Source organism: Amphiprion ocellaris, chromosome 5 (genome assembly GCF_022539595.1).
Source record: "Amphiprion ocellaris isolate individual 3 ecotype Okinawa chromosome 5, ASM2253959v1, whole genome shotgun sequence".
NCBI classification, from domain to species: Eukaryota; Metazoa; Chordata; class Actinopteri; family Pomacentridae; genus Amphiprion; species Amphiprion ocellaris.
In genome coordinates this window covers 4,532,831-4,776,623 of record NC_072770.1, presented here as the reverse complement: position 1 = coordinate 4,776,623, position 243,793 = coordinate 4,532,831, and the positions used below count along the sequence as shown (strand labels likewise).

The window sequence follows — 243,793 nt, the reverse complement described above, 5'->3', positions numbered from 1 at the left end:
ATGAAATGTAATTCTGGACATTAATATCTGATGTTGAAGGGGTTTTTATTTTCTCAAATGTAGTGATGGAAAACTGCTGACTGGATATCTCCAATACCAGATTGAATGAACAGTCATAATGTATTTCCAGTGGCAACTGCAAAGTGATCGCTTTCATAGGGATCCATTTACCATTGCTGTAATATGGGATTTTACCAACTGCCCATGTAAGGGTTCCTATGTCCTTCAAACTTTTATTACCAAACAAAAAGGGGTGTCACCTTTGAAATATTGGATAGAAGGAAGAAGTAGAAGCTGAGGGCTGATAGCTGAACATAGTCGACAAAGAACTGAAAGTAAGTACGAATTATTTTCTTAAGCGACAAATTTCCAGTGTTAGTAATTTTTACAGGATTCAAAGAGGAACGACCAAAAGAGGCAGCAATAATTTAAGCAACGTGTGACTGAGGATGGTTTTGACAAGTAGCACAAGTTTGGAAAGCTGCAGTATTATTTAAAAATGGCACAAGTGATTCAGCATCATTTGATGAAAGAGACCTATATTAGGGCTGATAAACAGTACAGAGTAGTTCTAGTAAATTCTTCAGCTCGAAATGTTCAACATATGATATTAGTCTACTTCAGAACAGATAGTGTTATAAGTGATTGGGTAGATTTACAAATCAATCAATTTCCCATACGTAATTTTTTAAAGATAAACAGTTCTTTGGTCTAGATAAGCATGAGGTTGGATTTATAGTTTGTGAAAGTCTTTGATTCTGCTGCTGCAGAAATGAACTTATCCTGCCAAAACAAAATAGGAAAATGACAAAAATACAACTAGATACTGTATTTTTATGATTTGCAGATGCAGTACTTTTCATGTGCTTGTAAAAAAAACACATCCATGGCTAGCTAACATAGAGAAAACAAGAGGAACAACCAAAATATAGTGTATACATAATGCCACAGGCAAAGGAGTGAAATATTTTTATGCTGTAGTACAAGAAGTGATGCAAAAAAGTCAGAAATGAGCCTTGATAATAAATCTAAATGAAGAGAAAAATCCAAACAGATCTGTTGAGATCATCTTTACCAATCATTAAAGATCCCAACAGTTTTCCACATTTCATAGAAGAATGTGAACTTCCCAACTGGCTTCCCAGGACCATGACTGAGCCCAGGATCAGTTTCCACCACAGAATGCCTGACGATCAAGGCCTTGATAAATATGTTTTATTGGGTTAGAAATGGACAGATATCCTTTTTCACATTTTTAAAATTTCCTCATATGGTACTTAACATTAAAAGCCCATGTAAAAACCCCAATCTTCATATATTGCCCATTTCGTTCTAATTAAAAGCTTTTCAGCTCTACAGATGTTAAAAGAAAAATTCAAGTAACAGAAAAAAATAAGAATATACATTTAATTAAAAATTAAATGTACTGTTTTCATGGTCACTGTCATGCACTGGTACTCGTCTTAAAGGTCACGAGGATGACAGTCAAACATCTTCAGTTTACTGTCTACAGCTCAGAGCTTGGCTAACGCAGTTCTGTATCTCATAACCACTTTTTCAAATCTAAGAATCATATGTACATTTTCACCTTTCAACACAAAGCAAATTCACTTTAGAGCATCAGATAAACAGTTTGAAGTTTATCTTCACTCTTTCGCTCATAGTTAACAGCTAAACCCTCACTGCGCAAAATATGATTTTTAACAGTCAGTGGCATAAAATAGATTTACAGATATGTGCATCGACTTAACAGTTTCATGCAATGACACTCTGCTCCTTTCTATGTTTGGATCCTGCGTAGTTAAATTTCTGGCACAGCCGGATGACTCCACAGGCAGTTGGGAAGAGTGAGCCACTCGGTGGGATTTCACATTCCCCATTTACTGTGTCCCAGCATGTCTCCAACTGTCTGCACGAGTCACGTAGGTGTCATGGCATCCCCACTTTGACAGGCTGATGTCATATGGTAACATCGATGATACATGAGGAGATGCTCCAAGGCAGGGTTTCTCAACCTTTTCTGGTCCATGACCCTGCTTTTAGGTGGCCCAGATTCTCCAGACCCCCGCAGTTACACATCGGTCAAGTTGAATCATGTGATATGGACTGTGCTCACTGACTATAAAGGGTCAGTCAAAATACATTAGATGAAAGTAAATGTATTAGAGCTGAATTAGTTAGACTAATCAATTATTTGATCAAGATAAAACGTATTAGTAAGTATTAATCATTCAAGTCTTTTTTGTAAAATTCATAAAATTCTCTGGTTCCAAGTTCTCAAGTATAGATACTTGCAACCTTTGTGAACTTTGATGCTATTTTCTAACATTTAGCAGTCCTAACGTTTAACTGATTGGTTAAATAATTTTTAACAGACAAATTAATATTAACCCTTTTAGCACTACAATACTCATTTCCTCATTTCCACTCATTTCCTCCCTCTCCCCACACGGCACTCAGTCATTACCGTAATGCATGTAATAGCACCAGAAAGCCCCGTTTCACAGCTTTCAGGGGCAGTTTGAATGATTAAAATTGCACGAAGTAGCGAGGAGTTACAGTAATTTGAAATACACATGCGCTGCAGTGTGACCGGTGATCCCTGTGGTTTTAAAAGGGTTAATCAATTATAGTAATATATTAAATGTAATTATATTTAAAATAAATAACATTTTTTGTGAAGCTGCCACATAAATTAGGTTTATAGTGATAGAAAGTTGTAATTATTCCATCAAGGAACGTGGTGGAGTTATGTGACCATCGGTGTCTGTTAGCAACATTACTAAAAAACGGACTCACGGATTTGGATGAAATTTTTAGGGAAGATCAGAAATGACACAAGGACCAAGTGATTAGATTTTGGCAGTGATGCAGCTTATAGTCTGAATCCATGGATTTGCTAAAGATTTCCATATCATTGCGAGAAAGTGGCACAGCGTCACTGTAACTATGACAACAAGTGAACACTACGTCAGCTGCCTGCTGACCATCACATGATTGCGATCCTACTACAAATCGACCGCTGCTTACTTATCCATTGGAAATGACACAAGGGACAACTGATTAAATTGTGTGTATGTGTTTCCAAGTCCCATCAATTCACACCTCCCACAACATATTTAGGTCATGCGATTCGGTGTCCATACATAACATGCACATGCATAACACATGCCTGTGCTCAGCGCAAGGCCATTGTGGTTGTGGATACATTAATGTTAAATGGCCACATTCTATGCTGCTGTGATTTCTGATCATCAGTAATGAATGAACAAATGCTGCAATTCTACAAAAAAAAAAACGCTGCATTTCTGACAATGCTATATGGAGGAATGAACAGCCTTGGCGGAGTACTGTGCTCTCTGAGTGCTTTCTAGTTTTAAGAGATTCTCATGAGAATTGAGCCACAGAATGAAATACAGTGCTACAATACATGTAGGGGCAAATACAGATTTCCATTTCCACTGTATTTGAATCAGCAATTGTTTTTTTAAATATTTATTTTATAAACCTCTAATATTTTACTCGAATGATATTTTGTTGTAGATGAGAAAGCTTAGGAAAACATTGAACTGCAAAAATGTCTTCCACAATTAAGCTAAGCATACACACACACACACACACACACACCTACACACACACACCCCACACACACACACACAAACACCCCCCCCACACACACACACACACACACACACGCACACACGCACACACACACCTACACACACACACCCCCCCCCACACACACACACACACACACACCCACACGCACACACGCACACAAAAGCTAAATGTATATATGTAAAATACATAAAGTCTGTATTTGACCATACAGGCCAACAAAATATCAGAAAGTTGTGTCTTTAAGAAAATGTTACTTTAAACTGATATTTTGATTTATTTTAGATTTTAGTTTCTGATTAAGTAAAAGCTGTAAAAACAGCTAATCTGGCAAACCTCAAATTGAAAACATCACTTGACTCTGTTGATAGTTTGGCTGGGCTAAATCAGTGTTAGCTTTTTTTTTTTTTTTTTTAAGAAAAAACTGTATATAATAGCTTTGCTCTGAACGGTGCTTAAATTTGTTCTGATTGTATTTCATTGATGCCATAAAAATGTCGCTACACAACTGTGACAAATATTCTTTATACTTCAGCCACCTTAACTCTGATAATCAACAAACGCTGCCATGAGTTCAACAGCAAACCAGAGCTCACAAGTCCCAGGTAAGATATGATTTTTGTGCATGCTTAGGATGTGAAAACTTGTTTATGTATCATCCTGCTGTACTATAAACTGCAAGTTAACCAAATAAACACCTGACATACACCTCACCAATCCAACTGTGTTCACGCAGGCATAGGCATTCCTTAATATAATATTAATACTAATTGACATTTTGCCCATCAATCATCACTCAGTAACACCTTTTGGTAATAAAAAAAGTGTTTTTATATATTTTTGCAAACATTTTCCAAAATATTCCGACCCATAATTCAATACTTTGTAGAAGCTCCTTTGACAGGCACTATCACTTAAAGTCTTCTTTAATAAGTCCCTACAGGTTTTACACATCTTGATTTTGGCAGTTTAACCCACTTTTAATGGCACATTCTATCAAGTTTGGTCAGATTGAATAGGAGGCGTTTCTGAACTGTCATCTTCAGGTTTTTCCACAGATGTTTTGTGAGGTTTCATTCCAAACTTTGGCTTGGCCTTTCAAGGACAGTCAAACACCTCACTGAGGCCACACCAGCATTGTTTTCAGTTTACTATCATGCTGTCAGTAAACTGACACCTCAGTCTGACATCACTATATTCTGGAGCAGGTTTTCTTTGTATCTGGCTGCATTCATTATCCCTTCAATTCTGACTAGTCTCCCTCACTTTGCCGCATGATGCTGCCCCCACCATGCATTACAACAGATATGGTAATAGCCAAACAGTGACTAGTGTCGCCTTTTGCCAGATCATGTTCTGAGGGTACTAGAGATGCAGACTGGCACATTGCAAGTGGGCTGTCTTGTGTTCCTTACTTCGAGACTGGCTTGTGTCCAGCTGATAAATCCCTGAATGATAAAGTGCTGCTGAGATGGTAGTCCTTTCTACAAGTTCTCCTGTCTCCGCAGAGGAAGTTCTGTGTTCCTGTTAACTTCTTGACCCCCTTCATGAACAAGGTCCCTTTTGCCAAATTACTCAGTTAAGTCACATGGCAAATTGTAATAATTCTTCCACTTCACAACTGCTGAAGCCACTGTGCTCCTGGGAACACTGCAAACTTTGAAAAAAAAAGGTACCGTTCAGTTTATCAGAGGAGTCTTCAGTTTCTTTTTGTCCTGAGATGTTGTGTGAAATGTGGGATCTCAGACTACATCCACAATAATATATTTTCATTTTGAAAATAGATTTTGACAAAAACTATCTCCAGATGAGCATTGAAGCACTGTTTTAACATAACTTCCTGTGAATACTAACATGCCTGAAAATGAATGCCACATGAACATTCATGTGCAACACCAAGCATGTGGGTGCTGGAGGAGGTTGGTTGCTTAATTGTAGATTAAACTATGGTGTAAAATAAGACCAGAGATTTCCGTAATTGCACAACAGCTGCTTGCACAGACAACAAAGTAAACAGCTCCTGTAATTCCTTATCTATCTTCAATTAACCAGTGGTAGTCAAAGCTAATGTCTTACATGATAGAATCATAACAAACCAGAGAACGACATGGACTGATAATTAGAACCCAATCAGAAGATGTCATTGTTTCCAGGAGTCTCTATTTTTAACCATCAAGACTTAAATGCAACCCCACATTTTTTAAAGTAAAGTATAATATATACACATTTTAATAGGCATTAACAGGTTTTTCCATTCATATCCACTGACAGGAAGTAGTAGTGATGGTGGGTTAGGGCATTTGCAAAAAAAAAAAAGAAGAAAAAAAACATTTAGAGATTTGAGTAAGGAAACATTTGAACTTCATTTGACATTTACAATCTTACCACTTTTGCACTTGAAATGGAAAGAAGTACTCCAAGGATATATATGAAGAACAAAAAGTGTATTATTTTATTTTCCACTTCTAAGAAACTCTACCCCAGAAAGCCATTCACACTCATTCCAGGGGCATAGGGGTGGCTCACGGTGGTTTATGACAAGGATATCTGCTTTATACAGCCAACAATTTTTTTTTGCTGAAAGTGTTCTCAAGTCTGCTGCTCCCCAAATCCAACAGTTCTTCCAGGAGCAATTGGTATGCAGAAGGAAACGACTGCCTGCTGTCCTACCAGGCTTGGATTATGTGTGAATCAATGCTTGAGGAAGAAGGTTACAAGAATTCTGCCTGCATTCAGATGACATAAGAGCGTAAACGAAACCTTGGAGAGATGACACATACAATTTGATGAATATTCAATACATGCCCTTAAACCAGAGTAAGGCTGCTGGGGGGAAAAAAGATGCAGAATGAGGAATCTAAAAGTAAATCACAGAGGACATAATACTGTAGCCCTTGACTTTACTGTATGTTTGTGTAAAGAAAGATCTGGTTTTCAAATAATTATAATGATTTCATGGTGCTCCAAAGAAAGAAACATGTTTTTTTTCCACCAAATATGTACTGGTGTTTATCTGTATTATTGTAACTCCTGCCTTCTTACATGCGTTTGAGTGTGATTTTGTGCAACTACACTAGAAAATGTTAGGGTAAAAGCAAGACATATTTCTATGGGCTACATCATATTGAGATGTGTTTTTCTAATATTTTGTCCAACCCATTTACTAACAGAATGGGAGAAGAAAAGGGGAACATTTTTAACTATATTGCAGAGTAACATATCACTGATTGCCATATCTCTGGAAAAAAAAAAAAAAACGCCATTAGAATTGTAGAGGACTGTAGCTAATAAAGTGGCCTAGACATATATTTCAAATTTCAAAATATGTGGTTACCCTGATTTAAACTGTCTGTTACTCAGAAACTATTTTAGAATCAGGAAATTGAATAAGATACCCACTACTACTCAAAAGTTGGGGTCGCTTAATATGGTAAATGGCTATTGTAGCTGGAAATTGCTGATTTTTGATGGAATATCTCCATAGGGGTACAGAGGAACATTTCCAGAAACCACCACTCTAATGGTGCATTGTGTTAGCTAATGGTGTTGAATGTCTAATTGATGATTTAAAAACTCTTGTGCAATTATGTTAACACATGACTAAAAGTATGTGTTTTCATGGAAAACATGAAATTGCTTGGGTGACCCCAAACTTTTGAATGGTAGCGTAGGTTTTCCATCCATGACTGGAATATAGTGCTCAGATTGTGAAACACATTTGATTTTGCACACAGTGGTATGATAATTGGTTGTTTGACCTGTCCAAATGAGGAAGTAAAGTCATACTAAATGCCTGAGCCCCAAGGTGACTGATGCAGCTCTAAGTCATTACGAGGTATGATGCTTGTACAGAGAAAGGGATAACAGATGGTGGCTTGCAGTTTGTGATTTCAATGTTTGAGCCATTCCACATTGAAATGTTAAAGGGGGAAAAAGGCACAAAAAATGTGTCACCCCTCTCTTTTATATCTCTATACCACTACAGTACAGACCTTAAAATGTCTCCAATGTCTCAGTTAAAAACTATGACCAACAGTTCTGATCATTTGGTTTAACTATAGCCTTCTACAAAAGTCTCATACAAGAAAACTCCTCCAAGACACGCTTTTCATCTTCATTTTTTTACAATAACGACTCTATGTTTTGCAATTTTATTAGGTCTTTACTCAATCTCACTTGGTAACTATCATTTAGAAAGGTTTATAATTACTTAAGTATTCATAAAAAGCAAAACCTGGCAATCTAAACAGTCTTTACAGAGAATTTACATTGCAATAAATGAATCACATCAATCACCATCAACTGATTTAGAGTGAAGAGACAAAAAGATAAAAATGGATGTATAATTTAATCCGATACAGCTCATTTAGTGTGGTTTATGAAACTGAAGGTCGTATCATGACAAAAAGAAAGGAAACAGTGACCTCTTGTGAAATTCTGGCAAGAAACTGCAACCAAAAGAAAAAGCACTGGTGAAGATGCCTGTAATCTCTGGTACCATGAAAGCGTATTATATGTATTTCACAAGTGTTAGAAAAAAAAGATGATATTGCTGTTTTAAAAATGGATAGAAAAATCAGAGGCTTAAATACTGATCAGCTTGTGGCTTGATCTACGCTGTACCTCAATTTTAAATGCTTTAACCTTTTTCAGTCCGATAATTTGGCTCAAGAATGTTGATGCAACACATGTGGACACATACCAAGCATGCAATATTTTCTTTCTGTTTCCCAGTTCTGTAACAACCTTGTGCACACTATAGAAAAACAAAACAAAACAAACAAAAACAGACAATATCTGGCAGGATGGATGTCAGAAAAAAATCGTTAAAAGTCAACACTGTAAAACCAGTGGCAATAATGGAAAATAATTATATTTTTAGCTGATTAAAATACACTGTGTAATTTGTCATACTTTGTAAAAGGGGGAATTACTATGTGTAAAAATACAGATTTTTGCTGTGGACATTGTGTACAATTTTGGCCTGTATTTTTCAGTCAAAATGTAAATTATTACATTTTTTGTGATTTTTACGAGATATTACCTGTAATTTACAATGCAGGTAAAATCTGGAAAGTAACAGTTCACTTTATGCTTTACTAATTAAAAAAATTATTTCAAAAAATTATAAATGTCTGTAAAATGACAATATTTTTTGCTGATTTAAATACAGTAAAAAATTTTGTCTTTTTATAGTGAAATGTTGTAAAAGATGAATGACCATTTGTAAAAATATTTCATTTTGGTGTGGACATTATTTACTTAAATTGTTATTCCGTCAAGGAGGCGGAGCCTTGGCAGAGTTATCGGCGTTGGTTTGTCTGTCTGTCTGTCTGTCTTCCTGTTACTAACATTACTCAAATACGAATTAAATATGGATCCGTTGAAAATGATACAAGGAACAATTGATTAAATTGTGGGGGTGTTTCTGAGTCCCATCAATTCCCGCCACCCACAACATATTTAGGTCTCGCAATTCGGTATCCGTACATAACGTACACATGCATAACACACATCTGTGCTCAGCACAACTTCATTTTGTTGTGGGTACATCTATATTAAATGGCCACATTCGATGGTGCTGTGATTTCTGCCAAAAAATTTTTTCAAGATTTCAGCCGTCGGAAATGATACGACTGAGCAGCCTTGGAGGAGGACTGCACTCTCGGAGTGCTTTTCTTGTTATTATCTGTAATTTAACAAAACATGAAAAAACTGCAAAATAACAGTCAACTGTTCAAGAAATTACATATAAAAACTGTTTTAAAACATTCATGTCTTACTGTTGAGCCATGCTACAGATCTGTTAAACACATTTTTTTTCTTTTTGTTCTGGTCTTCACAGTGGGCTTCAACAAGAGGTCCAGAGTCCCTGGCGTTACGATAACTCAGTTTGTTGACCCACTTCCTGCAGGAAAGTCAACACCTGATTTTGCCCGGAAAACGATGAATGTGACTGCTCAAGAGGGTAGAAAAACACAAGCACACACAGTAAAACTACATGACAGCAACAATATGAACCACTATAACTTACATTTGGTCATCTTTGTTTAAATTTTTCAGGTAAAAAGGCAGTTTTCAAAGCTATGGTGAGTGGAGAGCCAGCACCAACTGTGACCTGGGGGCGTAATAAAGGCGAAGTCGAAGACCCACAAATATACAAGATCAAATACGATGAAAGAGCTCGAGAGCACATTCTTGAGGTGAGACAAAAGTAGGCAAATAAATTGATCAAGGTGTACTTTTGTCATACAAATTTACAAAAACACAAAATATATTTAAGGGAACAAAACACATCACTTCAAGCATTAGAAAAATTCACAATGTATTTTCTCTGTTTTCTAAAATCTTATACGTCAACAATTGAAATTCATTCAAAAATTAACATTTGAAATCGTCTATGGTTCCTGTGCTAGCGTCTTTATGAAAAGTTGTTACACCACATGAGAAAGTTTTCAAAGACGCTTGAAATGGGTGAGTTTATGTTATTTCAGATAGCAGCGTTTCTCAACTGTCTCAGATTTTGTTCTGATTATTTGTTATTTTGTGAGGACACAGAATAGTTTCCAGCAGATCCAGTTGATTAAATGGATCCAGCAGACAGTTTTCAAAGCACTGACCCTTGACCATGAAGAAAAAGTGCAAAACTTTCAATCAAGTATTATGGCCCCAGAAAGTTCCTGTGAGAGCATATACACATGTGGACAAAATTGTTGGTACCTCGGTTAATGAAAGAAAAACCCACAATGGTCACAGAATAATTTGAATCTGACAAAAGTAATGATAAATAAAAATTCTATGAAAAGGATCCAGTGAAAATCAGACATTGCTTCTGAACCGTGGTTTAACAGAATTATTTTAAAAAATAAACTCATGAAACAGGCCTGGACAAAAATGATGGCACCCCTAGAAAAGACTGAAAATAATGTGACCATAGGGACATGTTCAATCAAGGTGTGTCCTCTAATTAGCATCACAGGTGTCTACAAACTTGTAATCAGTCAGTCAGCCTATTTATAGGGTTACAGTAGTCACTGTGCTGTTTGGTGACATGGTGTGTACCACACTAAACATGGACCAGAGGAAGCCAAGGAGAGAGTTGTCTCAGGAGATTAGAAAGAAAATTATAGACCAGCATGTTAAAGGTAAAGGCTATAAGACCATCTCCAAGCAGCTTGATGTTCCTGTGACTACAGTTGCACGTATTATTCAGAAATTTAAGATCCATGGGACTGTAGACAACCTCCCTGGATGTGGCCTCAGGAGGAAAATTGATGACAAATGGAAGAGACGGATAAAATGAATGGTAAGAAAAGATCCCAGAACAACCTCTAAAGACATTAAAGGTGAACTCCAAGGTCAAGGTACATCAGTGTCAGATCTCACCATCCGTCGTTGTTTGAACCAAAGTAGACTTCATGGGAGACGACCAAGGAGGACACCATTGTTGAAAACAAATCATAAAAAAGCCAGACTGGAATTTGCCAAACTGCATGTTGACAAGCCACAAAGCTTCTGGGAGAATGTTCTATGGACAGACGAGACAAAACTGGAACTTTTTGGCACATCAGCTCTATGTTCACAGACACAAAAATGAAGCATATCAAGAAAAGAACACTGTCCCTACTGTGAAACATGGAGGAGGTTCTGTTATGTTCTGGGGCTGCTTTGCTGCATCTGGTACAGGGTGTCTGGAATCTGTGCAGGTACAATGAAATCTCATGACTATCAAGGTATTCTAGAGAGAAATGTGCTGCCCAGTGTCAGAAAGCTTGGTCTCAGTCGCAGGTCATGGGTCTTGCAACAGGATAATGAGCCAAAACACACAGCTAAAAACATCCAAGAATGGCTAAGAGGAAAACATTGGACTATTCTGAAGTGGCCTCTATGAGCCCTGATCTAAATCCTATTGAACATCTGTGGAAGGAGCTGAAACATGGCGTCTGGAGAAGGAACCTTCAAACCTGAGACAACTGGAGCAGTCTGTTCATGAGGAGTGGACCAGAATACCTGCTGAGAGGTGCAGAAGTCTCACTGACAGTTACACAAATGGTTTGATTGCAGTGATTGCCTCAAAAGGTTGTGCAACAAAATATTAAGTTAAGGGTACCATCATTTTTGTCCAGGTCTGTTTCATGAGTTTATTTTTTAAAATAATTCTGTTAAACCACAGTTCAAAAGCAATGTCTGATTTTCATTGGTTAATTTTCATAGAATTTTTGTTTATTATTACTTTTGTCAGATTCAAATGATTTCTGTGACCATTGTGGGTTTTTCTTTCATTAACCGAGGGGTACCAACAATTTTGTCCACGTGTGTATATGGATGGATCCATATTTCCTACTAAAATACAGTCTTTGGTTGACATTTCACTAACTTTTGAGGCTCTAATATCGGTATAATTTGATGTTTGGCAAGTATGGCAAGACAAGGTTCTAGTCTTGAAATTTTTTTACTTAAAACCTGTTAAAAATGACAAATTATGTCCAAAATGAATTGAAATTTGTCCTAAATGACTTAAAGTGTCAAAAACTATTATACCGAATAACTATTTGCCTTTCAAAATGGAAGATGTGCAACATTATGCCCCCAGAACAATCCTCTAAGTGTATACATTAGATGTATCTATAATTCTACTAAAACTACAGTTTCTAGTCGACATTTGTCCAACTTTTGAGGCCTTTGGCATCAGTAGAATTTGCTTGTCATATCATTAAATAAAAGAAAATTATTGTAGATAAAAATCTGTAGATTCTGAGAAGGTCAGGGAGCACTGATTGATATTTTCATGACATGACCCTGGAGTTTGGGTAAAAAAGTTTGAATGATGAACTTGTGGAAATGGTGTTATTGTTGTGAAATGGACACAAAGTGTTTTGACACTGAACTCTTGAAATCATCCCTCATGGTATCAAAGTGTTCCTGTAAAATATCTTCATTCAAAAAAATTTGCTCTCAAAGTGTTTCACCAATAAATAAAGCTTGTTCTTCATGGAGACAGAATCTAATATTCAGTGCTATAAATGGAATCTGCATATCACAATATTTTTTTTTAACAGATACACAAAGTGAAACCCATCCATGCTGACACTTACAAGTGCTTTGTTACCAATGAGTACGGAAAGGCCGTCTCCACTGCCACTCTCACCGTTCTCACAGGTGAAATATATTATGAAAAGCATTAATGGTAATTTAATGAAATTAGACAATAATACACTGTTTGAACATTTATGATTTCATTTTAGCTGTTGTTTTTATACATTGTTCCAGGTGGCATGAAGAAGAACAACCATGCAGGTATGAAATATACTTTAGAAATATTAAGGAGCATACACTACCGTTCAAAAGTTTGGGGTCACCCAGACACTTTCATGTTTTCCATGAAAACTAACACTTTTATTCATGTGCTAACAGAACCACACAAGGGTTTTCTAATCATCAATTAGCCTTTCAACACCATTAGCTAACACAATGTAGCATTAGAACACAGGAGTGATGGTTGCTGGAAATGTTCCTCTGTACCCCTATGGAGATATTCCATTAAAAATCAGCTGTTTCCAGTTAGAACAGTCATTAATCACATTAACAATGTCTGATTCATTTAATGCTATCTTCATTGAAGAAAAACTGCTTTTCTCTCAAAAATATGGACAATTCTAAATGACCCCAAACTTTTGAATGGTAGTGTATATTTGCATTTGAGCTTTTTTCAGGATTTGTTTTTTGCTCTTTTTTGTTGGATCTCAGCAGCAGCAACAACAAAAATGTGTGTTGAACATAGTAAGACATTTACTCCAATAAAAACTTCTTCTGCAATTGCAACAGAAGACACATGATTTCAAAAGATCATTTTAAAAGCACAAGTCAGCTGAATTCAGTGTTTTTTGTAATGTATTTTTTAAAGATTTCCCCAGGGCCATACAAAGTCTAAAAAGTGATGATAGCAGAATTAGTCTTTTCCAATTTACATTTAATTTTCTCTCAGCAAACGGACAGGCGCAGGACTTCAGATCGATGCTTAAGAAAACGTAAGTTCAAGTCAAAGTTGTTTTTCAAATGTATATTGCTGTTGACACCAAAACAGACATTTACTCTGTTCTGCTTTTTCCAGAGTTGTCACCAGAAAAAAGCAACTCCCACCAAAGAAAGAAGGAGAAATTGATCCTAAACTCTGGGAACTGCTTCTCAGTGCACCAAAGAAAGACTATGAAAAAATCTGTTTGGACTTTGGTGTTACTGACTTTCGCTGGATGCTGAAGAGACTAAATCAGATGAAAAAGGAAAGGGAGGAAGAACAGGCAAAGGTACCGTCTGAAGATTGCAACAACTGCACATGAACTCAGTATTTTAAAGCTGAAAAATGTTGGTGAGGTTTTAAACGAGGATGAAAACTGACTTGCATTTTAAGCTGTAAGAACAGTAACATTTACTAAAAATGCTGTAAAGTTGGGAAAAAAGGTTAAGTTTGCTTCTTTTAAATGACTCCTTGTGTCCTTGTGCGTGAAGACTAGTTTTGCCTGTGGCTAAACAAGCCTAGTGCATGCTAACTAGTGGGCATGTAATGCTCAGCTCTGCTCAAGGCTGCATATGTTAAAACATGTCATGACTTCAGCAGTGAAGTCCACAGCAAAATCTGCAGTCTTTTTATTTTCTCATCTTTCCTTCTTAGGTTGTGGAGAATCTGGACAATGTGAAACAAATTGAAGTAAAACCAAATGGGAGAGCTGAATTTGGCTTCGACATGAAACTATTGGATCCTAACAGTGCCATTCACTTATATAAGGTGATCGAAATAGATTTCAAGAGCCAACAAATATTAAATGGATTAATCACTTTTTGAAAAGGAAATCAAATCTGATTATTTTGTCTTACAAGGATGGGACAATGGTCCCATATGGCTATGATGAAAATTCGAAACCCTGTCTGAAGAAAGAAGGGACAAAGTATGTTTTCACCATGAAAGACCTTCAACCAGAAGATGCGGGTTTTTACCAGGTTGATGTTGAGGACGCAAATGTTCTCACAACTGACTTTCAGGGTAAAGTATAACTACGTCATTTCTAATAAAACAGGATGACTGTATTAGAAGAATCGAAGCACATCCACTAAAGTCTGTCAGCTAATGTTCCTCTTTCCTCAGTCCCTAATGTGGAGTTCACAACCAAGATCAAGGATGTGAAGGCCGTTGAAAGTGAGGACGCCATCTTTGAGTGTGTCTTGTCAACGCCCCTCAACAGAATCACTTGGTCAAAAGGCAACTCATCACTTGAACATGGGGACAAATATGAGATCACCGTCTCAGAGGACAAACTAACTCACATGTTAAGAGTAAAAGATTGTGGAATGGATGATACGGGAGCATATTATGCCATTGCTGGTATTAATTCCAGTAGTGCCTCTCTCACAGTGGAAGGTGGGACATTTTTCTTTGTTTTCATACTTAAACACGCATTAATAAATGAAATATAAATCTATTCTTGACAGCATAATGTCTGGATGAGCACTCCTTGAATTTATTTTAAAAAATGTTTTGACGAATTCATTCCTTTCCTTCCTTTTCTGCGTGCAATTCAGCTGATCCAAATCGTCGTAAAGGCAAAACTGGTGACCAAGACGGTCTCTCTAAAGCAGCACTGCAAAAAGAGAAAGATGACTTGGATACTAAGGGAGATGGAAAAGATGGTTCTGGTGATGGAACTGATGGAGACAAGAGTGATGGAGATGGAAAGAATAAGAACCTCCTGGGAGATGGAGATGGAGATGGAAAGAAGAAGAAGCGATCACGAACTGGCCCTTTGGTTCCTGACACTGTCGTAGGTAAAACCACTTATTGCACTGTGTGAAAACTGAATAATGAGCAAAGAGATAACAGATTATTAAAATGACATTAATGTAATGTCCAGTGGCTCCTAAATTTGACTCTGCTTTTGCAAATATTACCAACTCAGCTGTCTGGGTCCACATTCATCACCAAGTGTGTCACAATTACTCCCTGTGCGCTCAGTGTGACTAGAATTAAGGCTGGGTCTGAACTAAAATTAAATATGTCAGAAAGCAACAGAAGGAATATTTCTCCACCAGAGAAGAAACTGCGCAAAGGAAAATGAAAAGGCACAGACTAAGATTTGTAAAATTCATTTCATCTCCAAGGTGTTTGGGGCTTATAATGGAAGACTTGACAGATTTTACTCTGATGCAGCATATTCAAATTGTGCAGTATGAATATTTTGCACATTCAAAAGCTCTGTGCAATATCATTGTTTCCTGCAAATACAAAAATCTGTGCAAAATCTGTATTTTTCTACTCATTGCATAACTGTGCAATATAGATAAAATCTGAGAAAAATCAACATTTCTTTTATCAGTATTATGTACTCAGGAAAGAATCAGTGCTGTGCCACTGATATGTACAATATTGGCATTTTTCATATCCAGAGGAATTATTCAGTGTAATACCTGAACATCCACACATGGAAGGATTCATACTTGTATGTATAAGTGCATATGTGTATCTATTTATTTTCTGCTGATGTTCCCTACACATTTGCACTATCCCTTTTGCTGCTGTAACATTGCAGATGTTCCCACTGTGGGATTAATAAAAGCTCATCTTATCTTATAATCTGTACATTATAAGCATACAATGTAAAGCCAAGTGTGGCTAATTTCAAAACTGGTTGTAAATCCACAGAGATGTGTCAGGATAAAAGGCTTAGTCATACAGCATGCTACATTTAAATTAGGGATTATAATACAAAAAAAAATCAAGATTTATTCATTTTTAGATTGTCAAATATTGCACAATAACCAGAACTTCCAACAGAAAATACTTCCCAGAAAAATGTTTATCGTTACACTGACAGCAGGAAAGGCAGCTCCATTTGTAGAAGGATTTACTAAAATGATAATCAGTGTAGAGTGCAGAAACCTTTTAAGTGACAGACAATAGCACAGTTGATGGTACTGGATGCATAGTCTGCAGTCCTGCAAACTGGTCACTAGAGGGCGACATACTGTAAGCAAGAAAGCTGGCAGTGACAAGGCCAGACATTTACATCCATAACTTGGAGTTACACGTCTCTGATCTGCAGCCGCTGGCTTCACCACTTGCTATCCTGCCATCCCCACCCTCTTCACCCACAGTCCCACCCAACCAGTTGAGACAGATGACCGCCTTCCCTCACCTGGTTTTGTCGGAGGTTTTTTACCCCCCCTCCCTATCCCAGGGTTTTATTTCGTTCCTTCCCACCGTCGCTCATAGAGAATCCAAGGGCAGCTTTAGATTATTGCATTTTCTGTTCTCTGTAATTCGTAAGGTCTGTACCTTACTATGCTAAGCGCTGTGAGATGACATGTTTTGAATTTGCACTATATAAATAAAATATATTTTAACATAATTACATCCGTAATTTGTTTAAAAACACACTCTTGTTTGCTTTCTGATTTTTCTCAAAGTTTGTTTGCTCGTAAATACAATAAAGCTGAAATCTGTTGTATTTTAAAAATTTGTCTAACATATTTTGGATAATGGACAAATGATTTAGATATTTTTTCCGTTTTCTCACGCAGATCGAGGTGTTCAGTTTGTCAGTGGGCTGTCAGATACCGCTGCTAATGTTGGAGAACGTGCAGAGTTGTCCTGTAAACTGAGCAGCGACACCTCAGAGGGACGCTGGTATAAGAACGGGAAGCTGGTAAGTCAATTATAGCAGGACAATGATGAAGTATAGAATTACTGCCACAGATCACTAAATAATGTATAGATTTTGGCCATTATGTTCTGAAATATGATATATTTCATACTTTAATTAATCAATAAATGGCAATTCAAATGCAAATATATAGATACAGTTAGGTCCATATATATTTGGACACCAATACAAGTTTTTTTTTTTTTTTTTTTTACCTGTTTAATGAAATATTCCAATTACAGTTATATAATGGACATGGACATAAAGTGCAGACTCTCAGCTTTCATTTGAGAGGAACCACATTCAAATTGGATGAAGGCTTTAGGAGTTTCAGCTTCTAAACATGTGCCACCCTAGTTTAAAAGGCACCAAAAGTAATTGGACAATTGACTCAAAGGCCATTTCATGGGCAGGTGTAGGCAATTCCTTTGTTATGTCAGTACCAATTAAACAAGTAAAAGGCCTGGAGTTGTTCTGAGGTGTGGTGCTTGTATTTGGAAGATTTTGCTGTGAAGACAACATGCAGTCAAAGGAGCTCTCCATGCAGATGAAACAAGCCATCCTTAAGCTGCAAAAACAGAAAAAAGTAATTGCTACAATATTAGGAGTGGCAAAATCTACAGTTTGGTACATCCTGAGAAAGAAAGAAAGCACTGGTGAACTCGGCAATGCAAAAAGACCTGGACGTCCATGCAAGACAACAGCAGTGGATGATCGCAGAATCATTTCCATGGTGAAGAGAAACCTCTTCACAACAGCCAACCAAGTTACAAACACTCTCCAGGAGGTAGGCATGTCATTGTCCAAGCCTACCATAAAGAGAAGACTGCATGAAAGTAAATACAGAGGGTTCACTGCATGGTGCAAGCCACTCAAAGGCGTCAAGAATAGAAAGGCTAGATTGGACTTGCTAAAAAACATCTAAAAAAAAAAAAAAAAAAAGCCATCACAGTTCTGGAAGAACATTCATTGGACAGATGAAACCAAGATCAACCTCTACCAGAATGATGGCAAGAAAAAAGTATGGAAAAGGCCTGGAACAGCTCATGATCCAAAGCATACCACAACATCTGTGAAACATGGCGGAGGCAGTGTGATGGCTCAGGCATGCATGGCTGCCAGTGGCACTGGGTCACTGGTGTTTATTGATGATGTGACACAGGACAGAACCAGCCAGATGAATTGTGAGGTGTTCAGAGACACACTGCTGGCTCAGATCCAGCCAAATGCAGCCAAACTGATTGGGCGGTGTTTCATAATAGAGATGGACAATGACAACCCAGGACTTTATTAAAGCAAAAAAGTGGAATATTCTTGAATGGCCAAGTCAGTCACCTGATCTCAACCCAATTGAGCATGCATTTCACCTGTTAAAGACTAAACTTAAGAAAAAAAGGCCCACAAACAAACAGCAACTGAAAACCGCTGTAGTAAAGGCCTGACAGAGCATTAAAAAGGAGGAAACCCAGCTTCTGGTGATGTCCATGAGTTCAGGACTTCAGGCAGTTATTGCCAGCAAAGAGTTTTCAACTGAGTATTAGAAATAAACATTTTATTTTCAGTTGTTTAATTTGTCCAATTACTTTTGAGCCCCTGAAATGAAGGGATTGTGTTTAAAAAATGCTTTAGTTCCTCACATTTTTATGCAATCTTTCTGTCCAACCCACTGAATTATAGCTGAAAGTTTGCACTTCAACCACATCTGAATTGTTTAATTTATAATTCATTGTAGTGCTGTACAGAAAATATTTATGGACTTAACTGTCCATATGTGTATGACTTAATAAAATGGATTCCTTTTAAATGATAAGCTAACGAATGGGGATGGAGTCACGATTATCAAAGATGGAGCCTGTCACAGACTGATAATCGACTGCTGCAATAAAGACGATGCTGCTGTATATCGCTTTGAAGCTGAAGGACGCAAATCAGAAGCAACACTAAATGTTGAAGGTGAGGATGAAATGAGTAACTTGGCAGAATTTATCAAATGATATAAACCAAGGTCTGAAAAGAGGTTTTTGACTTAAACATTTTATATTTTTTTTTAACCTCAGACCCACCACACATTGACCCTGATGCTTTGGGAAAATTCACAAAGCCAGTCATAATAAAGGCAGGTGAAAACGCTGAGTGGAAGCTGCCATTCTCAGGTGGGGCACCAATGACTATACAGTGGTACAAGGATGACGAAGAGCTGCAGCCTGGCCTCAATGTGAAGATCGACATATCGGATACCGAGAGCCAACTGCGCCTCATGAAGTGTCAAAGGAAAGATTGTGGAGAGGTCAAAATCAAAATAAAAAATGAATATGGTACAAGAGAGGCAATTTCCAAACTGATTGTACTGGGTGAGCGGACAATGACAGACTTCCAGTTTGCCACTTATAATAATATATTACATAATGTAGTGTGAGTAAGGAGATAAAATACTCTTTTCTAGACACAAGTTGATTTTCTTTTCATTTTGGCAACAGATAAGCCAACGCCCCCACAAGGCCCTGTGGACATTATGGAAAGTGCTGTAACATCTGTGGAGTTCAAGTGGAAACCGCCAAAAGACAGCGGTGGATGCCCAATCACAAACTATATTATAGAGCGCCAGCAAGTGGGGCGAAATAAATGGTCAAATCTCGGTGAGATCCCTGGCAGCAACCCAAGTTACAAAGATTCAGATGTGGACCCTGGAAGGAGATACTGCTACCGGATCAGAGCCAAGAATGCAGAAGGCATCAGTGATTACCTGCAGACTGAGGACATAGCAGCTGGTGTATTACGTAAGTCTTTAGTTGGAGCCTAATTTAGGTGAATTTGTAGCTTATACAAGCTGCTTCCTAATGAAAGTATTCAGCACAAGTTGAAAGAACCATATAAAGTGATGCAAGAAAATAAAGGATTCAGTTTCTTTGTATTTAGGTAATATTTCTGATTTCTACCTAACTATGGATACTTGCATATGGCCATTAAATAAAATGAGTATTATGTCAGTATTAGTCCAATGAAACAATTCATATGTTCTGCATGATTATTGATGTGCATAATGTTTTTAGTAATTCCAGTAAGAGTCCCTAAAAATCAAAAATTCAAAAATCTTCTAAATACTAACTTTATTATTTCTACTTGGTCTGGTGACCACCTTCTGCAAACAGTATCTAAGAAATAGGAATGGATTACTCACCATTTAGGTACAATATATTATGGACAAAAATGAGACATAACTAGGAAAAAAAATTCAAAGCAAATGAATGGAAAACATTTTTTTCCCCAGTAGAACATCCTTTATTTGCAAAACATTTTCTCATGTCTTGCCAGTTTTCAACCATCTAGCAAACTCTGTGTGACTAATGTTGTAGTGTACTGGAGTTCTGTTGCATGTTTCAGTTTTGGAGCTGGTTAAACTAACAACAAGAGTAACATGACACAACAACATGAACATTATTTCACTTTAAATGTTCTATTTCACATTTCCCTCCACAGGTTATCCTGGTGTACCGGCAGCACCCAAAGTGGTCAGCGCCTTTAAAGACTGTATCAATCTATCATGGTGTCCTCCATGTGACACTGGAGGAACCAAAATAGTGGGATACAATTTGGAAAAGAACAAGAAGGGCACTAATTACTGGAGCCTTATCAACCAAAATGGGCCAATTACAGGTATCCGAATTCCATAACCAGCTGCAAGAAAATGCTGCAGTTGATCACAGTGTCAAAATACACTGCCTGTCCAAAAAAAAAGTCGCTACTTGGATTTAACTAAGCAAATAAGTAAGAACCCTCGACTAGATAAATACTGCAGTGATGAATATGTTTCAGCAGGCAACAACTTGTTTAAACCTAGCTGATGCAGTAAGTAGCTTCTCATTTCTTAACCAACCATGTTGGAAGGCATATCTTGTGGACGTGGAAAGCACGTTAATCTGTTTCAGAAGGGTGAAATTATTGGCCTGGATCAAGCAAAGAAAACATCCAAGGAGATTGTTGAAACAATTCTTTGATGATTGTAAGAAATCAACAGTAGAACTCTCAGCTATGTTTAATAGTGAAAGTAAGAGCATTTCCACGCGCACAGTGTGAAGAGAACTCAAAGGATTGGGACTAAACAGTTGTAGCTCTAGAAAATCACTGATCAGTGGGGTTAATCAGAAAAAAGGCTTCAGTTTGATAGGTAGCATAAAGATTGGACTCTGGAGCACTGAAAGAAGGTCATGTGGTCTGATGAGTCCAGATTTAACCTGTTCCAAAGTGATGGTGGCATCACAGTAAGAAGAGAGGCAGATGAAGTGATGCACTCATCATGCCTAGTGTCTACAAGCCTGTGGGGGTTAGGGTTAAGATCTGGGGTTGGTCAGGTTCAGCAACGTTATGTTCCCAAAGAATGAGGTCAGCTGACTACCTGAAGATACTGAATGACCAGGTCTTTACATCAATGGAGTTTTTGTTCCCTGATGTTCATGGACATGTTCCAAGATGATGATGCCAGGATTCATGGGGCTCACATTGAGAATGAGTGGTTCAGGGAGCATGAGACGTCATTTTCACACATGGATTGACCTCCACAGAGTCCAGACCTCAGCCCCATTGAGAATCTTTGGGATGTGCTGGAGAAGACTTTGCACAGTTGTCCAACTCTCCCATCATCAATATAAGATCTTGGTAGAAAACTAATGCAATGCCCAAGAAATAAATGTTGTGACTTTGCAGAAGTTTCTCGAAACAATGACACGGCAAATGTGTGTCGTTCTCAGAGCTAAACACGGTCCAATGAAATGTTAGAGTGTGCGACTTGGTTTTTGGGATGGGCAATGTGTATGCCCCCTGTGCATCCTCTTACATCAGTGAAGATTTCTAATATTATAACTGCCACTTCCTTTACAGACACAAAGTATGCAGTGAAAGATGTCTTTGAAGGAGCAGCGTATGAATTCCGAGTGTCTGCTATTAACCTGTCTGGTACAGGAGATCCCAGTATTCCATGTGACACAGTTATTGCAAGAGATCCAATGAGTAAGACAAACATACAGACTTTCTACAGTTTTGCTCACTCACCCAAAATTATGCAAATCAGCCCTTAAAGTGAACATAATGCTGTCTGTTGCTTCATGTTTTATAAAAAGCAGCACTATCCAATTACTGTAATTTCAGAACCCCCAGGCAAAGTCATAGACTTGAAATTAACATCCTCCACTTACACCACATTTTCGCTGGCTTGGACTAAACCTAAGGAGGTGCAGGGGGTGGAGGATGAAGCCCAAGGCTACCATGTGGAGATCAGACCAATAGAGAGCCTTGAATGGACCCGCTGTAATGCCATCCCAATTACTATAACTTCCTACACTGTGCTTGGCTTGAAGGCCATGGCCTCATACTGGGTGAGAGTAATTGCCACCAATTACGGAGGTGATGGAGAACCTCAAGGCTTTGACAATTACATCATCGCCATGCCCCCTCCTGGTAGGAAATTTTCTTAATTAAAATTTAATGACATTGCATGAAAAGAGGTGAAAATGGGTCAAAATAATGGTTTACAAAGTTAGTTTAATTCCCTGCACTCAAGAAACACAACAAATATTCAGTTTCCATTCAACATACATCTCCATAGTGCACTCTTTTCCTCAAAACAGCTTTACAGTTTAGAGCTCTGCACCACATACAGCCTGCAAATCAGTTTTCCTTTAGTTTTTTTCTAGTGTTTGTGGCCTGCTCTACACTATTTGGTTTAATATCCATGGATATTTGAGTTACAGAGTGAAATTGTGACAAGACAAGGTGTTATTATAGCAAGACGTTTTATAAGCCAGAACAAAATACTAAAATTCAAATGCACAGTTTCACCAACCATAGCGATAAAAGGCATAGTACAACATCAGAATGCTGAAGCTGAGGAAGCAAGCTGCTTGTTTTTGTTCTTTTCCATGCACATCACTGATACGGGTTGTCTCTGTGGGCGGATTTGTTCTGAAACTGCTGGCTTTTGTTTATTTGGTCACGCCACCATATGGTTCACTGACTTCTTTGCAACACTGTGGGATTCAAGCAGGTTCCAGTCACAGACAGCAGAACAGAGCAATGTAATATGTGCCAGGCATGACAATTAACTATCTGTTAGAAGTCTGTTTTCACACGAGTAGTGAATGTCTTCATTCCAATCCTTTGTGCCAGTTTTACACAAAATAGGATCTCCTCATGAAACAGCAGAAAGTAAAGAAAAAAAAATATTTAAGAAGAATAAAAAACTAACAGTTTTCTGTGGGTTACTGCATCTAAGCTCATCAGGCATTGAGGCCTTCTGTTCAACCATCTCTTATTTGTTTGAAACTTTTTTTAATCAAGATATATCAAGTACTTTAAAAAATGAAAAATACTGCCCTATTTAAACAAAATATATATTCTTAGTTATATTTTGAGAACCATTTTGAAACTCAAGAACTCTTTTCTAGCTGGATCGCACTACTTACCAATACTTTTAGTCTGCCGAGGAACGCCGTGGCGTTATGTGACAATCGCCGTCTGTAAGTCTGTAATATTACTCAAAAACGGACTAACGGATTTGGATGAAATTTTCAGGGAAAGTCAGAAATGACACAAGAACCAAGTGACTAGATTTTGGCAGTGATGCAGCTTATAGTCTGGACCCATGGATCTGTTCAAGATTTCTGTATCATTGTGAGATAACGGCACGGCATCCCTGTAACTATGACAAGTGAACACTACAACAGCTGCCTGCTGATGATCACATGATTGCAATCCTACTACAAATCGACCGCCGTGGACTTATCGGGACATATCTGTGAGAAACGATACAAGGAACAATTCATTAAATAGTGAGGGTGTTTCCAAGTCCCATCAATTCTTCTACATTAGTTTGTTAATGTGTGATCCAAGATGGTACTGTTCATGCTGGAATCTTTTTTTTTTTCATATTTCATCTTACTTATAATCAGATATTATTTAATTATATACAATATTGCACATTCTAAATCAACAAGAGGATGAGAAATCAGTGAAAATTTCAAACTTTCTTCTCTTTAATCCATGCTGAGATACTGTCATTCAAACATAGCCTGAAATTTCAATGTGCAAAAAAATGCTGTAAGTCTACATGCAATTTAGAAGTAAAGAAATAAGAAATCTCCAAAAGTGTATGACATAGTAAGCTAAACTTTAATATCTTCTAAATATCTTTATAAATATTCATATTTTATGTTATAAATGTTCAGACAAATCAGACATGACTGAGCAGAAATTATTTCCAAAAAAAAACTGATGGTTTTAGATGAAATGACCTCTAAGCTCTATGAATATAAGAATCTAAACATTTCTATCTAAATCTTACCCTCACAGTAAAGCCAAAGTTTACAGACCACAAAATGAAGACCTTCGTGGTGGTGAAATCTGGAAACACTGTTCGTCTCAACATCAACTTCGAGGTATATTGTATTGTGTCCAAGCTTTTCCTCCTAAAGGCTTCAAGGGAGAATGCAATTCACTGTGCAAGCATTTAAACATTATCAGATTTGTATTATTATCTTATTTGATGTTTTCCTTGTTCTCTACAGGCCTCCCCACTGCCTGAGATTTCTTGGGTAAAGGATGGTATTCCTGTGCCCAAACATGTAACTATCACCAACCATGATAAAGGTTCTCAGCTGTTGATTCCCACATCGGAGCGGTCGGACTCTGGCATATACACCATCACTGTCAGGAACATGGTTGGTCAGGAAAGCTTCAGTATTGAAATCAGAGTTACAGGTGAATGTCTGAATTACTGAATCAAAGTGTAAAACTGTGAATTGCATATATTCTATAAAGAGTAACTGAGCTAGATACAGTTACATGGTAAGTATTGTTGTATAGTCAGAAATGTAATGTGATTTGTAACTTGATAGCATTCTTTCGTAGCATCTTAAATATGCATGCTTCAGCAAATATAGTAGGAATGGTTTTAGAAAAGGAACTATAACAAGTAATTTTTAGAACTAACCTTTGTTTAGCAGAGAAATTACGTATATGTAAACCTCATTGTCACACTCTTACAGTTATCCTATTCAAAACATATAAAGGTGTCAAACACAGTAACTAAGTAAAAAGAGGGTGTTGGATACAGACAGGTGAGGCAATACTGATACTGAGTGACCAAATAATCTCACTGTGTCTTTATAAGGTTTTTCTGAGCTTTCAACTATATCACACAGTCATTTATAGTGAATGTGAGTTAGTAGTCACATGACTGCAAATGATGCAAATGACCATGAGATGTGATAGAAAGCTCTGAAAAAACTATAGTGGACACAGAGGTTGGATTGCTTTGCTCAACATATTACAACCTGATAAAAAATAAATAAATAAATAAATCCACTACTGATGTGGTTACAGCTTACCTCTGTGTAAAACTATAACTTATGAAACCAAATATCCTATACTTTTAAATATACTCAGTACTTAAATGTTCCCTTCTTTTTGGCGATGCCTGTTATCCTTTTTTGGACCCAGCTGGACTCACTGCTGAAACTGTCACTGTACTGTTGTTACTGGGTTGACAATTATTACTGCCACGGAACACGGTAGAGTTATGTGACAATCGGCATTAGTTTGTCTGTCCGTCTCTCTGTCTGTTAGCGACATTATTCAAAAAGGTATTAATGGATTTGGATGAAATTTTCAGGGAAGGTCAGAAATGACACAGGGACCAAGTGATTAGACTCTGGCAGTGATGTGGCTTATAGTCTGGATCCACAGATGTGTTAAAGATTTCTGTATCATTGCAAGATAGCAACATGGCATCACTGTACCTATGACAACAAGTGAACACTACGTCAGTTGCCTGCGATTCAAGTACAAATCCAGTCCTGCAGACTTATTGGGACTTATCCATCAAAAATGATGCAAGGAACAATTGGTTAAATTGTATGTGTGTGTTTCCAAGTCCCATCAATTCCCACCACCCGCTACATATTTAGGTCACGCAATTCGGTATTCATACATGTACACATGCGTAACACATGCCCGTGCTCAGCGCAAGGTCATTTTGTTTGTGGGTACATTGATATTAAATGGCCACATTCTATGGTGCCGTGATTTCTGATCATCAATAACTAATAAACAAATGCTGCATTTCTACAAAAAACAATGCTGCATTTCTGACAATGCCATATGGGGAATGAACAGTCTTGGCGGAGCACTGCCCTCTCTGAGTGCTTTCTTAGTTGTAATAAAAGTTGTAGACAGCATTTTTTTTTGCATAGATGCAGTGGAGACAGACAGGAAAGGAGGAGAAGATTCCCACGGGCGGGAATTGAACCCAGGCCACTGCCTTGGGGACCAGCTCCTGTACATGGGTCACCCACTTAACCCATTGAGCTATCCGGGCACCCATAGACAGCGTTTTTAAAGCCAATTCTTTTGATGTTCAAATTATGAAGGTGTATTTCAGATTGAAAATCAGCAACGTAACCTTGCAATGTCAACAATCTGTAAATCTGCCCCTCTGGTTCTAGATGATCCGAGGCCTCCAGGCCCAGTGGAGCTGAATCAGAACATCCCAGGAACAGTGACTCTGTGCTGGGCTTCCTCTCCAGATGAGAAGAGGGATGACAGGCTGCACTACATGGTGTCAAAGCGAGACTCTTTCAAACGCACATGGAGGACAGTGGCAGACAACCTCTTTAACAATAAGTTCACTGTTGTCAACATCCTGCCGGGACGGGAGTATTACTTCAGGGTGTTTGCGAAAAATGACATGGGTCTGTCACCTCCTTCTGAGTCCCCTGTGTTTGGAACCAAAAAAGAAAAAGGTTTGTGGCAAGTTTAATCTTAACCACAATAAGAAACTCAGTTTTCACTTTACGGGCTACCAACGCTAACTCATGGTTGCTAAGATAAAACAGATGACTTCTGGTAAGTATTGGTTTGTTTACTAATGCGTATACAGTAGCCTAACAGAAAAACTGGTGTCAAAAAATCCAACACTTCTATATGGAGTTAATAGCAAAATTCTGAAAATCTAACGATACTTATTAGGGTCCAGGCACCGAATGGTGCAAAGACCCTACTGAAACCCCAGGGGTTTTTTCTTATTATACTTTTAAAAGTACTAAATGTACTAGAAAGTCTGTGTAAATTTGCACACACGTCAGGACCAGCGAAAAATTTGCTATTTTATGGGACTTGCACATATGTGTGCCAAAATGGCTCCATAGTGCCCCCTACAATATTGCAAAATTCGGTTGCTAACCCAAGGAGCAGGATGTTTCATCTACAGCTACAAAATTTTGTAGACATATGCAGGACGCACAAAAATGTAAATTACGGCCGTACTCTAAACCCAACAGGATGTGAATCATGAAAACTTTTTGAGATAAATTCTTCATCAGGGTAAGTCTGAGATACCCCATAATTGGCCAGTATATACTTCCTGATGAAAAGTTATCAAAATGTTCTTAAAAGTTGAAGGGCGTGGCCATAGCGGCCCCTAAAAATATTGATCTTGCTGTCTAACTCTCCTGTACATGCTCCAATCTTCCTGAAACTTTACATGGTTGATCAGAGACCTGCCCTGATGACATCCATTTGGTAATATTCATTCACAGTCATAGCGCCATCTTGTGGCATCAGGAAATAGCCATTTTTTACACTTTGATGTACTATTCTTAGCAAATTGATCATATTCACCTCAAATAAGGTGACATAAGCCTGAACACATTGATGATGATTCACAGAGAAAATGGTGACCTGTCATCAGAGGGCGTGTCTGTGGCGGCGTGGCGACGTTCGATGTTTCACCATGAAAATTGAACTATTTATATCTCAGCTGCACAACATCCAATCTGGCCCAAACTTAATATGATGGACAACATTCAGGGTCCGAACACATCCACACTCATTAGTGTAGAAATACTCACCGCGCCACCTACTGGCAAGAGGAAGTTATTGTCATTACACTTGCACGTACCATTGCCTGAAATTTTGTCATATAATTCTGCAAATTGGTCGGCTCAGTATTCACACCTTGATGATGTCACAGTGTGAAGATTTTGACTTTTAGTGAAATGCTGTTGCCTTGGCAACACATCTTTGCTGTGATAAACAAAGTAGTTTTTGACAGGTCAGGAATGCTCAAAAGGTAGTCAAAATTGCCACACATATCAGTACTGGCGAAAAATTTGATATTTTAGGGGAACTGCACGTGTGTAGCAAAATGGTTCAATAGCAACCCCTAGAAAACTTCAAACAGGAACTACAACCAGTATGTGTCACCTACAGTTATGAAATTCGGTACACATATGTAACTCGTCAAGATGCACAAAACTGTAACTGACACCCATGCCCAAATCCCAACAGGACGTTGGCCATTTTGAATTATTTGTCAAATTTTCAATGATTTTGGGTAATTTTTAACATTTTCAAAAGCTATAAACTCAAACAGGGTAAATGTAAGCGAGCTGAAATTTGGCCAGGATGTACACCAGGCATGTGTGATCAAAAATTATCAAAATGCTCTGCAAAAGTTTGACAGTGTGGAAATGGCAGCCGGCAGAATTTGGACGTTTCGCCATGAAACAGTAAATGCTGTGTAAATGGCCTGTACATGCTCCAAACTGACTCAGACTTTGCAAAAGTCATCACAGTCCCACCCTGATGACAGTCACGGGTCAGTATATAGTCAGAGTCAGAGCGCTACCTGATGGATGGACACGGAAGTGCCTGTACTGAAAAAACAGGTGAGAAATGGCAGCAAGAATCACATCAGAAACCCAAAAGAGTTACCAGATACAACTATGACCATCTACATTAAAGGATCAACTGGTAACTGCACAGAGGAATGTGGCAAGAACTATTAATAAGAACAAAGAATGAGACAGCTGGGATTAAATCTACAAAACAAGAAGGTCCACTGGTGGTCCATTCAGCATGGTGTGGACAAAGAAAGAAAAGACTGAACAGGAAATTAGTGTTCTACAGGTACAGGTTGTGGCTATAATGTTGACATTAGGATTGTAGGAGCTACAGAGAATCAGTTGATGTATAATACTGGCACTATCACACTAACAAAACCTAAACAGATCTGTAATATCTTTGAGCTATAACAGTAACAAACTAATAATTTCTTCACTTTAATAAAATAACAAAGAGTTGAAATTCTTATAGCAAATGTATAAACTACTGTTCAAAAGTTTGGGGTGACCCAGACAATTTAATGTTTTCCATGAAAATTCACACTTTTATTCATTTGCTAACATAATTGCACAAGGTTTTTCTAATCATCAATTAGTCTTTCAACGTGATTAGCTGACACAGTGTACAATCAGAACACAGGAGTGATGGTTGCTGGAAATGTTCCTCTGTACCCCTATGGAGATATTCCTTTAAAAATCAGCCATTTCCAGCTAGAACAGTTATTTACCACATTAACAATGTCTAGACTGTATTTCTGATTCATTTAATGTTATCTTTATTGAAAAAAAATACATATATTTTTCTTTCAAAAATAAGGACATTTCTATGAGACCGCAAACTTTAGAATGATACTGTGTACCATGGGAGAGATTCATTACCCTTATTTTGAAAGCCCAATGAAAGAAACACTTAACAAGTGGTTGCAATGAGTTACTGAAATTAGAAGTTAAACGTGTACAAAATGTTGTTTAATTTCTAATTAATTCAAACAGAAAAAAATAGCCAAAAAAATATAAATAATAAGTTTTTTTATTTTTATATATATATATATATATATATATATATATATATATATATATATATATATATAAATAAAATAAAATAAATACATATATTAAAAAAAATTAAAAATTAGAATTGAAAAAAATAAAACTGATGTATTTTTGCAACAGCGGGTCCTACAGGGTCAGAGAATATTGTCTTCCAAGGCCAAGGCCACTTAGTAAATAACTATCACATGTATGTAAACCACTAAATGTAATTCTTTATGTTTCAGGACAGTTTAAAGTAAACATGCCAGAGATGAAATCCTTGGACTTTGAGGCCCCTCCGTCCTTCATTGTTCCCCTGAAGAGGCGTACAGCTCCTCAGGGTTACGAGTGCTACATGAGCTGTGCAGTTCGAGGCAACCCAGCTCCACGGGTGACGTGGTACCGCAACAACATCAGCCTCAACACAAACACCAACTACCACATCACAAACGTATGTGGAGTGTGCTCCTTGCTCATACTAAGAGTTGGACCCAGAGACAACGGAGAGTACAAGGTTGTCATAGACAGTAAGCTGGGGACAGCAGAGTCATCGATGTCCCTGAATGTCAGAGGTAATAACAATTTTTAAGAATCAGATTGCATTTTTAGTGTGAAGTATGTATGAAACAACCTGAGACTGTGTTTCTTTACAGAGTGAAGAAGAGCTGAAGCTGCTGGACAGAAGCTGAACTGACCGGTGTCTAACTTTGTTTAACAAAATTTCGTGACAGCTTGTACCGATATAGATTTTTACTCTATTTCCTATTAAAGCGATGCACCAGTATTTACCCTTAGCCTAAAATCATGCTTTTAAGCACACAAGGCATTTACTATGATGCTTCCATCCACTGAAGATCTGTGCAACCATCATTGAAACTGGACAGCTACATTACAGGAAAGATTTGGTATTTTTAAATAGTAGTTATTGCACAAGTAGCTTTATATAGTGTTTTGGTTCGGGAAAGTTCCTGATAAGTGAAAAAAACACAACGCAAGAGAGATTTTGTGAATGCTTTGCTATCACACAAAGAGGGCGCTGTTACTGTTTGTGGCACTTTGCATTAAATTAATAAAAGACAGACTTTGGTGCTGTGGTTCTTGTCCTCTATGCTACACTGCAATAAGCTACAATCACAGGCAACATGAGAAAGATTTCTGCCAATTATTTCACAGATCTGACTACTGTCTCTGACACAGCAGGAAATATACAGCTGCTATGAAAAATGACGGAACAGCTCTCCCTTGAGGTGAATCTGCAGTTTGACACGAGTAGGTTTGTGATAATTACGTCAGTTCATGAGGGGTTTGATGTCAGAAGTAGCTCCAGAACTGCAGATGCAAATTAAGCAATACGTACTCTATCATTCAAAAGTTTGGGGTCACCCAGACAACTTCATGTTTTCCATGAAAACTCACACTTTTATTCATGTGTCAACATAATTGCACAAGGGTTTTCTAATCATCAATTATCCTTTCAACACCATGAGCTGACACAATGTAGCATTAGAACACAGGAGTGATGGTTGCTGGAAATGTTCCTCTGTACCTCTATGGAGATATTCCATTAAAAATCAGCTGTTTCCAGCTAAAATAGTCATTTACCACATTAACAATGTCTAGACTGTATTTTTGATTAATTTAATGTTATTTTCATTGAAAAAAACGACTTTTCTTTCAAGAATAAGGACATTTCTAAGTGATCCCAAACTTTTGAACAGTAGTGTATGACAGTAAATTAAGACTCTGAAGGTGTTTCACTGCCAAAATAAACAAACTGTGGCCTCTGGGACATTTGAATGCCATGTTTTCCATTTCCATTTTATGCACTAAGCAAGTAATCTATAAATCAGTTAATTGAGAACATAATCTGCACATTAATTAACAATGAAAGTTGCAGCCCTTGTGCAGATGTATAATGTAAATAGAAGCTTGCAAATGCAGTCCATTTCTGAATATGACCTTACAATAGTGCTTACAAAATACAGTAACTTGACCTCACCAGGAAGATCAACCTTAATATTTCGAACGGAGGCATTTTATATGTGATGAAGGTTTAATTTAAACATCTGAAAACCCCGCCACCACCATTACAGTTACATAACACCCTGTCCTGCCCCTCCCTCACCACCAGTTGCTTTGAATCTTACAGAGGTCCAATGAATGAGTAGATCAGAGGGTTTAGCAGAACAGACAACGTGATACCTTCTCAACCGCAGAGGAGAAGCTGCACTTTGCTGGCTCCGTTTCACAGAAGACAGCAGCTCTCAGACTCCGTCCATCTCTGCTGCCATGGCCAGACGCAAGCCCAGGAAAGCGCAGTCAGAAGACGCTCCCATCATGTTGGAGACACCACCAAAGATGTCGAAGAAAACCAACTCCTCTTCTCCTCCAGCTTTGCTGTTTATTACCCTCACGGTCGGGGCATGTATTATGGGCTGGTTCTACATGCAGCAGCAGCAGCACAGCATCGGCCAACTCTCCGAGTCTTTCACAACAATCAACAAGAGAATCACAAACTTCCAGCAGGTGATGGACGCAGAGGACGCACAGGTGAGTTGGGAAACACATTTTCTCTGCTGCATCTGTGCTCGACTGGTCACTTTCTACTGCAAAATACAATGTCTTGCTTAATTTTGGATTTACTGAGCAAACACAAATTATTTGAATGTGATTTTGGCGCGTTATGTATCGCTGCAACTTGTAGCAGAGAAGCTGCGTCAGGCTCACTAGGAAAAAGGTTACGCTGTGCAAGCCAGGCAAGTTGCCCTCATAAATAGAAGCATTACGTTTTTTAGTTTTTTTTCAGACAGGTGAGTTTTTATTCATAGTTATTCACAGATGCACGTGCTTCCTGATTTACCTTAATTAGTTAATTTGTAAAAGAATATGAGTGAAAAGCTGAGTGGGTGACTTTTACTTTGAAAATTTAAGATCGTATCATATCTTAAAACGGCCGACTTGACAGCAGTTGTAGCACCTGTTGGTATTTTTAGTGTCCCAAATGCCAGCAGCTTCCCTGTCACGTTTCAGTGCCATTCACATGAAAGGGTGATACGCTATTAATCATGGAAATCCCCTGATCCTCTCAACCCACAGCGTTTTTTGTTCATGTCACATTTTTAGTCACTGTGGGTTCATTTATAGTCCTGCACCCCTATGGAAACAGCAAGATTTTTTATAAAGTCGTTTGCTGAGTATATCAGAGTTGTAAAGTCATAAATCTCAATAAAAAGACTTTATTTAACTATTTATTTAATAAAAAAAATTCTAAAACTCTGGAATCAACATGCCCAAGTGCCCATCGGTGTTGCCAATTGTGGCTTTAAAAAAAAATAAATAAATAAATAAATAAATATATATATATATATATATATATATATATATATATATATATATATATATATATATATATATATATATATATTAGTAATAATAAAATTCTATAGATATTTTCCTATTTACATTTTCACACCCTCTATAAACAAGGCAATGGCAATTTTCACACTGCTTAAAGCATCAACACAACAAAGATATTTCACCATACTACATTTATTTTATCATTCTAATATTATTTAAGAATCTCTAGCGTGTTTCCATACTTGTCTCCTCTCTGCTCAGTGTAAACACAGCCGGCAGTTCAGCCGAAGAGTCACTGAATTTTTGTGACTGCTGGGTTGGACTGGCGAGTGTAAAAACTGTTCCTTACAGGATCTGATTTAGGCATACTGTTTATTTTTGAATAAGACATGTGGAATAAAGTCATTTTGATGAAATGTCACAATTTTAAATGTAGATTTGGGTAATTTTTCTGATGGACCCGCAATGCCACACACGACTTGTTAGTGAACAGTCAGAACACTGACGCTTGTTGTTGTATTTACACTTACTGACTATAGTAAAATGTATAATTTTGGCATTTAAAAAATAATGATAACATGTCTTTGAAACCTGCTGGTAGGTTGAGGTTCTGACTGTTAAATGCTCAAAAAATTGATATATTTCTGTCATGATACAGTGCCCTCCAAAAGTATGATAATTGTAGTGAATTGAGATGAATATCTCAAAAGAAAGAGAGATTGCTTCTGATTTGAATCCTCTATTCATACAGAAATAGTTCATAAATATATATTTTTTCTATAGGTTTTTAAAAGTTAGGTAAATATTTTAAAATGTGCTAACAATTCTAAGCAATTTCACTCAATCTTAACCTACTTTTGAAAAAATATTACCATTCAAAAGTTTGGTGTCATGAGAAATGTCCTTATTTTTGAAAGCAGTTTTTTTCAATGAAGATAACATTAAATGAATCAGAAATCTGGTCTAGACATTGTTAATGTGGTAAATGACTGTTTTAGCTCCAAACAGCTGATTTTTAATGGAATATATCCATAGGGATACAGAGGAACATTTCCAGCAACCATCACTCCTGTGTTCTAATGCTACATTGTGTTAGCTAATGGTGTTGAAAGGCTAATTGATGATTAGAAAACCTTTGTGCAGTTATGTTAGAACATGAATGAAAGTGGGAGTTTTCATGGAAAACATGAAATTGTCTAGATGACCCCAAACTTTTGAATGGTCATGTAAATAAACTTTGGATATTTCTATACAATATATATATATATATATATATATATAAAAATTTAGATGCTACTAGCACATAAATAGCATAGCTTAAAATCTGAAAACTGTTGTGCTTTGACCATCACATCAGCATTGGTTTGTCCATCTGTTTGTCTGTCTGTTTGTTTGTCTGTTCAGAAACAGAATAACGGATTTGGATGAAATTTTCAGGGAAGGTCAGAAATGACACAAGGACCAAGTGATAAGATTTTAGCAGTGATGCGGCTTACATTCTGGATCCACAGATTTGTAAAAGATTTCGGTATCATTGTGAAATAGCGGCACGACGTCACTGTACCTGTAACTACAAGTGAACACTACGACAGCTGCCTGCTGACGATCACATGATTGCGATCCTACTACAGGTCGACTGCTGCAGACCACGAATTGTTTAAAAATTTCATCCGTCGGAAATCATACAAAAACTGAGTACACTGAATACTGTGCTCTCTGGGTGCTTTTCTTGTTTTCCAATTGACAGTCTCCAATATAAATGGCATAAAAATCCCTATGACAATATGAGAGCTCAGTCTGGTTAAATGGATGAAAGTACAGGTTTCAGACATTTTACCTGAGTCCAATCACATGGTTTAATCCTCTCTCTTCCCTCTCCAGTCTGATCCAGGTCTGCTGGTGGAGGAGAGGATCTTTGCCCTGGAGGAGTCTCAGAAACAGGCCCAGGAGAAAGCTGAGGTCGCCCTGGCCACATCAGAGGAGCTGAGGAACTCTGACCTCCTCTCACAACTCTGGGCCCTCCACGCTGAGATGAACACCCTCTGGGATGAAATAAAGCAGGCTGCTTTGTCTGTCACAACCCTCCAGGGCATGTTCAAGAACCAGAGCGAGGGGTTCAAGGTCACGAAGGAGAGGGTCATGGCTGGTTTGAGTTTCAGCTCAGCGCTGACTGAAACTGTGGCCGGCCTGACCAGCACATGCTCAAGAGTTGCTGAGCAAGGCGCATTAGTGGAGGCTCTAAATGCACAGTTAGAAGGACAAGCCTCAGAGCTGAATGACCTGAGAGAGCTGCTGTACCTTCATAATGTTGCACTTCACACACACAACCAGGAGATAGCTGCAATAAAGTGAGCTCAGTTTGATTTCACAGACTCTATCTTATCTACATGTGGGCTTAGCAAACTTTCCAAAAAGGTTTTTCATTCCTGTCCTATGTGCTTTTCAGGGAACTTGTAAAGGCTAAGCAGGCCATGCGCGCCCAGGCATTGCAGGAGACACTCAGTTCAGTCCGGATGACTCTGGATGAGCAGTTTTTCACTTCACAGACCCTCCACAGCAGGATCATGACTCAGCTGCACACTTTCCACTCCCAGGTGTAACACTGCTGCACTTACTAAGATTGTTCTTTTAGAAAACCAGTTAGAGGTTTTGTATTTCAAGCTGCAACTACTAAATGTTTTAGTATACATAATGATTATCATATCTGTTTATCTCAGCTGGCAAACGGACCATCTAACCACAAATCAACCGAGGAAGGCCATCCAGTTGAGAAACTAGTCTCAAGCACAGCACAGGATGTAAGTGAGCTGCAGGAAAAGATGGAAGATGCTCAAGAAAAGGCTGAGGAGGAGGATGTCAATGATGGCACAGAGGAGCAAGCAGAGGAGGACATAATGCAGGAGGAACAGCTAACAGAAGAGAACATGGATAGGGATGTCACTGAAACACAAGAAGAAGATGAAAGTACATCAGAAGAGCAAGTAGAGGAGGAAATTATAGGACAGAGTGAAGAGCAGGAAGACGCTGACGAGACAGCAGAAGATGAGGCAGCAGAAGATGAGGCAGCAGAAGATGAGACAGAAGAAGATGAGACAACAGAAGATGAGGCAGCAGAAGATGAGACAGCAGAAGATGAGGCAGCAGAAGATGAGACAGCAGAAGATGAGACAGCAGAAGATGAGGCAGCAGAAGACGAGGCAGCAGAAGACGAGGCAGCAGAAGACGAGACAGCAGAAGACGAGACAGAAGAAGATGAGACAACAGAAGATGAGGCAGCAGAAGATGAGACAGCAGAAGATGAGACAGCAGAAGATGAGGCAGCAGAAGACGAGGCAGCAGAAGACGAGGCAGCAGAAGACGAGACAGCAGAAGACGAGACAGAAGAAGATGAGACAACAGAAGATGAGGCAGCAGAAGATGAGACAGCAGAAGATGAGACAGCAGAAAATGAGGCAGCAGAAGACGAGGCAGCAGAAGACGAGGCAGCAGAAGACGAGACAGCAGAAGACGAGACAGAAGAAGATGAGACAACAGAAGAGAACACAGCGGATCACATGTTGGAGGAGCCTTTAGAAGAAGACGCATCCAAGCATGAGGAAATCTTAGCTGAATTAAACCATGATGGCATCATGGACACACGCACGGAGGACGAGTAGTTGTGCATAACACTCCAGTACATGTAACTTTCATGCAAATCACTATTTCCAGTTAATGACATGACTGTGATTTTAAAGTCTTACATACATTAATGGGAACCATCTTCACATGTAGCTTCGGTACATGGCTGCAAAGGATTTAAAACATTTGTTTTATGGCACACTGGTGGAGTTATCTGCCATGCAGACTGTCAGCTGAGTTTTCTCTCCCACCAACCCCTCAGTTTGACACATATGTGAAATATTCAAATTATATAAATATAAGTACTGATTGCAAGGGTGAGGATTGCAACTGTTAATGCAAGTCATTAGAATTATGGGAACAATTTCAAGCATTAAACATCAACAAAGGGACCTGAAAATTAGAGCAACATGTTCCAGAAAGGAAAATGAAAGTAAGAAACTAAAATATTTCCAACAGTTGTTCAGATTCCACTGTTGAACTAGCTCATTACTTTTTAGATTGTGTACAAAATGGATTTTAATGGCTTTTAATTAATGAAACTGTTTATCTGTGATAAATTAACATTAGCAGAGTATGAAATTAAAAACAGCATGAATTGACAATTGTGTTTTTAAGAAGAAACAGAAGAAAAGCATGGCTCTACTTGTAATTTAACACAAGCACATGTGTGCTGCCTCACTGTAAAGTTATTTATGGTACAACTGTACATGCTGTACATGTGAGTACATATGATTCCATTGGTACATACAGTTCTCTTGTCATGAAGCTCTTTTGTGGAAAGTACTACTTTCTGCCAGCAGGTGGTGTCTGGATACTTCAATGAGGATGAAGAATCAACAAATGTGATCTAGGAACCGAAACCTTTATCTTTCATTCTACAAAGAGCATCTGTGGTGTCTTTTGTGATATTTATTACAATAGCAAAAAAGAAAACTCTTATTCTTTTTGTTGCAAACTACATTTAGCCTTACTCCTCAGCCTTCTAATATCATCAGACTTCTGTTAACCTTCTATGTCATCTTCTGGACTGAAGCTAATGGAAAAACAATAGCAAGCACATTTCCATTTATTTCACTGACAATTGGGCATTTTTTAAAATCTTATTTACATTTTTTGATGAGCTTGCAGCAGATACAGACTATAGGTTTGTTCTGACAACTAACTCTGACTCTGGAATTAATAAGAATATGAAGCAGAATATAGAATGAAGCCTCTGCTATACACTACCAGTCATAAGTTTGGACACACCTCAATGTTTTTTCTTTATTTTCATGATGACAGTATTTACATTGTAGATTCTCACTGAAGGCATCAGAACTATGAATGAACACATATGGAACTATGTCGTAAACAAAAAAGTGTGAAATAAGTCTAAACATGTTTTATATTTTACATTCTTCAAAATAGCCACCCTTTGATTACCGCTTTGCATACTCTTGGCATTCTCTCTATGAGCTTCATGAGGTAGAACCTGAAATGGTTTTCACTTCACAGCTGTGCCTTGTCAAGGTTCATTTGTGGAATTTCTTGCCTTCTTAATGGGGTTGGGACCATCAGTTGTGCAGAAATCAGGTTGGTACACAGTTGACAGTCCTATTTGACAACTGTTAGAATCCATAATATGGCAAGAACCAATCAGCTAAGTAAAAAGAAATGACAGTCCATCATTACTTTCAGGACTGAAGGTCAGTCAGTCCGGAAAATTGCAAAAACTTTGAATTTATCCCCAAGTGCAGTCGCAAAAACCATCAAACGCTACGATGAAACTGGCTCACATGAGGACTGTCCCAGGAAAGGAAGACCAAGAGTCTCCTCTGCTGCTGAGGATAAGTTCATCTGAGTCACTAGCCTCAGAAATGGCAAGTTAACAGCATCTCAGATTAGAGCCCAGATAAATGCCACACAGACACATCTCTACATCAACTGTTCAGAGGAGACTGAACCAATCAGGACTTGATGGTCAAATAGCTGCTAAGAAACCACGACTTCAGGACTATTTCAGGTTCTACCTCATGAAGCTCATCCAGAGAATGCCAAGAATGTGCAAAGCAGTAATCAAAGCAAAGGGTGACTATTTTGGAGAATCTAAAATACAAACATTTTTTGACTTATTTCACTTTGTTTTTTTTTTTTTTACTAAATATTTCTGTTTGTGTTCATTCATAGTTTTGATGCCTTCAGTGTGAATCTACAATGTAAATAGTCATGAAAATAAAGAAAAACTATCAAAGGAGAAGGTGCGTCCAAACTTTTGAGAGGTAGTGTATATCACCACCTGAGAACTCCACCACCTCCAGCATGCAGATTGTATTGGATGGCTTTTCATCCAAATATTTAGTAATAAACCTTTTCAGTATCAATGTATTTGCCGAGAAACAAATTTGTGACATTCCACAAGCACTTGCAGCATGAGCAAAGCAACAATAATGCTGCCCTTTCATTAGATTCCCTTTTTAGGTGAATAAATTGCAAGCAAATGACCTGTGTTAACATAATGAATACAGCAGTCATGGAACATACTCGGAAAGGTATGTAAGCTCACGTTAACTATCAACACATGCAGCCTCCAGCTTGATTAAATCCAAAACATCTAAAACACTTCCGAACCTGCATATAGTGTACTTACATATCTGACCAATTTCTTGTTTTTATAAGCTCTTATCTGCCTGAAACATAAACCTTTGAGTCCTTGGTCATGTGTTTTTGATTTTGTTTTGAGGGGTTTGACATTTTTCATAGTCTTAGTTCCCTTTTGTTAAAAATGTCTAAATTACATGGGGAAGAACACTTCCCGGTATTTAATAAGTGCATCTCCCTCTGCATTACATACAGTATCAGATTTTCCTTTTTTTATACAGAACTTACTTTAAAAGATACATTTTCATCTAAAACTCCCCTTAAGAGTGTTGGCAGAACTAATTATGCTTTATGTTTTCATTTTTGTGGAGTGATCTTAGGTCCCCTGAAAGTCCTCGTGAACAACACTGTGATCAGATCCTTGTGTCCACACTGCAGCCCGCCTACTCCCCAGTCCCACCACTTCCTCTTCAGCTCTCACACTTGGGCTGTTCTTTCACTCTGATCTGATATGCAATGTCTCACCATCACATCAAGATCACGCTGGCCTTGTTCACTTTAACTAAGGAAACAACCACATCTGAATTTAATCTCAGTGGATAATAAAAATACACCTCTGCCTCTCCCTTGCTGCTTTTTTTGTATTTTTTTGTTTATTTAAGGAGAACTTTTCTAACAAACTTTTAGAAAATATTTTGGACCTCAACACAGCTGCATGCGGTGACTCCAGCAGTTCAGAAGCGATGTCATCTCTACTGTCCCACAACAAAGATCAGCCACGGATCAGAAAGTCGCTTTCTGATTCTTGTCCAGCTTCATCTGCAGCCGCCACCAAGAGCCTGAGGGTAAAGCCTGATCTTTCATCTTCTCTGTGTCTGTCTAGTTAGAGGAAATGCCACAGCTGACATGATTCAAACACTAATTTTAGGGCAGACTCACAAAAGAAGTCTCAATAACAAATCACAGAGGAATTTCTGTGTGTAACATGTTTACATAATTCAACATGCCTTCAAATTTAGCCTACAGTCAATGAAATAGTATTCATAGCTGTTAATGACCTCTTCCTGCCTCATGTAAAATGAACTAAAGTCAGTTTCTTACACATTAAACAGATATATTGTTTTAATGCATGATACTATATCATGATTGTTGTATATGCCTTTGTGTGTTTGATATGTACTGCAACCAAGAAAAGGGTCAAATTTCTCAAAAGAAGATGAGTTAAATGACTACTAGTGTTTCTGTAATATGATACTGTTTTATGGAGTTATTTTGAGTACCTTAATTGACAATTAATCATATACAGATGGTGGTTTCCTGTGTTTCAGTGTATTATTCCTCAAATTATGAGCAATGAAAATGAGATGTTTTTTTTCTCCAAGTTACAAACATGATAATGGGTTGAAATATGAACAGTGACACACTGCAGCTCCAGTGTAGAATATATGATTTATATTTTAAACTATCTGCACATCTGTATAGATTAGGAAGTGTTTTTTCTGAGAGATTTCAAATGTGATAGTAATTTACATAAACCATAAAATCTAATTACATGTTGGCATGTGAGCAAACAGAAAAAAATTCGAAAATGAGTCCACGGAAAAGTTGTAATGAACAGTTAGCCTTATCTGTTTATGTAAACCAAGAATCAGCTTGGGAAAAATAGACGTAGTGAATCAGAAAAGTGTGAGAGAGAGAGAGAGAGAAAGCTGAGGGGCGAAAGACAGGATGTCAGGGAACAGAGAAAAAAGGGACAGATTGCTTAGAGGACTGGCTTGTGGGAACTCAGTATTTATGGATGTTTATCTCTCTGCTAGTCCTACGGGAAGCTCACATTTTCCACTTGGGAATAGCTGGTCAGCAGGCAAAAAGTTCCTCGTGGGATCTCAAGAGGCTGGACGGCAGCTTAGAGATGGAAACAGTCCTTCATGGGACACAGTCACACAAGCCTTTTCCATCAGCATCTGTTTATGTGTGACGTTGCTTAATCTAGAGCTTTTTCCAAGTCAGAGTACAGTATGTCATTAATTATCATTTACCAAGCATATCCAAGCATCCAGAGCGAGCCTTCAAAGAGATTAAAACAAAATCTGGGGAAGATCCGGAGGTCCTGTAAATGTCTAAATGGAGGCATATCACTGTGTTTACACATGGTGTCTGTAACTTTAAGGCCTGTCTCTTCTTTGCAGGATTCCACTTACCATCTATATTAATTTTGCTTGACATGCATTGTAGCTCTTTAAGAGCCTGTCACAAGTCTGCTTTTTTGCTTAAGTTTATATGTGGTCTCTGGTAAAATTGCCTAAAGGAATAAAGTACAGTGCAAATGGAAGTGTGTGGACTGTCTTAGAAGTTATATCAGCAAGAATAAGCAATCCAGTCCATTTATCTTTGTGGTATGTACACAGAAACACGTGCTATACAACTTAAAACATACTCATTGTTAGCACTGGTGACTGTGATAATATTGAAGGAGTGAGCCGTACTAGCTTGTCCTACCAATGCACGTATACAGAGAGGACACTAAGTGGCAACACTGTCATCTATGTCCGTAGTGTGTGCTATGTACTTGTTTAATGGCCTTTTAAACTCTCATGTAAAACTGATACTACTGCCTTGTTGAAAGGTGAAACAAAAACCAAACCAACAACACAGCTAGGCTTCAGCTCAGCAGTGATTTCTGCTAATGCTAATGTTATAATGCTAACAAACTGATGCTTGAGAGATAAATTCCATTTTCACCATTTCAGTGTAGCATGTAAGTGCTCGAACGTTTGCTAATTAAACACAGCTGAGACTGATGGAAATGTTTTTAGTTTTGCAGGTATTTGGTCATAATGGGCAAAATAAAATGTGGACCTGATCTGATGCCAGATGTTTAGCTGATGAAATCAAACAGTTTTTGATTTTTTTTTTTTTTTTTTTTTTTAATTGGATGAAAGATTTGGAGCAATTGCCTTTGCTGTTGGCATGGCTGAAAACATAAACACTTGTATTATAACTAATTAGATGTTTTCAGTATTGGCGACATCAGCCTCTTGTCGCTGTTGAGTTTGAATGCACATGTAGGTCAAGTCAATTATTATTGCAATTCAAGGTAAACCGAACAAAGCTGCCATAAATATACTCCTGTTCAAAAGTTTCGGGTAACCCAGGCAATTTCACGTTTTCTATGAAAACGTACACTTTTATTCATGTGCTAACAGAATTGCACAAGGGTTTTCTAATCATCACTTAACCTTTTCTTACAATTAACTAACACCATGTACCATTAGAACACAGGAGTGAAGGCTGCTGGAAATGAGCCTCTGTACCAGTGTTGCCAAATCTTGCAATGGAAAGAAGCAACCAGCTCTATGGAAACAAGCCCAAAAAAGCCCAACAGTTTTGCAGTAAATTGACAGTAAATGCAGTCAACATATAAACTTTGAAAAACTTACATTTTTAAACTCTGATTGAAATAAAATACATGTGCATTATGCATAAGAAACAGCAAACAAAAAACTACACTTAGAAAACAAGAGTAAAAACCCACAACCCATGACTGATGAGATTTGCAAGCAAGATAAACAAGCCCAAAGTTGCTTATAGTAAGCAGACTTGGCAACACTGTACCCCCATTTAGATATTCCATTAAAGATCAGCCGTTTCCAGCTAGAACAGTCATTGGCCACAGTAACAATGTCTACACTGCATTTCTGATTCATTTATGATCTTCACTGAAAAAAATGCTTTTCTTTCAAAAATAAGGACATTTTCCAAACTTTTGAACAGTAGTGCACATATGGAAAGAAAGGTTAAAGAAGAGATTTCAATAATTGAGTGGAAAAATGTTTTCCATGTATGAAAATCACGTGTTATGTCCTTCACAGTCACTGGTGTTGGGATTAACACTACAAAGTAACGCATTACTGCTCCTAAATTCACCAATAAATACACTTACTAGTCAGTTCCAGCTTTCATTTTAGGGCAGTGAACTCCACTGCCAGTGCCACTTTGATTCTCTTAAGCCGCTTTTAGACCTCCAATCCTTTATGTCAATGTAACGTTATCTGAACATGTCAGCCTCATGTCAGAATGTTAACTTTTCTATAAAAGTCCCAATGGCAGTCTTATTTGGTCAGATCTAGTAACATTTTCGTTTCACTTTCAACACGGCACAAGCTTAAACTGTATGTCATCTGATTATATTTATCCTAAGTCCCACAATCAGAGGTGGGTAGAGTATCCAAAAATTGTACTCAAGTAAGAGTAACGTTACTTCAAAATAATATCACTCATAGAAGTAAAAAGTAGTCATCCAAAAAATGACTCAAGGAAGAGTAAATAAGTATTTGGTGAAAAGACTACTCAAGTACTGAGTAACTGTTTGATTGTAATGTCCGATTTATTTTTTAGAAATGATGTGATCAGACAGACAAAAATGTAAAATAATGTGCAAATTCTGGTATTATCAAATAACAAAATTAAAAAAATAGCAAAAATAAATAACATCTTTACAAAATGGCAAGTTAAGGCACAATAAATACAAATTTCCAAATCTCAGTTTTTCACAACATAAAGCTTTTGAAACAAATACCTGTAGTAAGGTAACGTTTTTATGTTTGAACAGTGCAAACTGCTTCCAGTGACTAGATACACAGCATGCTCATAGACTGTATGTGCATGATGTAACCCCTCCTCCTCCCCCGCTGTATCACGTGGACCCACCAACCCTGACGTCACGCTTCACTTCGCCCGTGTTAGTAAAGAGAAGAACACACAAGACGGAGATATCCATGCTAATGCTATGCTAATGTTGTCGGACTCCGAAGCAAGATCAAATTTCTCAAAAATGCCCCCGTTTTTTTCATTCCATGTCTGCTACGTGTGTAGAGTTTGTGCTGCTATGCCGCTAATGTGGTAAATAAAAAAGTAACGAGTCCAGTGTAGCCCAGTGTAACGGAGTAAGAGTAACGTTTCTTCTTCACAAATTTACTCAAGTAAAAGTAAAAAGTATGGCAGAGTAAAACTACTCTCAGAAGTACATTTTTTTCCAAAGGTTACTCAAGTAAATGTAACGGAGTAAATGTAACTCGTTACTACCCAGCTCTGTCCACAATTAGTGATATGAAGATCATCTGAGTGCAGTAAATGTGTTTCAAATGATTGTAGTATAATGACACCAGCATCTGAAAAGTCCAGGCACTGCTGAATCAGCCCCCTTAGCTTTAGCTACACGTGGACAAAATTGTTGGTACCCCTCAGTTAATGAAAGAAAAACCCACAATGGTCACAGAAATAATTTGAATCTGACAAAAGTAATAATAAATAAAAATTCTATGAAAATTAACCAATGAAAATCAGACATTGCTTTTGAACCGTGGTTTAACAGAATTATTTTTAAAAAATAAACTCATGAAACAGGCCTGGACAAAAAGCCATTGGTTAATTTTCATAGAATTTTTATTTATTATTACTTTTGTCAGATTCAAATTATTTCTGTGACCATCGTGGGCTTTTCTTTCATTAACCGAGGGGTACCAACAATTTTATTCACGTGTGTAATTAATCACCTGAAACAAATACCCAAAGCGCCACAGAAATGGTTAAAAGACAACAAGATCAATATTCTGAAGTGGTCAAATAAGAGCCCAGACCTCAATCCGATTGAGAATCTGTGGCTGGACTTGAAAAGGACTGTTCACTTCAGATTCCTATGCAACCTGACAGAGCTTAATCAGTTCTGCAAAGAATGGGGTAAAATTGCAGTGTCTGCATGTGGAAGGCTAACTGATTAACTATCCATACAGGCTCAATGCTGCAACATTTTTGTGAACTTTGGGCTGGCCTTTTTGGTGTTGACGTAGTGGTAATATTTTATTAAAGAGCATCAAAGAAAGATGTTGTGTATGCCCCTCTCATTAGTAAATGGATTTGTGATGATATGTGATGTGTGTTAAATTTAATGTTCTGCTAATAACTGGAAATTACAGTACCGTTCAAAAGTGTGGGGCCACCCAAATAATTTCATGTTTCTACGAAAACTCACACTTTTATTCATGTGCCAACATAATTGCACAAGGGTTTTCTAATCATCAGTTAGCCTTTCAGCACCATTAGCTAACACAATGTAGCATTAGAACACAGGAGTGATGGTTGCTGGAAATGTTCCTCTGTACCCCTATGGAGATATTCCATTAAAAATCAGCTGTTTCCAGCTAGAATAGCCATTTATCACATTAACGATGTCTAGACTGGATTTCTGATTCATTTAATGTTATCTTCATTGAAAAAACCTGCTTTCAAAAATAAGGACATTTCTCATGACCCCAAACTTTTGAACGGTAGTGTATATACTGGCATTTGTCAATATATCTAAAGTGATGTTGTGGAGTAACACAAACGTAATGTGACACATTAGTTTTTTTTTACAAGGGCTAAGTAATTAAAGTAATGCATTCCCTATCAAGTTTTGTGGACTACATTAATTTTATTGAAATCACTGAACCTCAGCTTAGCTGTAAGCCTCTGGGAGACTATGTACTGGTGTGTTAGAAAATGTTCTACATCACTGTCATCAAGGAAAATAATTAGAGGATATCATTTGGAAAAATGGTATTCATTCTTCCAACACAGGTCCAAAGATGTTGACCTGTAGATGTGCTGAGCTGAACATCTTAGGGCACTTTCATTTAATTTGCCAACTGTGTTAATCTGTGATGTAATTTATTATCAGGATGTTCATATTACACTTACTGGTGATGTAAGCTTTTGTAAGCAAAATGTCCTCTTATTTTCAATGGTGTGTGACTTTTTTATTGCTAAGTTGTTACGTTTTGCTCTTCCACTTGAATATCTCTCAGCAACGAATCTAAATAAACCCTTCCAACATCCACAGGCAATAATGAACAAATTGTGAAGGTCACTGCCAGAGTTATTACCTTTTTTGGATGTGTTTAGTTATCTGTGCTTGAGAGTTTATTTAAGGGCTCATTTCCTCTCTCCTCCTTTGGCTGTGCTTGGTATTTCAGACTGCCATAAATGTTTTCGTGGAAAAATGAGAAATGTCTTTCATGAGGAATTCTTGGAAATGTCATTTGCAGAATTCCAGAGTTTTGATTGCATGTTAATAAAGTATGAGATGCTGATATTCTACATGTATTAAAACTGTTTAGTGGGCATTTGAACTGTGTCGAGAGCATTTTGCAGAGGAAAATATTCAGCATGGTGTAACTTCAGTTGTGGATGTGACATCACTTCCTGACAAAAAGCCTGTCAAACAAGGATGCATTCAAGCTGTGTGTTGTTGTCATTTGTACAGCTATTGAAATATAGTCATTATGAGGTTGAATGGCATGTTTATGCAATATATAGTTCGAGATGGGATTAAGTACAGCTGGAATCATGGTTTAGATCTTCAGGAATGTCCTTAAAAGCAAAATAGTTTTCACATTGCATTGTTTTTAAAGCTTTGATTAGATGGCACCCAATTCTAAAACATTTCTCTTCTTTTCCAGCATGAGAGACTCTCAAGGTAAGCTTGTTGTATTTTAATTTACATCTTCAGCATATTGGAAAGACATTCACTTTTTACCACAATGAGGGGGAAAAAAGGAATCTATCAATGTCTCAGTGATAGTAAACTCGGACAATGACTGTGCTAAACCTGAGTGGTTGGTTATTACCTTCTTTTGTCTTAAGATTGGGATCTTCTGGACCAACTGATGTCTTCAATGACACATCTACAAACCACGCTGAGTCATACTTTTTACGAAGGGAGAACAGGCTCTCTGCAAGGAAAAAGGCAGAAGAAGAGACAATGAACAATGACTATAAAAAGGCAGGTGATGCACTTTGAAATTTCATAGCTGCTGCTGATTTGTAGAATGGGTGTTCTGTTGCTACCTCACCAGAAAACTAGACATAAACTCTATACCTCATTTAACCAACAGTTCTCAACACTGGGCCTCCATCTGTGGATTTTAAAAAAGCAGGTAAAAGCACGGCTGATGTACACTGCCCGTCCATAAAAAAAAGTCACACACTAATATTTCATTGGACCGCCTTTAGCTCAGAGAACAACACACATTTGCTGTGGCATCATTTTGACAAGCTTCTGCAGTATCACAGCATTTATTTCTGTCCAGAGTGGCATTAATTTTCTACCAACATCTTATATTGATGATGGGAGCGTCAGACTGTTGCGCAAAGTCTTCTCCAGAACATCCCAAAGATTGTCAGCGGGGCTGAGGTCTGGACTCTGTGGTGTCCATGTGTGAAAATGATGTTTCATGCTCCCTGATCCACTCATTCTCAATGTGAGCTCCATGAATCCTGGCATCGTCATCTTGGAACATGCCCATACCATCAGGGAACAAAAACTGCATTGATGGAAAGACCTGGTCATTCAGTATATTCAGGTATCAGCTGACCTCATTCTTTGGGAACATAATGTTGCTGAACCTGACCAACCCCAGATCATAACCCTAAACCCCACAGGCTGGTAGACACTAGCCATGATGAGCGCATCACTTCATCTGCCTCTCTTCTTACTGTGATGCCCCCATCACTTTGGAACAGGTTAAATCTGGACTCATTAGACCACATGACCTTCTTTCATTGCTCCAGAGTTCAATCTTTATGCTGCTTAGCAAACTGAAGCCTTTTTTTCTGAGTAGCCTCACTGATCAGTGGTTTTCTGAGGGCTACACAGTTGTTTAGTCCCAATCCCTTGAGTTCCCTTCGCTTTGTGCATGTGGAAATGCTCTTACATTCACTGTTTAGCATAGCCGTGTGTTCTACTGTTGATTTCCTGCGATCATCTAAGAGTTTGTTCTGACCACATTTCTTCCTCGAAGATAATGGTTCAACAGTATCGTACCAGGTTATCATAATGTGTTGGACGGTTCTTAACCCAAGTTTTAGTAGTTTCAGAAATCTCCTTAGTCGTTTTCTTTGCTTGAGGCAGGCCAGTAATTTGACCCTTCTGAAACAGAGCAACATTGTTTCCATGACCACAAGATATGGTCATGGAAACAATGTTGTCATGTCATGGAAACAACATGGTTGTTTTAGAAATGAGAAGCTCCTCACTGCATCAGCTAGGGTTAAATAAGTTGCTGCCTGCCGAACATGTTCATTGCTGCAGTAATTATCCAATTGAAGGCTCTTACCTTTTTGCTTAGTTAAATCCAAGTGGTGAATTTTTTTTTGGACAGGCAGTGTATAAACCAAGGTGGCTTCTTTGTCAATTATTCAGCTACACATAAACATCATTCCTATTAAGGAATAATAGGTTACATTAATTAAAGAGCTGAAACTATTTGTTTGATTGACAGAAAATTCTTTGGTACAATTCAGTTTTCATTTTTGATAACCTGTAAAAGTCATTCATTTTTTTACAAATTGCCTCTGTTTTGTAGGTTTAATTCCTGTGGGTTTTCTGAGTGCTAATGTTTACTAATTAACACTGAACACAAGCAGGCTGATGACAATATCGATACATCTTGAAAGTCCTGGATTACAATACAGTCTGAGCTGATTTAAGTTTTGATGAAATGATGTTTTATGAAAAGTCAGACACTCATCAAAGGGGTCATTTATTTTTTAAGGAATAGTTAATGAGTAGATTGAACTTCTGTAATTATTACCCCAGATCATGACACAATAATTGAAATATGGTAAGATAATGGAATAGTATAGGATATGTAGTCATTTATGGTCAAGAACATGTTCTGCTTGGCTTAAAATTGAAATACTTCTTGAAAGTTTACTTTGTATATGCATCACAAATATATGAACCAGGCTGATTTGCAATGCACTGAACTACTGTTTAGATATTTCGAAGACTAAGAATAGTTCCTACTTGTGGCAAAAAATAAAAATATTCCTCAGTTACTTCCCCAATAAACAGTGAAAACTACCACTGAAAGCAGTCCTTTTCCCAGCTGATGTCCCTGTTAGTCAGTCTGTGTGATGTAAAAAATAATCCTTTGGAAATCCTAACAAATGCACATTTTTGTAGATGTATGAAAAGGCACTGGCCACCAATCAAAGGCTCAAGTCCCGTCTGGAAACAAGTAAACAGGAACTGACCATGATCCAAGAGCAGCTGCAGAGAGCACAGGTACTGCTGTCAGTGAGTAATGTGCAAATTTAGATTCATTAGAGAGAACAAAATGAAGGATGATTTGGGAGAAGCTGCAGCTGAAAATTGAATGAAAATTCAAGTGAAAATCTTATGCTGGAATACTGGATATTTTACACCGTTACTGTCACACTGGCTCAGTGGTATTGAAATGCAGTACACATAGTCATGCAGATTCAACCAAGTGTGCTGTGATCTTTTTCATGATTAGCTTTCATTACTGCAGAATGGAACATCAAGTGATTGTGCCTCCAACATGCTAGAAGCAGAAAAGAAGGTATGAACTCAGCTTCAAAAAAAGAAGTTTCTGTATTCTGAGATGCTTATCTTAATTATGTTTCTGAAACATTTCTAATAGGCGAGTTGGAGCCTCAAAAAGATGATATCAGATATGGAAGAACAATTGAAGGTAAGGTTTTATAAATTCCTTTCATTTTTTGCCCTAAATATTCTATTCCTTCCCTTTTTTTGATTTACATTAAGTCTCCTTTAAGAATTTTTAGGGTAAACAATATAAGAGAACTTCTTACACTGAAAAAAGAACAATCCAATCTGAACTATGTGGTCTTGGCTGTTCTGTCTACGGTCGTTGTAGCTGACATCATTTGTCACCATTATGCTCTGTTGGCTGTGGAATGTGTGAGCACTTTGACACTGGACTGGATGCACCATCAGTATTCCTCCAGCAGTTGTAACGCTCACAACCTCTGCTGTGTTATGCCCAAGAGAATATGAACAAACACCTCTTGTTATCTGTGAATGAGAGGTGTAAACACACACGAGATGCTGGCCTGTAAATAGGACACAACAGAGAAGCTCTGTTACATGTATTCAAGTCTGGTTCAATTGTGTCTGTGTTTCAGCAAATACAGGATCAGGAGTGTACAGGAGTGTGTGTGTACATTATTGTATTTGTTTTATTGTAAAAAAAAAATCTCAGATTTATCCAGATCAGATGCCTTTCTTGTGGGACCAGATTTCTTTCTGAAAGAATCAGCAGCAGAAACACAAGTCATGAGAGAACAAGGAGACACAATTACAATGAGACATTATGATATTGGTTGATTAAGGCTTTAAAATGCAATGTCAAATCAAAATGAATATTTTGATTAGATTTTTTGATTTTTGAAAATATGTTTTGAACATTTCAACAACAACTAAAAAGAAAACAACAACAAATGACAATGAATGATTTGCTCTAAAAGGAGTGGGAACCACTCAAAACTTATCTAATCCCACCCCTTCTCCTTACACAAATGACTGTAAATCTATTCCTTCTTCAAAATACTATCATTTACAAACAATAATATCAACTAGAAAAGCATTCAGAGGGCACAGTACTCCGCCAAGACTGCTCAGTCATTGTATCATCACTGACAGAGGAAATATCGTGGATCCAGATTATAATCCGCATCACTGCCAAAATCTAATTAACTGGTCCTTGTGTCATTTCTGACCTTCTCTGAAAATTTCATCCAAATCCATTTATCCATTTTTGAGTAATGTTGGAGACAGACAAACAAACAAAAGCTGATCGTCACATAACTACGCCAAGGCTCCGCCTCTTTGTCAGAACAACAGCATGAAAAGCACTCAGAGAGCACAGTACTCTGCCAAAGCTGTTCATTCCTTGTGTCATGCCCGAGGGATAAATCCCCATAAGTCTGCAGCGGTCGATTTGTTGTAGGATCACAATCATGTGATCGTCAGCAGGCAGCAGACGTAGTGTTTACTTGTAGATACAGTTACAGTGACACTGTACCACTGTCTTGCAGTGATACAGAAATCTTTAACAAATTCGTGGATCCACACTATAAGCTGCATCACTGCCAAATCTAATCACTTGGTCCTTGTGCCCTAACCCTCACAGGCTTGTAGGCACTAGATATGATGAGTTCATCACTTGATCCACCTCTCTTCTTACCCTGATGCTCCCTTCATTTTTGAACACGGCAAATCTGGACTCATCAGACCACATGACCTTCTTTCATTGCTCCAGAGTCCAAGCTTTATGCTTATGCCTCACTGATCATTAATTTTCTTACAGCTACACAGCTGTTTAGTCCCAATCCCTTGAGTTCCCTTCGCATTGTAAATGTGGAAATGCTCTTACTTTCACTATTGAACATAGCTCAGTGTTCTACTGTTAGTTTCCTACGATCATCTAAGAGTTTGTTCTGACCACATTTCTCCCTCGAAGATGATGGTTCACCACTATTCTTCTAGATTTTAATAATGTGTTGGATGGTTCTTAACCCGATTTTAGTAGTTTCAGGCATCTCCTTAGTTGTCTTCCTTGTTTGATGCAGACCAGTAATTGATCCTTCTGAAACAGATTAACATCCTTTTCACGACCACAGGACACAGTTGTTTAAGAAATGAGAAGCTCCTCACTGCATCAGCTAGGGTTTAATAAGTTGTTGCCTGCTGAAACATATTCATCACTGCAGTAATTATCCAATACAAGGCTCTTGCCTATTTGCTTAGTTAAATCCAAGTGGCATTTTTTTTTCTTTTTTGGACAGGCAGTGTAGCAAAAGCTAATAAATGACACACATACTATCTACATGTTTTAGTAAGATTTTATATTAACATAATGATTAGAAAGGTTCCAGATGGGACAATGAGCCTTTCAGATTATTTTAAACTCTTTTCTCATTCTCTCTCCTCAGGTTAAAGCAGAGTTGAAGACGGAAAACCAGAGACTGAAGGATGAAAATGGGGCTTTAATCCGTGTAATCACTAAACTCTCAAAGTGAGACAAGACAAACAAGTGGGAGTACACAAGAAGTGTAAGGGGGCGGTTGGTGGACACACAAGAGGCATATTTATATCAGCGTTCATTGTACATTCATCCTCTGAGAGAATATATGAACATAGCTCTCCAGAAAACTTGAGCCCATCCTAGTGATTGTAATTATTTACCTAGAGATGTCAAACTTCCTGCCTGTTGAGTGACATGAAGACACATTTTACAGGTGTAAAACTACAAATGTACTGTATCCACTGTAGTAGCACAATGCCAGGCTGAAAATACATTCAATAAAAGTTTATCTTATGCATTCACTAAATATTTCTATGTGAAGCCAAATTTCAGCTAATGTGTTTGTCTTCACTGTCTTTGCATGAAAAAAAACAAACTGTGCTACATTTCTAAAATTTCATAAATATAACTGGATTATCCCTGCATTGACATGGACAAAGTATTGCAGGTACCTTCACAGAGGTATTGCCATGGAAACTGCACTATTTGGTTGAATCCATATGCAGACCCTGAAAACCGGCTCTCAACTACCTGGCACAGCGGCTGACAGATGAGTCGCATTTCTCACAAACGTGGGAGCGTCACTGCTGATTTAGGAGCTTTACCTTGACGGATGATATCACAAATGACACGCTTTTCCTGTTCCGCGTGCAAATAGTGAAACAATCAAATGTATAAAACATAGTCAGAGAGTGAAAAGAAATACTCCGTCTTTTCCCACAAAACAGGCCAGACAACAAACCAGACTTGCATGCAAAATATGTCATCAGCTTATTCTCATTGGCTTTAGAGTTTGTCTCTTTTATTAAAAGTCATGTTAATAAGAAATGACGAAGCAATTTCAACTCAAGATCAATTAAATCACTTTTTTGATGCATCTGATCATATCATAGGATCACTAGATGGCGAGAGTGATGTTGTATATTAAGAGTCATTACATTAACTTCAGCTGAGTCTTTGCACTTTTTTTAAAGATAAATGTGAGATAAAGTGGCTTTTGTCCACGTAAAGTCAAGCGGGCACAAAATTCAGTGTAGTAGCTCATCGTGCTGCACATACACTACTGTTCAAATGTCCTTATTTTTGAAAGAAAAGCATTTTTTTCAATGAAGACAGCATTAAATGAAATACAGAAATACAGTCTACACATTGTTAATGTGGTAAATGACTATTCTAGCTGGAAACTAGCAACCATCACTCCTGTGTTCTAATGCTACATTGTGTTAGCTAATGGTGTTGAAAGGTTAATTGATGATTAGAAAACCCTTGTGCAGTTATGTTAGCACATGAATAAAAGTGTGAGTTTTCATGGAAAACATGAAATTGTCTGGGTGACCCTAAACTTTTGAACGGTAGTGTATATTAGATGATGGTTTGGTTTTTCAGACATATTTTGTTGTCACACTTTTATTGCATCAGAGTAGCTGGAATTTCTCTTATGTATATGATGCCTCCTGCTGACCAGAAGTGGAAAAGCATCCTCTGGATCCATTTACACACCACACAGGATAAGGCTATTTAAAATGCCTTTATTTCCTACGATTACATTTTGACAACACACATATGTCCTGCCACATCCCATATTTTGGTTCCCTTGGGTATTTTAGTTCTACATAGAGTGATGTATGACTACAAGTTGTTTGGTCTTTTTGTTTGCTTTTTTCTTTTTCTTTTGCTGGAAAACATGGATTCTGTACGGAAATAAATCATGCATTTCACAAAAAGGCACAACTATTGACACATCTCTACAACAACAAAAAAACAAGAGTCAAAAAACGACATTCAAGCATTTCCCTTGTCTGTGTTGTTGGTAAGTGAATACATGGCTGAGTAGGATGATAATCAGGTCTTTGGATGTTCTGTATTATGGCTATGTTCACATAAGAGGATGATGACTACAGAGGAACTAGTACTGAAGCAGCATGTTGGCAGTATTGCATTGAGAATGTGGATTTTGCACTGTTTGGGTCTGCTCTGTGCTCAAGACAGCTTGTGAGACCCAGGAAGACAGGGATTTTGTTGCCTGCATTGCAGAGAAGTGATATAATGCATCAACAGAACACCAATAAACAAAACGGGCTGTGCTGGTCCTACTGCAAATACACAAAATAGCAAATGGAGAATCTGATGCATGTGATAAATATCAGATGACCCCAGCAGAAAATGAATGGCACACATTATAGAAAACAATGTAATGAGGTGCCTCTGCACAAAAAAAAACATTTAAAATTGATAAATGAATCTTCTGTCTTCCTCTCAGTCTCTCGAACACAGACACAAAGCTACGTTATAATCAAGAAGATGGACAGTCATGAAGATGAGAACTGTTCATCTTCATGCACTGTATCTTGTAAATAAAGATTTATCAAAGAGTAAATGATAATGACTCAAAAAGCAGATGGGGAAAACAAATCCCCACATTAGAAATGTCCTTATAGACAGCATCAATATCTCAGAGCATGCACAAGTGACACAACACCAGCTCATCCCATTGCAATCCATTAGTTAAACTGTGTGTTCATTCAAAAAGTGAAGCTTGTAATGGAATCTTATTGCTTGCTTCATTATTGGAGGGGAGCTACTTGAGAGGAAAGCATCAATAATATCCTGTAATAATGTATCACATTAGTAATACAGGAAAGAAATAGAAAATGCTGTATTAGGAACTGAAAATAAAGCTAGGTTTATTTTCTATGCAAATATAAAGAGGGCAGGTTTGAATATCAATAAGATGAGGGGGTGCAGTTTAATGACATACTAAGTAAAAGGGGCTACAAGTCAATTAGGTTGTCTACTGTATCTACATTTGATTAACTAAGACTTGACACCCATCTGGCAGGAATAAATGAAGGAAACACTTACGGTACACTGAGATAGAAAATCAAGGAGCCAACAAATATTCTCCTGTTTTGAAATATATACAGTCTACTAGTTAGCAGCAAACACAACAATCAGAAAATAACAATAATGACATGATTTGCAACCCAAGAGTACTGTAACACTGGATTTAGCACAGAGAACAAATACAAACAGTGACAGGAAACCAGACAATCATGCAGCACTATGGAAACTAAGTGGATATTCTCGATACATAAAGCAACGCTGCTGTTAACCAAGACATTTAAGGAGCATGTGGAGCCCGGCGTGGATTATTCAGACGTACATTCAGTCCCATTCAACAAAAATACATACACTTTGCAGTCAGTGCATACTTTTTTTTTGTTGTTGTTGTACTCCATTTTATTATCAAAAGTGACACAGAACACAAACACACATACACAATATAATTATGGTTCCTCTTTAAAACATGCTACTATTTACATCATCTTGTAAATACATGCTGTAGCCTATTAACAGATCTGCGCGATGCATAATGTTAATAATAGAAAGAAGTAGTACTGTGGATGAGCCAATCCGTGTGCTGCTGTTCACCTCCCTATAGATACTTTTGCTAACAATATGGATGCAAAAACAGGGCATTGGCAACATTTATAAGACACTGAATAGCTTATTCTAATAGTTCAACCATTACTGAAAACTTGATATTGAAATTTGAAAAACACAGACTCTATAGAGCTGAATGATATTATCTGAAAATTATTTACTTGAAATTTAAGACGGGTATTCAAACCGCATGAACAATTTTTTTTATCAGTAATTTCACAAAATTTCAACATTAAGTATTCCTTATTCACTAAAATACACAGTCTGGTATTCAGTTTCTCATAATAATTCATTCTTTGTGCCCTTTTATTGCCTCAAGCCTCTACACATTAAACTAACACAATACATCTGTGATGACGTTGTATCACCACCATGTTGCAGCACTTTGGCTCCAGGTTTACAAAGCTTGTGTCTTGAGTGATTCAAACAACATGGAACACTGCGAGGCATGATACATGCTCGATTCTGCAGCTCTATTTGGTTCAAGCAAATGGCCCAGGATATGTGTATTATATCATACATTTAGTGCAGCAGTTGCCGTGTTTAGATTCTACAAACCTGCATGTTACTCTTTAATTCATAATCTTTTAAAAAATGAAGCTACATCTTCCAGTTCAAATTCGATTATCTATAAAAAAAAAAAAAAAAGAACATCTTGCTCTTGACAGGAATCTTCATGTTGTTTCACCAGAAACTATTGAAGTGTTGAAGTGAACTTCAGAACGATGAGTAAACTACATTAGCCAAAGACGTACAATCATTGTAATGGTTATCAAAATAAAATGAGACAGATGGCACTGTTTTTGGAAGCAACAGTAGAATTCAAATGAAGCATAGTCATACATGTTTTGAACATCATTGGTAATCCTTCCAGTTTCCTTACTTCTTCAATGATAAGTAAGGTTTTACATCCAAGTGGTCAACAGAGCTCAAACCAGATTTCAGATGGCACATTCACAGTGTCCCTGACAGCTTTTGGATAAAATTCAACCTCTCTTAAATAAACAATGAAACCTACCATATTTCTCAAGGTATCATATCAGGAAGGCACCCATGTTTTCCTTTCCTACATTTGATCTATCTGAAGACACAGAAATGTGTGTTGGACCTAAATGCATAGATGTGCCCTCATGTAAACACAAAACAAGAGATAAAAGTCAGACAACTGTATCATCCCTGCTAAACTGTAAACTGCGGCACTGTTTGTATCTTCTTCTCAAATGTGAGATGATAAAATGGAAGATAAATTTGTCTCAGAAACATATCATAACAGAGACCTCAATCTGATTCGTTCCTGAATTCCATGAAATCTTGTTGCATTATAAGACTTAAACCGACCCTATGCAGGAAATAACTCAAAACTACAGTACTTTCTATTTCATGTTATAGCACACTTATTAGCAAGATACAATACTGGGCGTGGAGCACATGGAGCAGTGGGGACGTAAGTAAAGCATGCTCTGTTAACTAAACTAAAGGTTTTTATCCAGCATTGTCTTCACCAAGACTTTCGTTCAGTGTCAGCACCCTAAGAATCAGTTTCTAAGTTTCTTCAAATGAAAGACCAAAAGTCAGTCATTCATGGACCAGTCATAACTCAACGGCACTCTTCTCAGCATACACTAAAATGTGAAATGTGATGCTTAAAAAGAGTTTCTTTTGACTTAACTATGAATGAGCAGATATTCTACGATGTCTCTTTTTTGCTGTGCAGGATTCATGACGAGTAGTCACGTGTTAAGTCGTGGGATTCATGCAAAGTAGAGATAGGGGTTGGATTTCTGAGTTAGTGCATTAGCTGGTTGGTGGAGCATGTTACTTCTTGGCATTTAAGGATGCCAGCTGACCATCAATATCCTCCTCTGGCTGCAAGGCATGCCACTGAGCAATGGGGCGGCGTGGATTAGCCAGCATGTCAGACCAGTGCTTCAGACCTAAGCCAGTAGCCTTGCTGCCCACAAAGATCTTCCCAATGGCGTCGTTCTTACCTATCTTGTCATAATCAAACACTGTGACAGCTACCAGGATTTTCTGAGGAGGGAAACAAGAGAAGTGTTGTGATTCCTCTGCTATTAGTTCCTCAGCATATGAGTGGGACATTGATTGAAAAGACATTTTAACATATTAATTAAGTCCAGAAGGTATGGTTTGACTTGTACTGTACCTGCATCTGTTCCAATGGTATTTCAAAGCTGAAGGATTCGTTGTAATATGGGTTCAAGGTGTTCTTCTTCACCGTAGTCTTCTTTTTCTTCAGACGCTTACCCCCTTGCAGCAGCTGGATCTTCACATAAGGATCTGGAATGGGCATCAATGTGATCAGCAAAAGAGACTTCCAAGGCCATAAATAACTGAATTCTTCATTGTTTTCTTTGTCAACTGATCCTATGTTTCCAGGATATGTTGTTTATATAGTTTTCTATGTATACAGACTAAGAAAATGTAATTGTAATCTGTCTTCATCATGTACACTGCTGTTCAAAAGTTTTGGGGTCACCCAGACAATCTCATGTTTTCCATGAAAACTCATACTTTTATTCATGTGCTAACAAAAATGCATAAAGGTTTTCTAATCATCAATGAGCCTTTCAACACCATTAGCTAACACAATGTAGCATTAGAACACAGGAGTGACAGTTGCTAGAAGTGTTCCTCTGTATCTCTATGTAGACATTCTATTAAAAATCAGCTGTTTCCAGCTAGAATAGTCATTTACCACATTAACAATGTGTAGACTCTATTTCTGACAAACTTAATGTTATCTTCATTGAAAAAAAAGGTTTTCTTTCAAAAATAAGAACATTTCTAAGTGACCCCAAACTTTTGAACGATAGTTTATATTTGGTTGACAGTAAATCCTCTATATGAAGTCAATATAAGTTCTGAGGTTAGTTTTGTCAAATGATAAATACAACAAGGTAAAAAGCTAAAATAAAACTAGATAAAACATTTAAATATTCAGTGCCTGAAATCTTGGCTTTACCATTTGATGTCATAGCACCATGTGTTTAGAATATTCCCGACCACTGTCATAAACAAAGCTGTAGTAATCAAGATCCTGTTTACACCTCTGTGACTTGGAGTTAATTAAGGCTTTTCTCTACCAGATAAGCCGCAGGCATCCATCTTCTTCAGGTTCTTTGCCTCCAGGATGCAGACGGTTAGTTTCCCAGCAGTGGGGACGTAACGTAGAGAGATGCAGATGTCTCCAAGTTTCTCAGGCTGAGCAGCCAGCACAGAGAGGAGAGACACAAAGGACAAGCATACACACTCATCACACAATTGCAAACTGCTTGTTTTATGACACGCTGATGCAAAATGTTCTCCTGTCACCTGCTCTGTATCTTGAATTATACTCTCATGGTGAAATTAAGTCCTGCTTGACCTTGTGGGAACATTGGCAACATATTTGCTTGGAATGCCACAGCTCTATCAGGACTTTTGAATGGCTCTGAGCCACAAAGTTTTCAGTGTCCTCAGATGTGATGGTGACATTTAGTTGAAAAACAAAATGATAAAAGACATAGATGCTTGCAAACAACGTAATCTGTTCATTGTAATAAGTAATTGTGCACAAAAACACTTCAACCAACCTCATACTTCACAGGGATGCAATGCCATCAAACACATTTCTGAATACTCAGTTCACTAGTGTAAGAAATTAATATATTGACTGAGATAAGTGTCTGATGATTTGTGCACTTACATAAATTAGCACCTTTTAGCAACTGCAAATTGAAGAATTACCCTTGAAGGTAAAGGCAGGCTTGTCAACAAATCCCATGAAAAGACTTCCAGATGTACTTTCTGACTTTCCTTAGCTGGGTGCCGTCAACAGCACCTAATATATCAGCTGGGCACAGCAGTTTTTAGCAAACATTATATAAATATCAGCAAAGAGTGCATGTGGGAACTATTATTTACTGCACACATTTGGTTCCTCAGTGAGTATTTAGGGGAGCAGCATGACATTTATCAGATACACAACAGTGGAGTGCTATTGAATAAGGATTTCCATGTGATTTGTTGACAAGAAAATATGTAATATCAGTGGGCTATTCTTCAGAAGCTTGACTTTACTCAAGTAAATCAATGTAATCAGCACCTCCTCTTGATCAGCACTCTCCAGATCCCGCCACTCCTCGATCGGCCGTCCAAGGTCGATAGTGTTCATGGGCAGCTTCACTTCTCCAATGACATCATGTTTGGAAAATCGGTCATAGTCATAAACAGACATACACAGGGTCTTGCCACCAAGCTCCTCGTAGGGCACCTGATAAACAGATACAGTGCTGCTTATAGTTAAATATCCAAATTTTATCCAATAGACAGTTGAAAAAAAATCTGTTAAAGAAAACTGACTGCAAGTAATCGATGTAATGTTCTCAAAATAATTGTTTTTAATATCATTAAGTATTCATATGAGGCTCCTCTGGCTCTAGTTTCTTGAAAGGGGCAACAACAAGCATCTCAGGCTGAGTGGAAAACCTCATTACTTTGACAGTACAAATACTTATGTATATTTCTGTCATTTACTGGACACTATGGGGGAAACTAGGGAGTAAAAGGGATAAATTGACAGCTAAAAATTGAAAATACCTTAAAGTGAAGTTAAAAAAAAAACTAATTATCTGAGAAGCAATATCCTGCATCTGACACAATGACAAATAATATGCCTTTTAAGAAGATACATTTAATGGCATTATGTTTTGCCTCTGTTTTGTAAATTTAATATCTGTGGGTTTGTGTTGACTGGACCAAACTATCTCTTTATTGAACATGATAATATTTACTAATTAATACTAAACGCAAGAAGGCTGATAATATCAATACACTTTAAAAGTACTGGATCACAATAAAGTACTGGGCTAATTACTCCACCAAGGAACGCTGCAGAGTTATGTGATGATCAGCGTCTGTCTGTCTGTCTGTCTGTCTGTCTGTCTGTCTGTCTGTCTGTCTGTCTGTCTGTCTGTCTGTCTGTCTGTCTGTCTGTCTGTCTGTCTGTCTGTCTGTCAGCAACATCACTCAAAAACACACTGATGTATTTCAATGAATTTTCAGAGAAGGTCAGAAATGACACAAGGACCAACTGATTAGATTTTGGCAGTGATGAGGCTTGTAGTCTGGATCCACGGATTTGTTAAAGATTTCTGTATCATTGCGAGATAGCAGCACAGCATCACTGTAACTATGACTACAAGTGAACACTATGTCAGCTGCCTGCTGACGATCACATGATTGTGATCCTACTACAGATCGACTGCTGTGGACCACGACATGAATTGTTTACAGATTTGATCTGTTGGAAATCATATGACTGAGCAACCTTGGTGGAGTACTGCGCTCTCTGAGTGCTTTTCTTGTTTCAAATGGGAACATCCTTCAAATATTCATTCATTCCAGATCACAGAAATGTTGTAAAACTGAAGATGAGAACTTATGTCTACACCATGCGTAGACTCATGTTCAGTTCTATTCTCTCATGTTCTTCCTGAACATTCTGGTTCACACCACGTCTCGCATCTGCTGACGGATTCATTTTCCAACAGCGATAGCCGAGTCCTGCAGCCACAGCAATGCAAACACCAGCAGAAACACTGACACCAACTATTCTCCATTTCTGGGTATTGCTTCCTGTCGAGTCGGTTGGTGTTTCAGTTGACTGAATCTGTAGTTTATTTGGACGTTCTGTGCTGTTTTCTTCATCTTCTTTCTTCACTATCCTGTCTATACATAAAATTATTAAAATGTTTTAAGTTCAAAAAGTAAGAAATAGCTCTAATAAATCTCCACAGGGAAATAATAAATGTGGTTCTGAATATTTCCATGGCTATGGCTGAGAGAAAACAGGCACAAGCGGTCTGAAAAATAAGATTGTTTCTTTCTTATTTTCTTTCTTTCATTCCTTTTTTTTCAGTTTTTTTTTCCCTTGGTCAGGTAAATTAGCAGAGCTGCACACGAGCAGAGCTTCCAGCTTGACCCAGAGCCACTTGTAAAGTCTCTGCAGGCCTTATTAGCCAGCACAGGAAAGTGTGTTCAGCACAGGCTAGTGGATACACACAGATCCAGACAACACACAGTCACTTCTATTACACTCCACACACTGTGAATTATTTGTGCATCTTATTTTGTATATAAATACACTAACTCACTCTTTATTATCCAAAAATGTTAAATCTGTCTGTATTATTTTGCTACTGCATGCATATGAGAGCAGGATTCACACATTCTTTGCTGTAACTGCAGATATTTTCTCACAGCACAGACAGGCAAGAGTTGTAAACTTACTTTGAAGACAAACGTCTCATTGAAGACGGGGTTCAGTGTCTTCTTGTGCACTTTGGTGTCAAACTTCTTCTTCTTATCAGGGAGAAGCAAGACTTTGACATAAGGATCTGATGTTCCACCTGAGTCCATGGACATGAGGTCTGCAGCTTGAAGGATGCCAATCGTGAGCTGTGTGCAGAGGATTGGGCAGAATGTAAGCATTGGGAGCAGCTAAGACAGAATTTATCCAAAAAAAAAGAATTCAACATTTAGGTCAGGGTCACTGCCTCAGACTGGTTATATAACTTTAACTGACAACTTAAGCCTCACAATCAATCGTCTTAGCTGATTGGAGACTGACTGAATGTCAGAAGGTTTTCTTCAATGCTACACAGTTGTCACAGTGTGGTAAACTCTAAAAGTATCTAATTTTGTTTATAAATCTTTATATAAAATGTATATTTGTATAGAAACATGTACAAGTACAACAGTTAATCGAGTCTCTGTTTCTGGGCTCAGTTGCTTAGTTTACTCAGTCTTTCTTTTAAAAAAAATGAAAAAAAAGATCATCCTCTTGCTTTTCTGAAGTTTTACAAAGAATCTGTCCAGAAAGATTTATAGATTAGGTTTCTAAGTCAACATTTTGAGGAAACATGCTGTCAGATAAGGAGATCAATACCACTTTAATGCCTGTTCAATGTAAGGCTGCAGCTAGCAGCTTGTTAGCTAAGCATAAAGACTGGAAACAACTAGACTGACTCTGTTAGCAAGTGTCACAGTCAGCCAAACAGCTATCTGACAGCTTAAATATTTACGTTTTGTATCATGTGTTTCTGAAGTTTTCAGTTTAACAAAGATTATGTGCCAGACTATTTCTTGGCTGGGCAAGAGGGCGTTGCCATGACAAGAAACAGTCCCACACAGAATGGGCAGGACAAAAATGCCATTTTTACACTTTAGATTAAACAAATCGTCCATCCATGAACTGTCTATACACCGCTTAATCCTTATTAGGGTCATGGGAGGGCTGGAATCTATCGAAGCTGACTTAGGACGAAGGCAGGGGACACCAGTCTATCACAGGATTACATGTACAGACAAACAATCACATTCACACCTACAGACCTACAGACAATTTAGAGTTACCAATTAACCTCTACCTGCTGGCACTTTAAATATCTCTTTAAATATTGGACATTGTCAGGAAGACTCAGAAGCCTATAACTGTCCCTTATGTTGACAGAACATTTGTTTTAGGGATGAAGAAAATACATAATGTAAGTACAAGTGACAAGCACAGACCTTTGTATTCTCAAAATCGTAATCTATAGAGTACTGCAGCTTCCCCAGTTTCTCTTGTTCTTTCTCTTCTTCCTCTTTCTCCTCCTCTGTTAGTCCAGTCTCTCCCTCATCATCATCGTCGTCCTGTTGTTTCTGTGGTGTAAAGTTAACAAAATAAAATGGTGTGTTAAAAGCTGGAGGATGAAGAATTTAGAACACAGGGCTCCCCATAACAGCCAGCATGCCACAGACACTGGAGCTCCAGGAGTTTATATGTGGGAGATACACGCATTGGTTACTGCTTACCTGTACAGCACCTGATGATAAAAACCAGCAATTTATCATTTAAAAGAGGAGAAGTCTCTGCTGGTATCAGATAAGTAGATAGCTCTACGTTTTGTTTTTGTTTTTGTTTTGTTGTTTCATTTTGTACACCACATTTCAGTGCTTTTTGATCAGTGGGCATTTCCTTTGACATGCTTGAGCAGTACAGTGACAGCCAGTGGAGGTTTTGCATGCTAGTTCCACTAAGAGGAGTAATTAAAGATACAACTTTCCAATGAGATCGGAAATAAGCGTAATTCTCTTGCTTTACGCTCTTAGACTTTACTAAATGAACAATAGGATGAATGCTTGAATAAAACCCCTAAGGAACTAGCTCACAACAGCAAATGCCAATGCATATTAAATGATAAAAGGCAAATAAGACAAAATATTCAGGGCAAGGAGATATATAGTTCACATAAAATAGCTACAACTTGTAGTTTTATTAAGCCCTATACCAAATAGAAGTAAGCTTCATAGCTTTCATATTTGAGGAAAAATTCCAAACTTTTCAACCCACATGCCTTTTTCTTTACCTTTAAATTGATGTGGCACAAAAATAACTCTTTTCAGCTCACCATTATTACAGTAAACGGTTCAGGATTAAAGGGCACAGCCAGCTATTTGAATAATGTAGAGTCTCTTTGCTGCAGTGTTATTTTTGTAAATGAATTACAGCCTCTTTGTCAAAGTGACCTTGACTTTGAAATGTTGTTAATTTCTTCTTTTCTTTGGGCCATCCAGTGTCTCCACATCCTATCTCCTCCTTGAGTATTACAACCAAAAAGAAGATATTTGCAAGTATTTGGCTCATCATGCAGTTTTATCATCACCATTTTCATGTCTCCCAAACAACCAACCATGCCCTTCATCACATGCACAGATTAATAGTGTTAACAGTGTCTTGCATATCATTTTTTTTTTTAATCCAATACTTTCCATATTGGTGTGAGTTACAGTTACATTGTCTCAGCAACAATGTGTTAGATGGTTAGACTGTCCTCTCTGGGGTTTATGGAGCACATCATAGCTTTCCATTGTTACATTCTCAAGCTATCAAAACAAAAATTAAAAAATGGGAGAGACTACAAATTAAAAAAAAAAGAAAAAAAGCAAAAGGAAGCTACGACTTTCATTCCATGAAACCCCCCTCCGCCATGGGGGGGCAGAGAACGTCAACGCGAACTATCCACCTACCGTAGAGCGGGAGTCCACCACAGTCAAGAAACACGAGGCACACACAAGACAGACACAAAGCGGAAAAAAGGAGGAGAGCAGAGAGAGGAAGAGATTCAACTCACAAGACACCAAACACACTACAAAAAAGAGAGGCAATCAACACCACCACCACCACCACCACCACAATTATGATGAGAAATGACACATTTGTTTTTAACAGAGGGCAATAAATTGACATTGTGAACACAAGCAATTCATTGTTTTAATTAACTGTCAGTCGAATGAGTGACAATCGAGGCTGATGTGAGCTGATTGGTTCTCAAATTAGTCATTTTTCAAACTGATTGTACTTTGCCTTCAAAATCTCTAAATATTTCTGCAGGATTTACATTTTTATCCCTTAACTTTGGTTATAAAACACAGCTTTTAGTACTTAGAACTTGACCATGAAATACCTTCACATCGCAGCGCTCATTATTCTCTGTCAGTTTGCAACAAAGTGTGTCATTTTTCACCACAGGCCACAATGGAATACGTCACACAGTTAAACAACCACAACCACAACATCAAGTAAATGGAGGGGAAGAGAGCTCTCCTTGTGTCCTCTACAGCCTGGGCTAAAAAAGCTGCTGGTAAAAGATCAAATTTAGTTAGCCACAGTCATATAATCAGAGAAATATTTGTTATAAATAATCAGAAAAATACAATATTAAATTGTTGTGGAAAAGAAGAAGCAAAATGTCACCCAAAACATCCTGTTAGCCTGACTTTTCAGCATGTAGGAAGCACGAGGCATCATACCTCGCCACCCTGCATGTTCTTCATGTTGAAGCCATCCTTGCCCTTCTTTCCTTTCTTGTTCTTCTTCTTCTTGCAGCAGCATTTTTTGATTATGCAGAAGCAGCAGGTGAGGATGAGCAATGCTGCCACCACAGCGATGGCAATCAAAGCCCACGGCGGCACTGTGAGTTACAAAACGACAGATGATAAATTGGGATTTACATGCAGCTTTGGTGTTACAACAAAACCTTAAACTTTGCATCAAAGAACATTTTGAATCTCACAAAGAATGTAGAATATATTGCAGCATTACTCACGTGGGATTTTATCAATTTCATTCAAGAATTTGCTCTTGATCTCCTCAAACATATCATTCTTGTTGATCTCTGTGTTGTTGGAGCCGGAGCTCTCCGGCGCAGAGGTGGACATGACTGCCGGTGTGGGGGCCATGGTCATGGTGGGGCCAGTGGTTGGCTCGGCCGCCGTCATGGCCTGCGGCTTTCTGAACAAGTTGAACTTCATTGTCAAAGACTAGATGCAGCGTCCCTGCCACACAAAGAGATCAGACACAAAGCAAGGATAAGCCACAATGCACCAGTTAAGTGTCATGACATTGATAAATGTTATAGATAGAATGGAATGGATGGATTTTTGTCGCTCGAATACTTAGAACAATATTGCATTGAAAACAATCATTGTCTCTTTGGGTTTTAGACAGATTAGTGGGATCAAAATTATTTATGAGAGAAATGTGAGGAAATGAGAACTAGTTCCAGCCCAAATTAAAAGCTTTAATGTCATTATACAGAAAATAAATCTTAAACTGCTCAGAAAAATGAAAATTCTGCTGATGACAATAATGTTATGGAATTCAAAGCACTAGAACACATGCTAAATAGACTTGGCTGTATGATGGAGTAAAAAAAATAATAATAATAAAGTTCAAAAATGTGAACTTTCCCAGCTTCATGAAGCAAATGTAATATGATGTAAAGTTTCTCTAGGTAAGTTATCTCAGCATTTCATGTTCATGCTTTGGATATCAATAGCAAGTAACTAATAAATATAGACACAAATCCCCAAGTGAGAAATCTAATACAGTGTAAAAGCCACAAAAGTTGAAACCAAAGTCATCCATTACGTTGATGATGTAAGAATTTCTGTGCTTGGAGACTGAGCTGGACCTGAAGTGATTATCCCTCCTCCTCTGAACGCAGTGATTTCCCACATCTTAATAGTTTTGTCTAAGAATTAAAGAAGTCTTCCTTGAAGAAAGCGAGAAGCCAGTTAGATCTGTACAGGTAAATGGTAACTTAAGTCTGATACCTTGACAGAATCATTTTTGCCTGTTAAATATGAAGATATAACCTGAAGATGGCTAGTTTTGCTCAGTGTAAACTTTGGAACTTAGGGAATGTGTGACTGGTTCCAGCTTAAAAAGTTCAGTTGCCTGTAAAAAAGTATCTTGCTGCTTTACCCTTTTGTTTTTCTCTGAATTACACAAATGAGATATAACATGTTAAATGCCAAGCTTTAGAGGTGCTTGGGATGGACATTGTTATGATTAGACAAAACCATTTTAGCTGTTACCAGTCCTTTATGGTACACAAAGAAAACTGTCACTGAGTTGTAGCTTCCTATTTACTATAAAGAGATAAGAGTGCTGGAAGTATTAATCTTGTCATCTAGCTTTAGACAAACAACAAATAACTTTCCCCATGTGACAAACTAATCATTTTACTTTTTACAGCATGAATTTTCTTGGCATCAACATGTATCTTGTTCCTGTATGCATATAAGAATGATTTATTATGAAGAGTATGTCTCTAATCAAAGACTAATAAACAAGTGTCTCCTCACAATGGTCCATCTTTAAACAGATGACTAAACCAATTTAACTCCCAGCCCCAAATGAACATTATATTATTTATTCTCTGCTTGCTCTTTGTATGACCATAAGTGACAGCAGCACACTATTAACATTTACTGCTGAGGTGTCCATGCTCTGGAATAATTGAGGGTTGCATTCTTGTAACAAAACAGAAAAAAACATGCTACACATAACTAAGTATTTTGACAATATCTGTCCACTTTTAATTAAATTAGAATCATCGACTCATACTCATACTGTGGTGTTGACAGAGGCAATTTTTCCTTCTTTTGGTGGTGATTTATCTGATCATTTAAAGCATATGGCAAGAGGCATACTGGGACTTTAAAGGTTTAAATACATATGATACATGTTTGGGAAATGTTAGTCTTCCCGGTGTTGTTGTCGGCACTGAACAGTGTGATTTGGATGCTGCATTTATGCTGTGGTGCTCCCCACCAGCTCAACATAGTGCTAAAGAATAATTGGCAACTTGACAGCCTTTTACTTGCTTTGCAGCTGTAATTTCTCAATGTTTTTTTGTTTTTGCTTCAGGGTGAAAATTCAAAAGAGAGAAGTGCTTTGACAAAAAATTCCAACTAATACTTTTTTTTTAAAGCAGCCAGAGACAATCTAACATGACTCACTCCTTTCTTTATTTCTCAGTACATCAGGCACAGTTTAATATTGTTGCTACTGCTGTAAAGTAATGTGGTGAGGTAGACATAATCTAATGAATCAAAATAATATGATTTTTTTTAAAACAAATTAATGTGAAATAAATGAACCAAACACTCAGAAATAAAAGACTAAACAAATTGTGTACATGAGTGCGTGAACGTGGGTGAGTACGTCATTACAGCTCTGAAATGTTCTGAACGATCAAATGGATTTTTTTTTATCTCTCTCTAAAAGCAGTGAAAAAGAAATGATCTGTCTCGCTTTTAAAGAAGATTTCTATCCAGTGTATGAACAAGCAAAGACAACAAGTGAGTGTGGAGTTTCACAGATTATAATACAAGAGTATGTGTGTCAAACTGGAGTGATATACAGCAGGTCTTTATCTGAAGATGTGACATGGTGCACAGTGCATGTGAGGATATCTGTATCACCAAACAAAAGCAAACCGTCAGCATATGACAAACACAATCATGATGTAACCTGATCTCCGTGGACTCACGGGCCACAGACTGATAAGTAGTGCATCTCAACATGTGGAGACTTAGCATAGACTTTCTTGGGTTGTAAGGTAGGATTTGTCATCCAATGCATGCTGTTCATATACTGTACAGTAGAGGCCTATGTGCTGTGGGCCAACAGATCATTGTTGCTAAGCAATCCTGATAGTCAGCTCTCCAGAATTTCTCAAAACCTGTCTATATCTGAAGTGACCAGCCAATCAAATAACCAGCTGGCTCAAGGCCATTGTCAAGTCACTGCCCAAGCGGAGAGAATGGGCATAATATGAATGCAGACTGCAATCACGGAGGTGTGATGTATGATGGTTAAGAATAAACTTTTAGTTACAGCATAGGTTCCTCCAAAAATACTGTAGAAACTGTATGTTTGTGCAGTTTCAAGAAATCATCACCTCTGACACGAACCATGTTAGTGGCTGTGGTGAAAAATTCAATGAATTCTGAACACTTATCCTGTGTGGAAATACCTCAGTAACTTTCATAACTTAACTAACCATATGTTTTTTGTTTGCATCCAGATCAGCAGTGATGACGAATGCAGCTGAATACAAATACACCAAAACATGTCCATGCCTTCTCCTCTTGTTTTAGTCTACCTTTTACCTCTGTGCCATTAGCACTCAGTCCTTATCTGCCTTTGATTTCTGCAGCTCATCACTGGCCAGCATCACCCAGGCATAAAAAAGGCTCTGACACATCCTCATTAACAATTATATGCAGGTACAGAAAATACAGTCACAGTGTGACCCTAGCTTGAAAATGCATAGAAGCTTCTGTAAGATAGCTATGATCTAGTTGTGCATTTTGATTACAGCCATGTCAAATAACTGCAATTTAATCTGCAAAAGATCTTCAAAACAAAACTCACCGGTCAGATGTGATATTCCCTCTCGTGAGGTGGCCCATCCAATATCAATAACTGTTTGGGCTACAGTTCCTTAGAGCTTTGGTAACATAGTCTGATCTCTCCCATAAGCAGAGACTGCAGTCTCCTCTCACTTCTCTCCACTGCAGCACTACACCCCTCCTCCTCCTCCTCCTTCTCCTCTTCCTCCCCCTCCTCTTTCCAATGCACACCATCTCCCCCATTTTCCACCCTCCCATCACACACCTCCCTACTCCCTCTCTATCTATTCCTCAATGTACTCATGCACGCAACCTCTTTACCTCTTTTCTCCATCTCCATCTCTCTCTCTCTCTCCCCCAACCTCATTTGTAATGCTGCTCACACAGCTGATTGCAGCATGCCACTCTGGTCTAGTATTGGAGGGCAGTTGTAAAAGATCAATATGCAGTCTGTGGGGTGAGGGGTATCTGAGTAAAGACACGGTTTGCACAGATCAGAGCTAGAGCGAACAAGCAAAGTATGCAGTAGAAGGCTGACAAACTCTTAAGGGTGCGCTGACGTTACCACATCAGCTGCACAAATGGCATTACACTGGGCTCATACAATTAATTGGATCCTAACAATTGATCTCAGATGCGTGATATAACCCTCTGGAGACGTCCCTCCTCGTTAAACCATTCAGAATCAACAGAACTGAGAAAGATCATGCCAACTTGTCTGCCTTTCACTGATCTCTCAGGGGACTGGTCTATGATAATTGGAAGTGAGCAGATTGTAAAGTATCTTCTCCAGCTACAATACAAATGAAATGCAGGCAACGGTGGTGCAGTAAAACCATTACATGTGATGTGTGACCAACAAATGCAGAACTGCATGTACAAGGCTCCATTATGAACATTTGGGGGACAACTGTAAATCCTAATAGCTTGGCCTTGTATGCATTTTGCATGATAAACTGGTTGCAAATGTCCAAGCTCCCTAATGCAGTTACTTTTGTACATATTGGAACCGTTTTCATTTCTAGCATTCAGTCTTTTCTCTGTGCTTTCTCCTAAAACCCTCTCTCCTTCTCTGCTCTCCTTGGGGAAATACCTTTCTATGTGCTCATGTTCAGCAAGCAGCTGTCAGACGCCTGTGTGAGGTAACTCCTCTCATGTGAGGTTACAGTGCAATTAGCTGCTTATGCCAGAGGAGGGCAGGAATCTCACACAAAACCGCTGCATCGCAGAGCATCCTCTCTCTCTTTTTCCATCAGTGCACTGCAAAGTTATGTTTTGAGACATTTGTCTCAATGGTTTCCCTCAGAATGTTTTTATCTGACAAATGCATTTAGCAACGGTCAACGTGACACAGACTACTCTTTCTAAATGTAAATATTAAGCTGCAACTTTATACAAAACTGTGCAAGATCATCAAGGTCTTATGCTTCAATAGGGTTGGATATTTTCACTTGCCTCTCATTAATTTTCTTGAAACAATAGAACAATTTTCTCTTTCAACAGACTTGCTTAACCTTTTCATTCTAGGGGGAATTGAGTGACTCCACAATCAAATTGAAAGTTAAAAACTTGAATAGAAGGTAAGTGAATCGGTTCTGAAGAATGAAATTATTTGGTATTGAAGAAGTGAAGCAGCAAGGTGAGGTTAGGTAGGTTATGTGACTGATTCAAGGTTTTATGAGTGAGCTAGTTTGAGGTTAAGGGTCTTGACAGATTGAGTCAAGCTTTTTACACTTGTAAATCTGAACTACAAGCTTCTTTAAATGTTAGGGGACTTTAAGCAAAAACAATGTTTTATAACATGTAAAGTAGTGAGCTTTAGAGTTAGAACAGCTGTGTCTTGATTTGATTTGATTTGGTGTTTGATTTATCTGCAACAGTTCTCAGATTCTTATTTTTACTGTACTTCTATTTGTTTCCTGGAGTAACAGGATGTGGTGACCCTGAGAGCTCAAGGCACTGCAGTTTAAGAAAATGCATAAAAACAGGCAAAGCATGAGTGAACTAAGAAAACACCTACACCAATCTGACAGCAGAAAGCTCAAGCAAATACTGAAATGCTCCAGGAAATAAAGAAATACTAAAACGTATTGCAGTGACTAAGAAAGCATTTTGTTTTGTTTTTCCCTTTTTAAATGTTATTTCTCTGTTTGCATGCACACAAATAGAAACTTAAATTTAGATTTGATTAAATTTATTCTTTTAAAAAAACAGCAGCTCTACCAGAGACATACACAAAATTTGTAACTTCAGAATAAAAGTCAGTAGCACCCTGACAGCATGTTTGTGGATGAGATTTTGTTTAAATAGATGGTACAGCTTTCTTTTTATATATTTCTCATTGCCCTGGACTTGGTCAGCTGACGTAACTACCTAATGCTCTCGATAAATCACCACTCTGCTCTTGAGTCAGCAGCTTTGGTCTCCAAAAGTGTATTGCAAGGTCACATTCCAGCTGCATTATTAAGCAAAGTGGTTACAGTACAGTACAACTGGTTCACTTGGATTCTCAGTGCATTGTGGGATGCTCCAGCTCGTCCCTGGCTCCTTCATTTTCTCATAAGCATGAGTGAATGAAGAAATGTTTCCCTCCCCCCTCTGTTAACCATCCTCACCACAGAGGATGAGTCAGGCCTGAGGACTGTGCTGCGTTGGGAGGTCGATAAGAGCAACACAACCACTATCAAAGCCCAAGATAATGAACATATGCAGAGAACAGCTGCTGCCAGTGTGTGCTCTGGTTGAGATGGCTTGTCTCCTCTGAGGCAGCAGAGGGGATGTGGAAAAGACTGCACCTCTCTCAGCTCCTGCAGGGAGTGCTGCAATGCAGGGGTGTAACAGAGAAACACGAAGCTTGAAGGCAGTTCGCCCAGCACTCAGCTACTCATACTCTGCCTCCATTTCCTGCCATGCCTTGTTTTACCTTTCCTTGCTGCTTTCATCTTTTACTTCTGTCACTGTAGACTTTTTCCTCTGAGCCATCTTTCTGAGTATCTCTCACACAAAAGCGCATCCTGTACACATTTGCACTCTCACACACACACACACACACACACACACACACACACACACACACACACACACACTTAAAGCACTGGCAATACTCTGGTCAGTCGTCACTGCAGCGTGGACACAGTAAACAGAAAGCACCATATGGTTGTGGTTGGCTCTGTACATCACTTGCAGTGTTTGGGTGTTTCAAAAGCAGCAGTTGGTCAGCAAGGTGACAGTGTGTGTGTCTCTTGTGCATGTGTGCCTGTAAACACTGGGGGCATTATTTTACAGAGCTCGGAGAGTGGGTGGAGGGTTGATGGAGAAGAACTTGTGTGCTCTGACAGCAGCTTTTCACTCTAACTGAATAACTGGCATGATGACACCACTGTGTCAATCTGCAAAGTGAAGGACAGGAGAGCAGGGACACCTCCATCAATGGCAACACAATCATGTGACATAAAACGACTCAAAACTGACAGAACTTCATGGCTTTGTTCCCAAAACAAAAGCAATTATCACAGCTTCTCTGGCAAAAACAAAAATAAAGCCATAAAGAAAGCTGGACCCAAACTGGGACTATTGTAGCTCATGTTAAGCTTATTTAATCCCTAAACCATCAGGACATCGGTTGAGTCTGTGTAGTTGTGTGGTCACCCTGAAATCTGAATGAAAGCTGCTAACATCAGATATTTTGACTTGTCATATAGCAGGAAAACAACATTAACATAATAGTTCAGGTACAACTGAGGATCTTATACACCCACACAGAGGTTGTAATTCACTCTAATTAAACCTATGCTTATGTTACAGTTGGCAGGTGCTATGCTGTGCTCATTTACCTCCATTTTCTCATAAGAATGATTAAGGTTGAATTGGACCCACATGTGCAGCAAACCAGACAGCAAAGGATGCACCACAGGGCTTCAAGCAAGGAAAAACCCTCTGCCTCAAATGTGTTTCAGGTTGAGAACAAAAACAGATGGTGGGATAAGACAGTGATTACCGGTTATTTGTTAGACACACCTACAAAGGTTTCATGAAATTTCTTTTAACCAATCACAATAATCTTGGGCAGAGCTGAACAAAGGATGCTGTGTCGTGTCTCTTCAAAATAGTGACTAGTGAATAGTTTAATTCTTTTTTTTGACCTTTTAGGCTTTAATATGTAGGACAGTGGAGTGAGATAGGGAAGTGGGGAGAAGAATGGTGGGAGGACCTGCAGCAAAGGGCCGTGGACAATCCATGACCACTGCACTGGAGCATATAGCCCCTATTTGTGGGTCACCAGCTCATCATGTTGCGCTACCAGACACCTGGCTGGTGGTGTTTATGTGGAACAAGCTCGGTCATTAAAATGGATAATCCACAAAAAGTAGCAGGTCTGTCGTACCACACTAATAAAATACTCAATCCAAATACTCAAAATTCAACTGAACAATTTCAGTGTGGTACATAACTGCCTTTTTCCCAGAGCTAAGTAGAGTTTGAAAACAGTAACACAGAGACAGAGGAAGGAGAAAGGAAAGTTGCCTGATATGAATGTCCAGTGGCAGGCTAAATAGACATCATTTTAGACAACTATTCAATCGAAACTTTTTATTCTATTAATTGCATCTGTGTTTCTCCTAGTATGATATGCCAAAATGTCTTCTGTACATGAAGATAACATTAAATGAATCAGAAATCCAGTCTAGACATTATTAATGTGGTAAATGACTATTCTAGCTGGAAATGGCTGATTTTTAATGGAATATCTCCATAGAGGTACAGAGGAACATTTCCAGCAACCATCACTCCTGTGTTCTAGTGCTACATTGTGTTAGCTAATGGTATTGAAAGGCTAATTGATGATTAGAAAACTCTTGTGCAGTTATGTTAACACATGAATAAAAGTATGAGTTTTCATGGAAAACATGAAATTGTCTCTAACTTTTGAATGGCAGTGTATATGTAAAGAGTTTGAACATTTCTGAGTTTCCTGCCACCAACTGATAGTATGAAAAAGACCATGTGACAGAGAAAGGCAGATCATTAAGTTTCTTGTAGATCCAGTTACACTGACAACAAAATGCTGAGAACAACACAAAGCGTGGCCCAATTTATGGGCCAATTCTTGAGCTATATCTTTAATTCATGAATACTGAGGGCATCAGAACAGGACGTAATCACATCAGACATTTTCAGATATCGTAGCACAGAACTAATAAGTTGAACAATGGCTCTGCTCTATTCAAGTATTCAGACAGTGTCACAACAGAGTCAACATGCACAATACCAAGCCACTAGAACAAATGGAGCTGAATTAAATTCGGTCATCATTCATTCATATTATTTACACCCATGCTTTCCTGCTGTGACAGTTAAAAATGTCTCTGGACACGTGATTCAGGTTTGAGTCCTCTATGATCTGCCAGTGAACAGCAACACACCTGTTGAAAATTACAGTCCTGTAATTTGTATTTCCTTTACTGAAAATACATTTTTAAAATGCATGGAACTAAACAGCAATTAGAACCATGTATGGCTATGTGGTATATGTAGTATGGAGATGCTGGATAGTGTGAAAATAAGAGCAGCAGGTGCAGATGAACCATAGGTTAAGACTGACCAGGTGGGATTAACCCTCCCAGATCCGTCATCTAAACTCAGCCAGGACTGTCTGCTCTAAGAAGGACTTTACTCTGAAATAATAACTGAAAAAACAACTTTTCAGACTATTTCTGTGAATAAAAATGTGACTTACATACCAATTTAGAAAAATGTACAGGTACTTTGTACATACCTGTAAGGAATCAGTAGTAAACACTTTTGCACCACAGTATATTACCACCTGCTTACATCATTATAGAAGTGAAAAACAATTCTAATCACAGGGCTAAAACTAACTTCAATAATTAAGTGCACAGCATCTTCCAACTAGATTTGCCCTGTGTTCCTCGATATACATTTGCCTAAAGGCAAACGACTGCAAGTATTATGCCCACAAACATTTCCCTACGGTGATGAGCAGTCACAAAGTATTTAAAAAACACAGAAAAAGTCACATCAAACCAAGAATTGGAAATCTTGACTTATGTAAGACAACATCACACAAAACTGTTTCCTAGAAATTACATTTATATTGTATTCATTTGGGTTTTTTTAACTGTTCATCTAATTGATGACAAGCTCAAGTTGTTTTTTTTTCATTTTTTGATGCTGAACAGGCTATACAAAGCACAAAACTTTGCCCTAAGACTCAGTCACAAGAAACAAACTTTGGTTAAGGTTAGTGAAAGATAATCATTATGTTGCCAAGGAACGTAGCAGAGCTATGTGACAATTGCTGTTGGTTTGTCTTTCTGTTCGCAAAAAAAAGCCAAAATCCTTAAACTAGAATCTGACACGCCAAATATTTACCTCGTGAGGTGTCAGAGATCACAAACTGAGCTAAAAAAAGTCAATATTTTATTAGGTGGCCAGAAATACTGCTGAAAATGAATGATAATGTTGCTTCGCAACTGCTGAATACGGAAATAAGCAACTCCTAAATGCTGAATTAAAAGGTGATGATTCTTCAGTGTTTACAACTTGTTTACAATTATCCTGCTGGTCCCAAATGCACCCAAAATAACATTTTTTGCAGATTAAACCAGGAAATGCCAGTAGCTAAGCGCAAACCCTAAAAACTAAAATAGTGCTGCTATGAAATCCAATATTTTGTCAGTGTGTGATTTAATGAAATATTTAGCACCTATTCCACAGCTTGCCAGAAATGTTAAATTACAAAGTTTCCTTATTATTTTAACGGAACACTTTACATGGATGGCATTCAGCTTCCTCTAAAATGTATTTGCTCTGGAGGATAAAGCTCATAATGTTGCAAAATGTTACACAAAATGGACCAAAGCACACAGGGTGCTTGGATTTCCTGATTTGAATGTTCGCCTATTGACCAGATAAGACTCACTTATTTGTCATTACAGAAATGGTTTTTCATTTATTTTGGTCATAGTGTGGGCCTATCTAAGAGGGGATCAGCATAACACAGGTCCTTTTCTGCCATCCCTTAAACTCCATAAACAAACATAAGGCAAACACAGATTAAGTCTGTACATCACAAGGTCTGAGACCATCTCCACAATTAACAAACACACAGATCTCCGTCCTCCTAGAGCTGAAAATAGCCTGACCGACAAGCACTAGATATTGGTGCATTTAGGGTGTGAGCAGAAGGAAGGGAGGAAGCGACATTTAGAGATAGAGAGGGTGGAAAAGAAGAGGAAGGGAACATCATACCCATAGTGAAGGATGGGTTGTCCAACTGCACAGATCTGAGGCAACATGACGAAGTAGTACTGAGTAAAGAGAAGCCAGAAGGGGCACTAATTCAGTAAGTAATTATCTGATCCTTCTGCACCGACTTCCTACATTTCCTTTAGCCTCCAAATCAGCTCTCTTCAAATTTCGCTGTAGACTCTTACTAATTAAAAAAGCAGTCATTTTTCTCCCACTTTCTGTGCTTCAATAAAATAATGGTACATTTGGAAGAAAGAGACTTTAAGGATATAATACTAAGGTAACTAGTCCAAAAGCCAGCAAAGAATTTAAGAGACAGATAAATCAGTCTATCCCCCATTTTCTGCTCCTGCAAATTTCCAGATTTGTCAAGGGCTTTTTGCTGGGAGGAGGGAAGACAAACAGGCATCATTAAGAAAGCCCTTCATCAGCAAATCCTCACAAACAGGTCTGTACTCTGCTTCAATACACTAAACAGCTGAAAGGTCCTCTGTGGTTTTTTTTGCGTTGTTGTAAGTGAACAAATACGTCATTTATAGTGACTGTAATTTACACCGGATCAATAGAAGTGATACTGCTGTAGTGTTGTTCTGAATTCTGTTGTTATTCAAGCCACTGCTTTCAGTCAGCTGACAGTGACTCAGAACGACCAGCAGGGAGCACTGTACCTGCACTCAGTATGTCATAGAAGTTAACACTGCTAGTTAGTTACAGTTTTTCTCAGTTGTTTTGGTACATTTCTCGAATCATCCTCGACATTTGCAAAACAGTAAGTGCATTTCTCAGAACAGTTCGTACAAATAGCAAAACACCATGGATTACCTGCAAAAGCCAGTCTCTTGCTCAAAATCCTTAGTTCATCTCTCAAAAGTAAATATCTGTGTCAATGATGATGTCAGTGTCATCAGAATGACCAGTCCTTGTGTCATTGTGTGGATCAGACAGATTGCTTAGTCGTGTTGTCATTATAACATTGTTCTCTGGAGGGATGTTCTGATGGAAACTGTGACTAAATTTTTGATGACAATTATTGTAAATTGCAAGCTACACTTTAGTGTATATGGGAGATTGATTGTAGGAGACTGGACAAGATTCACATTTACATTTTTACTGTTTGTGCTGTAATTTGTTGACAGACCACGTCATTGCGATCCAGAAGGGAAAACTGTACATGCAGTGCTGTAGGAATTACAGTGCAGTCTTCCTACACCTCCTGACGTTCCTGTCTGTTGGGCCACAAATTCTCATCTACATCATGAATATCTTCTCTTGCTTGTTTGAGCAATTTCAGAAAATCCTAATCCTTCACACATTTCCCTTTGTTTGAGAAAGTCAACGGATCAAAGCAATTTACCAGTTAAGGACAGATGTAGAAAAAAGTCTAATGGAAATGTATAGAAATATCCTTGACATATTATGACAACTTGTTCAACCTTTTTGCATGTAAACACTTATATGATGAACTAATGCCTAAATGTTGTGAAGGGTGAGACTATTCAACAGAGACCCATGATGATACATTTTGATCAACATGACAAAAGCAGTTGATAAAATGTAGGAAACAGCAGAGAATTGTACAGAATCATTTGCATGGATGAACCAAAGCATCTGCAACTTGTTCAAAGAAATGAGAAACTGCTTTTTTGATGTGTACAAGTGACACAATGATGTGAAGATTGAACAAGTAGTTTAGAGAATTTCAATTCTGATCTGAGAAATGTACCAAAGTGACTGAGAAAAACTGTAAGACAATTTTACCTACATCAAAAACTTCAGTTCCTACAATTTGAGTGTTGAAATTACAAAAAGAAAAACACTCAGAGAGCGCAGTACTCCGCCAAGGCTGTTCAGTCGCATCATTTCTGACGGATGGAATCTTGAAAAAGCCGTGGCTGAAATCACAGCACTATAGAATGTGGCCATTTAATATTGATGTACCCACAAACAAAATGACTTTGCACTGAGCACAGGTGTGTGTTCTGCATGTGTACGTTATGTATGGATCCTGAATCGCGTGACCTAAATATGTAGCTGAGCGAAGCGAATTGATGGGACTCAGAAACACGCTCACAATTTAATCAGTTGTTCCTTGTATCATTTCCAACGGGTAAGTCCTGATAAGCCCGCAGAGGTCAATTTGTAGCAGGATCACAATCGCGATTGTTGGCAGGCAGCTGATGTAGTGTTCACTTGTTGTCATAGTTACAGTCTCCTTTCCCAGAAAATTTCATCCAAGTCCGTTTGTCTGTTTTTGAGTAATGTTATTAACAGACAGACAAATCGTCACATAACTCCGCCGTTCCTTGGTGGAGTAATTATTTCAGTTAAATGTTAAGCCTACTGCTCTTAGGGTCAGAGTGACTAGACTACACCACCTTACTGTACATATGGTTGTTAAAACTAACTCCACCTCAAGAAAATTCAGCATTTGTGATGTGTCACTATTGCGATCATATCACTTGCATAAAATGTTCATTGCTTTTACTTTTGATATTTTGAAGTTAATTTTGTTAGTCTTACATTTTCAATTTTACTGTGAGGATGTTAAAGATCTTAATGCTTTGTACAAGGGGGGTCTCAAGGAACAAACCACACAAGCTGAGGTAACTGCTATGTATTGTGTTTGTACTTCTCTGAAAAGCTGAAATTCTTCCTTCACCTGTATACTCGAGGAGGTGGAGAGACACATTCAGTACACAAACTAACCAGTTGATTGTTGCAGTTAAACCTGTACTTAAACATTTTAATTTACCCCTGAAGCACTCAAAATTGATCAGCTTAATGCTAATGATCTTAATACATTTACAGTTATCATTTATCTACTGTGATATGAAGATCAAAAGTTAAGTGCTAATCAGCTAGTCACTAACTTTGTCATTGGTGAGGAGTAGGTAGGTTTATCCAACTTTTTTGCTGCCTGGAAATGACTCTGAAAGCGGTGAAACCAAAGCAGATACTGATATGCTCGCTGCGGGGATATAAGCAATGATTAGTTCCACTATTAATCAATCTGCAGATCATTTTCTAGATAAATCAACACTTTGGTCTATGAAACGTCAAAAAAACAGCTAAGGAAGCTCATTACAGTGACACTTCAAAATGTATTCTCCAACAAACCGCCAAAAACACAACAATACTGAATTTACAATGCAGAGATACAATTAGAGAAAGCAAAAAATCCTCAGCAAATCCTCAGGATATCTTTACATGAAAAATGACTGAATATGTTCATCAATTATCATCAAAATAGCTGATTAATTTTCTATATATCAACTAATTACTTATGTAATCTCTAGTTCAGTAAATCTGATACTAATACTTTCACTCAACTTAAATGACATCTAGCATTTCCTCATCTCCCTGTTGTTACTCCCACCTGTATTGCAGATGTTTGTAGATTTCCTCAGGGAGGGCCTCAGAAGATTTAGCACCTGTTTCAATCTCCTCACTGACCACAGAAAGCTCTGAACACTTGATGGCTTGTTGATTATGTTGCTACCAGACTGAGTGCAGTTCAGGCAAATGGGGCCAGAGATTCAATACCTGAGCTACAGAATGATAGACTTCTGATTATAGGCAAGCCATATGTAGAAAGCTATTCTACAGTATCCTCAGGACAGTAATGTGTTGTACTGATAGCATTCACACTGCAACACCAGCAAAGACGTCAGTTCACAGGGAAACCATCAAAGTCTGTGAAACATATCCCTTGACTTCACTGTGAGGAAAAGCTGTCGAAATGTATCTCAACACAAAAACTTCATCAAATGTCAGTCTGTGAACTCTGCTGTGCAAAGGCCAATGCATACTCTACACGTGTGAGAAATAAATGAAAAACATCATTTTAAGTGTGCATTGATGCACCCAACCTCCTGTGAGTTAGCATCTAGGATTATAGGCAGCAAGGAAAGCCTCCCATTTCATGAGCCATCAAGCAGCAAAAGTGCTCTGGGCATGAACACTTCTCCTGAGGAGGAGCTGTAATGTGGAAACCTCCAGACTAAAGAAACAACTGTCTCCTGCCAGCAATTAAGCATTAGGAATATTCTGATTTTGTCAATCAAGTTTACTCTTTCCAAGTCAATGAACAGGCCTTCTCATGACATGCAGTGAATTATATACTGACCAGTGAGAGAAAACAAAATGTTCTGGGAGGTTTGGGAGACTGTATAAGCATAAATACTGTATCATTGGTCTAATGTGGATGGAGACTTGTGCCTCATTGCTTTTGCTTTTGATATTTACAGGTTCGTGTCGTTTGTCATGCATGAGCAATTTTACCATGAGGATGTTTACTTACAATGGGGGACTTTCAAATGGTTAGACTGGCACTTTTACCAAAGTAAAGGATCTTAATGCGTCTTACAAAGGTGATCTCAAGGAATAGAGCACACAAAATGAGGTAACTACGATGTATTGCGTTTGTACTTCTCTTGAAATGGGAAACTCTTCCTTCACCTCTATCAGAGCAGGTGGAGAGACACACATTCAGTACACAAACCAATCAGCTGATTGTTGCAGCTAAATGTGGCACTTAAACATATTAATTTACCCTTAAAGCACTCAAAATTGATTAGCTTAAAAACATTGATCTCATTCACGGGACTGCAGAGGCAGATAATTTACAATCAAGTCTACTCTTTCCAAGCCAGTGAATAGGCCTTATCATGACATACAGTGAAATATATATACTGACCAAAGAGGGTTAACAAAATTTTCTGGGAGGTTGCAAAAGCATAAATACTATATCATTGGTCTAATGTGGATGGAGACCTGTGAGCTCATTTAACAACACAGTAAAACAAGAAAAGCGCTCAGAGACTGCAGTAGTCCGCCAAGGTTGCTCAGTCGTTGTATAATTTCCAACGGATAAAATTTTGTTTTTTTAAGTTATTTTTTTGGCCCTAGGTAAGTAAAGAGGCAGACAGGAAAGCGGAGAGCAGAATGGGGGGAGGACCTGCAGTAAAGGGCCGTGAGCTGGAATCAAAAACAGGCTACTGGGTTGGGGACTCCAGCTTCTGTCACCTGCTCAACTTGTTGAGCTATCTGGGCGTCCAACGGATAAAATGTTTAAACAATTCATGGGATCCCAATCATGTGATCGTCAGCAGGCAGCTGACATAGTGTTTAGTTGTAGTCATAGTTACAGTGACGCCGTGCTGCAATCTCGCAATGATATGAAAATCCTTAACAAAACCGTGGATCCAGACTATAAGCTGCATCACTGCCAAAATCTAATCACTTGGTCCTTGTGTCATTTCTGACCCTCCCTGAAAATTTAATCCAGATCCATTAATCTGTTTTTCAGTAATGTTGCAAACTGACAAACAGAAAGACAGACAAACCAACGCCAATCATCACGTAACTCCTTGGTGCAGAAATAACAAGACTGAGTCCACAGCCAGGCTACTAGGCCTGTGAAGCTGTAATTAGGCACAGTGGTGCATCAAACTAAATGCTAACATCAGCATACAAAGAAGTTGCCTATGACTGTCATGCATTGATTTGAACTACTGAAAAACCAATCAAGACGGTAGTTTATAGAAACAATGATTGGACTGTGACCATTTCATTTCGCTGGTTAGTCAGCCGGTAACTGTCAAAGCAAAGCAGAGACTGATGGGAATGTAAGCAGTGTTTTAGGGATTTGGTCATAAACTAAATTATAGGACAAGGTGAAACTTTGATGGTGCCAGCTGAAAAGCCAGGGAATCTGCAAGTTATTACCAGAGGAATGGGATGTCTGTACCAAATTTCATGGCAAGCTACTTAATAGTTGCTCAGACATTTAGCTTAAAACCACAAATGTGAATCTCATGTGGCACTAAAGGAAAAGTCAGAGCATTTTCAGTATTACTATGATAGTTTCAAAACAATGAATGTCTTGACCAAATTTTGAGCCAATTCATGTTTTAGATTTCTGAGATATTTTACAGGATGAGTGAAAACTTACACTTGTTGGTGCTGCAAAATCAGGAGATTTCATCACGAGCACACCATAAATGCTTTTAAAAATGTATTGGCAGTCCATTAAATATTAGTCGAGATTCTTCTGTTGGGACCAAAGTGGACTGACAGACGTACTGCCAGGCCCAAGTAGCTGCTACACCTGCAGTAAAGCTAAAAATGATGATGTTTTGTCAAGGAGCCAACATACGTCTCTTACAAAGAGACACCCAATAATATAATTGTATCCAAGAGATGCAATGCTGACTTCATCACAAGACAGCAAGCACAGGCTGCAAAAGTGTGTGACTAATCCTCTGGCAGTGTGCAGCCAAATGCAACTTCAGCAAGAAAAATCAACCTTATATGCCAGTTGATGTTTTTCTCTTTAGCTCAGGGGTGTCAAACATAAGGCCCACAGACCAAAACCGGCCCACTGGAGCATCCTATCTGACCCACAGGACGACTATGCAATGAATAAAATTGTAAATTAATAAATAATAAATAATTTCTAGATCTTGACAAGTTGTTTTGATCAGAAAGTAAACACTAGACTGTTCAGTTCCAGATGCATGTGACTAAATGTTGTTGTGCCTTTATAGAAACACTGTGATCTGTAAGTTGTAATGTGTAAATGATAAACTGAGGCAAAACTTATTTTCTTAAGAAATTTCAGATTGTTCATAATGTTTCGTGAAAAGATAGTTCCTTAAATGTGAACATTGTCAGAATGTACTTTCTTGCTATAAAACAAAAGGAAACATTTGGAGCTGTGGTTGTTTATAGGTTATTATGCTGTGATTTTACTGATGTGGCCCACATGAGATCAAATTGGGCTGAATGTAGCCCCTGAACTAAGATGAGTTTGACACCCCTGCTGTAGATTGTTAGAAAAATATTAATACAACTTTAATACAGCATTGCTTTTTAGGAAATATCTACTGTTATACAACTTTGTACTCTTACAATTGTTTTCTTGTTCTAGCTCACCCTTTTTTCAATTAGTCACACAAGCCACTTAATCATGACTATCCCAACAGTTAATTAACAAAAGTACAAAAGAGATGAAAGTATTGGCATTTTAGGTGCATTTTAGTAAATACTATGCCTAAACATGCTCTCTTATTGCATGATCAGGTGACACCTTCCATTTTCTCTCTGCCTCATGACGATATTACCTTGAACATCTAGTGCGCCTCAGTGCACCAGTGTGTCAGCAGGGCTAACTTTGTGTGCGTTCTGACAAATTGTAGCTACACACCCCATGGTTCACCTTTGCTGATGTCAAAAGGAAATCCTCCCTTGGCACGCACACTGAGGAGTGTCCCAGTCATGTACTCATAACACCCCTGGGGACTACAGAAACCACTGCATCACCTGATCTGTTCACAGCACTGCATCACAATCAGCCCAGGAACACACAGTACAAACAAAGATCCGACTCAGATCTGTGACTTAAAAGAAAATCTTTCTTAATTGATTAGAAAAACAGAGACACGTCCACAAGGAAGGTGTCTGTGAGGACAAATGAAGAGAATGTGCTGCCTACAGCGCAAGAAAATAAAACAAATTTCACACTGAAGAGTAATCACTGTCCATCAGAGGCTGTAATGCGCAAAAATGTAAAAGCATGTCAGTAAGATTTGCATCTTTCACCACCTTCTGCTGCAGTCAGCGAGGGAATAATTTACTAAAATGCATTTATAGAAAACGTTGCAATGGACTGGATAAATTTGCGGGCTTAACAGGACGATTCATTTGTGAGCTCTGCAGACTCTTATCTGGGCCTTTTACTCTTGCTGGCTCAGCAAATTTGACTTTGCATGCACTCCCTCCTTGTTTTTACTGTCTAACAGTGAGCCATTATCTTTCAGAAGACACGACAAACTAAAAAAATAATGAAGAATCATGGATGGAAACGAATGAAAATCAGTTAAATGCCAATTTAATACAATTTCATATGCATAAGGAAAATGTTTATTTCTGTGCATTAAAAAAAATGAAATATCTCTCACCTTCAATCAATGTCTATGTATCTACATTGAAATCATGCAGCGTGAAGTGTCTCTAAAGTACTGGAAATCTCCTTTTTAAGTTCTGCAATCACACATACATCCTTGTTTTTGTTATGTAACATTACACTGCAGCACTACACGAGGACTTACCGGCATGCTCTAAAAGTGCCACTCTGCCACATTCGCTATTACTGTAAGACTGTCTGCATTAAACTGAGAGGCCACTGGCAAAACACTGTCTGCTCTAATTACCCCTGAGCCATTTATTCTCTTTTTCTCTCTGCAGAGCTTTTTTCCACATTCAAGCAGGATGTGTGTAATGAGGTAGGTGCCTCTGTGACAAGCAGCCACTAAGCAAAGCCTCAGTAACAGATGTTGCTGTCTTGGACAGGAAGGAAGTAAAAAAGCAGCTTACCTTGAGGAGAGATGGTCTGCCTCCTAAACAAGAAGTGGAAGCAGAGAACAGGGTCAGATATGCTCTTGACAGGATGAAAAATGAAAAAAAAAATCTTAACAATCTGTTCTTTGGCTCATCCCACCCTCAAAAGACATTGCAAAAAACAAACAACAACAAAAAAAAAACTAGCAGGTCCCAGTATCGCCTAGGGATGTTATTTTCCAAGAAGACACTCACAAACAAGACTTTTCTTGGCTCAATATGCTGCTGAGACGTGCTCAGATCAGGCAGAGAGGAGAGGAATCACTCACACAGATTATCATTGTTCTAACACACTGAAATCAGCACAAGCATCAGAGCCGGTGCAGTTCCACTGCTGTATTTCCCGGCACGGTTCGCTCATTGGCTGAGTGGCCACTCAATAAAATCCCTCCCTGTCACCAACTGGGTAGGGAGGGGGTTAGATTTTCTTTGGTGCACTAACAACTGTGCTCCTCCTCTTTTCTTCCTTGCTCTATCATTTTTTCTCCCAGTATATCCAGCAGGGAGTGCTGAGCTATGAGAATTAGACGCAGGAGGAAAGGGAGGAAGAGAGAAAGAGAGGGAGGGAAAGGAGATGTAAAACGAAGGAGAAGGATGAGTGATGAAAAAAGAAGGAGAAGGATGAGTGATGAAAAAAGAAGGAGAAGGATGAGTGATGAAAAGAGGTAAAGATGGTAACCAGCAGTCTGCAGTGGCTCTGACAGAGCTGGATTTTAGGTCCTGTGCCTCCCTGCTGCAGAAACTCTGCAGGAACTGGAGTGCAGTGAGGTGTGAGGACCAGAGAGGATAGAAGAAGAGAGGGGAGGAGGTGAAGTGAAGAGGGGAGGATGGGTGAGGGGGTGTTACCCGTCTGCTTGGGCTGTTTTTGCTGCAGTATAGAGGCAGGCAGAACGCAGATGGGAAGTTGTGTTTTTTTTCTCCCTCTCTCTTCGCCAGCAGCAGTTTATGTGAAGCTCCAGCAGAAAAGGCAACTAGTTCCTCCCTTCCTTGTTCACAGGCATCTAATATGTATCTGGTGAATAATTTAAAAGAGCAGAAGGTGGGACAAGCAGCTGGGAGACAGAGATCTAAACAAAAAAGTGTAAAAGTCCAGCAGTCAAAAGCTGTATGTTACAGTGGGATTTATGTAGAGCATCTATGTAGCTGGATGCTCCCTGCAGATAAAACATCCAGTTTAACAACATGTTTGATTGCCATTTCTTTAAGAGTTGGTCATATCAGAGGAGATAGATGAGAAGAAAACGAGCTAATGAAAGAGTCTGACAGTTTGGGGTGGTTTCTGTTGTTACTTTTTTCCTTGCTTCTCACAAAACAATCTAGTGTCTCAGTTCTAAATTGAATTAAATCGACTTAATGAAGTCTCATTCTGCCATCTGCAATCAATAGAGAGCCTGACTTCCAACACTGGACAGCTGGAAAGAGCTGCATCACACACCAGGACAGGTTTCTCCAGAGAAATCCCTGCAATCTGTGGTTGGTTTGTGAGAATTACTATGTGAAGCATAAAATAAATAGTTTTTGGGGACAGCATTTGCCCCAAACAGCACTAAATGTTTTCATAAAAGAAGAAACGGCACAAAAAACAATCCCTTTGCCTGTACATAAAAGCATACCTCCTTAACTGGCAGAATCTTGGGCAAATGAAAAGTGTGCTTAAACAGTCAATCCAGCGGATTTAGCGGTGGAACATTTGTTAATGAAAAGCAACGACAGGACACTGGTGTGAGTGCCAGTTTCACCATTACACTTATTAAACCTTCTGGGAACATTGCCAGAAGTCTGCAGCACATGGGCAGCCAGGCTCCCTCCAAGAGGGTCACACCACTTCACTGCCTTTGGTGTTACCTTCACATAGCAGTGACCAGGCAGTGTTCAGAGCATTACCAACAATTAGAGCAGCAAACACCAGATGACTCAGAGATGCTGCATCGCTAAAGCATCCTGGACTTTTACATAACTTCACTCGAGGGTGAGAGTGATGGAGAGAAAACTTTTGACAGAATACAATGATTCATCCAGAGGATATTCTGTGATTGCCTCATACTGAACTTCCATCCATCCATTATCTATACACCGCTTATTCCTCACTAGGGTCGCGGGGGGGGGGGGGGGGGGTGCGGGGGGCTGGAGTCTATCCCAGCTGACTCGGGCGAAGGTAGGGGACACCCTGGAGAGGTCGCCAGTCTGTCGCAGGGCTACATATATAGACAAACAATCACTCTCACATTCACACCTACGGGCAATTTAGGATGATCAATTAACCTGAGCATATTTTTGGACTGTGGGAGGAAGCCGGAGTACCCGGAGAAAACCCACGCATACACAGGGAGAACATGCAAACTCCATGCAGAAAGATCCCGGGAAAGCCGGGACGCGAACCAGGGACCTTCTTGCTGCAAGGCGAAAGTGCTAACCACTACACCACTGTGCAGCCCTCATACTGAACTTTATAGCAATAAATTGTAATAGATGAAAGAGAGGCACAGATGTAATTCAGCGTGAAGATTAGAGGTGAAATATGTGCCTGAAACAGCTGTGTAGGTCTGGTTTCATAAAAGTGAAGCAGGGAATCTAATGAGTCTCATACACAAAATGACGTATGATGTAAAAGTAAAACCACAAGACAAACTACAAGAGCACAGCTGGATTAGAAAGTCTATGAAGCTGAATTTAGATACAGCAGTGTTTTGAGCTAAAAATTCTGAACAATAATATGCTTTCAAAGGCAATGTGAACATGATTATGTTTAGCTATGGACTGTATATAAAAGATGGACGTAGTCTCCTGCTCTGAACAGTGAATGCAAATATAAATCTCCTTTTTTGGTATTGTTGTTGTCATTGATGTCTCTTGTAATTGTGTGAACTTTTTTTTTAATCAACATAATATTTTAAATAATAATTAGTATGCATGGAACATGTGTCCCACAACAACCCTATTAGCATAACCTTTTTAGCTGGTAGAAGAAGAAGAAAACAATGAATCACATGATACACTGGATTTTTTTTAAATTTTTTTATTTTTATATATATATATATATATATATGTGTGTGTGTGTGTGTGTGTGTGTGTGTGTGTGTATGTGTTTCCAACAGAAGTTAGCTTGTTCACCACTAGCGTGTTGTTATTCATTTTTACCAGATCTTCACAAGTCCCAGGACTCCATTGTAGCCTAGCCTAACGTTAATTATTGATACCTTCTGCTAAGCACCTGTGCTACACTCTCCTCACCTTCATCAGTCTCTTCCTCACCATGTCCACCATCACGACTTCAGTGGCCCACGGAGACTTAACAGGGTCCTGCAGCTAAAATGTCAGGCATTTTTTCCACATTTTGTCTTTGCCCTTAGCTTTTTCACTTATACCGTTTGACATTAGGATTTGTTGTTTCCTGCAGACTGTCTGATTAATTAACTAACTGAACCCAAAGAGCCAAAGAGGGAGGGCTTTAAAGATGTGACTGGGACAACAAAATGTTACTTAATAAAAATGTGAGCTATTTACCTTGTGTGTGTGTGTGTTTTGTTTTTGTTAATTAAAATGAAATAAACAAACCAATGAAATAACAAAAAACACAGATGGGCATGTTTGTATCCAAAATATGTTAACAACAGATTACCATTTCACCCCACTGTTGTTGTACTTGAGGATATCTATGAATACATTTACATATTTATAAGCTATTTGCATATAAATACCGTTTTTAAAAAAAACCTAACGGCAGTTGATACTGTAGGCTCAGTGTTGTGTTCGAACTTTAGTTCAAAGGCATAAAGTAGGAAAAGTTTCAATCAGTTTCCCTCTACTGGTAATACAGTTCTGTTTAATATATGCACTTATATTATACACCAGTGATTTAATAATGGCATTTCTTAATTGGGGGTTTGAAACCTTTTCAGTGCAGGATCTAAATTAGACAGGAAGTCTCTTGCTCCATGACCCTATTGCAGCATGTCAGCATCCAGGGACCTACTAGAAGTAGGCCTGAGACCCATTATGGCTCATAGCCCACAGGTTAAAGCTGCACAAATTATGCAAGGAGCTCTAAATGGCAGACAAGCACAAGAGAATATCTGGGAGAAGGTATTTAAACTAAATCAGCAATTGACTGCATTGATGTCTTCTTTTCTGAAATGTGTGGTTTTTTTGGATTTTGTGGTAACATCTTATGAATGGACTTAACACGTGACGCGATCCTACCATTTTTAGAGTCTGCAGATGTAGTTGCTTTAGTTAAACACAAGAGGACGCCACATTCAAAGAGTCTACTTTTTGGTTATAATTGCTTTTCTTTCGCTCAAATTGCAGTGCTGGTTTATTCATTCTGCTTTAGATCCTTAGTATTTCTATACAGTAAGGATGTCCACTACTGAAAAACATAATGTCATCATTATCCTGATAATACAATCAAAGTATGAACATGTGAAGAAGCAAACACAGCTGTGTCTGATTCTTTTCAACTTATCTAATGATTTTATGACTTCTATTTGTATTTTTCAATTTTCATCTTCAATTTCAGTTTTCCTCTTTCAGTTTTGTAAGGCAACATAAAAGCGCATTTTGCCATTTGAAGCACTCGTCCCTAAAATAACCTGAGCAAGATGTCGTGCTGCAGCTAATTTTGTCAGCCTCTGTGTGAACTCATGTGTCTGTGTAACCTGGATATCTCTGGCAAGCTGCCCTGTATCACTATGCCAGTAACTCCAACACCGAATAGTTACAAGATCAGTATTAGACTGGTATTATTATTATGGAAGTCCTGGCATACTGGCATGTGCTCTTGGGTCTGTATAAGCAAATGAGTAGCACTCCTGTCTCTGGATTCTCGCTGGTCTTCTGCCAAAAAAAGCTTTAGAAGTTCAAGACCTGAACTGAACTGTAGTGGAAAGTGATTCAATCAATCTGCAGATACAGTAACTGTCTGCTTTCCAGCTCTGTGCAAAAACAGAGTTTCAAGTGTTTTTCACATTTTGCTTTTTAAAATTTCTTGCCAACCTTTGATTTCAAAAATATCTCTATAATGTGTTATTTTATTATAAGAGAAATGTAAATTTCTTTAATAAGTTTAAACACAAATTCAATCACTTATTGCTGAAACCTTCAGCTAGCCCTTACGTTGTTTAAATATATAAAATCAGTGTACCCAAAGCTATTAACCCTTTCAAACCTACCTCTGTGCAAGTCCACCAGGACATATTCTTATATTTCTACATATTCTAATTACATACTGTAACTGTAATGCAACTTTGTGGGAGTATTTTTATTTGCTTTACATTTCTTTACATCAATATAACCTTTATATCCTGAGTTTTAATAATATATATTAACTTATGTCTTAACTACTACAAAAAATTGCTTAAAAGTGCAAACGTTAAAAAAAGATGAAAATCATTTTTTTCACATATATTTCAAAATACAGAAGTTGCATAGCTGAATCCCTCAAATTTGCAAAAAAAAAAAAAAAAGTTGCACAACATTCCTTGGTCTTATTCATAAAGATTTTTGTTATGTGTGCCATATTATGTATTTTTACAAACCCACTACTGCAATGAAAAAGTGCTATGAGACATGGTGAATGTGTGAAACGTTAGTCAAAGTCGCCAGATTTTATCTGCAATCAGAATGGTCAATCTATCTTATCTGGTTTCAAATCTACCGCCAATCAAAAATGGATTTACAATCATAGCACTTGCTCTATGCTGGGCTCTATAGGGTTAAATACACAATCTGTATAAACTTCAGTGCACTTCATACATGGCTGTCCTCAGTTTATTTTATTTCGCAGTACAACTGTGCACAGACAAAACTAAGAAGCACAACATTATTTAATTCTGTACACAATCACATTCTCTACATTGCCTGGAGAGTGATTTAAATTTACAGAATGTACTGTAATGATAAAAACAAAACCAGAAATTAAAATGTTTATTGATATAAACACATAGATGTTACATGCAGTTCGCCAACGAGGAACTGTAAATTCATGCTGCAGAATTCTTGGTGGTAGTTAAACTGACAACTAGGGAGGTACAGTTTTTGATCATGTAATAATTCAGCTACCATAGACTGTATTGTTGGGAAAAAAGCTGATTGTGGACATGGATATGGACTTAATGATCTGTTTGTAGGCATAAAGCTATGACAGCAATTGCTCATCATAACATATGTGAACACTTGACAAGAGAGCACAGGCTACAACCCTTTGTTAGTCAAAAGCCTTATATACACCTTCTTCCAGGAATCCAGCACCTTCCTGCAGAGACAAAGAAATCATTTGAACTTTAAAAAGTTTTTTTCACCCTCATGGAGGACTGTTTTAGAAAGACTAAAACTGTTACGCACCTTATGCTGCAAAGGCTTCATTCCTTCTGCTCCTAATTTGGAATTCAAAGCAGATGAACAAATAACCACAAAAAGGTGTTAAGTGAGAAACAACAGCAATTTAGAAACACAGAAGAGAAACAATTTAAACTAAGCAGAGCAAAATGTTTTCGTGTTCATAAAATAACTGTTAAAAATGAGCTTTATCCAGACTTAAAAAGCACTTCAGTATTTTGGAAACCAGCTCTTTACACGAGTTAAAGCTTCAGAATGTCTACACTGTTATCCACAAATAAAATGCTTTACCCTGAAGAAAGATATTACTGCTGAGTCAAGGAAATGTGATTAAGTCTCCTCACCGAGTACATGAGGAGCCATTACAGGTTTAATTTATGGGTGCTACCTCTTGGACCCCTGTCAGTGGCAGAGGCCAAACTTTTCCAAGTTTAGTGCTCTCCATGTATGGAAAGTCAGTCAGAGAAGGAAGGTGTCCCCTCAAGACTCATATAGATCAACATATCTTATAGATCTAATTAATTTCACAAATATCAAGCTACAAGTGAACAACTAGTAAAAACTGCTTTATGAGGTTGATGAGGTTGATTCAGGGTAATGGTGTTCTAATTTACAATCACACACAACAAACACTGTTTTAATAATCATGTCTGACCTGTGAGAATGTTGACCTATTTCTTCTCTGCATCTGCAACTGCTGGCTCTGTTAAACATAAGACAGGTTATTCATTTCCAGAAACCTGAATACTGGCAAAGCAGATGTTGCAACCTAAATATAGGTTTTACATGCATAAACAGATGAAAAATGTTGATAGAGCTTCGAGATCTCAACTTACGTTTGACTTCCAGCTTGCAGCTGATAGTTACTTCTCCATGATCGTTCTTAGCTCTGCAGGAGTACACACCACCGTCAAAGTTACCAGGCTTTCGGATCTCCAGAGAGCAGATACCCTGGACGCAGATCTGCCTGTACTTGGGGTCATCTCCAATAATCATCTGATTCTTCATCCAAATGATCTTGGGCTGTGGAAGAACAGATTCATACAATATAACACTACTCATAAAAACAACAAGCAGCAGTGTTGTTTCTATTTATTTGTGGGTTTTTTTTGATGGAAGCAGACAAACAGCATGCACCTGGTTTGAGAGTTTTAGGAACATTGACATGGTGAGGACCTCCTGGGACCCCACAGAGAATGTCCCCACTTCCCCAATGACCTGTCATGGCCTCCTCTCCTCGTCCCAAGTTTCAAAAAAGCAGAATACCATTTCTAGCCTTCTTATCAAGACCATTAATGCCACTGTCATGGTGGCGTCCTGAAGGATTATGAGCCCAAAGAGGAGGTGACAGGCTCAGACAGAAGACTAACAAGGGCAGGCGAAGATCTTCCTCATCGCCAGCTCAAAGCACTGACAGCAGTGTATTTAGTGAGGGAGGGAAGGTGTTGTTGCTGACAAGTAGCCTAAGCAAAGGTCTGGCCAGCTGGCAACGCTGGTCTTACAGGCTAAACTCACACTGAATGTATGTTTATGTTTCAATATTTCATTTCATGTTTTAGCTATTATATTACAGCAAACCAAGCATTAATCCAATGTATTAAGTCTAAAATTGGGAAAACTCAGTCTTTGTGGTGGAAAATTTAAGATTCAGTCTATGAATTTATGAGCTATGGTGTCAGGAACTCAAATTTTGAAGAAAAGCTACAAGCAAGCACAGCTTTTAATGAAATAATGTCAATACTTTTTACTTTATGTGAAAGTACTTTTTTATGAAATAGCAGCAGATAGAAGCCTCGATTATATGTGATATCTGTACATAGTGATTGAGTCTTGTCTTTTTTTTCCTATTTTACATTTTATTTTATTCTAATTAAATGACAAATCAACTTAAACATTTTAAGTCGATTTTTAAAAACTAGTCAAAGACATGAGATGAAAATTAGCCTACTGTGTGAAGTCTGGTTTATTTAAAGTTTACTATTCTGATCAGTGATTACTGCATCTGTCAAATAAATGACACTAAATTAAGCAAAAACAATAAAAATATACTATCTTTGTCCTTCGTCCTCTTGTGTTTGAATATACACTACCATTTAAAAGCTTGGGGTCACTTGTGAGTTTTCATGGAAAACATGAAATTGACCCCAAACTTTTGAACGGTAGTGTACAAAGGCTAGTTGCTGGTGCCGTCTTGGAGGTGATGTCTTACTGAAGTTAGTTCTTTAGTGAAAATATGGTACAACATGGTACTGACTGAGCGTAAAGGAATGTTACTGTACTTTTGGGAATCCCCTGACGGAGCAGAGCAGCTTGGTGCTGTAGCCGACGGTGGTGGCTCTGTCGCTGAGATTTGTGGTGAACTTGGGCGCCTCGGAGAAGTCATGCTCCTGGTACTCAGGAGGCTTGTACTCAATACCTGGAGAACGTAGGAGAAACAGGCAAACTCAGTATGCACCTTAGCAGACAGCAGCTTGTTAGGTCAGTGACATTTTGGAACTCAGTGATTAGAGGGATTTTCTGAAAGGTCCCTGGCACAAACACAGTAACACTAACCATCTTTTTTTCAGTGATCAGTCTAGAGGTTGTTGGGTCCAGCCATTAAAACCTCAATTACAGCTCTGTCAAAAAAGTCACTTAATATAGGCCTGATGAGTGAGTAAAAAATTCTGTGACTTTTAGTCAGATTTCAACATTTCAAAGGTTCTCTTAGCGACTGTCAGAGCTATCGACCACATCTCATGGTCTTCTGGAAGTGGACCTCTGATTGCAGGTTATTTACTTATACACTACCGTTCAAAAGTTTTGGGTCACCCAGACAATTTCATGTTTTCTATAAAAACTCACACATTTATTCATGTGCTAACATAACTGCACAAGTGTTTTCTAGTCATCAATTAGCCTTTCAACACCATTAGCTAACACAATGTAGCATTAGAACACAGGAGTGATGGTTGCTGGAAATGTTCCTCTGTACCTCTATGGAGATATTCCATTAAAAATCTGCTGTTTCCAGCTACAATAGTCATTTACCACATTAACAATGTCTAGGCTGGATTTATCATTCGTTTAATGTTATCTTCATTGAAAGAAAGTGTTTTTCTTTCAAAAACTAAGGACATTTCTAAGAGACCCCAAACTTTTGAACAGTAGTGTATGCACAGCTGAATGTCCAATCTATCTGACTTAGAGAAAGCCTATGATGGCAGTACTTATACAGAGCTCAATAAGACAGTATGATTACGTACACTGTTACCTAATGAATAAATAACACAATGCTGATATCTTCCTCAATGTAGTTAACTGTAAAAGACACGAAGGTACCTGTCTTCAGGATCTTGGCCTCCTCCTTTGTAGCAGCAGCGCCCTCGCTGATTCCACACTTGTTCTCAGAAAACACTCTGAACTTGTAAGTGTTGCCCATAATAAGGTCAGAGATGGTGGCATTCAGTCTATGGTAATGCTCCAACACAGTGAACCAGTCCTGTGAACGCAACACATACACACACAGTGTAGACATGATGGATTAACTCAGAATGTATTAGGAGTCTGAATTTACAGTCTGTAATTTATTAGCGGGATCCTTCCATTAATAATCACTGTGTATTATTTATTATGCCCTGACAACCAGCTGCCCTTTGATATTGAGAACTTACTCCAGTTTTTTTGTCGGCCTTCTGGATTGTGTAACCCGTGATTTCTGTGTTTCCGTTGTCGGTTGGTGGAGTCCACTCCAGAGCAACGTTGAAGCCCCAGGTATCCACAATCTTTACACTGGCAGGAGGCCCTGGCAGCTCTGGGAAGGAACAGAGTATACTGACTATCAAAAGGTACAGACTTAAATGTCATCTCATAATATCAATAGTTTTCTCACCAACAATCTGAAGAGTGAGTGAAGCCTTGTCCTCAAAGTCCTCCACCTTCACACACATTTCGTACACTCCAGAGTCTTCCCTCTCAGCTGCACGGATGAAGAGGATGCTGTCTCTATCAGTGCTGCGGATGTTCACCCTCTTAGTGTCCAGGGCTGCACCATTCTTTGTCCAGGTGACCACAGGTTTGGGTTTGCCCTAAGAAATAACAAATCAGATGGTAAATTTCACTTGTTATTTATTATCCAGGTGGACCCACATGCAGAAAACTCCAGCTTACTGTGAAGGGGATGGTCAGGTTGATCTTGTCTCCAACGTGAGCGACGTATCTCTGCCTGAGGAAACGAGGCAAACGCACCTTGGGGCGGTCTAGAGGGGAAAGCAAAGGAAATAATCATAGATTATTGAGGATACTCAACATTTATACATTATTTATTATGCTATTCCTTCAGGTTCTCTTAAAAACTGGTTCCAGAGGTTGTAAATGAGAGACAGAAGCAGCCTTAGCAGGATTTAAGGGATCTATTCAAAGATGTTTGCAGTGGAAAAGCAGGGTTCAAGCTCCTTTTGTGACCACCCAATCTCAAAATTGATGAGCAGGCTGAATTAATCCAAGCCTGTCTTAGCAAATGAATTTTCACTGGTGTCACTGGAGTGTTTCTATACTTTAAGTGATTGTTAAGCTTGGTCTTTATCCCCTGTATGCCCTGTCAGTTCTGTAGTACAAAGCTTTCATTTCAATGTGTTTTTTTTTGTTTTTGTTTTTTTATCGGGGGGGGTGGTGGTGGTCACGATATGTTACAGTAGACAGGAAACAATGGACAGTAAGATGGTTAATATTTGTATGTACATGCACATAAGTCCATATGAGTGCCTACGTATGTATTTGTGTGTTCCCATATATGATATGACAATGCAGTTGCATATAGTTGATCAAATGCATTATATCAGGATAGAACTATTGAGATGTAGCATGTCATTTTTAAGAGGATCCCACAGTTGTTTGTATGTCTACATACGCTACCATTAAAAAATGTGGGGTCATCCAGACAATTTCATGTTTTCCATGAAAGCTCACACTTTTATCCATGTGCTAACATAACTGCACAAGGGTTTTCTAATCATCAATGATCCTTTCAACACCATTAGCTAACACAATGTAGCATTAGAACACAGGAGTGATGGTTGCTGGAAATGTTCCTCTGTACCCCTATGGAGATATTCCATTAAAAATCAGCTGTTTCCAGCTAGAATAGTCATTTACCACATTAACAATGTCTAAACTGTATTTCTGATTAATTTAATGTTATCTTCATTGAAAAAAGTGCTTTTCTTTCCAGAATAAGGACATTTATAAGTGACCCCAAACTTTTTAACGGTAGTGTATGTATTTAGGTGTTACTGTATATGGTATGACAATGCAGGTGTATATATTTTTATCAATGTATTATAGCAGGATAGACCTATTGAGACATAGCATTTAATTTTTAAGATCCCACAGTTGTTTCTATGTCTACATATATTTTTAATATGATTTTCTAATTGGAAATTTTTTGTATTTGTGTATATTACAAAATCAGTACAATATAAATCATAGTTATCAGAGCAGTGGTAATTGTTTTATACATTTTTGTATAAACCATTCATTAAAACTTTTTGGTTATATTTTGCTTCGCAGTTTACTATGCAAGTTCTGCAAAGCACATAGTCCTTACAGAGAAACAACACCATAAATTAGGAAATTTAGAAGTCAAAATGTGTAAATAGGCAATCAAAGCAAATATGAATATAAAGAAGTATTTCAATTTCTCAGGCATGTGGTGCCTAATTTAGAAATATGAGAACTCCTGATTCAGAAAACACCACAACAGATCCGTCATTTTCCTAAATGCTTCTCTAGACACTGAGTATTATCTCATAAACAGCCAGAAAAGAGCCCATAAACTGTCATAAAAACTAAATCATATGGATAGCTAGTCAGTGGAACTTTTAAAGTGATACTTAAGCCACAGTTAGTCCCTTGGAAGTATCTTGCTGAGGCTCATTTGTAAAAGTGATTTGGTGAGAGGCACCACCTGCTGAGTGGAGCACAGCAACATTTGTCAGGACTCTAAATAAAGCAGGCGGACTGCGGTATATCACCTCTCCTCATGACGCACAGTTTGGAGACTCAGTTACTCCCCATCACATCAGTATGTATTAAAATCATAGCTACATTAAGAAGGGCACAGAAACTATTAGATGGCTCCTAAAGGCAGCCCGTTTGTGAATGTAAAGTAAATTATTTTTAAAAGGCAAAGAGAAAACAAAGTCAGATGAGGTGAAGCGTGTCTGTATCAGAACAAACACACTGCTTGTTAAGTGTATTACCACTTTATACGAAGAGGATTAAAGTTAATGATCATTCTACCTGTGAAGTCTGTGGCATGTTTCAAATTAAGCAGAGAATTTCTGCGAGTGTCATGAGATTTGTCATCGGAGAAGTGGACTCCACACCCACCACCCTCGTCTGCTCAGTGGCAGGACACGCTGGAATTTACCAGCCACCCCCCGGCTCTCTGCAGCCCCCACCTGCTCACAGCCAGACCACTTGCCTCCATCGATCTTCCACAGAGGACTCTGACACTCGCCTCAGCATGAATCCTGGCAGGGATCTCAAAGCAATGCCAACCGTTCCACACAAAACTTTGTGTTAATAGCAGGGACATCCCAGCTATTTTCCAAAGTTTGTGGTTGTTTCGTCAGAAACCATTCATTAGTTATTTCTATATGTGGCCCACTTGCTATGGTGAACACGATGATGAACGTGGGCGCGAATACTGAAATACTGCCAGTCCAGCTGGGATCAAGTTGTCTCCCCTCCTCCCTGTCCAACTCTCCATTACGCATAGCTATGATTTGTGAGAGTTCCAAAGTAATGCAGCTCCTCCTTATAAAGCCTCAGGGTCTGATCATCATTTTACTGCAAATCGCTTTGGATATACTGTCCATGATTAACACTGTGAGGTGTACATCATCAGTAAAACCATGTACTTAACAACTGTGTAGTTATGACACCGTTGCCAGATGGATCAGTGTTTCAACTCATAGTGGAAACAAGCGAGAAGACCAGAGTTTTATACAGTTAACGCAGCAGGCATGTGCCTACAAGACATGGACAGCTGAGAAGAAAACATTGCTGAGCTGTTTCTGTTTGACTTCTGCACTTTACAACTCCCACACTGCCTCATGGTGAATGGCTCTGCAAAGTTTACGATGAACCTGTGTCAGACGATTGGTCCCATATTAGTTTTAACACATTTTAAAAATGGGCTAAGCTAATCATGTAGTACCTGAGAGAAAGTCTAAGTAGGTTTTTTTGTAGGTCATTTTGTTTTTTCTCTTCATTATTGGCTTTCTTTTTAACCTGCTCTTATGTAATAAACTCTTTAAACCATTAAGAGAGAAAATGGCCTAACTTTGACTTTTACAGGCCTATTTATAACATTTTTTGCCTCCGTGCATTTTGCTGTTTATATTTACATGTGTTTGATGTAGTATTTAGCGCATTTTTATTTTGTCTTATTTTCCAAGTAATAGATTGTACACTGACAAAGAAAAAATATTTTTCTGTCTCATATCACTGAGTACTTGCATGTCTGCACATATTTAACATATTCAATTGAAGCAAGTTTTTGTCTATTAACACTTACAATTGTTTCCTGTATGTGGTAAATGCTAAGTTTGATGTACAAAGTAAATGTGTCCTTGCCTTTGCTGTTGCTGTGACAATTTCCCTTCATGTGATCAAGAAAGTTTATCTGTTGACATTTTGGGTTTTTTTTTATGTATCAGTGCTATAAGTTACAATATGTTCCATGCTTAAATGGCTCTTGTTTGCGCTTTTTGCCAACACTTCTTACCAGCGACCTCCTTCACCAGTACGGGCTCGGCGAGGGCGACGGGGGGGCTGCGGCCTCCAGCGTTCACAGCCACCACACGGATCTTCAGACGGTCACCAGTGGTCTGGTTTTTGATGACATAACGGCAGGACTTCTGCAGGTCCTCATTGACCGCTTTCCAGTCCTCAGCTGGATGGGAAAAATACACACAACAACGAAAAAGTGTTAATTAAAGCGTGCAGAACATGCAAATTATATCCAGAGTGAGCAGAACAAATGTCATCGACGACGAGAGTAAACTGAGACACTAAGCACTGCTTTTTTGCAGCTTTGCACGAGCAGTAGAAATAATGTATTTGACATAAATATCTTGCATTGGGCATGAAATCGCTGTGTGTCCGTCTGCTAAATCAAGCCTGCACTGAACTGCTGCTGATATTAGCTTAGCACTGTAAGTCTAAAAGCAGGACCTCCAGCAAGCTCACAGCAGCTCCTGCAATGCCTCTTTCCTTGTAGGGAGAAGTTAGGTAGCTCATCATATAACTCTGCCACTGACACTTCGGGGACAGCTGCAACCGACACGGCTGACCCACATTAAAGCAGCAATTTAACATTTTTTCCAAGTACATTAAAATACTTATAAACATTGTGTACAACTAAAGATATCAGTATAGTTGCTTGTGTGCAGACCAAAAATCAGCTGATGAACAGTGTTGAAAAACCATTTAAAGGTCAGAGGACATTTTTGTCATGGTGTATTAATACCACTATCCGACCCCTTTCAAGCACATGCCAGCATGCAGGGCACCTGCTTCAAAGCATAGTAGGACTTACTTCCATCCTTGCAGATTTCAATGGTGTATCCATCCAGGCCTGAGGGCCCGATGTTCTCTGGCTGGCTCCAGATTATAGTAACTGAAGTGTCATTCTTGTCCTCAACAAACAGTTCCACAGGAGCACTTGTGGGCTCTGCAAATGATGAAAAACATACAATTATTCAATGGGCCTTTGCATGCTGCGTCAATGCACAAAAATCCACATTCACATGAGGTGAAGATGCAATTCCTGATTGTAGCACCGTAATAAAAAAAGAGGGCACGTGATGACTCATATCACTCTGAGATGGAGTTTTCTTTTGAAACAAAGGGTTACCTTTGGGTGGAGGTGGTGGAGGAGTAGGTGGTTTAGGTTCTTCTGGTGCAGGCGCCTCAGCAGCTTCAGCTGATGTTAAATAGGCATTTGCATCATTGTTAGCAGCATATAATGAGCAGAGCGACAGCATCAAATATAATCCAGTTATGTACCTCACCGCTCTCTGTCTCCCTTACTGGGAGGTCAAAGGATTTACCATAACATTACACTGCGGATTTTTATCCAATTAGTCTCAAATGACAAAGTCATCTCAGTTATTGAAGAGAGAGGAGTGAACAGGAACGTGTGCTATTTTTTGCTGGTTGGTTTACCATCAGCAGGAGCTTCGGAGTCAGCAGCCGGAGCAGCTTCGTCTGTGGCTGGAGAGGCAGCAGCTATTATTAAATGTTAGATATTAATAATTAGTGCATTAAGCAGATGGGACATGTTGCAACAGATGACAATGTATGTGCTGAGATTACAAACTGTAGACAGTGTTACAAAGAGGTCAGTCCGTGCTGTTGGCTTTACCGAAAAGAGGCTGAAAATAAAAAAATGTTGTCATATAAAATGAGTGTTGTGGCTCATTTTTTACCAGCAGCAGGGGCATCAGCTGCAGCTGGCAATTCCTCTGCGGCAGCAGCAGCAGCTTATATTAGAGGTTAGAAAATATTAGCAGATATTAGAGAGTAGATACGAGTATTAGATAGTAGTGTAGTTAGCTTTACTGTAGGTGGTTTGAGTCTGTTGATCTACTGATCATCAGCAGGGGCATCAGCAGGAGCAGCTGGTGATTCCTCAGCAGCAGGTGCAGCAGCTGATATTAGAGGTTACAGGTCATTAGCAGGTATTAGATATTTAAGAGCAGCTATAGATATTAGTACAGTTAGCTTAACCTTAGGAAGTCCGAGTTTTAACAATATAAGAAACAAGAGTCTGTTAATGCACTGATAGTCATTTTTACTATCAGCTGGGTCCTCAGCAGCAGCAGTTGGTGATTCTTCTGCAGCAGGTGCAGCAGCTGATATTAGAGGTTAGGAGATATGAGCATTAGGAATTAGTGAAGTCACCTGTGTCGATGGAGGGTTGAGTTTTAATAACATAAGGTCTCTGTTATTCCACTCATAGTCTTTTTTCTTAACCATCAGCTGGCAGCAGCAGTTGGTGGTTCTTCTGTAGCAGGCACAGCAGCTGACATTAAAGGTTAGGAGATATCAGGAGATAACGTTTTGAAAATGTTGTACGACATTTTCAAAATGTTATAGAAGGTGTTAAGTCTGCATATCAGAGAGTTTACATGTTAACATCACAGTGCGTGTAGCTTTTTTAAATGAGGCAGTCAGAAGGTAGAAGCAGGCAGTTGGAGCAGCTACCATGCACTTTCCGTGGGATTTCAGTGGCTACAACGTCGCACCTTTGCGCATAAGCGCCTGTGCGTAAAGTTACCGCGTGCTTACCATGAGCTGAACCAACAACTTGTGCTTAAATTAAAAAGGTTACAACAGCAAACCCAGTGTTTATCCACCGAGATATAAAAGGCAGGTGGACTGCACGCTGAATAATCAGGGGTATCTCATGGTTTGACGCGCCGCTGCGCACTGGCCATTACCATCTGCGGGTGGAGGGGTGGGGGCTTTGGGCTCCTCAGCTGGTGGGGCTGCCTCTCCCTCGGCGGCGGGGGCAGCTTCACCCTCAGCAGGGGCAGCTTCAGCCGGGGCGGCCTCGGCAGGAGCGGGCTCCGGGGCAGGTTCGGGAGCAGGCTCCGGAGCCTTCTCCTCCTTGGCTGGTTCTTTCTTCGCCGCCTTCTTGATTGGGGCAGGCTTGGACGGCATGTTGGCGGTTGCAGCTAATTCCCAACTGAGTTAAGTCCTTCAAACTGAATCCAGTGCCATCATTCCTCGGGGGGTGACGGCCTTAAATAGGCCTCTGCAGATTCAGGCGCCGCCCACTAATGAATTTCATGTAATAGATACTGAGCACTATGTATGTTTCAGACCACCATGTCTGTGTATTCTCACTCAGTGTACATCATTAACTGTTCCACTATATTTACTGTGGTCGATTTAAACAGAAACACATTTATTTATTTATTGGTGTTCCTGACCTGCTGACATTTTTGTTCCATTCTTGGCAAATACTTTTTTGTTTGAGGTACTTAAAAGTAAGTAAATAATCATCATATCATTAACTACACTACCAGTCAAAAGTTTGGACGCACCTTGTCATTTAATGTTTTTATTTTTTTCCCCACTATTTTCTACATTGTAGATACATACTGAAGACATCAAAACTATGAAGCAAGATATATGGAATTATGTAGCAAACATAAGGATAAGTTCATCTGAGTCACCAGCCTCAGAAATGGCAAGTTAACAGCAGCTCAGATTAGAGCCCAAATAAATGCCACACAGAGTTCTAGTAGCAGACACATCTCTACATCAACTGTTCAGAGGAGACTGAACCAATTAGGCCTTTATGGTCAAATAGCTGCTAAGAAACTGCTACTAAGGAAAAGAAACGAGCAGAAGAGATTTGTTTGGGCCAAGAAACACAAGGAATGAACATAAGATCAGTGGAAATCTGTGGTTTGGTCTGATGAGTCCAAATTTGAGATCTTTGGTTCCACCCACCGTGTCTTTGTGCGACACAGAAAAGGTGAATGGATGGTTTCTACATGCATGGTTATTACGGTGAAGCATGGAGGAGGAGGTGTGATGGTGTGGGGGTGCTTTGCTGGTGACACTGGTGGGGATTTTTTTCAAAATTCAAGGCACACTGAACCAGCATGTCTACCACAGCATCCTGCAGTAACATACCATCCCATCCAGTTTGAGTTTAGTTGGACCATCATTTATGTTTCAACAAGACAATGACCCCAAACACACCTCCAGACTCTGTAAAGGCTATTTGACCAAGAAGGAGAGTGATGGAGATGACCTGGCCTTCACAGTCACCTGACCTCCTTCAAGACTGTTGGAAAACCATTTCAGATGACTCCCTCATGAAGGTCATGGAGAGAATGCCAAGAGTCTGCAAAGCACTAACCAAAGCAAAGGGTGGCTATTTTGAAGAATCTAAAATATAAAACGTTCTGACTTATTTCACATTTTTTTGTTTACTACATAATTCCATGTGTTCATTCCTAGTTTTAATGCCTTCAGTGAGAATCTATAATGTAAAAACTCATGAAAATACAAAAAAACATTAAATGAGGTGTGTCCAAACTTTTGACTGCTAGTGTAATTCCTGTCATAACATTCCTTTCTAGTTTTAGTCATATGAGCTACTGCAACATTACTGCAGTCTCTATAAGCAGTTGTCAGGTTGGCACACAAGAAGCAACAGAATGAATATAACATGTATTTTATTAATTCCAACAAACAGTGATAGGTGGATGAAAGCCTTCAGAAGCATGCCTTATCCATGTATTGGACCCAACTCTGAAGAAATATACCTTTCTCTCAAGGATGCCCCCCCCCCAACCACACTTCAATGAGTGTTGCTGCACCCAGAATGCTGCCCTATTTACAGTCTTTACAATGATGTTCTGTACAAAATAGAGAAATTAAGTTTTACAAAGGATTCTTTAGAAAAAAAGAAATATCAAATATCTGATTATTAAAAAGGAAACCACTTTCTAGAATGATTTCCCTAAACAATACGTTAATGTTAACATTGTTTTTTCTCATCACACAGCAAGTTTACATGCATTTTCAACACTTAGAAACCCTTAACATTTGCACATCAGTGACATTAGATACAGCATAGCAATTTTTTTAAATTTTAGATAAGTCCACAAGCATTGCAAAAAATATGACTATTCAGCAACCTGTATTGGCCTACGATATCAGATTTATCTCTTTATCTGGCATAATTCTATTTAGAATCAACTACACAAACAGTGAAGTGCTGATTCTTGCCGACTACATCCAGCCCACGATTTGATTTTTAATCATTTTTTGTTGTAGTTTATTGTCATTTGACCATTTAAATATCCAGTTACATTACTTCTGGTGACATTCATAAGGACAAAATACATCAAACTGCTGAATTTCTTTAACTACGTTTATGAACCCTGTCTTCTTCGCCACATCAAACGAATCTCCCTCTCTTTAAGGCTCAGTATCACTGGCTGAAACAAGCTTCCGCTTTCTATCCTGTTGTGTAATTTGGTCCAAATTTAAGAACTCAAAGACAGACCAGATGAAAACACACTGCATTTGTTTGTGATGGTCAGACATTTGCTGATTGCCAATACCAGTAGAAGTTGCAACATAGTCTCGATACACTAGTAAGTGAACAAAAATCACAGCTACTACAGAGCAACAGGCACAACAGTCAGTGAAAGAGATGAGAAGCTGGAGGCTGATGGCTTTAGTTAACCTGCAGGAACAGATCAGAGTGGGGCCGGTAATACTGTCTAATGCCTGAAATATTTACAGTAATGGATGGATTTCTTGGCACAGTGAGAGTCACTAAGCCATATGCATCTTTTGGCTCTTGATGTCTTTAATTCACTTGTATTTTTTCTCAGTTTGCATGTGACCAGCTGCATATTAGATTGCAGATTTCTTATCAGCCTTATTCAAAAAAGTGCAATAGCAAAGCAATAAGCAGCTCAGACACAATTTAAAATGTGAAACTTTCTCATCAAGCTGTCATTAACGTGATCTGACATTCATTTACAGGATTTACTTTGTGTGAAGTTTAGTCTGAGCACTGCAACAATGACACAGTTTGGGATGATGAATTATTTCAACACCACTTGCACAACCATATATTTTATCTGTCATTTGCTCCATAATGGCTTCTTTACAAAAATCTACACAAAGTACCTTATAAAGTATTTAAATCTTCTGCTTTTTACTCTTCCATTAGAATATGAACCTGCTGTCATTTGTGTCTGTCGTGTACCCAAAATGTTCTCAGATATGAATACTATACGACATCAACATCAGTACACACTGTACAACGTCTTACAGGACTTCACTGTCTCTACATATATTTCTGCAATAACACCTACTACAAAATATCAGAAATGAACTTCCAAATCTATTTTAGGTTTCTTTAGTGTTTGACAGAAATGACACAAAACTCTTTGCTAACCTATCCAGAACGCCTATGCGATTATTTATTTGATGCTAAAACAGTGTGGGACATTTTAAAGAGCACCATGTACCTAAATGCTGTTAAGACGCATGATTGGTGAGAGATTATTAACGAGCATGAACTATAGCTAATGAAATGGGCATAGGTGGCTGTAAAGTCACTCTGCTCAGCCATTGTTTTGCAGTTGAACTTTGATAAGGCTTCCTTTAAAAAGCACCTACTACATGATTGACACTGTTATACGGTTGTTTTGTTTTCTATACATTCATAGTTAAACTTAAACCCCTAACGTGACAGTCAATATGCATGATTAAAGTACAGTATTTGGTTCAGTAGATATTTGCACCAACTGATAGAGATAAAATAACTGCAGTGTAGCCTGAACATCATATATACAATAACTATTCTGAATATTGGGGGAAAGATCTGAAACAAATGTGCTCTTTCCTGGATAAGCATTACGGAAAATCCATGAATCTGAATCTCACTTGGATTCAGATAGCTTTTGTTTTGTCTGTTCTCACAAGAGAGCATTTGTTATGTTCTATTATCCCTGTGTAATAAGTATCTAATACCTGATATATATGGCAACATTGGTGACACTGCTTGTTTCACATAGAGCAGCGAATAAAACAAAAGTAAGTGTTTGGAAAAAGTGGCCTGTACACCGACATAGTGACAAGCTCCCATCACTGATATATGCATTTTGTTTTATGCAAAAGAGTATGACAGCAAGTTTAATTTTTCAACTTATAAACCATGAAAATTATTTTTAAAAAGATGGAAAACTGTGAGAACATATGGCGAGTTTCTGAAAAATAACTGAAATAAATAATATATAGAGCTGAAGAACGAACTGATTTCTGACTGTTGTAGATAGTGATGAAAGCACCAGTAGATTCTGCTAAAGTTGAGGTGACACTGACGTCTTTGTTGTTAAGGCATATTACTTGTTTCACCTGCTTGGGTTGTAAAGTTCAGGATTGCATATGTATAAGATTTGGCCTTCAAAGACTTATACAGTAGATATGTACCGAAGAACTTTGCAATAAACAGTAGCATCTGTCATGCTGTCATACTCTTTTCCAAAATGAATCACCATTAATTGAGAATAGCTCCTTTTGACAAACACTCAATATCCCATGATGCACTGGAGCACAAAATTGGAATGAGTGTTGTCATAGAAGTCCCCTGAAAGTTGAAGTACTGAGAGAATGGATTTCAGTGGTCTGTTAGCACCGATCTAAGAGTACTGAGGGCCAGCGTGGTGATACAGGGATCTGAACTGCATGGAGTCAATGTTAAACATATCGGTAAGAAACGGATTGTTTCATTCAATACTTGTTAGCATTTTTTTTTAATACTGTGTGTGTTAAAATGGAAATCACAGGTCATACTTTCAAAGCCCTACTGCAGAAATGACAGTTTAAATTGCCCTACAACCATTTATGAAGGTCCATTTGTTCCTGAATGGGCTAGCATCAGTATAGCAAACAAAACAAAAAAAAAAAAAACTTAAGTGTAAGCTCTGTGTTTAAAGTTTAGGCAGACTAGGGTCTTCTTTGTCTGGGGATTCAATATAATTGGCAGCCTCTTGAAGTTTCAAAAGCATGGCCATCTACAACAAAGAAGACAGATTTGAGACGTCAAAACTTCTACAGAATCCACTTCAGTTTCACAGATGTTTCATAATTAGTTTTAGAGAAGAAAACATCATGACACAGTTTTTCTTACCAGAGGATCAGATTCCATGGAGCTGGGTGGAGTCTCCTTATGAGGCCTCTCCTCGCTGGGCTGACAGGGGCTGCTGGAGCTGCTGATGCTGGGAGGAGGTAGGTGGAACAGCTTTGCCTGGTCCTGCTGGGCAGACGGCCAAGGCAGGGTGCCCCTCACCCACTCCACTGGATCCTCCCATACTGCTTTCTGGCCATGTACCTGGAGAGTCGCAATGTACCTTCACTTAGAGGTAAACATTTCCCGTGAATCCCAAGTCACCAGCGCTTCCACAAACTGAACTGAAAAGTGAGCTTCAGAGGTTTTTAATTCAACCAGAGAGACCATTTCTTGGATTCAACCACTGATTTAAATCATCCGTTGAAGAGCTGACTTGCACTTTTATACGCTGAATCACTGCCTTTTTTTCTGTTGCAACTCTGTATGCAGAACCAGACTGCATAACAACATGGAAGGCTGTAAACTCAAAATAACCCAACTACTATACAAAATGGCTATGGAAACAGACAAAAACTAACAGAAAAGGAGGTCACAGCAACTGGTTTCAGTTTGCTGCTCTGACGCTCTAAGCTCTGGCTCAACTACTTCACCAGATGCTTGTACAACCTCCTCTACTGCTGTCCAACGTAACTGACTCTGACATTGCTGGCAGCAGAGGTGCTCCATGGAGTGCTAGAATTTTATAATGATTTATTACCATATGCACAGTTTTTATTATCCATATAGAAATCTGACGCTTGTATTACAGATGGTGGCAAAACACACAAACATGTGAGATTACTGTTGTGTAACAGGAAGGAAGGTGTGACTCAGTCTAAAGTGTTGAATATTGAATCTAAATATGGGTCATTCCAGAATTGGAGGACATTTTATGTCCCACCCATCAAATTTTAAATAATCCATGTTCAAAATACAAAAACATGCAGTGGTTGTATAAATTTACTTGCTTACTCTTGAGCCCAAATCTAAAAAAAAAAAAAAAAAAAAAAAAAAAACTACGAGAAAAGAACGTTTGAAAATATTTTTTAAAATACCAAATAATTCTGGAGTTCACCCTAAAATGACATTTTTCTCTTCTCTTACCCCCTTGATGACCAAGTTGAATCTCAAATAAAACTGTTAAAATGCAATTTAAACCTCCTTTTTCTTGGATTTTTTTTCATTAATGTCTCCTGTAATTGTAGGATTTTTTTTTAATCAACACAATATTTTAAATAAAAATGTAATATGCATGGAACGTGTGTCCCATAACAACCCTGTTAGCATAACCTTTTTAGCTGGGAGAGGAAGAAAACAGTGAGTCATATGATACGCTGGGATTAACCTCATCAAACAATTTGGCAAAATAATGGGTAGCAAAGCTATGTCCACTGTTCTATCTTCCATATTTTCTTAACTTTATCAGCCTTGATTGAATGTCTCACTTTACCTCATGCAACCCTGTTATGCATATTATCAGGATAAGACAAATTGTTTTTACTTTTTTCTTGACTTTTTTACATCAATAAGTTTGTCCTCTTGGTCAGCAGTAACAGCAGCTAAATATCTAGCTTCTACTGCTGAGAAAAAGATCACATTAGCATGGATTAGCAACCCTGTTACTGTGATTAGAGTAGAGTTAGTAAACAACAAATATACACAGAATAAAAATGCTATCATTGATGCGTAAGCTGAGCCAATCAAATCTTTGAGAGTTTATTTCCTATTTTTGATGAATATGTAGCAGAAAATTGCAAAAGAGAAGGCCTATTTTTCAACAATTTTGAAGCCCAAATGTCCTTGAATTCTGCAATGACCCGCATCCTGATTTGAACGAACTGTAGTTGGCTGTGGAAGCTCACTTTGATGCCATCCTTAGCTCCTTCTTGCAGATACGGAATAATAGAGTGATTCCAAAGATCAATAAACCAGGATCGAAACTCATCCACTGTGACTGGACAGGACAGGAAAAAGCAAGGGCCTGACGAGAAAACGTGAGCAGAAAGAATAATAGTGAGAACACACTTCAGTTACACAAAAACTTGTTTGTTTAGTGCCCAATCCCGATCTGCCCTGAGTGTTTCATACCAATGAGGAAGTCCGATGTGCTGTGCTTCTCCAGGAAGGTGTGCAAATGATACCACAGTTTGGGGACCCAGTCTAACACCTTGATGAGGTCCTCATTAGTCAAGTTGCTCTCATCTTCTGATTCCATCATTTTTCTGTGCAAATATCGCACCAGGAAGCCATTGGCCGGCTCCACATTGTTGGAGAAAGTCACCATCCTGAGATAACAAAAAGCAAAAATTCACCTTACAAGACAAACAAACAATTCTGCAAATCCCATTCACTAGTCTGTTACCAACATATTGGATTACTTATGCTATTATCCCTCGAATCTATATCATCGCTGGGTACTCGAGTTTACAGGTGATGTTGACTGACAGGGATGGACTGCTGGAAAATTGCTACTACTATGTGTTAACAGTAGAAATCCAATTACATCAGAAACATCAGAAATATTTTATTAAAAAGTTCTTATTTTGGTCTTATTACATTTCACATTGATTTTACTGTCCTCTTGCTTCAATTATGTAACTGTATTATTCAACCAAACATAAAAAGAAAGTCCTGCTGTTGCATCCTGTGTCACATAAGTGTCATAACAAAATCTTGCTAAATATTATTGCTGTGACAGTTTGACAGTGCTATCCTTTATTCTTATCCAACCTGAAGCTGAGGTGCAGACTGTTGTTTGCCGTCATCTTTACTGGTTGGTTGCTTGTTCCAATAATGTAGGGACTAAAAGCAGAAACATATTACACAGTTTAGGTTACATTTAACACTTGCATGAACATATTGCACCATCTGCATATGGTTAATTTACCATTTGTGATATTTGCAGGTCAGAGCACCATTGACAAGTTCACTGACGGAAGCCGGATCATGAACATCATCCAGAATCACGACCAGTGGTATTTCTGACGTACTGGTTTCCCGATCGATTTGATTGGCCAGATTAGAAAGATAAAGCTGCAGATCCTGAGGAAAAGGAGAAGGAGAGAGAGATCAACCTGCACTGAAAGGAAACTGACATCATGACAGACCAGACAAACTCAGTATTGTAGAGTTTGACCTGATCATGTTTGCAAATGAGAACTGGTTTTTAAACATTTTTGCCTGGTAAAATAAAGGTCAAATAAAAATAAATAAGTTGTATGGATTTTTATGGGACATCAGTTTCAGTTACCTTGCATGACTGGCGGTGCATGTTGAAAGTGACCACGATGCCATCTGTGACTTCGCGGGCACTGCGGTCCACTAGATACTCAGCCAGCCGGGAAGCCAGATAGGTTTTTCCCGTTCCGCTTGGCCCAGACAGGATGAGACGGCGATGTTTGAGTAGAAGACTAATGTAGTGCTGCATCATGGGTTTAAGAATGAGAGTTTCAAATACCAGGCTGTCCACACACTTCTCCTTCAAACCTAAGCATAGTGAGGAGAAATGGAGAAAGGTCTGCATGATGAACTGCTGTAATAAACAATGAAGTTGACGACTATCTGCTAATAACCCAGGATGTATCAAAACTGGTGATAAGGTGCTATCTGACAGCTGATAGCCAAAGCTTGGTAAGAATTGTGTTAATGTCTAAACCAGAGAGCAGGATCTATACCAAGAAGATCTTCAGTAAGATGTTGTGAAAACAGACTTATATCACCTCATATGTCCCTCATAAGCAACATCAAGCTCAAGCATTTCAATCTCAAAACAACTTTGCGTCAAGCACAGGAAGTCTGCGGACCCCCAACCCCCAGCCTGCAGAGCCTTAACATCTATGGGGCCTCTGTGTCTGAGGCAGTTGGACCAGCTGGGCCTGACTGCTCTGAGATCAGGTTACTCAGAGGCCTGTCTGGGCTGCCGCTGCTTTCCCAGCTCTCCCAGCACGTCACTCCTTACATTCCTGCATGCAAAAGGTGGAAACAGGTCGACTGCCAAACAGAACATCCACTCTCCTTGCTGATTACAGCTTTGGTTTAGAATCACAAATGAGCTCATCATTTGTGCTAATAACAAACCATAATAACAAAACACTTCTGCTAGTAAATATATTGCAAATAACTCACACAGATCTGCATTCCTAGTGACAGTAATATGCATGACACAGTCAATTAAACTTAAAAAAAAGAGGGTATTATTCTTAGAAAAACAAAACAAAACATTTTAGTATTGAGAAATTAACAAGTTTATCAGCTGCCATGGGGTCATTTAAGATGGAGTCACTTGGTTTACCAATGGGGTCTTGGTTATGATTAGAGGTCGACCGATATGGGATTTTCAAAGGCCGATGCCGATACCGATTTTTAAAAAAAAATTTCAGCCGATGGCCGATATCTAAAGCCGACTGTAGAAGCCAATTTTTAAGGCCGATATCCTTTTTTTTTTAAAGCACATCGAAAAGGCAATTTAAACACTAAAAGTATATACATGTATATATTACAAATTAAATACACTAGTAGAACTCTAACATTTATTGAACACAAAAAGTGAAAAAGTACAATAACATAAAAAAATACTTAAAGTTTACAAAAAATACAATTAAAAAGTAACCTGAAAGTGGTTAGGGTGAGGCTTGCTATTGCCTGGCTCACTCGCTCCGCTCATGCTCCGCTCTCTGAGTGCCGGGGGTCCTTCTAAGGGAAAAGCGGTCGCGGCAGCTGCCCGTACGGGTGCCTGATCACAAATCGGATTTTTATTTGTAAATATCGGCCGATGGCCGATATTGAAAAAAGTCCATATATCGGCCCAAAATATCGGCCGGCTGATATATCGGTCTACCTCTAGTTATGATGAGGACAGCTCTCAGCTTTTCTAGAGAGTAGATTTAAAAAAAAACAAAAAGCAACGCTGAAGTAAACATCAGTGCAGAGATAGAGGCCCAAATGTAGCTCTAGTAACCATCAGTATTACACAACATTCAAGTGTTTACATTTCTGGTGCAATAACTTTCACTGGGAACTTTTATTAGCCCAAATTTCAAGTGACTAAAATTAAAATGGATCTCTTTAGATTTGGCAAAATAATGTTAGACTGACACAATGCTTTTGATGCTGGCTTTTTTGTTTTTCTGTAAATAAATGATATACGGCGATGTTAAATTTAACTTGCCTTTAAAAATAGATCAAATTTAATCTCATGAAATCCTTCATGTCATTTGCGTGGAATGGATTTACTTCTACATCTGTGAATACCTCAAATCTTACCTCTAGAATAACTTCATAAATGATCATTTCTCAGTATACCTTTCAGAGCCACTGTAATGCTGCTGGGGCTTCGGGACATGCAGCGAGAGGGTTGTGTCTCAGGAGCCTCTCCTCCGAGGACTCTCCTAATGTGGCCCATACTGTAGCTGTAGATGGAGTCAGTAGACAGGCCCAGGCTGGAGGTGGGGTCCACTTTGGCAATGTACACCTGGAATGAAAAGGACAGAAATGCAGAGCTGAGGAAAACTGTCCAAACAGCATTTTGTGTGTGCAAAGAGAAGACAGTTTGCAAGGATGTAGAAAAGCTATGAGAAAAGCATGATAACAGCTTCTCCTCATGATGTTTCAGAGATAGCTTCCATTGCCACGAGTCCTGCTAAACACACATTTAGGTTTATTAGGCACCATAAATACTGCAAATAACTTCCCTACTAACAATACCTGGACAGCTGGAACATCCGAATCTGATTTACTATCTTCGTCTGTTATAATAAAACCAGAAGCCTTATGGGATCCTATAATTTCTGTGTCTTAGTTTTCAACACTGAGCAGTAGAACTCTTTGAAGGATTAACTTGCTAAATTTAATGTGGCAGCTGAATCACAAATGTGAGCAGGCTTCATGTAAACTGTACATTCAGTTCTCAAATGGGTCACATTGGAACAAGTTGTCAGAAGAGGCATCCCACCTTGAAAGCCTGGCTGACAGCTGAGTCCAACATGACCCAGTCCATCCTTCCATTCACTCTGACGGTGCCCACAAAGAAGTCCTGCTGTTTAACCTCCTGCTGATACAAAACGAAGTTAATAGGTGATCAGTAGGGGATACAGGTCATTTTGATAGCAGAAAGAAGTTTAGAAAAGAAAAAAAACATACATACATCTTTAAAGACGTGTAAATCTGCAACACAAACCACCACCCGAACACGATGATCATCTCTCTGTGAAGACAAACTGAGAGAATCTGCAGAGTGGATGTCTGCTGAGGAGTAAAACAAGGAACAGAAAAAGAAAAAAAGCTCATGTACCATGTGTGGCACAGTACAATAATATTTAACTTTTGAATGTTCATTATTTTTTACTATTTAATGTTAAACAGAGTGGTGATCATAGGACATTGTGGGAAATTAATACACAGATTCATTATGCACATTTGGCCTTCTAAATAAAAGCAAGGTTTCAAACATTGCGGTTTAAAGTAGAAGTGTGTCTTTGACTGTACATGCCCTACCTTCCATTTTTGGTGTTTCAATAATTACCTTAATATGTGCATTGATAATAAACTCATAATGAAGAAAAAGTCTTTCCTGAAAGGAACTCCAATGATTTCACTGATGCTGATTTGTTTTCCGAAGTTCAAGAACACACCAGATGGTGTTTGTAATTAATTAATTTTATTGTCCTGTGTTTGTAAATATTCCTACTTGTTTACCACAGTGTTCCAGTGTGACTCAACATTTTCCACATGTCAGTAGTGAACTTTACCTGAGCTGCCCTCACTCAGCCCTCTGCTGTAGCTTTTGGGCATGTGCACGGCTACTGACTGTCGGGGCGATGAGCTTCCCAGAGCAGTGAGACCAGAGGACTGGGAGACAGAGCTGGAGGGCCCGGGGGATGGACAAGGGGACAAACTGCCTGTCTTCAGCTGGTCATTCTCAGCCTTCAGATTCTCAACAGTTCTCTAGAAACAAAATCACAAACGTCAATGCACTGTTCTTATCAAAATGCCGTTTACAAAATACTCTTGGAATGGTAACATTTTTGTGGGTACATGCTAATTAGATTCCTAATACTGGAGTCAAAATTTGTTCGTTTTGTTTTAACTGTTTGGGCTGTTTGGGGTAGACAAATTTCTACATACTTTAGATGTGCAAACAGACAATATTTACATTAAAAGATGAAAATGCTAATATTTATGCACCGTCTTGAAGTCTGTTTCTTTTCACAAAAGTAACAAAAAGGAAGATATCCCATGTACCTGCATGTTGGTCATTGCGTCCTGCAGTTGCTCCAGCTGATGGGCGGAGCTTAGAGCCTCCAGACGGATGTCAGTCAGTTTACGCTCCTTCTCCCACAGTTCAGTACGTAGTTCTGTTACAACCTTATCATCCGGCACCTCTCCACCTTCACACAGTCTGGAGACATTCGGTTCACATAAGTAAAACAGTAAAAAAGTATAGCAAGGATCAGCTGACTGACCACTATGGACACAGATCATATTTTAAAAACAAGAAATGGGTAAAACAAGAAAAGCACTCAGAGAGTGCAGTACTCTGCCAAGGCTGCTCAGTCATTGTATGATTTCTGACACATGAAATCTGAAAAAATTTGTGGTCTGCAGCGGTCAGTTTGTTGTAGGATCACAATCATGTGATCGTCAGCAGGCAGCTGATCACTTGTTGTCATAGTTACAGTGACACCGTGCCGCTATCTTGCAACGATACATAAGTCTTTAACAAATCCGTGGATCCAGACTATAAACTGCATCACTTTCAAAATCTATTCAATTGGTCCTTTTGCCATTTCTGAGCTTCCCTGGAAATTTCATCAGAATCTGTTATTCTATTTTTGAGTAATGTTGCACACAGATGGAATAACAGACAGACAGACAGACAAATGTACACAGATGGTCACATAATGCATTCCTTGGTGGAGTAACTATGATTCTACTGTTTTCCTACTATGGTTCTCTTCTGTGAGGCAGTTTTGGCTTTTGCCTTCCTGTCGTATTTACTACAATAACATTTGGTTAGTTGGAAAAGCTTACTGAACTGTGACTTTGAAAAGAGTAACTCCATTTCTGAATAATGTTTTTGAACAGTCAAACAGACAGACAAAGCAACGTCGATTGTCACATAACTCCGCCGTGTTCCCTGGTGGAGTAATAATGTGCTTACAGACACCGTAGAATTCAGTAGTAAGCTATTTTCACATTTCTGCTTGATAATGACATTGGATTTATTCATGTTATAATGTAGTGAAATTACATTGGGGCTGCTCTGGGGTTCAGGCATATGGGTTCTGTAAAGCATCTTGAGACAATTTGACTGTAATTGGCACTATATAAATAAAATTGAATTGAATTGAACTGAAAATATTTGTTACTGTCAAAAAATAATTGTTTGTAGAGGTTTACCCAGCCGATGATGCAGACGCTGAGGATTCCATTGAAACTGGACGGTTATCTCCATCATGGTGGACTCTCGGGGAGGAAGGTGCCGAGGACTCTGGAGTGGCGATCTCTTCAATGTCAGCATATGGCCCAGGTGACTTGGAGCCTTTCTTGCTAAAGGCCTTGTTGAAAGAGCTGCGTAACTGTTGACAGAAGAAATGTAAAACCAGCTATTACAAAATTAAAATTCTTAAAAGTGATTGATTTTAGTGAGCTGTTTGTATTCAGTAAGTCATGTTTGCTACTGAAACCTGTCCAGGGTGTCCCCTGCCTTCACCCTAAGTCTGCTGGGATAGACTATAGCCCACTCATGTCCCTAATGAGGATTTAGTGGTGTATAGATAATGGATGGATGTTTTCTACTGAGTGTTCTCATCTCATTACTTTTTTGTTGTTTTTAGAAGATGAGACTGAATGAGGGGCGCTTGAACATAAAATGTTATGTGAGAAATTATGGTGCTGCATGTCAACCTACTTTACCAAAAAGAGCTTGTGCATTTTTGAGGAAACAGTGGGCAGATCAAAATGTCCAACCCATAACAAACTAGAAATAGTGTTGATTTAGAAGGGATACAATTTTAAAAAACTGATGAGGAAAAATGGAGCAAAAATAGTTTCTTTACAAAAGTAAACAGTAATACTTCAGGTGAAACAATCTGATGTCGATGGTGCCCCTGAACAGTTTAAGTACATGCAGATCTAACATTAAAATATGATCGAAACATTGCACACAGGGATTTGGTGAGTTTCAAAAAAACATCAATGACAGAAAGTTTCCAGACGTTTCACAAGTATGAGTCATAAAGTGCATGCAGAGTGTGGAGGGGGTTTTATTTACTGTAGCAACATCACTCACCTCAAAGACCTAAAATAAAAAGCAGGGCAGCATGAGAGAGAGACCACAGTCATTCTTAATAACAGATTTGGAACAAGATAGGAGGAGAATCACATATACAGACACACATGCAGGAGAATAAAGTAGGGCAACAACAGATTGATAAAATAAAACTGATGATAGCCCGCAACTGATGTGTACTGTGGGCCAATACACTGCTTTTACATACATGTACAATGCTACATTTTCACATTTTTGTTTTTGTAACTGTTGTTGTTTCCCTTTATTTTACACTGGTCTTGTTAGCACAGACAGCCCATACCACCCTGGATTTCACTGCACATATTGTCTGAGACATGAAAAAATACTGAGATGTGATGCTGTCGAGTTTATCAAGACAATCACTAAATCTGTTCAAATCTGACGAATCATAATTTCAGTTGAGCTGTATTACACAATTCCATACTAAAAAATGGCATTTCATTGTTTCCATCCATTTCTCTGATATTCTGAAGAAAATATCTTATTATCTAATTCATAAAGCACCACAAAATAATGATCAGAACATACTTGAATTCATCTGTTATCCCTAACATGTATTTGTTATTTCTAACAGGCTGTGCTGTGTGGTGACACATACACAGGACTCCTCATGTTGTAAACCTCTGACTTCTTGTGTACTAATTAACTCACTGGTGTGATCACTAGCTGTGTTGCCTCACCCAGCTCTTTTTTTTCTTCTTCTTGGCCTCCTGCTCCTTGAAACTGCCCATACTTGAGTGGCTTGTGGTGCTGGCAAGACTGGAGATGCTCTCTGAGGAGTTTTGGCGATTGATCAGCAGCTCTGAAGACCAGGAAGAGAAAGAAAAGGTAAACATTGACAGAGAATGTTGAGAGTCCTAATTATGGTTTACCTCACTGGCAAATTCTGACCTTTAGGCGTGATATCTGGATTACTGAGGGCCCCCTGAATGATTTCCTGGGCTTCTGTGTTTTTGCTCTGCAGAATCTCAATGGTCTCCTTCAGTTCAGTGAGCTCAGAGTCCTGAATAATGGAAATATCCATGTGTTCATGTTAGCTGGAAGGTTGGCAACTGAACCAAGATTCTTCTGAAGTGAGGACTGTGGAATGTCTATTAGCTTTCACAAAGGATGTTGGGCTCTGCTGACAGGCTGATGACAAGATGGAAATCCCCCTATGCAAACCATTGACCCACATCTTACATCCAGAAAAAAAGTATCTCACTTAGTAGTGTCTTTCATTGACAAATCTAATATACAACACCTTCATGAATACTTCATTATTGTCATCATCAAGTATGTAGAGAAAAAAAGATTTCTTTAGAGAAATGCTCAACCTTGACTTTCATTTCTTTATTTAGGGGCTTGTTTAAAGCTTGCTTATAAAGTGTTATGTATTTTTCTCATCACATTTTATTACACAAATGAATGGAAACTGCCACAGATTTCACAAAGTACAAAATTCATTAGCATCATGATACCCTCAAGATACCTTTTGCTCTGAGGACACCGACAGTGTCTGCAGGCGTGCTGTCATCAGCTGCAGACTCTGTTCAAATGCAGCTACCAGATTAGCCTGCAAGAGAAAGACACGGAGGTAAAAAGCCACAAAGAGACGGCATGTGATGGGGAGCGAATGGGCAGCAGACAGGGATGAGTCACCAGCTGAGTCACATCAGTCTGCAGCCTCACACACTCACAGCATGTCAAACAAATGGCTTTCTCCATCTGCTGGGAGAGGAGGGAGGGGACACTGAGGTGGACAGCTGTGGATGATGTCAGAGATGAAAGAGGACATTAGGGTAACGGTGGTGAGGGAAGCCAATGATGTGGCACTAGAGGACAAACCCTGTCAACTTCACGTAACATGTTTGAGCTTTAGGCTTTCACACTATTAATGCTGATGGTGGAATGCAAAGGAATGTTTGTGACAATTAAAAACTCTTCATACCCTCCCTTTAGAGAATATTATCTATACAATAAAACACCAACTATATAATTTTCATCAGATATGGGACCCCTTCATTTACTATGTTCCAAGAACAGATTTGTGTGTGACAGAAGAATCTGGGAATATGTAAACACTGGCACTCAGCAGTAGCCAATAGGGTAGAAATGTGCTTTTTTTCACTTTCACTGACAATAACTCACTAACTTAATCCCCAACCAAGAATTGGAATAATTTGGACGGTAGGGTTGACATGTTTGTTCAATACATGTAATTGTATATCTTTGCTATGTTGTCTTTGTTATGTTGTGAAAACAATACAAATAATGCTGGTTAAAAAAAAAAACAAACTCTTCAGACACCATGCTATTAGGTTTGTCAAGCAAGTAAGGCAGACCCTATATGATTTTATAGAGTTTACTTTATTTTAACAAAATCTTCTTAATGTAATTTTTTGTTAGGGTTAGTAGTTCCAACTATTGTGCTTTGTCCATCATTTTGCTTGCTATTCCATTTTCTTTTGTTTGTGTTGGCACTTTGCGCTATATACTTGAGGTCGTAGCTATCTAAAAATTAAGTAACAATAATTTACCTGACACTACTTGACTGTGCTTGAATTATGTTACTGATGCCCAAAGAACGCACATTTAGGGTCAATCACTTGGTTACAGTTCGTTCAGAAGTCAGCAGCAAGTACGTAGAAACACTCAACACAGGAAACACATAACTGGTCCTGGCTACATTACATAGGCTCCCCATTAATTTCAAAATACATTTCAAGATTCTGTTAGTTACTTTTAAATCATTACTTGGTCTCAGTCCACTCTATAGCTCTGAACTTTTACTACCGTACCCTGCACCTTGACTCCTGAGATCTTGAGTTAAAAGTCCTATAGTCCAGGCTTCAAACAAATGGGGTACTATGCTTTAACTGTTTTAGCCAAAAGGACTAGAACAACCTTGCCCTGACAGTCAGAACAAGTCAGTCATTTCCTTCATTCAAAACTCTTTTAAACCCCACCTGCACAGACATGAATTTGTAAAACATTCTGTTCCTTCTCTGATGCTGTTGCACTGTTTTTACAATTTTTTTTATCGTTTTCTTGTAATGTTTTATTGTTGTTGTCTAATGCTTGTATATTTGAATGTTTTGTAAAACACTTTATAATTTTATTTTTGAAAGGTACCATAGAAATAAAGTCTATTATTATTATCATTATTTAGAGTGTCATAACATCACAGTGTAGAAGCAGTCAGCTATTTACATTTGACCAAGAGAAGCAAACTTATGCTACAATGTGCTAGACTACCTAAACTCACAGTTTTTATACCTGCATTTCTCTGATGACTATGATTCTTATTCCACATTTTAGCATGCATGGTATTTTATTTGTCTCCAATCTAAGAAAACTATTAGGAACTCAGAGAAAATTAACAGGCAATTTCAATAAATGTTTAATTTCTGAGTAAATATGCCAAGAATTTGAGATTTTGCATAATTTCCACAATCCCCAATTCAATAAATTTCATTTGCATGAACATCAGATTAGCAGTGTTGCCAAATCATTATGGATGGTGTCATTAAACAAAGCATGAAGTGTTATAAAGAAGTTAAGTTTTTCATAGCAAATCCTAACATACCATCCCATATTCACAGAATAAAGAAAGAAATATGAGGAAGCCACTTGGGCCACTAGGAAAATCAACTGAGAGTTTTAACACATGAGAGACTAATCAATTAACTGGATAAACAATCAAGAGACTAATGCATGTGAAAATAATAACCCTATAATAATCCTATAATTTGTAGCTCCAGTCAACATGTTTTAAGCTGGAAAGTTTGACTATGCCACACCACAACACAAGCCCAACACAGGTGTCAGATGATCATCATTTAATATCCTCTAAGCGTTAGGAGGAAGTGACACAAGGAGCTCTGGAAGTTACGCTCTGACAAACCTGGCCTAGCTGCTACACCCAGCATCCAGAGGTGCGGGTCAATGGGAGACAGGCAGGGGGCAGCAGAGTCCAGCAGTCATTACAGCCAAGAGTGTAAAAGAGAGGGACAGTGGTGTTAGGAGTGGGTATAAAAATTTCTTATAAAAATATATCCAGAAACATACACACACACAGGCACATAGCATGATAAAAACACACAGGTTAGCTGATCGAAAAGCCAGTTAGTAGATGTGCAAAAGAAGACTAGTTGCCTGTCAGGATCTGTGGTTGCTTCAGCGGTGGTATAGTTTAAAATGATGTGTCATTAAACTGCCAGAATCAAGCATCAACAAGCTGCAGACACAACTAAAAGAAGCAGGGACGGGAAAGTCGTCAGGTAAAGCCAGTACAAACAAAGAGCTACAGGTGAGCAATCTGGTTCAAGGTCAAACAGGTGATCATCAAAATAAGAGGGCTTGAAGATTTTAACAAATGTGGATAAGAGTAAATTGCGGAGAGAGAATAGTGTTACTTTTAAACCGACACCTGAATAAAGAAAAGTATGGTCTTTTACCTTGCTGACATGTTTCGACTGCATCTGCAGTCTTTTTCAGAGCGTCATCTGACATGTGCTGACGTGTCCTTTTTTATCAGGTGGCTGATCTGATAGATGTGTCAGAATCTGTCAGATAGGCCACGCCCCCCGCTGTCAGGTGGATGGAATCCCAGGTATTAGAGGGTGTAGTCCCCCTCGTCCCGGTTCATGGAACTGCTCGCCCGCTTCCTGATCTCGATGGCCTCCTTAATCCCTCGTTTGTATTTGTTGGTCTCCGATGTTACAATCCTCCCCCTGTCCCAGTCCATGATGTGGTTATTTCTTTTACAGTGGTCCATGATGGCTGATTTTTTGTTTTCTTGATCGTTTTTTCATTTTGTGTTCTTGTGAGTTGCCCAATTGTTCTCTTTGCACATTCTGTCTGGTGTTCCTTTCTTCTTGTGTTGAATGATCTATCTGTTTCTCCAATGTATGTTTTCTCACATGATTTGCACAGAATTTCGTATATGATGTTGCATTTATTGTCCGGTTCTATTTTGTCTTTTGGATGGACTAATAGCTGCCGGAGTTTTGTACGTGGTTTTACTGCTGTGGTGATGTTGTGTTTTTTCATTATGCATTGTATGGGTTCTGTTATCCCTGAGATCTGACAGATTCTGACACATCTATCAGATCAGCCACGTGATAAAAAAGGACACGTCATCACATGTCGGATGACGCTCTGAAAAAGACTGCAGATGCAGTCGAATCATGTCAGCAAAGTAAAAGACCATACTTTCCTTATTCAGTTGTTGGTTTAAAAGTAATGCTATTCTATAATAAGAAACGACAAAATGAACACAATCCAATTATGCAGAGAGAGAACTGGAAATATGGCATGATATTAAATCTTAAATCAAATTTTGTGACTGGATTGTCTTTACTTGAGCAGAAGCCAGAGTCAGCAAGGATTATAGAGGGAAGAATCTTTTTTTCCCCAGTATATCACCCTTACAAAACTGTAGTGCAGATACTATACAAACCCATTGTTTTTATTTGGTTATGCGACAAGAGCTCAAGGACTTAGAGGAAGTTGAGGGAACATTTGCATTTTTCACACTGAAAAAATATCTGTCTTAAACAATTTAGCTTAGAAAAAGAGAACAAAATGGAATAAACAAATCATACATACATTAGCAGAAAGCTGCATGGTCAAGTTGGCAACTTTTTCCTGGGAAGATTCCAGCTCTCGTCTCAACTTGCGGATTTGCTTTGGAAAAAATGTAAATCAAATTTAAGAAGTACGGACATCGTATTATAGTATCTTCAACAAATGCCAGAAGTGTTGGAAATATCAATAGAGATTTTAATCATGACAATGCAATGATGGAATGTGATAAATGCCTAAAACATAACAAAAAGGTTGTTGCCTCTCAACAGAAACCAAAACATACTAAATACACTGCAAGCCAACAGAAATTAGATAAAAGTCACCATTTCTCTCATGCACTGAGAATTTTATGAGTTCTGACTCTCTTCATTAAATGTTAGAAGGTGGAGCTAAAAACCACGGAGTATTAGAGATAAAATAAAATGAACTGTGTTATGAGCTGCTGAGATAAAGATCCATGGTCACAGACTTCCTGTGGCACTGGTAACACCACGTGATGAATGGACCGGTTTCGATATGAAATGACTGACGGACGATGTAGAGGAAAAGCACACTGTGATTTAAAGACTGTGGCACGTTGGCCTTACCTCTCCTTGTATCCTCTCCTCATTCTTAAGAAGGCATGGTGAAAGCAAGATGACAAAGTGGAGGATTAAAGTGAAAATTTATAGAAAAAAATATTTAAACCTCTTTCAAGTCCTATAAAATAGAAACTTAAAAAAGGTACTAGACACCCACAGCAAGTAACATCAGGTTGAGAGGTTTTGCAGTCAAATGGGGAGAGGTTCAGTTCATCATGTCAAAAAACTCCATCAATCACTTTGATTACAGCTACTTGCCTGTTTTGGCAGTAATGTAGATATGCAACAATATTCTGTGCTGTAAAAGGTTTGTGTAAACTGCAGACACAAAGCAATAAACTCCACCAAAAGCAGCAGTATATATAATAAAGTTCTTAATCTACATAGAATGGCTTTATCTACTTACCGAGGAATAGTTGGATGAAGCATTGGATGCCAAAGAGAGCACAGAGCCATGCACTGAAACAAACACGGCAGAGATGCGATTTAATATGAAAGGCAATTTTAACATGTTAACAGGTTAAAAGGTACTTTCCAAGAAATGTTAATAATCAATAATTTATTGAAATGAAATTTCTGCCAACACCTGTCACTAATAAATGACTAAAGCATTTACAGATTATTTTCAACTACGAGAAACCTGTAAATAAACCTGCAACTTAGATCATTTAGATAATTTAGAGATGCATTAATGCTCACAGGCAGTCAAGTATTCTGTTTATACTGATGGAAACACTAAAATACATTTTAAAAAATTCAAGTTTGTGGGAGATTTTAAATTATCACTAGACAACTCCTGTTTTGTTTACACTGTGACTACATGTAGCACCTTCAAACAGTAACACAGCTCAGTATTAATCTAACATGGAGGCACCAAGACTCCTCTCCACTTTCCTTGCTTATGAAAACAAATGTCTTCCTGACATTTTGCTTTACAGATTGTGTGCAGTATGAACACACAATTTTGTTTCATTGGAAGCCATGTAGGGAGAGTCCCCAGAATGGAGCCAAGCCGGGCCATCTCACCATCATCCCCCGGTTCACGGAAAGAACCGGACCGCATCATGCTTTTTGGCCGGTCAGCCAGCGACATACTGCTGCCCAGGGGGGAGGATCCGTAGAGATCGCAGGCCGACTCACTGGGGGGGCCTATGCTGTTGGAGCGTGATATCCTCGGGGTGCCGCTGGAAATTGGGGCAACTATTACAAAAGAAAAAACAGATCAAACTGTAAGATTCAGTGCAATGGACATACACGTGCACATATGCAGAGTAAGCCTCCACCTTGGTGTAGCATCCTTATTCTGATGACTCAGTGGACAGTAACACTATGCTTCCACAACAGTGAAGAGATAAACACAGTGTGACTTGACCCTCTATTGCCTTCATCCACTGCACATTTCAGTCTTCAACTCACGCTGAAAGGTGTGTAAATGCAGGATTATGATATTCACCTGAAAAAGTATGATCATGTATTTTTTATTATATCTGGCCATCACTTCATCACTATATGACAGAATTTATAACAGATAACTTGCTGGACTTTCCTCTCAGTATAGACTCAATTTCCCTGTCCGCAACAACACTCAACGATAAGACGGATGGTTTATGAAAGAGCCTAAGACTTATTATTTTGGGAGAGTTTTTAGGACTTGGCAGCCAAACGGAATGAGCAGACTCACCCACGTTGGTGAGAGGAGTCTTGTTGGAGGAGGGGTGGAGGGGACGGGTTGGAGAAGGCAGCTGAGGGGGGCTATCGCTCTCTGTCATGCTGACTATGTTGTGGGAGTGGCGCCTTCCCGGTTTGCTTCCATCACTCTCGGACAGGCTTGAGCCATAGCGTCTGGAAAAAACCAGAGGTCATTTTAACTTCAAACAGTGTGAGATTTCAAATAGACTTTTGGAAAATAATAGTTTTTGACGCACTCTAAGCCTTTCTTCGGCAAAGTGTTCCGGTCTGTTTGCAGGCTGTAAAGAAGAGAGCGAAAACACAAATATTAGAGAATAAAATTACATTGTAAATAATTCCTAGAAACATAACGTTAAGCAGAGTCTTGCACAAACTCTGTTTTTCTTTGTGGGCTTATCTTACAATGCTTTTTGTACATCGAGTTCATATCATACACTGGCCACTATCGGACATGACATGTACATTCCTTTGGCAGGAAACAACACCATCTTTCCACCTTGACAATCAGAAATTTTACGATGGATTCGACCCTTCATCTTCAAAATGAGAGACTTTCAGTTTGAGGAAAAGACACACAAAATATGAGTGGATTGTATGTTGTCTGCCAAGAAACTTAGTGAAATGTTCACACTGAAACACTGATTCAAAGGGAGATTCTGTTTTACAACTTCTCTGCTGCTAGGGTAAATAAAGCTACTTCTACCAGTATTGGTTACTAAATTATATAGTATTCATTTCTTGCTTTGTTAACTGATTTGGTTGGTTTTCCAACAAATTAAGAACCACTAAATGGATGTCTGAATATTCGGATCTCAAAATAAATATTTGGATACCACCGCCACGACCGAATATTCGGATATTCGGGTCTAGCCCTAGTTGCTTTCACATGAGAGAATTTTTTGAATAGTAGAATAATGACCTGTTATTTCATGTCACTGTGCTTGTTTGTGACCTTATATGACAAGTTCACGATAAGACTACAAAAAATTGTCCATTCAGAATGATTCTTGACAATAACTCCCAAAACAACTACATACATCAATGACAAAGACATTGATGGACTCACATTTTGTCAAATCGTGCCACAGTGGACATTAGTTACTTGTAACACTTGCCTGTCGGTGAGGTTGAGGGACGTCCTGCTTCCAGCCCCCCAGGTTCCTGTTCCTCTTTCTCTTTCTTCCTTGTCATGCGTGTCTATTCTGACAAACCTTGCACTGGAGGGTACACTCATCTGGAGAGGCAGGGACTCCATACTGCGGTGCATGCCAGACAGTTTGGGGTAGAGCATCGGCGATCCACTCAAACTCAGGCTTTCGCTGGTATAGGAGCTGGGACAATCGATGTGGAGGACAGGCGCTGGGCTTGGGGTGAGGCGCATAGCTGTGTGAGACCCAGCCAAGTCTTGAAGTTTGGAGTAAGGGGGGACTTTGGGTGGAAGGTCCTGGATGGTCACACAGGAGTCAAGACTATTAGAATTGACCTTGTCCAGGTGAGCCAAGCTAGGGGGACGACCGAGAGACTTGGTGTTCAGCATCCTTGGAATCAGGCAGAAAAAACAAAATGTCAAAGAACAGAAACCAGTATGAGATCCTGAGTAATTTTTGTCATTTTTCTATCACCCAAATTGCAAAAAAACACATTTTACATATTATTTACTTCAGAACTATACAACCAGGGAGAAAATTCTGGATGTAAGGTGTTGAAAGGGCTGTATGAATGGCATTCAAAACTCTTCAATAGTGTCCCTATTATTAATCATTCTTACTGTTCTAGTAGAAAGTAGTTCCAGGAAAAACTGGTCACAGTGAGCTCTGTGGATTATTATTGAAGTAAATGGGACACTGTTTCTGGAAAGACATATTACTATTTTGTAATTTTTCAATTCTGTAGGCGCCACAACTGAAATTACATTAACTTTCACCATACCATGATGGTGTCATGCGTAGCAGCAAAATCACAATCAGATACAACCAAAGTTGTATTTATGGTTGGTATCACTGATGAAAAACTAATGGTTCTAGATACCACTGGAGGCCAGAGAGAGTTTTTGTTTGCATTTTTTGGAGGGGATGTGGGTCAGTAGCACTTTAGAGCACATTTAAATGAGAGACCTTGGTGTGGTGGGTGATGACAGTTCAGGGTATTTGCTGCTGCTGGTCCGTCTCAGGCCATGTAGCTTCACAACAGACTCTCCTGTGGACTCAGACTGGGTGTCCTCTCCTTTCAGAGAAGCACAATCCATGTCAGTACCCACAGCCTTGGCCTTGGCTCTTTCCTTTTCCTTCTCTCTGTCTGTCTGGTTCACTGGGCCTGAGCTTGTTCGATTAGTCATTTTACTGCTGCAGCTACTAGGATCTTTAACCCTGGGCCCTGTGGAGGCCATGGGTACAGGTTTCAAAGTCAACAGATTGGAATCAATAGTACCGCTGACGGGACGAGTTGCAGGGCGACCAATCACACTGAGTGTGCTTGATTTGGCTGGTCGAGGCAAGCTGCGGTACTGAATGCTGTTTCTGCTATTTGGCCCCAGGAAGCCCTGCTCGCTGCTGGCATCAAAACTGTTCTTTCTACCCGACGGTGTTCCTCCTCCCACTGGCTTCACAGGGATACCAGATGACTTGGGGGTTTTTCCCACCGTAGCAGAGCCGCTGGAGATGGTGGTGCCACCTGCTGTCAACACGGTTGCGGTACCAGTTGCTGTTGGTGGTTTCTTGTAGCCAAAGGAGGCTCCAGCAGTGGGTTTAACTAGACCTGACGGAGGCTTGCGGTGGTCTCCATGGTGATCCCTGCCAGCATCTGAACGAGACCGCTGCAGACCAGCAGTTTTAATGGAAATCTTGGATTTGTCAAGTGGCTTCTCACTTTTATGCGCTACATAAAGAAGAACAGAAAATAGGACAACATAATGAAAAAACTCACTATGTAGTCATTAATAATTTACATACCTTAAATACTACTAAATACTTATGTTTGGGCCCCTCCATTTGCTCTGTTTGTCTCTACCCACAGCAACCCTGACTTTTTATTAATACATCCATGGCCTGAAAAGAATAAACTACTCCAAAAGAAATGAAGGTTGATGAACATGTCTATGTGCCATACCCTGTAAATGTAGTTTTCCACTGAAAAATCTAAACCAGTGCAACCAGTGGACAGTGACACACAATTTCTCTTTGAACTAGACATCTTCACATTAAAGTAAAAATACATATCATTCCAGCCACTGCAGATGAGATGAAACTTAAGCACTGCACATCTGTATTTAATGAAAGGGCTTTTATGCAGCCTTGATGTCATGTGTGACTCACTGACAGGCCCTCCCTGAAAAGGGTCAAAATTAAACTTTTTAAGACACATCTGATTGATGTAATCAATCAGAATCTCATCTGTGGGAATAAACAAAACTAAGAACAGAGCTGGCAAATATGTCAGGGATATATTAAAAGATAAGGGTGAACCGCAAAAACTTTATTTTTTACTTGGGAATAAGGGTAAAGGCAAAGTTACTGTTACACTATAATAATAAAAGCACATACAACACATCTGACCTCTCAAGTCTTTTGTCAAATATAGTTCAAGCTTAGGAAAGCATTACCCAAAAGATTCTTTTTTTCTTACAAGTGCAGCCAAAACACATACAATTGGATATGACATTAATCACACATATTTAAAGCTGAGATTAAACTCAGGAAATTAAAAGGAAAGACCCTCAAATGTTGTTACTGGAACTCAAATTAAGCTATTATTTAATCATGGTGTGTTTTGTTGGGGATTAAAAGACGTTTAAATATATTTAGCTGCTGCAGATGGCAGACTCAGTGTCTCTGCAGACATTTACAGTAACAGGCTTTTCTTTGAGATAATAGAAGAAACATGGGTCTGGGCTTTAAGCTGGGAGGGTTTTTCAATGAACCAGATCTATTGTGCATTTTAAATTATACACTGTGCTATATACATTATAGCCTGACTTACACTACGGAGTACACCTCTGTTTATAGAACAGCCAAGGCAGATATCTGCTTGGTGTCAAGATGAATGCAGACTGTTTTATGTTTGGATTCAGAATACAGTGATTTCACAGAACAGCAATACACCAAATCCCTATAGGAGGTGAACAGCAGAGGTTTAGTAAGACGTATAGATGAAAAGTGACAATATGCCAGTAGGTCTCACCTGCGACTTTGAGCATGCTCTGGGAGGTATGGGTGATGGGGGAGGTCACACCCACAGGAGGATTTCTGCCCTTTTTAAGACTTCCTGGTTGACCCAGAGTTTGAGGTTTTTTCAGCTCCCCTTTAACCCCAAAATCTTCACTGAGGCTTGGAGGCTTCTTTCTCCACTTGCTCGGGGCCTCTGTTTTGAGACTGCCTGTGTCAAAGCTGCAGCTATCAGCCTTATGGCTGGCTTTGCCATCCTCGCTGTACCAAGAAAGTCCACTTTCCACCAGGGAGCGCTTCTCTGCGTCAGTGCGGAGCTGCAGACGGAGGAAAGGAAGAGGCACAGTGTGGGTAATCATCAGACATGGACTGTGTTATCTATGAAAGTGACTGTCCTCTGTAATCTTTGTTCCATCTGAGCTGCATTCCAGTGGGAAGTAGAGAGAAACAAACTGATATGCTTCGAGCGGATTAAAGGAAATCACAGAGGAAGACAAAGGGAGGAGAACAAAAACTTAAAATAAAAATGTTTATGGATTTAACACTTTGGGCAATAACTCAACACATTACATAACAATAAAGAAAATTCAGTAAAAGAGTTGAGGTTCAGCCTTTAATTCTGTAATGTATCACTGTGTCGTGGACAAAAATGACAGCTACACTATAATAGAAAAACTATCATGTGGTGCTTTGAGGAGGTAGTACTGAGGACAAAACTGGGCATGCTGCTACTTGGCACCATATTAATGTGATATAGAGCGACAGATGGCTCATTGAGTAGCACTAATGTCTACTTCTTCCAAGAGAGCACGCTGTAAGTATGCAAAGAGCACAAAAATGTTTACCTGTGGAAACGCTGGACACTACAACCATGTACAGAGAAAATGAAGAGCACTTTATCTCATTTAAAACTCTCCTACAGACATACAGCATTTTAAGACATTTGTAAGTGTTAATTTGTATCTCATATGCTTTATATCAGAAACATTCTTGCACCTAACATATTCTAAAACTGCATCTACTCCCTCATAATTACAGGACACCTCCTACTTCACTTAACAGTCCATTCTTTGTCTACACGCACTAAAAGTGTTAAGTTTACACTCCAACTTGTTTAAGCTGCATATCACCATGATTTATTTCCAATATAGTTAGTGTTACAATGTAATCTTATACACACACATCTTACACTGCCGTTTAAAGCTGCATCTAGTGTCAAACTGCACACACACAATTTTGCACAGTGAAGGCCAAACATCTATTTAACACAAAACAATGTAAATCACATGGTGGGGCTTTGGAGATGCTTCAAGCAGAAGGTCTAAGCTGCAATCTTTAGCACTGCTTCTCCAAACAAAACAAGTTAATGGGCAGAACATGCCACATGTTGTACTACAGATCGGTACAGTACGTCAGCTCACCATGGCAGAAGAGTTACGTCTTGATCCCAAGGGTGTGCTCGGGAGGGAGTTAAGAGAGGAGCTGGCGTTGAACTCCTCTGAACTGAAGTTCTCAGAGCCATCACCATCACCATCGCTGAGCCCGCTGCTGATGGAGCTGCTCTCATCCCACCTGAAACATAACAGCATGACCATTTAGCAAAAATTAAAGAGCAACTGTATGAGTTTACAGTAAGAAAAGCTGCAGCAGCACTCTGAGGGAAAATAGGCTCGCAGTGACATTGACAAATCCATCTGTCTGCAGTCAGCTGTCCATGGAGGTGGCCACATGGTCAAACAAGCAGGTAATTCCAACTTGGCTACAGCTGCTTTGATCCAAATACATCAGAGCTCAAGGCCACATGGTGAGCAAATCCTCAGGAGTGGTTCCAAATTTTTTTTCTTCATTTTATGCTGTTTGCAAACCAAACAGCTCAGATGTTATCCACCTAGAACAATAAGATTTACAGCTACAGCTACTTAAATTGGTGGTGAGACCCATTTGGAAATGTCTAAAACTTTCTTCACTCTATAAAACACACCATTCGCAAACTTTACAAACGTGAATAAACCTTTTAGCAAACCACTGCAACTTATGTGGGAAACTCCCGTCTTGCGGTCAGAATAAAATGGTCAGTCAGGACAGTTAATTTTAAGTTCTGAAAGTATCAGCTGTGCCTTGATTTATTAAATCACCATGACAGCAAAGCGGGACATTTTTAAACACACTGCAATCCTAAACTGCAACTTCAAGGGAAACTTCACAGGACATGCTGATAAATCATGCTAAATAAAAAGTATGTCGACTGACAGCTCAGGATTTAGAAGGAGGTCTGTTATGCTCTAAAGAAGCAGGATGAGGGAAATCAGAGTGACAAGATCCTAAACCTCCCGTGACCCTCCCCTTAATGAAGCTGCCCCAAAACAGATGCTGCCAGATTGGCCCCTCTAGTGGGGATGGCAGTGATGGGCAGCCTCAGCACAGCTCAGACAAACTGCTTACCGGGCATCACATCTCTGGGCACATGAATGTTCGAATACATTTAAAACTGAGTGGAGTTTAACAAGTGTGGCCTCTCAGTCAACCAAAACATCACAGGAGGATAAAACATTTCAGTTCCAGGGGGAGTTTCAAATTGAAGAGTGAAACATTTTTATGTGTTTCAGAAGACCAATAATGCCTTGTTGAATTTAAAAATGATACCTCCGGAGAGCTAAATACAAGTCCAGCTCAGATTTTGTATAATTATGTTCCCCATCATTACTACTGGCAACCACAAGTGGTAATCAAATTTGTGTTGGCGCACAAGAATGTGGCACAGTGGAAAAGGTAAATTAATATGACCCTTTAAAGCTGAGTCACTGCCTGAGCTCAGTCAGTTCATTTCCCTTTCTTTGGTTTCCCCTACTGAGCTGAAAATGCTCTTTGTGGGTCTGCAGTCTGCAATTAGCAGAGGCACGGAACATGGAACTGCACAGAAAAATACAGGGAAACAAAAATGGCCTCTGCACATTCAAAATTGGATTTAATCACATGGCTGGAGTTGAGTTGTAGTCGCAGTTGTAAAACACAGAAGATATTGGTCTTGAGCATTCTGAATCAGCATTTTAGCAAAGTGATTTTGCGGTTGCAGATACACAACCCCAGAGGCAAAGTTTGACAACAAGAGGGTGAACCCTTGGATAAATACTACACTGGAGAATATGAGAAAATGTTTCCCAACACCACCAACAGCAAGAATATTTTTAAGATTTACATTGAGAGCAGATGTTCGTGGTATGTTTGAACAATACCTCCTCTGTCAGGGGCAACAGAGGGGCCATGAATAACCCCACAGGGATGTCAGCCTAAGAAGAGGCAGGAGGGCCTGTGGGCTGTTGATATTACAAGCCAAGCTGTCTGCTCCGGGAGGTGAAACCCAGACAGGGAGAGGGTGGGAGTACACCAGACCGGCATGGTGCATACTTCATACATAGGGTGGCAATTAACTTTTTGTTTTCCATGGCATTGCTCCAACATCTTTCTGATTTGTGCATCAGTGAGTTGCATTGCTGTAAGAATGTTTTGATTTGAAAAGACTGAGGGGCGGTTGGTGCGATTCAGCTGGGTGTGGACATCACAATTGCTGTCCAGACTCGGAAGTGGATCTAGCAGCATCAGTGAAAAACATGTGCACAAGTTGTGGTTGCCACTATGGCAAGACTTGCAGAATTGAAAGGTGTAGAGAAGTCAGAGAGAACAAGAAAAGCAACCAGGAATTACATTTAGACGAGATTTTTACATTTCTCAGATGTGCTCCTTTGCAAAATATGTTAATCTACACTATAGTGCAGCTATAAAACCGCATTTAACAGCACATAGAAAGAAGAAGGTATCTTCTAGTTCAATTCTGACAATTTCTGCAGAAGGTACAGTTCAGATATGGCCCCTGGGAGTGCATGACTATGGCTGAATGAGTGGTTAAGACATCCCTCATTATACAGATAGCTGTGGTAGCAGCATAGCAGTGTCCTCCAAGAATAAAATGTGTGTCCACAGATGTTAAAATCTCCACTGCCAAATCAGTGTCAACGCATGAAGCTCTTGCTCTTTTCTTTGTGCCTGCATTCAACTTCATTGCACAATAATTCACGTGTGAAATGGGTCAAACGCAAAGTTTAAATGAATAAATGTCATTTTATTCCGGCAGACCTTCATTATTCAGATATAAATGCAGTCACAGCAGCCAAACTCATCCTCTACTGTTACAGTGTAGCAGAAAAATTTCCAAATCAGTGACGACATCCAGTCCCCATTAAGAGAAACAATCATTACATTAGGAGGCACATAAAGAAAGCCGTGTAGCATCGAAACAAACTTGTAAAATGAAGCTGACTAGTGTCTCAAAGGGTATACTGGGGTGAAATATCACAATTTAAAGTACCTTGATGTAAAAAGTAAAGTCCGTCCTGCTCCTGTCGCCGGCTGCAGCGGAGGCACTTTCCCGATCAAAAGTCGACCGCTCATTAGTGACTTTTTACGACTTCACAGTGAGCACAGCTTTTTTTTAATTATACCCGAGATTCAAATCCATGTCCTCCGCAAGCGAAGACCCCTGTCCTCCCATTCAGCGAGCGAAAAAAGAACCAGACTGCCTTTCAGCTCTCCGGCTACACCCCCTCCCAAAAAACAGGAGTAAAAAAAAAGAATGACGAGTCAGGAGAGAGACCCCGATATCCCTCCGAGCCCGGTGGTAACCATGGCAACCCCCATTACTCCGCTGGAGAGGTAACGCGTTACAGTACCTACCGCCGTAATCTGATGACTCAGGTTTATGTTTTTTTTCAGGAGACTTTGCGTTTTTAATGACTATAAAAACATATACACTACCGTTCAAAAGTTTGGGGTCACTTAGAAATGTCCTTATTTTTGAAAGAAAAACTTTTTTAATGAAAATAACTTGAAATTAATCAGAAATACAGTCTAGACATTGATAATATGGTAAATGACTATTCTAGCTGGAAACAGCTGATTTTTAATGGAATATCTCCATAGAGGTACAGAGGAACATTTCCAGCAACAATCACTCCTGTGTTCTAATGCTACATTGTGTTAGTTAATGGTGCTGAAAGCACAAATGGGGTATTTAAAAGAATCCAACAAAAATAAAGACAGGTTCTGTAGTGTTATTAAAACACTGAGGGAGTCCAACTGTGGCTTTTAACGTCACTTAACTGAACCATGTCAACCTCACTGCTAGTCTGTATCCTTCACGCCAATCACTCCTCAACATCGTCATCCTTATGCGACTTTGTAGTTCTTTTCGAAGTAGCTCAGTTACACCACAGGTTTAATTACTTCTATAGATTTTTTTTTTTTTAAATTAGACATCTCAGAAATCAGACCTGGGTTAGCATTAGCCAAAAATGTAAGCTAATAGGTGGTGTCCTAACTACTACTAATGAAAAGTTAAATTAAAAAGTCAAGCATGTCCAACCAAAACTGGGATGTCGGCATGCTTATAAGACAAGACAAGGTCAAACTTTTTTTATTGTTACAGTAGTTCACTATTTTTAAACATATTCTTTCTGGCACCCTTGCTACCAGATTTACAAAGATTTTTTGACTGTGACTATAACGACAAAAAAAAAAAAAAAAAAAAAGGCTGCTGTTGTACTCCAGTAATAATAGTTGATCTATTTATGTTTTTATCTTCAACAAACCCAATTTCCCATGAGCTCCAAACTTAGTTCAGGCAGGTCAGAGTTTTTGGACAGCAGCAGTCACAAGTAGGAAACTGAAGAATGGTTTCAGTCCCTTGTAGCAAATGGAAGGAAACCTCAAGAACATGCTTTATTCTTTTCAAAAAGCACTAGTAATACAAGTTGTGCATTAATGTAGTCTACAGACACTGGACACCACAGCAGAGCATAGACCAGGGCTACTCAACTTACCATTGCTCATGGGCCACATAGACAAAACATGTCTGTTAGCGTGGGCCGCAACCTAAAATTACTCATTTAATATGACTGAATTATGTAAAAGACATTTAAATAATCGAGGCAATATTCAATAACAAAATATTTTAAATACACTAAAATAAAAAGACAATTTTATTAGGCTTTTATAAAAGTAAAATAAGATTTTGTTGAAAATATATTATACTTGACCTTATAGCTCTATTTGTGGCTGTTTTCTGTATTTCCCTCATTGACAGTAAAAAGCAAAAGGCCAAATGTCATGAGATAAAAAAACATTGTCATAGATATCAAATTGCAAAATGGGGCTTTATTCACAAAATATGAACAAAATGACAGAATGGTAACTATACTTACTATGCATATTAGCACTTTTTTGTAACAAACAAAAGTAATGTTTCAAAGTTTTTAAAATATTTTTCAAGCAATACTTTTTTGAGAAATTAACTAAATTCAGTCAAAAAACTAAGCAGGCATTGTTTTTAAAATAGTATATAAATTAAGAGATTGCTTATAACTATGAATTGGCATACCACTCCAAAAAATAAAGTAAAAATTAAATCTTGCACATCACAAAAAAAGTTCATCTGTGGCCAAAAACCAACCATTGTAAAACATACAAACATAGCTTATTAGGTGACCTACTTTTTTGAGCCATGAGGTATAACCAAATGGAATTAAAAAACTCACAGGTGTGCATTATTCACAGAAATTGTGCATCAATAGGCAGCCCTGACAGAAGAGGTCAAAACAAAACAATTACACTCAGCTGAAATCATGACATTGTATCACATTTCTTGGCATGGGAAAGCAAAGTCAAATTCACATAGGATTTAAAATAAGTAAAAAAAAAAAAACTTTCTGAAGTGTCTGTCAGGGATAAATTATAAAAAATGGACATCCAGTTGCTTGACAGGCTGAATTTGATCCAGCACGTTTGAAAATACAGCAAAAAAGAATAATGAAAATCAAGTAACATTTATTCTTGTTTTCACAGTTACTGTGCTTAATCGTAAAAGACAAAAACAAATGAATCAGTTTCCGTTACCTAATGAGAGACTTGAGTCTGCATCTCTGCATCCACTAATGGCCTCAGGTCTGGCTGGTATGTAGATGTGTGCAGACAGTCAGAGGTGCTGGTCACTGAGAGAGTTGTGTTGCTTTGACTTGATTACTCCCATCGTTGAAAAACCACTTTCACACACATAAGTTGATCCAAAACAGGTCAAGATCTTCTTTGCACACAGGGTGATGGTGCTATAAGCAGTGGGTACGGATTGCATCCAGAAAGTGACCATGGATTCATCCAAATGCTTCTGCTTTAAAGCTTGATTGTTCCTTAATTCTATCAGCTCTTCCTCAAAATTTTCCTTTGAAACACCAAACCTCTCACAGTGCTGTGAAACATCCCTCACGTCAGAGTTGTATGGATTTTCCACCATTTTAATCATTGGCATGATCGCCCGTAGGTCATTAAAACGACTGGAAAATTCACTGGCAAGTTCACCCAAATGCTGAACACAGACAGCAGGTTCAAATGAGACGCTGTGCAACTGACTGACCTGTGAACGAAGGTTTGGGAAGTGTGTGAAGTCATTGTCACCAAGCTGGTCTTCATAAAGAGAGAGTTTCTCCATGAAAGCAGAAACACCATTCACCAAGGCAGGCAGCAATTTGGCGTTTCCCTGGAGTTTCAAATTTACGGAGTTCAGGTGTTTGGTTGTGTCAGATAGAAAAGATGCTTCCAGTGCAAACTTCTCTCTGGTCCCTGGAAAAAGTCAGTGAGTGGCAAACAAATGTCCTCTCCTCTTGTTTGACCAGTCAGTGGCAAAAGAGCAAGCATTTCCTCCATGAATGTGTCACCATTAAAAAACTGAGCCCATATTATAAGTTGCACCGTATCCCACACATCAGTGGACTCGTCTATGGCCAGGCTGAAGTGGTGCATTTTCTTAAGATCGTTGATCAATGTTATGAACAAATCATCCGAAATGTTTTCCACACGTCTACTGAGAGTTGAATCTGAAAGCTGCAGTTTGGATATCTGTCGGGTGATCTCAGCTTTGTTTTTAAACTTGGTAAAAAGGGACTCATTGCAGTCCAGAAAACACTTTTTATCAGCTCTCCCTCAGTGAAAGGCCGCAGACTCCTTGCTACATTCTACGCTACTTTGAATGATGCCTTTGTGATTCTGTCACTTTCTTTACAGCTGAGTCTGAAAACAGCTTGTTGACCACGAAGATTTCCAATGAGACTGCATATTCTGTCTTTTCTTATGTTACTGCCTGGTGGAAAGTCAACTTTGAAGTCTTTGTGACAGACAGCTGTCATGGTGGCGCTGGAGATTCGCTCATTTTGGAATGAACTGTTTCTGGCAAAGAAGACACACTGTTAGGCTTGTTATTTACCTCCACAAAAGCAAATTCTTCCTCCCATGACTGTTGAAATGTCCTGTGTTCATCACACAACTTGCGTTTAACTTTACCGGCGGCAGCCATGAACTCTACCTCGATTAGTCTTCTTTTATATGTTTTGGATTTTGTTTTGTTTTGTTTTTTTGGTGGTTAGCAAACAACCTATTGGTGCATTACTGCCACCAACTGGTACAGTCCCACAACTGCAACACTTACCTGCCTGTTGTCAGTAGGTCAAATATATTGCCCTCTGGTGTCAGCATATCAGACACTTTTTGTCCTCAAAAGTAGAAAAAAATATATTTATTGCTTACAGTAAGCCGTGGGCCGCATGCAACAGAGTGTGGGAGCTTGCTGGCCCACACAGCTTTGACCTCCTGGACTGGTTTACAGAGATGACATCTAGAGGCACTATTAAGTTATCCGTATCTGTTAACACCAGTAATCTAGCTCTACTTCCGGTTGTAGTCTTTCGGTTCAGTTTTGTAGTTCTTGTACTTATTTACCTTGTAAATGAAACTGTTTTTGCACTTGCTCGTCTCCATCTCTTTCCTGCGTCTGAGCCTCACAGAAACCGTAAAAACCTTACTATTTGTTTTGGAGTCTCTTTTCTCCCTAGCGCTAAAAAATTGCTGAATTGGTGCTTATTGTTTGCTAGAAACACTTGACTCATATCCACTGACTCCACTGTAAACAGGGTCTGGTCCATCTCAGATCTGAATTAATTACTGTGAGAAAAACCTGAGGGATTTACATTGTTCTTCATGATTTATTAAGCGCATCTTAGGAATAAGCAAGGTTTTAAATAGAATTTAAAGCCCATATAAATAGACCTTTCTGTGAGAATTTCTTTTACATCAAATGGAACACTACCATGATGAATTTCTCTTAAAAACAAGGGGTTCTATCTTCCTGCATTACTTTCTGGGGCCTAGCTGGAAAAACTGTCTAAGGTAAGGCCTGAATCACCACGAGTGCAACCACAAACCCACAGATGATATGAGGACCTCCAGTGAGGCATGAGTCGCCTTGGAAAGCCTATTCCCTCCTCTCATTAGGAGTGGAACAGTCTCACAGTGATGATCTCACCAGATCTCATCTCTGTAAACCAGTCCAGGAGGTCAAAGCTGTGTGGGCCAGCAAGGTCCCACACCCTGTCCACATCGCCAGTCAAAATTGCTTCAGCCTGTGTGTTGCTAAAATTATTTAGATTTAATATGTACCAACAAAGGGCTGAACATGACCAGACAACATGGGCCTGTGTTCATTTCATCGGAGGTCACTTTGAATGCAGAAGTAAACAAGGGCTCAGGAACTGCAGGAAATAAACAAATGCACTTTTAGATTTTCAGCAGTTTTTATATATATCAATAAAAAAAACCCTTATTGACCCTGATGATGTATCACAGTTTCAAGGCTTTCTGTTTATCCACATCAGGCCGCATTTTATAATATATAGTCAGTTAAAATGGAATTTTAGATGACTGTGGTTTAACTTTTTGTTAAAATTAAACAACTGTTTTGCTGCCAGTGTGTGCAGCAGACATACAGGCACTGCATGTCTGCTGCACACACTGGCAGCCCAGAACAGAATGAGATGCTTGTTTGATAAAAGCTTGTTGTGTCTGCCTCTATGTTCTCATATCTGCACCTTCATCATCTAAAAATGAGCTGCTCTTCTCTGCCTGTTGCTCTTCTTGTTTTGCTCACAAACCTCATGGACTATTCTGTGTAAACACCTGTTGGTTACTTCAAAAGTTTAGTGTCTAATACCAAAATATGGATGCTTATTCCTTTGCCTGGAATGGTGGGCGATCCAAATTGTTTACAGTACAGAAAAAGACTGTTTTTCTCACGTCTCCTGTTTATCTCAGCCAGGCCACAGTGCTACTAAACAAGCCGTCACAGAGCAAGCCTTGAAATCAGGTTTGTGCTGTATAGCAACAGCTGCTCTGACCTGATAACCAAATGGCTTGTGTCAGAAACATCCTCTGTATATTTGCTTAGATGGAAGGCTGTTGAGTAATGCTGCCACCTCGGGGTTAGGGGTATTTACAGACAGTTAAATTAGAGATCCAAACCATCTGTCAAAAGTCTCTGCACTTTGTTAATCCTGAAGAACGAAACAATTTTCATCTGACCTGTACTGTTGTGGTATTTGATCTGTGCCTATTGCTGTCTTTGTCTGGTGCAGTAAACTGTGCTGCATCATGAAACACTGAGAAGAAATTTAAACAATATTGAATGGAAATCTCACATTTTCTTTGTGCTTCTTTTCAACAGTTTGAAATAATCAGTGCAAATTTGCAGTCAATTTTGTGGTAAATTAAATCACAGCCGAACATCAATTGGATGTCACAGCAATTGTATTTTTCTACTCTGAGCAACTAAACAAGGATGATTTTCTATCTCTTTAGGGAGTCAGATAAAATAGCTTTAGTGAAGTCATATACTGATCCAAAGCTGGATAAGGATACAGCCAGAAATCTGTACATTTCAGTCAGGTTTTTGCAAAGTGTATAGGAGGTTCTTGTTATGCTGGAAAGCTGTTCCCACATTGCAGGAAAAATTTTAGTTAATGTATTCAATACTTTTTAATCAAAATTGTAGAACTTAAAATCTATTCAATTATATTATGTGTCACTTTGTTGCCATATTTTTTTTTAAGTAAGATAACATTAAATGAATCAGAAATACAGTCTAGACATTGTTAATGTGGTAAATGACTATTCTAGCTGGAAACAGCTGATTTTTAATGGAATATCTCCATAGAGGTACAGAGGAACATTTCCAGCAACCATCACTTCTGTGTTCTAATGCTACATTGTGTTAGCTAATGGTGTTGAAAGGCTAATTTATGATTAGAAAACCCTTGTGCAATTATGTTAACACATGGATAAAAGCATATATATAGCATGTATTCTGTACTCTGTCCAAATCCAAACAAACTTAATGGGAATAGTACAGGAAACTAATTGGATGGTCTCCTGTCATTTAACCTGTTTCCATGTGGTGCAATGATTTTGTGTATCCAGCAGGAGGCACAATGTTTTCAAGCTGCGCCTGCTGTAGCTACAGTCTAGTGTACATGTTCTCTAACTGTGAATTCAAATGAGGCACCACTTGACATTTAAAAAAAAAAACAGGCCTTGACTTTGGAATCCTTTGATGCAGAGGAAGAGCAGACATTCCTCTATTGTACTCATTAAGTTCAGAAGCACAATGTGACAAATAACTTCAGAAAGACAGCATCAGAACACAGCACTGTGTTCAGTGATGCGTCTGTTTAAATATCGTTCATTCGAAAGGACCACAGATGAAAAAGCCACACATCTCTCATCCTCACAGCGCCTAATTTTGATTTGTATTGAGCTTGACCATAGCTAGGCAAATGTGAGTGGGCAGCCCTCATCGCAGAGCTGTGGTATTTCAGGGAAGTAAATGGGTCTGAGATGCATCAGTGACTGTTGGAGACTGTAGTCGCCCCATCTCTTCAGAGCCTCTGAAAATGGACTCGTCGTCTGATTATTGAACTGGAAAATTAATGTACATTCTCTATCAACCTCAGATAGAAACTTCCTCTGCCTTGCCGCCAGATATGTAGCCCACATACAGCTAATGCACACTTCATCCTGAGACACAGTCTCACACGGTGCCACATTTACAGCCTGATAGTCTGGAAACATGTGATGTTCTGGCATTATGATGTTGTCTTCCAAGGTTGTCTTGCACTCTGTTTTTTATGTTCTGATTGATATGGCACTTAATATTGAAGCTGAACTTTTTGCTGTGTGAGTAATGCAGCGTCTGCATCAGCAGAATTGAACAAGAGTCAAATCTAACATAAGGCAATATATTTGGAGCTAAACTGATAGTAATGGCTGACAATAATATTCCTGTACCAACTCCAGTAAACATATAATGATAATGGGGAACGATGTATTAACAGGTACCATATGCTGCATGCTTTTAAACATAATATTATGAAAAACAGTAGATGTATCAAGTTTTCCACCTGGGGCTGAGTGGTTTACACTGTTGGAATCCAAATTGTGCACCCAGACAACCACACGCAGACATGATACGCACATGATTCATACTCCCTGGGGTGCTACTGCAATGATCCATTACACACATGGCTGAGGACGCTGGTGAAGGTGGAGGCCTGTTTGGTATTGGGGGAGTCTTTTCAAGTGAGTATTTTACTGACCCTTGCTGGAGAATGAGAGTTCCATATTGACCCCAGATGTGCACAAGCTGCTGACTGTGGGGCCCTGTGTGCTCTGTATATCTGCTAAACAGTAACACATAGCATAGTGTAATGCAGATTGTGTTTTCCATTATTGCTCCTCTGTTATCCATTTAGAAACAAAAGCACATTACAAATGACCTTGCTTTCAAAACATAGTGTGTGCAATTATGTGTTTAATTCAAAATCAAGAAAATAACACCCTTTTTTTTCCTAAGTTGTAGCCCTAAAGGACTGACCCCAAGCAATGGCCTCACTAAACTGTAACCCCAGCAGCGCCTGCAGAGAACCAGAACACTGAGGCCAAAGACCAATTCTTGTGCTGATGGGTCTAAGTGGGTCAGAAAATGTGTGAGGCTTCAATAGTCAGGGAAGCACAGTGACTAAAGTCCAGCTGAGGCAGGAAAGGGAAATTGAATGCAGACTGCCCAGGGCACAGATCCAGGATCAGATGACTGCAGAAAACCCTTTGTGCATTATAGAATGTGTTTGTCGATACACATAGTTTCCATGAGTGAGACTGCAAAGTATTCCAATATTTAGAAAGCTACTCTCACTTCCATAATGTACATGCCAAGCTCTATTACGGTTACCATGGAAATGACATTGCCAGAGGAGCAAACTGAGCCAAAGGCTTATCTACAATATAGAAAATTTAGGCAACCATAGCAATGACATGCATTCTGTGTGTGTTTGTGCATATGTGTGTGTGTGTGTGTGTGTGTGTTTGTGTGTGTGTGTGTGTGTGTGTGTGTGTGTGTGTGTGTGTGTGTGTGTGTGTGTGTGTGTGTGTGTGTGTGTGTGTGCGTATGTGGGTGTGTGTGTGTGTGTGTGTGTGTGTGTGTGTGTGTGTGCGTGCGTGTGTGCGTGCGTGCGTGTGTGTGTGTTAATTGGACATTCTCACTAATAAAATAATTAAATGTGCTTTTTATGGAATGTAACTGAGCAAAGAACGGCAAATTTCTGGAAAACAGCTTAAAGGATTTTTTCCACAGTCAGTACCACCACAAAATCCTCACAGTACCATAATGCAAATGGAAATATAAACAATAGCTTTAGAGGCCATCAAATGTCAAAAAAAGGTAATTAAATAACAATCTCATTTAGTGGTTATGTCATCTTCACACCCATTTTTCCCTTTGTTTTTCAATCTATCTATCTTGCTCTCCTTTATTTTCTCTGTGTGGTTCTTGCTTTCTGTCTCTCCATCTCACACAAACCAGCAGCAGACGCACACACAACCATCACACATATATCCGTTCAGCAGCTATCACACTAACACACGAGGCAACCCATCACTGGGTCAGTGGAAGACGGTTGCCATGGCAGCACATCCCGAGCCGTGTTGCCGCATGATCAGAGGTGTGATGCTGCTGAACCAGCCTCCTCTCCCTGCTCTGCATTGCTGTCTGCATGTTGCTGTACAGAAAGAGAAGCCGGTGCAGTGATGATCCCCACATGTCCAAATGCTTGCCCCAAAACCCTCTGAGTGCCATTTTGTCTTAATTCTTCTTATACAGCATTTATACGGACCAGCTTGCTGTGCCTTGTTGTGTGCAGCAATGTGAATAGCAAGTGGTGCTGTCATGAGATTTAATAAGGCCTATATCCTCTAATAAATCATCTTTTCTCATCTCATTTGTCTTTTGAAAACACCTTCTATATCATGCTAAATCCTATAACATAATCCTAAATTGTAATATCATGATTATCACGATTGAATTGAGGGACATTTTACGTCCCACCCATCAAATTTCAAATAATCCATGTACAAAATATGAAAACACGCCTTGTTGTGTAAATTTACTTGTTCTGAGACCAAATCTAAAAAAAAAAAAACTAGGAGAAAAGATTATTTGAAAAGATTTTTAAAAATACCAAATAAGTCTGGAGTCCCCCCTAAAATGCCATTTTTCTTTTGTCCCACCCTTCTGATGACCAAATTGAATTTCAAACAAAACAGTTAAAACAGCAAAAGCGGGGCGCAGGTCTGGTCTCCTGCTGAAGCTAAGGACCGATCCACACAAGCCACCTCTACCGAGCCTGTACCTCACCAATGCCAGATCCATCACACACAAAACGGACGACCTGGAATTACAACTTGTGCGTAATCTCTACTGTGTTCTCAGTATTATGGTGGCCTGGCTTCACCCGAAGATCCCCGATGCTAGTGTGCAGCTAGCTGGCCACTCTGCACCGCTCAGATCGGACCGAGGACTCCGGCAAAAGCAGAAGTGGGGGAATCTGTATCTATGTGCATGCTGATTGGTGCAACAACAGCGTGATTATGGAGAGACACTGCTCCCCTGACATTGACTACATGTCTGTTAGATGCCTGCCTTATTCTCTCCCGAGAGAGCTAACAGTAGTGATTGTCACTGCCGTGTAGTATCTGATGTGTTACTTATCATATGGAATCTGGGATGTATGGTCTATTACAATGGAATGCATTCTCCTTTTAGAAGGTACCCTTATTAGGGTACCTATGTCCAAGATGTTGAGTGATGGGGCTCTTGGGTCTAGGAGAAAGATTGACGGGGCCCTCTGTTTGCTATTTTGGTCTTTTAGCTGAAACTATTTGTTGTGACTGCATATTTGCCCTCCTTGTTTAGAGCATATAAAAGGGACCTCCAGTTGTGGTTCGGAGAGGTTCGTTTGGCTGAATTCTACAGTCTCTGTCTGACTGATGCTGTTCTTCCTTATAATAAATGTATTATTGAGTCAACGGACGTTTCTTCTTAACCTGCACATCACGAACATCAGAGAAACCACGACAGCTGTTTACATTCCACCTGAAGCTAAGGCTAGCACGGCGCTCTCTCTTCTGCTGAACGCCATAAATGAACAGCAGCGGGCCCACCCTGATGGTGTTCACATTATAGCTGGAGACTTTAATAAGGCCAATCTAAAGACTGTACTCCCGAAGTTCAATCAGCACGTCAAATGTCCAACCAGAGGGGAAAACACTCTCGATCATGTTTATTCTAACATCAAGCACGGCTACAGAACAACACTCCTTCCCCACCTCGGCCAGTCAGACCATCTCTCCCTGCTGCTCATCCCTGCATACACCCCACTGAGACGTAGATCCAGGCCCACCATAAAGACTGTCACAACTTGGCCTGAGAATGCACTCTTTGAATTACAGGACTGCCTCCAACACACAGACTGGGACCTTTTTGAACACCAGGACCTGGAAACATTCACAGGGACAGTACTGGACTATATTAAGTTCTGTATGGGAACTGTGTCTGTGGACAAAGTCATCCGGGTTTTTCCAAACCAGAAACCCTGGATGACCAGCCAGGTCCGCTCACTCCTCAAGGTCCACGATGCTGCTTTCAGGTCAGGTGACAGAGCTCTCTACAGTGCAGCTCGAGCTGACCTGAAAAAAGGAATCAAAGAAACCAAAGCAGACTATAAGCGAATAGAATCCCACCTCGCCAGCGACAGACCACGGGAGGTGTGGCAGGGTCTGCAGAGCATCATGAACTTCAGAGGCTGTGATGCAACAGTAGGAGACCTGAGCGAGTCGCTGTCAGAGGAGCTCAACTGCTTCTTTGCTCGCTTCGAATTATCGCAGCGACACTCATCTGCCCCAGTCCTCAGGAAGAACAACCTGGACAGGAAGCTGCTCCTGGACTTCTACAGCTCATCCATAGAGAGCCTGCTGACGTTCTGTGTTTCCACCTGGTACAGGAGCTGCACTGAGGCAGACAGAGCGAGGCTTCAGAGGATTGTTGGCTGTCCTCTCCCCTCCCTCATGGACATCTACTCCACCCAGTGCCTCAGCAGAGCTCAGAACATCATCAAGGACAGTTCACATCCAGGTTCTCAACTTTTGATATGTTGCCCTCTGGGAGGCATTACAGATGCATTAACGTGAGGACAAACAGACTAAAAACCAGCTTCTTTCCAAGAGCCATCACCACACTGAACTCTCACATGTAACAACCCAGCCAACAATATAATGTAAAATGTCACCACTGCTGCTGCTCTATACTACCTCAATATTCACTCTATGCTATTTATATTGTATATTTGTAAATAGAGACTGTTTGCACTACCTTTAAGATTTTTAAGACTTTTATCTTGCACCTTCTTGTTTGCAGTGAAAAGGAGAAGCTCTTCGATCTCGTTGTACACTGTGTAATGACAATAAAGCACATTCTATTCTATTCTTTTCTACACATAGAGCAGATATAAAACAGATATATAATAATAATAACAGATATATAATAATTAGGTCCCACTCTGACCAGTCCTACGAGAAACCAGTGCTTGCAAAAGGTTCTGAGATACGTATTGAATATGCACAAACCGACATTGGGGGAATGGATACGCTGTCTCGGCTGCAGTCTGAATGAAAGTGGTATGTTGGGAATTCGTGAAAATACGCGTCAAGGTTATTTCTGGAATGACCCGTATACATTGGTATGTAAAATTATAGTCATCTATTGGAAAGCACATTTTTGAGAGGGATGTCATGTATAATCACAATAGCTTGCAGTAGGAAAAGTAAATTAACTATAGCAATAATATTATACTGCATCTGCCATAATTGTGAAGCTACTCTAATCAATATTTTTGCATTAACCGTGGATCAAATGACTGTTTGTAATGTGTCATAGTGACATACTCGCAGGGAATTAGGTGGTATGTTCATTCAGCCAAAACCTTTGGTACAAAACTTCTAAATAATGGGCTCCAGCCATAACATTTGGCCAGTACTTAAATGACCCTTAATCAGCCGTAGAATGCAAGGTTAGTGCTGAAAGTTGACACAGTGCCAGTTTCATTTGGCATATATGACTCATTCAACTCACACAGCACATTTTAGTTTTTAATCAGCCTCCCTGTACAATCATGATCAGGATCTATAACATGATCTATGTTGTCACTGCTCAAACTGTGGGAGTCAATCGACCAGACACCACGTGAAGCTCACACTGAGCACAGATACCAAACCCTACGTCACTTTTGCCCATTGACAGTTCCAATAAAAATGTTTCATGCAAAATGGCTGAATGTGTCCTACATGTTGACTGATTAAGAGAGGAAATGTTTCTGTTTTAAGTGCTAGCTTTTGAAGGAGAAACTGTGCTGCTTGGTTTAATGTTCAGCACAAGTATGATATGCTGAACTTCTGTTAATGGAGAATTGAAAATAAACAGCTCTTTTTTTCATATTTTTTTTCTTTATTGGTAGAATCCAAGTGCTTTAATGATTACAGTAAGAACAAGAAAAGCACTCAGAGAGTGCAGTACTCCACGAAGGCTGCTCAGCCATTGTATGACGTTTTTTGACGGATAAGTCCTGATAAGTCCGCAGCTGTCAATTTGTAGTAGGGTTGCAATGATGTGATCATCAGCAGGCAGCTGACGTAGCGTTCACTTGTCATAGTTACAGTGACGCCGTGCCACTAGCTCACAATAATACAGAAGTCTTTAACAAATCCGTGGATCCAGACTATAAGCTGCATCACTGCCAAAATCTAATCAGTTGGTCCTTGTGTCATTTTTGACCTTCCCTGAAAATTTCATCCAAATCTGTTATTCCATTTTTGAGTAATGTTGCTAACAGAAAGATAGACAGACAGACAAACCAATGCCAATTGTCAAATAACTCCGTCGCGTTCCTTGGTGGAGTGATAACAATACCGCTTTGTTTCATCTGGATGGAAAAGTAAACAGTTGTTTTCCCCTAACTTAATGTGCTGCTGATATGACAGTGGATATGCTTGTCCCCCCTGCATTAATGGATTATTACTCTTCCATGTCTCCTGAGTATGCATAGGTAGATTAATGACAACCACTTTATAAGGCCACAACAAATGAATGTCAGACTATGTGTCTTTGAGCTTGCTCTGACTTCTAGTGCAGAAAAAAATTATTAGGAAGCATTAAATAAGGTTTTATTAACAGCAGATCTGGACTATGGGACACTATAATACTTGCAATGATAGGAACTGGAAACAGAAAAATGGCTCCTGTGTCTTAGCAACGGACCCTTTTGGACTGGTTCTGGACTGGTTTATATCATACCTCTCTGGAAGGACTGAGCATGTCGGTCTGGAAGGTGCTAGAGTCCCAGACACTTCCTGTCCTGCGGTGTCCCCCAAGGGTCCATCATCGGTCCGACCCTGTTAATTTTATATGTGCTGCTCCTCTTGTCATCAGCTGACATGGAATCTCTTTCCATTGCTATGCTGATGACACACAGCTTTACCTCAGGACTGTCCCAACCCCATCTGTTCCCCCACCATCTACATCATCATTGCCATCATCAGCTTCATCAGCACTGTCCACCTTGACCACCTGCTTTGTGGAGACAAAGGCCCGGATGAGTCAAAACTTTCTCCAATTAAATAGCTCCAACACTGAAGCCATTCTTGTCGGCACTCCACATCATGTCCAATCATCCTCCATAATTACCATCACCTTTTCTGCACAAGACGTTCCCCTCTCATCGACAGTTACGAGCCTCGGTGTGAGACTGGACCCTCACCTGACATTCAACAACCACATCAAACGTCTGTGCAAGTCTTTGTTTTTCCACCTCAAAAATATTGCCAAACTACATCCCACCCTCACCCTTTCTGACGTACAGAAACTTGTCCATGCTTTTGTCTCCTCCAGGCTGGACTACTGCAACGCACTTCTCATCAGGATCCCTAGCAAGAGCCACAAAAGCCCCGATATATTCAAAACAGAACTGTTAGGACCCTGATGAAAGTGCGGAAACAAGTCCACATCACACCCATCCTCTGTTCACTCCACTGGCTCCCCGTCTCCTTCAGAATTCAGTACAAAATCGCTCTCCTCACCCATCAGTGCATTCATGGCAATGCCCTGGACTATCTGAAAGAACTCCTCTGCCACCAATCATTTGCACAAGACCACCTCACCAATAATTGTGACCTCCTCCACCTGCACAGAACCAAGCTCTGGACCACGGGAGACAGAGCCTTCCATTCAGCCGCCCTTCGCATCTGCAACTCCCTGCCTGACCACCTCAGAGCTCCACAGGTAGTGAATGTTTTTCAAAAAGGCCTAAAGACCTTTCTTTTTAACAAAATTTTTAATTAAACGTGTCCCAGAAATTTTTATTTTTTAATTTTTATATTACCTGTTTTGTTTTTATCCTTTTATATCTTTAATGTAGCACTTTGAGATTTTGTTGAAATGAAAAGTGCATTACAAATAAAATGTACTATTATTATCTTTTTTACATGTTTTAGGAAGGATATATTCATGATTATTAAAAAAGGCATCCTAAATAATTTTTCATTTAACTCGGCCAAAGCAGATTAGCATTCTGCTCTGTGCTTCTGTGTAGAGGAGTGGCTGTTCCTCTCTGATGGAAAGATAGAGCCGATCAGGAGGCTGACATGTGTGTAGCAGACTATTGATGAGGAAGACACAGTAGCAGTGATTACAGTCACTGTGTACACATTTAGCCTTAGATAGCCAGTGCTGTCTGGTGTGGGTTAATCAATATTCATTACACACTGAGCAATGGGCTGCTCTTCTGCTTTATTTTCTCATATAGGGGTTGACCAACAACATGCTCCTTGGCTTCTGGATTGTTTGAAGCACTACACTGTGGTTATACATTATCCAAGCATATAGAATACTGCAACAGTGTTATTAATTTGCAGGAGCTATCGCTTGCCATTCGGGTGTTGGTAATTATGTGAGGCTGATTTCAGATGAAAGCAATGTGTGAAAAATGTAAAACTGGGGCTTTACAAAACGAGAATAGAAATTGCACCTCTCCTTACAGTCAATTTTCTGACGGTTTCCATGGTTACGCAGGAGGAGCCTGATCTATTTTCAAGAGCTGGTAGCTAATGGTTCTCAATGAGTCGAACTGTAAGCGTGTGACAGGTGCTTTAGCAGAAATGCAAATGTATGACAGATTTTGCAAGAGGATACTGTAAGAAGAAAATTAGAGCATGTGCTGTACGCTTGCTTCAAAAACCGGATCAGCTTGTTATCTACACCAAAGGTTGCTGGTATGTTTATGAGGCAGGATTTTTTCTTGACGTAGAGCACCAGCATCTCAGTATTCCTGCAGAGGAATCAAGGATACTTTTCACTAAACCAATGCAAACACAGAGCAGCAAAGCATACACATTAGAGGCGGTTAAAGACTGTTGTATCAACAAAGTATAGGGATGCAAAATAACCAAGGTCAGGGAGAAAATAGCACACAGTATTTCCTTATCTTGGTCTATTTGGCAGTTGCATTAACTTACTATTACTCTCATAACACCACATAGGAGTGGAGACTTTCCATTGCATGTATTCAAATGCACCCTAAACCCTCTTGGTGTAAATGGTAATAATTCTATGGAGACCAGCTGTTCCCATCAGGGAGTCTCAGTCACATTGAAAGCATATCTGGGGATGGTTGACCTTGTGGTAATAGAGCATGAGGCATTAATGAGGCATTCTTGCACTGCACATCTCTGCACTTTTAAACTTTATTTTTATTTTTATTTTTTTCTGTTAAAAATTTTTTTCACCCTTGTATATATTGTAAATAAAGCTGCTGTAACAATGTAAATTTCCCCTGGAGTGGGGAGAAATAAAGAACTTTATCTTATCTTATCTTATCTTATTTTTTGGAAAACAGTGACGTCAAAATGATTAGCATCTTTAGTGCTTGTGGTGTTAAAAAACCACAAGCACAAAAGTCCCCACACTCATCTCTCACAAAATTTCAAACACTACAGCTGAGCTGATGCAGCAAGGGGCAATGCAAAAATACAGGGCAGATTTGAATGGATTTTTAGTGCATGGACATTCCTGTGTGGGGCTGCACAGTGGTGTAGTGGTTAGCACTTTCGCCTTGCAGCAAGAAGATCCCTGGTTCGCGTCCCGGCTTTCCCGGGATCTTTCTGCATGGAGTTTGCATGTTCTCCCTGTGCATGCGTGGGTTTTCTCCGGGTACTCCGGCTTCCTCCCACAGTCCAAAAATATGCTGAGGTTAATTGATTATTCTAAATTGCCCGTAGGTGTGAATGTGTGAGTGATTGTTTGTCTCTGTATGTAGCCCTGCGACAGACTGGCGACCTGTCTAGGGTGTCCCCTGCCTTCACCTGAGTCAGCTGGGATAGACTCCAGCCCCCCCGCGACCCTAGTGAGGATTAAGCGGTGTATAGATAATGGATGGATGGATGGACATTCCTGTGAGGAATGGACCCATCCAACATAATCCCCATTTCATCCTAACCTTATCACGCTCCTGCTTTCTGATTTTTTTCACCTCACTCCTGTCCAAAAAGCTAAACCTTCAACTTGGAGCTAGTTGTCCATTTGAATCATTTTAGCTCCAACTTTGAATTTCACTTAAATTGGCCCAGTTTCAGTTTATGCTTTTTAAAAATTTTTTGCTCTAATTTCCACTCAGTTAAATTGTGTCTCATCTCTTTTCTTCTCCTTAATGCACACAGTAAAAACTTGACCTGGCATGCAGGGCCCAGCGAGGGACCCAGAGGTTGAGCTTAAATCCCGCTGCATGTGCAACAGCGATAAAGCTTCTGTGCCACACGAGAGAACTGTCCTCGATTCTTTCTCTCCCTCTCTGTGGCTCTATGTGTCAGCTGTCAACTTGTGAGAGAAAATTTGATAAAGACACACAAAGAATGTGAGAGGAAGGAAGCAATGATGACAGCAAAGAGTGAAAGGAAGATGGGCTGAGAAGAAAACTGAAGAGAAAATGATTAAGCATTTGAAACTATTCAGATTCACAGTGTTTGCACCAGTCAGAGGTGCAGGAGTTTGTGATGAGTGACTGAGAAAACACCTGATGACTTCTGCACAGTGAAAAACTAAGTGTGTTCACTCACAGTCAGCACAAAGAGTTTCAGACAATGTCACGGGCACTTTGAGAATCCTTAAAGAGCAATAAAAGAAAGGTCCATCTGCAGAGACTGCTGATGAAAGCTGTTTGATAGGCCTGTCAAGAAACATCAGATACCAGCACAAAACAGAAATTCATGATTTCGGCATGAAAAGTTTCCTTCATGAATGTTTTTTGCACAAGAGCTGAATGTGTAAGTGCACAGATTCTATTAATTATGGTTAAAAACTAAAAAGCAACCTGAAGCAATTACAGCAGGATGGCCATCAGCCTGTTTGTAACTGTGTTTGAAATGCAATTTGATCACAACTCCTCACTGACCTTTTCAAAGTCACGAGGTGGAGGCCTAAAGGACAAACCAGCGTGCAGCCACCTAAGTAACGGATTTTCTCATGTTGTCATGGTAACAAGAGTTTCAAACCCACTGCTTATCTTCAGACGCTCTTACCCATTAGCCAGGTTGTCGTCATCGTCATCCGGAAGGCTCTTTCCTAGAAGGTCGCTGTCACTCAGGTATCCAGATTTGAGGTCGGTGTCGTCGATGTCTAGACCCTCGATGAGCTCGATGCGAGACGTGCTGCTGAGGCGACTGGAGCAGCGAGCTGGCATCGTGTGGGCTGTGTACTGGGAACCGGTCTTACCCCCGTGATATCCTCCACCGGTGGACGATGGGGCCTCGCCAGCTTGAAGGCGGGGGCTAGACTGGCCGTGGCGCCATGAAAGAGGGGACGAGCGGTTGGACAGGCTGGATATGCTGCGAGCGTTGGTCTCATCACTGTCATAACCCACATTACTGCTGTCCAGACAGCTAGAGAGACACATGGAGCGGGAGGGTCAGTTTGTTTTACAAATATGTTGGAGGCAATAGGTTGACGGTCTTGTCCAGAGTGATATACATTTCATAGGGGTCGGGATGAGACCAGAGCACCCAGCAAAACATTTTACTTTCCCTGTCAGAAGTCCTTCAGAGTAAGTCACAGTGGCACTGAGTCGCTGTTGACCCAGATACAGCAGTTGTGTCGTATCGTCTTCAGGGACAAAGGCTAGAAGTGTTGCCTCTCAGAATCCAAAGACAAAGAGAAGGATGACCTTCTTCATGTTAGCATCGGATACAGTATTTCTTTGTGTCTCTGTCTGTCTGTCACTCCAAGGACTTTTCATGACCACACTTGAAAAATGCAGTTTCAAGCACCAGTACACCTCATGTTATTATTCTGTATACAGTGTTAAATATTTCCTGTTCTCTCCTGTAAGTAGGTCAGGGTTAGAAATGTCCACCAAAATGGCTGGAAGCGTCCTGTGTGTCTGCCGATTGCATAACTAGATGTACCGAGCCACCCAAATAAATATTGCAATGCCTCCAACCATGGGCGTATTTTTATCCGTTGTTCATGGATAATTCATCAGTATGGAGGCTCAGAATTTTTGATTTTGTCAATGACTGCTATACTGTGATACTAGACATCTGAATGTAATCAATATGTTATATCTTTCGAGAGCACTACTTTAATGATTATATGGCATCTCTGTGAGCACGTACTGACATGGTCTGGCAAAACAACAATCAGAAAATATCACACATTCTAAGATTATGAATGTAATCAGCTGAAGAATGGCATGAGCAGAGCACATGATGGCAGGTCAGCTATTCATTCAATAACTCATTCAGGCATTTTGAATGAAAATTCTTGAGAGCAGCCAAATAAATATTCATTCATCAGCAACAACTATCGTGCTTTATGAGGTTTGTGCCCAGCAATTACATTCAAATCAGTGATTTTAAAACAGCATTGCTCAATTTCTGGCAGAAAAACAAGCTCACAGATACACATCCACCGCTACATCAACAATTTATTAAGTATTGTGCCCAACATGTTTACAACAAACTGTCTAATTACACGTCAGAAAGACAGAGTAACATTATCACTTATTTGAAGTTTTGCATCCTGACACCAAACCAATTTAAAGGTCAAATTGAAATTTGAAACGACTAAATGTTTGTGCAACATTTTTCTTTGCCTGCTTGTCTGTAACTTTGTCTGTCAGCTATTTTATTTTTGGCAGATAGCTCATAATGAATTAAATCTGGACTTTTTCAGACAGCAGCTGCCTCGACACACTCACAAAACTGCACACTAGCAGAGACTGAAAAGCTTCAGACACCTTCAGATTTAGATAAAATTTTCCATAATATCAGCATTAGAAGTTGATTTCGGATTATACGTACATAATATTCTGCTGTAAATATAAAGATACTCAATAGTGAAAGTTTCAAGTATTTTAAGCAATACAAATCTTCTCATATTTAAAGTTTTGTTACACAGGTTATCACATCTGAATTTTAACATCCAAATAAAATAACGACCGCCTCTCCTGCAGTCTCTTGCTACATTGTGCTTGTCGAAACAAATTAATGTCGAGGCCTTTTGCTTGTGAGCCAAAAACAGATATTCCTAACATGAAGTCATGCCTATGAAACAGTGTTGGGCCATTTAAGAAGGATGGAAACCAGATGTGCACCAGGTGGCAACTCTCCAAGCGGCCACGGCACACCTGTTTACATATGAGTGTGTTGTGTATTGATCCAATAAGCTCTCAGCTGTTTGTTGTCTAAATGTGCATTTCTCTTCTCTTTAGATGTCATAAATGTTTTTCACCCATGATTCTATGAAAACAGGCATTATCTTAACCCATAGATGCATGAGTGATTAGACCCTATACTCTTGCATAAGCAGGTCAAAAATGACCCGTATAAGAATCATTGTGCTTTTCTGCCATTTTTGTAATTTTGACTAAGAATAATCATTTGTATTATTACTCCACCAGGGAATAAAGTGGAATTATGTGACAATCAGTGTACATACGTCCTTCTGCCTGTTAATCTATCTTTCCGTCTGTATGCAGCATTACTCAAAAACAGAATAACAGATTTTGATGAAATTTTAAGGGAAGGTCAGAAATGAATGAACACTACGTCAGCTGCCTGCTGACAGTCACATGATTGTGATCCTACTGCAGAGCCACCACTGTGGACTTATCGGGACTTATCCATTGGAAATCATACAACAGAGCAGCATTGGCAGAGTACTGCGCTCTCTGAGTGCTTTTCTTGTTTGTTTGTATTGTATTTTTGTCCACACAAGAATGATTTCATGTTTGAAATACGTTTATTTTCCATTCTATAATAGATTTTGAACATTTTGATAATTGAAAAAGAATATTACACAGAACAGCAATAGAGGAATGTCAACATGCATTTTGTAGACATTTTTCCACTCTTTTCCTCCTGCTGTTGCTGCTCTCCATCCCTCCAAGTTTGTGTACTGCATTACCTCTTGTATGACATTATCAGTGATAATGAGCTTGGGGTAGTAATACAAATATTACAGTTTCTTTAAAAATACAAAGGTAACTTAAATGTTTAAATGCAATGATGTTAAAAACATGTGTTTTGAGGAATAGCTTTTAAATGAAATGATAAATACTTTTCATGACAAAGATGTTGCAAGAAAACCACCTCACCAGGTCATTTTTGACCTGCATCTAAGGATTAAGTGATATTTGTCACTGGTGACACTATGATGAAACAATACAAAATGATGAAATGTAGAGGTGTTGTGTTTACCTATGGCTCAGCTGGGAGCCTCGCAGACTTGACATCGTATCTTCCAGATTCTGGCGGAGGTCAAGGACATTCTGCACAGTTCGTTTCCTCTGAGACTCAGGGTCTGTGGGTCAGTCATGCAGAACAAAAGGTTATGAAACATTTAGAGAGTGGAAATAAACCTCAGATACAAGGTGTTCTTTTATTGTGGTCCTGTTTTTGCTCTAAGACAATTCACGCATGCGTGCACACATTTGCTACCTCCATGCTTGTGTTTTCACTTGCATTATTTGTGTCTGGACTGATGTGACAGCTGCCTTCTGTGTAAGAACATATCCAATGTATGTTCACATCATTAGGCAAACAAAGTTCAATCCATGGGCTGCTTCACCATGACTACCTCCACCCTAAACCCCTCTGCTACATCCTTAAAAATTAAATACTGAAGGTCGTCTGTAGCTCCGATTGCCCACCAGGGGGAATCATGACACACTAGGATTTTTCTCAGATATTTTCTTCCTGGAGCTTTGGGTTTCTGATCTGCAGAGCATTATCTCAGAGTCATTCAGTTCAAGCCAAACAGCTAACAACAAGCTGAATACAGCCAGAAAAACTTCCCTGTAGGTCGGCTCATTTGGACCAAGCTGCAAACATTATAGAATGTACAGTCAGTGGGTCATGACAACTGACTCAATATTCCACCACAATTAGGATTATGTTGTGTTTGCTGTAACAAATCACAGAAACAAATGACAGAAACTTCCGTGTCTTATAAACACATGAAAGTGGGGATTTCCACTTTCGCACTGAAGCAAAAACCTCAGGAAGAAAATGAACATTCACTGCATTAACTGAAAAGGCTGTATGAGAGACGAGAATGTCAGGGGAACGCATGATTGAACTGCTGTTGAACTAATTCAGCAGGGTGTGAATTGTAGGCCCCAGTATAATAGAAAAACATTTACATACTATTTAAAACACATTTTTTAATGTCCTATTGCAGTGTAGATGTAGAAAACCCAAATCTGCAATGAATCTGAAGATTGGTTTAGTATAGAACTTTGGAGGAAATTAGCTGGGTTCAGTGAAAACCCAACAGACCTCTGGAAACGTGTGCACCTCTGTGTAATGCAAGATAGCTGTATTGTATGTGTGCAGTTTTGACAGGCACTGTAACTTATGACTGTGAGTGCTGGACAGAATGATATATTGACTTTAATATTATTCTAACACAAAACTGTGTGGGCTGTGGTATAATTAGCTTTTGGGGAGAGATTATAATGCAGCTTGATTGCTACAGTAGAAACCTGGAGGAAGGTTTGCGAAGAGCAACTGAAAAGCATCCAGATCATTCCCTTGTACAGTCATTCCTGATTCCTCATATGCAGCAGTTCATGCTACAGCCAGGAGTGACAATTATGAATCATCATTTTGCATGATGACTAACAAATATACGCTACTATTCAAAAGTTTGGGGTCACCCAGGCAATTTCATGTTTTCCATGAAAACTCACACTTTCATTCATAATAATTGCACAAGGTTTTCTAATCATCAATTATCCTTTCAACACCATTAGCTAACACAGTGTAGCACTAGAACACAGGAGTGATGGTTGCTGGAAATGTTCCTCTGTACCCCTATGGAGATATTCCATTAAAAATCAGCTGTTTCCAACTAGAATACTCATTTACCACATTAGCAATGTCTAGACTGTTTTTTTTATTCATTTAATGTTATCTTCATTGAAAAAAACTTTTCTTTCAAAAATAAGGACATTTCTAAGTGACCCCAAACTTTTGAACAGTAGTGTACTTTAACGATCTTGTTACATACTTGTTAATTACTGCATCTATAAAATGTGATAACTTTGCAGGGTTGCTGGCAAAAAAAAAACACCACGAGCTCAAATAAAATGGTCACAATAGTGGAATATACAGTAAACACAGTGATTTAAGACAAGGCCATTAAGAAATAGATTTTTCTACAAGGTTCCTGTTGTCAAATTAGTGCTCAATGTCACACTCAAAATAATAAAAACACTTCTTTTTCAAAGTGTCATTTGATCCAAAGAAAATATTATTTTAAAAATGTGATATGTACTATAAGAGATGTATAAAAAAATGTTGTCAGTGCTGCTAAATCTGGTTCTGTCATCAGATCATTGTCAATATCCTTCTTTTTCTTCAACTCCTGTCTACTGGCATGGCTCCATACTTCTTACCAAACATAAAGGCGCAAGCTTCATGTGGTTATCAAAAAGAAGACCAAGAATAACATCTCCAACTTTCAACACTGACAAAATTAGTCACGTCACATCCTCCACCCAAACCATGTGTCATCCCATTCAGATACCGTCATACTGCTTATTTTTTAATTTGTAATTAATTCTTGGAAATACCGTAAACCAGGAATGCTAGACACATAGCACACATGTGAATCCCATCTGTTTTGTGTATATCGTGTACTCAACATGCACTGTGTCCCTGTTTAGTTACTGACAGCCCTCTGGCACCCTGCATTGCAGTGATGCTTGGATAGCGAAGGAAAACTCAGACAGAATACTGAAGCAGACCTGAATCGGGAAAGTCCTATGAATGATGCTGCTGCATCAGGAAGTGCTCTACACCCCCATAGTGGAGGCACAGAATAAAGCCTGTCAATGTTAATTCTGAAGTAGACCATTGGCCTTCAGTAATTAACCCTACAAATAATGCTAAGTCCATAATAAATCTCTCGCATCTCTCGCATGTTGCATGAAGGCACTGAGAAATTTCCATAAGATGATCAGCGAGAGGACTGGCTGCCATAATTGGCCTCCACGTGCAATTTTTAAGCCTTTTTTGGGATAGATTTCACAAGAAAATCTGAGACACTTGAAATAGAAAGAGAAGCTGCTTTATTTTGACCCTAAACAAAAGGATCTCTTCAGAGATCCTTACAATGGCAGGCAATCCAGCAAGGAAATGTCGATTGGAAAATTACTTATCTCTTCAACAAAAAATACCCACAGCCTTGAAAATCATCCATCCGTCCACTATATATATATATATATATATATATATATATATATATATATACATATATATATATATATATATATATACACACATCTTAATCCTCATTTGGGTAGTAGGGTGGGTTCGAACAAAGTGAACTTAGTGCCAATGAGGAGAACCTCAGTTTTGTTACTGTTTAATTTAAGGAAGTTTAGGGTGAACCAGGCTTTTATTTCACCGATGCAATCAGTGAGGGAGAGTGGACGAGGGTTTACTGGTGAGGTAGAGCTGGATGTCATCCGCGTAGCAGTGGAAATGAATGTTAAATTTGCAAAAGATGTTGCCGAGGGGAAGGAGGTAAATGATGAAGAGGAGGGGCCCGAGAACAGAGCCCTGGGGTACACCTGTAGTGATGGAGGAAGGGATGGATTTAAAGGATTTGAACTGAATGAACTGAGTTTATATTCTTTATACCATTATCTATACTATATATATTTAATCCTCTGTAGGGTTCGGGGGCTGGAGTCTATCCCAGCTGACTTAGGGTGAAGGCAAAGGACACCCTGGTCAGGTCACCAGTCTAACACCTAACACAGGACTACATATACAGACAATCACACTCACATTCACACCTACGGACAGTTTAGAGTCACCAATTAACCTCAGCATGTTTTTGGACTGTGGGAGGAAGCTGGAGAACCTGGAGAAAACCCACACATGCACACGGAGAACATGCAAACTCCATGCAAAAAGATCCTGGGAAGGCTAGGGATCTTCTAGCTGCAAGGCGAATGTGCTAATCACCAAGCCACTGTGCAGCCCCCTTCAAAATCATCACTTTGGAAATATGTCATTGTGACCCTCAGGCCAGAGACCCATTGCTTTTGTGTTCGCCATGAGCTGACACATTCAATTAGGTTGAAATTTTGACTAATAGTTTTTCTAAAACTGGCATCTTCAAATAATTTTTGATCAGAAAACTGTTACCACCTAAAAGAGACTTGTTGACAAAGATACACAGCTTTTCCTTCCATTCCGCATCCATACACATCTAGAACACTGTGAAAGAAGAAACGGATTGAAACAAATTTTTGTTTACATGTTTGTTTATTATTCCAGATGTACTAAAAAACAGTGGAACAATTTTAAATTACATGGTATTGGTATACCACGATTAAATAAAGTTTAATATATTGCGATCCAAGAAATAAGAAAATTTACGCAAAAGTTTACATCTCTGGCCGTTACGTGATGGTTGTTTGAAATATGCCGACCATGAGCACTGCTTCTCCACATGTGCACTACCTTTTCCACTATAATAGCTGCAGGCCACTGATGCATTGACATGACAGATCTCATACAATTATGAAGAAATGAGGCTTGCTCACTCCCTCATTGTCTAGAAAAGAGCTTTTTTATGATCAGGAGTAGTCTGTCTGTATTACTCACATCTTCTGCTTTCTCTGAGGACATGATTCTAGTATTTTAATAATATTAAATCAGATTGTCAAAGTATATATTTTTTAAATGATTAGTCTTTTTCAATCGAATACACAGCAGCCTGTGTAAAGCCAGTTCTGTTGGAACAGGAGGGAGGTAAACAGAGGCTCACAAGATTTATCTGATATCCAGGCTCAAACAATCCACAAAATAAGCATGATAACTCTTTTAATCTGTTTCTGCAGGGAAAGCATTTATATTTCTTGTGTATACCAAGTCTTGTGATGATGGAGTGGTATGCAGTGCTCCACAAACTTACATGGATAATTTAATAAATGAGTCTATTAACCAAGTTGGTCATTCCTGATGTCATATTGGTAAACAAAGAGATCCTCTATGTTCAGAAATAAAAGCATCCTTTCAGGGAGCTCATAATGAGATATGCTGCTGATGCAGAATGCAGCATTGAGCATTAACCAAGCTTTGAATGTACTGCTGACTATAAATAAAGCTCAATTTACAGTAACAAGCATGCCCACTGTACATGTACAGTCAGGATCCAGAAAAACTTTCAGCCTGATATTCTGAGAAGAGTGTTCAGATACTGCTGTCCTGAACCTTAATAGTAATATTACTATAATTAAAACAGGGTTTTCTCCATCATTGGCTGACAAATGCCAGTCAGCAATTACTGTTGTAATTGGTAATTGTCTTTTCATCATAATGTTCTGTTTTAATTTGGGGGGGGAGGTTTTTCTTTAATGAACACAAAGCAATTGACTTGTGTCAAATGCCCACATGGGATGGACATCTTAAATGATTATAAATAGTTAATTGAGATGATAAACCCCCTTTTTAAAAAGTCATGACTTTCAATTGATTTTGAGATAATATGGAGGTTGAATGCAATACAAAATAATAAAAGAATGTATCAGCCCTGGGCGTTATGAAAAATTGTTATGCAGTTAGGTCAATAAAGCAGATATGGGTGTCATGCAGAGATGTACAGAGCTTTTTTGATTGTGGTTTTACACTCAATCACACAAAAGACATGCCATGTGCAGGTTGCTATTTGTTATATCATGTATCTACAGTTACACTCTAATCTGTAGTGTAAGTGTGACAAGTATGACTTATAAATGCCTATATAGACTGGTGAAGCGTGGATAATAGATTAAATCATCACATACGTGTTCATTAGGACGCTACAGAAACATGATTTCCTGATGATACTGAGTGGATGAAACATGGAATGCATGCCGGTATAAGATGGAATTTTAGGACAAAGAATAGAAACAAAGATGCTACTTTTCCACTTATTTAAATTTAGTACACCTTCTATCAGAATTTTGTAATTTTATGCATTAAAAACAATTTCTAAAAGACAATTTTCCTCGCCAACAAATACAAGGTCTGAAAAGGAAAATGGCTAAGATGAAAAATAACTTCTCTTGGAAAGAATGAAGGGGAAAACTTCATCTTAAGCTTAATGCATCTGACTTTTGGGTGAAACTAAAAGATCTCCAAAGACAAATCCTCATGGGACTACTGGTGATAATTAGATGCATACTACACATACAATTACACGCAAAGGGCATGCATATACAAAGAAAAAAATAAACAAAAAAGGAAGTCATCAGAATAACAATCACCATCATGTGATGATCATACAGCCATTATTCCTCAAGTTCTTCTATTACTAAACCTGACCTACATCTCCAGAGAGAAAGCCAAGCCATTTTCTTTGCCATTTACGCCTGACTAGTACACAGGGTGTAAACCATCTGTCAGCGCCCTGCAGATGAATGAAGCTGGGAGGAGGCTAAATATGTGTCTCGGTGCCTATAAGGAACCCAAAATGGCATGCTGTTACATCCATTTCTGTTTTTTGGAGGCATATGTGGAGCAATGGATGGAGTCTTGAGGGCATATGTTGCAGCAAATGAAAGCTTTAGATAGGAGATCAGTCTGCTGGTAAAAATCCACAACCCCCGAGACTTCATGCAATCATCCGGCAATGTTATGACAGCAAGCAAGCATGTTAAATATAATCAAAGCCATCAAGCCTCAGACACAGCATTCAGTAAAATAATAGTAGCAGCATGCTTTGCAGGCATGAGGATGCCTTCTTTTTTTATTCCCTCTCTCAGTTGGGGAGCTGCATAAAATCCATTCAAGGAAAATGTGGATCTGCACCAGCAAGCAGGTGCCATGTGGTGGCTGTATCAAAGGGGGCATGCTTGTATACTGCACAAACAAGGCTTTTGGTTTGTAGCACAAAACCCACAAATGCTGTCGGGACCCAGGGTGGTAGAGGCATCAAGACTGCTCTATTGTACTCACCTAACATCTGACTGAAGAGCAGCTGCTCCAGGTCGCCCAGCACTGTCACTACCAGCTCTGGGTCCACCTTCAGGAAGGGCTTGTCTCCCCCCTCCTCCCCCTGGCCTTTGGAACCGGACTCCCCTCCGGCTCCGGCTCCAGCTTTCTTCGCGTTGGCTTTCGCCTTGCTGGAAAGGATCTCGTCATCTGACTTTCCATCCTCAGGTGCCTTGCTCAAAGGCTTCACCTCAGCATAAGGACCACGAGGTATGCGGCTCTGCTTGCTCAGGGCTGATGGGGCAGCCAAAGGGCTGAAGGGCTTGGGTTTGCCCTGAAACAGTGAGTGTTCGGACTTAGAAAGGTTTCGAGAGAGGGGGGCACCTCCTCCGACAGTGCCACCACCCCCTGCTGTCTTTGGCTTGCCCATCTTGGCCTGCCCTGCTCCAGGCTTGGCCATGTCATCACACCACTTTGGCTCATAGAGGTGCAACTTCTTCTCAGCATCAGTGAGTACAGCCAGGTTTGTCATAGACCTCTGCTTGCGGAGATTGGAGGGCACTGGTAGCCTGCCCTCAGAACTACCTGCCCGGTAAACCTTTAGTTCACCTCGTTGTGAGCTCTGGGGCACTCCAGACTTGGCCCTCTTAGCTGCCATACCAACTCCTTTGCCATCTGCTTGGCCGTATGCCTTTGTGCTGTCCGTCCTGTCCATCTTCAAATATCCTTCTCTGCCTTTCACACTATTTCCAAGCATGCCTCCTGCATGAGACCATATCAAAAAACATCAGGAGGGAGAAAACAGGCTTCCTTACTTAAACCCTTCTCCTTGTGCAGAACCATACATTTTTTTAAAAAAAAGCTTCCTTTAAGGCAATCCTGCAGCTTCCTCTTTCTTGCCTCTCTTCCCTCCTGACAGGCTGCTGCAGCTGCAGCTGTTGCAGTGCTGCCCAGGCGCTCCCTTTCTCTCCTTCCCTTTCAGTCCTCTTTTCCTCTGTTTTTTCCAACACTCCTCCCTTCAGCACACCCTCCTGCTGCTGAACAGCGTAGCAGCAGAATGACAGCAGCAGCAACGCTCCCTCCTCCCCCCTGCTCTCTGCTGCCTCTCCCTCACTTCCGCCTTCCCTCCCATCCTCCCCTCCTCCTTGCCTCATTTTCCCTTCATTTAAAGATGCTTTACTATGTCTCAGCAGAATATGTGAAATGCAAGCGAGCGACAGGAATGGATCATCTGTGGCTTCTAAAACCAGTCACATTTCTCCTCTAATGCACCATGTTTTCCCACCATCCCCTCCGATTCCTTTGTTCTTCCCCTCCCCCTCCTGCACCTCCAGTGTTCACTGTTCAATATCCTTATCGTGATGTATGAGTTGTGTTTGTGGAAGAATTATTAATGTGTGAAGCGATACACGTTTAAATATATAATTACATACTGTAGTGTGCGTTACAATCACTGTCACAGAGCCACACAATGCAACAACTGGAGCATCCAGATTATCTCTTGATCCTGTCTGAGCTTCCTTATGATATCTATTCCAGATTTACAGCTGGATAAGTCATATGCCAGAAAATCAGAGTGTGTTGCACTGCTATAAATGGATAACTAGTTCATTCTAGTCAAACTATATAAATACTGACTTTAAAGATTTATGTACATAATGTATAAAAGTCAGCAAAAACAGATGAAATAATAAAAAATGATTGGGTCATTTTATCCACTTCTTGAGAAACAGAAGAAGAGAAAACGTGGCTTAAAAGCCAGCATATTGGCCAAATGAGTGACTTCACTTCTGCAGGCTGTATGAGCATCAATATGTGCCAGTGTAAGCAAGTAACACACCCAAAACCACACTTTGGAAGTATCCTCAAATCTCTGTAAGATGCATTTAAACACACACACACACACACACACACACACACACACACACACACACACACACACACACACACACACAAGGAGACACATATCACGGTGTTAAAATGAAAATCCAGTCACATTGTTTTGTGCAGGGTTTATTTGCTGGCATGAGTGTAATCATCTTTTTAAGATATTCCACACAGCTGTCTCTCAGGAGGATTCAGAAGTCTCTGCAGTGCTCACATGCAGGGCTGTACCATGGAAACAATCCTCTCTCATAGCCTGCATGTCATCTGCACCAGACCTCACTGCTCTGCACACTGCTGCCAAAGAAACAATTAAACTAAACTACTCAACAACTGTAATACAACCCCCATGTTATTATGTGAATGTCACATAGAAATTTTTAAAAAAGAGACTTTTATTGTCATTGTGCAGAAGTACAACGAAATTTGTCTGGAAAAACACAACAATTAGCAGCAGTGCAAATAAGAATAAAAATAGATAAAAATACTCTTAAAAAATAAAAAGAATCAAAGTACTATAAACAAAGTAAAGTGGTCTGTGTTGATAAAGTGGTCAAGTGTTGCAGGAATAAAGTAGAGTCCTTATTGCACAGATGAGCCGGGAGGGGGGAATGACTGGGTGGTGGGGCAATGGGTGGGGGATGTGATGGTGGGGCAATGGGTGGGGGGTGTGATGGCAGCCACAACTCTGGGGAAGAAGCTGTTCCGCAGTCTGCTGGTTTTTGTTTTTAATGTCCAGAATCTTTTCCCTGATGGAAGGGGGACAAACAGTCTGTGTCCAGGATGGGTGGGATCTCTGGCGATGCTGCTGGCCTTTTTCCTCAGCTGGCTAGCATAGACAGAGTCCAGGCTGGGAAGCTGTGCACCCACAATCCACTGTGCAGTTTTTACAACACGGGCCAAGTCCCTTCTGTTTCCAGCGGTGCAGCTGGAAAACCAGACTGTGCTGCAGCAGCACAGAATGTTCTCAATCGTACTCCTGTAGAAGTTCATGAGAAGCTGTGAGGGGAGCTTGGCCTTTCTCAGCCTCTGCAGAAAGAAAAGTCTCTGCTGAGCCTTCTTCACCAAGTGGGAGGTGTTGGAGGTCCATGTGAGATCACTGGTGATGTGGAGACCCAGGAACTTGATGTTGTTGACCCTCTCCACCTCCTCTCCATTTATGCAGAGAGGTGTGGAGGGGGAAGTCCACAATGATCTCTTTTGTTTTGATGGTATTCATCACCAGGTCACTTTCAGAGCACCAGCTGACCAGGTGCTGGACCTTCTCCCTGTAGTGGGTCTCGTTGTTGTCAGATATTAATCCCACTATGGTGGTGTCATCAGCAAACTTTACTATCATGTTGGAGGGGTGGATGGGAGTACAGTCATGTGTGAAAAGGGTGAAGAGGGCCGGGCTGAGGACGCAGCCCTGAGGTGCACCTGTACTCAGTGAGAGTGTGGATGATGTCACCTCTCCTACTCTGACACTCTGTGGTCTGCCGGTGAGAAAGCTGTGGATCCAGGAGCAGAGTGTGGTGTCTAGTCCCAGATGGCCAAGCTTGGTTATCAGTTTATGGGATAAGATTGTGTTGAATGCTGATGTAAAATTGACAAATAGCATTCTAATGTAGGTGTTGGGGCCCTCCAGGTGGGTCAGGGCCGTGTGCAGGCAGTTGAGATGGCATCTTCCGTTGATCTCTTTGCTCTATAAGCAAACTGGTGGATGTCCAGATGAGCAGGAATGATGTCCTTGATCTAATGCAGGACCAGCTTCTCAAAGCACTTCATTATTACTGGTGTCAAGGCAACTGGGCGGTAGTCTTTTCTTGGGCATGGGCACTATGGTTGTGGACTTAAGGCATGTGGGGACTACAGCCTGCTGTAAGGAGCAGTTGAAAATGTCCATAAACATGCCTGCTAGCTGGTCTACACATGACGTCAGGGCCCAACCCGGCACCCCGTCTGGTCCTGCTGCCTTGGTGATGTTGATTTTCTTCATCTTTGACCTAACCTGATGTTGTTGCAGGACTCGGGTGGGCATCTGGTTGGTTGGTTGGTGCTGTGGGCAAGGCTGGTACACTGGTGGAGGGGGTGTCAAAGCATGCAAAAAATGCATTCAGGGCATCTGGAAGCGTGGCGTCGCTGCTGGTCGGTGGTGCGCTGCCTTTGTAGTCAGTTATGGCCTTGATGCCTCTTCACATGCTGTGTGAGTCGTTGGCCTTAAAGTGGTCCTCAATGCGCTGCTGGTATTTGCGTTTGGCCTCGCTGATGCCCCTCTTCAGCTCTCTGCGGGAATGGCTGTAGGCCAACCTATCTCCTGACTTAAAGGCAGCGTCCCGTGCCCTGAGCAGACACCGCACATCACTGTCCAGCCATGGCTTCTGGTTGGGGAATACTCTGATGGTCTTGGTTGTTAACACATTTTCAGTGCAAAAGGTTATGTAGGCTAGAACAGAGGTGGTATATTCCTCCAAATCTGTGTCCTGAGTAAACAACTCCCAGTCTGTACTTTCAAAACAGTCCTGTAGCTTTGAAGTTGATTCATCATTCCAGACGAATTAATTTAAATGGACCAAATATAATGCTTTTAGACTGAGTTTTCCCATAAAGAGGCAACTGCTCTTTCCCCACAAACCAGTATGACTGAATAGAACCATGCTAGATGGAGCAAATCCACTGGATATGATTGACCTGTTAGCTACAATGTTCACAGAGAACTGCTTTAACTCTCACAATGGATCTGCAGCACACTCCACTGCTTTTTTTTATTTGGCTTTCAGGGGACCTGGGGTGGCTCACGGACCTGCAACGCTGTTTTATCTGGCAATTACTTTCTGAAAACAATGTCAAGTTTTGTTCCTTTTCATCACGAGGTCCAGCTCTGCCCCTGCTGACTACAGATCACTCAGTGACCTCACTCTCATGATGCAGTGAATAACTGATTTGCTTTGGGGTGTGGGAAGCTGTTCATGAATCATGGGATAACACATTCCTACAAACCAATGTATAAAGTTTCCATTTGACTGTGAGAAAATGAACAGCTATTATCAAGTGATGGTAAAAGCTGGTCAGTTGAGTGATCAATTGACAGCTTTGGTCCTGACTGAATATTTCAATAACTATTTAATGGCACTATAGAATTTCATAGTCTCCAGAGGATGAACCCTGCTGGCTTTGGTTATCTCTGTGACAAACATTAGAAATTTTGTCCCTTCAGGATGACGGTAAACTTTTGCAGCACCATCATCACGTCAACATTTTACTTTGTCCAATAATGTAGTTTAACACCAAGCTCCTGCACCTTATCAGTGTTAATGCATCTTTCTATGGAATTATACTTGTGCCACAATCCTGAGCGCGCAGGTTGAAATTTTGAGCACAGAAAAAAAGCATGAGCAAAGAAAAACTTAATCTGAGCAAACAAAAATCTATTCTGTGCTCAAAAAATCTACTTGTATGTTTGCAACTATCCACATACACGCACAATCATAGTGTTTTTCACTTGGTTTTGTCATTTGCTGTCCTGCAGATCTGCGCTCTATGTGCTCGCTACGTCTCTCTCGCTCAACATCTATACTCTGTATGCGCTCAGCTCTGCCTTCACGCTCGCTCAACTTGGCACAGCGTAACAAATGTGCCACAAAACCAGCCAATCACAGACTTCTATAGGGTCGTTCTGATTGGCTGATTTCATCCAATCAGGTCGCTATTTTGGCCGCTTCTCGGAAGCGCTGTTAAAAACGATACCTAAATCAACAGGAGTTTTGCTTTATACTGGATTAAAAGACATTTTCGGTGAGTATTTTTTTATTACTGAATGACATAAGATAAAGGACTATTTTGTTTAGTGTGTTAAAGTACGGGCTGCACAGTGGTGTAGTGGTTCGCACTTTCGCCTTGCAGCTAGAAGATCCCTGGTTCGCGTCCCGGCTTTCCTGGGATCTTTCTGCATGGAGTTTGCATGTTCTCCTTGTGCATGTGTGGGTTTTCTCCGGGTACTCCGGCTTCCTCCCACAGTCCAAAAATATGCTGAGGTTAACTGATCATTCTAAATTGCCCGTAGGTGTGAATGTGAGAGTGATTGTTTGTCTCTGTATGTGGCCCTGTGACAGACTGGTGACCTGTCTAGGGTGTCCCCTGCCTTCACCTGAGTCAGCTGGGATAGACTCCAGCCCCCCGTGCAAAAGCACTCACACAGGCAAAGCAAGGGCAGTGGATGACATGGGAAGGAGTGGAAAAGAGGAAGATCTCTTGGCAAGAGCTGTGGGATACTGAAAGAGGCATCATGTTGCTGAAATTGAACTTATTTTTCTTAAGAAATTTCAGGATGATCTTTATGCTTTGTAAAAACATAATTCATTAAATGTGATAATTTTCAGAATTGTGATTATTTATAGATTATCTGTCAGGCCTGCAGCAGCAGGCTCTGGATAGGGCTCCTCCTTCTCCCTATTTCTATTTCCTTTTTAGGTGTGCTTGGTATGGAGGCTGTGGTGGCAGGTGATTCAGATCCGCCATCAGTAATCAGCAGAAGCGCGAGTAGGTGGACCAAGCCAATCAGCATTCTTCTCCTCTGCAATATAACCAGACGCCTCTCACCACTCAATGCTGGATCATTGAATGAACCAGTCAATTGTTGACTCATTCTGTCCAGTCTTTGCAGCTTTCAGTATTTTAGTAACTCGTGTCTCTGTCTCTCCTAGTCTGGACTACCACCTGCTTGAGTACAATCCGTTCCTTGCCACTCGGACCTCACAGCCCATCCAGATCCGCCACTACAACTTCTGAACCCAGCTTACTTCCCCCGGACGATTACCTGGTTCATCCCCCTCTTTCCCTCACCACTCCTGACATCGCAGCCTCGTACCTTCAGCCACAAGCTGCAGCCTCCGTTGCTCGTTGTATACCCACCCGTTCATAGCACATATTCAGGTTAGTATTTTTGTTGTATTCTGGTTTTATTTGTGGTGAGTGTAGTCCCTCATTTGGTATTGCGTATCTCATGCTCAAATTTGTTAGTTCTAGCTCTTGGTACTTTGAATCTCTGTATTAGTTTTTGCATCCCTGCCCAGGTGTTACCTGTAGTGGGTTCGTTCCTTTCCTTTGCATTTATTCCTTATTTTAGTCCACCTGCCTCTGGAGGCAGTGTTAGAAGTAACCTATTAGTTAGTTTTGTTTTTTTTTTAAAAGTCTATCACTTCCGGTTGACATCCAAGTTCAGTTCCTGTACAACTAATCTCTGTAAATAAACCGTTTAAACTGTTTCTGTCTGTCTCATCTCTTTCCTGTGCTTGAGCCTTACAGAAATCGTAACATTATTATGCTGTGATTTTACTGGTGCAGTCCACTGGAGATCAAATTGGTGCTTTATGTAGGCCCTGGACTAAAATGAGTTTGACACCCCTGATCTTTTCTGTGAAAAACAAGAAAATGAATGGAATCAGATAAAATAACACAGCCCTGCATATTCACATTTTAATATAAAGTGTGTGTGTGTTTAAAAAAAAACAAAAAAAACATATTTATCTGAGAACCACCGGTTTAGAGCAAGCTTCACCATCAAAGCAGCCTATTATGTCCCATCACCACCTAAGGATCTCAACCAATGGTATGGTGAGGACCCCACTCTGCCCGACTCCAGCTACACCCAAACGCATCTTTGTGGGCTGCAAACCAGCCTCGCTCAAGGCCATTACATCTGGCGGCACAACCAGATGCTGAACTGTCTGGCTCTGGTGCTGAAAACTGCGCAATGCCCTTCCACCCACGTCGACCCAAAGGCAAGAAACAACATTTGTCTGGGAGGGTGAGGATCCTGTTGGGCGGGCCTCTCTTGGCTGCCCGGTTCCCGGGCAGTTGAGTGGGGCTTGCGATTAGAGGATGCTGGTAGACCTGAACCAAAAGCTCTGCTTCCAACCTGAGATTGCATCCTGCAACCAGACCTAGTGCTATGGTCAGCCTTGCTTAGGCAAGTCTACATCATCGAGCTCACAGTGGTCTGGGAGAACTCAGTAGAGGAGGCCTATGAGCGCAAGAAACTGAGGTATACGGAGCCTCCCACTGATGCAAAATAGCAAGGTGGGAAGGTGAGGGTCCGACCAGTCAAAGTAGGCTGGAGAGGGTTCGTAGCCACCTCAACATCCAGGCTTCTCCAGGAGATGGGAGTACACGGGAAGGCCCACCGGCAAGCAATCATGTACCTCTCCAGAGCTGCTGAAAATGGAAGTGAGTGGCTGTGGATGAAAAGAAAGGATTCCACCTGGGTCTTTAGGTGAGTAGATAGTATCTAGGGGGTGAACCTGGGATGCTGGGATTCACTGCTGAACTCTCTGGAGGTGTTGTGTGAAAACACAGATGAAGGAGGGTCCCTACTTGATAATCCAGAGGGTGTCCTCACTCCCTTGACCATCCCACAGAGTCTTCATGTATGCGAGAAGGAATATCAACATCTAGTTCTACACAACAGATCTAAAATATTATGTTGATTAAAAAATGATTGTGCAATTGCAAGAGACATCAATGAAAAAAGCAATACCAAAAAAAGGAGGTTTGGGTTTATTTTAACTGTTTTATTTGAGCTTCAATTAGGTCATCAGGGGGGTGGGACAAGAGAAAAATGGCATTTTAGGGGGAACTCCAGACTTATTTGGTATTTTAAAAAATATTTTCAAACATTCTTCTCTCCTAGGTTTTTAGATTTGGTCTCAGAACAAGTACATTTACACAACAACTGCATGTTTTAGTATTTTGTACAAGCAATATTTGAAATTTGATCGATGGGATGTAAAATGTCTTCCAATTCTGGAATGACTCAAATGCTAGCATACTCACACTTCTGGATAATGCACACAGTAAATCTGCAAAACATCAGCATAAGCCTTGATTCAGGTTAAGTTAACGTTAGCATTTAGCCCAGAACACCACTTTACCCAATTGGAGTCAAGCAGCCATACCTAGCTATGTCAGTAACTGTCAACATAATCACGCATGCGGCTATAATGTGTCTTCTCCTCACAGAATAGTCACATTGAATTGTTCTTGAATGTAGTTTTCATTCTGTTGATCTCGAAACTCTCAGTCGCCACCAGTTCTCAGGAGAAAGGAGGGTGGAGTTGAATCTTTCATTTGGTTTCTTTCATATCTGGATCGGATTCATATTCTCCAGCTGGCCATGTGAGGGGTTGTAGTTGTGTGCATATGAGTGTGTGTACACACATGGTAGGACAGTGACACAGCTGTCTGTTGTGCATTTTGCTGGTCAGCACTATGATGCAATGGGCTCAGGAATATTAGGAAGACCTCCACATGTGCTCCAAGGGGAAAACCACCGTGAAAACAGTGTAAATGTGTATATAGTCACATGGAAAATGCTGTGAAAAAGCTGTAGATTTTTATTCATTACATAATACCATCAGAGACTGATCCAAAATTAATTGTTCAAAAAAGCAAGCACACCAAACAGAGTCAGAAAGAACTATATTCAATGACTAGAAGAACAAGGAGTTTACCAACAGAGGGTAAAGCCTTGAGAGAACCCTGATCTGTATCATAGAGTCAGCGTGGGATTATGAAGAGGAAAAAAAGCACATGGGACAGCCTGCTTCTACAGAAGAGAAGTGTGACAAGTTCTCAAAGACGCTCAAAACAATCTACCTACTAAGTACCTTGACGAACAGTGTGCAAATATACCAAAGAGAACCAGTGCTGTCTTAATGGCAAAGTGGAGTCAGACAGAATATTGAGTTGATATAGTGTTTTTGTCTGTTTACTACACTTTGTGAGGAGTTAGTTACATAAAAACTACTTATTACATTATACTTCAATGCTTGCATGTGTTTAGCATCCATAACTTTTGCACACTACAGCATGTCGAAGCATAGTGTTATAAGCACGTGTAGAGAATGCATGGTGCTGAAGTCATGTGGTAATTAATGCGTCTAAAGAAAGATCTAATGATATCATTGTGCTGGCTGGAATGTGAGCAGCCTGAGGGATGAAGACTGCAGTTTTGAGGGGGGGGGTTTTTCCAAAAATTCCCCTCACATGCTGAGGAATAACTTATTCATGACAGACTCAAGCTACAAGAAATGGTAGCAAAGGTAACACCATCTTGATTAAGTTTAAGTCAGGCTGATTAATTTGTTCTCTTGGATTAATCCTAGAACACAGATTTTGAAACTTGAGTAATTTTAAGGTGTGATTTCTGAGCAGAGATCCTAACTAAGCTGTTGTTTCTGCAGAGGTTTCTGACGAATGGAATTATCATTAAACAGCCCAATATTTCATCATCCATCTAACTTGTAGTTGAAGCCAAACAACAGCTTACTCAGAGACATCTCTCTGCGCTACAGTCAAAAATGGAATTTAAGCGTCCCCGAGGTCCATCCGGTGGGGACGAGAGGAACTCCCAGACAAGAGGTGAAAGCTGATCCTCCCATCAAACCACTCAGACTCTCAATCCTGCATCTGTTCACCCTTAGCAGACGACCACTTCAGCTGCTGGTCTCGTCTCCCCCAGAGGAGGCTGGCTGGAGGCTCTCACCCCTCAAAGTCATTAAGATAATTAAGAAGCCACTTAGAGGGCTTTGTAACAGCCCAGCGCAATTTTGCGAGGTCGTGTTTTAAATTCAGTGTCGAATAATCAGCAATAACAAATACACCAGACATGTTAGTCGCAATAACTTCCACAGGTTTGTAATTTGGTCCCTGAACATAATATTCAGACAGTGCAGTTGTTTAAGTAGGTGTCACGAAGACAAATCAAACAACTAATCGAGTGTTTGATTATTTAATCATCTAAACTGACAGATGCTAATTGATAATAGTTAGCATCATTAGCCTTTTGGTGCTGCTAACAGATTTAGTGTAAAAATTGTCAAGAAATGAATGCAGTCACATCACTTATTTTTTTCTAGTCACATCACATTCTAATTTGCTTTTGATATACGCCTAAAATTTGGTCCATACATTCATATCACTCACAGTGTGTAACAATATTTGTGATCATTTTATTTTTCATGTAGCAACATTTTGAGTTATGAGTAAATTTCTGCAAAATTAACCAGAAAAGCACTCAGAGAGTGCAGTACTCCACCAAGCCTGTTCATTCCTCCATATGACATTGTCAGAAATGCAGCATATTTTTGTAGAAACGCAGCATTTCTGTATTAGTTATTGATGATTAGAAATCACGGCAACATAGAATGTGGCCATTTAATATAGATGTACCCACAAACAAGATGACCTTGCACAGAGCACAGGTGTGTTATGCATGTGTATGTTATGTACGGATACTGAATTGTATGACCTAAATATGTAACGGGCAACAGAAATAGATGGGACTCCGAAACACTCCCACAAATTAATCAATTGTTCCTTGTATAATTTCCAAATAAACAAATAAGTCCTAGTAAGTCTGCAGCGGTGGATTTGTAGTAGAATCACAGTCATGTGATTGTCAGCAGGCAGCTGACGTAGTGTTCACTTGTTGTCATAGTTACAGTGACGACGTGCTGTTAAGGAAATCCTTAACAAATTCGTGGATCCAGACTATAAACAGACGGACAGACAGACAGACAGACACCGATAGTCTAATAACTTCACCATGTTCCTTGGTGAAGTAATAATATTCTCACTTTCCAGGATTTTGTGTTTAGTGCTAATTACAAAATGCTGGCATTTAGCACGTATGATGTTTGCCATAGTAACCATCATAGCCGATATGTGTCAGCATGTTTGCATATTAATGTCAGAATTTAAGTCAAGTTATTAAATCCCACATATTTCCCAGTGTGTATATAGACTTTGTATTATTAATTTTAAATCTTTTGTTCTTTGAAAAGCTGAAGATTAGTGTTTAATGTAGTGATTTGGACTGAGGTGAGTTTTAATATTAACTGATGAAGCTTCTGACTAAATAGGTACCAGTCTCACAAATGACATATTTGTCTTTGGTTAGAGATGCTACCCTGGAGTCAGTGTCTGCCCACTTCCTCTGGTCAATATCACTCGTTACTTCGCCGAGGAACACGGTGGAGTTACATGTCGATCGATGTTGGTTTGTCTGTTAGCAACATTACTCAAAAACGGACCAACAGTTTTAGATGAAATTTTCAGGGATGGTCAGAAATGACACAATGACCAATTGATTAGATTTTGACAGTGATCCAGCTTATAGTCTTGATCCACGGATTTGTTAAAGATTTCTGTATCATAGCAAGATAGCAACACAGTGTCACCGTAAGTATGACAACAAATGAACGTTATATCAGCAGGCAGCTGAAGTAGCGTAGCAATCCCAATCATCACGTAATTGGAATCCTTCTATAAATTGATTGCTGCGAACTTATCGGGACTTATCCATCGGAAATGATACAAGGAACAATTGATTAAATTCTGGGGGTGTTTCCGAGTCCCATCAATTCCTGGCACCCACTACATATTTAGGTCACGTGATTTGGTACCCCCACATAACATACACATGCATGACGCATGTCTGTGCTCAATGCAAGGTCAGTTTGTCTGCGGATATATCTTTATTAAATGGCCACATTCTATGGTGTTGTGATTTCTGCCACTAATTTTTTGAAGATTTCGAAAATGACACAACAACTGAGCAGCCTTGGAGGAGTACTGCGGTCTCTGAGAGCTTTACTTGCTTACAATAAAGCCATAACTATGTATTTTCTCTTTAATTGTCCTGGTTGTGTCTGCTTATGATGAACTGCCTTCACTCAGCAAGGTAATTTCCTTAAAATGATCAAATATTGACCAAGCAAAACGCAGTGTGTTCATTGAACGTCACATTTGTATTTCAGTCTCTGAGCAACAAGATTGCATGAGGTACGGGGTTGTTACAGGCATCGGAACAAACACAACATTCAGTTTTTAATGTTTTACACAGCACCGACATAAATGAAGGCATTTGATGATAACAGCACATCAGAGACACAGAAAAACTTGTAGCAACAGCACTGCATTGACAGCGTTGTGTGATTTGAGAGAAGCGCTGGCTACCAAGAATCTGTTTTCCCACATGCACATAAAAAAATTAGTGAAGTACTTGAGGAAATCCTGATACACATGACAGGTGGCACAGACAGTATGAAGCTTTCATTGTGAGTTGGCAGCAGACTGTGAGAATAACTGCCACACTGAATAGAGTCTAGTGTCATAAGTTAGCCATATAAAAGCCTGGGTGTTACAGGATGCAGTATAATACAAATGGAAAAACAGTGTTTTTATAGCCGACTGGCCAACCTCTCTGAACTGTGTAAAAAAGTTTGTTTTCTCCAAGATTTAAGTAACTTCTTCTGTGATATTCACACCACAGAAGGAGGGGAAGAGCTTTTAAGGGACAGAGGTTTAATTCGATTGCAAGTCAAAGAGTGATTAAACTTTATGGACTGCCTGCCCTTTAACTTTAAGATCCCGGATGATAACCTTCAGATGCTGCCTTGTTTTATTAATGGGCATCACAGTCAGTCCTCATTTGTCCCAGTTTCTCTTTCTCATGATCCCTTAAAATGTTTGTGAGGTCCTTATCACAGGCTACACAGATCAGAGTTGTTTTTGTGTAATTGGCTGTTGTTCCTTTGGGTCTTTGTTGCCTTTATTGAATAGCCAACGGCAAAGAAATGACAGAATGACATAGGAGAGAGAGAAATGAGGAATCAGATGTAACTTAACTGTTTACAGTCTTCGCTTTAAACCTTATGCCACCAGGTCATAAGGGATTAAGGTCTAAGGGTAATTTCAAATTTTCCAGAGATCTGAGTAAGAATGCTTTGAAACACTACAGGCAGAGAGGCATGATGTCAAACAGAGGAATGACTGATTTATAGCATGGAGTGTGTCCAACGTTCCCAAAATAAAAAGGTCAGTGAAAAAAGATTCAAAAAGACTCACCTAGATCATCACAACAGACCTCCATGGAGTCAGAGGAGCAGTCACTAAGGTCATCCAGAGTGGCATCTATGTCCTCGTGAACCTGAAACCTACAGGAAAAGATGTAAATGTTTTACACTGAAAGAAAAAAAACAGGAAAATGCAGAAGGCTGCATCATATTCAACATGCCCTGAAAAATAGACAGGAGTCTCCAACTTATTTTTTCATCTTGAAAGGTGAAACACTGCCCTCACCTGAACCTGAAAGGAGCAACAGCAGCCATGCTGATTTTTCCTGGCTCGCTCCCTCTGCGTGGCATGTTGAATGCTTGATTAGAAGGCTTTAATTTGTTACTGAACACTTCTCCTTCAGAAGCTGCCAGGGCATGGTCTGAGAATCTCCTCATCTCTTTTGTGAAGTTTTCCACCCCAGCTGAAGACACCCCTGGGACGTCATTCCCATTTGCAGCTTTAGTATGAAGCAGACGTCCTCGTCCGTGGCCTGACTGAACATTAGCTGAGAGCCGGTGGATGGCTTCGCCTTCTTGTACGTTGTCCATGTTCCTCACACGATACTTCCCAAAGGTCCAGTTCTTGTTTGTGTTTCTCCTCAGCTGAAGGTCTCTCAAAGCCTTCTGGGTCAGCATGCTGTTGTTGAGGTCTAATGTGTCTTTGGAGCGTGGGACTTGCCGCTTTGGCACCTGAGGGCTGCTGTATGCGGAGCACGTTCCATCTGTTCTCTCTGTAACCGCTGGGCTCCTATGAGAAAACATGCTGGTCTTTTGCTGCAGCAGGTGGTTCTTGAAAGCTGTACCTCTCAGCAGCTCTGCAGGGCCTGAAGAAGCAGATGATGAAGAGTATGAAGGCCGTGGTTTGGCAGGGTGCTGATACTGCACTGTGGGATTGGGATGGGCGCTGTACTGCTGTTTGGGATCCATCTTGGAGAGAGGCATCATGCTTCTCGGCAAAGGCAGACTCGAGCTGACACCAGCGTCACTCTGGCTTTGAGATATGACTTTGATATTCGCTCCACCGCTCATGGTTGCTGACAGTCAGTGGACTGAGATCTGGAAAAGAAAGCAGGAATATCAAACATGGAGCAAGAGTTCATGATTCTACGACATTTCTTGGCTTTTAGTTATATAACTACACCAAACACTGACAGGGGTGGGTTATAAGCACTGTTTGCTTATAAACAGCAAACAGTGTTTGCTGTTTATAAAGTTTGAAAAGAAGAGGTGTTAACAAAAAACACGCATAAATTAAAAAAAAAAAACACTTGACATCTGAAATATGTTAGACTGAATGGATAACATTTCAACCCTCTCCAACATGAGAAATGGCAAGTCAGTACACAGAGCAGGCACAGATGTGATAACTAAATGCCAACGTCTTGATCAAACAAGTTTAGACAAGAAGTAAAATGTTGCCATGGAGACAGTGAGTTACACTGTGGGCTGCAACTTCTACTTTTTCTAGCCTCCATTTATTGATCTAGTTCAGATATATTGCTTACGTAATCATACTGAATGCACTGACAACGATCAGTAAATTATTTAAATACTAAAAAAAACCTTAGAAGCCTAATGATGGTCAGGAAAGTTCTGAAGCTTTGCTCCATTAGTTGATGACACATTATGCAGCTCAAGATCTCTCAGTTCAGCCCAGTTCAGCCAAAATGTCCCTGAATGTCTCTTACATGATAGTTGGTCTCAGGTAAATCTGTCTTGGCTTACAAACATTTCATTTTTGGCAAATTTTAAAATGAGACATGTAGAATAAAGACATTTTGATAAAGCGTCGCAATTCTAAGCTTAAATTTGGTTCATTTTCCCAACTGGACCAAAAGTCACACATGATTAGTTTATGGAACATCAGAATATTTGGCTGATATGAATGGCATTTTTCAGACAAAAGATAACATGTCATTCGAACCCACTGGTGGGTTTTGACATTCACAGGGTTACAGATGTGAGGTGCTCCTATAATGTATAGCAGAGCAGCCATTTGATTGGTTAGTAATGTGTTAACATAATTGTGTCGCAGACAATTCATTTGTAACCCAGATAAAGTGACACATGTACACTTTACATACACAGCTTTAAGCAAGTACAGTTTAATCAGTTGCTAGGGGCTTAATTTTAAGCATACAAACACGAGAGAGTGATATCAGTCTTCCTATTAACATTGAGAAATTGCACTGAAAAGATGTTCCTTCATCCTTGTCAGGAGTTACTCTTTAAATACAAGAAAAGCACTCAGAGAGAGCAGTACTCCGCCAAGGATGCTCAATCGTTGTGTGATTTCCAACAGATGAAATCTTTTTTTTTTTTTAAAAGTGTGGTCGGCAGCGATCCATTTGTAGTAGGAATTGCAATCATGTGATCGTCAGCAGGCAGGTGACTCCTTGGTGGAGTAATAAATGCACTTCTTTGTGTGAATTCTGAAAATCTATTTTAGCTTACTAGCATAAAACAGTCAGAGGTCAATAGAGGTTGTGAAACTTAGTGTGTGAGTCAAACAAAAACATGAGTGGTAGTCAAATACGGATTGCAGTATGAAGGTCTATAACACTAGCTATAGACATCCATTTCTGCTCTATGCTGCATGATGGATACAAGCTTTCAATAAGATTTATACAGTACCAAAGACTGTAAAGCAGCTGCAAATTCCAGGCATCTGCCTCACAGAAAGAAAGTTTTTCTAACCACATCACCTATTGGGTGAATGGAATCATGAACGAGTGGGAAAGAAGAAAGAGGAGAGATGCTTGAGGGCAAGGACCATTATACCATAATGTATCAATTACAACATCAAAGCAGACTGAAGGTCTGGAAAACCAGACTAGTCACAAGTTCAAATTCCTCCACCAAGAGAATTGCTGAGATAAGAAAAGTGAGTCTGATGGTGTGTATATGACCTAGAGTTGCACTTTTAAGTAAAGCAATGAAGCAGCTGACTTTAACTCTATACAAATAAGAAGAAGCATTTTTTTCAGGAACAATGAATTTAAATCATGTTGTATATTCAAAAATGTATCAGACAACCCAAAACAAAATCAATCAAAGCATCATGTGAATTAAAAAAGGTGCCATATGTTTCAACAGTTTTTCCTAATATATTCCTGGTCCTTTAGCCACAACCTCCAGTGTGAAACATGTTGTGAAAGCCAGTGGCAGTCTGACACCATTTGGCAAATGCTGCAGGAGAACGAGTCCTTTCAGACTGTGCCAACACCGGCTGGCCTCACCACGGCCTGCACATGGCACCTCTACTCCAAAGAGATGATGGTGAGCCTTCTGCAGTCCCACAACCCATCCCCTCCATCCCATCATCCTGCCATCTAATGCTGATGACCCACAAAAATTTTAAAAAAGAAACTCATGCTTACCGAAGTGCAATAGGGCAATGCTTTCAGACTGAGGTGACATAGTTCACCAGCAAATAAAACTACAATGGAGCAGGACACTGAGCCAGATGTCATACTTTTAACTTTTCTGAAAAAATTTACTTTTAAAATTCAGACTTTCTGCTTACATGTACAATCTACACAGTGTCTCAGTTTAGTATGATACTTCTGGTCATTTTAAGCTCTGCTACTTGCACAGATGACAAACAGTAAATCTACATAAGGGTCATTCCAGAATTGGAGGGCATTTGGGCTTCAAAATTTTTGAAAAATAAGCCTTCTCTTTTACAGTTGTGTGCAACATATTCATCAGTGATAGGTAATAAACTATCAAAGGCTTGATTGTCTCAGCTTCCACATCAATGGTACAATTTTTATTCCATGTTTTATTTGTTGTTTGCTAACCCTACTCTAATCACAGTAACAGGGTTGCTAATCCATGCTAATGTTAGCTTTTTCTCAGCAGTAGAAGCTAGATATTTAGCTAGCTGTTACTGCTGACCAAGAGGAAAAACTTACTGATGGAAAACAGTAAAGAAAAAAGCAAAAATAATTTGTCTTATCCTGAAAATATGCATAACAGGGTTGCATGAGGTAGAGTGAGACATTCAGTCAAGGTTGTCAATGTAATGAAAATATGAAAAATACAAGAGAGGACATAGCTTTGCTCTACCCATTCTTTTGGGAAAACTGTTTGATGATGTTAATTCCAGCATATCATGTGATTCATTGTTTCTTCTTCTTCTACCAGTTAAAAAGGTTATGCAACCAGGGTTGTTGTGGGACAGACGTTCCATGTATAATAAGTATTATGTTGATTTAAAAAAAATGTTCCCACAATTACTTGACATGAATGAAAAAAAGGAGATTTAAAATTCATTTTAACGGTTGTATTTGACATTTAATTTGGTCATCAGGGTGGTGGAACAAGACAAAAATGCCATTTTAGGGAGAACTCCAGACTTTTTTTAAAAAATATATTTTCAAACATTCTTTTCTCCTAGTTTTTTTTTAATTTTTTTTTTTTAAGCAAATTAACACAACAACTGCATGTTTTAGTATTTTGTACATGGATTATTTGAAATTTGATAGGTGGGACGTAAAATGCCCTCCACTCTGGTATGACCCATAAAGGTGATGGAAAACATCTGAATGAGTAGCTAAAACTGGATTAGCCCAGTCATGTACTTGTAGCACTTCCAACATAGCCCAAGTCTAGATGTAATGTCAGAATAGATTTAATAAGTGGAATAATTACTAGTCAGTCGACCAACAACAACAAGAAAGAAAGAAAGAAAGAAAGAAAGAAAATTAAATTAAATGGAACTTTGGGCTGACATTTCAAGGCATCACTTGAGGCACTGGAAAATAATAAATAGAGTAATTAGTTTAATAGTTTTCAGATATTTTGTAGACATAAGAAAATAACTGGCAGATTAATTCATAATACAAAAAAAATCACTGGTTGCATGCTCAGCATTAGATGGCTGTATAGGTTACAGTTGATTAGGATTCATTACAGAGAGAGACTGTCAGGGTTCTTGTTTGACGTTCTGGAGAATAATATGATAACCGTATCATTTAATTATGTCATGCTGCACAGCAGCTCGGTGGTTAGCACTTTCGCCTTGCAGCTAGAATATCCCAGGTTTGCGTCCCGGCCTGGAGAATCTGCATGGAGTTTGCATGTTCTCCCTGTGCATGTGTGTGTTTACTCCAGCTTCCTCCAACAATCCAAAAACATGCTGCGATTAATTGATAACTCTAAATTGTGAAAGTGAGTGTGATTGTTTGTCTCTATATGTAGCCCTGTGATAGACTGGTGACCTGTCCAGGTGTTTACTGACTGCCTTCACCCTAAGTCAGCTGGGATAGACTCCAGCCCCCTGTGACCCTACAGAGGATTAAGCGGTGGATAAATAATGGATGAATGGATTCACTTATGTCTGTATAAGTAATATAAACTCAGTTCATTCAGCTCAAATCCTTTAAATCCATCCCGTCCTCCGTCACTACAGGTGTGCCCCAGGGCTCTGCCTCGGGCCCCTCCTCCTCCCCAGGCTTGTCACTTCCTGTCTGGACTACTGTAACTCTCTCCTCTTTGGCTTCCCTCACAAATCCCTCCATGAACTTCAACTGTTCCACACTTCAGCTGCTCGTATCATCACTTGAACCGTCTCCATCCACAACATCACTCCTGTACTCCAACAGCTTCACTGGCTCCCGGTTCAGTTCTTACTCAAAAATTGGCAAAAGAAATTGGATGAAATTTTCAGAAAAGGCCAGAAATGACACAAGGACCAAATGATTAGATTTTGGCAGTGATGCAGCTTAAAGTCTGGATCCATGGATTTGTTAAAGATTTCTGTATCATTGCGAGATTGCAGCATGACGTCACTGTAACTATGACAACAAGTGAACACTACATCAGCTGTCTACTGATGATCACATGATTGTGATCCTACTACAAATTGACCACAAATTGTTTAAAGATTTAATCCGTCAGACATCATACAATATCAGAGCGGTCTTGGTGGAGTAGTGCTTTCTCTGAGTGCTATTCTTGTTTTTGTTCAGTTTTTGTCTTTTTTCTCCTTAAAATTGAAAATCTTAAGTGTCATGCACTTTAAAACCTTCTGGACCAAACTTGTGATTTTACTAAATTGATAACCCTGACTTTTTTACAAACACTTAAAAATAACCTCTCAACATACCTGAAATGTACAATAACTCTATTTTCTCCCTGTGTGACCCACAGTCTAAAAATATCTCTCCTCCAAATATCTTATTCATAAAGTGAAGTGAAGCCTTGCAAAAACCTGATGTGCATGAGAAGCACTGCTGCACACAAACACACATATTTGCAGCGGTATAGACACATACATGCAAGCACACACACCAAAAAAAACTTTTCATGTGTGATGTTTCTGAAATCTGTAGCAACATACATAAACACAATATCATAACTGTCTGCCAAGCCACATAAAAGGTTTTTTTTTGTTAATTTGAAGGGCAATTTTTATTTAAACATTATAAAATCAAGAAGATATTCTAATGAAATTTCGCCAAAAACATGATAACATTAAAATGATTGCCTCGCCTTTTTAACATTTGTTATAACCTCAAAGACAATGAAAACTGCCTTGTGTAAATCTACACTGACTGCACTGAATCACGCTTTTTCATCTTACCTTACTGCATGAATATCCAACATTTGTCAATGTTCCGCTCTGAGACAATAAAGAGACACTGTGTTGCGTTGCAGGCTAACTTACTCTCCGCAGAGACGAGCTACACTTAACAGTACGATGCAGCTTACAGTAATACAATTTAGACCCACGTGCTGCTTTAATGAGAGTGGAGCAAATCAGTGCTGGACATCAACAAGCCATTAAAGAACCTAGAAGGAAACTGCATGTCTCCTACGTCTCCACACTCTCCAGTTTTTCCTTTCTTCCCCAAGGTCACTGTCAGGCATACATTATATCTATTATGACCAGAGTTATTAGTGACTCATCTTTCTCTGGTGACATCATGCACTGTTTTCGCCCTGGGGCCCATGTTTCTGTCACAGTTTCAATGTAACTCTTAGCTCCTTTATAACATGCCAGTCTTTCAACATGCCATCATCAAAGCATCCAGTCAGCAGTACGAGAAGTTAAAACTGCCCCAGTCCTCCAAGCCTATAATTAAGCCTGAGGGCCAGACTAAAGATACTTGCACAGACCAGCATGGCGTCGGTGCAGGATCACTTTACTCTGGTGAAGTCTCCAAACTGCTCAGAAACCCTGTGCAGCTCTGCTAGACGGTGTAATAATGTACTCATAGGACGTCAGAGGAGTCAATGTCTTAAAAACTATAAATTCACTTTGGAAAATGTTTGAAATATAGCTAACCAAATCTGGAAATAGTCAACATTCAGTCTATGATTCAAGGGAATATTCCATCTGCAATTAATGTTTTGTTCTGGCTCCAATGTCATCTTGTGAAGTGTCAGCTTTTGTGAAATGGTGACTGTTACTTCACTTCCGAGGCTTAATTCGGGCTCTGAAGACACACAGATTCTCAGTCAATTGCCTCAAGTTTCTCTTCATTGTGGCCCAGTGCCAGTAGATAGTAGAGTTGAATGAGTGCATCATTACATTATCTGCATAATTTAATTTTCTCAAGACTGTCGTATTATCTAGTTTTACAAGAGGCCTGATCTAATTTTTAAATATAGCTCCAAGTCCCAGATTCCTGATTTTCACCATTTCCTCCCATGTCCCAGCTTTGTCAGGGAGAAACTCAGTTGGGAAAAACATGGACTGAGGTCAGCTCACAGTGATCGACGACACACACAAACCACACATTCAACTGCACAAACGAACACGCAATTAAAGCATGGCTCTGTCAACATTCTGCTGAAGGCACACCGTTACTGTTAGGTGACACCACTCCAGCTTATGACAGCTAAAAGGAACTGTTTAGTCTTCCATTTCTCCTTTTAATGCTACCATTTTCAGGTATTTGGGACACTTTGAAGGTAAAATAGTTGGAAACCCAGAATTACATATTCTTTGTTCTTTAATTAAGTTGCTTGAATCCAGGCGATTTGCTGTTTTTGTCTACCCGGTGAAATATGATAAAGATCATGACAAAGCTGCAAATTAACAAACTTAAACCAGAATAGCATTAGAATAGTCTTGTTATGCGTTTTCTCATTAAAGCATGAAAATAACAACCAGCATATGTGTATTTAGCCATGCTTGTCTTAGGCTGGTAATGTTAGTGGTTCAGCAGTTGGTCCACCACCATCATCTAGTCTGAAATATATTAGATATTATTGGACTTAATGCTATGAAACTGTACACACACATATTCATGTTCCCCAGAGTATGAATCCTATTGATCCTCTGATGTGGCATCATTAATATCTTAGTTCAAAGTACAACATCTCAACAACTGCTGGATGGACTGCATTTAATGTGATAAACACATTCATGTTTCCATCTGGATGAATTACAATAACCTTAATGAAAAAAGAGGTCTTACCATCATTGCCATTTGCAAAGATTAATTGATTAGTTATCAGCTATTAAAGGAATCACCAATTATTTTAAGTATTTTTTTTAAGAAAAAAATGTAAAATCCTCTACTTCCAGCTGTTAAAATGTGAATATTTTCTAATTTCTTTACTTCTCTATGACAGGATATTTTTTGGTTTGTGGACAAAACAAGACTGGACAAGACGAGAGAGAGCAAATAATCCATTCATTGAATAAATAACAGACACATAAATCATCAGTGAAAATGATCAGTAGTTGCAGCCCTAATCTAAGGACAGCTGTTATAAACTAGGCTATAAATGTTGCACTATGCGTTTGTGGTGTCACACAAGTAGAGCTGAATTCATGTGATGTCCCTTAATAAAAAACAATTAAAGCTGTAACTTCTAGAGTCATAATATGTTGTCAACATCTCATCCGATAAAGTTTGTGCAGCAGCATTTTTTAAGTGTGCCGCATTTTTAGCATTCCGAGTATTGAATAAATTTTTCCTAATCACATTGTCTCTCCAGCATCGATAATAGTCCAGTTCTCCCTCCTCAATCCATCACACAACCTAACAAAGTTAGAGCACTCAGCAGCAGCACTCATCTGCAGTGTGGCTCTGTTGACTGATGAAGGCATGTGCATTGTCTAAGAGAGCCACTTTTTCCTACCTCATCATCTACAGCAGGAGTGTCAAACTCATTTTATTTCAGGGCCCACAGTCAGCCAAAGTTGATCTCAAGTGGGCCAGACCAGTAAAACCAGAGCATAAAAACCTATAAATAACGACAACTCCAAATTTTTCATTTGTTTTAGTGCAAAAAAGTGCATTCTGAAAATGTTCACATTTAAGGAATTATCTATCTACAGAACATTATAAACAACCTCGAAATTTCTTTTAAAAAAATAAGTTCAATTCCATCATTATTACGCCTCAGTTTATCATTCACACATTACAACTTACAGATCACAGAATATTTACAAAAGGCACAAAGCACTTAGTCACAGGTATCTGGAACTGAATGATATAGTATTTTACTTTAAGATGAAAATAACAAAAGTCAGACAAAAAAAAGACAAAAAACCCAAAAAACTAAATATTCCAAAAATGAGACAAAATGACAAAAAATGAGACAAATGACATGAAACAAAACAAAAAAGAGTCAAGAAATTAGACAAAAAGTTACAAAGCAACAAAAAAATGGACAAACGCCAAAAACAAGACAACAAATTACACAAATGACACAAACAAGACCAATAATGACAAAAGTGAGAAACAAAACGACAAAAAGGAGACAAACAACCAGAGGTGGGTAGTAACGAGTTACATTTACTCCGTTACATTTACTTGAGTAACTTTTTGAAAAAAATTTACTTCTGAGAGTAGTTTTACTCTGCCATACTTTTTACTTTTACTTGAGTAGATCTGTGAAGAAGAAACGTTACTCTTACTCCATTACACTGGGCTACACTCAACTCGTTACTTTTTCATTTACCACATTAAATATGCTTTATTTTATCAGAGATTCCCCAGTGGATCTACCACATGACTGTGTTTCACCAATCAGACGAAGCAACAATAATCACGTGACTCCGTTTCACCAGACGTCGCCCTGCGGTCACATGACCACATCGGCATAGCCACAAACTACACACGTAGCAGACATGGAATGAAAAAAACGGGGGCATTTTCGAGAAATTTGATCTTGCTTCGGAGTCCGACAACATTAGCATAGCATTAGCATGGATATCTCCGTCTTGTGTGTTCTTCTCTTTACTAACACGGCAAAGTGAAGCGTGACGTCAGGGTTGGTAGGTCCACGTGATACAGCGGGGGAGGAGGAGGGGTTACATCATGCACATACAGTCTATGAGCATGCTGTGTATCTAGTCACTGGAAGTAGTTTGCACTGTTCAAGCATAAAAACGTTACCTTACTACAGGTATTTGTTTCAAAAGCTTTATGTTGTGAAAAACTGAGATTTGGAAATTTGTGTTTCGTGTTCCTTAACTTGTCATTTTGTAAAGATGTTATTTATTTTTGCTATTTTTTTTATTTTGTTATTTGGAAACACCAGAATTTGCACATTATTTTACATTTTTGTCCTTCTGATCACATCATTTCTAAAAAAATAAATCGGACATTACAATCAAACAGTTACTCAGTACTTGAGTAGTCTTTTCACCAAATATTTTTTTACTCTTACTTGAGTGATTTTTTGGATGACTACTTTTTACTTCTACTTGAGTGATATTATTTTGAAGTAACGCTACTCTTACTTGAGTACAATTTTTGGCTACTCTACCCACCTCTGAAAACAACACAAGCGAGACAAAAAAAAACACAAAACGACAAACGATACACAAAACAGCAAATTAAGCAAAACACAAAATTACAAAAAAAAAGACAAAAAACACAAGCGAAACAAAAAGGAAACAAAATGGCAAAAACGAGAAACAAACGACAAAAACATGAGATGAACGGCAAAAGTCAGACAGAAAAACAACCAAAACAAGACAAAATGCACAAAAATGAGACCCAAAATTACAAAAGAACAATAAGAAATATAATATTTCACTGTATGATCAAAACAACTTGTCATGGTCTAGAAATTATTCCAAATTCATAGTTTTACAAATTTACAATTTGCAGTGTCATGTCTTTTCTATAACTTTTACACTTTACAAAGCCGGCCACATTTTTGACACCCCTGATCTACAGATGTCACCTCATACAGTTTTCATGTGATTTTTAATGATTATCAATTAGTAGATTACCATAAAGCCATTAAATAGTGGCATATTGTCCTTTTCATGAATGTGGTTCCTGTGGCACGCGAGATTAGAGCGGCTATTTAGGTGAACAAGTTAATCTGTTGGCCCATGACAGGATTCATCCCTATCTCTATTTATCCCTTTAACCCTGCTATTATCCCTGGGGTCAATTTGACCCCATTCAATGTTTTTCATTCAAAAAATAATAGCTGACTTTTTTTGCTTCAGATTTCATGACTCTTCCTAATTAGATGGGGACAACTGATTAAGCATGAAATTATCATGATGATATGTTTTCAATGTGCTGAACATATATTGCACACATTGGTGTTCCTCTGGGGTCAATTTGACCCCAAGCTACTTCAGCTGTGTAAAACTTGTCTGTCTGTGTGGGGATGTGTTACAAACAAAAAATGAGGTGTTAAAAGAAACATTTTACCGGAAAAACAGACTTCTTAACAATCTAGTGTTAGGATTGATATAAAAAGTTTTTTTTCTTGAACAAAAAACATTTTTTGTTTTTTTATTCTTCATATTTAATGACTTTTGCTAATTTGACGGAGACAATTGATTAAGCATATGATGATGGTGATGACAATGAAGTGTCATAGAGGAGAATGTGTCTGAGACAGAGGATTGTGTTGAGGAGGACCTTGATTTTGAGGCATTCTCATCTGATGAGAATGAGTGTTGACTCTCCTGTTGTCTTTCAACCAGCAGACATGATCCTTTTCAAAAATGGAAAGATAAGATGGTTCCTTTCCCCACTTTAACAGCAGAGTAGACTTAATGCTACTAATGTTGTCAAAATGGTTCCAGGCCCCAACAGATACATAATCAGCCATGTTGAAGACATCAAGTCATTAGAGCTCTTGATTACACCATCAATTGAAAATATTGGACACTGGGATGACAAATTTAGAGGTTCCTCTCTTGTGTATGGGGAGAGCTGGAAAAACTTGGATGTAGTTGATTTGGAAGCCTACATTGGCTTGCTCATTTTGGCAGGAGTTTACAAATCAAAAGGTGAAGCAACAGCAAGTCTTTGGAACACTGAAACTAGAAGGGCAATATTTCCAGCCACCATGTCTCTGATGACATTCCAAGTTTGGTTCCGTGTCATTCAAGATACACTAACTCTAAAATTGAAAGTTTGACCTGATAGTGGCGCTACAGGAAAGGTCTTATCATCACCAAAACCAATAAAGTTCATACTCTTGTGGTCATTAATGTTGTCAGTAAATTTGAGAAGATTTGTATTAAAACTTTTAAAGATGCATTAATTCTACTTTAAAAGTTTGGCCTGAGGGGGCGCTAGAGGACAGCTCAACTCACTGATAGGTTTCGTGATCAAGGGGTTATTTATGTATTCAACAAATGAGCGAAGTATCTGACACAAAAACTTAGTCAACAGTTTTATGTGAGTCATTTTTGGAGGCAAATATCCCTGGGGCCAGATTGTGATAGTATTATTTGAGGATAATAGGGCGGTTAGTTGATTAACGCTGGTCAGTAAAGCTATGACATCAACACCATGAATAATGCTTCAGCTTCAGCCAGCTGTGGCCTGTTGTATATGGAGTCACAGGAGTGCCACAATAAAATATAAATAAAAAAATAAGGAAATAAATGTGGAAATATAAAGAGAAATAAATAAATAAATGTGGAAATATAAAGAGAAATAAATAAATAAATGTGGAAATATAAAGAGAAATAAATAAATAAATAGATGTGGAAATATAAAGAGAAATAAATAAATCTGTTAAAAAATAAGGAAATAAATGTAAATATAAATAGGAATAAATAAAAGAATAAGTAAATAAATAAGTAAAAAGGACAATTTTGTCTTTGCTTTTCCCTTTTCACTTTTTTCCCTTTTATTTTCCATTATTTATTTATTTTTCATTTTGTCACTCCTCAGTCCACCAAGTAAAAGCAATGACAAAAGCCTTTGCTTTTAATTGGTGGACTGAGCTGTCAATCAAATGGCTCTGGGCGGGGCTTTCTGTCCAGGGTGGGTAGTCGTACCTGATCACAGGATTCCTGCCTGACAGCAGCTACTAACACGGCTGAAGTCAAGTGATGTCACCGTGGCGCTTCAGCTGATTCTACCAGCAGACACTGAAAGGGCTCTGACAGTTCGTTAAGTTAATGTTTATTTTCTTATTGGTGCCAGTTTTAATGCACTTTATATACACCTGTAGTGTCAGATATAATGTGTTCCATACACTCCAGATGTTGATGGAGTTTATTTCTGTGTGTTGACCAGAGAAGAGAGTTAGCATCCAGTAAATATTAGCTTTAATGTGAATTAGTGATGCTAACCGAGCTAGCTGCTCAGTTGTAGCCTCACATGATTCACATGTTGTAGTACGTATTCCTGCAGTGTAGACTGGAAAAATAAACTCCCAGAATATGATCAAAGTAATGTGAATCAGTTCATGTTTTCCATGAAAACTCATTCATGTACTAACATAACTGCACAAGGTTTTCTAATCATCAATTAGCCTTTCAACACCATTAGCTAACATAATGTACCATTAGAACACAGGAGTGATGGTTGCTGGAAATGTTCCTCTGTACCTCTATGGAGATATTCCATTAAATATCAGCCGTTTCCAGCTGAAATAGTCATTTACCAAATTAACAATGTCTAGACTGTATTTCTGATTATTTTAATGTTATCTTCATTGAAAAAACTGCTTTTCTTTCAAAAATAAGGACATTTCGAAGTGACCCCAAACGTTTGAACGGTAGTGTATATCTGTTTTTTCTTATAAAAATATCTGTATCTATATGTATCTGTATGTTTTTTATCTGAAGATGCTTTAAATTACATCCCATTAAGACAGACTAAAAAAGATACAATCTCTGCAAAGCACCTTCAGTCTCATTTACCATTTTACACAAGAACAGCACAGTCAGTAAAAATAAATAAATAAATTATGTAGATTAACATCTCATGATTGAAGAACTGAGTTTACTGTATGAGAAACAACAAGATTGTTTTGGCTGATTTTATTGGTCTTACCCTGCATAATAATACTGGATTAGTTATAATGCATACAAACACAAGGCCCTAAAGTGTCAAGCTACATGCTATAAAAATCTGATTATATATAGAACAATACAACAGTAATTTTATCTTTCCAGTCGTGTGCATTTCTGACAGATAAGTCCGCAGCCGTGGATTTGTAGTAGGATCACAATCGTGATCATTAGCAGGCAGCTGGCATACTGTTCACTTGTTATCATAGTTACAGTGATGCTGTGCCGCTATCTAACAGTGATGCAGAAATCTTTAACAAATCCGTGGATCCAGACTATAAGCCGCATCACTGCCAAAATCTAATCACTTGGTCTTTGTGTCATTCCTGATGTTCCCTGAAAATGCCATTCAAATACATTAGTCTGTTTTTGAGTAATGTTGCTAACAGACAAACAGACAGACAAACCAACGCCGACCATCACATAAGTCCACCGTGTTCCTTGGTGGAGTAATTAACTAGCTGAGAGACCAGGTTTCACAGTCACTGCCACTATAAATGATTTGACACTCATACAAAAAGCTTTCTGTGTTTGTCTCTTCACCACATGTGTTTTTGATGCTGATATTAAACTTATAAAGAACTAAGTCACTATGCGAAGTCGTATGGTGTTGATGACTTCTGGCAGGTTGCTTTCAACTGATATAGTAACTGGATTGCTGTATAGCAACTGGATAGCTCAGTGACTAACACCCTTGACTTAGCACAGGAGATCAGTGGCTCAAATCCCGGTAAGGGTGCAGTTGTCCAGTGAGGACCCTTAGGCAAAGTCCTTAGTGCTACCTGCCTACCTACTTTGTGTTGCATCTAATCTCAGATGTAAGTTGCTTAACATAAAATTGCTACCAAAATAAATTGATATATTTTCAGTCATACAGTGCCCTGATTTTCTTTTGAAAGAAATAAGCCAAGAACAGCTAACTCTGGCGGTTGCTCAATTAAACTTGTGTCTACAGCCCAGTAGCTAAGCGGGGTCAATGAGGCTGTTCCACTTCGGCATCCCAGGTTACTTTGCTGCTCAAATATAAATTATTCCATTTAACCTGAAACAGAAGTAGGCGCAGTCTCTAAAGGATGAGGGAAAGATCAAGCTGTGCAGGATGCTGTATTGTAAAATCCCTTAAGCACACTGAAACAACCTGCCGCTGCAGTTATGCTGCCGTTATGTAACTGACACAGTTGCATAGTTCTCAGAGGTGAACTGAAGCTGGTGCAGAAAGAGGAAGGCGTTTGCACAGCATACTGCAGCTCTGTGATGACTCAAGGTGTGGGCAGTTTCCTGTGATGGATCATCAGTCTTGCGAACTGGGTTATTAGAACAGGTAGGAGAGGAAAAGCGCATCAGAAATAACTTTAATTATACCATCCAGAATACAGCAAACCCTAAAATAGTGCAAGTGATTCAGTTCATGCATAAGCAAATAAAATATGCTTTTACACTTTCATGCTGGAGGAGTACAAGCAAAGACTGCAGCAAGTGTAAAAAGTACAGCTCTCTGTTCTTTATCTGCATCCTACTGAAAACATGAATGGTGATCTATAGCGTGCACTGAAGTAAATCAGACACTGGAAATACTGGTTTGAAATCAAGTTACACAGATGTATTTTAGGCAAATGTCAGAGAGATAACTAAAAGGGTTTGTGCCCAGACTGCATGTGTATTTGCTTATTTAACTCTTTATTTTAATAACATGAATTTTTCCTTTTTAATGCATATATGCACCTGAACAAAATTCAAACAATAACACTTTAAGAGAAAGCTGTTGGCTGATGTTTTGTTAAAGATGAAAATGAATACACTGCTCTTATGTGAAAGACTTCATATCTCCAAAAAATGACATACACTACCAGTCAAAAGTTTGGACACACCTTCTGTTTTGTTTTTTTTGTATTTTCATGAATATTTACATTGTAGATTCTCACTGAAGGAATCAAAACTATGAATGAACACATAAGGAATTATGTAGTAAACAAAAAAAGTGTGAAATGAGTCAAAACATGTATTATATTTTAGATTCTTCAAAATAGCCACCTTTGCTTTGGTTACTGCTTTGCACACTCTTGGCATTCTCTCCATGACCTTCATGAGGGAGTCACCTGAAATAGTTTTCCAACAGTCTTGAAGGAGTTCCCAGAGATGCTGAGCACTTGTTGGTCCTTTGCCTTCACTCTGCAGTTCATCTCATCCCAAACCATCTGGATTAGGTTTGGGAATGAGGATTTTTAGGAAACTAAGGGTTGGTGTTACAAAACAGGTGTCTAAAAGGGCACCTTCCACATCCAACATGGATCTCAATGAGAAGTAAACAAGAGGATTTTTAAAAACTAAAGTAGCGAAATGCCACCGTGTGACATGAATCAACTTGTAGCAGCAGCAGTCGGTTTTATTGGTGCTCTTTGAGGAATTCCCTCATGTAGCCAGCCAGGTGACTGTGGAGGCCAGATCATCTGACGCAGCACTCCATCACTCTCCTTCTTGGTTAAATAGCCTTTACACAGTCTGGAGATGTGTTTGGGGTCATTGTCCTGTTGAAAAATAAATGACGGTCCAACTAAACGTAAACTGGATAGGATGGTATGTTACTGCAGGATGCTGTGGTAGCCATGCTGGTTCAGTGTGCCTTCAATTTTGAATAAATCCCCAACAGTATCACCAGCAAAGCACCCCCACACCATCACACCTCCTCCTCCATGGGAACCATGCATATAGAGACCATCCATTCACCTTTTCAGCGTCGCACAAAGACAAGATGGAACCAAAGATCTCAAATTTGGACTCATGAGACCAAAGCCCAGAGTTCCACTGGTCTAACATCCATTTCTTGCATTTCTTGGCCCAAATAAATCTCTTCTGCTTGTTGCTTTTCCTTAGTCATGGTTTTTTAGCAGCTATTTGACCATAAAGGTCTGATTATCGCAGTCTCATCTAAACAGTTGATGTAGAGATGGGTCTGCTACTAGAACTCTGTGTGGCATTTATCTGGGCTCTAATCTGCAGGCATGGCAATTTTCCGCCGTTCCGCGGAAATCTGCCGTTTTAATTTTCAAATTGATCATTTCTGTGAATCGTCCAAATCCGTTGAGAAAATTTTAGGGGGGGTGAGGTACGTTTTTGTTACTCTTGCTCCCGGTTTTTGAGAAGCGCTCGGCGTTTCTCCCGCAGCGTAACAGACAAACAGAACCAGTCTAGCTCCTGCTGCATTGTAAAAGGCCTTGCGATTGGTCGAAATTGGTTAGCTGCCAACGATTGGACCAATCAAATTGCTCGATGCATTCTTTCGTTACAATACATGGCGGCATGTTCGTGTTGGAATTTTGAGCTATTGGGATCGTTTTCGGTGGAATCATGAGGTTTTTATCGAAAGATCAAGAGTCATCGGTGCTAGAAATACATAAAAGTGTCAAAAACAAGTTCCGATGGAATTGGCTTGAGAGAAAAGTGACGGTAAAGGTGAAAAATGGTTCAAAGTATGACGAGGTGACAGAAACACTCGGACAATTTCTGAAGAAGCCAGACGTGGCCGGCAAAGCTTTTTGTGTATATTGCAAACACTTGATTAACTATGGAGTCAAATATTATCAGAGTGGATCAGTTTGCTTTAAAATAATCATTTTGATTTCTCAAGCCATGAGTCAGAAGTACTCACTATAAGTAAAATATTTGAGTCATTTAACAAAACATTGTGTATTTGACTCATGACTCAGGGCAAAATGAATCCCTGATAGTGTTTAAAGAGTGTTCTGGAAATGTAAAAAAAACTGACACAGCTGACTCCATAGAGGAAACTGTGACATTAGAAGTGACTGTGACCAGTGTAGAACTCCAGTGTAAATAGTGTTAAAAGACCTATAGAACTGTAAAAATTGTAGGACTAAATGCAGTGAGACAACATTGAAGAAAAAGTAAGTTAACTTTTCATTAAATTAACTTATTCATTACAATCTAGTCTTCTGTAATTCTATGCATGTTTTTCATTCTAAATCGCCTCTATTTTACTGAAAACCTCTCGGCTTCCCTCTGAAGATTGTATACCGAGCATTTTCAGCTGAAATCAAAATTTGCTGTTGCCATGCCTGAATCTGAGATGCTGTTAATTTAGGATTTGTGAGGCTGGTGACTCAGATGAACTTATCCTCAGCACTAGAGGTGACTCTTGATCTTCCTTTGCTGAGGCGGTCCTCATGTGAGCCAGTTTAATCGAAGCACTTGATAGTTTTTGCGACTGCACTTGGGGATACATTCCAAGTTTTTGCAATTTTCCGGACTGACTGACCTACAGTTCTTAAAGTAATGATGGACTGTCCGATTCCCTTTACTTAGCTGATTGGTTATTGCCATAATATGGATTCTAACAGATGTCAAATAGGGTTGTCAATTGTGTAGCAACCTGACTTTTGCACAATACAACTGAGGGTCCCAACCCCATTAAGAAGGCAAGAAATTCCACAAATGAACCTTGACAAGGCACACCTGTGATGTGAAAACCATTTCAGGTTCTACCTCATGAAGCTCAATGAGAGAAGGCCAAGGGTTTGTTAAGCTGTCATCAAAGCAAAGGGTGGCTCCTTTGAGGAATCTAAAATATCAAACATATTTAGAGTTATTTCAGAATTGTTTGCTGCAAAATTCCATATATCTTGCTTCATAGTTTTGATGTCTTCAGTATATATATCCAATGTAGAAAGAAGTAAAAATGAAAAAAAAAGACATTGAATGAGAAGGTGTGTCCAAACTTTTGACTGGTAGTGTGTTTTGTGGATGATAGTTATATTTAGCTCAAACGCCATGTTTTTGTGTTCACTCACTCTAAAAAGGCAGCATGAAAACGAGTTGATTCTTTCTGTAAGATATCTACTTTATAGCCCAAAAATAACACACGCAGTTTTATTTTCACATTGTCAAAAACAGAATCATTGAAGTCCCTCACTCAGTTGCTAAAGTCAAAGTCACCATTTATCTGACCGACTCAGCATCTGTTCGCCTCGTTCCTGAAAGCTGTCACCACTGTCAGCTTGTCAAGACCCAACAGTGTGGTCCCTCACAGAGTAAATCGTGGGTTCTTTAGTTCTGACACAAACCTGGAAAATACTATTGTATGCTAGGGTGCTGCAGTATTTATAGTGCTATAAACAGATATGTGTCCAAGTTACTAGTCATTCATTCATATCAAAACCTTCACAAGCTAATTTAACCATAACATGCCTTTTGCCAAAAGGGGAAGAACTAATTAGGGACAACAGCTTAAATGGTTGGAGTGAAAAACTGCCCACATATGGCTCTCAGTGATACTACTGAGCACCAAGGCTCAGTAAAATATTAACCCTCCCATCTGTCAGCATTATGCACCTCTGACCAGATTCAGTCAGAGCTGAGCTTTCCTTTTAGGAAGCAGATTTATCCTGGTTGAGTCAGGTTAAGGCAGCAAAGTGGAGTTTTTCACTGGCAGCTAAAGGTCTGACATGAAACAAAATGAAAAAATTCTGCTTTTATCACATAATTCAGAGTACTCACTGGTTTCCTGGAAACAGGTGATACTGTGATAAGGGGGAATCTGTATGATTGTGACGGGTCGGTTTTTATGAACAATTGCTGTTTTTTTTTTTTATATATATTCTGTTTGTTTTGATTTTAGTGAGTTTTACTGCATGGATTTTTACCTAACCGACTTTGAAGGCCTCACAGGCAGGCCGCAATTAACAGCATTAGTAGCAGCTGTGGAGACGGCACCTGACACCCTTTTTTAACAGCAGGGCAGCAGTACGGGATGAGAGCTGTGACGGGAAGAGAGCTGCGATGGGAAGAGGTCCGCGACGGGACGAGAGTGGCCAGAGAGGAGGGCCACGACGGGAAGAGGGCCATGACGGGAAGAGGGCCGCAAAGGGAAGAGGGCCGCAAAGGGAAGAGAGCGGCCAGAGAGGAGGGCCACGACGGGAAGAGGGCCACGACGGGAAGAGGGCCGCAAAGGGAAGAGGGCCGCAAAGGGAAGAGAGCGGCCAGAGAGGAGAGCTGCGACGGGAAGAGGGCCGCGATGATCAGATGTGGCGGGGACTGTTGCGAGGAAGAATGAGGGACGCCATGGAGCGGGGAGCCAACGAACTCTCAGGAGGAGAGGACCGCCACCGTAGCCGTAGCTGCATGAGACCTGAGGGAGATTGGCAGAATACTAGGACGCCAACTGGGCGACGGCACAGCGAGAAGTCACAGCATTATGGGCTGGAGGAGAGGGGAAGCTACGTGGGAAAGTAGAGGGCTGTGTTCGCGAGGCACCCCTCTTCCATGTAAGGACCCTCTCTATTCGTTTAACTACGTATTTTAGCAGTGGATTTTATTGTTCTATTTCTTTTAAGGGGTTTTTATTACTTATTCCCTCACTCATTGGGACACCTTTAGGTTAAGCGGCCCATTTAGCTGAAAGGGTGTCTCTGATGAGCCTCCTGTGAACAGTGGAGTGACTGTCTCCCTCTTATGAACCTTTTTTTAGAAAATCCCCGTCCATAGCCTTGGAGGCCACACCGAGGACGAGCCCAGACGGGACGAGGACCGAGCCACTGTGGAGGACTTGGGGCTGGGATTTTTAATTCTGTTTTATTAGAATAAGCCGGTACATTTTAAATGGAGTTTGTGGTTTTTAACCTGCTCACCCCTGATTCAAAGAACCTGGAACTTTTAATTGAGTCCTAGGCTCTTTTAATCCTAGGTGGTGTTGTCAGCTTTTTATATATTCTTCGCTTATTTTAAGTTGTATTTTAATTCTCCAAATCTCGACACGGCCAGCACACATTACATGATCACCAAAGAAACACCAAGAAAAATAAATGTATGTATGATTCATCTATCCATTATCTATACACCCCTTAATTCTCATTAGGGTTGTGGAGGGGCGGAGTCTATCCCAACTGACTTTGGACAAAGGTAGGGGACACCCTGGACACGTCACCAGTCCATCAAAGGACTACATATAAAAACACTCGCACTCACATTCACAGCTATAGACAATTTAGAATTGTCAATTAACTTCAGCATGTTTTTGGACTGTGGGAGGAAGTCGGAGTACCCGGAGAAAATCCATGCTTGCACAGGGAGAACATGCAAACTCCGTGCAGAAAGATCCCAAGAAGGCAGGGACATGAACCAGGGAACTTCTAGCTGCAAGGCAACAGTGTTAACGACCGAGCCACTGTGCAGCCCAGTAAATATGATTCATATTTTCTGAAATAATTCTACATGAGTCAGCCTCTCCTCGTTGGTCTATACAATGTTTTCACCAGCAGCCTCCTGGGTTCTTCCATCAACGTCTGGTTCTGCTCGGCTTCGGTTTCCTGGGGGCAAACTTCACTGAAATGTCAGTCCTCTGAGGAGGTGTGGCGGCTGCAGCATGTCACTCAGCAGCTGACAAAGTGTTCATTATGACTAATTGTGACCTGAAGACTAAAAACTGAGTAACAACCCTTCAGTGGGATGTCTGGGTACAAGTCAAATGATTTATATAACTTTTGATCCGAATATGCTTCAAACAAGAGCAGACATTAGTTGTTAAAAGAAGCTGCTGTCGCATGTTATTTTGATTTTACAAATCAAATGATACAATCAAATCCGGTATTTTTTCTTGTCAGCTGAAGCGAAATAGAAACTTTGCGTCTGACATTGTCACCTAGAGCTCCCACAGACTCTGCATGAAAACAAGATGAAGTCAAACCCTGCACACTATGTGAGGAGTCACCTTCACCCTCATGTCATATCACACTCTTAATCTTCAACAAAAATGTATCCAAAACATCCATCATTATATAACCGCTTTTTGTGGAATGTATAAAATATGCGTCAGGTTTTCCGAGGTCTGGTACACGTCATTTTGGGTTAGCCAAGGTGGAATATATCTGCCACTGTAGCGTGTCTGTGGACTAGACTTTCCAAACCAGACAAACCACATGCACACACACAAGCACGGACAGTTGGATTGAAGATGTACTGAGACGTGGCATTAAAAGGCAAAAAAAAAAAAAAAAAAAATCCCCCTTTAAAAAAATGATGGTCTCCAGTATCCGAAAACATCCCATCATAACATCACTGCACATGCCGGTGCTCTTATATTATGATTATCATAATTATTTTGATATGTGTAATTCAGCTCTGGATTTACTGTGCAGTAACTCAGTGCAACCGCAATTCCTACAGAGCTAGTTCTTTGACAGAATGACAAAAAGGAAGCTACAAAGAATCTGCAAATGCAGCAGGTCTGAAAGTGTCTTGGACATGATGTAGATTGCAGAGAAGAGACTAAATTATCCCCTTAGCGGCATTTTTTAACCACCATAATAGATGTTGTCTTACCACTGGACACTATTTCTGTGTTGTCACACTATAATCCAGGGTGACATTGAAATTAGTTCAGTTCAAAAGGGCAGAAAACTGCACACATGATAGATCTATTTTATTGGCCATGACATCACCCACCATTAGTGGTATTCCCAGGGCCATGCGTGGACTCCCAGTACAGAATTGAATTACTTTCTGGTCTGTATTGTGTGCATTAGTGCATACTTCAGTTGGGTATGGAACTCCACTGCTTGTTGATACAAACCAGAATGCATCTCTAGCGAAGCATTATGTATCAAACAATGTATCAAGAACTGGCAGTGAATGCTTTGACAGATTCCTGCCCTTCTTAACTCATTAACCAGCTATTAAAAGGCCCCATGGAGTTTCTCACCAAAGTAGAAAGGCTGGCACATGTTTAACACACCAATAGTGACTTTGGTGACCTTTGTTTGAGCATGTGATCATGTACCTGCAAAACTAATGATATTCTCTCCAGCCTTGGCTATTTTGTTTTGATTAGCAAAGATTAGAGCTCTAAAACATTTAACTAAAATGTTGTATGTGATAAACATTACAGTACCTGCTAAACCTCAGCATTTTAGCACTGCCAGTGTGCGCAGGTTAGCATGAAGATTATAACATGTTGCACAAACTATCACTGTGCTTAACTACAGTTGCACAGAGCTAAACAGTTTCTGACTGAAGTTATAGTTTTGCTGACTTTTGACTGCATTCCATTTTGAAAAACCAACATTAGAGAAGTTTGTTGTGCATTGTTCACAAAGCAAGCTGTGAATACACATTAACATTATATGAGTCGTGTTTCTGGCTATTATCTATAAACCGCTTAATCCTCATTAGGGTCATGGGGGGGGCTGGAGTCTATCCCTGCTGACTTAGGATGAAGGCAGTGGACACCCCAGACAGTCTATCACAAGGCTACATATACAGACAATCACACTTGCATTCACAGCTACAGACAATTTACTGTTACCAATTAACCTCAGCATATTTTTGGACTGTGGGAGGAAGCCGGAGTACCTGGAGAAAACCCACACATGCACAGAGAGAACATGTAAACTCCATGCAGAAAGATCCCAGGAAGGCTGGGTCACGAACCGAGGATCTTCTAGCTGCAAGGCGAAAGTACTAACCACCGAGCCACTGTGCAGCCCTAGCCACAATTCAATGAAATGCAATATTTTCATTCATTTTGGCATCTCCTAACTTTGTCTGTCTGCTGTTTGGTGCTGGGGAGTCTATAGTATTCTTTACTTTTAAGAGTTATTTCCATTAACAGTCATTTGCTGCAGCTGAAAATGGCACCATAGAGAGCTGTGGAAGTGAACCAATCAGTGAAGCTGTAGGCTGACAAACCAAAACAAAGAGCTGAAACATGCTAAAATGGTCTGTAAATATACTCTACAGTTCAAAACTTTGGGGTCACTTAGAAATGTCCTTATTTTTGAAAGACAGTTTTTTTTTCAATGAAGATAACATTAAATTGATCAGGAATTGTTACAGTGCAGGGAAAACACCATATGCCATTTGGGGCCGGTCTATATGGTGCGATGATTGGATGAGATGCAGCTGAGTTGGTCTGGCAGCTGCTCTGCATTCTGTCATCAGGGGACCGTGACAGAAATCCAGTCTAGACATAGTTACAGGTGGTAAATTGCTATTCTAGCTGGAAACGGTTGATTTTTAATGGAATATCTCCATAGGGGTACAGAGGAACATTTCCAGCAACCATCACTCCTGTGTCCTAATGCTACATTGTGTTAGCTAATGTTGTTGAAAGGCTCATTGATGATTAGAAAACCCTTGTGCAGTTATGTTAGCACATGGATAAAAGTGTGAGTTTTCATGGAAAACATGTGAGTGTATGAGTTTAATGGCAAACATGAAATTGTCTGAGTAACCCCAAACTTATGACCTGGAGTGTATCTGTAGTAAATGATGCAAGAAAATCATGTTAGTATCCCTGAAAGTATTTTTTTCAAAAACAGTAAAGTTTTGTCAGTTCCAAAATCGCATCAGCATTATATGTCTAAAAATTTACCCAGTGTACTGGTAATGCATGCGTGTTTATTTACCATTATATTTATACAAAGATTCTTTCTAAAACAAACATTTGAAAACAGAGATATCACTGAATCCTCATATTTCAAAGGAATCCATGGTTTCCAGAACTGAAAGAGAGCTCACTTTGGTTCAGCCTTTGATGAGGACATCAAATAGCAATGCATGAATAATCACAGTGTAGTGTATCTCAGTGTAAACTCAGTAGGTTGACAGTGAGAAGTATGAGCCTGATGCAGTGGTACCCTGTAGCACAAACAGTATGAGTCAGCAGTACATCCCAGACAATTACAGGGCACAGGACTCCCATCCCAGGCAGGACAATAAAAGTCCAGCATGGGACCACAGAGACTTTGCAAGAATTAATTCAGCAGTCCGACAATGTCCCATTTCCCTCAAGTCTCTTTTTCTTTGAGTCATACACATGATAGAAATCTCTTCACGGGTCAGTGTTGTTAAAGGACTGAGTCTGACAACTTCTAAGGCTCAACAAAAACAACAGTGACACAGTGATAATTGTAGAGTCATTAGCTGAACAAGATCACAGTGGAAAATGGGAAGTTGAGATCAATACTATCATTTACGCTTCTGGTTAATTAAAAAATAAATTTGCAGTTTGCATGCCTCTCACTAGTCTCAACTAAGTAGACATTTTTGCCTCTCAGTATTCAGTAACAAATTCAAACTTACCTAAAAGGAGGCTGACAAAACTTAGTGAGATGGAAAGAAGTGCAAAGGAAACTCAAAACACGTGGGATGCTGAGAGTGATGATCGTCAGGTGTCCGTCTGTTCATCCTTCCCGTGAGCTAACTGTGTAGAGAGGCTGCTGCGAGCTCTGTGCCAGTCTACCGTCCGATATGCAGATTCACAGATGGAACACCGAACAGCAGCTTCCAGCGCTGGAGCACCTCAGCCTGCGTCCGATGTCTGGATCAAAGTGGGACTGCTGCCTTCCTGCTTGCATAACAATACTCTAGACAGATCCTCTGCTGCAGTTGGTGCCTGTGGCTCAGACTACTTTGCCGGCAGGCGCTCCTCTCTGACTTGCAAATGGACCTGGCATCACTCCAGTTCAAGCATCTCCGAACAAAAGTTCTGAGCTAAAACTGGGACGTATACCTCGTGAAATACTCATAAAGCTTCATCACGCTCTGCACGTTCTTGTCTCTGGCTCTCTTTATCTGTCACAGCCTCGCTTGGCGGGTCGCGTATGCATCTTTTCCGCCTGGCGCTCAGTGTCCTGAGTCACAGCCAGAGCTAGTGAACTGGATTAATTTGAATTGTCACTGCATGTTTGTAGTTGGCTGCCTGCAGGGCACAGGCTCCCTCAGCACGACCCTCAGTGGGAATCTGGGCCAAAGGACTACGAGGTGTCACCTCAGGAAAGAGGAGTGACAGGAGCGATGATATGGTGACAGCATGCACTCACACACCTTTTCCTCATAATCTCTAAGTATTGATTACAATCCGTGACAGAGAGGACCCCCTTGTGTGTGGCGAGGCAGAAAATCACAAGATGACCCACGTGATCAACTTACAAGGTAGAATATGTGCAGGCAAGGACATGTGGTGGAACATCACCAAATTTAGAGTTGGCCGAGAGCAATGAAACAACACTGACACTGGTGTGAAAGCAAAGGCCAGTGGGTGGCATGACGGTGGGTGATGTTGTATATTTCTTACACATTACAGCAAATTCCTTCTCCTTGAAGTTAAATGACTCTGCAGGATGACTAAAGCTCATGAGGAGAGAATATAGCCTGAGGCAGTTCGGAAATTTGAGTCCTGCATCCTCTGTGTTGAGTCACAGATGGGAGATAAGTGAGGATTATTACAGTCAAAGATGTGGACTGGCTGGACACAGAAATAAAACTCAGAAATGTAATTTCTGTAATTAATCTGCACACATGGAGAAACTGGACACACTTCCTGTCTGCCCTTGAAAAACAGAAATTGCAGTCTCTATTATTAGATCCCTCGCACCGGTCTGAACATAGTTGCATCTTAATTAAATGTGCTAAGTTAAAGAATCAGTAGGTTCACACTCAGGTACAAACAGCTCAAGTGACCTGATTGCAAAGTCCTTCATCCTTTCCCCTTTCTCACAGCTTAATAATTGTGCACTCTACACTCTGATGCATGCATGCTCTGCTTCCGTTAATCCACCTTGTCATCTCTTATGCATCAGAGCAGCAGCACACTCCGAAAGACAGCAAGAGGGTAGAAATCAGGGTGTGTCTCAACATCTCTCAGACCTAATCTCTGCCCGTATGTGACCTCTACTGACTAATTTATGAAACTGCATCCTTCTCATTATAGCTACAGTGCGTGCAGCAGAGCAAGAATTAGCAGAGAGAAATTCAGTGAAACATCTAACTGCTGCTTCCTGAATTACAGAGGGAGGGTCATTCAGCACCGACAGCCTGCCAGAATCCCTCCAACCTAAACGGAATTATTTCATTGGCCCCCACCATCCTCTTGAAATGCATCTGATAATTTTCGCTGAATAAGAATGGAGGTTATATTTTTATAACCTAATCCTTCCTAATGGGTCATTCCAGAATTGGAGGACATTTCTGCTTCAAAATTTTTGAAAAATAAACATTCTCTTTTACAATTTTCTGTTACATATTCATCAATAATAGGTAATAAACTATCAATAGCCTGATTGGCTCAACTTACACATCAATGCTACAATTTTTATTCCATGTTTTATTTGTTGTTTGCTAACCCTACTCTAATCACAGTAACAGGGTTGCTAATCCATGCTAATGTTTGCTTTTTCTCAGGAGTAATATTTCGCTAGTGCTGATCAAGAAGACATACTTACTGATGGAAAAAAGTAAAGAAAAAGGTCAAAAGAATTTGCCTTCTCCTGATAATATGCATAATTGCATGAGGTGTAGTGAGGCATTCAATCCATGTTATGAAAATATGAAAAATACAAGAGAGGACATAGCTTTGCTCTACCTATTCTTTTGGAAAACTGTTTGATGATGTTAATTTCAGCGTATCGTGTGATTCACTGTTGTTTTTGTCTTCAACCAGCTAAAACGGTTATGTTAACAGGGTTGCATGCATGTTGTTAGACACAGATTCCATGCATGACAATTATTATTGAAAATGATAGATTAAAATTTTTTTCCACAATTACAAGAGACATCAATGAAAAAAATAATACTAAAAAATGAGATTTAAATTTGGCTGCACAGTGGTGTAGTGGTTAGCACTTTCGCCTTGCAGCTAGAAGATCCCTGGTTCACGTCCCGGCTTTCCCGGGATCTTTCTGCATGGAGTTTGCATGTTCTCCCTGTGCATGCGTGGGTTCTCTCCGGGTACTCCGGCTTCCTCCCACAGTCCAAAAATATGCTGAGGTTAATTGATCATTCTAAATTGCCCGTAGGTGTGAATGTGTGAGTGCTTGTTTGTCTCTGTATGTAGCCCTGTGACAGACTGGTGACCTGTCTAGGGTGTCCCCTGCCTTCACCTGAGTCAGCTGGGATAGACTCCAGCCCCCCCATGACCCTAGTGAGGATTAAGCAGTGTATAGATAATGGATGGATGGAGATTAAAATTTCATTTTAACGGTTTTATTTGAGATTGAATTTGGTCATCAGGGGGTGGGAGAAGAGAAAAATGGCATTTTATAGGGAACTCCAGACTTATTTGGTATTTTAAAAAATATTTTCAAACATTCTTCTCTCCTCGTTTTTTTTAGATTTGGTCTCAGGACAAGTTTTTGTTCGTTTTTCTTCGTTGTGCACAACAACTGCGTGCTTTACACATGTGGACAAAATTGTTGGTACCCCTCGGTGAATGAAAGAAAAACCCAAAATGGTAGCAGAAATAATTTGAATCTGACAAAAGTAATAATAAATAAAAATTCTATGAAAATTAACCAGTGAAAATCAGACATTGCTTTTGAACTGTGGTTCAACAGAATTATTTAAAAAATAAACTCATGAAACAGGCCTGGACAAAATGATGGTACCGTTAACTTAATATTTTGTTGCACAACCTTTTGAGGCAATCACTGCAATCAAACCATTTCTTGTAACTGTCAGTGAGACTTCTGCACCTCTCAGCAGGTATTCTGGTCCACTCCTCATGAACAGACTGCTCCAGTTGACTCAGGTTTGAAGGTTCCTTCTCCAGACGCCATGTTTCAGCTCCTTCCACAGATGTTCACTAGGATTTAGATCAGGGCTCATAGAGGCCACTTCAGAATAGTCCAATGTTTTCCTCTTAGCCATTCTTGGCTGTTTTTAGCTGTGTGTTTTGGCTCATTATCCTGTTGCAAGACCCATAACCTGCAACTGAGACCAAGCTTTCTGACACTGGGCAGCACATTTCTCTCTAGAATACCTTGATAGTCATGAGATTTCATTGTACCTGCACAGATTCCAGACACCCTGTACCAGATGCAGCAAAGCAGCCCCAGAACATAACAGAACCTCCTCCATGTTTCACAGTAGGGACAGTGTTCTTTTCTTCATATGCTTCATTTTTGCTTCTGTGAACATAGAACTGATGTGCCAAAAAGTTCCAGTTTTGTCTCGTCTGTCCATAGGACATTCTCCCAGAAGCTTTGTGGCTTGTCAACATGCAGTTTGGCAAATTCCAGTCTGGCTTTTTTATGATTTGTTTTCAACAATGGTGTCCTCCTTGGTCGTCTCCCATGAAGTCCACTTTGGTTCAAACAATGACGGATGGTGTGATCTGACACTGATGTACCTTGACCTTGGAGTTCACCTTTAATGTCTTTAGAGGTTGTTCTGGGATCTTTTCTTACCATTCCTATTATCCGTCTCTTCCATTTGTCATCAGTTTTCCTCCTGTGGCCACGTCCAGGGAGGTTGGCTACAGTCCCATGGATCTTAAATTTCTGAATAATATGTGCAACTGTAGTCACAGGAACATCAAGCTGCTTGGAGATGGTCTTATAGCCTTTACCTTTAACATGCTGGTCTATAATTTTCTTTCTAATCTCCTGAGACAACTCTCTCCTTGGCTTCCTCTGGTCCATGTTTAGTGTGGTACACACCATGTCACCAAACAGCACAGTGACTACTGTAACCCTATAAATAGGCCGACTGACTGATTCCAAGTTTGTAGACACCTGTGATGCTAATTAGAGGACACACCTTGATTGAACATGTCCCTATGGTCACATTATTTTCAGTCTTTTCTAGGGGTACCATCATTTTTGTCCAGGCCTGTTTCATGAGTTTATTTTTTTAAATAATTCTGTTAAACCACGGTTGAAAAGCAATGTCTGATTTTCATTGGTTAATTTTCATAGAATTTTTATTTATTATTACTTTTGTCAGATTCAAGTTATTTCTGTGACCATTGTGGGTTTTTCTTTCATTGACCGAGGGGTACCAGCAATTTTGTCCACGTGTGTAGTATTCTATACATGGATTATTTGAAATTTGAGGAGTGAGATGTAAAATGTCCCTTAATTCTGGAATGACCCATAACCTAATCCTTCCTAATGACATTACAGAAAATATTAAACAGTTTTGGCAACTTGTGTGTGAACAGCTTGCTTTTGTTTTCTCATACAAAAACAATGACACAGGCTTGGAATGGACGGAGAAGCTTTACTGCTGAAAAGCTGAATCTGCATGGATTTGTAACTAAACACTGTGTAGGCATTTAGTTTAATGAGTGGCATTTATGATCTATTATTTCAATAAATTTTCATTGTTGTGTTTTTTTTTTCAATTAATCAGTTGGTCCATAAAAAGCAGACCATCATAATTTCTAAAAGTCCAAGTTGCTATAACGTTTTTTTTATTTCAAGTCCAAAATCTAAAGATATGAAATATTCGTTCAGCTGGAACCTGTAAAGTTTGGGTATTTTTGCTTAAAAATACCTTACTAGATTATCAAAATAAGTGCTCATTCTTTTTCAACAATTGATCGATCATCAGTTTACAGTAAAATTAAAAACACAAACGAAAACATTTCAACCCTAAACTGGAAAATGGGATTCCATGAGATTAGTTTGGCAGAAGTAAGATTCAAGATGAACACCACATGAACATCAACACTGAACAGTGCAAACATAAAAATGCCAAAAACACTAACACAACACAAACATTCTCAGCGTGGTCAGCTCACCTCCTCCACTTCCTCCTCCTCACTTGATAACTTGGCAAACCTTCTGTGAAAACATTGACCATTAGCAGGGGAGGAATCCTGGCTTTAAGTCAGGTCAAATGTAAAAAAAAAAAAAAAAAAAAAAAAAAAGCAGCGCTGGATTCCTCCATGAGACTCCAATGAGAAAACATCACTCTTCCGCACACTGATGGATGGACCAGAGCCCAGCCCTTCCCTGCCTCTTACCTTGCTTTGCCTCTTAAGCTGTCCTCTTCGTCTGGATTAATCCACAGGGTCTCTGTCAAGTCACCCATCCCTCTCTTCCTCTCGTTTCCCTCCCTGTCATGAGCATGATCACATGTGCACACACACTCCACAACTAGCCAAGGCGGATGTCCACAGAGCAGAAACACAGGGCTAGTGTTGGCCAATCGCAGACTATAAATAGGCTTCTTGAGTTCACCATTGTCTCTTCCTATGATGGTGAAGAGGCTGGAGGGCTCAGAGAGAGGGAACGGCATCACTCTGCTGGCTTTTACTTCCCTCCTTGTATCGACTACTTTATCCCTATCAGTTTCACCTCTCCTGATCCTCCTCTTTTGTAGAAGACATCGAAACCATGCTGAAAGTGCCCGTATGCTTTTTTTTTTAACCTAATGGCACAGAAAAATAAGAAAAAAAGTGCTTCAAATGCAAAGAGATTGAGTCTCCGTGATTGTATTTGGTGGGTAATTCTGGCAGACCATGCATCAGTCTCCTACAGTCCAAATGTCACATGTGTGATGTTTGTTCCAAAGCCTGAAAGACAGTGAATGCCTGCCAACGCATTGTTAAATGTCAGAGTTCACAGGATCATCAGCAGAATGCCACCAGTTTCTGTATATTGTATCGGTTAGATACAAATGGCCAAAGGCTAACAGCACTATTAATACTTTTGCAAGATTTTAGCCAAAAAAAGAAGATAGTACTACTACTATTACTAGGACTGATTATAATAATACTTACAATAATAATAATGATGACCATAATAATAATTAGGAACCATAAATAGATCAGTTCTTCACAAAAACAAAGTTTAAATGATAAAAAAAATAAGCTAGAAAAAGAGCAAATAAAATACGTACACTTTTACACAACGTTTGGAATCACTTAGAAATGTCTTTATTTTTGAAAGAAAAGCATTTTTTTTCAATGAAGATAACATTAAATTAATTAGAACTACAGTCTTAAAATTGTCAATGTGGCAAATGACTATTCTAGCTCAAAACGGTTCATTTTTAATGGAATATCTACATTTCCAGCAACCATCACTCCTGTGTTCTAATGCTATATTGTGTTAGCTAATTGCACTGAAAGTCTAATTGATGAGAAAATCATTGTGCAATTATGTTAGCACATGAATAAAAGTGTGATTTTTCATGGAAAACATGAAGTTGTCTGGGTGACCCCAAATTTTGAACAGTAGTGTATATACATACGCTTATATACCATATGTATTAGTAGATGAACATGTTTTGGTACTCACAGGCACGCAACTTTGTTTCATCTCTTAAGCTTATATCATAAAAAGTCAAGTTTAATTTACATATAGAAAGAATCAGAGTGTCATATGTATTAATATTAAAAATTACACAAGTTAAATAAAATTTTAAATATTAACATTAATTCAAGATCAAGATGGCAGGGTGAACGGACGCAGTGGCTCGGCACGCTCCGTCTTTTTGGTTTTTTTTGTTTAGTTTGTGTGTTTTATGTGTCGTGATCGAGGCTCACATACAGTATGAGCGAGCTGAGATCCTAAGCCTGGGAAGACGGTATTGGCGACATAATTCTATCAAAACACCAGACTTTAATATCCTGCCAGAGATTCTGCGCTCCGCGGACGCCATTTGTATCTAGGGTTGCCACCCGTCCCTTAAAATACGGAATCGTCCTTTATTTGACAATTAACTGTTGCGTCCCGTATTGAATCAATACGGGACGCAAATTGTTCTGTATTTTCATAAATGTCCCATACACGTCTGTCACACACTCATCAAAACTGTATCATGAAGAAAATAAAACAGGAAATATTAAGGGCAGCAAATTTCATCTTTGTAGGACCTTTGTAGCAAGGACCCGATGTGAGGTCCAGCGGATAGACCTTCTCTGCATGTCCCATCCTATGGTCCTGTCTCTGGTTGCCTGGTTACAGACGCTGCTGCACCTGCGCGTTTAAAAATGTCTACACCTGAAACTCCCCCACGTCCAAAGAAGCAAAAACGTCTGCAAATGTACCGACATGAGTGGGAAGAGTGGAACCCCTGGCAATGGGTACAAGGCAAACGGTGTTTTTTGTTGCTCGTGGACAGGCTGAAGTAAGGCAGCATCAGGGTCCAACATGTAAGAAACATGAGAACAGAGAGAACCCAACCAGCAGGTCACAGTTTATCATCATCTAATCATCTCCTGAAGTCTATATAGTAAGAAACATCAGTGTCTGGTTGTGAATTTACCAGAGGATGCTTATAATCATGCTGATGTGGTCATAGACTCTATACTATTTTAGTGACTCAGTAAAGTTGTTTATTGTTATTTTTCATGCATTTTAGTTTTTAATAAACGTTTATTTAATAGTCTATGTCAGTGGTTCTTAACCTGGGTTCGATCGAACCCTAGGGGTTCGGTGAGTCAGTCTCGGGTTCGACGGAGGTCAAGAGACACACCCGACTCATATGATTCGTGATGACACGCCCTGCTTGGCCATCATTGGCTGCAGGTGATCACGCTACATTGCTTGGTCAATCTGTGCTGCAGGGAATTTGGTGCGTTCAGTAATCGACTTGTGACTGTCGTGATGGTACGTCGTGTGATTTCTTTCTTAATATTTTAATCCATACTAACTATGTTGACCAAAAAAAGAAAGTGGTCGGACGAATATGTACAACATGGATTCAAGTGTATAACGGAACGTGATGGGAGTCAGCGTCCTGTCTGCATGATTTGCAGTGCCAAGTTAAGCAGTTCTAGTCTAGCACCGGCAAAACTAAAGGAACACTTCCTTAAGCTGCATGGAGATGGGGAATACAAGAACACAAGGGATGTTAATGCACGGTTCATTTTGTGCACCAGTAAAACATATAACTATGTCTTGAATTTGAAAAAAATCATATTTTATTTTTCAATAAAGAAGGGTTCGGTGAATGCGCATGAAAGTGGTGGGGTTCAGTACCTCCAACAAGGTTAAGAACCACTGGTCTATATGTAATCAATAAATGGCCTTTCCCTATCTAAACAAAAACTCACTCAGAACTCTGATATGTTAACAGTACTAAATAAATCAATAAATACATGCATACAGGGTTAGGGTTAGGGTTAGGGTTAGTCATGTAGATATCATATAACTGGATGCAGTTCTAACAACAGTGGCATTGCACAAAAAAAGGCTCCTCCCACAAAATAGATTATCATCCCTCACCAGTGTCAGATACATCAGTTTCATTGGTCCTCAGGACTTTGTGAACTAACACACCAATGTATTTTTAACAGATGGAAATCTATACTACATCTGCCACAAGCAAACACCTGAGCCCATGAGGGTTAAAGTTGTCAATGGCCCGGGGGAGCCAGCAATATATTTGCTGACTTTCATGCAAGCATCACAGGGGCATATTGTGGCCAGTAGAAAACCAGGGATGCCATTTCCACAAGGTTCTACTGGCCAGGAATGACAAAGAACATCAATACATGGGTTAATATACTAAACATTTTCATCATTTCAAATATATCTGTCCATAACAGCATGCTTTTTCATGATATATCTTACTAATGGAATAATGAACTGTATTTCTCCAATCTGTGTAATATTATTTTTAATGATATGATGTACTCTTGTAATTTTTTTTTGTCTCCCTGAATGTTCTGATGCAACTAGGTGTCCCAGTGTGTTGCTTGCCAGGCTTGCCAAACAATTAAAAAGGAGGTGAAGTATACCCCAGTAGTGGTAAGTCAGATTTTTTTTCTCTCATTTCTACAAGCTTCATTGAAACAGGTGCCAGAGGTGATGCTGTCGCAGTGTTGAAGTAGAGGCTAGTCTCTTAAGGAAGCATGCAGGGATTCAGAATCATCCTACTTTCTGTTAGAATGAAGCCTGTATTTATGCTACTTTACTAAATGCTTGCTTAACCTTTTTGTCAGATGATAGCTGAGTAATATTTATTACTTTCTCAAGGTGTTAGCTAATAACCTGACACTTTTTGCATCTTTTCTTTAAGGTAACTCATCCATTTGAATTAGTTGGGATGGACCTGATCGGGAAGCTGGTTTTGACTGACAGGGGGGATCAGTATGTCTGTGTAATGATTGATTATTTCACCAAGTGGCCACAGACATATACCCTGATGTCAAATTCAGAAAAAGAAGTAACAGAGTGCATTTTGATGTTCTTTTAATGAACTGAAATCGAAAAACCGTGAGTTTAAGAAGATATGGCAGCCTTTCATTGATTATGTTAAGAACTCAAATTTAACACCTGAAGTAGAAGGTGAATGATGTGTGTGGACCATTCAGTTTCCATTCTTGTGATTTGCTTTTTTAAAAAAAGAAAATATTAAGATGTTTGTAATGTACTTCTTGCAACAGGTTACTTAGTCAAAGCAGAGAAGCACTGTTGTTGCTTTGATTTTGTCTGTGGTTGTTACGATTGTATGTATTTTTTGTTGTTATTGTTGTTTTGTTTTTGAAAAAAAAACATTCCAACAAAAAATATTGTGGGGAAAAAACAGCCTGAGATCAAACTGACCCCAGAGAACACTGATGCGCACAATATGTATACAGGACACTGAAAACATATCATGTTAATTTTATGATTACCCAGTTGTCCTCATCAGATAGGAAAAGTCATTAAATATTAAGAATTAATTGATGTCAATCATTTATTTAGAGAAGGTAAACATTGAATGGGGTCAAACTGACCCCATTCAATGTCAGTTTGAATGAGGTTAAATTGACCCCAAAGATAATAGGAGGGAGTTTCCAGGAAATTCAGTGAAATATCCTAGACTCAAAAACTCTGAATGCTATTAAACCCTGTCAAAGTTCATGCGGAAAACAAACAAAGGCTGCAGGAAGGACTGCACCTCCCCTCTGGGGAACTGATGTGTGACACCTACTCTCTTCCCCAGTGGGAGATTTCAAGCCAAACATCCATCAAACCACTGCTTAAGCCTGTGAGGAGGCTTAAGCTCAAAGCGGAGAAAGACTTGGTCTTCTTGTCCTTGTTGTACAGTTGTTACATAATCATTGTTTGACAAAATGGGGGTGTGAGTGAGCATTTCAGCTGGCAGGGCCAAATACCAAGGAGGTCATTTCTAAGTTTTAGCAGTATATGGTCAATGTGTTTGTATGTTTCAGTAATTTGCACTGTTAACTGTACAGCAGATTCTGTGATGTCAGGAAGGAATGATGAAACATCAAGGAATAAATATTTTTGATTTGTACTCGGGCTGCACAGTGGAGTAGTGGTTAGCACTTTCGCCTTGCAGCCAGAAGATCCCTGGTTCGCGTCCCGGCTTTCCCGGGATCTTTCTGCATGGAGTTTGCATGTTCTCCCTGTGCATGCGTGGGTTTTCTCCGGGTACTCCGGCTTCCTCCCACAGTCCAAAAATATGCTGAGGTTAATTGATCATTCTAAATTGCCTGTAGGTGTGAATGTGAGAGTGCTTGTTTGTCTCTGTATGTAGCCCTGTGACAGACTGGTGACCTGTCTAGGGTGTCCCCTGCCTTCACCTGAGTCAGCTGGGATAGACTCCAGCCCCCCCCATGACCCTAGTGAGGATTAAGCAGTGTATAGATAATGGATGGATGGATGATTTGTACTCCATAATGTCAGTGATGTCGCTTTCCTTTTTTGTTTTCGGTTTCCAAGCATTCTCTTCTCTCTCTCTGTTGTGTGCCAGTAACGGAGCTGGGAAATGGGCGGGCAGCTTCTTGGTCATGTTCACTTCAGTTCTGTTGTGCAGAACTAGAGGAGATGTCAGCTGGCCACTGTTTTATTTCTTTTGGAAAATACAGTTTGAATGACAAAGAGGTTCCAAAACAAGGGAAGACCTGAGAGATGTCTGGGAATATTACGCACGGTGCCTGCGGGAGCATCAATCAGAATTTTACGCACAACTTCTTGCCGGCCGTTTTTATCAGCGTGTTCGTCGTCGGGACGCTGTCCAACATCTGGGGGCTGAGGAGCGTGTACAGCAGCTGGAATAACATCGGAAACATTAACATCTTCATGCTGAATCTGGGGGTAGCGGACCTGCTCTACCTGTCCACACTGCCGTTCCTCGTTAACTATTACGCGCGCAACAGCGACTGGCAGTTCGGCCAGCCTTTCTGCAAGGTGACCCGCTTCTGCTTCAACCTCAATCTTTACGGCAGCATTGGCTTCCTCACCTGCATCAGCATTTACAGGTACCTGGGCATCGTGCACCCCATGAGAGTGATGGGGAAAATCAGCAGCCGTCGGTCTCTGGCCATCTGCGCTCTGGTTTGGACTTTGGTCATTATTCAGATTATCCCCGATATGTTATTTGAAAAGAATGATCAAAAATTACCAAATGCATGTTTCGACACCACCTCTAACAACCTGACCAGAGACTACCTTCCCTACAGCATTGGCTGGACCGTCACGGGATTCGCTTTACCTTTGGTTATCATTTTGGTCTGTTATGGACATATTGTTGTGGTTCTAGCCAAGAAAGCCAACGTCAACCCTCTGCTGAAGCGGCGTTGCTTGAAACTGGTTGTGTTTCTTGTGATACTGTTCTCTGTCTGTTTTATTCCTTACCACGTCTTTCGAAATGTTAACCTGAAAACCAGAATTTTGAAACAAGAGGGGATTTGTCATCACAGTTTTGATGACGTCTACATTGCGCACCAGGTTGGCAGATGCCTGGCATGTCTAAACAGCGCAATAAACCCACTGATTTATATCGTTGGAAATGACGATTTTATCACGAAGCTGCAGCACTTCAGTCAGAGCCTCCAACTGTCGCTGCCCGACCTCACAGGAGCAGTTATTTGCCGCAAACCGATGGAGGCAGACGCAGATTCGCCGGCGTCAGTTCCGATCAGATAAATTACAATCGGTTCACCGGAGGAGCGCTTCCGTGCATTGCAGCCCCTGAACAATCAGCCTCCACCAGAACTTCCACATTACCGGCCACAAAGTCCAGTAATGAGAGCTGACTGGCATTAATTAATTCTGTTTGCTGCCAGTCTCTTTGCTTCAGGTCACCTAGAGATCACATGTTCTGCTGCAAATTTTTATTCAGCTTGCTCATGGTGATTGCAAAAATCAGAGGTGGCTCCTGACACCTTAGTACTGTACCATACTGCTCTTTACATTCGTATTTTTGTGTTGTGTGCTTCAATGCGGGGAATGTCCTGTGTTTAAGCACTGGGACTTTTCATGATTTGTGATATATGGCACTGCCTTTGCACTATTGCTGCCGAGGCCTTTGTTATGCTCAGCATGCTGTGTACTTGGATGGTTTGTGTAAACTAAATGATGTAGAACAGAGCCACTGCTGCAGGTCCATGGCTTTTATTCTGACAGTTGTTGAGAAAAAACAGAGGTGTATTTAATGGGAGAAATTACTGCAGCCATGTAAAGGAGAGGGATGAACAGTCTGAAGAAGAGCAGAATAAACCTCCTTACAAGTACACATACCACTCTGCAAAACTCTTCATTACAAGTTAAAGTGTTTTAGATGTTTACTTGAATAAAAGCACAGAGGTAATATCATCAAATGGACTCAAGTGTCACACATTAAAGTGCGTTTCATTGCCTCCTGCTCATGATACATCAGTATGTATAGCTGGTGTAAGGTAGAACCAGTGGTGCTGCATTAAATCCCCATTTCTTGAATTTTTCTAATATTTGTTAGTGGTGAAACTAATTTTGAAATGTGCACATTCAGCTGAAGGATCATCTGAAGGATGCTGTGTTGTTGAACTGCGACATGTTATACAGAGCATGATGATTCCACTCTCTGTTTATTATTGAATTACTGAGTGGCAGAGACATACTGAACTGCATTGTTTTGAAAAGTGTTCCTGATATTTTGTCCAGCTCAAAGATTCAATATAATGTAGTAAAATCATCACGTTTCTGACAAAGTTGACAAAATGTTTTGTTTTTTAATGTGGAAGCTTTTTAACTGTGAACTTAATGGCAGAGCTGCTGGACTGACTGCATTTGATTACACAGTGTAATAAAGCACTCGGTGAGTGTATTATTGTACAGTGCTATGCAAAAGTTTTAGGTATTTTAAATGTTTCTATTTTTATCCAGAGTTATAAAGAAATCAGCCAACCAAGAGAGAGCCCTACTCTCAGCATCGTGGAGTCAGTCTAGACTACATGATGAGACAGAAGATCACTAAGACAGACTGAATCCACAGAAGAACCATAGCAGCTTCTCCAGGATGCTTCGGACAACCAATCAAGTGTATTAAATGCAGTGCCTTGAAAAAACGTGTGCTCAAAGGAAATGGAAGCGAAGATTCCATGCACTTCGAAGTTAATTCATTTATCCAAACGTTTTATGCTTCAAGCTGCTGTAGAGTACAAACAATAGTTTTTATTGTCAATTTCTTTACCGATTTATTTCCCAATAATTATTTAATCTGTACAACAGTTAAACATAATGAACATCACAATCTTTATAGCTCAAGTTAATGTCATTAAGCTAAGATGTAGCTTATTATAAAAAGCAACTAAATGTAGGGGAGTAAAAAGCTTAACATTTCCCTCTGAAATGTAGAACAGTATAATATAAAGTATCAAAATGAAAATCAAGTAAAAATACTTCATAATTGTAGCAAAGTACAGTACTGCAGTTTGTTTTGCAAATAAACACAGATGTTGCCAGCCATCAGGACATGTCAGAAGAACAGTCTGCAAACACTTAGTGAGCATTTAAAAACTCCCAATGTTTGTCAAATAATGTACAGGCTTCCCTCTGTAGTTTTAAAACAAAATGGTGAATTAAGACTGGCTTTTCTGATCATTCATTATAATGGTATCACACATACAGGAATGTTTAGATGGTGCAGCACAACGAGTTGACTGAAGAGATATGCAAACATCCAGAGACAAATATTGAATTCTGTAGTTACTCAGCTATGAAGGAGATCTTCATGTCCCACATGCTAACTTCATACTGCTGCAGAAAGCTGTCTGTGCCTGTCTTGAGCAACATTTAGGCTGCTCTGTAATGTTCTGGTTGTGATAAGTCAAAAAAAAAAGTGTGTTCCAAATCTTTTTTGCCCTTTTACACCTTGTTAACACATCTCAGTGCAATGCAAAGGGTAGTTCATCTGCTTCTATCAGATACTTGTAGTTTTCTATTTAAATGTACTTGTGTATTATTTGAAGATCTGGGTTCCTATACAGAATTGTGCGAGGTAACACAAGTGAAATTTAGGTAACTGTGACAACACTAGTGATGTTCCCATGAAGAAATTATGGGATATAACTGTGGCCAACTTTTGTTACGCAGAGGCTTAGATGCAGGAAAGGAGACTGCAGACAAATTAGTGAGTTTAAGATGCTTTTATTTACAGAACAGGAAAATGAACAAGGACTACAACTAATATCCAGAAGTCTAACACTAGACATGGAAGTGAAGATAATCCACCACAGGCTGAACAGAATCAGATACTCTCTAGCGGGCAGGCAGAGAAATTACAAGGATAAGAAAAACTCTGTTTTAGCAGACCCACGTATGGTAGCACCAAGGCAGGAATACAATTCAAACACAAATCTAGGAAACAGGGATATACCTTAAGAGGAACTTGACTATAAACAACCCATGAATGGTAGTACCAAGGCAGGAATACTATTCAAACATGAAGCTAGGAAACAGGTCAGTACAAATCGGAATTTACTTTAGTCTACGACAAGAAATTTCAAGAACAGGATTATACACTAATGAGAAAACCAATCGGAAAAGAACGGAACAATTTAGACTCTAACAGGTCTAGACTAGACTAGAGTCTGGTACTATGCAGGATCAGACTTAACTGACGGGTCCGACAGAGGTGAGTCCAGGAAAGGAGCCAGGTTCAGACTAGCTGAGGGAGGGATAGTTGCACCCGGGGGTGGCTGACTACCAGCAGTGGAGAGGCTGGTGAGAGGGTGGCATGTCAGGTGTCTGTGGTGGCATGGCTGGTGTCCATGATGGTGTGGCAGGAGTTCGTGGTGGCATGGCTGGTGTCCGTGATGGCGTGGCAGGAGTTCGTGGTGGCGTGGATGGCAGCAGGTGTGGCGGCTTTGGGGAAACGGTGAACTGAACCAGTGAGTGAATAAACCAAGGGGGGCCGAGGAAGTCCGGGCGGGCTAGGGTACTCAGAGGAGCAGTGACGGATGGAGCAGGGAATCCTAGGGGGTAGCAGGCAGGAGTCAGTTCTAGAAAAAGCAAAGAGAGGATTACTGAATGCACAAGACAACAGAGCTGGACAGAACAGTGGACAGCACTGACTGGAGAACGTTCATGGTCTAGCGACGAGTGGTGTCTGGTTATATAGAGGAGTAGGAGCGGTTGATTGGATTACTCCCACCTGCCCCTGCCCTGCTTCCATTGATGCTGATTGCCTACACCTGCTGCCAGGCCTCTGTGCACATGCACACCTAAGAGAGAGGGAAAAACAGGACCGGAGGAGGGAAGAGCACTGACACTAACTAGAGCCTCCGGCTGCGACAGTGTCACTTTTCCATGTGATTTACCACCACAACCTGCTTTGTGCTAATTTAGATAGATTTTTACTGGATGTTATTCAACACTACTGATTATATTAAAATGTTTTTTAAATTATTATTCAATTGATCTGCTTTGTTCATTTATTCATGTCTGTGATTTATGTTCATATATTTTTAGCTGCAAGGTAGCTTTACTTTTGCATAATTAATTCAACTGTTTCATCTTTTTAAAAAAAATATTTTAAAGATTTATGTACATAATTATCATTGACTTTGGGGTAGAAGTAGCCCTGGTTCAAAATGATTGATATAATTCACAGTTATGACATGTTACCAAAAATGTAAATGTACAGTAAACCAACAAAAATGGAATATATAGTGGGGTCCAAAGGTCTGAGAATGCATGAAAAATCTGACAAATTTCATGTACACCTTGAAATAATAAGAAGGTTTGAGGGTTTAGAATCATTTCCAAAATTACACTCAAAGTTCCAAGATGTAACACAAAGAAGACACATTCCACATTTTGCTCTATGAGAAGGTCACCAGTCAAAATGACGTTGCTTAGTGGCTGTGACCATGTTAACTGCTTTGTACAAAAGAATATCATTTCCTCGAGTTGTGTCCTTCCATTGAAGCAAAACATGATCAGTCACACCATCAGAAGATCATCAAGCTTTGTTCGGTGAGAGATAGAAAAGCTACTTGATCACAGATACAGAATTTGTGAAGCAAGGAACACCACAAGTCTTGGACTTTCTTTCGCAGTCACTTGACCTCAGCCTCACAGAACATTCATGGCGCACTAGAAGACTGAGCTAGACAAACACTCCGGACACGCTCCAGTGTTGCTGTCTTTAGAGCAAAAATGGAACAAAAAATACAGAGAAATTCTGAAACTCATGAACCAAGATTTACCTTTTCACTTGTTTTGCTGATATTGTCCTCTTTAATACAACATTTAATATTGAATTAAACTCTAATGCAGAGTTTAGAGACTTCCTCACATATAATCTCACACTTTAGACTTTTGGTTTATGTTACATGATCTTCAGTAAATGCCTACTTCTGAATCTGAGTACGTTCTCCTGATGCGTTTTTTCTCTCTCAGACACTCATGTCATACTACCTCATTTTCTCCCACAGTAGTACTGATATTGTCTACTGCTGGAAACCTGCCAGAGTTCTATCCCACTCATAGTGTGGTTGTTTCAGTACAGCTGAATGAAATGAGCCTGGAACATACTGAGGAGGTGAGAGAATGTGTGCTGGGTCGTCACATATTGATACCTGAATCATTCACCAACACTTGATTGATGTCAGGTGTTGTCAAGCCAGCAGCTCTATTATACATTTCTTTCAGCAGATTTGAAACTATTTTGCATTAATTCAGCTACATGTCAGGTCTTGTGCACATTTTCAGGAATGGATGGGTGGGCCACTACCATGCAAACACAGCTCAGGAGTTCAGTCACCAAATGTCACAGTAACTTTAGCACCTGTAGTTTAGTTTAACCAAACAGTAAGCTAGTCAGGAAAATATCTGTCACAGCAAAAAGCAGTATCTTAATGAGTGAAAGACCCAGTGAAATAAAAAGTAGAGTTCAGTTTTAACAGGCTGCCTACCGGGAACTACCTGATGTCATCAGTTAATGATTCTTTGGAACTACAGTATTAATGAAGTGAAGCATCCTGTCCTCAAACTTCTAATGAAACAGTACAATGAAGCAGGAAGTCCACGACAAGGCTAATGGAGCTGGTCGAACAGTCTGTCCTACATGACTTTCTAGAATGTTGCCCTGCACTGTCCTGCAGCTGATATATGAGGTCTAGGTTTGTTAGAATAACCACTGTAGCTCTGGCTTGAGTCTGACTCATTAATCAGACTAAGACTGTACTATAAACAGGAACATACAACACAATCAGGGCATATTTTCTCAGTCCAACATTTCTCAGGCCCATTGAAGTGCACACAAAAGCCAAAAGTGCTTTCTGATGTTAGACTGAAGACAGAACGAGAATATTTTTTGAAGCACTTCTTGATTCTGCACAGCTTCCTTTCCCACCAAACTGCTGTGTAGAATATGTAAATACCAGTCTGTAGTATGTCATATTATCATCTATGTTGTATGGCCAAAAATAGGAATGTATATAGGGATGTACGCACCATCTTAGCAATATGTAGCATCATTCTACCTTCATGTTTCTGAAATTCACTCTTCAGTCTCAGACCTACACACATGGACAAAATTGTTGGTACAACTCGGTTAATGAAAGAAAAACCCACAATGGTCACAGAAATCATTTGAATCTGACAAAAGTAATAATAAATAAAAATTCTATGAACATTACCCAATGAAAATCAGACATTGCTTTTGAACCGTGGTTTAACAGAATTATAAAAAAAAAAAATAAACTCATGAAACAGGCCTGGACAAAATGATGGTACCCTTAACTTAATATTTTGTTGCACAACCTTTTGAGGCAATCACTGCAATCAAACCATTTGTGTAACTGTCAGTGAGACTTCTGCACCTCTCAGCAGGTATTCTGGTCCACTCCTCATGAACAGACTGCTCCATTTGTCTCAGGTTTGAAGGGTTCCTTCTCCAGACGCCATGTTTCAGCTCCTTCCACAGATGTTCAATAGGATTTAGATCAGGGCTCATAGAGGCCACTTCAGAATAGTCCAATGTTTTCCTCTTAGCCATTCTTGGCTGTTTTTAGCTGTGTGTTTTGGCTCATTATCCTGTTGCAAGACCCATGACCTGTGACTGAGACCAAGCTTTCTGACACTGGGCAGCACATTTCTCTCTAGAATACCTTGATAGTCATGAGATTTCATTGTACCTGCACAGATTCCAGACACCCTGTACCAGATGCAGCAAAGCAGCCCCAGAACATAACAGAACCTCCTCCATGTTTCACAGTAGGGACAGTGTTCTTTTCTCCATATGCTTTATTTTTGCGTCTGTGAACATAGAACTGATGTGCCAAAAAGTTCCAGTTTTGTCTCGTCTGTCCATAGGACATTCTCCCAGAAGCTTTGTGGTTTGTCAACATGCAGTTTGGCAAATTCCAGTCTGGCTTTTTTATGATTTGTTTTCAACAATGGTGTCCTCCTTGGTCGTCTCCCATGAAGTCCACTTTGGTTCAAACAAAGACGGATGGTGAGATCTGACACTGATGTACCTTGACCTTGGAGTTCACCTTTAATGTCTTTAGAGGTTGTTCTGGGCTCTTTTGTTACCATTCCTATTATCCGTCTCTTCCATTTGTCATCAATTTTCCTCCTGCAGCCACGTCCAGGGAGGTTGACTACAGTCCCATGGATCTTAAATTTCTGAATAATATGTGCAACTGTAGTCACAGGAACATCAAGCTGCTTGGAGATGGTCTTATAGCCTTTACCTTTAACATGCTGGTCTATAATTTTCTTTCTAATCTCCTGAGACAACTCTCTCCTTGGCTTCCTCTGGTCCATGTTTAGTGTGGTACACACCATGTCACCAAACAGCACAGTGACTACTGTAACCCTATAAATAGGCCGACTGACTGATTACAAGTTTGTAGACACCTGTGATGCTAATTAGAGGACACACCTTGATTGAACATGTCCCTATGGTCACATTATTTTCAGTCTTTTCTAGGGGCACCATCATTTTTGTCCAGGCCTATTTCATGACTTTATTTTTTAAAATAATTCTGTTAAACCACGGCTGAAAAGCAATGTCTGATTTTCATTGGTTAATTTTCATAGAATTTTTATTTATTATTACTTTTGTCAGATTCAAATTATTTATGTGACCATTGTGGGTTTTTCTTTCATTAACCGGGGGGTACCAACAATTTGGTCCATGTGTGTAAACCTGAAGTGGTCTCACTCCCCCTTTTTGAATCAGAATCTCTCAGTGTTCAACATTCTAAGAGTCAAAGGCTGACACGAGAGAGCTCATTCCATCATTTTCTTTGTGTCTTTGTGGTGTCTGAGCAGGATCCCAACACAAATCTGTGTTACCACAAAAGATAAATATTATCATCAGGCAGCTTTTATCGCCCACACACTTTCTGATGCTGTAAACAATTTGTTAAGAAAAACAGAAAGCAGCTTGATGAATGTGTAAAGGGACTTTACTCATGCTGAGATCATGGCATTCTGGTAAAACATTTGAAACACTGCACTTGTTCTGATGCATCATATTTTCTGTGCTGTCCTTTACAATTCCAAAATCTCTGAGCTTCAGATTTCGTTCAGCCAGACAGTGTGTTGAGGTTAGTTAACACTTTCCTTATTTCCTCTATTTTAATGCAGTACATGTAGGCTTGTGTTGTCCTGCATCATCAAAACTCATGTAGAGGATACAAGTTCTGCTGTTTAGTAGAAAACATTTACTGTTGTGGTCTGCTACTATAACTTTTACCTGCCACAGAGGGTGTCAAACCCTCTGTTCCTTGACTCTCATTAAAACTGTTCAAACCACAACACACAGTTGGACAAACTGTTGCATTCATAATAGATCATTTAATTTGCACTGTTAACAAAATGCTGCAATTATTCCAGATTTTATCATAGCACAAATAAAAGTAAAATACTTCATGAGCATACACTGTATGTATATACACTACAGTTCAAAAGTTTGGGGTCACTTAGAAATGTCCTTGTTTGTCCATGTTTGAAAGAAAGACACTTTTTCCCAACCATAGACTGTTGGATCCCTGCTCATCTCCAAACTCACATCCCCACATGGACTCAGGTTTCCACTTGGATTTTCACCTGTCCCTGCTTTGTCTTCCGATCCTGTCATGAACTCAACCCTTTCCTCGTGTTTCCACCAGTTCCATCTATGTATCCAGCCTCCTGTTTTCTGTCTAGTTTCCCATCAGCTCCCAGATTCCCTGTGCCTGTCTGCCAGCCCCTTTAGTTAGTTCCTTGCTTTTTGTGAGTACCCTTTTATTTGTAACAATATATGTATTAGTCTTGTGCTCCCATTTAACTTGTTTTTCTACTGCATTTTTTTTTCTAATTAAACACACAATGCAAGTACATTTGATGGTTAAAAGCAGCTGCTAAAATAACAAAGAATTGGTTTAATAGTCCTACTTTGCCTGAAGTGTTTGGTTTAGTGATATTGCTGACAGTAAGGTGCCTCACATTGTGAGTTCTGCCACCCAGAACTCAGAACCCAGGACTCTGACATGATCAGACATGATGTCCTACATGTGACAATCCATGTTAAACCTGTACTCCAGACAGAGATGACAACACTGACAAATACACCGTCCAGGACTGAATTGACATGACTAAAACTCACCTCAGAAAACAAAACATCTGTGTGTGAACAAGCAGAAGAGATCATGAGACACTAAATGGGCAAGAACAGAAATGTTGTGAAGATTGCCCTGCGTAGTGATCCTACACGTGACGTTACAAAGAAACCTGAACTGATATGTGATGTTCTTCTCCACTACTTTAGTGAAGCTCCCTCATGTCTCCCTCTTGCCAACTTTTGCACTACTCTGCCCAAACTCTGCCCAGAGAAAACTCTGCTGACTACTGAATAGGACTGAATAAGGCAGCAGACCTAGCTCTTTAGGGCCTGCACAGACAAAGGAAACAGACAGCATGAATGATGAAGTGGCTGATGTTCATAAAATACTGCCCTGACCCAGAGTTATCCTGCACCTTAAAGTGCAAGCCAATTCATGAATGGACTTCAAGTGACTGATGATTATCACAGTGAATTGAGGGCAACTGACAGAACCACTGGTGCTCTGCAGCTGCAAAGCCAAATCACCACCATCACCTCTGAGAAGCCCAGCCCAGCGTCGTCCAGCCCAGCAGCACATGAGCAGTGTCACAGTCCATTACCCTCGCCCTCCTTTCTCCAAGCTCAGCATCATGTGCATCATCCACTATGCCCCTCTCCAGCATCTGCCTCATTTCAGGGTGGTCCCCAACATGCTCAAAGCTGAGCCTCTGTACCAGTTGTAGTATAAAATCTGCAACAGTCAGAGGAGAGACTTCTCCCTTGTATGGTCGACATGTTTCAGAAGATAATGGAGAAAATGCAGCAGCATGACGCTTCTCATCCAAGTCGGGGTGGGAGGTTCCAGCGTGCCCCTCATGTGCGACGTACTACAGAAGCAGGTTGTAAAGTCTGTAATGACTCAAGCCACATTACTACTTCACACTGCATGTCTGAGAGACTGTGTTTTACCTGCCTCACCCCAGGCCCATCAGACTGAACTTCCCTGCAAATAACTACTTCCGGCTCCATTCAGGGAGAAACAAGCCAACCTGTATTTGGAGGGAGGCAGTACAAGTCACACCACAAACTCCCAAACCGATGACATGTCAGATGCTGAGACTGTTTACACATCAGTGAAAGACTCATGCAATTACTCTGAAGTTGTTGTTTATCAGAATGTTCACAGAACTGGAAACAGTGACAGTTTCTTCTACACAACTGTGGACATGAGTGGGACAGTGAGAATGAGTAGAATGCTGGATAGTGATTCAATGGCCTGCAGCATCAGTGAGACAGCCAAATGAAGCTGAGAAAGGCTGGATTGATAACAGACCAAAAACTGATTGATGTAAATGTGATTCTTATTGGATGTGGCGGACTTTGTGTTAAGCCTAAGTGTGTTGACTGGATGGATGGATGGATGGATGGATGCTTTATTAATCATGTGGAGATGGAAGTGTTTGGCTGTAGAATATTAGTCCCCACTCTTGTTGTTCCAGGACAGTATGATAAGTTGATACTAGGAACCAACATCAAAAAATACCATCCTTCATCAGCCCAAGCTATGTGAGTCCTACTGGAAGACAGTATCCTGCCCCTGTCCATCTGTGGACCCAGAAATTGAACATTTCCTGCCCATACTGTCTGGTCTGAACCCCTGAAAAGGTGAAGATGTTCCCGACAAGGTCAGTACAGTAAGGTGTAACTCTGCTACCTACTTCAAGCCTGGTCGTGAATATCTCATGTGGGGTAAACTGCCCAAAAACACTACTGTTTCTCCAGGCAATACCGTCATCACAGAACCCACGTCAACCTGCTCAGCTCCAAGAGGTGTTCTGGTCACCAAGATTGACCACTGTCCTGTTGCCTTCACATGTCTTGCATGAATTGACAGGCAGATAAACTCCATCTCCAATCACTACACATGACAAAAGGCTCCAAGTTGAATTTGTTTAATGTAGCAACTGGCAGTAGGGTAAAACTCAAATACAAAAGCAGATAAGCATCATTATTATTTCTACAATATATACATATCATTTCAGCAGGCCAGAACATGTGACTAACATGAATTTACCATATATAAACAAACTGTGAAAGTATTTATCATTTACAAAAAATATACACATACAATAACAGTGATAATTTAAAAGGTTATTTTTTAACATACTGACGATGCTTTCAAAGACTTGAACGTAGGGCTGATGTCTGCTGAAAAAAGGCTGGTGCACTTCTTAAGAGATGCACATGGAGAACTGACCTGACACCTATGAATGATGTCATCAACGGACACTGATCCTCTAACCTACATGTTGCATACAACCAACAGCAGGGGGTGCTAAAACAACAAAATAAAATAACTGGCTGATAAGGCAGCACAACTACGTTGATTGACTACATTGTGGGACAGATGGGTCCCACTCAAACTCATCAAGACATTGCATAAGCCTGTATTATTGAGGCGCAATGCAAAACTGGCTGATGTCTACCCCATCGTAGGACTTGAAGACATGGATGGTGCAGAGCATTCAGAGGTTCACCTTGTGAACTGCATTCAATCAGCTGCGCCACCTGCAGCTGACTCCAGTTCGGCCAACGACAGGCTCAGGTCAGTTGGGCTATGTGGTGTTGATAATGAGTCTTGCAAAGTATCTGAAGACTGCAGGAGGAGAATGGCTAACCTTGTTTTGCAGTATGAGGATGTCTTTTCACGCCCCCATCTTTGCCACTGAGCTTTGTACACCACATGCACCTGTCAGACAACAGACCATTTAGGCTCCCATACAGGCGACTGCCCCCTAGCCAGCACCAGAAGCGATGAGTGAATATGCATTGCCTTTGGTGCTAGTGTGGAAAAACAATGGAGATCTCAGTATCTGTACAGACTTTCGCTGGTTGAACAAGAGAACCCTGAAGGTCACCCATGCACTTCCTCACCAGGCCGATTGTTTGACAGCACTGTGAGGGAACTCTCCATTTAGTATGATGGATCACTCTGATATGTGCTGTTTCAGTTTATTTACATTGGTAATAGAAATGTTTCCTTTTAAGTGACGATCTTAAGTGACACATTTAGTTAGCATTCATTTATTCACTTACAGTAATATGTGTTCAGTAGTCGACATACAATCGAGTTGGACTGTGGACATTAATAATAATAATAATAATGACAATAATAATAATAATAATAATAATAATAATAATAATAATAATAATAATAATACCTTTAATTTATAATGCACTTTACATATAAACATTGAATATACATACATGGTCTAATTACCTGAGTTGCATTTATGGCCTTGTGAAAGCCTGTGGGAAAGTGGACAGTTGACATGTAGCTCAGTTGAGTTCTGATAAGAGAACCTCTGGCTAACTTCTGCACTGTGCAATTACCATAGTTTCCTATGGCATATAAACACTGATCACCCATGTCAATAAAGTATGAGACTCTAAAAATACTCCCATCCTTCAAAAGTACAACAGAGTTGTTTCTTTGTTTTGTTTTGCTGTACTTATGGCCATGAACAACTTCTCCGTTTACACCAATTCTCCTGTAGTAACTCACCACAGAGTTTGTGGGAACATCTCTGTGTGTGGAGAGCAGCTTGGTCACCCAGAGCTATTAATCTTATGTTTGGTGGACCAAGGGCAGTCACCTCAGTAAACTGCTTAAACTTCCTGACATGCTGCTTCACGTTTCTCATTTCATTACAGAAATCTTTAACAACTGCAGGTACATTTGTTAGGAATTGCTTTGCTAAACGGGGAAAAGCACGGGATAACGCCACTCATTTGCATATCTGTTGTGGTACAGCTTGACTACTTTTTACTTGTTTCAGGAGATGCCCATTGAAATCTTCAAACATAAAGGCTGAGTGAGCCCACAATGGACCCCAGTGCACAACACTTCTGCTTAAATGCAGAAGTGAATGAACATTGAATGTCATGTGCTCTTTCCCATACAGTGACTGCACACCTCCAACAAAGTACACTAATGCCTCATGTGCATGACTTATCAGTTCAGCACTTAATTCAGACCCCAACAGGATGCTTATGCCTGCTATCAGTAATGCCCAGTGAGAATGATACTTCTGTGGAAGTATGCCTTTCAGAACTGGCAAGCTATAGTAAAAAAGCTGTTCTGTTAAAGATCTTGGAACTCGAGCAACTATACCTGGAGGTTTGATAGACAAGAGGCATCTGTCCATAATTGTTGTTTGTGCACCAATATAACATGGCTCAGAAATGCTCTTAGAATCCATCCATAAAGTTGCCATGTATCTGCACACACCAAGCAACACACAGTGCATATAGTCAGAGACCATTCCATTGATTACAGCAAACATTGGTAAATCTGCAAGAGCAGATGGGCCCTTTATGCCCAGTATAGTCTTCCCTTCTCTTTCAGCAATTTGTCCTATTTCTATTGTGGTTCTATGATTTCGGTCACTTGGCTTTTCATCTGCACATGTGTAAACCCTCGTGCTTCCTTGTCCTTTCCTGGTTTGCATTCCACGGTGAAGGCAGACTCCACAGCCATATTCACCATTAAACTGCTTAAAATTCTGTAGTAATGGCCTTGCTACTGCATCACATCCACAGCACGTGTGCACTTTGACATGTCTCAATGACTGATCACTCGGATGTTGTCACTCAAAACCAGCCTGAGAAAGACTGGCACACTCCTCAACAAATGGTTTGAAGAAGCAGGACATGTCTGGCTTTTAGGATCCAAACCATAAAGCACATAAAAGTATGTTTATCTCTAATCTCAGGTGGTATCTCATTAACACAACATAGTATTGGCCAAATACTAAATGTAGAGGATTGAAAGACTGGTACACCATCACAATTAAATATAAGGGACAGGAAATCCTCTTCACAGTTTGATTTTAAGGTCTGATATAAAGTGTCATCACATATGTCCTTTAGGACATGTCTATACTGTCATCAGCAGAAAAACAGAGATCATGCACACCCTGGTTCTCAAGAATATCTTTCAGCTGATCCTTTAATGGAGTAGTAATAAAGAAAAGTCCTTCCTGTAAACTGGCCTTTACTGTTGTGGATGAGGAACATGACAAACATTTAAGTGTTTCTTCTTGAGATTGTGAAGAACCAATGTAATTCATAGAAACTCTGCAGTAATGATGCCGTTCAAAATGATCTGCAATTCCAGCTAATGGTTTCTACAAAAAATACTTGCTCATTGGAACTGCAGTAGACTCAGCAGACTGTAACTGAAGCGGTTTCAGCAGGTCTTCAATCAACACTAGAGAGTAATATAAACCACCTTTCGTCAAATTTTGACAGGTCCCAATCAGCAGCTGCCACGTCACAACCGGAAGTCCCTCCCACCACGCCCCCAACGGTTGTTTTTTTTTTTTTTTTTTTTTTACCGGAAGTCCCACCTTCCCGTATCCTAATCTGCGTAGCAACCCAAAATCTGCGTAGCAACCCCTAACCCGAACCAACCGGAAGTCCCTCCCTCTTTAACCGACAGAAGCTTATCTCAACGGACCAGACGTGTCCCCCCACCCCTCCCTTTCGTCCTATGACAGAGCTTTTTAACGGTCTTTGAGACAAACCTGGGAAATTTGAACTAAAAAAGTTCTGTCTAGCATTATCTCCAGCTTTTTCTCTAGCTTTTCACCTCTCTCTCTCCATCCTGCATCCTCTGAACCAAAATGCTACTGTCCAGTATTTCTCCCCATTACCTCTCACTGGGACCAGAGGTGTCCATGTAAACACAAGAACCCTCTTCCTCTCTTCCTCTCCCTCCCACCGGAAGTCCCTCCTTAACTGACAGAATTTTATCTAAGCAGAACCAGACATGTCTCCCTCACTCTCCCCTCTCTGCATTCTTATAGACTCTTCTGTTTTCCATCCTCTGACAGAGTTTTGTAACAGTCTTTGAGAGACAAACCTGGGAAATTTGAACCAAAACTTCTGCATCAGTGTTTCTCCCCAACACCAGAACCAGAGGTGTCCATGTGAACAAAATGCTGCTGTCCAGCTTTCCTCCCCACCCTCCCCTCCCTGCATCCAAAGACAGAGGTTTATCAGTCTAGATGGGAGAGATGTCCGTCTGAACAAAAATGCTACTGTCTCAAAATGCTAGTGTGTCTCTCCACCCATCCCCACACCTCTCATCAGACCAGATGTGCACCCGGGAAATTTGAACAAAAGGTACATTGGACAGCTTTTCTGTTGAGGGGGTTGGTGAGGAGGATGATGACCAAACTCATGTTTTATTCCCTGACGTATGTCTCAGTAACGGAAAGAGACAATAATGTGATGTTTGGTCTCATTTGACAATTTTCATGAGGAAGATAAGAAGTATGCAAGAATCAGTGAAAATATCCAAGAATTAACTAATGACGAATCTGAGGACAGGACTCAAAATAAAACAAAGCAAAAATAAAAAAAAAATAAAACAAACAGCACCGATCTCTTGCTTTAGAATAGCAACAGTGACTTGAATGCCTCTTGACTCATTATTCTCTAAAACTGGTCACAAATGATTCAATATGCAAGGCTTGAGCTAAACAACACATTGGAGGAATGACAGAAAATACATGTAGCATCACGTCATTGCTAGAAACTGCTGCAGTGGTTTTATATTAGTACATGGCACTTGGCACTGCCACATATAGAGGGAAACAATGAAATGGGGATACTGACAGCAAAGTAGTTTTTTTACTATACACAACAAATATTAAAATAAAGAATGCATAAAAACTTTTTGAAAAATTCTGTAATAATTAAATGAAGAAGGAAAAGAAGGTTGTTGGATGGTACTGAATGATAAGAGTCTCCTCTTTGATGGCATAGAATGACATGAGCTTCCTCTTAGATAGCATGGAGTGATGTTCACACTCCTGCATGTAAGGACAGAAGAGAATATATGACTCATCAGTGATTCAACTAAAAAGATGTTTCACCATCATATTCAACGGAATAAGCCGGGACATTTTGAGATCCTAAGAGCGTTCGTGTTTTTTACCCTTTCTTTTAGTTTGAACTTTTTAATGAACTTGTAAATGCAAGTTGGCTGATCGACTTAAGTCTCAGGTGTTTTTTAAGGCAGATCAAAAATGTAAACTTCAACATAGTTTGAGATGAGATGGTATATTTGACGGGTTACTTATAGAATCAGTATCTTCTAACATAACTGGATTTAATGTTTTTGTACTTATATACTAAGGTTCAACTTCAGTGCATATTCCAACCATTTTCAAACTTTTATATCTGATTAAACGCTATTTAGGAGCAAATGGAATAAATATTTTTTAAGGAAAAATGCAATTAAAAAAGCAAAAAAAAAAACCATTACATTTTGCTAATATTTTGTATTCTACCCAACTCTGCTTATAATAGCAATAATTATCACATAACACCTGCCTAAAATCACAAATATAAAACAGTAAAAAACAAACAAACGCACAACTACAGGATGATCAGTAAACTCAAGTCAATGCTTATTTAAAGTGAAGCTGAGTCCACATACACTCCTAAACTGAAGGTTTGTCACTGCTTTTGCTTGAATTTTGTGCTGAGAGATTAGAGATTTTTTGGAAGTTTTTTTCCTTTTATTGATTCCAGTCCAGAGGCAACTTAAAAAGTAGAGAGAGATGAAATGCAAAGAGCTCTGGTTGGATTTGGACCAGCGATGTTGTGGTTTTCATCATAAAGGTACAAACCACAAAACATTTAGATTTTAAGGATTGACCTGTTCTTTTCTTGTTTTCCATGTTTTCTGAGTTTAGTGTGGGTTCATTGGGATGGGAACACTGCAGGTTCAGGGATTAGATCAATGTGTGTCATTTTAACCTTGAACCTTGAATACATCTCAGACTGCAGGTTTGATTTAACAGAGATTTTAGGCTTTTAAAAGAATTCCTTTAACAAATATTTACTTAATGGGAGATAATGTTGGTGCTCACATTGGAAATGCAGAGAAACAGATGAAAGTAATAAAGCAGCCGCTTCTTACTGGAAATGAACATCATATATTATATTGTTGTTGTTTTATTTTGCATATAATCTACACCGACTCTAAATGAATACATGTTTTTGATATGATGTCCAACACATTTAACCTTGAACCTTGAGTATAACTCATACTGCAGGTTTGATTTCATATAGATTGTAGGTTTTTAAAAGACAGACCTTGAATTACTACTTTTCTTTTACATTCAAGGACAAATATTTACTTTATGCAAGATAACAGTCTCATGATTTACTATATCATTGTGGTTTTATGTCTAATTTGTACTGATTCTAAATCCAAACATGTATTTGATTTGATCTGCTGTCTAATAAACCTGAGTAAAAGTGTACATGTAGTTTATTTCTTTTTTGCAGGGGTGTCAAACATACGGGATGCATTTGCTCTACATAATTCTAAGTTGGTTCTCAGTGAAAATATCCAAGAATTAACTAATGACGAATCTGAGGACAGGACTCAAAATAAAACAAAGCAAAAATTAAAAAAAATAAAACAAACAGCACCGATCTCTTGCTTTAGAATAGCAACAGTGACTTGAATGCCTCTTGACTCATTATTCTCTAAAACTGGTCACAAATGATTCAATATGCAAGGCTTGAGCTAAACAACACATTGGAGGAACGACAGAAAATACATGTAGCATCACATCATTGCTAGAAACTGCTGCAGTGGTTTTATATTAGCACATGGCACTTGGCACTGCCACGTATAGAGGGAAACAATGAAATGGGGATACTGACAGCAAAGTAGTTTTTTTACTATACACAACAAATATTAAAATAAAGAATGCATAAAAACTTTTTGAAAAATTCTGTAATAATTAAATGAAGAAGGAAAAGAATGTTGTTGGATGGTACTGAATGATAAGAGTCTCCTCTTTGATGGCATAGAATGACATGAGCTTCCTCTTAGATAGCATGGAGTGATGTTCACACTCCTGCATGTAAGGACAGAAGAGAATATACGACTGATCAGTGATTCAACTAAAAGATGTTTCACCATCATATTCAACGGAATAAGCCGGGACATTTTGAGATCCTAAGAGCGTTCGTGTTTTTTACCCTTTCTTTTAGTTTGAACTTTTTAATGAACTTGTAAATGCAAGTTGGCTGATCGACTTAAGTCTCAGGTGTTTTTTAAGGCAGATCAAAAATGTAAACTTCAACATAGTTTGAGATGAGATGGTATATTTGACGGGTTACTTATAGAATCAGTATCTTCTAACATAACTGGATTTAATGTTTTTGTACTTATATACTAAGGTTCAACTTCAGTGCATATTCCAACCATTTTCAAACTTTTATATCTGATTAAACGCTATTTAGGAGCAAATGGAATAAATATTTTTTAAGGAAAAATGCAATTAAAAAAGCAAAAAAAAAAAACATTACATTTTGCTAATATTTTGTATTCTACCCAACTCTGCTTATAATAGCAATAATTATCACATAACACCTGCCTAAAATCACAAATATAAAACAGTAAAAAACAAACAAACGCACAACTACAGGATGATCAGTAAACTCAAGTCAATGCTTATTTAAAGTGAAGCTGAGTCCACATACACTCCTAAACTGAAGGTTTGTCACTGCTTTTGCTTGAATTTTGTGCTGAGAGATTAGAGATTTTTTGGAAGTTTTTTTCCTTTTATTGATTCCAGTCCAGAGGCAACTTAAAAAGTAGAGAGAGATGAAATGCAAAGAGCTCTGGTTGGATTTGGACCAGCGATGTTGTGGTTTTCATCATAAAGGTACAAACCACAAAACATTTAGATTTTAAGGATTCACCTGTTCTTTTCTTGTTTTCCATGTTTTCTGAGTTTAGTGTGGGTTCATTGGGATGGGAACACTGCAGGTTCAGGGATTAGATCAATGTGTGTCATTTTAACCTTGAACCTTGAATACATCTCAGACTGCAGGTTTGATTTAACAGAGATTTTAGGCTTTTAAAAGAATTCCTTTAACAAATATTTACTTAATGGGAGATAATGTTGGTGCTCACATTGGAAATGCAGAGAAACAGATGAAAGTAATAAAGCAGCCGCTTCTTACTGGAAATGAACATCATATATTATATTGTTGTTGTTTTATTTTGCATATAATCTACACCGACTCTAAATGAATACATGTTTTTGATATGATGTCCAACACATTTAACCTTGAACCTTGAGTATAACTCATACTGCAGGTTTGATTTCATATAGATTGTAGGTTTTTAAAAGACAGACCTTGAATTACTACTTTTCTTTTACATTCAAGGACAAATATTTACTTTATGCAAGATAACAGTCTCATGATTTACTATATCATTGTGGTTTTATGTCTAATTTGTACTGATTCTAAATCCAAACATGTATTTGATTTGATCTGCTGTCTAATAAACCTGAGTAAAAGTGTACATGTAGTTTATTTCTTTTTTGCAGGGGTGTCAAACATACGGGATGACTTTGTAAAGTGTAAAAATTACAAAGAAAACTTTAACTGCACTTTGTAAATTTGTAAAACTGTAAGTTTAAAATAATTTCTAGACCATGACAAGTTGTTTTGATCATGAAGTAAAATACTAGATTGTTCAGTTCCACATAGCTGTGACTAAATATTTTGAGCCTTTGTAGACACTCTGTGATCTGGAAGTTGTAATGCAGATGTGTTAATGATAAACTGAGGCTTAATATTGTTGAAATTGAACTTTCAGCTTCGGATACTTTAATAAGATAGTTCATTAAATGTGAACATTTTCAGAATGTTCTTTTTTGCACTAAAACAAAGGGGGAAATGGAGTTGTGGTTATTTCTAGGTTATTAGGCTGTGATTTTTCACTTGAGATCTGGTTGGACTACATGTGGCCCCTGAACTAAAATGAATTTGACACCCAGGTCTGAAATGATAGAGACATCCACGCTGACTGAATATTTAAACCAGATTATACAGATGCCTCGGTACGTTCAGTCTAATTTACTGAAGCAGAATGTCAAAACTGTACCTTCAAATCTCTGCATCAACTTGCTGAGAAATATGACACTGAACATACAGTTACTCCTGGTAGAGTCTTAAATGAAGTCTAACTCCCACAGAGTTCACATCTGCTCAATGTTTAACACAGACCAAGTCCAACACTCTGGATCATGAAGTGGCTGCTGGACAGATTGGGTCCACTGGGGGGAAACTCATCATCTCCTGCTGAACAACACTGACTCCTGCTGGGTCCAGGATGTTCCAGCACCTTCCTCAAAGACACTGAGGACTAAACAGTGGTCAAAAATCCAGCTGATTCATATGTAGGGTGTTTTATACTGCAGCTTAGATAGTCCTGATCCTCAGTCATACATAAAGGGATGTTACCCTGGAACATGAAACTAGAGCTTTAACTGCATTTTCTTTTTGAAATTATACATTTTCCCTCAACATATTTCTTAATGTGAAAACGTAAAGACTGCAAAGTGCTCTGATAGTCAACTGGTCAGCAACATGTTTGGTTGAATAGGATTCAAATGAAAACACATTTCAGTTCACAACCCTGCAAATTGAGATCAAACCAGTTGAGCAGTTATTTATTTTAAAGGCCTCTACAAACTATAGAGAAAACATACAGAGGATGTTTTTATTTTCTCAAGCAAAAACGACCAAGATGATCCATCTGTCATCAAATAAAAGTAAAAAACAAATCAAGCTGGTCACCCAAGAGCACAGGTCTTCTTTTTATGTAGTTGTGTATGTGTGTATGTATTTATGTTTGTTTTTTATTGAAAGAGCACTCAATCAAATATATAATCTTTTATTTAAAAAAAGAAACATTTCTAATTTCACTTGAACCCCAACAATGGCAACAAAAGAGAACATTTTCAGTAGTTTGTAAGTGACATTTCTTTTTTTAAAAATGCTGTTGTTTTACAGACTTTATTAAATTACAGATGACAAGCAAAATCACAGAAAAAAATTAATTTACATGTTAATTGTAAACAAACAAAAAAAAGTTTAAAAAAATAAAATCTGTATTTTTGCAAATGGTCCTTTTTATTTTATTTTCCTACAAAACTACACATCATCTACTTTACTTAAATCAGAAAAAAAACGATATTTTGCAAATTCCTGAAATATATACATATATAATTTCATTTAAATACAGTATATTGAACCCTAGAAAAAGATAAACAAACCAATAAAGGTAATATTTATTTTTATTTATTTAATATATTTTGCCTTCAGAGAAAAACAGCTGAAGGAACAATACATTCAGACAAAACAGACAACATTTAATTCTTAACATAAGTGTAAATAAGCAGATAAAACAGAAAAACACAATAAAATAATGTACGTCAGAAGATCAGATTCACTTTCTTTGTCCTCGGTGAACAACAGCTCAGTTTATAGAGAAAGAGAGAGAGAGGGAACAAAAAATATCAGTTAGAAAGGCAGAAAAAACATCTTTAAATGACTGAATATATAATATGATGTGTAAATAAGTGTAGCACACAGTGTGAAGATAGTGGATGTAAAATTACATTTAAGGTATTCTTAATTTACTGTGAGCAGCAACAAATAAATAACCTTTAAATTGGCAAATATTATATTATTAGTATTATATGTTAAACCATGTATTGAAAATGATCAAATATAACATTAAAATAATATAATTTGTCAATAAGTGATATAATATAAAGTATATAAACAGGTGTGGTACAGCTAGTTTATACTAGAAAATGCTTTTACTGTCTTTATAATACATCTTAATTCTAAGTTGCTTTCTACACAAATACACTTGAATGATTGAATTAGGAATTATAAAGAAAATCTATTTTTTCACAAGTCAGCAGCTATTACACCATTTTGTCCTCAGTGAACAGCAGCAGCTCCTCAAGTGGTGGTGTAACATAATAAAAGACATATAATAGTTAGTAAAACAACATTTGAATCTTTAAATGGGAGTGAATCAGCAGGTAAAAGAGAAAAACATTTTTACAATAAAATGTACAAGCTCACACTTACTTTTTTCGTCCACCGGCCGCTGAACAGCAGCTCAGTCCAGAGAAGGAGACGGGGAGGGAAGCAGAAATATCAGTTAGCAAGACAGATAGATAATCTTTGAATTACTAAACAGGTAATATGGTGTGTCTTTGATTTTGATTATATTTCTTTTACTTCAGTTTGCTTTACTTTACTTTTCTGTGGGTTGCAAAAAGTGCATGAATATACAACAATTAGATACTGACTGATATAACCAGATATATGTAAGTATATTATGATAATATACAGTGTATGATCTGTAACAAGTTTAGAGGTTTTCTGAAGCTGTTTAGAAATGCTGTCTCTGCATCATCCTGCTGATACTGTCAGGCTGGCTGCTGCCAGGCCTAGGTAGTGATCTCCTCCTCCCTCTCATCTTCTTTCCTTTTAGGGCAGTCCAGCAGTAGAAGGAGCAACAGGTGTTCCCCATCTGCCACAATCAGTCAGCTCAGGAACAGGTGGAATGCAACCAATCATCAGGCTTCACCCATTCAGCAATATAACCAGACGCCACCCATCTTTCAGTGCCGGATTGTGACACAGCATGTGATGGTTCACAGCCTGATTTACCAGCCTTTCTGTTTGTTGCACTACAAACCTGTTAACCTCCGTTGTCCTCCTCTATTCCAGTTCCGGACCCACCTGCTCCTGCTTTATACCCGCCACTCTGCCGTCAACACCGGATCCTGGATTCGCTCCTGTGAAGGGGAAACACTCACTTGTGCCGACTCCCTCCTCCTGGCGTCCTTCCCTACTCACCTGTCGCTGCTTCACGCCATCCAGCATCAGGCCCAAAGCATGCTGCTCCAAACGTGGTCTGCCACCGCTGTGAACCAGTTCTGAGCATCTCTTGTAGTATTCGTGAGTTAGTAGTTCTGTCGTAGCAATAGCTCTCGTTAAGAGCACCATTATTAGAGAAAGCCTCATTCGTAGTTATTTTCCTTGAACCTCGTAGACGTTGTTTAGTGTCTAGTTTAGTACTTCAGAGATTGGTTTTCTTGCCTAGGTGTTACCTACCGCCAGTTAACAGAATTATTTAGAGTCTAGTTACTGCACCTCCTGGCCACTAGTAGCCGCAGTAGATTCAGAGCCTATTGCTCTCTATTTCCGTTTCCTGTTGTAGTCCTCGTTTTTGTTTGTAGTCCTAAAACCTTGTAAATAACAACTGTGTTGCATTCAAAGGCCGTCTGTTCATTTTCTGCACTTGAGCCACCTTGAACTTTGTAACAGATACAGTCAGATAATGTAGATCTGACACTGTGATTTGTGTGAAACCGACACTCAAAAATGGAAAGAAAAGACACAGACACAGGGTGAGCAGTTGTGATTGTTTGGGACAGCAAAACCCGGAGAGAGAAATCCACCAGTTTCTGGCAGAGAAACCATGGCCTCGGACTTGGAGGTGCTGACTCCATCCCAAGTCGCTTCGGACTCGGCTGACTGTCTGACTTTGTGCCGAGTATGTGAACGCAGCTCTTACTTTGGTTGTAAAGGGACCACATGGCTCACAACAACAAGCCTGCTTACCCCATACTCCCACAGTTCCCCCACAGAGCCCCTAGAGGGACACGATCGTAGACCTTTTCCAGGTCCAACTCCCATGAACCCCTCAGCAGCTCTGCAAGGGTACAGAGCTGGTCCACAGATCCACGACCAGGATGGAATCTGCATTGCTCCTCCTGGATCCAAGGTTGGACCAGCACCCTGGAGTAAGCTTTCCTGGGGAGGCTGAGAAGTGTGATACCTGGATAACTGGTCCACACCCACCGGTCTCCCTTTCTAAAAATGGGAACCACCACCTCAGTCTGCCACTCCACAGGCACTGTACCCGATGACCAACACTGAAGAAACATGTCGGTCAAGACAGTCCAACAATGTCCAGAACCTTAAGGATCTCAGGGTGAATCTCACCCACACCTGGTGCTTTGCCACCAAGGAAGTTCTTGACTACCTCGGCAACTTCTACCATGGATGTGGATGAAGATTCCCCCAAGTGTTCAGGCTCTGTGTCCTCAGCAGAGGAAGTGTTTATCGGGTTGAGGTGTTCCTCGAAGTGCTCTTTCCACCACTCGACAATGTCCCAGGTCCAGGTCAGCAGTTCTCTCCCTTGACTGTACACAGCCTGAGCAAAGCCCTGCCTCCCCTTCCTGAGGTGTCGAATGGTTTACCAGAACTTCCTCGAGGACAACCAAAAGTCCTCCACAGCCTCTACGACCTCCTCCCACACCTGAGTTTTAGCTTCCACAACTGCCGCAGCTGCAGCCCTTCTGGACGACCGGTACCTGCTGCTTCAGGAGACCGCCGTGGCCAGCTAGGCCCGAAAAGCCTCCTTCTCAAGCCTGATGGCTTCCTACACTGCTGGAGTCCACCAGCAGTTTTAAGGTCGAAGTCGGAACAAGCACCAGCAGCCTTCAGGCTGCAGCTCCTAACAGCTGCTTCTGCAATGGAGGCTTTGAACATGGTCCACTCAGATTCCATGTTCCAACCTCCCCCATGATGCAGGAGAAAGTCTTCCGGAGGTGGGAGTTGAAAACCCCCCGGACAGGGTCCTCCACCAGACGCTCCCAGCTCACCCTCACTACACGTTTGGGTTTACCAGGTCTGTCCAGCAGCCTTCCCCTCCATCAGATCCAACTCACCACCAGGTGGTGATCAGTTGACAGCTCTGCTCCTCTCTTCACCCGAGTGTCGGAGACAAACAGCCATAAGTCTGACGACACGACTACAAAGTCGATCATCCACCTTTGGCAGGAGGTGCTCTGGTACCAGGTACACTTAGGAGACACCTCATGCTCCAACATGGTGTTTGTTCTGGCCAATCCATGACGAGCACAGAAGTCCAACAACAAAACACCACTCAGGTTCAGATCAGGCAGAACGTTCCTCCCAATCACCTCCCTCCAGGTTACTCCATCTCCAGCTAAAACTCTACACTTTAAATGTGCAAAGGTTGCTGTATCTATATGTTGTTGGATTTAAGAGACGGTAGCTTTACTAATGGACGATCACACATTGAAAGAAATCACTGGAAAATGTCAAAATTTCTGCTGACAAGAAAAACACCACATATCACAACTAAATTACCCACATACTCTACAATAAATATTTATATTTGTGACCTTTTTAAGTAAGAAATAAATGTCTGATTTGGAAGTTTGTCTCTAACTGTTACCATATTATTGTATATTATAAAATATTTTGTGTGGACTTGAGATTTTAGTGAATTCTACTTTTATAATGTGAAACAGAAAAGAAATACACTTCTAGCTTTTACATTACTTAGAAAGCTGATTGTGTTCCTGTTGAGAAGTCATTCAAAATGTTTGTTCCAGGTCTCCAATATGTAATTTTTTAAATGCAAAATTTGACATTTTCATCATGAAGCAATGTTTACAGAGCAGTTTCTTTCAGATTAAATCATCTATGACCATGCAAGTTTGTTTTACAGCAGGGAGGAAATATTACTGTCATACCTTACTTACTTTTTGATCAATGCATGTTTAACATTTTGAAAAAGAAAATCATTTGCCACCTTTTACATTATGTTTTGCTTCACTGTTCTTGCATATATATATATAAAAAACATTTCACGTTCCCTATTTTGTTTCTGAAAACATAAGTTGTTTCTTGTCACCACAATAACATTTAGTCATGAGAACAGTCAACAATTCTGCCACACTGCATCATATTTCAGTTACATCTAAAATGCACCTCAGTTACTGTGCAAAGATGGAAACAGGTGGTTCAGGACAAAATCTTTTTTGTGTGGAAATATCTACATGCAAATTTTGTTTACATTTACTTTTAAAAGGTAATGAAGTTGTTTTTACAATCATTGCAACTACTGTTGTTAAGTGATTATTTAAAATGTTTGTACCATGTCTGTCAGTTTTGCTCTTTTTCTTTAAATCTTTGTTTTCTTTGAAAATATGCAACATTTTTATTGTGGATCCACCTTTACAGACCAGTTTCTGACAGATAGATTCTCTAACCTCATTTCTTCTTGCACTTTATGTCTCATTTTATCTCGTGTTTTAAGGACTATCAGAGACTTAACTTTTGATGCAAACACTGCAGAGGTCTGTTCAGAAACACTTCTTTGTTTTCACCTTGTTTCTTTTAACTGTTGTGTTACTTTTGTCTGCTGTTTTGTGTTATTTTATTGTGTTTTTATCCTCTGTAAAGTGACCTTGGGTGTTATGAAAGGCGCTGCCAAATAAAATGTATTATTATTATTATGACCTCAAACCTGATTCTAGAATCTTAACGAGAAAATATGGGTTTTAGCATTTTTCAAAAAACGGCCTGGTCGCCATCTTTTCTCACTAAATTTCGACCCCAAATGTGATAAAACTGATTAGATAAAAACTTTAAAGTATTTTCATATTACCACAGAGCTATGAACGCATCACGGGACATTAAAGACGCCGTCTGATAAATATTTTACACCAAGAAAACGTCCAGTTTCTCCCAAATCTACATTTTCCTGACATGTCAACTAAAATATTACGACTTCTGTCACTTCATATCGAACAAATGTGACTATTTTTGTTCTAATTTTGAACTGAAACACCCAGAAAGAGACTCAGACTGACCTGAAGGGCGGCCGAGGCGGAGGGAGGCCAGCAGGGGGCGTCCTGGAGCCATCAGGTCGGTGGTGCAGGAGGGTCTGGGAGCTGGATCCGAAGATCTCTGATCCAAAAGGTCGTTATCCAAAAGTTTAGCGTCACAGCTCATAAAGGTTTTGCAGTAAGTCAGCTGAAAGTCAAAGTGCAAATGAGCCGTTCTGAGGGCTGCAGCCGTTTTCTATCACCTGGACGTTCTGTTGCTATGACTTCAAAAGACGCACCTGCTGGCTTCCATCTGAACGCACACATCTGTTAGACCATACACCCCGTTTGATAAGATTTTTGCTTTTAGATGTTTTATTACATAAAGTGTATGAATCCCATGACCCAAATATTAGTATATTCTGTCAAGTAGTAATACTACTTTGCAGCTGCACTACCCATATTCATCGCAATTGTCTGAAATTGTAAGATGGCTTGGTCCTGCAAAAAGGGATCTGGAGTAATCAGCTGTTTGAGTACATGTTTGTTTGTCTTCTTCCTTTGTTGTTTAGCTACTCATTTTGAGACAATCCGTAAACTTAACTTACTACTGAAAGAAGATGAACCTGCAGCGCAGACCAAGAGGGTATTAGTCTACCCAAAAAAATATCAGGATGATTCAAATGACTCAACTGACACTGAGACTCAGATTCTGACTCAGTCATTGCAAATCAAGGTGACATCTATTTACTTTTGCCTATTTTGTGGTGACCATATTTCTCGGTGGTGTTGTGTAAGAAGTTGTTAGCACTACCATAGAATAGCCATTACTAGCTAGCTATTAAGAAAAAGATTCTTGATACTGAATGTGTTATCTGTACAGTTCAGCTGCTAAACTCTATCATCAACTGTGTCTTTGTTTTTATTTTCTGTCAATTATTCTGTTTCACACCCAGAAGCCAATGGACCTCACAATGAAAGACCCTGCAGAAGATTTTCTCAAGATGTATGGTTGTTCACAGCCTTCTTCAGATGATACAAGTCCAAGAAATACAGTGGTTGAATTAAAGCAGAAGATCAAAGACCTGAAAGAAGAGAATGCTAAACTGAAGGAGTTGGTTGTTCAAGGTTTTCCTTCATGTCTCTCATTAAGCCACCAGACCACTTTTTTCTAAATCACCTTAGGCTGTAGTTACTGTATTATAGGGTACTTTGTAGTCAAGAAGAACGATCTTAATGAATTTTTTGTTACTGTACTGTATATAGATGTGCAGGAGCTCCTAAGGACCATGAAGGATATAATTGATTTGGCTGCACCTCCTAAGAGATCCAGGTTGGAGCCTTCCACACCACCACTGCCCCCCCAGAGTTCTCCACAGTCCAGGCACAGTTCTTCATCTGCCAGTTCACTGCAGTCCCTCCCCAGATCTGCACCATCCAGTGTCACATCACTAATGGACTCCAAGTCTTCAAAGGTAATTGGTTTTTAAAGAATAAATAAATACAGTGCAAAAATTACATCTGAATAAGTTTTAACATGTATGGCTGACATATATATCTGCTTATATGTCTCCAGTTTCTTGGGTACACATTTGAAACCTAAATGCTCGTCATGTCTCCTCACACAGGTGGAGATCCATCCTGGGACTGGAGTCATGATTGAGAAACTGGCGTGGGCCGATGCCCTGAATGCAAATTCTGCTACAGTATTTGTGAGGCATCTGCTGATGGCAGTCTTCCCAGTGGAGATACTGTTGGTGAGCAATCTTCAAGGGGGCAAACAAGGCGGAGGAGATGCTCGTCAACCACTGGACAAAAATAAATTAGATGCCATTTACAGTACGTTTCCAGCGTTTCATGTTATGTGTTATGCCAGTAGACCAATGCTTTTATTGTATTTCCTCACTTCAGACAAGGAACTTAAAAGAAGAAAGAGTCATTACATCATACCAACATTTTACAGTGAAAGATTTTAGTGCCAGTTTTGTTGAATTCTATGGGAGATGCATGGAGAACATATCAACCCAACATATTTACGTTGTATAATTATTTTAAAAATGCTGAATACCATTAATACCAAATGGAGAAATGTAATTTATAGAATACTATCTGGTCTTCCTTTTTTCCTTTTCCTTGTACAGGGGTAATATTGGTCTTCTTATGACATGCCATTGTAGGCTATCCTCTGCTGTTTTAAGTGCCCTTAACACATTTAGAAAAATCTGTAAGCATTTTCTAGTTTGAAGTATATTTTTTTATTTGATAGAGACATGGGCATCAGCGTTCATACAACATGATATTTTTCATTTTAGTAAACTTCTCCATTCATATCCCACACACTATATTGGATGACAGATAGATAGATGATAGATATGATTATGTAATGATCCTTCCTTTCTTTATTGGTTTCTTTGAGACTACTAAGTGTACTAAGTTGTTTTTGTTTTTTTTTGCTTTGTTTTTTTTTGTTATATGTGTGTTTATATGTAGGTGCAACTGTTGAGAGGTGGCCTGGGACTCAGCTCTCCAGCATTGGAAGCACAATCAATGCCAAGATCACAGAGCTCCACGCCAAAAGTAAAAATGTTGCTGTGTCCACAGCATCTTCTTAAATTGTTCTTAAACTGCTTGTAATTGCAGTAACAAATCAGACCACTGTAAATAAACACATGGTTCATACTTCCAGGTGGATAAGTCAGTGGAAATAATTGTGGCAGTGGTAAATATTAGTTATATCAGTGATTAAGTAAGTGATTATGCAAAATTGAGTTGATTTGTATTTTTCCATTGTAAAACAACCTAACAAGTTGGCTTCATAGATAAAAGCTTTGCATCTACAAAACAGGGACACACAGGGGTTTGGGATCTGGCTTTGGGTAACACAGTGATGACATAAAAAATACAGGAATGCTGATGCAACACCACAAACATTATCCACCTCAAATTAAGTTCGTTGTTGTCATAATGACAAGCTGATTTGTAGCCAAGCTTTTTTAGGGAGAAATTTTTATAAGTGGGCTGGTTTTTGATCTCCCTAATTTTGCACATGAATGTTCTGAAGAAATTTTTGGAATTTCCAAACTTGGTGGTTTAGTTAACTCTGTAAAGAGATGTGATTTATTTACATACAGAGCTCTGACTGAATGCTAGCAATATTTAACTGTTCATTGCTGCTAATAAAGTCTATTAAAGTAAACGTTTGCTTAACACCCACGTTTTCAGTATTACTGATAGTGAAAGACTGCATTTATCTAACTGGAATGGAATTGTAATGGTAGAAATTAGTTGTTATGGGTGCTGACCTGGCAATCTGCGCCTTGCTAGTTTTCAACTAAATTTGAGCCGATTGCTGTGTCAGTATAGGTTCAAATGTCACTTGATTCATTTGTTTTTGACTATAAAAACTTTATATATAACTTATAAATTCATAAACTAAAAATATATGTTTTTTATGCTGCTATTGTACATTTTATAGGCTGACATATACTACAGCATACAAAAAAACTGTATGTAATGGTAAATTACCCATATATGTTTTAAGTAATTTTAATCACATGACATATAATTAGTTTAAATAAAGCATACAAAGACAGCTTAATTTCCCTGCAAATTATATAGACTTTACATGCAGAAAGCCTATATATCATTGTATGTATTCATGTGGAAAGACAAAAGCAGTTTTCAGTTTTGTGACTGAATAATTAAAATGTTCAAAAACACTCAAACAAAGCTGATGAATTGTCCACTGGGTGTTTGGAGTTTAGTATAAACTATGATTGGATGCTTTTGTACAAAAGCACAAGTAACTTAAAATCTCCATGATATATATTTAGTGCAAAGGGATACAACAGCCAACCTTAACTTGTCTGCAGAAGTGTAGATTTCAGGACAGACGCAGAAAATGTGCCCTGTGCATTTGTCCCCTCCCATAAAAACATCAAAGAATCAAAGGATTTTTATTTGAAATAGCACCTTTATCAGATGTAACAATGCCTCAGACAGTTGTGGGTCTTTTTTATTCAGCAGCAGGTCTCTTTTTACCCTCAAAATATGAATTCAAGCAGAATTACCCACTGAACCGACTGTGGAAGACTGATGTAGAAAAGGCACAAATTGGAACATAAAGATTCACCAGAATACAGGAGGTAGAATGCCCTGAGAAGGACCTCCAGACCTGCTGTCTATTGTATTTTCCCCCAATAATCAAAGGAAACCTTCATCCATGATAACCAGGATGATCTTTATATTACAAA

General features: G+C 39.4%; 9 protein-coding genes across 27 annotated transcripts in view; 5 read left to right on the top strand and 4 right to left on the bottom strand.

Moving 5' to 3' along the window:
• Positions 1-254: 254 nt before the first annotated feature.
• On the top strand, positions 255-31,100 carry LOC111569783 (immunoglobulin-like and fibronectin type III domain-containing protein 1). Of its 2 annotated transcripts, XM_035948985.2 has the most exons (24): positions 255-335; positions 4,154-4,223; positions 9,464-9,586; positions 9,682-9,821; positions 12,678-12,777; positions 12,889-12,915; positions 13,604-13,646; positions 13,730-13,922; positions 14,288-14,401; positions 14,494-14,656; positions 14,759-15,031; positions 15,193-15,435; positions 17,188-17,312; positions 19,121-19,262; positions 19,367-19,660; positions 19,787-20,086; positions 20,787-20,963; positions 22,185-22,313; positions 22,452-22,760; positions 24,651-24,736; positions 24,866-25,058; positions 26,804-27,100; positions 30,259-30,585; positions 30,667-31,100. In XM_035948985.2, exons 2-24 carry the CDS (start codon positions 4,187-4,189, stop codon positions 30,669-30,671), a joined length of 3,840 nt encoding a protein of 1,279 aa, XP_035804878.2. In that variant the 5' UTR covers positions 255-335; positions 4,154-4,186; the 3' UTR covers positions 30,672-31,100. The 2 variants fall into 2 exon arrangements, with proteins under 2 accessions (XP_035804878.2, XP_035804879.2); XM_035948986.2 differs by lacking the exons at positions 22,185-22,313; positions 22,452-22,760.
• A 1,079-nt stretch (positions 31,101-32,179) lies between these two features.
• On the top strand, positions 32,180-39,355 carry LOC111569789 (glutamic acid-rich protein-like). Its single transcript, XM_023272144.3, has 4 exons — positions 32,180-32,563; positions 35,252-35,718; positions 35,817-35,964; positions 36,088-39,355. The coding sequence occupies exons 1-4, from the start codon at positions 32,303-32,305 to the stop codon at positions 37,024-37,026; spliced, it is 1,815 nt and encodes a 604-aa protein (XP_023127912.2). The 5' UTR covers positions 32,180-32,302; the 3' UTR covers positions 37,027-39,355.
• Positions 39,356-39,926: 571 nt separating this feature from the next.
• LOC111569791 (protein phosphatase 1 regulatory subunit 12B-like) lies at positions 39,927-52,793 on the top strand. 4 transcript variants are annotated; one of them, XM_035948988.2, is made up of 8 exons: positions 40,279-40,413; positions 47,068-47,084; positions 47,252-47,390; positions 47,503-47,544; positions 49,575-49,676; positions 49,924-49,974; positions 50,056-50,106; positions 52,370-52,793. In XM_035948988.2, exons 1-8 carry the CDS (start codon positions 40,312-40,314, stop codon positions 52,454-52,456), a joined length of 591 nt encoding a protein of 196 aa, XP_035804881.1. In that variant the 5' UTR covers positions 40,279-40,311; the 3' UTR covers positions 52,457-52,793. The 4 variants fall into 4 exon arrangements, with proteins under 4 accessions (XP_035804882.1, XP_023127914.1, XP_035804881.1 ...); XM_035948987.2 differs by having other exon boundaries at positions 49,909-49,974; XM_035948989.2 differs by lacking the exon at positions 47,503-47,544 and having other exon boundaries at positions 39,927-40,413; positions 49,909-49,974.
• Positions 52,794-53,974: 1,181 nt separating this feature from the next.
• Positions 53,975-86,008, bottom strand: LOC111569776 (synaptotagmin-2). 4 transcript variants are annotated; one of them, XM_035949014.2, is made up of 10 exons: positions 85,596-86,008; positions 85,303-85,325; positions 66,057-66,285; positions 65,761-65,921; positions 63,478-63,609; positions 62,197-62,364; positions 60,011-60,178; positions 59,010-59,127; positions 58,070-58,203; positions 53,975-57,936 (listed from the first exon to the last, which is right to left on the bottom strand). In XM_035949014.2, the coding sequence occupies exons 3-10, from the start codon at positions 66,259-66,261 to the stop codon at positions 57,721-57,723; spliced, it is 1,302 nt and encodes a 433-aa protein (XP_035804907.1). In that variant the 5' UTR covers positions 66,262-66,285; positions 85,303-85,325; positions 85,596-86,008; the 3' UTR covers positions 53,975-57,720. The 4 variants fall into 4 exon arrangements, with proteins under 4 accessions (XP_035804907.1, XP_023127895.1, XP_023127897.1 ...); XM_023272127.3 differs by having other exon boundaries at positions 85,522-86,006; XM_023272129.3 differs by having other exon boundaries at positions 63,478-63,600; positions 85,522-86,002.
• A 5,228-nt stretch (positions 86,009-91,236) lies between these two features.
• On the bottom strand, positions 91,237-102,437 carry mybphb (myosin binding protein Hb). 4 transcript variants are annotated; one of them, XM_035949015.2, is made up of 14 exons: positions 102,153-102,437; positions 100,876-100,938; positions 100,565-100,633; positions 100,247-100,381; positions 99,434-99,601; positions 95,812-95,900; positions 95,534-95,729; positions 95,316-95,455; positions 94,984-95,143; positions 93,942-94,078; positions 92,499-92,685; positions 92,318-92,365; positions 91,669-91,700; positions 91,237-91,579 (listed from the first exon to the last, which is right to left on the bottom strand). In XM_035949015.2, exons 1-12 carry the CDS (start codon positions 102,373-102,375, stop codon positions 92,334-92,336), a joined length of 1,599 nt encoding a protein of 532 aa, XP_035804908.1. In that variant the 5' UTR covers positions 102,376-102,437; the 3' UTR covers positions 91,237-91,579; positions 91,669-91,700; positions 92,318-92,333. The 4 variants fall into 4 exon arrangements, with proteins under 4 accessions (XP_035804908.1, XP_035804909.1, XP_035804910.1 ...); XM_035949016.2 differs by having other exon boundaries at positions 100,876-100,923; XM_035949017.2 differs by lacking the exon at positions 100,876-100,938 and having other exon boundaries at positions 102,153-102,436.
• A 1,453-nt stretch (positions 102,438-103,890) lies between these two features.
• nav1b (neuron navigator 1b) lies at positions 103,891-200,975 on the bottom strand. 9 transcript variants are annotated; one of them, XM_055010640.1, is made up of 31 exons: positions 200,572-200,975; positions 175,471-176,282; positions 175,237-175,325; positions 154,732-154,834; positions 151,555-151,914; positions 130,098-130,248; positions 128,693-128,993; positions 126,631-127,390; positions 125,632-126,054; positions 124,753-124,794; positions 124,509-124,669; positions 123,854-124,027; positions 123,234-123,286; positions 122,834-122,857; positions 122,268-122,345; positions 118,147-118,230; positions 117,567-117,678; positions 117,356-117,477; positions 115,763-115,941; positions 114,605-114,761; positions 114,112-114,307; positions 113,508-113,608; positions 113,316-113,414; positions 112,667-112,835; positions 110,616-110,851; positions 110,253-110,407; positions 110,096-110,167; positions 109,454-109,650; positions 109,228-109,346; positions 107,387-107,587; positions 103,891-107,270 (listed from the first exon to the last, which is right to left on the bottom strand). In XM_055010640.1, the coding sequence occupies exons 2-31, from the start codon at positions 176,253-176,255 to the stop codon at positions 107,187-107,189; spliced, it is 5,787 nt and encodes a 1,928-aa protein (XP_054866615.1). In that variant the 5' UTR covers positions 176,256-176,282; positions 200,572-200,975; the 3' UTR covers positions 103,891-107,186. The 9 variants fall into 9 exon arrangements, with proteins under 9 accessions (XP_054866615.1, XP_054866617.1, XP_054866618.1 ...); XM_055010642.1 differs by having other exon boundaries at positions 113,316-113,411; positions 200,572-200,974; XM_055010643.1 differs by having other exon boundaries at positions 113,508-113,605; positions 200,572-200,973.
• Positions 195,264-196,322, top strand: LOC118470417 (eukaryotic translation initiation factor 3 subunit A-like). Its single transcript, XM_055010648.1, has 2 exons — positions 195,264-195,758; positions 195,962-196,322. Exon 1 carries the CDS (start codon positions 195,274-195,276, stop codon positions 195,724-195,726), a length of 453 nt encoding a protein of 150 aa, XP_054866623.1. The 5' UTR covers positions 195,264-195,273; the 3' UTR covers positions 195,727-195,758; positions 195,962-196,322.
• A 10,976-nt stretch (positions 200,976-211,951) lies between the features above and the next one.
• LOC111569788 (P2Y purinoceptor 1-like) lies at positions 211,952-217,233 on the top strand. Its single transcript, XM_035949018.2, has one exon. It carries the CDS (start codon positions 212,085-212,087, stop codon positions 213,099-213,101), a length of 1,017 nt encoding a protein of 338 aa, XP_035804911.2. The 5' UTR covers positions 211,952-212,084; the 3' UTR covers positions 213,102-217,233.
• Positions 217,234-243,493: 26,260 nt separating this feature from the next.
• Positions 243,494-243,793, bottom strand: part of LOC111569777 (complement C1q subcomponent subunit C-like) — a 4,756-nt gene continuing 4,456 nt past the window's right edge. The window contains exon 5 of the mRNA XM_055010457.1: positions 243,494-243,793. This exon is cut by the window's right edge and continues 256 nt beyond it. The gene's annotated coding sequence lies outside the window, so the exon portion shown is untranslated.

Excerpts from the sequence above, each read along its gene's own strand:
- LOC111569783 (XM_035948985.2), top strand. The coding sequence starts at position 4,187 with ATGAGTTCAACAGCAAACCAGAGCTCACAAGTCCCAG. Across the intron at positions 14,657-14,758 it reads TCTCACAACTGACTTTCAGG|TCCCTAATGTGGAGTTCACA; the intron begins GTAAAGTATAAC and ends CTCTTTCCTCAG. Across the intron at positions 25,059-26,803 it reads TATTGAAATCAGAGTTACAG|ATGATCCGAGGCCTCCAGGC; the intron begins GTGAATGTCTGA and ends CTCTGGTTCTAG.
- LOC111569789 (XM_023272144.3), top strand. The coding sequence starts at position 32,303 with ATGGCCAGACGCAAGCCCAGGAAAGCGCAGTCAGAAGACGCTCCCATC. Across the intron at positions 32,564-35,251 it reads TGGACGCAGAGGACGCACAG|TCTGATCCAGGTCTGCTGGT; the intron begins GTGAGTTGGGAA and ends TTCCCTCTCCAG. Across the intron at positions 35,719-35,816 it reads CAGGAGATAGCTGCAATAAA|GGAACTTGTAAAGGCTAAGC; the intron begins GTGAGCTCAGTT and ends TGTGCTTTTCAG.
- LOC111569791 (XM_035948987.2), top strand. The coding sequence starts at position 40,312 with ATGTCATCTCTACTGTCCCACAACAAAGATCAGCCACGGATCAGAAAG. Across the intron at positions 47,391-47,502 it reads TGAACAATGACTATAAAAAG|TTCTCAACACTGGGCCTCCA; the intron begins GCAGGTGATGCA and ends TTTAACCAACAG. Across the intron at positions 49,677-49,908 it reads AGCAGCTGCAGAGAGCACAG|CTTTCATTACTGCAGAATGG; the intron begins GTACTGCTGTCA and ends TTTCATGATTAG.
- LOC111569776 (XM_035949014.2), bottom strand. The coding sequence starts at position 66,261 with ATGAAGTTCAACTTGTTCAGAAAGCCGCAGGCCATGACGGCGGCCGAG. Across the intron at positions 65,922-66,056 it reads TGAAATTGATAAAATCCCAC|TGCCGCCGTGGGCTTTGATT; the intron begins GTGAGTAATGCT and ends TGTAACTCACAG. Across the intron at positions 57,937-58,069 it reads TACCATTGGAACAGATGCAG|AAAATCCTGGTAGCTGTCAC; the intron begins GTACAGTACAAG and ends TTCCCTCCTCAG.
- mybphb (XM_035949015.2), bottom strand. The coding sequence starts at position 102,375 with ATGCCGTCCAAGCCTGCCCCAATCAAGAAGGCGGCGAAGAAAGAACCA. Across the intron at positions 100,382-100,564 it reads TCCACCACCTCCACCCAAAG|AGCCCACAAGTGCTCCTGTG; the intron begins GTAACCCTTTGT and ends CATCATTTGCAG. Across the intron at positions 95,901-99,433 it reads ACTGGTGAAGGAGGTCGCTG|ACCGCCCCAAGGTGCGTTTG; the intron begins GTAAGAAGTGTT and ends TTTCCCCTCTAG.
- nav1b (XM_055010640.1), bottom strand. The coding sequence starts at position 176,255 with ATGAGCGGTGGAGCGAATATCAAAGTCATATCTCAAAGCCAGAGTGAC. Across the intron at positions 107,588-109,227 it reads GAGCTAAGGATGGCATCAAA|GTACATGGCCAGAAAGCAGT; the intron begins GTGAGCTTCCAC and ends GCGACTCTCCAG. Across the intron at positions 107,271-107,386 it reads CCATGGAATCTGATCCTCTG|ATGGCCATGCTTTTGAAACT; the intron begins GTAAGAAAAACT and ends TCTTTGTTGTAG.
- LOC118470417 (XM_055010648.1), top strand. The coding sequence starts at position 195,274 with ATGGGAAGAGGTCCGCGACGGGACGAGAGTGGCCAGAGAGGAGGGCCA.
- LOC111569788 (XM_035949018.2), top strand. The coding sequence starts at position 212,085 with ATGTCTGGGAATATTACGCACGGTGCCTGCGGGAGCATCAATCAGAAT.